This window comes from Gorilla gorilla, chromosome 6, assembly GCF_029281585.2.
Source record: "Gorilla gorilla gorilla isolate KB3781 chromosome 6, NHGRI_mGorGor1-v2.1_pri, whole genome shotgun sequence".
NCBI classification, from domain to species: Eukaryota; Metazoa; Chordata; class Mammalia; order Primates; family Hominidae; genus Gorilla; species Gorilla gorilla.
Genome location: NC_073230.2, coordinates 147939320 through 148227677, shown reverse-complemented (window position 1 = coordinate 148227677; position 288358 = coordinate 147939320). Strand labels below are relative to the sequence as shown.

General features: G+C 44.1%; 3 protein-coding genes, 1 long non-coding RNA gene and 1 other non-coding gene across 10 annotated transcripts; 4 read left to right on the top strand and 1 right to left on the bottom strand.

Moving 5' to 3' along the window:
• The first annotated feature begins 7350 nt into the window (after positions 1–7350).
• Positions 7351–74958, top strand: ZC3HAV1 (zinc finger CCCH-type containing, antiviral 1). 2 transcript variants are annotated; one of them, XM_019030282.3, is made up of 13 exons: positions 7351–9276; positions 29106–29241; positions 34787–35039; positions 38570–39709; positions 40160–40261; positions 42413–42536; positions 44787–44961; positions 53801–53921; positions 57681–57783; positions 63210–63300; positions 64405–64535; positions 64919–65049; positions 70632–74958. In XM_019030282.3, the coding sequence occupies exons 1-13, from the start codon at positions 8969–8971 to the stop codon at positions 70889–70891; spliced, it is 3075 nt and encodes a 1024-aa protein (XP_018885827.3). In that variant the 5' UTR covers positions 7351–8968; the 3' UTR covers positions 70892–74958.
• A 6597-nt stretch (positions 74959–81555) lies between these two features.
• LOC129534782 (uncharacterized) lies at positions 81556–83489 on the bottom strand. The gene is made up of 2 exons (XR_008681483.2): positions 83170–83489; positions 81556–81853 (listed from the first exon to the last, which is right to left on the bottom strand). It is a non-coding gene; the product is annotated as an uncharacterized lncRNA (long non-coding RNA).
• On the top strand, positions 82265–97031 carry ZC3HAV1L (ZC3HAV1 like). The gene is made up of 4 exons (XM_055393206.2): positions 82265–82853; positions 83828–83963; positions 89574–89832; positions 91702–97031. Exons 1-4 carry the CDS (start codon positions 82489–82491, stop codon positions 91836–91838), a joined length of 897 nt encoding a protein of 298 aa, XP_055249181.1. The 5' UTR covers positions 82265–82488; the 3' UTR covers positions 91839–97031.
• Positions 97032–136849: 39818 nt separating this feature from the next.
• KIAA1549 (KIAA1549 ortholog) lies at positions 136850–287268 on the top strand. Of its 5 annotated transcripts, none has more exons than XM_004046297.5 (20): positions 136856–137316; positions 199300–201990; positions 206224–206312; positions 207388–207565; positions 209586–209716; positions 211605–211788; positions 213622–213681; positions 214940–215088; positions 219629–219806; positions 224276–224460; positions 237162–237358; positions 239093–239208; positions 247306–247511; positions 248908–249131; positions 250545–250698; positions 257210–257527; positions 266432–266478; positions 274211–274368; positions 278389–278534; positions 280546–287268. In XM_004046297.5, the coding sequence occupies exons 1-20, from the start codon at positions 137130–137132 to the stop codon at positions 280750–280752; spliced, it is 5805 nt and encodes a 1934-aa protein (XP_004046345.4). In that variant the 5' UTR covers positions 136856–137129; the 3' UTR covers positions 280753–287268. The 5 variants fall into 5 exon arrangements, with proteins under 5 accessions (XP_063564865.1, XP_055249179.1, XP_055249178.1 ...); XM_004046296.5 differs by having other exon boundaries at positions 280498–287268; XM_055393204.2 differs by lacking the exon at positions 274211–274368 and having other exon boundaries at positions 136854–137316.
• LOC115935422 (U6 spliceosomal RNA) lies at positions 242192–242298 on the top strand. The gene has a single exon (XR_004071057.2). It is a non-coding gene; the product is annotated as a U6 spliceosomal RNA (small nuclear RNA).
• Positions 287269–288358: the final 1090 nt, after the last annotated feature.

Here is a 288358-nt window from a genome sequence, read left to right as displayed (position 1 = left end):
ATAGCTGACTCATTGCAGCCTGTGTGTTTTCTGCTTCCCTCTCTGATCGGTGGTTCAACAGGTTCATATGGCTCAATGTCACCCTAACATGCCCTAGCAACTTCAGCTTTGCACTCTCCTCAGATCTATTTCATTGAAACTTTCACAAATACCCAGATCTTCTAGTAAAATAACAACAAACAATAATAATAATAAACAAAAACAAAAAAATAAAAAGGGCAAGTATCAATTGAACAAAAAAAATTCTCCCTCTCATTACCTGAACAATCTTTTGCCTCTCTTCTCCTCCCTTCCCATTCCCTTCCCTTCCCTGTCAATCCTCTAAAATGAATGTTCTATACTCAATTGTTTTATTTCTTTACTTCATACACTTTGATTTCCAACTTCAGCATTCTGAGAGAACTGCTCTGTCAAGTGAGCTGGAATAATATGAGATTGTATACAGGAGAATTTATTGACATAAGGGCACATCTCAGGATACGAGGTTGAGCATCCTGGTAAGAACCAGGGGATGGTACAAAATTGCTGCTAGGTTGGCTCCCTGAATCCTGGAAAAGTGCTGGTTCATGAAGAGTGAGTCTGAAGTGCCTAAATTGCTACGTCAGGCAGTAGAGGAAAGGATTAAAAGACTCAGAAAAGGGGACATGCTGAAACAGATGTAAGGTTAGGCCAGAACACCCACCAGGGGATTATGTCCCATAGGATCGCTCAAGGAGCCATATTCATCAAGGCCATAGGCAACGCATTGGTGAGAGGGACAGCAACATCGCTAAGAAGTTCAGTGGTGCTTTCCCCAGTAGAACACAGTTGATGGAAGGAGGGGCTGTCCTGGAACTTGGCTCACTGATAGTAATGAAGATGATGGGATCCTGATGCACTAGACACCAGAATGATGGCACTTAAGGGCGGAACGACAAAATCAGAGTGGCAGCTAACAGGACCTGACTTTTAGGGAGTTGTAGGGATTGTAAATAGCACACAATTTCTCTAGGAAGAACATAGACGCGTGGGTAGTCAAAAAGTCCAAATGGCCCTCAACATATGATTTTTCTGCCTCACCATGGTGTGCATTCAGTAGAAACTGCACTTTGAATTTTGAACTTTGATTTCTTCCCAGGCTAGGGATATGCCATATGATACCCTCTTGTGATGCTGGGCAGTGGCAGCAAGCCACAGCTCCCAGTCAGCCACGTGATGACAAGAGTAAACAACTGATACTGTACAGTGCAGTGAATTCAAAAATTACATGATGAGATATTTAGCACTTTATTATACACTAGGCTTTGTGTTTGATGATTTTGCTCAATTGTAGGCTAATGTAAGTGTTCTGAGCACATTTAATGTAGCTTAGGCTAAGCTATGATATTTGGTAGGTTAGGTGTATTAAATACATTTTTTGTTTTTTTGGGGTTTTTTTTTGAGACAGAGTCTTGCTCCCAGGCTGGAGGGCAGTGGGGTGATGTAGGCTCACTGCAACCTCTGCCTCCTGGGTTCAAGCAATTCTCCTGCCTCAGCCTCCCAAATACCTGGGATTACAGGTGTGAGCCACCATGCCTGGCTAATTTTTGTATTTTTTTTTAGTAGAGGTGGGGTTTCATCATGTTGGCTAGGCTGGTCTTAAATTCCTTACCTCAAGTGATCTGCCTGCCTCAGCCTCCCAAAGTGCTGGGATTACAGGCATGAGCCACCGTGCCTGGCCTAAATACATTGTTTACTTACAGTATATTCAATGTATGATGGATTTTTTGGGACATAACCCCATTGGAAGTCAAGGAGCATCTGTCGTGCTTCACATGTATAATCTAAAATAAAAAAATTAATAAGCAGGACAATGAGGAAAACATTTCCTTGCCTGGTTTCCATTCCTGAACCAATGTTCAGACTCAGAACCCACTGAGTGAAGTGGTGGCCAAGTGACCAAGATGAAGGACCTGTAACACTATGGCAAGAAAGTATTGTCACAGTTCCTCTGATTCTTCCCCTAAAGAGATCTACAATATTTATTCCAGTGATGGAACACGGGATGGGGGAATATGCAGACATTTTGGTGACTGTTGGGTACAAGGTCAGAGGTCAACTGATGCCCAGAGAACTGAAGCATTCTCATCGCTTCCATGTTAGAGTGGGAGCAAATGGAGTCCTGACTGAGGTCCAGCTTACAGTGGGTTCTCTGGGTCCATGAACCCACCAATCGTCCTTCTCCTAATCCCCAAATATGTGGTTAGGAATGCCACACTTGGGAATTGGGCTAACTTTCACATTCATCCTGGTTTTGTAGAGTGGGAGCTATCACAGTAGGGAAGGCTAAGTGGAAGTATCTGAAACTGTCCCCCACCCCAGCCAATGTGGTAACTACAAAATAGCATTGCAGTCTAGGGTGAGGAGGATGGCAGATATTAGTGCCACTCTTAAATATCTAAAGGATGCAGAAGCATGGTCCCTGTCATGTTTCTGTTTAATTTGCCAGTGTGGACCCTGCAGTAATGGGATGGTTCCTAGAGAATGACTTCAGACCACTGCAAGGAAGTAGTAGCTCTGTACTGGATATAGCATCTTTGCCAGAGCAGATTTATGCAGTTTGAAGTGGTTTGAGGCCATTGATCTGGTGAATGCATTCTTTTCTATTGCAATCAAGAAAGAGGATCAGAAAGAGTTCATATTCGTACAGAATGCATAGCAACAAGCCTTTACAGTTTTGCCACAGGGCTATGTTCCTTTTCAGTCCTCTGCCGTAATCTAGTCCAAAGAGAACTGGAGCATTTGGACATCTCATGTAACATCACATCGATCCATCACATGGAGGATGTCATGCTGCTCAGGCAGGATGAGAAAGAGGTGAAGAGCATGGTAGAGGCCTTGGTATGACACATGTGCTCCTGAGAGTGGGAAATAAATCCTACAAAGATACACGGTGACCTGCCACTTCACTAACAATTTGAAAGGTCCAATGGTCACCAGTGTGCTGGGACATTCCTTCCAAGGCAAAAGAAAAATTGTTGCATCATTTATATTTATTGGAAAGAAGGAAGCACAGAGTCTGTTAGGAATCTTTGGGTTCTTGACAAAACACATTTCACACCTAAGAATACTGCTGCTGCGCATATACTGGGTTACACAGAGATTGCCAGCTTTGAGTGGGGCTCAGAACAGGAAAGAGCTCTCCAGGCTATGACACAAGCAGCCCTTTTGCTTGGACTGTAAAATCTGGCACAGCTTCTCATGTTGGAGATGTCAGTGATGGAAAAAGATGTAGTATGGCATTTATGGTGAGTCCCAATAGAGGAATCACAATGCAGACTCCTTGGATAGTATAACAAGGTCATGCCAACTGCAGTGAAGGATTACACTCCTTTCAGAAAACAGCTCCTACTTTCTACTGGGCCCTGGTGGAGACACCAAGTGATCATGGATTCAAAACTGGCTGCCATCAGCTACGTCCTGTTAGACACACCAAGTGATAAGGTCAGGGAGGGTCAGTATCAAAGCCATCATAGGATAAAACTGGTACATCTGGGACTGAACACAAGTGGGACCAGAGGGCACACACACACGCAAGCTGCATGAGCAATTAGCCCAGATTTCCATGTCACTCACTACAGTTGCACAGCACCCCTCCCCCAGCCTCACCTGTGGTCATGTGAGGGGGTCCCATATAACCAGCTAAAGGAGGAGGGAAAAAGACCAAGTTTGCGTTAAGGATGGGCTAGCTTAATATGTGGGTACAAGTTGAAAATGCATGGCAGCTATATTACAGTCTCACTCAGGGAAGTCCCTGAAAAACAGTGGTAAGGGAAAATCTCCCCAGCGGGAGGAGCTTTGAGAGTGTACCTAGTCATCACTTCGTATGGAAGGAGTATGGCCTAGGGTTAGAACATACATGGTCTCATGGGCAGTGATGGTGGCCTGGCTGGGAGTTTGGGAGCCTAAAAGTAAAAGGAAGCATATGAATAGATGTATGGAAGTGGGCAGTTCATATCACATTAAGACCCACAAAAGATGTGCCAACTACACAAAATAACTTGGCCAGTTAATGTTGGCCAGGCTTAGTGACAGGCCTCCTCCCCCACTGCTGCGCAAAGAGGCCATGGTGGCCAGGAGATGGAAGCGATGCAAGAACCTAACAGCATAGATTATCGTTTGCCAAAATAAACACAGCTACTGCCACCTCTGAGTGTCTGATCTGCCAGCCATAAAGACCAATGCTAAGCTCTATTCCTTAAGGAGACCAATAGACTACTTGGGGACCGGTAGACTGCATCGGGCCCCTTTTGTCCTGGCAGAACCATCGGTGGTTCTCACAAGAAGAGGCAGTTATTCTGGATTTGGGGTTGCCCTTCCTCCCTGCAGAGCCTCAGTAGTAGCACTCTTTTTTTTTTTTTTTTTTTTAGATGGAGTTTCACTCTTGTTGCCCAGGCTGGAGTGCAATAGTGCGATCTCAGCTCACTGCAACCTCTGCCTTCTGGGTTCAAGCGATTATCCTGCCTCAGCCTCCCAAATAGCTGGGATTACAGGCGTGTGCTACCACACCCGGCTAATTTTGTATTTTTAGTAGACACAGGGTTTCACCACGATGGTCAGGCTGGTCTGGAACTCCTGACCTCAAGTGATCCCCCTGCCTCAGCCTCCCAAAGTGATGAGATTACAGGCTTGAACCACCGTGCCCGGCCAGTAGCACCACTTTCTGGAGACTTAAAGATTGCCCGATCCACAGACATGGAATCACACTTAACATAGCATCTTATCAGGTGAATCTTTTCATGGCACAGAAAGTGGAGGGAATGAACCCATGAACATGGTACTATCCATGGTCCTATCATACACTTCACCACCCAGTAGCTATAGGATGAAGTATTGGAATGGCTAGTTAAAGACGGAGTCAAGCACCAGCATGGAGGTGATACCCTACAATGATGACACAGACTCCAGAACATCGTGGTATATGCCTTGAATCGGTCAAGTTAGTATGGTACTGTGTCCATACATGAGTCTGGAAAGAATGGGTAAGCCTGAGTGGCCCTACTTAGTATAATTCCAATGACCCCCTGCAATTTCCTCTCCCAGCAATGCTGGGCTCTGCAGAGTTATAGGTCCTGGTTCCCCAAAGGGGCACACTCTTGTCTGGAGATACTGCAGAGATCCCACTGGACTACTGTGATGGCTGTCACCAGGTACTTTGGCCTCCTAATGGTCAGAGACTAGCAAGTAAGAAAGGGAATGGCCATTTTATCCGAGGTAACTGTTGCTGGTCAGCAGGAGGTGTGGCTGTTGTTACACAATGTGGGCAGGTGGAATATGTATGGAATTCTGCTGACCTATTTTGGTGTCTCTTGGTAATCCTTTGCCCAGCTGGGACTCAGATGTGCTCAGACCACTTACAAATAGGGCACCCGACCAGATTAAGCTACTGAGAGCAGCTGAGGTGGTGGCCAAGGGTGAGAGGGATTGGAATGGATAGTGGTGGAGGGATATGATGAGGACCAGACCACCAGCTGTGGCCTTGAGACCAACTGCAGTGACAAGGACTATAGTTCATTCCACTAATTTCTCTCTGGTAAGCTTCCTTGTAGGAAGAGTGACCCTGAAAAGCCTGTTCCCTAAATACAAATGGATAAAGAAAGCCATGTAGTACAAAGGGTGGACTACAGCTGACACAGGGTGGCACTCAGGTCAAGCTTGCAGCCCAGCTTTCAGGAGCATGTTTAGCCAATATCCTCCAGCTTTAGCTCTTTCAAGATCTGCCCCAGCATTCGAGCTGAAGTCATCCACTTCTCTGGTGGCCCCCACCGGTGACTGAGCAAGGCAGTACAAGGGCCTAGCCTTTTCTGTCCAAAGCTGGACTCCTACTCCAGAGCTCCTCATTGGGCTGGCAGAGACTTTGTTAGGTCTGCGCAAAAGTCTGATAGGCCCCATGGATCAATCATGCTTTTTCCTTTGACTTTTTCTGGCATTATGCCCCAGAAAAAATGCAGAGAAAGTTCTGCACTCTTAACTCCATGTCAGGATCTCCTTCCTGGAGAACCCAATCTCTGATGGCACATATTTCAAAATTTTTCAAAATGTCTCCTTTTCCCTTCCCAGAACTCCTTAAATCACCTTTCTCTTTCACTTTCCCTTTCTTTTTTCCTTTCACTTTCCCTTCGTTTTTCCCCTTTTCCTTTCCCTTCCTTTTTTTCCTTTTCCTTCCTTTTCCCCTTTCCTTTCCCTTCTTTCCTTTCCCTTCCTTCCTTTCCTTTCTCTTCCTTTCCTTTCCCTTCCTTTCTTTCCTTTCCCTCCCTTTCCCTTTCCATTTCCCTTTCTCTTTCACTTTCACTTTCCCTTTCTCTGTCACTTTCTGTTTCCGTTTCCCTTTCCCTTTCCCTTCTCTTCCCTTTCCAAAAGGATCTTCCTCTGTTGCCTTTGCTGGAGTGCAGTGGCACAATTGTAGCTCACTGCAACCTTGAACTCCCAGGCTCAAGAAATCCTCCCGCCGCAGCCTCCCAAGTAGTTGGGACTACAGGCACATACCACTATGTCTGGCCAATTTTTATTTTTAGTGGAGATGAGGTCTCGCTATGTTGCCCAGGTGGATCTCACAGTATGTTGCCCAGGATGGTCATGATCCTCCCGCCTTGGCCTCCCAAAGTGTTGGGATTACAGGCACAAGCCACTGCACCTGGCCCTTAAATCATTTTTCATGGCTTCAAATTGGAGGAGATTCTATGTCTGTACTCCCAACCACTGTAGCCAAACTAGACTCTTCAGTCTCTCATCTTCTATATTCCCATTGTGGCATTTACCCATGAATTTGCTTATATTTCCATGCATTTTTTCACGTCTTCGCATACATGCTCCTTGAGTGCAGGGACTGTTTTTTAAACTTCTGCATGTTCTTACATTACTAACTAATGTAAATACCACATAGAAGATAGTCAGTAAACATCTAGAACTTAGTTGATTTGATAATAAAAGGTCCCTGGGAACCTGTCAGACCACAAATAAGGCCAAGTGGATTAAAAGACAACTATAGAAGCAGCAACTAGAGGGAACAAGATGTCCCTCTTAGACATCCTAAGATGATCCTATGTGGCCCCCATGTTTGGCTGGTTTTCATAACAAAGGACTCTATTCCTGAAAGAGGGTTAATATACCATGAATGACAAAACTGAGGAGAATTCTCATTAATCATTTTGAAGAATTTCTAAGTTAGCAACCAGATTCTATTATTTTTTAAAAAGATGTATTTCTTATCTGATCAATGACCCATCTATTTTATTTGAAGATGTTGGAAAAAAAAACCTTTTTCCTCTTCAACTTGTGTCCTGTCTTTGGGGGCCTAAAAATTAACTGGCACTAGACAGATAAATAGGAGAAAAGACAAAGTTTATTTACACATGCATGCAGGAGCTTCCAGTAACAGAAAACTCAAAAGTAAAGGTTTATATACCTCAACTTAACAAAAAGGAAAGTTTTAGGGCTTCAGTACGAGAGTTTGGAAGTTTTGATTGGGTTGTTTTGTGTTTTTGAGACAAAGTCTCAGCGCTATCGCCCAGACTGGAGTGCAGTGGCACACTCCCGGCTCGTTGCAGCCTCCTCCCATGCTCAAGCAATCCTCCCACCTCAGGCTCCCGAGTAGCTGGGACTGCGGGTGCACACCACCATGCCCGGGTTGTTATTATTATTATTATTATTATTATTATTATTGAAGAGAGCTCACTATGTTGCCCAGGCTAGTCTTGAACTCCTGGGTTCAAGCAATCCTCCCACTGCCTCGGCTTCCTAAAGCGCTGGGATTACAGGCTGAGCCACAGCACCCAGCCCATTGGGTGTTTTGGTGCTAATGGTAATGGGACAGTCTGTCTTCCTGGCAGCTGAATACTCCGAGAGGCTTTTAATGGCACCATGTTTTCGGGAGGTTCTGCTTTAGTCAGATAAGGGAAGTTTCATTAAGATTTCTTTCTACATCTTCTGTAGCTCAATGTTTTCACTTAAAAACAATCTTTACGTCAACTCTGGGGGTCAAAGTACGTCCCCACGGTGGAAAAGTTCTTGTCCCAATCTCTACGGGGAGAAACCGATCTGAAATCTTGGGATATGTTTTAGCATGTCCATCGTGATTGAGGTACAAGCAGTGGTTCAGGGCACCGAGTTAGCGATTCTAGGTAAGCAAGACCACGTCAAGAAGTGGTTCGTCCAAAAGTTCGTGAGAAGGCAGAAACGAGGGAGAGTGGCAATCGTTGTTCTTTAAGAGGGCACGGTGGTGGAGGAGAAACTTGCACATCGGGGCCTGGGGTACCACGATCTGGGGCCTGGGGACGAGATTTGGGGAAACTCGGTGGCATCTGGGCTCCGCTTGACGCCAGTGCGTGTTCGTGCAAGTTACTTCCTCAAGTTCAGGGTGAGGATAATAATATCTACCGTGTGGAGTTGCTGGGAAGATTCACTACCAACGGAGGCAGAGCGCACGGCTCGCAGGAAGCGCTCGCTAGGGTCTGCTCTTTCCGGGAATGGGTGGGGTGCGCACTCCTCAACAGGGCTCTCAGGACTTGCGTCACACGCCTCAGTCGGCTGGCTTATAAAACACCGGCCAGAGCCCCAAGATCGCTTTTAGTTTCTCTTCTTTCTAAAGAAGGCTCGCGGAGCCCGGCTGGGGAACCTCACCCTCGCCGAGCCTAGAACCGAGAGGGGGCCACCCCAGGCGGTCACCAGCAGATTTGCCCGCGCGTTCTCTTTCTTTCCACCCAGTTGCCCTTGCGGCCGGCTGTAAACCTGCCACTAGGACCCGGTCGGTGAGATCTAGCCTCTTGACCTGAGAGCCGAGAGTGGATCGCTGGGCTGGGCTAACGGCGACGGAGAGCGCGCCCTCGCTGACTCCAGGCGCGCCCAGCAGTAGCACCGCCCGCGCCCGCCCCTGGACACTTGTAAGTTTCGATTTCCGATTTCCGCGGAACCGAGTCCCGCGCCGCGGCAGAGCCAGCACAGCCAGCGCGCCATGGCGGACCCGGAGGTGTGCTGCTTCATCACCAAAATCCTGTGCGCCCACGGGGGCCGCATGGCCCTGGACGCGCTGCTCCAGGAGATCGCGCTGTCTGAGCCGCAGCTCTGTGAGGTGCTGCAGGTGGCCGGGCCCGACCGCTTTGTGGTGTTGGAGACCGGCGGCGAGGCCGGGATCACCCGATCGGTGGTGGCCACCACTCGAGCCCGGGTCTGCCGTCGCAAGTACTGCCAGAGACCCTGCGATAACCTGCATCTCTGCAAACTCAACTTGCTGGGCCGGTGCAACTATTCGCAGTCCGAGCGGTGAGTGCACCCGGAGGGAGGGGCGCTGTCCGCAGCCGTGGTCGGGGTGGACTGTCCAGGCGGGCAATGTTCTGGGAGGGGCGCTGTCCGCAGCCGTGGTCGGGGTGGACTGTCCAGGCGGGCAATGTTCTGGGAGGGGCACGGCCTCGCCGGGACCCCGCACCTGACAGCCTCCGCCTCCAGCCACTCCCTTCTCTGCTCCCCTCTGGGAGCCTCTGCAGGGCCCGCGCTTCTACCTTTGCCGTTCCCTTCCTTCCGGCACCTCCAGACCTTTTCTCGAGAATGGCTAAAATGCTAGTGCCTGGCGGAGACCGGGCTCAACCTCCACCCCTTTCCCCGCCCGCCCGCACGAATCAGAAGAATAAAGTGCTCTGGAGCCAGCCAGGGCCTAGAGAAGCGGGAGGCAGGTTTGGGAAGGAAGGAAAGAACCTCCAGTCTTTGGTATCTTGAGTCTTTCCCTCCCTACTACCTCCTTCCCTAGACGTGGCGGAGCCAGTAACCCAGCCGCCCTGGGCCCCCGGTCCGTCTCCGCCGGAGCGAGCCGCAGGTCTCTCTGCTTGTCCCTCCCTTCCCGGTCACCCCCATGCCCCTCATCACCGCTTTTCTGATGCCTGGCGCGTAGCAGGGGTGGCCCTTTTCCAGGTTCCTGAAGTTGTAGCAGCCGCGGGCCTTCCCTCCGGGTGGTCTCTCCACGGTGGCGCGCGCAGTTGACCGCCTGCCTTGGGACAACTCTCTTAAATCCCTTTGAAGCAGTGTGGCTCACGTCTCGGGCCACTGCTTCTGTTGTTTCCGTTTGCCTTTTTTTTTTTTTTCGTCTAAATGCAGATGCGCTGCAAGGTTTGGGTTAAGCCTCTTGAGTGATTTTCTTCCCAGTTTCTCCCTAGAGAGCTTGCTCCCTCGAGGACAGCTGCACATCTAAAAAGATGGCTTCCAGGTCCACATTCGCTGCCCAGGCCTTTCCCTTGATCCCAAGCCCTTCCTCTCCCGCGTGTGTTCTGTCCACAGAGTCAAACTCATCTTTTCCCCCAGGCGGGGTTTTAATCCTCCTCACAATCTGTCATCACCAAGTCCTTTTTGTGAAGTCTCTTTCCCTTCTTGGCGGGTTCCGCCTTCCCATCTAATTTCTGAATGAACTGAATGAACGCCTTGTTGAATTAATGAATGGTTCTCTCTGGCCAGTCTTTCCTCCCACCCTTTCTGTCACTATGTGCTTCTGCTCAATTACTTTTCTCGATACAGTACTTTTTACACTTGGCCCATTCTTAAACACTTTGACTTGTGTCCCAGGGTTTAAAATGGTGGTCAGCAAACTTTTTAGGCTGGAGTGCAGTGGCTCCACCTCGGTTCACTGCAACCTCCACCTCCCAGGTTCAAGCGATTCTCCTGCCTCAGCCTCCCGAGTAGCTGGGATTACAGGCATGCACCATCGCACCCGGCTAATTTTTGTATTTTTAGTAGAGACAGGGTTTCACCATGTTGGCCAGGCTGGTCTCGAACTCCTGACCTCAGGTGATCCACTTGTCTCAGCCTCCCAAAGTGCTGGGATTACAGGCATAAGCCACCAAGTCCGACCAGTCGGCAAACTTTTGATCACGCACCTAACAAAAACTCCAGTCACTCACCCCCAATATACGTGTAATAAAACACACAAAGGTAAGTGTTTTACATGGATGAGGTAGAGGACGCAATATATTTTTTAAAAAATTTCTTTGTAGCAAAAACCCTTTCAGCCCACTCTAACGTTTTTAAAAAGTGCTTGAATGTGTTCCTTTATTTAAAAATTTCTTTAATATGTTGTGGGGCAACAATTTGAAGGTTGTTTCTGAGTTGCTGGGAGTTATGGGTATCGAGGAAATCATCTAAGTCATTGCTGGTCACTGAAGAAATCTCTGAGAAGGAGAAGAGAGCAGAGGGTGGAGGATAGAAAAGGAAGGAACATTCTAGCATGTTCTAGCACTACACCAAATAACATGGTTGGAAGGCTTTGTTATGTTTTTTCTGTTCTTATCTTTTCTATTATGACAAATTCTTCACCAACTAGTGTTGACTTTTAGTATGAAATACATATGCTTTTTATTTTTTTATTTCTTACTATGGATATTTTCAACATACTCAAAAGTAGAGAGAAAAAAGTGATGAAGCCCCTTGTACCCATCATTTCATTTCAACAGTTTTCAAAATATGGCCAGTTTTGTTTCATTTATTCTCCCTATTCCCCATGTGTCCCCAACTCCAATGTCTTATTTTAAAGCAAATCTCAGCAACCATTTGATTACTAAGTACTTTAGTATCTCTAAAACATAAGAACTATGTTTTATTAACATAATACAGTACAATGATCACATTTTTGTAAAAAAAAATTACAATTTTAATATCATCTATTGTCCACTTGGTATTCAAATTTCCCTGATTGTCTTATAAATCCAACTTTTATTTTCAGGAAAAAGGCTACATAGACATAATCCTTTTAAAAAAAGATTTTTAAAAAATTTTTTGAGATAGGGTCACCCAAGGCTGGAGTGCAGTGACCCGATCTCAGCTCACTGCAAACTCTGCCTCCCAGGTTCAAGCAATTCTGCTGCCTCAGACTCCCAAGTAGCTGGGATTATAGGTGTGTGCCACCATGCTTGGCTAATTTTTTGTATTTTTAGTAGAGATGGGGTTTCGCGATGTTGGCCAGGCCGGTCTCGAACTCCTGAGCTCAAGCGATCTGCCGGCCTAGGCCTCCCAAAGTGCTGGGATTACAGGCCTGAGCCACTGCCTCACCTGGCCTATAATTGTTTTCATATGTTACATATCTAACATTTAAATACTTTGTTTCAATTTGTTGTAGGCAATATGCTTAGAAATTTTAGTTTTATGAAGTTTATTATGGTATATTTTTCCCTGGTTTGAAACAGCAAAACTGTTTTAAATTCGTTAATTGGGTTGTTAACCTCCACTTTTATAAGAATATATATAATATAGGAATTATTTGGTCTATCTAAATTTGGATGGACCCTCCAGAGAAGTCAATAAAGTTTATTTTTTTTAGTAGAGTGATAAAATCTTATTTCCTAACATTTATTGGCGGAGCCATACTTTTAATTTCGTTTTACATCACTTTTGAATTTGGGAATTACAAACTTTTAATCTATTAATGTATAAAGTGTTCTAATAAGGACCTCTGGGAGAATTTTTTTTTGTCCTCGGGTCCTAGAAAACATGTTTTTTTCATCCCTCCTTATGTTTTAAAAATATTCTCCTCTTAGCGAGTAATAAAACCTTGTCTTCCAAAACTTGCCACTTGTGAGTTTAAGAACTTTCTTTGTAGATTATCAGCTAATGGGGTCTGTTAACTAATTGATACCCATCTTGACATTACTATTCAGTTCAGTAAACTGGTCTCTGTTTACAGGGGGACGATTTGCATTGTGCTGGGTGTATAAAATTTTGTCTGTGGTACTATTATTTATAGATAGGATTTTTCCTGTCTATTCTGTAGTTCCTGTCTTTTCTTTTGTAATGTTTTTAGTGATACATTTTAGTTGACAACAGGGCTTGCTTCAATGTTGGATAATTGTTTTGGTGAATCGGTTTGGATATTTCTATTTGCTTTGCTGAAATATATACCCACACATGGAGTTCTAATCCCAGTTCTGATGCAAAAATAATCACTATTTATCGAACAAATAACTATATGCCAACCACTATGATAAGCACTTTGGAGATGATATCCAGGTTAGTCTTTAGGATAGCTCCTAAGGTAGTATTTTAAGTCCCATCCTTATTATAGGAAACTCGGGCATGGAGTCTTTCAGAAATCTACTGAAAGTAACATAACTAGAAGCTGGCAGGATTGGTATTTGAACCGAGATCTGCATGACTTCCTTTTTTTTTTCTTTAGAAATGAGATCTTGCTTTGTCACCCAGACTGAAGTGCAGTGGCACTGTCATAGCTCACTGCCACTTCGAATTCCTGGGCTCAGATGATCCTCCTCCCTCAGCCTCCTGAGTAGCTGGGACTACAGGTGGGCGCCACCATGTCCGGCTAACTTTTCTTTTCTTTTCTTTTTTTTTTTTTTTTTTGAGACAGAGTCTCACTCTGTCACCCAGGCTGGAGTGCAGTGGCGTGATCTCAGCTCGCTGCAACCTCCGCCTCCCCGGTTCAAGCGATTCTCCTGCCTCAGCCTCCCGAGTAGCTGGGATTACAAGCATGTGCCACCACACCTAGCTAATTTTTGTATTTTTTAGTAGAGATGGGATTTTGCCATTTTGCCTGGGCTGCTCTCAAACTCCTAGGCTTAAGCAATCTTCCCAGCCTCCCAAAGTGCAGGATTACAGGCATGAGCCACCGCTCCCGGCCTTGTTTGACTTTTTTTTTTTTTTTTTTTTTTTTTGTGACAGAGTCTCGCTCTGTTGCCAGGCTGGAGTGCAGTGGCGCGATCTCGGCTCACTGCAATTTCCGCCTTCTGGGTTCAAGCGATTCTCCTGCCTCAGCCTCCCGCGTAGCTGGGACTTCAGGCGCCTGCCACCACGCCTGGCTAATTTTTTTTCTTTTTTGTATTTTAGTAGAAACGGGATTTCACTATATTGCCCAGTCTGGTCTCGAACTCGTGAGCTCAGGCAATCCGCCCACCTCAGCCTCCCAAAGTGCTGGGATTACAGGCGTGAGCCACCGCGCCCGGCCTTGACTTCTTAACTAGCTACTTACATTGTCCAGTAACTATATGAAGTTATTAATTCAAAAATTTATTTTGCCTGCATGATTTCTGTTTAACTGTTTCAAGCAGGCTGCCTAAGCGTCTTTACCTTGCTTTGCGGTTTTTGCCGATGTGGGTGTTTCCTCTGGGTTCTTTCCTGTTTGTATGTCTTTCCTTTTCGGTTAATTCACATTTTGGGTGGGGGTGGGTAGATGGGACGAGGACTAGTTGACTGTTTCGCAAGTTGAATAGAATACTGAAAAACTCAAAGAACAATATAACAAGCATCAGAGAATATTTATTCTGAACCCATAAAAGTTATAACTCACCTCCTAGGATAAATAAGTGTTCACATTTTTCAGTTTTGCTCCTCTTTTAAAATATAGTAAACAATCATAACAGACCTAAGGTTATTTTTTTCTCATCCCCAGTCTCATTTCCCTTTCCTAAGAAGCAGCTTCAATCATGATTTTGGTGTGTATCTTGCCCTTCCATGATTTTATAATTTCCTCTTGTATATATTTGTATCCATATACAAAATGTAGTATTTTATGTGTTTTAGAATTTTTATTCAATGCTGTGTTTTGGAGATCTATTCATATTGCTACACAAGGACCTAGTTTATTCATTTTAACAGTTGAAAAGTATTTCATCGTAGGATTTATACCACAGTTCAGTTACCTATTCCCCCCAGTAATGGATATATAGTATATTTCCAGGATTTTGTTACACCAAATCGTGCTGCCAAGAATTTACGTGCAAGTGTTTCCTGGTGCTCATGGTTAGAGCTTTTCCAGGGTAGATCATTAGGAAGTGGAATTGTTGGTTTGAATTGTTACATAGCTTCAACTTTTCCAGATTCTGACAAATTAGTATAAAGGTGGCTGTGCCAATTTATACTTATATGTCTGAGTGTCCCAGTTTCCTCATTTTCTGGCCAATTAATGCTTGGTGTTATCAGACTTTTTTGGCTTATGCCGATCGGAAGGCTTTGAAATAGTCATTATTTGAATTCAAAAAAAAATTTTTTTCCTGGGCTGGGTGCAGTGGCTCATGGGTGTACTCCCAGTGCTTTGGGAGGCCAAGATGAGAGGATTGAGGGCAGGAGTTCAAGACTAGCCTGGACAACATAGTGAGACCCCATCAAAAAATAAAAAAACAAGTAAAATAAATAAAAATTAAAAATAATTATATAAAAAATATTAGCTGGGCGTGGTGGTGCATGCCCATAGTCCTAGCAGTGCTGGAGGCTGAGGCAGAAGGATTGCTTGATCCCAGGAATTTTGAGGTTACAGTGAGCTATGTTCATGCCAGTGCACACCAGCCTGGGCAACAGAGTGTGGCTCTGTCTCCAAAAAAATTTTTTTACAACAAATTTTAAAGTTTTTGTATTAAAGTTTTTATTTTATATATATCATATATATACACACACACACATATACATATACATATATATATACTTTTTTTTTTTTGAGACAGGATCTTGTTCTGTCACCACTCTGGAGTGTGGTGGTGCAAATATGGCTCACTGCAGCCTCCACCTCCTGGATTCAAACGATCCTCCCATGTCAGCCTCCCAGTAGCTGGGACCAGGCTAGTGCCACCATACCTGGGTAATTTGTGTGTGTGTGTGTGTGTGTGTGTGTGTGTGTGTGTGTGTGTGTAGAGACGGTGTCTCACTATGTTGCCCAGGCTGGTCTCGAGTGCCTGGGCTCAAGCATTCCTCTTGCCTCAGCCTCCCAAACTGCTGGGATTACAGGCATGAGCCACTAAGCCCAGCTCAGCATGATTTATTACTGTTAAATATTTAGACATTTGTATCCAAGCCTCCATTTATAACCTTGCTCTGGGCCCCACCAATTTTAGAGAAGGTCTACTCTGATTCCCTGAAATGTCTTCATTGCTTTCTTTTGCATGAATGTACACAATTTATATATTGATTTTCTCATTATTAAAATTGAGACTGGGCTCAGTAGCTAATATCTGTAATCCCAGTACTTCGAGAGGCCGAGGTGGGAGAATCTCTTGAAGTCAGGGGTTCGAGACCAGCCCGGGCAACATAGCTCCTAGAAAAACATTAAAAAATAAAATTAGTTGGACACAGTGGCACACACCTGTGGTCCCAGTTACTCAGGAGGCTGAGGCGGGAGGATCACTTGAGCCTGGGAGGACGAGGCTGCGGTCAGGTGCAGTTGCGCCACTGCCCTCCAGCCTGGGCAACAGAATGAGACCCTGCCTCTGAAAAAACAAAGTAAAATTGATATTGTTTTAAGTATTTGCTATTAAACCATTATGCTTTGAACATTTTGGTATATGCTTCTTTGTGTACATGTACATGAGTTTCCCTAGAGATCTAGTAGTGGAATTTTGATTCTTTTTTTTTTTTTTTTTTTTTTTTGATCATTCTTGGGTGTTTCTCGCAGAGGGGGATTTGGCAGGGTCATAGGACAATAGTGGAGGGAAGGTCAGCAGATAAACAAGTGAACAAAGGTCTCTGGTTTTCCTAGGCAGAGGACCCTGCGGCCTTCCGCAGTGTTTGTGTCCCTGGGTACTTGAGATTAGGGAGTGGTGATGACCCTTAACGAGCATGCTGCCTTCAAGCATCTGTTTAACAAAGCACATCTTGCACCGCCCTTAATCCATTTAACCCTGAGTGGACACAGCACATGTTTCAGAGAGCACAGGGTTGGGGGTAAGGTCATAGATCAACAGCATCCCAAGGTAGAAGAATTTTTCTTAGTACAGAACAAAATGAAATCTCCCATGTCTACTTCTTTCTACACACACACACAGCAACAATCAGATTTCTCAATCTTTTCCCCACCTTTCCCCTTTTTCTATTCCACAAAACCGCCATCGTCATCATGGCCCGTTCTCAATGAGCTGTTGGGTACACCTCCCAGACGGGGTGGTGGCCGGGCAGAGGGGCTCCTCACTTCCCAGAAGGGGTGGCCGGGCAGAGGCGCCCCCCCACCTCCCGGACAGGGCGGTGGCCGGGCGGAGGCGGGCCCCCACCTCCCTCCCGGACGGGACGGCTGGCCGGGCGGGGGCTGACCCCCCACATCCCTCCCGGAGGGAGTGGCTGCCGGGCGGAGACGCTCCTTACTTCCCAGAGGGGGCGGCTGCCGGGCGGAGGGGCTCCTCACTTCTCAGACAGGGCGGCTGCCGGGCGGAGGGGCTTCTCATTTCTCAGACGGGGCGGCTGCCAGGCGGAGGGGCTCCTCACTTCTCAGATGGTGCGGCTGCCGGGCGGAGGGGCTCCTCACTTCTCAGACCGGGCTGCCGGGCAGAGACGCTCCTCACCTCCCAGACGGGGTCGCGGCCGGGCAGAGGCGCTCCTCACATCCCAGACGGGGCGGCAGGGCAGAGGCGCTCCCCACATCTCAGACGATGGGCGGCCGGGCAGAGACGCTCCTCACTTCCTAGATGGGATGGCGGCCGGGAAGAGGCGCTCGTCACTTCCCAGACTGGGCAGCCGAGCAGAGGGGCTCCTCACATCCCAGCCGATGGGCGGCCAGGCAGAGATGCTCCTCACTTCCCAGTCGGGGTGGCAGCCGGGCAGAGGCTGCAATCTCCGCACTTTGGGGGGCCAAGGCAGGCGGCTGGGAGGTGGAGGTTGTAGCTAGCCGAGATCACGCCACTGCACTCCAGCCTGGGCAACACTGAGCACTGAGTGAACGAGACTCCGTCTGCAATCCTGGCACCTCGGGAGGCTGAGGCTGGCGGATCACTCGCGGTTAGGAGCTGGAGACCAGCCCGGCCAACACAGCGAAACCCCGTCTCCACCAAAAAAATACGAAAAGCAGTCAGGCGTGGCGGCGCGCGCCTGCAATCCCAGGCACTCGGCAGGCTGAGGCAGGAGAATCAGGCAGGGAGGTTGCAGTGGGCCGAGATGGCAGCAGTACAGTCCAGCTTTGGCTCGGCATCAGAGGGAGACCGTGGAAAGAGAGGGAGAGGGAGACCGTGGGGAGAGGGAGAGGGAGACCGTAGGGAGAGGGAGAGTGGAATTTTGATTCTTAAAGTTTTATGTGATAATGCCAAATTGTTTTCTGAAGTGTGTTTGCCAAGTTATACTCCCACCAGAAGAATAAGAGCCTTCCCTTGCCTCACATAGTGGTCAAGTGGTATTGTCAGCTTTTAAAAATTTGTGCCAATACAAGGAATGTGAAATTGTATTTCACTGTGGTTTTTTTGTTTGCTTTTGTTTTTGTTTTGAGACAGAGCCTTGGTCTGTCGCCCAGGCTGGAGTGCAGTGGTGCAATCTCGGTTCAATGCAGTCTCCGCCTCCCGGGTTCACGCCATTCTGCCTCAGCCTCCTGAGTAGCTGGGACTACAGGCGCTTGCCACCACGCCTGGCTAATTTTTTTTTTTTTTTGTATTTTTAGTAGAGACAGGGTTTCACCATGTTCGGTAGGGTGGTCTCGATCTTCTGACCTCGTGATCTGCCCACCTTGGCCTCCCAAAGTGCTGGGATTACAGGCGTGAGCCACCGCGCCCAGCCCTCATTGTGGTTTTAATTCTTTATATATTCTGGATCTCTAGCCCTTTTAAGTCTTATTACTCGTTTTTTTAAGTTTGTCTTACTTGGCATCTTAGTAGTTGCTTCTTATTCGCATTTTACTTTTTTGGTCATCATAGCACTCTATTTTTGTTTGTAACAGTTTTTGTTTGTTTATTTGTTTTTTACCATTTTAAAAATGGCTAAAACTATTTTTATTTTTTTTGAGATAAATTATTTATTTTTTGTTTTTTACCATTTTAAAAATGGCTAAAACTATTTATTTTATTTATTTACTTTTTTGAGGTTTATTTATTTATTTATTTATTTTTTGTTCTGTCACCCAGGCTAGAGTGCAGTGGTGTGATCTCAGCTCACTGCAACCTCCGCCTCCTGGGTTCAAGCGATTCTCTTGCCTCAGCCTCCCAAGTAGCTGGGATTACAGGCACCCGCCACCATGCCTGGCTAATTTTTGTATTTTTAGTAGAGACAGGGTTTTGCCACATTGGCCAGGCTGCTCTTGAACTCCTGACCTCAGGTGATCTGCCCTCCTGGGCCTCCCGAAGTAAAACTATTTTAAAGTGTACAGTTCAGTGGCAATAAGTATATTCATGATGTTGTGCAACTGTTACCACTATTGGAATTCCAGAACATTTTCATCACCCCAGAGAGAAACCCCACAACCATCAGGAACCAGTCCTCATTCTCCCCTTTCCTCAGCCTCTGGCGATCTCTTAACCTACTTTTTGTTTGTTTTCCAATTCTGGACATTTCCTGTAAATGGAATCTAATAATATGTGGCCTTTTGTGTCTGCTTCTTTCACTAAGGAAAAATGATTTGCATTTTACTCTTGCATGTTCTGTGTTGTTTGTGTGGGCGTATTCATCTAGGAGAAGTCTTCCTGAAGTTCCTTCTGTAACTAATTCTGCACTGTCCGTGGAGTCATGTTGTTGTCAGACTGGTGGCCTTAGAGACATGCTGTTTTCTGCAACGTCGTGACACGAAAGGGTGCACCCTGTAAGAATCATTTGGGAATTTTTGTTCTCTTTTCACAAACACTACATCTCAAATTTTTAATTTGATCAAATTTGACTCTCGGTGTCTGCAATTTTCTTTAGAAATTAAGCTAACAAACATTATGACATTGTAATATTGTGAACCATGATAAAATCTTAAATAGTGACAAATGAAGCATGTGATAACACAATATTTTCTACTTTTTACGTAATGCAGAGATGGCAAAATTACACATTTAAAATAAGTAGATATATTTTTCCATCCATTAAATGGTTCTAATTTGCTTACTGCTTCTGCCTGTATTTACTTCCAAACCAGGTATCTGCGAGCTTTACCTACGGCTACTTTGGAACAGAAGAAGCCATAATAACATAGAGGTGAAAAAGGGGTAAAAGGTTTCAGGAGCACCTAGGATTTCAGGCCCAGTGAGAAATCACTTTAACCAAATTGCAGCAGGGGAGCTGGTCTCAGGTTGGGAGGAGAGAGGGGAGACTTATTTCATGATCTTTTCCCTATTTCCCATACAGGGAAGAGATAGTATTTTATTATTTTTTATGTATTATTTTGTATTTACTTATTTATTTATTAAAATAGAGACCGGGGTCTCAATATTTTTTTTAGGCTGATCTAAAACTCCCGAGCTCAAGCCACCCTCCTGCCCCAGCCTCCTGAATAGGTGGGATTACAGATGTGTACCACCACTCCTGGCACTGGGAAGATATTTTAATATGTTTTAGACCAATTTAGAACATCAAGCTAAAAGAGGTCATCCAAGGGAAATCGTTTCCTAACATTTTGATCCCGCATGCCTATCAGCAGAGAATGTTTTGAGCATGTACTCCTAATGTGTGTACATTTATTTAAACATTCTATGATGGAAAATTCTTAATTTGTATACTATTTACTGTTCTACTTTTAAAAACTTTTTAAAATCAATTTTATTGAGGTATGATTTACATACAATAAAATGTACCCATTTAAAGTGTATGGAGGCCGGGCGCCATGGCTCATCCTGTAATCCCAGCACTTTGGGAGGCCAAGGCAGGCAGCTCACTTGAGGTCAGGAATTTCACCAGAGATGGTGAAACCCCATCTCTACTAAAAAAACAAAAAAAATTTAGCTGGGCATGGTGGCGTGCACTTGTAATCCCAGCTACTCAGGAGGCTGAGGCAGGAGAATCTCTTGAACCCAGGATGTGGAGGTTGCAGTAAGTCGAGATTGCACCATTGCCCTCCAACCTGGGCGACAGCGTGAGACTCCATCTTAAAAATAAAGGTAAATAATGTGTATGGTTTAAAGAGTTTTGATAAATGGATGCCCCTGTGTAACCATCAGAACACTCTAGATACAGAACATTTTCATCAGCCCTAAAGGTTCTCTTGTGCCCCTTCTCAGTTAACCAGGGAGTCCCCCCACTCCTCCAGCCCTTTCAGCCCAGGCAATACTTTTCTGGGCTGAAAAGATTTTTTTACATTAAAAAATATAAGGAGTTCCGGCCGGGCTTGGTGGCTTATGCCTGTAATCCCAGCACTTTAGGAGGCCGAGGCAAGCGGATCACGAGGTCAGGAGATCCAGACCATCCTGGCTAACACGGTGAAACCCCGTCTCTACTAAAAATACAAAAAACTAGCCGGGCGTGGTGGCGGGCACCTGTAATCCCAGCTACTCGGGAGGCTGAGGCAGGAGAATGACGTGAACCCAGGAGATGGAGCTTGCAATGAGCCGAGATCGCGCCACTGCACTCCAGCCTGGGCGACAGAGTGAGACTCCCTCTCAAAAAGAAAAAAAAAATATATATATATATATATATGTATGTATATATATACATGTATGTATATATATATGTATGTATATATATATACATGTATATATATATACACATACATATATATGTATGTGTATATATATGTATATATACATGTATATATATATGTATATATACATGTATATATATATATGGAGTTCCAATATTTGTTTCCATCCATGATGGATTGTTTTGAGTAGCTTCTGGGATGCAGTTACCTAGCTTTGGAGCAGTGCTTCTCAAACTTGGACATGCATTTTCATCACATGGGAGAGTCTACTAAAATGCAGGTTCCCAAGTCACCTATTGGAAATTCTGTTCTGAAGAGGAGGGTTGGGGCCTGAGAATCTGCGTTTTTATTCATTTATTTTTAAAATTTTCTTTTTCTTTTTTTCTTTTTTTTTTTTTTTTTTAGACAGAGCCTCCCTCTCTCACCCAGGCCGGAGTGCAGTGGCACGATCTCTGCTCACTGCAACCTCTGCCTCCTGGGTTCAAGCAATCCTCCCACCAAGCAATCCTCCCACCTCAGCTCTGAAGTAGCTGGGATTGCAGGCCTCTGCCACCATGCCCGGCTAACTTCTTGTATTTTCAATAGAGACAAGTTTTTGTCATGTTGCCCAGGCTGGTCATGAATTCCTGAGCTCAAGCTATCCACCCTCTTCAGCCTCCCAAGCTGCTGGGATTACAGATGTAAGCCACTGCGCTCCAGGATCTGCATTTTAAATACCACCCTAAAGAATCCATTTGCAGGGGTCAAACCACACTTTCAGAAACATATAATTCCTTGGGGGTACACTTCCTGGAAGACTGCAAATGCAGAGTTTTATGTGGCTTTCAAGTTTGAGGGAGTGAGTAAAAGAAATGAATTTTTTAGTTCTGAATGAATGAAAGATTTTTCTTTAAGTGATCTTTCTCAGAGATTAGGGGTTCTATGACTTTTATGTGACAGACCAAAAGACATAGGAAACTTTTGGCATCCTAGGTACCAGGTCAATAAATATTTATTGAGCACAAACTTTATGTCACAAATGATAGACAATTCTAGAGGCTTCTACCCCGTCCTTTGTCACTCACAGGATCCTGAAATACTGTCAACCAGTTAATTAATCTCTCTCTGGTTAATATTCGTTAACTTTCAGAGGGACTTATGCTGGGAAGTATTGTGGCGGGTGGTGGGGAGAAGCCAGCCTGTGAGAGGAGAGGGGGCTTGTGTGAAGTACTTTCTCTGATCATCAAGATTTTGGTGGCCGGGTACGGTGGCTCACGCCTGTAATCCCAGCTCTTTGGGAGGCCGAGACGGGTGGATCACCTGAGGTCAGCAGTTCAAGACCAGCCTGATCAACATGGAGAAACCCCGTCTCTACTAAAAATATAAAATTAGCCGGGAGTGGTGGTGCATGCCTATAATCCCAGCTACTCGGGAGGCTGAGGCAGGAGAATCACTTGAACCCGGGAGGCGGAGGTTGCGGTGAGCTGAGATCGCGCCGAGCTGAGATTGCGCCATTGCACTCCAGCTTGAGCAACAAGACTGGAACTCCGTCTCAAAAAACAAACAAACAAAAAAAAATTGTAGCAGTAACGCCACCACCTGCGGCCATCTACTCTCCTTTTTCTCAGTCCTGATGTGGACCTAGGGCAATGCTTCTCAAACTTTGCTGCATGTTGGGATCACTTAGGAAATCTTTAAAAAATACTGATGCCCGACTCCTACATTCTGATTTAATTAGGGTTTGAATTGGACATTGGGATTTTGTTTTTTTAAGTCCCTAGATGGTTTTTAATGGGCAACAAAGCTTGTGAACCATGAACTTAGGGGACTAGAGAAGTCAAGACTGGAGAGACTGTCCATAATAACAGAAAGATGATATTTTGGTGGCACTGGTGCTGTTTGTCCCACTCTTGGTACAACTGTAGGGTATGTGCGGATTCTTGGCCTCTGGCCTCCCCTATCCTCAGCAGGCCCAGCCTCTTCTGCTCTCCAGTCTTGCAAGGCCCTCGGTGCTTTCCTCTTCCTCGGTGCAGGCTGTGGCTTGCCGTGGCTGCAGCCTTAGGGTCACCATTTTCTGCAGTGAGCTGGGGCTCTCTTTGTGCCTGGTGTGTTCTGGGTAATACAGTTGTGGTTAAAGCAAGCTCATTTTTTTCGGCTCCACCCTCTGTCTCTCCCCACATCCTTTGTTACCCTGCTCATGTGATCTCGTCTGGTCTATTCTGTTTCTCCTCCATCTCGCTAGGGGCTCTAGAGGCAGTGAACCATCCCTACCCTCTAATAACATGGCAAGTTAATCTTGAATATCAGAAGTACAAATATGGGGAATAGGAGCCTCGTGGCTTTAAAATAATATCGCGTTAGGGTTGGTTTTGACTGGTGACATTTTATTCTTTAGCTCAATGTTCTCTAGATTTTATCTTACACACATCCTGGTTCCTTTTTTACCTGGCTTATATCGTGGTGAGTGATTTCCTGTTTTCTATACAAATCAACGATCTTTTTGTTTTTGCCAACCCTATTAGGTGTTAGGGAGCAGAGGGGATGAAGGAGAGAAGGGAAGGAGTACTTCGATATAATTACTGTCCAAAAAAAAAAAAAAGACTCGGGTTACTGTCTCTTTTTGGTCTGACTGTTGAGTTCTGAGCTAGTCCTGTGTTTACCGATTTGTGAAGTGCAAGAGCTCAGAGGTGAACATCCAGTTCAGGAATCTAACCCAGAATCGAATCTGACAAGCGCATCCAGTGATTCTCAGCTCAGACTGCACGTGGGAATCACCCGGGCTCCCACCGCAGTCAGATGAAGCCAGTGTCCAGGGTGTGGCCCAGGGTTAGGTTATTTTCAACGCTGCCCAGTTGATCATTATGTATAGCCAGGAATGAGAATCACTGTGCAGGCTAGTTGTTTAGACTGCACCCGTGGTGAGAGAGAGCGCTTATTGCCTGGGCTAAAATAACATTTTGTTCTGTGGCTGGAAGAGAAAAGTGAAAAGGTCATTTGTTTTTAGGCTTTTGGCCTGAGTTCCTTAAAGAGAGACAATTCTGCTCCTTTCAAGGATGTCTTTGCTGTTTGTTTGTTTTTTGTTTTTTTTTTTAAGTTATCACTTCCTACCGCAACTCGCCCTCTTTGTTTGAGGTTTATCTGCTCCAAGTGTGGGTAGCATTCTGCAAACTCTTGTTTAGTCCTGGGAAATTCATAATAATTAGTAGGAGATCTCTTTTTGTACTGGCGAGAGGGGAGTTCCCACAGCTTCTAACCAACCTTCTGTAGGACCTGTTGTCCTTTTTGGGGAGGTGGCCCTGAGCTGCCTATACTCCAAGTATGTTCATAAAACCAGATTGTTAGACATGCAAATTCTTGGCCTCCAACCCTAGATTTACTGATTCAGACACTCCAGGGTGGAGGCCCAGGAATCTAACAGACCGCCTGTCTAGGTGATGCTGATGCATCCTAAAAGATTGAGAATCACCCTGGGATGTCTGGGATGGGGCCTGAGAATTTGCATTTCTGACAACCTCCCAAGTGATGCTGATGATGTTGGCCTAGGGACCAAATTTTCAGCATCGCTAGCTTAGCAAACCCCAAGAGGCCACGGGAGACTTTCATACTATTTCCTGGCTGAAGCCCACTAGCCAATATTAGGCACCTGGAGCTGGGACAGAGTGATCAGAAGAAAGTCGGAAGGAAGGTTCTGCCACCTGAAACCTACACATGACCCCCTTCAAGCTCTGATCGTGGCCCATGCTGCTGAGCTTGTCAGTACAATACTAATTTTCACTCGCGTCCGTGTGAAGAGACCACCAAACAGGCTTTGTGTGAGCAACAAGGGTGTTTATTTCACCTGGATGCAGGCGGGCTGAGTCCGGAAAGAGAGTCAGCGAAGGGAGATAGGGGTGGGGCCGTTTTATAGGATTTGGGTAGGTAGTGGAAAATTATAGTCAAAGGGGGTTGTTCTCTGGCGGGCAGGGGCGGGGGACACAAGGTGCTCAGTGGGGGAGCTTTTGAGCCAGGATGAGCCAGGAGAAGGAATTTCACAAGGTAATGTCATCAGTTAAGGCAGAAACAGGCCATTTTCACTTCTTTTGTGATTCTTCAGTTACTTCAGGCCATCTGGATGTATACGTGCAGGTCACAGGGGATATGATGGCTTAGCTTGGGCTCAGAGGCCTGACACTAATCACAACAAATAATGCCTATCACATAATGTGTTCCTACCACACCCTTTATGTGATTTATGTCCACAATCTCTGCTTGCACCCTGCTTAAATAGTTGCGGGAACAGTGGCTTAAATAATTCAGTATGCCGATTTAAATTTTTTTGGTTTGAAAAAGTTTCAGATCTGTTTTTGTTCATTTTTCCGGCTGGGGTTTTTGCTTGTGTTTTGGGATGCGTGTTCATTACTGGATCTTCCTCTTATCTGTCACCTTTGATTTCTCATTTTATCAGGCATCAGTTTCCCAAAGTAGGATTATCGTGACTACTAAATTAAATAACATAGGTAAAGTTCCTGTCACCTAGTAAATGCATAATAAATGTTACTTTCTGTAATTAACCCAAGTAGAAGGTAAGTGTAAACTGCCCCACCTTCGTGGCTGATCAATATCCTGAAATTAGGGCAAAGATAAAGCCCCTAAGAAGCCGCTGGGGAGAAGTCTAGGGAATGTGGGAAAACGAAGCAGAATTTGCCAGGGAAGGGGCTGCAGGTCAGACCAAGATGAGACAGAGATGTTGCAGGTTGAGACTGGGTTCAGGGTGAGAATCACAGAATCTAGAGAAATAAGAAGTTTGCCTGAGGATGGAGATGAAAAATGAGAAGGAAAACCAGGCCCCCAGGTGGGCAGCACCACGGACCCCAGCCAGTGCAGCATGGGCTAGATTTGACTTTTCTTTCAGACGTGAGCACCTTTGGAAAAGCCTGGACACCTGAGGTTCCAGGCAGAGGGCTCCCCATTAGGCTATCTGGCTTCCTTTAGTTATTTAGAGGAAGTGCTGACTTCAGGGACCTTGGAAGTGCCACACTCCTCAGCTAGGACAGGACAGGAACAATTCTGCATCTCTCCGTGACCTGCAGAGGTGCCGTAGGCTTGGCTCTAAGTTCAGGACGTCTGGGCTGGAGCTAAAGTGGAAGCAAAGATTCTTAATTCCTTCTGACTAACAAGTTGCTATGTAATGCCCAACCTTAATTTTACTAACCCTGTTTTTAGACTCTCCCTTTCCTTTAATCACCTAGCCTTGTTTCCACCTGAATTGGCTCTCCCTTAGCTAAGAGAGCCAGACAGACTTCATCTTGGCTCTTTCACTGGCAGCCCCTTCTACAAGGACTTAACTTGTGCAAGCTGACTCCCAGCACATCCAAGAATGCAATTAACTGATAAGATATGGTGGCGAGCTATATCTGCAGTTCCCAGGAATTCATCCAATTGATAACGCCCAAAGTCCCGCATCTATCACCTTGTAATAGTCCTAAAGCCCCTGCACCTGGAACTGTTTACTTTCTTGTAACCATTTATCCTTTTAACTTTTTTGCCTACTTTCCTTCAGTAAAATTGTTTTAACTAGACCCCCCCCCTCCCTTTTCTAAACCAAAGTATAAAAGAAAATCTAGCCCCTTCTTCGGGGGCGGGGAGAACTTTGAGCATTAGCCGTCTCTTGGCCGCCGGCTAAATAAACGGACTCTTAATTCTTCTCGAAGTGTGGCGTTTTCTCTAACTCGCTCAAGTACAACAGCTAAATATATCAGAGCCAGAGGGCAGAACCTGTCTTGTGGTGGGAAGTTTCAGTGAGGTCATTTTCAGCTCAATATCAAGAAGAATATTAGGGTGGCACGGTGTCTCACGTCTGTATCCCAGCACCTAGGCCTAGGTGGGAGGATCGCTTGAGCCCAGGAGTTCGAGGCTGTAGTGAGCCGTGATTGTGCCACTGCACTCCAGCCTGGACAACACAGTGAGACCCTGTCTCAAAAAGAAAAGAAAACATTAATGGTAATGGCTAATGGCCATCAGAACAATGAGGTAAGAAGATCCTTGTGAGATAAAGAGGCTCACAGTCATCTCGTCAATCCACCATAGAGAGGATTTCTGCTTTGAGGTGGAGGCTGGAGGGCATTACCTTTCTTTTCTTATTTTTTTGAGACAGAGTCTTGCTCTGTCGCCCAGGCTGGATGGAGTGCAGTGGCGCGATCTCGGCTCACTGCAAGCTCCGCCTTCCGGGTTCACGCCATTCTCCTGCCTCAGCCTCCCGAGTAACTGGGACTACAGCTATATTTAGTAGACATGGGGTTTCACCGTGTTAGCCAGGACGTCTCGATCTCCTGACCTCGTGATCCGCCCGCCTCGGCCTCCCAAAGTGCTGGGATTACAGGCATGAGCCACCGCGCCTGGCCTGCTGGAGGGGATTACTTTTCAAAGGCCCTTCTTGCTGTAGGAGTCCTTCCTCCGGGATTGATAAAGTGGAGTCTTAGCCCAGCTGCTGAGGGTTCTGGGTGGGGGCTGGCGGGGACTGGTTATCTGAAACCACAGTGCAGGACCAAAAAGCTGAGGTCGACCTTATCAGGGAGTGCCAGGAAGCCGGGGTCACAGGGTGGAGAAAGCAAGGAAAGGGCCCGCCTGGGAGAATGGCTAGGATAGAGGCTGTCGCTAGAGCCTGAGTGACTGGCCTTGACTTCTCCAGGAGGCAAGGTACACGGAGGGCTGGCCGGGTTTCAAGGTCTCGGCTCCTGGTTGACAGAGTCCTTGGTTCTCTATTTTTTCATATGAGGTTACACTGTAAGATCTGAAGGCAATCTAGAGAGTTGCAGACATGATTTACACACAAATAATAGCATTGAATAAGTGACTTTTAAAAATTAATTCTTAGAGAATAACTTTTACCTAGATGTTTACATTTTCAAAAATTCATCAATTTCAATAAGATCATTTTGCATTTCTATTTACCAGTGACAAAAAATAATAGTGCAACCGATAATATTCAATATTTTGGAAATGAAGGAGAACTATTAAAAGAAAAATTTAAATTCACAATAGGAAAAAACAGAATAAATGGAGAGATATTTTCTGTTCCAGAATCAGAAGATTTAATGAAATTAACATGATATACTTAATATCCAGTCTAATTTATGGAGTTAATAGAAATTAAATTCCTAATATACTGTTTTATGGAAATTGACATATTTTATTCCCTAATAAAATGTTTATAATGAAAATAATAGGCTGGGTGTGGTGGTTCACATCTGTAATCCCAGTGCTTTGGGAGTCCAAGGAGGGAGGATCAAAGAAAAGAATAGTTAAGCACACTAAAGAGTTTTTTGAAAAGGTGTAAGCCAATGATATGAAAAATTACTGTTAATATTTAAAGTGTATTTAAAATGTTAACAAAGGGCCAGGTGTGGTAGCTCATACCTGTAATCCCAGCACTTTAGGAGGCGGAGGTGGATGGATCACCTGAGGTCAGGAGTTCAAGGCCAGCCTGGCTAACATGGTGAAACCCCGTCTCTACTAAAAATACAAAAAATTAGCCGGGTGTGGTGGTGCGTGCCTGTGTTTCCAGCTACTCGGGAGGCTGAGGCAGGAGAATTGCTCGAACCCAGGAGGTGGAGGTTGCAGTGAGCCGAGGTTGCACCACTGCACTCCAGCCTGGGTGACAAGAGCAAAACTCTGCCTCAAAAAAAAAAAAAGTAAAAAAAAATAAATAAATATAGTGTATTCTTTAAGCAGAACCAACCTGTGTCTGTTGTCAAAGAATATGGGCATGGGTCTTTGCAGACTGAAAGTTTTATGGCTGATTTCTGTTTCTTTGCATCTGTGTAGTAGAAATACTGACCATTGTCGTGTTTTCTTCCAGGAATTTATGCAAATATTCTCATGAGGTTCTCTCAGAAGAGAACTTCAGAGTCCTGAAAAATCACGAACTCTCTGGACTGAACAAAGAGGAATTAGCAGTGCTCCTCCTCCAAAGTGATCCTTTTTTTATGCCCGAGGTAAGTTGTGATTCCTCAGTTTAAGGAGGGAGAATATTACTGGCAGTATTGTGTCACAGATATTTTGGAGTAGGAGCAGAGAAAATTCAAAATTAATGCCAGGGTTCTGCAGGTGGCAGTCGAGGCTGTTATTGAGTGAACTAAGAGATCCCAGAAATTTCTCTCCTATTTGAGGTTTTATAAGAATTTGAGTCTGGAATACCTCTCCCACTGGGCTGCAAGGGAACCCTGTGTGAATAAGTATGAGCTGAAGATCTGATAGTAGTCAGACTACTTGATGCTTTAAATCAAGGTGGCTTCTTGGAGGAGATGGACTTTGGAATGAGGTTGGGAAGTTGGCGGGGAAGATGAAGGTATGGGCTAAGCTGTTGTAACAGAGACCCCCTCAAAATACAGTGATTCAAATAAAATGTAATTTCGTTTCTCTATCTCTTGATAATCTAGGTCAGGGGTCAGCAATCTATAACCCAGAGGCCAAATCTGGCCTGCCACCTTTTTTTTTTTTTTTTTTTTTTTTTTGAGATGGAGTCTCGCTGTGTTGCTCAGGCTGGAGTGCAGTGGCACGATCTTAGCTCACTGCAACCTCTGCCTCCCAGGTTTAAGCAATTCTCCTGCCTCAGCCTCCCAAGTAGCAGGGATTACAGGTGCCTGCCACCATGCCCGGCTAATTTTTATATTTAGTAGAGACGAGGTTTCACCATGTTGGCCAGCCTGGCCTCGAACTCCCGACCTCAAGTGATCTGCCTACCTTGGCCTCCCAAAGTTCTGGGATTACAGGTGTGAGCCACCATACCCGGCCTGTTTTTATAAACAAAGTTTTATTGGAACACAACCACACCTATTCGTTTATGGCTGCTTTCACCCTGCAAGGGTGAGTTGAGTAGTTGCAGCAGAAACAGAATGGCCTACAAAGCCTAAAATATTTACTATCTGATCCTTTATGGAAAAGGTTTGCCAACTCTTGGTCTTCCCTGCATATGGACAGGGGGGTAGCCTGAGTTGTTGGGCAGCTAGACTCAATGATGTCATCAAGGGGCTCAGGTCAGTAGGTCAGCTCTGTTATCTTCAAAATGTGGCTTCCGTTTCTGTGTACAATGAGTCTGTACTCACTGTCACCATTTTCTAGCCAGTGGAAATGTAGAGAGGAAGTAAATGGAAGGCAAGCAGTTTCCTTTTTTAAAAGAGGTGACATGGACATTGAATATGGCACATCTGCTCAATCACATTGGCCAGAGATTATTACATGTCACACTTAGCTGAAAGGGAGTCTGGGAAATGTAGTTTCTGTCTGGGTAACCACGTGTCTACCTAAAACTTGGGAGCTTCTATTACTAGAAGAAAGACGGGGTCAATGGTGGATAATTAACAGTTTCATCCACTCAGGAATATAGACTTAAGGATCAGAGAATGCTGTTTAAGCCTGGTATCTGGCCCGATAAAATCCATGAATAGAGAAGTTAGCCTCACAGTTAAAGAGAGGCATAGAAACATAATGGGTGAGTGGAAGGGATGGAGAAAATGTAAGTAAAGTTGAAATTCAGTTGCACTTTTTTTTTTCTTTTTTCTTTTTCTTTTTTTTTTTTTTTTGAGACAGGATCTTGCTCTGTCACCTGGGCTGTAGTGCAATGACATGATCAGGGCTCACTGCAGCCTTGACCTCCTGGGCTGAAGTTATCCTCCTGCCTAAGCCCCCCAAGTATCTGGGGCTACAGGCATGCACCACCATAGCTGGCTAACTTTTTTTTAAATTTTAGTAGGAACAGGGTCTCACTATGTTGCCCAGGCTGGTCTTGAACTCCTGAGCTCAAGTGATCCTCCTGCCTCAGCTTCTCAAAGTACTGGGATTACAGGTGCGAGCCACTGCACCCAGCTCAGATGCACTTTTATATACAATGAGATAGCTGTTGGGGACTTCTGGAGGCTTAAGTACTTTTTGACTCTGAACTCAGTGTGTTTCCCTAAGAACTTAAAAATCTTATAACATGAGAAATGATTTTGAGTTGGCCACTGAGCTCAGGAGAGATATGAATGCAAGACACTTTATAAAGACTTGCTGGGGGTTGGGGGAGGAAAATATGTCCCATTTGCTCTCCAGCCCCATGCATTCTTCTATCTAGATACTTGGGTTTGTTTCTCTCTCTCTTTCTGTCTCCCTCTCTCTCTCTCTCTCTGCCTCTGTCTCTCTGTCTCTCTCTCTCTCTCCCTCTTTCTCTGTCTCTCTCTGTCTCATTTCCAGGAGTCCAAGGTTTAAAGGTCTTGTCTTGGGATATCTATCTCCCTTGGCCTAGGTACTAACCCAGTCCTCCATGACTACCAGCACGGGAAAAATGCCTTACACATCAACCCCGTTAAAGCTCCTGCTGACGATCAGAGACATATCATCCTTTTTCTTTCATTGAGGGAATGACAAGATGCAGTCTTGCCATGACACTTGAGAGAAGGTGTTTTGTGGTCTATCCTTAGTCTAGTGTTAACCCGGAGGCTTAGAAAGGCCATTCATCACGTCTGATCGCTGCTTCAGTTCTTCAAAAGTAACAGGTACTTTTAACATTGGGCCAAACATCTATGTTGAGTTCCTGGAGAATAAGGACCGTCTTCCTGTATTAGTCCATTTTCATGCTGTATGAAGACATACCTGAGACTGGGTAATTTATAAAGAAAAGAGGTTTAATTGGCTCACAGTTCTGCATGGTTGGGAGGCCTCAGGAAACTTACAATCATGGTGGATGGCAAAACAGGAACATCTTACATGGTGGCAAGCAAGAGAAGTGAGTGCTAAGCAAAGAGGGAAGCCCTTTATAAAACCATCACATCTTGTGAGAACTCACTATCATGAGAACAGTAGAATGGGAGTAACTGCCCCCATGATTCAATTGCCTCCTACCAGGTCCCTCCCATGACACGTGGGGATTATGGGAACTACAATTCAAGATGAGATTTGGGTGGGGACACAGCCAAACCATATCACTTCCCTTCTCTAGGGAGGAGGTCGGCAGATATGAACCTAAGACAAGGCGCTCTTGTGTAAGGGATCCCAGAAGAGCCCGTTGACTACAGTGCTGTGAGGGTCCCTATAGGAAAATGCTGTCATCATGCTTTTATCAAACAGTGCAAAGAAGAGGTCAGCATCACCCAAGGCTCCCTTTCCATTGTTAGAATTCAGTACCCACAATTAGAGGGTGGGGTGGGGTGGTGAGGTTCTTGCCTGAAGCTTATTTTTAGCTAATAATTTAATTGCTGTTTTCCACTCCTCAGAGTTAAGATCCCAGAATGGGGGACTGCATTATTTCCTGAAGTAGAGGTCTGAGGAGCTGGTTTCTGGAGTTAGCATGAGTTAGTACTGTTGGTATAAGTTTTTGTTCAAGAATGCTGGGCAAGAGAAGGCTCTAAAGGAGTGTTTTAACTTAGGGGAGTAGGATGGAATTTTTTCATAGGGCTTTGGCAGGAGGAGTCAGCCAGAGTTCAGCTAATTTCAAGAAGAGTTGGTCCAGGATGGCTCTCTAAAGATGGAGGAATTATCCCTGCAGATTTGCAGCTGTTGTTTGGGCAATTTGGATTTCTTTTTCTTTTTCTTTTTTGAGATGGAGTCTCACTCTGTCTCCCAGGCTGGAGTGCAGTGGTGCAATTTCAGGTCCTGCAACCTCCGTCTTGGGTTCAAGCGATTCTCCTGCCTCAGTTTCCCATGTAGCTGGGATTACAGCCATACACCACCACACGCAGATACTTTTTTGTATTTTTTGTAGAGATGGGGTTTCACCATGTTGGCCAGCCTGGTCTCAAACTCCTGACCTCAGGTGATCCTCCCACCTCAGCCTCCCAAAGTGCTGGGATTACACGTGTGAGCCACCATGCCACTATGCCTGGCTGATTTGGATTTTATCGGAAGGAAAGAGGAGGAAGAGAGGGGCGAAGTTAAGTGTAAGAGGCAGTGCAGAGAAACAGCTTTGTGGTTTAGGGGGTGTGAGATGGGGACCACAGTGAAATGTTTCCAGTCACTTCATTGATTGTTTTGCATTCATTCAATGAACATTTAAGAGCACCTGCAAGTGTTAGTCACAATGTTAAAATACTGGAGGTAACCAGTGGGAAGCCACACACTCAGCCCTAAAAAACTACGTATTCACACTTTTTCATTTTGCTTTGACTTGTGAGAACATAAAAAGATCAGGCAAACCTGACTGCCTGGTATATAAACTTGTACAATTGAAATGTGCTTCTTAAAGGAAGAAATGCTTTCATTTGTTCTGGTCTAATGAAGGCAGGAGCATTCTTGCTTAATATCAACGTGGGAATAGGAATGTTACCAAAACATCATTTGTGAAGTTGCTAATGGTGCTTTTTTGCTACAGCTCAAACTTTAGCGGACATCAGAATCACCCGGAAGGTTTGTTAAAACACAGACTGTTGGGCCCCACCTCTGATGGTTCAGACTCTATAGATATGGGCAAGTGCCTGAAGATTTGCATTTCTAAAAAATTTACAGGTAGTGCTGATGGTGCTGGTCCGGGGACCACACTTTGAGAATTGCTGGTCTAGAGTCTAGAATCTGGATCATAGACTTGATAGCAGTTACATATATCTATTTGAATCAGGTTTTAGCGATTATCCATGTGGCAAAATCATTGCTAGTGGGGTTTGAATCATGGCTTGCCATCTAGACGGATCACAGTGAACCATACTGATCTGGTTTGCTCAGAGTCTATCGAAGTGACTCATTACAATGTCTGAAATTCAGGTTTCTTACTAATTATATTGGTTTCCTCATTTCATGGTTCAAACACGTGCATCACACTTTATATTTTGCATAACACATTTACAAATTTTGCTATTTAGTCTGCTTAACAACTTGGTTTTTGTAGACAGAACAAATCTTTTCCTCCTGTTACAGCAAAGGAAACGGAGGCTAAGAGTAGGTAAGGGATCCCTTGAGGTCACACAGCTGCTTCCAGGGCCTCAGATTTTAAAACCAGCATCCTCCAGTTCTGTATCATATGGCGTGGCCTCAGCTGCAGTATATTCTCTGCCCTCTTTCCAGTAGGGACTACATCTCTTCAGAGCTAGTCACGTACCTGTATCTATTTAGATGGAAATACAAAACTTATCTTCTTTAGGCAATCTTTTGAGAAATGTCATTCTGCCTAGCAGAGTCTAAATTTTGGATTTCCAAACAGTTGCAGGTAAGACCCACGTGTTCTTTTCATTGCAAAGTGAGTTGATAACCAAAGATGAGCCTTCCTGTGCTGGGTTCCTTCATGATATAGGGCTCACTTTGGGTCCTGTTTGTAGCTAACCAGCTTACATTGATTCTTCCAAGGGTTATCAAATTGATCAGTATCTTTTAGTTAGTCTGTGGACCTCTTCTGCCCCAAGTAAATCACCAATTGAATGTGACTCATCAAAGACTGCAGAATATGCATGTATTTTTCCCCCTTTGGTATATCTCTGCTTGCTTCAGAGATTTTTGCACACGTGAGCTTGCCTTAATCAATGTTTGGCAAATACAAGAAGGTGTTTTGACTCTGGCTATTGTTTCTCCCTTCTGTAGATATGCAAAAGTTATAAGGGAGAGGGTCGGCAGCAGATTTGTAACCAGCAGCCACCGTGTTCAAGACTCCACATCTGTGACCACTTCACCCGAGGGAACTGTCGTTTTCCCAACTGCCTCCGGTCCCATAACCTGATGGACAGAAAGGTGCTGGCCATCATGAGGGAGCACGGGCTGAACCCTGACGTGGTCCAGAACATCCAGGACATCTGCAACAGCAAGCACATGCAGAAGAATCCCCTGGGGCCCAGAGGTAAAGGCCTTTTCTTTTTCAATTGTGTGAACTCTTTTTTTTTTTTTTTTTTTGAGACAGAGTCCCTCTCTGTCACCCAAGCTGGAGTACAGTGGCATGATCTCAGCTCACTGCAACGTCTGCCTCCCAGGTTCAAGTGATTCTCCTGCCTCAGCCTCCTGAGTAGCTGGGATTACAGGTGTGCACCACCACACCCAGCTAATTTTTGTATAAATTAGAGATGGGGTTTCGCCATGTTGGCCAGGCTGGCCTTGAACTCCTTACCTAAGGTAATCTCCCTGCCTCAGCCTTTCAAAGTGCTGGGATTACAGGCATGAGCCACTGCACCCAGCCAATTGTGTGAACTTTCAAATCAGCAGAAATCACAAGGAAAGAAAAACTGCCATAATCACTCTACCTTGCCATGTAAAACTCTTCATTTTCCCTTCCAAACTTCATGCATATGTATACACCATTTTTACATAATTATAATGGTAGTATACATGCAGTGTTTGCAATTCAATTTTTATGCTTAGCACTATTGCCCCCCCCAGGTTTAAAAAAGTGTATATCATTTTTCTAAAAACTAATTAATAAAGCTTTTTTTAAGGAAAAGAAACAAACATAAAATTGTTTAGATTTATCAGCTGTTAACATTTTGTCCCAATTGCTTTAGCACTTTCTTTCTCTCTATGTATACATGCAGCTACTCACACACACGTAGAACATTTGGTGTTTAAAGCATTTGATATATGTAAATATCACGACATTTCACACCTGAATATATCAGCATGTATCTCCTCAGAACAAGGCCATTCTCTTACATAATCACAAGACAATTAATACAGAAAATTTATTATTGATGCAAAACTATGTACAATTTAATTTATGGTCCTCAGTGCCATTTCTTTAAAAAAAAACAATATTTTAAAATTTCTAAAAAAAACACAATAACTCCCATTCCCTTCTTTCCCCAGCCCCTGGCAACTAACATTCTGCTTTCTGTTTGTATGAATTTGACAACCCTAGGTACTTCATATAAGTGGAATCGTACAATATTTATCCTTTTCTGACTGGCTTATTTCACTTAGCATGATGTCCTCAGGGTTCATCCATGTTATAGCATATGTCAGAATGAATATTTCATTGTATGTATATAATTATAAATTTTTTATCCATTCATCTGTCGATGGATATTTGGGCCATTTCCAGTTTGGCTATTGTGAATAATGCTGCTGTAAACATGGTGTACAGATACCACTTTGAGACCCTGTTTTCAGTTCTTTGGGGGTATATAATCAGAAGTAGAATTGCTGGATCATATGGTAATTCTATGTTTAATTTTTGGAGGAACAATCATACCATTTTTTGTAGCAGCTGTGCCATTTTTCATTTCTGCCAGCAGTGCACATGGGTTCAAATTTCTCACATCCTCTATCATTTTGTGTTTTCTGATTTTTTTTTTTTAGTAATAGCCATCCTAAGGAGTATGAAGTGCTATTACTTTTTTTTTTCTTTCTTGTTTTGAGACAGAGTCTCACTCTGTCACCCAGGCTGGAGTTCAGTGGTGCGACCTCGGCTCACTGCAATGGCCGGCCGTCTCCTGGGTTCAAGTGATTCTTCTGCTTCAGTCTCCCAAGTAGCTGGGATTACAGGTGCCTGCCACCACTCCCAGCTAATTTTTGTATTTTTAGTAGAGACGGGGTTTCATCATGTTGGCCAGGCTGGTCTTGAACTCCTGACCTCAAGTGATCCACCCACCTTAGCCTCCCAAAGTGTTGGGATTACAGGCGTAAGCCACCATGCCCAGCCAAGTGCTGCTATTTCTGAAGCATTTTCATATTATATAATGGCATTCATTTTTAATGTCTTTATGAAGTGGATGTAGGAAAGATGAATTTTATGAAGCAGATAGAATACATGATTCTAAGATTCTGTGCAAAGCAACGAACAATTAAACCTCCTTATATTTGGGAAATGGTTTATCATTTACAAGGGACTTTCATCCCAAATAAATATTTCATCATTGTTCCTCACAGTGAAACCACAAAGAAAGGTAGATATGTCATTTTTTAGCCTTACTTAAGAGGATAAAGAAACTGAGGCTCAGAAACAGTAAGCAATGTTTATTGCAAGCAGCCTCAGCTCATTTTTAGAAGAATGAAGGATAATGTAATGAAGAAATAAAAGGTAACATTTTCAAGGCCTCACATCACAGAAAGTAGCAGAGTGCATGTTCTGATCCCATATCTAATGCTTCTTCTCTTTCACTACAGTTTCCTCTGAACAGAGGAATGTCTGGAGGGATGGGTTTTGGTGGTAGCTTCTCAATGTAAACTTATTGTGAATGAGAAAGATCGGTATATATTTTCACTTCTAGTTAATCTCCTGAGTTAAGCCTTTTCTTGACAGGAGGAGGGTGTTTGCTTTTACTACATTACTACTGCCCCCTGGGTTTGGAAGAGAAAAAAAATGTCTCTTCTACCCCTTCCCCACACAAAAAAGCACAATTCACACACACACACGAGCACACATGCACACCTCACATTCACACACCACACGTGCACATGTGCCTCAAACACAGACATGCACATCTTCCACATGTACCCCCGGCACACAAACACACCCCACATAAACATCACATGCATGCACGCCACACACACTCCACACGCGCTCACAAACACACCCTAACTCCTTCCTTCCTCCCTGCTTCCAGAAGGGTGTGACCTATCAAGTTTCTAGAGGAAGGCCAATTCCCTGCAGGCCACACTGCTTTGTCAATGTTGACTTCTGATATACTTTGGCCTTATGGAGTGGGATGAAGAAAACTGGAAAAATTTCCAGCTTAAACAAAGTCAGGCCTTTAGACTGTGGTTTTATTTTCTGTTGGTTTGTTTGAAGCATTGTGAATCTGTCAATAGCCAGGTACACCCGTATCACAATATGGGCAAAATCGAATGCTTTCTGGAAAATCTTCTCTGATTTGCCCTGATCTATCTCTCCATTGACCCCAGTGATGAACGTTGACTCAGGACCAGGAGATAGTGGACAGCCCCACCTAAAAGTTTTGGGGTTTGGGGGCTACTTTGAGACCCCGAAGAGAGCCAGGGACTCTCATCCTAGAGATGATCCTCACTGTCATCCTAGGCCATGGAATGACGTGCTCTGCCGTGCAGGCAGAATGTCAAGATTCTTTCATCAGCTGACACAGTTGGTGAGCACCTGTAGTCTCAGCTACTCAGGAGGCTCAGGTGGGAGGATCGCTGGAGCCCAGGAGTTCGAGCTTGCAGTGAGCTGTGGTCGGGCCACTGCATTCCAGCCTGGGCAACAGAGCAACACTCCATCTCTTAAAAACAAAAACAAAAACAAAAAAACCCATCATTGTCAAACCACCCATCTTCAAGATTTTTACACATCAGATTACGCCAAGTAATTTGATAGCACTTGGATAGCAAAGCTACAAAAGTGAAGAGGAGGAAGGGTGGTAGGAACTCAGTCACATTAACTCCGATGTTCATTATTTTGTTTCATTTTGGCTTTTTTTCCCTTAGCTCCTTCTTCACATCGTAGAAACATGGCATATAGGGCTAGAAGCAAGAGTAGAGATCGGTTCTTTCAGGGCAGCCAAGAATTTCTTGCGTCTGCTTCAGCGTCTGCTGAGAGGTCCTGCACACCTAGTCCAGATCAGATCGGCCACAGGGCTTCCCTGGAGGACGCGCCTGTGGACGATCTCACCCGCAAGTTCACGTATCTGGGGAGTCAGGATCACGCTCGGCCTCCCTCAGGCTCGTCCAAGGCTACCGATCTTGGAGGAACAAGTCAGGCCGGGGCAAGCCAGAGGTTTTTAGAGAACGGCAGTCAAGAGGACCTCTTGCATGGAAATCCAGGCAGCACTTACCTTGCTTCCAATTCAACACCAGCCCCCAACTGGAAGAGCCTCACATCCTGGACGAATGACCAAGGCGCCAGGAGAAAGACTGTGTTTTCTCCCACGCTACCTGCCGCCCGCTCTTCTCTTGGCTCTCTGCAAACACCTGAAGCTGTGACCACCAGAAAGGGCACAGGCTTGCTTTCCTCAGACTACAGGATCATCAATGGCAAAAGTGGAACTCAGGACATCCAGCCTGGCCCTCTTTTTAATAATAATGCTGATGGAGTGGCCACAGATATAATTTCTACCAGATCCTTAAATTACAAAAGCACTAGCAGCGGTCAGAGAGAAATATCATCACCTAGGATTCAGGATGCTGGACCTGCTTCCCGAGATGTCCAGGCCACTGGCAGAATCGCAGATGATGCTGACCCGAGAGTAGCACTTGTTAATGGTAAATACAAAGGGAAGACACTTTGGGCTAGTACATTTGTTCATGATATACCAAATGGCTCTAGTCAAGTGGTGGATAAAACTACTGATGTAGAAAAAACTGGTGCCACTGGTTTTGGCTTAACAATGGCAGTCAAGGCAGAAAAAGATATGTTACGTACTGGAAGTCAGAGTCTGAGGAACCTGGTCCCCACCACACCTGGGGAATCCACTGCCCCTGCACAAGTCAGCACTCTGCCTCAGTCACCTGCTGCCCTTTCCTCAAGCAACAGAGCTGCAGTCTGGGGGGCCCAAGGGCAGAACTGCACCCAGGTTCCTGTTTCCTCTGCCAGCGAGCTCACAAGGAAGACAACAGGCTCTGCTCAGTGTAAGTCACTGAAGGACAAAGGGGCCTCTGTGTCTTGAGTCTGCAGCAGAGTGGCTATGGCTGGTGGTTTTTCCCTGGATGTTCCCCAGTTCTTAAAGGGTAGAGAGTTAGAGGGTTTCGGTTATGGGGTGGTCTGGTGAGGAGGTTGACTAGTGAAGACAGGGAAGGGCCAACCAGTAGAACCACAGGGAATAAGCTGCCACATTTATTGACAATAGGAATATTTCAACTATGATTTAAGAAATAAACATAGCTTTCACAGGACTCTGAGGTCCACATTTTTGTTTTACGGAGGGGCTGTCTAGACGCTCATGGGCAAAACATAAATCATAGGAATTTTCTTGAACACGGCCCCCATTTCAGATATTCTTTCCCATTGTGAGACCAAGTGCTTTGATTTTTGGTGTACATATTAAGATCAGCATACATGCATCCTTTTTTGTTTCATAGATTCTTTATCTGATGTCACCAGTACCACACCTTCTAGGGTGGATGATCATGACTCAAAGGAAATTTGTCTTGACCATCTGTGTAAGGGTTGTCCGCTTAATGGTGAGTAACCTAAGGACTTTTCTGTAAGCTTCTACCTTTTGGCCATTGTAAATAACACTGCTATGAACATGGGTGTGCAAATGCCTTCTGAAAACCCTGCTTTCAATTCTTTTGGATATATACCCAGAAGTGGAGTTGGGGGATCATATAGTACTTCTATGTTTAATTTTTTTTTGGAGGAACTATTATTCATAGTGGCTATACCATTTTTCTTTCCCACCAGCAATGCACAAGGGTTCAAATTTCTGCACATCCTCACCAACACTTGTTCTTTTTGTGTGTGTTTGTTTGCCTTTTTTGTTCGTTTGTTTTGAGACGGAGTCTCACTCTGTCACCCAGGATGGAGTGCAGTGGTGTAATCTCAGCTCACTGCAACCTCTGCCCCCTGGGTTCAAGTGATTCTCCTGCCTCAGCCTCCCAAGTAGCTGGGGTTACAGGCGTGTGCCACCACGTCCGGCTAATTTTTGTATTTTTAGTAGAGACGAGGTTTTTGCATGTTGGCCAGGCTGGTCTTGAACTCCTGACCTCAAGTGATCCACCCGCCTCGGCCTTCCAAAGTGCTGGGATTACAGGCATGAGCCACTGTGCCCAGCCACTGTTTGTCTTTGATAGCAGCCATTCTAACAAGTGTGAGGTGTGGACTATAATGAGTGGTTGTGTACTTCTCAGTCAGCCAAGTCTCAAGTAGGGCCACTCTATGGGTGTCCCTGCAGTGTCTAAACCTGTCTTTTTTGTTTGTTTGTTTTGAAGTTGTCACACATCTTCATTTTGAATATTTCAAAACAATTTAAACATAACATAAGGCAAATTTTGAAAAACAGAACTATCTTCTGTCTTCCTGTACTGTAGCTTATAACATCAATTCATTCTTCAGCCGGCATTCCTGCAATGGCTGTCTTTTGTATGCCTAGCCCTGTGCCAAATATGTAAGGGGGATGTAAGCTAAACCATAGTGCAGCCTTCTCTTTAGTAAGTTTATAATTAAGGTAGGGCATGAAAACATCCACAAAATGCCAGGCATAGTGGCTTACGCCTGTAATCCCAGAACTTTGGGAGGCTGAGGCAGGTGGATCACTTGAGGCCAGGAGTTCAAGACCAGTCTGGCCATCATGGTGACAACCCATCTCTACTAAAAATACAAAAATTAGCTGGGCGTGGTGGCACATGCCTGTAATCCCAGCTACTCGGGAGACTGAGGCAGGAGAATTTCTTGAACCCGGGAGGTGAAGGTTGCAGTGAGCCAAGACTGCGCCATTGCACTCCAGCCTGGGCAACAGAGTGAGTGAGATTCTGCCTCAAAACAAAAACAAAAACAAAAACAAACAAAAAATTTGCAAATGGGAAAACTGCGTGAAGTAAGTAAAAACATAAAAAATTAACCCCCAACTGACTACTGGGTACTGGCTAAAGGAATGCAAAAAATACAAGTCAGATGGGGATGGAGTGAGATTCGTTAAGAGAATCTTTCTGGAAGAGATGAACTGTAGGCCAGGGCTTCAAGGAAATAAAGGCTGTTGCCTCTGCTGGAGAGCATTTTGGCTTGACACACTTGGGGGGGTGCAGAAAGGGTAACTAAATTTCTGATTACCTCAAATTTCTATCTGGGTGGAGTGACTTTGGGGGCAGTGGGGAATTTTTGTTTCCTTTTCTTTTTCTTTTTTTTTTTTGAGACAGAATTTCACTCTGTCACCCAGGCTGGAGTGCAGTGGGGGTGATCTCGGCTCACCGCAACCTCCACCTCCCAGATTTCAAGTGATTCTCCTGCCTCAGTCTCCCGAGAAGCTGGGATTACAGGCACCCACTACCATGCCTGGCTAATTTTTGTATTTTTAGTAGAGACAGGATTTCACCATGTTGGCTAGGCTGGTTGTGAACTCCTGGCCTCAAATGATCCGCCTGTTTCGGCCTCCCAAAGTGGTGGGATTACAGATGTGAGCCACCACACTCTGCCTGAATTTTTGTTTTCTGATGAGTCTCCAAGGTAATGAAGGAACCTGGATAATGGACACACAGCAGTGTCAGCTGGTATAGATGGGACCTGTCTGGCAGGGGGCAGGGCAGGCATGGATGGGGAAAGCTGGCGGTGAACTTGACTGAATTGGTTAGAATCCCCGCTCAACAGTCCCTCAGACCCCTTCTTTGTCTTTGTAGGTAGCTGCAGCAAAGTCCACTTCCATCTGCCTTACCGGTGGCAGATGCTTATTGGTAAAACCTGGACGGACTTTGAGCACATGGAGACGATCGAGGAAGGCTACTGTAACCCCGGAATCCACCTGTAAGTTGGTGGCTGTACTCTGGTTTTCAAGAGTCCAACATTATCAAAGGGAAGCATTAGTGCTAGGCTCAGGGGAAAAAGAAAAAAACACTTTTCCATCGGAATCCCATTTGAGTGTGAAATACCTCTTGAGATAAAAAATGGCAAATGCCTGCCGAGTTAATGAAGGAAAACCACAGCTGGGTGGGTTTGAGGTCACACTGAGCCTGGCTAATACCAGAGATCCTGGGAATGTTTGCTAACTCAAATGAAACAAACAGTGACATGATTATTTGTTTAGTTGACAGTTGTCTGTGTCCTGCAGAAAAACACAATGCAGTGTCCGGCTCGTATCCTGATCAATTCATCACAGAACTATTAAAAGTACTAAATGATTTAGGACAAAAGAGCCTTTGGCTTAACTTCATAATTTAAAAACACGGTTTGAATAATTTCATATAGTTTTAGTGTAGAATTTTGTTGTATACTTTAGCATTTAATACCTCCCTTATGTTTGCTATTTTCTCTAGCAAGGCGTCTAAGAGGGTACCTTACATTTCTGCTTCTGGCCGAGCGTGGTTGCTCATGCTTGTAATCCTAGCACTTTGGGAGGCTGAGGCAGGAGGATCACTTGAGCTCAGGAGTTCGAGATCAGCCTGGGCAACATGATGAAACCCTGTCTCTACCAACAATACAAAAACTAGCCAGGCATGGTAGCACGCACCTGTGGTCCCAGCTACTCGCTACTTGGGAGGCTGATGTGAGAGGATCACTGGAGCCCAAGAAGTTGAGGCTGCAATGAGCCGTGATTGTGCTACCACACTCCAGCCTGGGTGACAGAGTGAGACCCTGTCTCAAAAATAAATAAGTAAAAACATTTCTCTGGAAGAGCTGAAATGGGTGATACCCATATGACCGTATTTATCGATGGTCTGCAGGGATATAAGAAACGTCCCGGTTTTACAAGGAAGTTCTTAAGGGGGAAAAGTACATTACTTTTCATCATATGAGAATTTAGTGATTTGAGGGTGGAGATTCTGTGTTGCTGGATTTTTACCACTAGAGGGCGACATCAGCTACTTTCTTGTTGATAGGTCTATATTTCCGCTCCCAGGCAAGTGGAGAGCCGGGTTTCTCAACCTCAGCACTACTGACGTTTTGGGCCAGATTCTGTTTAGCACTATTCCTAGCCTCAATCCACGGATGACAGGAAGCACCACCCCCCCACCAGCCCCACTGGTTGTCCTAACCCAAAATGTCTTCAGATGTTGTAAAATACCCACTGAGGTCAAAATCGTTCCTGATTGAGAACCACTGATCTAAGAGGTCTTTCTTAGAGCAGCAATTCTCAAACTTTTTGGTCAGAGAACTCCTCAACCCTTAAAATGTATTCAGGATCCCAGAGAATTTCTGTTTGTGCGGAATATAGCTATCAATATTTACCATATTAAAAATTAAAACTGAGAACAATTATATATTTGATTCACTTAAAAATAAGAATAAGCTTGCTATATGTTAACATAATGAACATGTTTCATGTAACTATATTTAATACTATATACATATTCATGTATATCCATTTAATATACATACCCAGGTATATAACTGTGTGTATTTATTTATATATTTATATATAATATTTGTATGGATAATTATAAAATAACTGTTTTCCAAAACAAAAAATTTATTGAGAGGAGTTTTATATTTTTGCAAATTAATGTCTGGCATAATAGAAGATAACTAGATTCTCATATCTGCTTCTTTATTCAATCTGCTGTAAAATCATATAATGTGTAGCCTCTGGAAAATTTCATCGTGTATTCCTGAGAGAATGAAAGTGAAAAAAGCAAATAATGTTTAATGTTATTATGAAAATAACTTTAACCTTGCCAATTTTCTGCAAGGGTCTCCACATTTTGATAACGATTTAAATAATAATAAATAATTTTTAAAATGGACCAAATGCGAATTTCTAACTTACTTTATAACATTGAGCCAATCAGGAGTTTTGTGGGTACAGTTTTATTTTGGGATATTTTCTGAGGGAAGAATACACTATGTAACACCATTAATTATGTGGTGCAGGCAAGTCACTTCCCTCTCTGCGTTTCCGTTTTTCTTTTATGTGTAGGACCTGGAGCCATGGAAAGAAAACTTGAAGATCTATTTTAGCCCTGAAAGTTTAATTCTGTGCTCTCATTAGGGAAGACGAGATTGTAGAAAACAGGAGTCAATGAAGCATTATGTTAACTTAATACTTTTCTCTCTCAGCTGTTCTGTAGGAAGTTATACAATCAATTTTCGGGTAATGAGTTGTGATTCCTTTCCCATCCGACGCCTCTCCACTCCTTCTTCTGTCACCAAGCCAGCCAATTCTGTCTTCACCACCAAATGGATTTGGTATTGGAAGAATGAATCTGGCACATGGATTCAGTATGGAGAAGAGGTGAGCACTGTTCCTCCTTGTAGGGGGCTCTTATTTAAACTTGTCAACTTAAAAAGAACACTGTTGGCTGGGCACGGTGGCTCATGCCTGTAAGCCCAGCACTTTGGGAGGCTGAGGTAGGTGGATCACCTGAGATCAGGAGTTCGAGACCAGCCTGGCCAACATGGTGAAACCCCATTTCTATTAAAAATACAAAAATTAGCCAGGTGTGGTGGCAGGCGCCTATAATCCCTGCTACTCTGGAGGCTGAGGCAGGAGAATCTCTTGAACTGGGGAGGTGGAGGTTGTAGTGAGCTGAGATTTCACCACTGCATTCCAGCCTGGGGGATGGATTGAGACTCTGTCTCCAAAATAAATAAATAAATAAAATAAAAAGAACACTATTAATAAAATGTTTGAAGCCTACGTGGTTACCCGTGGAGTGTGGTAGAGGAAGTGGTATTTTTTTACTTTGTACACAGCTATATTCAATTTTTTTTCAGCAAGCATGCACTCCAATTGCAGTCATACATTAAAGTATATATTAATTTTTATTTTTATTTATTTATTTATTTTTGAGACGGAGTTTCACTCTTATCACCCATGCTGGAGTGCAATGGCGTTATCTTGGCTCCCTGCAACCTCCATCTCCTGGGTTCAAGCGATCTTCCTGCCTCAGCCTCCCGAGTAGCTGGGATTACAGGCATGCACCACCACCACACCCAGCTAATTTTTGTATTTTTAGTAGACATGGGGTTTCAACATGTTGGACAGGCTAGTCGTGAACTCCTGACCTCAGGTTATCCGCCCACCTCGGCCTCCCAAAGTGTTGGGATTACAGACGTGAGCCACCGCGCCCGGCCATATATTAATTATTTTTAAGGAACCGCTTGAGACATGTCAGCTGCACTTCCCTCTTTCCTCACCATCAGAGGGGAGGGTGGAACCTTGAGATAGCTTTCTATGTATAAACACATAAAATGTACAGAGACTACTGCTTTGAGCTGGAAAAGAGGGCGAGAGTGAGAACTTAAAGGACTGTATGGATGATGGCATGGTTAATTAGACCAGGGAATGTGTTAATTCACTCAAGCAGTGAAACCACATCTGGTACAGATAGTCACTACTATTCATTCAGAGTCTGGATTTAGATGGACTTAAAGGACTGGAACTAGAAGATCCTAGGCTGACCCATAGTGGGGGCATAGTAATAGGGATGGAAGTTTAGATAAGCAGAGCCTCTGTCCTTCTGTCTCAGTGTCCCTTCCTCCCTTTAACTCATAGGATTAAAGAGAGAGAGAAAACAGACCTTAAGCAGGTAATGAAATCAGGGTGATGAGAAACAGAAAATGAAAGCAAGAGATTAAAATGAAACCAAAAATAATGCATGGGCTGGGTGCGGTGGCTCACTCCTGTAATCCCAGCACTTTGGGGGGCCGAGGGGGGTGGATCACCTGAAGTCAGGAGTTCGAGACCAGCCCGGCCAACATGGTGAAACCCTGTCTCTACTAAAAATACAAAAAATTAGCTGAGTGTGGTGGCGCGTGCTTGTAATCCCAGCTACTCAGGAGTCTGAGGCAGGAGAATCGCTTGAACCTGGAGGCAGAGGTTGCAGTGAGCCGAGATTGCACCACTGCACTCCAGCCTGGGTGACAAAAGTGAGACTCCAAGAAAAAAAGATAATGCAGGGACAGAGGAATGGCAGCGTAAGGTTCTACATATTTAGGTTGGTGTAAAATTACTTTTGGGTTGGTGGTAATTACTTTTAATGGCAAAAACTGATTACTTTTGCACCGAACTAATAATTACGAATCAGTGGGCTATACATTTCGCTCTGAGCTGCCTAACTGCCAAAGCAAACAAAATACTTGGGAGAGGCACTGCTCTGTTATGTTAGTGAGGCCTGAGAAAAACACCTCCTATAGTGGGCCACATGGCGGGAACCCTGTGTGCTGTGGTGAGGTCCTCAACCACAAACAGCCCTACCATGAATTCAGCAGCATATTGGTTTCCAAACTGTCTTAGCAGCAGATACATTTTATCAAATCATCTTTCAAAGACTCTAAACGAGCCAACTAGAGTAGAGCAGGGCTGCCCTGGTGGAGTAGGATATGGGCTCAGAGCTGTCTCCTGGAACCCTCCTTGTTGCTCTTCTCTCTTCTGTGGTGGCCCATGTAGCATCTCTGTGGAACAGAGTTCTGCTGAAACTCCCGTGTGTGTGAAAACACCTATGATATTAAACTTTGCACAGATTCTTTGTATGCTCAAGCCAAGGATGATGTCAAATAAGCGATTCTGTCAGGCGCCTGTGGAAATAAAATTATAAACCCAAATTAATTAGCCTTGGTTAAAATAAAAATAAGCTATAGGTCTTGATGGTTTTTATGTCAAATAATTGGAATTTTTAGTAAGATATAAAGGGGAAGGGTTGGCAAACAAACATTTGCATTCTAGTTACATCAAGGTTCCAGGAGGCCGGGCGTGGTGGCTCATGTCAGTAATCCCAGCAGTTTGGGAGGCCAAGGCGAGTGGATCACCTGAGGTCAGGAGTTCAAAATCAGCCTGGCCAACATGGTGAAACTGTGTCTCTATTAAAAATACACACAGAAAATTAGCTGGGCTTGGTGGCGTGCACCTGTAATTCCAGCCACTTGGGAGGCTGAGGCAGGAAAATTGCTCGAACCCAGGAGGTAGGGGTTGCAGTGACCCGAGACTGTGCCACTACACTCCAGCCCGGGTGACAGAGTAAGACTCCAAAAAAAAAAAAAAAAAAAGGTTTCAGAAACCAAAAGAAACTATTCGGGGGAAAGAGATTGTATTTAAATTTAAATTTACACAAGTTCAATCATGTTCCCTTATAAAACATCAAGAAACTTCCTGAGCTTTTTTTTTTTTTGAGACAGAGTTTTGCTCTTGTTACCCAGGCTAGAGTGCAATGTTGTGATCTCGGCTTACTGCAGCCTCTGCCTCCCAGGTTCAAGCAATTCTCCTGCCTCAGCTTCCCCAGTAGCTGGGATTACAGGCATCCACCACCATGCCTGGCTAATTTTTTGCATTTTTAGTTGAGACGAGGTTTCACCATGTTGGCCAGGCTGGTCTTGAACTCCTGACCTCAGGTGATCTGCCTGCCTCTGCCTCCCAAAGTGCTGGGATTACAGGTGTAAGCCACCGCGCCCAGCCCTTCCTGAGGTTTTTTTTTTTTTTTTTTTTTTGAGACGGAGTCTCACTCTGTCGCCCAGGCTGGAGTGCAGTGGCGCGATCTCGGCTTACTGCAAGCTCCGCCTCCCAGGTTCACGCCGTTCTCCTGCCTCAGCCTCCCGAGTAGCTGGGACTACAGGTGCCCGCCACTGCGCCCAGCTAATTTTTTGTATTTTTAGTAGAGACGGGGTTTCACCATGTTAGCCAGGATGGTCTCGATCTCCTGACCTCGTGATCCGCCTGCCTCAGCCTCCCAAAGTGCTGGGATTACAGATGTGAGCCACTGCGCCTGGCCTCCTGAGGTTTTTAATACAAAGTTCTCACTGGGACATTTAGTCTGTGTTAGCTTTAGAGTTTTTATTTTATTTATTTTTATTTTTATATTCTGGATTCCCATGAAAACTTTAGAGTTTTTAGAATGTAACATTCAATCTGCAAACACATGAATGTTGTATTCATTAAATGTGACACAGGTTTGTTGGATGTTCACTGAAGATGTGAATGAACTCTTACTGTCTCATACTAATAAGACCCATCATTATATAAATTGAATTGGCTCTAATTATTTAAAAAAAAGAATAAGGAAAAATCAGGCCCTGGGTTTAATGTTTTCCTTGCTGGGAGTCCAAGTAAAATTAAAATAATGTTTCCAGGAGATTTGAACCCCACATATCAAGAACAGACTGGTTTCTTTCATGGGTCAATGCATTGTGGTCCAAGTTTGCAGCTCTTTGGTGACCTGCCTTGAGCCAGCGTACGGGCTAGAATGTTTAGAGAAAAGAGTGGACTGTGAAGCCTTCTGCCAGTGCCCCACAGCTTTGATTTCTTGTAACTGAATTTTGAATAAGTCAGGCAACTAAGAGTTGTGGGTTGGAACCTCCCTAAGAGGAACGTGAGGAGTAGAAACTTCTGCCAACAGAGTAGGCACATATGCTTTGATTATGAGCTCTCTGGGAGGTAAAATAGATATCCTTTTATGGAAATTGATGTACTTAACCAGGACTCATACCTACATAGATGGTGGGCAGGGAGAGGGTGTGGTATTAGGAGAAGTGATGATTGAATCGATGGGCAGTTGGGCAGCAATGGTGTAGGGTAGAGTGATAGCAGGGCTGACAGGAGGGTAGAGCCTGGGAGTCGTTGAATGTGCACCAGTTAGGGAGTGCAGATTCAGGTCCTCGAAGATGTTTACCAGCAAAGTAGCTAAGCTTAGCAGCTGTGGAAGCTGGTGTTGAGAAACAGCAGAAGGCTATGGCCTGAGCGACCCTCTCAGAACAAGGACAAGCCACAGCTCTAGAAAGCCAAGGTTGAGGCAATCATTGACACACGGGATAAAAGCTAAGACCTGTTCACTGCAACTGAAACATAAATTCAAGTCTTGTGGGGAACAAATAGTTGACGGCTGTGTGATTCATTCATTTACTCAGACCTGGAGTAACAGTACTGTTCTCTAGGACACATTATGGCTATTAAACTAATGGTAGCTAAAAGGTCTAATGAGACATCTTGCAAGGCTGTCACTACCTGTCACTTAAGAGTATGGACAACTGTAGCTTAGGATTGCCAAAGAACTGGGGCCAGCTCAGCACAGATATGACTGACTTTCAGATACCACAAAAAGGACTTATCCTTACAAGAATAGCTTAGGATACCTTTACAATAGAAACACCTGGTAATTGACCCAGACAACATACAGGAACAAGAGAGGGACTTTGAGAGTTGCTTCTGGACCATCAGTCAGTTGTGTGACCTCTTGACCATAACATACTCATGACATGGGCATGCTCCCGCTGTCCTGTTAGTCTTACAATAGCGAGGGTTGAATGAACCAGCCTGTACATCAAGCAGTGCCTGAGACTCATCTCTGATGTGGACTAAACCAAGGGGAAATGTTACCTTTGAGGACTTCACCACCTACCAGGGTTCATGAACATGACAAGTGCAGTGTGAGGGCAAGGCTAGAGAAGGTCGGTGTGGAGCCATGCTAGGCTGTGCAGATGCTCAGACACTGAGTTAGTGGCTCTGCGCTGTCCAGTATGACAACCACTAGCCACATGCGGCAGTTTCATTTTAAACTTTAATTAAACACATAAAAAATTAAGAAATCAGTTCCATGGTCACTGTAGTCACATTTTCAGTGCTGTATAGCCACACATAGCTTGGCTACTGAAGGAGTTAAAAATATGCCACTCTGGCATATTGACTATTTTGAGTTAAAAGCACTTGAAAAACAGCAGGTGCAAGATGATCACTCTGACCTTTTGTTACTTGAAAGCAGGAGATGAAATTCCCATATGGACATTGTTCTTCCTAGGCCGGGCACGGTGGCTCATGCCTGTAATCCCAGCACTTTGGGAGGCTGAGGCGGGCAGATCACTTGAGGTCAGAAATTGGAGACCAGCCTGGACAACATGGTGAAACCCCATCTCTACTAAAAATACAAGAATCAGCTGGGTGTGGTGGCTCATGCCTGTAATCCCAGCTATTTGGGAGGCTGAGGCAGGAGAATCGCTTGAACCCAGGAGGTGGAGGTTGCAGTGAGCTGATATCATACCACTGCACTCCAGCCTGGGTGACAGAGACAGACTCACTGAGTCTCAAAATAATAATAATAATAATAATAATAATAATAATAATAATAATAATGAAAGAAAGAGGTCCTCCCTGTACCAGAATGAAAGTAGCATTCTTATCAAAGCCAGGACACCTGTGCAAACAAACCCTATTAGACAAATCTTCATCCTTCTGGACACTTCTCCACCCAGTTAACTTCCCTAGCTGAAGCCCCTTTGCCTCATCCCATTTTCATAATTTATGACTTGTTGTCTAATTCAATACAAGTGTTTATCTCTAACCGCAGCTTTAGGTCTTCACTTTCTTGTGAAGGCTCCTGTGCCACATAAAACTTGTATTAAATGAACATGTATGCTTTTCTCCTGTTGGTCTTTTTGTATATAAATTTATAGAGTACAAATGTAATTTTGTTACATTTGTTACATGCATAGATTACCTAGTAATAAAGTCAGGGTTTTTAGGGTGTCCGTCACCTGAATAATGTACATTGTACCCATTAAGTAATTTTTCATCATCTACTCCCCTCCCAACCTGCCCTATCCTTCTGAGTCTCCATTGTCTGTCATCCCTATTGTGGTCTTATGTCAATTTAATGCTCAGGTCCAGCCAAGATACTGTAAAAGGGTAGAGGTGAAATTTTGCTTCCCTGGCCAGGTGCAGTAGCTCATGCCTGCAATCCCAGCACTTTGGGAGGCCGAGGCAGGCGGATCACCTGAGGTCAGGAGTTCGAAACCAGCCTGATCAATACAGTGAAACCCCGTCTCTACTAAAAATACAAAAATTAGCTGGGGTGTGGTGACATGCACCTGTAATCCCAGCTACTCAGGAGGCTGAGGCGGGAGAATCCCTTGAACCCAGGAGGCGGAGGTTGCAGTGAGCCGAGATTGTGCCACTGCATTCCAGCCTGGGCAACAGAGGGAAAGGGACACCCTGAAAAAAAAATAAAGAAAGAAAGAAATTTTGCCTCCCCTACATATCATATAGGACAGTGCAGAGAACATTTTCATCACCACAGAATGTTTTAGTGAACAGCACTGGTCTAGACCCTAGAGGCTTGCTAGTCAAAGTGAGGTCCACAGACCAGCAGCATCAGCCTCAGCATCACCCGGGAGCTGGCTGAAGTATGGAATCTAAATCATCCCCAACTTTCCCAGAATCATATCTGCACTTTAATATGATCTCTGGGGCACTCACATGTATGTCAATGTTTGAAAGTCTCTGGCCTTTTAAGCCAGGAACAGAGCGGGTTTTACAGAGCTGAGCAGGCAGTGGATGCATACAGGACTTCAACTGTAAGGATGGGAAATTGGGAAGCGATTCAGCTAGTGGTCAAACCAGGGGATACCAAGGTGCTAGAGCTGTTCTACCTGCCCCACATCATGCCAGAGGTGTTTTGCCCACTTTGGCCCGAGGAAGGCATAGGGTTTACCAGGCACCATCGAATCACGGTAGCAAGCTCTTTTACAATCACTCTGATAGATACTATCCACAAAGCTGTGGCAACAAGCATCTTCATGATATGACTTAATTGTTGGCTGCTGTAAGTTAGAACGTTCTGCTAAAGTCGGCGTCCTTGTCCCTTCCACCCTTTGTACTGGTCCTACCTCCTGAAACACATTCAAGTTTATTCCCACTTTGCCCTGGGTACAAATATTTGAACACTGCTTTCTGCTCCCACCATGCTGCACTCCAGGATAAAGAGACCCAGCTCAGGCCTTTCTCTGTCCAGGACATTTTCCTTGGACACGTACATTCTGTTGACCTCTGCTTACAACCAGCAGGCATTTCCATTAGGGAAGAGGAAGGGGCGTGGGTCCAGCTGAAAGTCTGGAATGTCATTAACAAAAGAAACAGTAAGCCCCTCCCCACCACGACTGCTTGGAAAAATTTGTTGTCATTAACTCCTTTGTTCTAGATCACACGAAACAAGTGTCTCCTCACCATTAAATACTGGGAACCCCTGCTGCTAGGGGCATACTTCTAGTGTGCCCTGATCGCCCACCCTGGCCACGGAATGAGGAATGAGGGCAGTGGATTGGTAGCCTAGCCTGCCCCTTGCTAAAATCAACTCATTTCCCTTTTACCTACACATTCTGATGTTTGCATGCTTTCTATATGCTTTGAGACTAGAGATTATAGCTTTACATTTGGGGGTTATGCCTTATCCCTTCTTTCCTTTTCTTTCTTTTTTTGACAGTCTTGCTCTGTTGCCAGGCTCTGCAGTGGCACGATCTTGGCTCACTGCAACCTCCGCCTCCCACGTTTAAGCGATTCTCCTGTCGCAGCCTCCCGAGTAGCTGGGACTACAGGTGCATGCCACCACGTCCAGCTAATTTTTGAATTTTTAGTAGAGACAGGGTTTCACCATGTTGGCCAGGATGGTCTCGATCTCTTGACCTCGTGATCCACCTGCCTCAGCCTCCCAAAGTGCTAGGATTACAGGTGTGAGCCACTGCACCCGGCCACCTCATCCCTTTCATTATAGCTCCAGTTAGTGGCAAATCCAAGTGCATTTTCAGTTAGTTGGCTAGCAGGAGGCTCGGCCAATTTTGTTTACTTACTCTGGTTCAGGGCAGAGGAGAGGGTTAGGTTATTTATATTTGAACACTGCAACTATTGGAGTTTGGACGAGGACCAGATGGTCTTTCTTTACTTCCCTTCACGACTACTGTAAACCGTGCGTGGCTAGAATAGCCCACGATGTTCTATTTCATGTAAGAGTCAGTGTCAGATTCTGTTAGATGACAGATGCCGGCGCGGCATCAGAAAAGAGGGGATGCAAGTTGCTCTGTATATTTGGCTCGTATTTTATGGAAGGCTGTAAAAGAGTATTGCAAACAGCTGCATTTCTCAGGCCTCCCCCAAGTGTGTAGTGAGTTTCTGCAGGATAGACTTCTCTCTCTTAGGTACCATGATAGAGAAGACCACAGAAGTCTGTGACATAGCCCTGAGCTGGAAGCTTTTACAATCTGGTTTGGGAAGCAAAATGCACTCCTGTTCACATCTCATTGCTAAAACGAAATCATATAACAGCAGAGATTTCCTAAAAGCCTACCCTGACTTTACCTTTTATTTTTTTTCCAATTAGAAAGACAAACGGAAAAATTCAAACATCGACTCTTCATACCTGGAGTCTCTCTATCAATCCTGTCCGAGGGGAGTTGTGCCATTTCAGGCGGGCTCACGGAACTATGAGCTGAGTTTCCAAGGTGAGTTTCTGTGTTTGGCAGTGTTGTGTGTCATTGAAATCCGCCTGCAGTGTACACGTGGGAGTGGGAGCAGAGTGGGTATGCATTGCTATGGCCAGGGTCAAGGTCAAGATTTAGCAAGGCAGTGGAGTGCAAGCTAGTGGCCATCAGAAGACCTGTGTTCTAGAGCTCTGGCTGTGACGAACACTTGCTCTGCCACCCTAGGAGGGGCACCTGGCCTATCTAGGCCCACTTCTCTCAACTGCAAAATCAGGGGCTCAAACTAAGTAGTCTTGGGGGTACTTCCAGCTCTGCCATGCTGTTTCTGATTCTGGGTGGGCAGCTGCCCAGGGAGAGGCAATATTTCAGGTGCTGGTGACTACGGTAGAGGCCTTGGGCTTTTGGGCACCTTCAGAGTTTTAGAAACTTGCTGTTTCTTTTAGGGTTTATCATCTAGGTCAGTAGTTCCATCATCACATTGATTAAAGTACTTTGCCTTCCACCATGTTTATTGGAGCTACTATAGAAAGGTCTTCTGGTGAGCTGCCGCCAATCTACCTGCTGTGTTTAGTTAGATATCAGGGCAGGAACTGCCCTCCTTCTGAAGGTACCATCCCATTGGGCACCCCCTGCACATGATCAAATGCTTGCCCTTTCAGGACTTGCAGGTGCTTTGGAAGAGGTAAAGGAGGCTTTCTTAGGTCCCTGAATTCGCAGATGGTACCTGCAGTTGGATCCTGTACCGCTTAGTGGGCATTAGATGACGTAGCTTTTACAAGGACCATTATACCAAGTATTTGGAAAAACAGTCTGGCAGTACATGTCAAGTAACATTAAAATTTGCTAATATGTTTGTCTTTTCATTCCCTTAGGAACCTTTCTTAGGAAATAATTCACTAGAAGAAGTGGGGAGAAAAGCTATAGGCATAAAGTAAGGTGCTCGTTAAGCAGCATGGTGTGACCGAAGAATACTAGACCAAAACCAGTACCTATAGTACTAAAAGTGGACCAGTCTGTACCAGTACAGTGGTGACTAAATAAATTAGGGTATTAAATTTCAGTGGTGTATTTGGCACTTGTTAAAGATTTTGATTATGAAAACTAGATAGGAAGAGAGAATTTGGTGTTGTTAAATGAAAAAGGCAGAACACTTTTTTTTTTTTTTTTTTTGAGACAGGGTCCCACTCCATCACTCAGGCTAGAGTGCGGTGACGCCATCACGGCTCACTGCAGCCTCAACCTCCCCGGCTCAAGCGATCCTGTCACCTCAGCCTCCCAACTAACTGGGAGTATAGGTTCATGCCACCATGCCCAGCTAATTTTAAATTTTTTTTGTACAGATGGGGATCTCACTTTGTTGCCCAGGCTGATTTTAACTCCTGAGCTCAAGCGATCCTCCCACCTCAACCTCCCAAAATGCTTCGATTACAGGCATGAGCCATAGTGCTCAGCCAGAACCCCAAATTTATGTTTCTGAAATTTTGTTTATATTTAAAATAGGAAAGTTAAAAAAAACACAAAAATCAATGTGCATGATAATTGCAGCAATGCATGCATGTGGGCCAAGACTGGAAGATAATAAAAATTAAAATCTCTTCTATCGGGTGGTAGAATTAAAAATGACTTAAATTAAAAAAAAATTCTTAGGTGGTATTGTGTTGTTTTTATGGTTTAAAAGGGTGGTGGAGAGATGAGAGCCAGTAGACTTTGTTCCTGAATCTAGAGCAATTTGTCCAGCTACTTCTGTTTGTTTGGTTCATGGAAACCAGTTCAGAGCAGTTTATAGTGTTCCTAGTGTTCCAGATGGCTTTTTCTTTTCTCTTTCTTTCTTTCTTTCTTTTTTTTTTTTTTTTTTTTGAGACAGAGTCTCGCTTTGTCACCAGGCTGGAGTGCAAAGGCGCAATCTCGGCTCACTGCAACCTCTGCCTCCCAGGTTCAAGCTATTATCTTGCCTCAGCCTCCCAAGTAGCTGGGACTACAGGTGTGTGCCACCACACCTGGTTCATTTTTTGTATTTTTAGTAGAGATGGGGTTTCACTGTGTTAGCCAGGATGGTCTCAAACTCCTGACCTCGTGATCCACCTGCCTCAGCCTCCCAAAGTGTTGGGATTACAGGCGTGAGCCACTGCACCCGTCCGCCTTTTTCTATTTCTTAACTAGACTGCAAGTGTATTCTGTCATGCATTAAGCTAGTATCTGAGTGCCAGCTGTGTACTGGCTCCTGCTGTGGGTGCTGGGATACAGTGATGAAGTTGCTCTTCGAGCCTATATTCAAAAGGGTGGTGAGAGACAATGGTCAAGTAAACAAGTCAGGCCATTTCAGAAGGTGGTAACAGTTACTGAGAAAATGAAACAGTGGAGAAAATGAAACAGTGCAAGGAAGCAGCCAGAAAATGGAGGAGTCAGTGGGACAGCACTTACTTTTATAGAGCAGCCTCTGCCTGTGGGAAGGAGGGCACTCCAGGAGGAGGAAGAACTAAGGCTAAGGCTGGAAGGTACAGACCAGCTTGAAGTTTCACAGAACAGGTAGATGGTCTGTAAGAGATGAGAGCAGTGATAGAAACTTGGATATTTTATTAGGCGGAGGCCCCGGGAAGATTTTGAGCAGTGTTGTGGCATGATCTGATTTGCTTTGTGTGTGTGTGTGTGTGTGTGTGTGTGTGTGTGTGTGTGTGTGTGTGTGTGTGTGGTTTATGTTTGTTTCATATTTTAAGAGTGCAGTTGGATGAGTATTGACAAATGCATGTAACCACCATCCTAAGCAGGTTATAGAACATTTCCATCAATCCCAAAAGTTTCCTTATGTCTCTTTGCAATCTTGCGTTTCCCCAGCAACACCACGTACACCTCACTTTATCCCCATCACAGGCTATTGCTGATCTGCTTTCTGTCCCTGTTTTACCTGTTCTAGAACTTGATATTAATAAACGCTTGCAGTAGGTACGTTGCATGTGGCTGACTTCTTTCACTCTGAATAATGTTTTTTAGACTCATCCGCGTTGTTGCATGTATAGTAGTTGTTCCTCTTTTATCACTGAGGAATAAGTAATAAGTTATTGTGAGGCTATTCCATAGTTTATTCATTTACCAGCTGATGGACATTTAGGTTATTTCTCCTTTTTGGTTATCATAATAACACTGCTGTGAGCATTCATGTGCACATCTTTGTGTGGATACAGGTTTTCATTTCTCTTTGGTAAATACCCAGAAATGGGATTGCTAAATCACACAGGAGTGCATATTTAACTGTATAAGAAACCACCAAACTGTTTTCCAACGTGGTGGTTTCATTTTACACTCTCACTAGCAATGTATTATGACTTACTTTCTGAAGGGTTCACTCTGGTTGCAGTTTGGACTGAGGTTTACGGCATGAATTGAAAATGATATTTCACACTTGATGTAGAAAAGAACCCTTCAAGACAGCTACCAGATTCCAACCGGTAATCACTGATGTCTGGTGTAGGGAAGCTTGAAAGGATGGTGTCTTGTTATTTGACTGCCCCAGCTCTCCTCTTTTACCATCCAACTTGGATTTAAAGATTAGATTAATTCCTGAATATTCATTCACTCCTTTGCTTTGAGCCTTCTACTAATGGCAGTGAAGGATACAAGTCTTTTACTGTGAGCAATTCTCATCCCAAAGGATTTTCTCTATTCGTATACGTACAGGTCAGTCTTGAATATTTGCTGTGTAAATAGCCTCTGCAAAATAACAAGAAGTCATTTTCTAGGACTAATCTTGATTCTCACTGCTTTTATATTTTTTTCTGTCCAAAGGGATGATTCAGACAAACATAGCTTCCAAAACTCAAAAGGATGTCATCAGAAGACCAACATTTGTGCCTCAGTGGTATGTGCAGCAGATGAAGAGAGGGCCAGAGTAAGTGTTCTGAAGCAGCTGTTTGCTGACAGATGCTTGAGATGTTCATGCCCTGGGCTCATCAAGTCACTCGTGAATCTGGAGCCTGTTTTCCTGAAAAGTTCCTGTTTGCATTACTCTGCAGTTTCCATTTGCATTATCGATGAGTAAGATGCTTGTTAAGCAGCATGGTGTGACTGAAAGGATACTAGATCGGAAAATGAATTTTCTTTCTGAAAGGGAAGTCTGAGCAAATCTCCTAAATACTCTGGGCTTTAGCTTCTCCAGCTGTGAAGAGCTGGATTGATGCAGTACGCCTAAGGAATAATCATATATACTGGGTTTTTGTTTTGCTGTGGATTCTTTTTTTTTTTTTTTAGAAATGGGGTCTCACTTTGTTGCCCGGGCTGGTCTTGAACTCCTGAGCTCAAGTGATCCTCCTACCTCAGTCTCCCAAAGTGCTGGGATTACAGGCGTGAGCCGCCGTGCCTGGCTTTGCTGTGGATTCTTTTGGGTGTCTTTTGTTTTCCTACACAATTTATAGAGGATGAGGGGCGGAGAAAGAGATAGAAAAAAGGGATGAGCTAGCTGTTAGAGCAAGGGTTTTGGTGAGAGATAATATTGATTGAAAGGATTTTAAAGGAAACGTTGCTGTGGGGGATTCATTGTAACTCTCCTTGTGAACTGCTCAGTAAACTCTACATTGTTCATGAACGTTTTTGGAGTTGGATATTTTTTTTCTGGGTGATGTGTGATTACATAAAACAGGCTTCAAGAGAAGTATAAAATCAAGGTGTTCTAACTAGGTTCTTTTGGTTGTAAGAATTCAAGCTATTTGATGAAAAAGGAAGTTACTAAAAAGATAAATAACTATGAGGTCATATGGAAAACAACTCGCAAGAATCTAAGAATGGAAACTGAGCTATATCAGGGCCTCAGGAAGGGGAGTTGCTTCCAATTCTGCTTTAGAACTGCAGGAGCCTAGAGTCAAAGATTCTTTCTTGGGACCAGGTTAACAGCCTGGATGCTGGATCTAGCTCACCTAGGTTCAAATTCCACCTTGCCACCCATTAGCTGTGTGGATTTGGACAAATGAATCACTCTGTATATCCTCATCTGTAAAATGGGCTTAATAATACCTTCCTCACGGTTGCTTGGGTAGCACATTCCAAACACTCATCAGGTGTTCAGAAAATGTTACCTGCTCTGGTTATTATTATTTTTATTCCCCTGCTATTAATAGACTTAGTAACTATATATATAATTAAGTTGACTTAATTCTAATTCATAATTCCAACCTGCATATCTCTTCAGCCTTATCTTCTGCCACTAACTGACTAATTTTCTCTGAATTTCTCAAGTTGATTTCCCAAGAATTAGAATCTGATTGGTGTAGCTATCTAAAGTCCCTTTCAGTAATTTTTTTTTTTTTTTTTGACAGAGTCTTACTCTGTCACCCAGGTTGGAGTGTAGTGGCACAATTTCGGCTCACTGCAACCTCTGCCTCCCTGGTTGAAGTGATTCTCCTGCCTCAGCCTTCTGAGTAGCTGGGACTACAGGCACATGGCACTATGCCCAGCTAATTTTTTGTATTTTTAATAGAGACAGGGTTTCACCATGAGGGCCAGGCTGGTCTCGAACTCTTGACCTCAGGTGATCCCCCTGCCTCGGCCTCCCAAAGTGCTGGGATGACAGGCGTGAGCCACTGCACTTGGCCCCTTCCTGTAGTTTAAATATTCAAATTAATAAAGTAAAAAGAATATTTCAGGGTTTAGGGAAGAGAGGAGTAAATCTCATGCCCTCACGGGAGCTTACATTCTGGTGGATGAGGCAATAACTATTTCAGTTCCTGACAAATGTTAGGTGGGGGAGAAAGGCAGAGTAGGAGGATGGGGAGGGGCTGTTCACATTCAGACAATGAATGAGATCATCAGAGCTGCTTGCCATTGTTACAATCGTTACAATCGTTCTGGCAGGATGTCTTCACAAAAGTGTGTTGAAACTGTCTTTCCTTAAAGCAACAAAACTGCATTTTTTTTTTTAAAGTTCCAGTAATTTTGATTTTTTTAACAATTCAGATACTCCCAGTTAGTCTCAACTAGTGAGACCATGCTTTATGGCCCTTCCAGACAGCAGGAACTGTGGAAAGTATAGTAAACCTTGACGCCAAGCTGGATGGTTCTTTCTGTGCACATGTATTTCTAGGGGAAAAAATTGCTTTGTGGCATTTCCAGATAGCTCCTGTAGTCAGCCATTGTCAATCTCAAGAACTTCCATATGTCAGAGTTGCTTCATGCTTTTCCATTTGCTCTTCCCCTCTCCAGGAATACTCTTTCCCGTCACTCACATGAATACAGCACCCCTCATGATTTAGCTGGAATGCCACTTTCCCATACTATAACATTCCTTGTGATTCTCCTCCAATTCTCCTGTGCCCTCCAGGAACACTCGAGATTCCCTTATAGTACTTACCCACTTCTACCTTGTAATACAGTTACTTATGTAAATATCTCTAGCACAACCTTCCCTCCTCCTCCCTTCCCCCTCCCTCCCCACCAACCTCAATTATCAGCTCCTCAGAGCTCTTGAAATATTTTGGTGTTTTTTTTGGTGGGGGGGTTGGGGGTTAGGTTGCTGGGGTGCAGTGGTGCAATAACAGCTCACTGCAGCCTCAACCTCTCGGACTCAGGTGATCCTCCCACTGCAGTCACCCAAGTAACTAGGACTATGGGTGCACACCACTACACCTGACTAATTTTTGTATTTTTTAATAGAGACACGGTTTCTCCAGGTTGCCCAGGCTGTCTTGGAATATTTTGTATAATGCATGGCAGTTAGTGATAATAAATAGCCACATGAATAAAAAAAATAAATTAGAAAAACATGTTAGTGGGGGAGGGTCGGGGGTGGGTCATGCAGAGAACAAAATTTAATCCTGTTCTCACTAGCCCAAGGAGACACACTTGCTGTAGGATAGAATAAGGGCTGGGGTACTATCCTGAACTACAGTGGGACATAGAAGTGAACTATAGCACACGTCACTGTTCATGGGCATCTTACAATATATTCATTCAATCAATCCCACATTATACAAATCCAGAATGGAAACCTGACCTTAAAATAGAGATAAACTGGGGCCAATCTTTCTCATTCTAATGAGTCACCTTCTTCTTTAAAGAGTTTTTTCCTTCAAGCATTTATTTTTTAAAATGTAATTGTTTTGATCATGGAAAATTTCAAACATAAAGTACAAAGAATTGATAATAAACCCCTGAGTACCTATCATCCAGCTTAAACACTGTCAATATTTTACTATCTTTGTAACATATTTGTAGTAGTGGTAACAATATTGTTACTACCATCACCTCTAAACTTTTTTTTTTCTTTGAGAAAGAGTCTCACTCTGCATGCAGGTTAGAGTGCAGTGGTGTGATCATGGCTCACTGCAGCCTCAAACACCTGGATTCATGTGATTCTCCTGCCTTAGCCTTCTGAGTAGCTGCGACTACAGCCATGCACCACCACACCTGGATAATTAAAAAAAAATGTTTCTAGGGATGGGGAGGGGGATCCCACTGTGTTGCTCAGGCTGGTCTTAAACTCCAGAGCTCAAGCAATCCTCCTGCTTCGGCCTCCCAAAGTGCTGGGATTATAGGCATGAGCCACCACACCTGGCCTAACTTTTTTTCTTTTGCTGGAATATTTTAATGTAAATCCAATACATGTTATCATTTCCCTGTATATATATTAGGTGTGTTCCTAACAGGTAAGAGGTTTTAAAAAACATTATACAATATCATTAACCTATGTAACAAAGTTAATGATAATTCCTTAATATCCTCTAATACCCAGTTCACATTTTATGTTTTCCCATTGTCTTAAACAATGACTATTTACAGTTGATGTATTGCAAATCAGTATCTAAGCAGGGTCTGTACGTTGTGTTTGGTTGATTTGTGTCATAAATATCTTTTAGTCTACTACAGTTTCCCCTCCTCTACTTTTTTCATGCAATTTCATTTTTTAAGAAACTAGATAGGCCAGGTGTGGTGGCTCATGCCTGTAATCCTAGCACATTGGGAGGCTGAGGCAGAAGGATTGCTTGAGCCCAGGAGTTCAAGACCAGCCTGGGCAACATGGTGAATTGAGACCCCATCTCTACAAAAACTTTTTAAAAAGTTAGACAGGTGTGGTGGTACACACTTGTGGTCCCAGCTACTCAAGAGGTTGAGGTGGGAGGATCACTTGAGCCCAGGAGGTTGAGCTGTGTTTGCACCATTGTACTCCAGCCTGGGCAATGGAGTGAGACTCTGTCTCAAAAAAAAAAAAACAAAAAAAAAAAAAAAAGAAAAGAAAAAAAAAACAATAAAAACAACGACTAGGTGATTTGACCTATAGAATTTTCCAAATTCAAAATGTAGAAAATTAACCTGGCATGCTGGCTCACGCTTATAATCCTAGCACTTTGGGAGGTTGAGGTGGGAGGATCACTTGGGCTCAGGAGGTTGAGGATATAGTGAGCCATGATCACACCACCGTACTTCAGCCTGGGTGACAGAGTAAAACTCTGTCTCAAAACAGATTAGCAAATTGTTTCCTCATGGGGTCATTTGATGTGTAATTTCTGTAAATTGATCATTAGATTTAGGGAACTGATTAGATTTAGTTTCAGTTTTGAGTCAAGTATGCTATACAATTGATGGCTTCGTACCAGTGATTCTGTCCCATCTTATGAAGAGATATACAGTGTCTGATTGTCCTATTTTTAGTGATGGAGATCACAGAGTAGGTTCAGGTCATTCCAGTCTGATCATTCCACTATACTATTCATCTGATCTTTCACTTCATGGTTTTAGTAGCTAATGATAATGACTGTTTAGAACCATGATGTCATTAAGTATTGCCAAATGGTGGTTTTCTAATTCTATCAACTCTTTTGCAACTATTAGTGTGATTCATCTATGAAGAAGAATTTTTCTGGTAGCTTTAGCTCTATGGAATAGAAAAAAAAAATTACTTCTCAGGTGTGGTTACCTTGAAATACAGTTCCTACTGGAAAGGCAGAATTCTTTCCTCTAAATTCCTAATATATTTAATCATTTATCCTTTGACCAAGAAGCTGTAAGACACATTTGCTTAATGCTAACACATTAGGACCTTTGAAAGTTGAGCAGAAATATAAAAAAGAGTCAATACTTTTACATTTTAAGTCAATAGGAAAATGGCATTTAATTGACTGATTATGAATAGTTGCAGCATTTTTAAGAGACATGATTACTGGTACATCTATACCAGGAATATGCGAGGATGTAGTCCAGAGAAAAATACAGAAATAAATATTGTGTATTTCTCTAGGCATCCTTGGCCTAGTGGCTGGAAGTTCAGAGAAAACATCACTTGGGCCTGTGGAGCAGAGAGTTAAGTGAATTCTTTCTCTTTATTTGTAGCCATCAGCCAGCAAAGACCTCGTCAGTGTCTTTAACTGCGACCTTTCGTCCTCAGGAGGACTTTTGCTGCCTATCCTCAAAGAAATATAAGGTACTTGGTTTTACATGTTTGGTGAATGAGTCTGTTAAAAGTTAGGAAAAGTACTTTGCTACAAGTGTATGTGTTTGTCTGGATGAATGAATTGCTCCCGCAAAACTCTTAGATCAGCTGGGTGCAGTGGCTCACCCCTGTAATCCTAGCATTTTGGGAGGCCGAGGCGAGTGGATTGCCTCAGGAGTTCGAAACCAGCCTGGACAACACGGTGAAACCCTGTCTCTACCGAAAATACAAAAGAATTAGCCGGGCATGGCGGCATGAGCCTGTAGTCCCAGCTACTTGGGATGCTGAGACAGGAGAATTGCCTGTACCCGGGAGGTGGAGGTTGCAGCGAGCCGAGATCGTGCCACTGCACTCCTGCCCACTGCACTGCAGCCTGGGCGACAGAGTGAGACTCTGTCTCCAAAAAACAAACAACAACAACAGACACTCTTAGATCAAGGTAGAAAGGCAGTCATCTAATGGTTCTCTCTCCCAGAGATCACCTGACTGCTACAGGGCACCTCATTGTTTCCAGAGTTCAGCCACACACAGTCTCATTTGGGCAGATCCTCGCAACAGCCATGTGAAATGGATATTAACTTCTCTATTTTATGGACAAGAAAACTAGAACTCACAGAGTAAAAGTGACTTGTCCGTTAGTTACAATTAACAAGTTTCTATGGGAGTCAAACAGACTGTGCCTCACTGTGTCACTTAACCTAGTTGGATCACAACTATTCCTAGATGGCTTAGCCTCCCCATGCTGGCTTCAGCTTTTGTGCAGGCTGGTCTGCTTGGACTGCATGGCACCTCAATTCCTCTTCCCTTGCATTGGGAAGAGGTTACTGGACTAACTCAGACTGCAGGGGACTTCCCTTTTCCCTTAGGCACAGTGCTTTGCTAGCTTTCAGTTGGCCTGGACAGACAGGCCCGTTGCCTCTCTGGTTAATTATGGGAATGAGTTGGCAGATGTGGGAACCCTAAGCCAGCTCATCCTATCTGCTGTTAGAAAGAACCCTGGTAACAATACTTCATGGCATAAGGGGGCACATATGTGGATGTATCATGCTTTAAATGTTTCCTATTTCACATTTATCTATTTTTAAACTTTATTAGTTGTCAGAGATCCATCACCTACATCCAGAATATGTCAGAGTAAGTGAGCATTTTAAAGCTTCCATGAAAAATTTCAAGATTGAAAAGATAAAGAAGATCGAGAACTCAGAGCTCCTGGATAAATTTACATGGTTGGTGGCCACGTTATCGTGTTTCTTTACATAAAACTGGAAAGGATTAGTTAATATCTGTCCTTTGAGATTTATATTCACTGATTTATTTTAGTAGTTAACAGTTCCTTTAGGCGCTAGTCTTTTTTTTTTTTTTTCATTCTAGCAACTCCGGCTTCTCTCTCTCAGCCTTACTGCTTTACAATTCAATGATTTCATGTGTCTATCTTTTAAAAGTTTTCATAAATTTATTATTGTACAGCTGCTGCCTTAAAGTTAGTAGCTCCGTTGTGAAAGCTGATGGAATGAAATTTTTAGGTGATTAGACTTTAGCTGGGATTAATGTTATCAACTGGAGTGGGAAGGGGATGTCTCCGTGTTAAGTCTCACATTTCTTATATTAGGAAGAAATCGCAGATGAAGGGAGAAGGAAAACTCCTATTTTATGCGACAAGCCGTGCCTATGTGGAATCTATCTGTGCGAATAATTTTGACTGTTTCCTACATGAAACTCATGAAAACAAATATGGAAAAGGTTAGTGCCGGGATAGAGAAGCGTAACTAGTAGAGTCATAACTCGGGCTTTATACGTGCTTCTATTAGGAGGTATTAACCAGAGTGTCCAGGCTCTAGTGGTCCTGGAGAGACAGTAAGCTCACGGTAATATCAAATGCCCAAATGAGAGTGAATCAGCTGACTTGGAGCTTGATTGCTGGCCCTTAGTCCCTGTCTTCTGTTTTCTTTCTGGGAGTGACCAAAGTCTTCATACGTGCTTGTGAACTACTCCATCTGTGGGTCTTGTTGTCTACCATTACTACTCACTTCTGGCTTGGCTCTTCCTGAACCCGTGTCCATGCCTGTGAAGCTATTTGAAGCTTCAGTTGTCACAGATTGGTTTTAATTAAAGAGCAGGAGAAGAGGCTTCTCCCCATCTCAGGCCACACTGGGTCACCTCGGTCTGAAGTGTCACAGGTCTGCCCACACACAAAATCTTTATAGCTCTTTCTTTTTGCTCCTAAACTCTTGCATCCAGTTTTTTTTTTTTTTGAGACAGGGTCTCACTTTGTCACCCAGTCTGGGTGACAATCTCGGCTCACTGCAGCCTCAACCTCCTGGGCTCAAGTGATCCTACAACCTCAGCCCCTCAAGTAACTGGGACAACAGGTGTGTGCCACCGCATCCAGCTAATTTTTTGTTGTTGTTGTATTTTTTGTAGAGACAGGGTTTCGCCATGTTGCCAAGGCTGGTCTCAACTCCTGAGCTCAAATAATCCGCCTACCTTGGCCTGCCAAAGTGCTGGGATTTCAGGCGTGAGCCACTGCTCCTGGATGCATGCAACTCTTTTTTTTTTTTTTTTTGGAGACAGAGTTTCGCTCTTGTTGCCCAGGCTGGAGTGCAGTGGCTCGATCTCGGTTCACTGCAACCTTCACCTCCTTGGTTCAAGCGATTCTCCTGCCTCAGCCTCTCAAGTAGCTGGGATTACAGGCATGTGCCACCACACCCAGCTAATTTTGTATTTTCAATAGAGACGGGGTTTCTCCGTGTTGGTCAGGCTGGTCTAGAACTCCTGACCTCAGGGGATCTGCCTGCCTTGGCCTCCCAAAGTGCTGGGATTACAGGTGTGAGCCACTGCGCCTGGCCTGCATGCAACTCTTAAAAACAAACAAACCGGGGGTGGGGGGGAGGGATAGCATTAGGAGATATACCTAATGCTACGTGACGAGTTAATGGGTACAGCACACCAACATGGCACATGTATACATATGTAACAAACCTGCACGTTGTGCACATGTACCCTAGAACTTAAAGTAAAATAACAATAAAATGAAAAAAAAAGAAAAAAAAGAAATCTTTATGAATGTAAATGTTTATTGTCCATTTTTAACTAATAAGCAAGCTTACTAAAAACTGCACTTCACACTTAGCTTAATGTTTGAGGGAATTAACTTCATAAATAAATAAAAACTAGAAAATTAAAAAAAAAACTAAGAATCACTCATCTTTAGGAAATAAGTAATAGTTTATCACAGATTCAAAGTGAGTTCAACTCATACAACTAGGATTAAATTCAATTCTTGCCCCAAAAGGCAAGAAGTCAATCAGCCAGTCAGCAAATATTTTTGAGTGTCTTCTGTACACTAGATGGTGGGTACACAGTGGTGAACAAGTTAGACATGGCCCCAAACAAATTTTGCATAATTATCTTACATAATTAATTAAATGACTGTGGCCAGGCATGGTAGCTTAGACCTGTAATTCCTGTACTTTGGGAGGCTGAGGTAGGAGGATCACTTGAGCCCAGGAGTTGGAGACCAGCTTGGGCAACATGGCGAGACCTTGTCTAATTTTTTGTTTTAATTACAAACAAATTTTTTTAATTACCTGGGCATGGTGGCACATGCCTGTAGTCCCATCTACTCAGGAGGCTGAGGTGGGAGAATTGCTTGAGCCCAGAAGTTTGAGGCTGCAGTGAGCTGTGATTGTGCCACTGTACTCTAGCCTGGGCGACAGAGCAACATTTTGTCTCAAAAAAAAAAAAAAAAAAATTAAATGATTGCAAATGTTGGGCTGCTATAGAGAAAAATAACAGGTCCAGGTCAGGCGCGGCAGCTCACGCCTGTAATCCCAGCACTTTGGGAGACCGAGGCAGGCAGATCACTTGAGGTCAGGAGTTCAAGACCAGCCTGATCAACATGGTGAAACCCCGTCTCTACTAAAAATACAAAAATTAGCTGGGTGCAGTGGCATGTGCCTGTAATCCCACCTACTTGGGAGGCTGAGGCAGGATAATCGCTTGAACCCGGGAGGCGGAGGTTGCGGTGAGCTGAGATCATGCCATTGCACACCAGCTGAGACTCCGTCTCAAAAAAAAAAAAGAGAAAAAAGAAAAAAAGGAACAGGTCCTGTGGCCAACTAACCCAGCTAGAGAGGTGTTCCCAAGGATAGAGATAGAGTAGGATTCCCCTGCTTTGTAGAGTCACCACATAGCGGAGAAGGGAGAAATGGAACAAGGTATGACCATAAAGAGCTAAACTTGACTGTAAGCGCATGGGAAACTAATGAAAGGTTTTAAGCTGGGGAATGAATTTATCGATGAGATTTCATAAGTTTATTAAGTTTAAATGTATCAGTGAAACTTACCTAGAAGTGTTTGGAGAAAATGGGAAATGTGGTAACCATCTTAAGTGACATATGATAGGTGAAATTAAAACCCATCAGTTTCCTACAGGTCTATCCTATGTTAGAATTCAAACAAATATTTATCCTAAAAAATGAAATGTTAGGCTAGGCACTGTGGCTCATTCCTGTAATCCCAGCACTTTGGGAGGCCGAGGTGCATGAATCATCTGAGGTCAGGAGTTCGAGACCAGCCTGACCAACATGGTGAAACCCCCATCTCTAATAAAAATACAAAGTTAGCTGAGCGTAGTGGCACATGCCTGTAGTCCTAGCTACTCAGGAGGCTGAGGCACGAGAGTTGATTGATCACAAGAAGGGGAGGCTGCATTGAGCTGAGATCCTGCCACTGCACTCCAGCCTCAGTGACAGAGGAAAACTCTGTCTCAAAAAAGAAAAAAATAAAGCACTCAGAAATGTAGGAATAGAAATGAGCTTTCTTAACACAATAAAGAGAATTTAAAAAAAAGAAAATATATAGATTCCAGATTATATAAGTGTGATATATAAAAAAACTGATGCAACGAAAACAAAAATGGACAAATGAGATAGCAGCAAACTAAAAAGCTTCTCCACAGCAAAGGAAACAATTAACAAAGTGAACAGACAAACCCACAGAGTGGGAGAAAATATTTGCAAGCCATACATACATCTGATATGGGATTAATATCCAAAATATATAAGGAACTCAAACAATTCAACAGCAAGAGAACAAATAACTCAATTTTAAAATGTGCAAGCTGTTCCCATAAGTGGCCTGCGGTGATCTGTGAAAATGGTTCACTATTCACTTGACCCAGAAAACTCCATGAAATCATGCAAATAAAGAGGTTCAAATCTTCATGTTCACTTTAAGGACACCCATGAAACTGCCCAGGCCATCAAGAGTATGCCTATACGAAAAGCCAGCAAATGTCTGAAAGATGTCACTGTATAGAAACAATGTGTACCATTCCAACGTTACGAGGGTGGAGTTGGTGGGAGTGCCCAGACCAAACAGTGGGGCTGGGCACGCAGTTGGTGACCCCAAAAGAATTGAATTTTTGCTGTACACACTTAAAAATGCAGAGATAATGCTGAACGTAAGGGTTGAGCTGTAGATTCTCTGGTCGTCGAGGATATTCAGGTGCACAAAGCACCCAAGATGTGCCACCAGACTTCCAGAGCTCATGGTTGGATTAACTCATGCCTAAGCTCCCCCTGCCACATAGAGACAATCTTCCTGAAGAAGCACACCGTGTTCCTAAACCAGAAGAGGAGGTGCACAGAAGAAAAAGCTATCCTAGAAGATACTGAAGAAGCAAAAACTTACAGCACAGGAATAAATTCAGCGTAAAATACATGCAAATAAAAGTTTCAAAAATGGGCAAAAGACTTGAATAGACATTTCTCAAAAGAAGAAATACAAATGGCCAATGAGTTCATCAAAAAACGTTCAACATCACTAATCATCAGGCAAATGCAAATTAAAACCACAATGAGCTGTTGCCTCGCACTGATTAGAATGGGAGGCTGATGTGGGAAGATTGCTTGAGCCCAGGATATCAAGGCTGCAGTGAGCCAACATTGCACCACTGCACCCCAGCCTGGGTGACAGAGACCCTGTCTCAAAACCAGCAGCAACAACAACAACAAAAAAAAAAAAAAAAGAAAAAAAGGAGAGAGAGAGAGTTGGATGTACTGACATAGCGAGATTTCTAGGACCAAAGTGGAAAAAAAAGTTGTAGAACAGTTCATATATTATGATCCTATTTATGAACAAGTAAACCACCATAAAACTATATTAGAGTATATGCACATATATGTATGTGAATGCATAGAAACAGGTGTGAAAGAATTCCCGCCAGCCATAAACTGGTTTTGGGAAGGGGAGTGGGATTGGACGTGGTAGGTCAGTATAGGTAGACTTCCATATTTTACTTTAAATATAGTAGAACATCATTTGCACAGAATATCTAGTATCTGACCTATTCAGGATAAGCAATGTTTCTGGAATTCAAACATCTAACTATAAAATGATAAAAAGAACAAAAACAAAGTAGATGGGAAGTATATTAAACATTTGTTACCACAAGTAAAACAAATTCATTTTACTTATTGATTCTTGCATGGAAATAGGAGTTTGCAATATCTACTCATGGTCTTTAAAACGACAGAGTAGCTTTCTTAGAAAATATTATTAGTATTTTTTGATACAGAGTCTCACTCTGTTGCCCAGGCTGGAGTGCAGTGGTATGATCCTAGCTTACTGCAGCCTCAACTTCCTGGGCTCAATCAATCCTGCCTCAGCTTCCTGAGTAGCTGAGATTACAAGTGCACGCCACCATGCCCGGCTAATTTTTAAATTTTTTGTAGAGATGGAGTCTCCCCACGTTGCCCAGGCTGGTCTCAAATTCCTGGGCTCATGTGATCCACCCGCCTCAACCTCCCATAATGCTGGGATTACAGACATGAGCCACTGCACCTGCCCAGAGTAGCACTTGACAATGATAAAAATAAAAATTTTAACCTGGCAGGAAATTGTTGGTCTGCTGTGTGTGGAAGCAGCAATCATTATCTGAGGTTGTTTTAGAGTTGAGGATGAAGCATCAACTGACTCATCAGTTCCAAGTTGGCTCATTCAGCTCACACTGGGTGAATTGCATGAATTGGGCCACTGTGACATTGTCATTTGGTCATTGCACCCAATGGCTCACACTGTCAGCATGAGCTCTGCACTGTAGCAAATATTCCTCAGTCATTTCTATAGGGTTATATACTGTATATAAGTTCGCCTGCATCATTAACATGTTTTTAAGTGCAAAGGAAAGTTTATAAATATCAGTAAGGTATTATTGACATATGCTTAGTCCACACCCATCTGACTGTATATAACAAATCTTATAAACTGTATACCTTCTTTTATAATATTTCTTAACTTTTCTTTCGGATTCTTTCTAGGAATTTACTTTGCAAAAGATGCCATCTATTCCCACAAAAATTGCCCGTATGATGCCAAAAACGTCGTTATGTTTGTAGCCCAAGTTCTGGTTGGAAAGTTTATTGAAGGAAATATAACGTACACGAGCCCTCCTCCACAGTTCGACAGCTGTGTGGATACCAGATTGAATCCCTCCGTTTTTGTCATCTTTCAGAAAGATCAGGTTTACCCACAATATGTGATTGAATATACTGAAGACAAAGCCTGCGTGATTAGTTAGAACCGATGAATACAGCGTCAGAAGGATGCCATAACCATTCTGTTCCCTTACAGAACTAAATTGCCCCAGACAGGAGTTAAAGTTTTATATTTTCCTGCTCAGTTATCTAATGTCTTAGATCAGTGGTCCCCAAACTTTGCTACATATTAGAATCATCTGGGAGGTTTTAAACAAATTCTGATGCCCAGGTTGCACCCCATGCCAATGAAATCATTTCTGGGCGTCAGCGCCAGGCAGTTGTATTTTTTTTTTTTTTTTTTTTTGAGACCGAATCTCACTCCATCGCCCAGGCTGGAGTGCAGTGGCGCGATCTCGGCTCACTGCAACCTCTGCTTCCCGGGTTCAAGCAATTCTCCTGCCTCAGCCTCCCGAGTAGCTGGAACTACAGGCACACACTGCCGTGCCCAGCTGATTTTTTGTATTTTTTAGTAGAGACAGGATTTCACTGTGTTGCCCAGGCTGGTCTCAAACTCCTGAGCTCAGGCAATCTGCCCACCTTGGCCTCCCAAAGTGCTAGGATTACAGGTGTGAGCCACCATGCCCGGCTGGCAGTTGTATTTTTTAAAGCCCTTCTGATGATTCCAATGTGTTGGAAAGTTTACCTTGTCTCAGATGTAACTGGTAAAGGCTGATTTCTAAATTTTCTGTAATTGCAGCAACCTTTCTCTCCTGTCCACCCTTTTAGTTTATTGTATGCCATGGTTTTGTTTTGGTTACATTGAAAGAAAGTTAATTTGGAAAATTTGGGAGAAATCTAATCATGCCTATTAAGGATGTAAGACATTACAGCCTTAGAAGAAAGATGGTGAAAAGCTGGGGAGAAAATGCTTAAGGACATGCTAGGGGAAAAAAAAGTAAAATTGAAGTGCTATTGCAGACATAGCTGCAGTACTGTACCTTATCATTCTGATGAAACTGACTTGGAGCACCCTTTTCTTTATCGCTACATTTATTTAGGGGACAAACTCCATCCAGGTTGACTCTCTCTGGAATGCGGTAATAAGAGCTGGCAAGTAAGGCTCAGAGAGAAGCAACCAACTGGAGTTAATTGCCCATTTGGGCTCTTTGTATAATTATGGCAAAGTAGACATTTATGTTCTAATTAATATGATTACAGAGAAGGCTTTTTCTCAGGTCAGGCTTTTCATGAAAGTATTTTGAGAACAATGAATTGCAATAACCAGCTTCACACAAGCATAACTGATAAACGCGAGTGCTATTGTAGTCTTGGCAAGTGAGCCAAGAACCTAGGAGCAGGGCCATTCCTACTGAAGGACGGGCCCCCTACGGAGATGAAATTTGTTTTCCGGTGAGCACAGAATCAGAACAAAGAACAATATCCCAAAGAGGCCCTGTGTCTACCAGGAGCTTCTTTTTCCAAATGTAATGGATTATGTGGAATTGTAGTGCCATCGGTTTTTACTTAGAGCCCTTGACGTGCTTGGACCAATATTTCCTTCCTTCTTATGAACGAGGTTTTTCCTTCTGATTTTCCCTTTTCAACATTCCTTACCAGTCCCCAAAGTTTCCTGTTATAATTTCTTCTAGCAGACATGTTATAAGTCAGATTTAATTAGCATCAGAGTTGATTTTATATTAGTCAGATTTTGGATCATCACAGAGATCTCCACAACTCCTTGGCTTAAACAGCTCCACCAGTAAAAAAAAAAAAAAAAAAAAAATAGAGAGCTTTTTTAGAGTAGAGTTATTTTCTGGGAGGGTTACTACAAATGCTCATTCTCATTGACTTATTTCTTTCATGGTAACTTTCGTTTTGGAGTGTTCATTTTCTGAACTTGACCCTCACATTGTAGGGGTGCAGTTTGTCCAACTCTTTCCAACAGCCCATTAGACACCACTAGCTGGATATTTCACAGGCATCTTTGATTCAATATGTCCAAAGTGGAGCTCTCCATCTACCTTCCTCACATGAACCTGTTCCTCTCTCAGGATCTGTATGTAAGTGAAAAGCATCACCACCTACCCATTGGCTCAAGCAGAAATCTGGAAGTCATCTTTGACTCCTTCCTCTCCCTGCTGATAAACATCTAAGCAGTTTCCAAGTCTAGTTTTACCTCTTAAATATCTCTGTTCCCTTCTAAGTTGTTTGCTGTGTTTTCTTCAGAGCAAGAAGGTTATATTTTTAAAAATTTACTTAGTAATGCACATTCAAAACACACATCAAGTCTTCAGGATAAAGTTCAAAACCGCCGTCATGGCCCCATGTGATCTCTCCTTCCCCTACCCCTCTATCATTTAGTTTCTTCTGCGCAAGCCACTCTGGCTTCCTTTCAGTTTTGTGGTTCCCATTTTTAGCTAGTTCAGTGGTTTTCAATGGGCATTTCTGCCTTTTTTTCTCTAAACGACAAATAGAAATACATCTTCTTTATTATCCTCCAAATCCAATTCAGAGGTAATATGCTCCACCTACACACAATTTTAGAAATAAATTAAAAATTAAATAAAACTAATATGAACATAAAGAGGAAATAAAAGGTACCTAACTTGGGCACAACTGTAATTGAAGACCTAATGAAGTAGTCAGATGCTTACAACTATTTATAATGCATCAATTTGAACTTAGAAGGTAGGAGATCAGATCATATGTGGGAAAATGTAAAAGCAGGGATATGAGTGGGCATTAGAATAAAAACTAGGGATACAATAACTTCTTTGCATATGACAATACTTATTTGTATATAAGAGAAAGAACGAAATAACCTTTATTGAAATAAAGATACTATGCAAGAAAATGTACATGTGTCGAAGTGGAGAAAATTAGGATATATTCTTGCAGACGAGCTATAGGTCATACATGAATGTCTAGTGAGACATTCAAAATTCGTATAGGGTGCAGAATAATTTCTTATTGTGAGGAACTGTCCAATGTATTGCAAGATGTTCTGCATACTTGGCTCTCACATACTAAATGCTAGTAGCGCCCCTACCCCCACGCCCAGTCATGGTGACAACCACAAACCCTATCAGATCTATTCACCCTTTTCAGAGCAGATATTTTGTAACATTCTCTTTGCTGTCCTGAAATGACTCATAGATAATACAATCTACTTACACACATGAATTTCTTAAAAAATCAATTTAATGCCCTAACTCTCTTATTAAAGAGAAATAGAAAAGAAGAAATTTATAATGAAAAGAAGATGAATTTCATTATGTAAACGCTCAGGCATGACTACGCTGTTTGAAACAGACAGATGTTTACTCTTCCTTGTAATGAGTAGGTTTGGATTTAAGAGCCGATTAGAGGCTACTTCCTGTAAACAAGTACAGGAAAATGAAACTAGACGGGTGGGGGACACTAGAATGAAAACCAGTGTTAGGGTAAAGACAAAACAGACTATATACATAATCTGTATATGGGAAAAGAAAGAGCGAAATTACCTTACTTAAGGATAATAGGACAAGACAAATTACAGATTGTCTCAGAGAAAACAAATGAGTTACTCTCTCGGACAAGCTGTAGGTCCTACCTAAATGTCCAGCAGGACATTAGACAGTCGTACAGGGTACAGAATAATTCTTCGTTGTGTGGCACTAACCCACACACTGCAGGACATCGTTCTCCCTGGCTGCATCCACTCAGTGCTGGGAGTAGTCCCCAGTTATTATGAAACCACCAATAACCCACTGACCACAGTGAGAACCACTGATTTTTTCCACTGACCTACTGATTATCTAGCATCCTTAGATCGGCTCAACTGTTACTTTCCTAAGGAGTCCTTCTACAGAATAGGTCAGATCTTGGCCTCCCAAACCCCTTATTTTTAAAATACTTTGCGCCTTGCTTTGATAATTTGTATTATGTATCCAAACTGAAATTATCTGCTTTCTGCATTAGAATGTAAGCCCCCTGAGGGTTGAGTCAGTCTGTCTTGTTTGCTGTGCCACGCCTGATGCCCAGCCCAGCAGCATGCTTTGTACACTGATATATTGGGTAAATTTTGTTGAATAAATTAAGCTCAACTATTTATATTTCAATAGTTGAGTTGTATTGCTTCCTGTTCTTCAAGCTTAATTTGAACTGTCTAATAAAAAGAAGTAATTAATTTGGTTCTACTGCCTTTATTTGATCTATTTCTAGGTATCTCCCAAAACATCATCAACTGCAGACACCAGTTATTCAATGGGAGAGAGATGATGTGTTTTGCCCCTTCCAGCTTTATCATTCCAGGGTTCGATGACCAAGTCACCTGGGCAAGGCACAGTAGTGGTGATGGCCCCCACATCTTTTGTCTGGGGACTTGGAAGGGCTGAAAGCTGCTAACACACCTTTCTTCCTTTAGTCTCGGGGGTGTGAACAGGGCCAGGCTGAGACACAAAAGTTAAAAATATAAATGGTGATAAGCAGAATTACCCTATCAGCCATTCCTTCTCCAAAAGCCCTTCTCTACTCATTATTTTCTTCTCTTTTTTTTTTTTTTTTTTTTTTTTTGAGATGGAGTCTCACTCTGTCACCCAGGCTGGAGTGCAGTGGCGCAATCTCAGCTCGATGCAACCTCTGCCTCCTGAGTTCAAGCAATTCTCCTGCCTCAGCCTCCTGAGTAGCTGGGATTATAGGCGCCCGCCACCATACCCGGCTAGTTTTTGTATTTTTAGTATAGGTGGGGTTTCACCATGTTAGCCAGGCTGGTCTTGAATTCCTGACCTAAGGTGATACACCTGCCTTGGCCTCCCAAAGTGCTGAGATTACAGGTGTGAGCATCTCACCCGGCCTCATTATCTTTTTTAATCACAAAGCTTTCAGTGGAGAGGGAGCAGGGAGAGAGTGAGGGAAATGGAGAGGGAGAGCAAGTTCTATGGCAGCAGAGATTTGATAAAGTGAAGGTAAAACTACCATTTGACTTGGACCTCAATATAAATAAAGCAAGGTGTAGCAAAGTCATTGCTGTCAAAGCACCTGGATTGAAACACACAAAAATGCTATCAAACCAAGCATGAGCAGATCCTGGAGTTTTTTTATTTTTTTTTATGAGTTTTTTTACGTTGTCATAGTGCGCTAGTTTCCGGTGGACTCCTCAGTCCAGCGTTTGGTAGAAATGAAGCTATGGCCGGGTGCAGTGGCTCACGCCTGTAATCCCAGCACTTTGGGAGGCTGAGGCGGGTGGAACACGAGGTCAAGAGATCGAGACCATCCTGGCCAACATGGTGAAACCCCGTCTCTACTAAAAAGACAAAAATTAGCTGGGCGTGGTGGTACACACCTGTAGTCCCAGGTACTTGGGAGGCCGAGGCAGGAGAATTGCTTGAACCGGGTAGGTGGAGGCTGCAGTGAGTCAAGACCGCGCCACTGCACTCCAGCCTGGGTGACAGAGCAAGACTCTGTCTCAAAAAGAAAAAAAAAAAGAAAAAAGAAATGAAGCTAAATAACAACCACTTTCCACTCATACCCTCATACCTTAGCTACTGTAAAGAGAACTGCCATGAAACGCAATACTTAGTTGAGTGCTAAGCATGTGTGTCTGGGGCCATGGGGCCATGTTCTGAGACATGTCTTGGAAAGAGTTCAGGCGATAACAGGCAGGTTTCATTTAGAAGGTTAAGACCAGAGCGGATGAATTTATAACAGTGATATCAGTGCATGTCCCCAGAGTGACTTGCTCCAAAGCTCTTGCTACAGATGTGTGCCTGAGTGACCATAAGCTTGAGAATGAGCTTCAGAATCAGAGTGGCAGGAGACATCAGAACGTTCCAGGAAGTGCTTAAGTCTTAAAAGCTCCAATCCTGAAATACCACCCCCAACCTCAACCTCCTGTTTTCTCTTTTTCATTCCCTTGTGAACCTGCCCGGCATCTAATGTCACCCTCTTCTTCCTGAAAAATCCACATGCTTCAATAAACAGTCTGCTCTGGGATCTTTCCTTTTTACCCTTCTATGCACTTCCCCATGAACGGTCTTATTCATTCCCAGATCCAAGTGTCACACACTCTGACTCCAGGATCTATACCTCTGCTGAGGAGTCAGATAACCTGTGCAGTGTCACGGCTACTGAGTAACAGAACCAAGATTCTAAACCCGGAAGTTCAGCTGCAGAGTCTGCAGGTTAAGTGTGTATCTGTAGGAACAGTCTCTACCTCTTCCCTCTCACCTCCCCACCCTTCCCCCATTAACTCCTGCATTTACTCTTGGAGTCTTCTCCACACTCTGCCTCATAGTCTTCCTCTCCACTCAAAATCCTCCCTTTTCCTTCAGTGTTCACTGTGGTCAACCCATGCAACACCCCTAGCCTTAGACGTCATTAACACCTGTCTTCACTGTCCTCACTATTCGGGGTACCAATATCCATCACCCCACTGTCATCAGTCAGAATTACTCTAGAACTGCTTTTTTTTTTTTTTTTTTGAGATGGAGTCTCGCTCTGCCGCCCAGGCTGGAGAGCAATGGCGTGATCTCAGCTCACTGCAACCTCTGCCTCCAGGGTTCGAGGGATTCTCCTGCCTCAGCCACCCAAGTAGCTGAGATTACAGGCACCTGCCACCATGCTCGGCTAATTTTTAGTAGAGATTGGGTTTCGACATGTTGGCCAGGCTGGTCTTGAATTCCTGACCTCAACTGATCCTCCTGCCTCAGCCTCCCAAAGTGCTGGGATTACAGGCACGAACCACTGCAAATGGCCTAGAACTGCTGTTTCTGAAATCCCAAACCTCTATATTCTACCTCTGACCCCAGCCTGCTTTTTAGCTCTCCGGCCCTCCTACATTTCGTACGTCGTCTTTCTCTGCTCACATATAGCCCCTTGCTGTCTTCACTCCTCCCTTACCTAGTCTCCAGCCCATTGTTCAGCCCCTGACCACTCTTTCTTTTCTTCTTTTTTTTTTTTTTGAAACGGCGCCTCACTCTGTCTCCTAGGCTGGAGTGCAGTGGTGTGATCTCAGCTCACTGCAGCCTCCGCTTCCCAGGTTCAAGTGATTCTCCCACCTGAGCCTCCTGAGTAGCTGAGATTACAGGTACCCACTGCCATCCTGGCTAATTTTTAGTAGAGATGGGGTTTCAATATGTTGGCCAGGCTGGTCTCGAACTCCTGACCTCAGGTGATCCTCCTGCCTCGGCCTTCCAAAGTGCTAGGATTACAAGCGTGTGCCACCACACCTGGCTAATTTTTGTAATTTTGGGTAGAGACAGGGTTTCACCACTTTGCTAAGGCTGGTTTTGAATCCCCAACCTCAGGTGATCCACCTGCCTCAGCCTCCCAAAGTGGTGGGATTACAGGCATGAGCCACTGCACCCAGCCCCCTGATCACTCTTTCAATTCATACCTTCAATCATCTAGAACCTTTGACCTTAAGTCTCATCCACTGGCAAAACCTAAAAGTGAATCAATCAAATTCTGTTCTTACACCTTGAGAGCTTTTAGGAGAATTGCAGCACTGTTTGGATCAATGCCACTGTGAATTTGTGGCCTTGGTAAGGCCCTGCCCATGCCCACTGCTCCTACCTGTCAGCCTTCTCCCCTCTCCACAAGTCAGCTTTGTCAAGCCTTTATGGTCTCCTGAAGTGACTCTCCACCACCCATTCTTGGTTTTGCCTTAAACTTAAAAAAACAAAACAAAACAAAGCCTACAAACTTGTCTTTAGATGCTCTAATCCTTGTCTCCTTTCCTGTTGTGTGAATGGAAGAAGCATCTCCCCTCCTGTTGGAGGTTAGTTCCTCTGACGTCTCCCATTCTCTCTCACTGCCTATGGACATCCCCTGCTGATTACAATTCCCCTTTCCTTTATATTCTTTCTTTTTTTCTTCTCTCTCTCCTTCCTTTTCTTTCCTTTCCCTTCCTTCCTACCTTTTTCTGTCGCCCAGGCTGGAGTGCAGTAGCACGATCTTGGCTCACTGTAGCCTCTGACCTCTTAGACTCAAGCAATCCTCCCACCTCAGCCTCCAGAGTAGCTGAGACTACAGGCACATGCCACCATGCCTAGCTAATTTTTGCATTTTTAGTAGAGACAGGGTTCTACCGTGTTGCCCAGGCTGATCTCAAACTCCTGGACTCAAGTGATTCTCCTGCCTCAGCCTCCCAAAATGCTGGGACTGCATGCATGAGTCACCGCACCTGGCCTCCTTTATTTTCAACTTTCCATTCTTACTAGCTCTTTCTTTTCTCTTTGTTTTGTTTTTGAGACGGAGTTTCGCTCTGTTCTCCAGGCTGGAGTACAGTGGCACGATCTCGGCTCACTGCAAGCTCCGCCTCCTGGGTTCACTCCATTCTCCTGCCTCAGCCTCCCGAGTAGCTGGGACTACAGGCGCCCGCCACCACGCCTGGCTAATTTTTTGTACTTTTAGTAGAGATGGGGTTTCACCATGTTAGCCAGGATGGTCTCAAACTCCTGACCTCGTGATCTGCCCGCCTCGGCCTCCCAAAGTGCTGGGAAAGTGCTGGGATTACAGGCGTGAGCCACCGCGCCCGGTCTTACTGGCTCTTTCTACTCAGCATGTAACTATGCTTGTCTCTCCTATAATAAAATACCTTTCTCAGTCTTGTGTCTTCCTCTTATTATCATTACCTTACTTACTTTTAGAAGTAAAGTCCTGGGTTTTTCCATTCTTCTTTTTTTAACCTACAGAAATCTACCTTTTCTCATTATTCCTCTGAAATACACCTGCCTAGGTTATCACTGTCTACAAGCTTTCCCTTGTAGGAAAGCTCCTCCCTGTAGTATCTCACCATGCTGATCACTTTCTCCTTGAAACTCTCTCCTCTGCGTGTCCATGAATGACTCTCATTTTTCTCTAACCTCTCCTTATCAGTTTATATGTTAGGCTATGTTCTCTCAGGAGCAATCCGACAAGGATTGAATGCACACAGTTTACTTGGGAGGTGATCCTAAGAAACACTGGCAGGGGAATGGGGAGGTAGGGCAAGGAAAGGAAGGAAGACTGTACGGGGAGTGCTAATGAGCAGGTGTGGCTGTGGGCAACTGGGGTTCAGTTCCATTGAGGAAACATTGGGAGACCATGGAATGTACACCTCCAAGTGGTTCCACACGAGGAATGAGTTGGGCTGTTTGATCCATTGTTGGGGAGGAAAAACTTTTCCTGCACTCTCTTATGTTCAGTTCTGAGGGGCTGCAAATTTAACTGACAAGAGAAAAAACATATATGCATATGGCACTGCACAAAAGAAGTGATGATGATTTATTTACCTAACTTAATAGGGGAGAGAGGGGGGCAAAAAGGCTCCTATGGGAAGAACAAAGGGTTTTTTTCTAGGGAACAAACAGGAGATAAGGAAGTTTGTGTTCATAGGGAAGTTGTTTATGCAGGTGCATGTGGTTTTCTATTTCATGTCCATAAACCCCTGGAGAGGGGATGAATGGCAACCTCACTCCCAGAAGATTCTGCTTTTACTGAAATAAAGGAAGCTTCAAGAAGGCTTCTTTTTGCCTCTATTGAATCTGACATGTCTTTAGTTTAAAATAATCCTCATGCCAATTTTAGGGTTGAGAGTGCATCCTCAAACCACCAATTCCCCAACATCCCTGGATGAAGGCTCTTCCTGGAGGTGTTGGCTCCTTGGTAATTCCAGCCTGCCTTTCCTGCTGGCTGCTTCCTCCTTCTGTTGGAAAAAGCTTAGGCAGAGAGTTCAGGAACAAATGCTGAGTGCCAAGGGGACGTAGGCTACTGCCTATTTTTCTCTTCTCCCACTTGCTTATTTAATGTGGGTATTCGCCAAGCTTCTTTCCCCCCGCCCCCAGCTTTTTCACACTCTTCATTTTTGCCAGGTGATCTTATCAACTCTCAACTCTCAGTTACCTAATGCTCTGATGTCACGCAAATCTACATCCCTTCCCTTCTCATGTCCCTCAAGGTCTAGACCTGTACACAGAATACACCTGCCTGTTGAGCGTCTTACCTTGGGTTGTCCACTGCAAACTCTCAACATAAATAACATTGGGGTTATAGTCCCTCAAATCCTGTTTATTTTCTGTTATTCCCCACCTCGTCTTGCTTTTCTAGAAATCCATTCTTCTCATTGCTGCCAGGGGTCTTTCTAAAACACCTATCCTACAATATGGCCAGGTACTATTTTAGGTGGTAGGGATACAGCAATGAACAAAACAAGGTTCCTGCTTTCATGAGCCTGAATTCTATAGCTAAATATATAAATACACAATAAAGAAGAAAAATATCAGTGGTAAGTTCCATGCAGACTGGGGAGCTACTTTAGATTTGAGAGGTCAGGAAAGGTTTTGCTGAAGAGAAGACATTAAAGCTCAGAGCTGAATGACACACCTTGAGTGGCACTCAGGAGACATCCACACTTCCCAGATGAAAATCCTTTAGTGACTTCCCAAAGTTCTCGGGATATAAGTCCAAATTTCACAGCATGGCAGAGAAGGTCTTCTGGCATCTGGCCAGTTGTCTTCCTCTCTAGCTTCTTTACATTACATGACATTAATGCATTTAATCCTCACGAGCACCTTGTAAAATAGCAGCTAGGCTGGCTGAGTTCTCTGATGGTCTGATTCATCTTTGTACTGTCACTGCGTTAGTAGTTGGCTCAACAAACGTTCATTAAACAAGCAAGGTGTTGGACAAAAAGCATGGATGCTTAAGGCAGGTCTAGACTGGCGCTGCTCAACAAAAATAAGGTAATCCACATTTGCAATGTAAAATTTCCTCATAGCTACATTAGGAAAGTAGAAGCAACACATGAAGTTGTCATAACATTTTATTTATCCAAATATATCCAAAATATTATGTTTAACATGTGATTCATATAAAGTTAATGAGATATTTTACATTCTTTTTCTCATTCTCAGTCCTCAAAATCTAGTGTGTGTATTTCACACTTATATCACATCTCAATTCGGACTAGCCACTTTCCAATAAAGCTCAGCAGGCCCCGCGGGGTGGCTCACGCCTGTAATTCCAGTGCTCTGGGAGGCTGAGGCAGGTGGATCGCTTGAGGAGTTCGAGACCAGCCTGGGCAACATGAGGAGACCCCGTTTCTACAAAGCAAAACAAAAACCAAAAAAATTAGTGATGCGAACCTTCGGTCTCAGCTACTCAGGAGGCTGAGGTGGGAGGATCGCTTGAGCCCAGGAGTTCCAGGCTGCAGCGAACTACGACAGCGCCACTGCACTCCAGCCTGGGCGATAAAGTGAGGCCTTGTCTCCAAAAATAAAAATACAACAACAACAAAAAATCCCAGAAGTGCTCAGCAGCCACATGTGGCTAGTGGCCACCTCCCCCGAAGCAGCCCGGCCACTCACCTCCTACCACCTTTTACCTATTTCGCCTTCTCCGCAGGCCTCCCTAGCACTACCAGTTGTCTTGTTGGCGAGTCCTTTGTGACTCCCACTATACAAGCCCCTCAAGGCCAGGCCTCGCCCTGAACGGTGCCTGGGCGGAGCAGACGCCCCATCAACGCTGTCCCCGCCTGAGTCCGCGTCCAGGGGATCCGCAGGCGCCGTACCCTGGTTCCACGCGCCGGGGCCGCCCCTCGCCCGGCCTCCCGCAGGCCCACCCCTCGCCAGGCCCAGGCCCATCCCCGGGATGTTCGCTGGAAATCGTGGACGTGACTGGGAGGAGCCTGCCCGCCCCGGCTCGCTGCGCCGCGCGCACAGGGCCCGCGCCAGCGACCATGGCGGAGCCCACAGTGTGCTCCTTCCTCACCAAGGTGCTGTGCGCCCACGGCGGCCGCATGTTCCTGAAGGACCTGCGCGGCCACGTGGAGCTGTCGGAGGCCAGGCTCCGGGACGTGCTGCAGCGCGCCGGGCCCGAGCGTTTCCTGCTGCAGGAGGTGGAGACGCAGGAGGGCCTCGGGGACGCGGAGGCCGAGGCGGCGGCCGGCGCGGTGGGCGGTGGCGGCACCTCCGCCTGGAGGGTGGTGGCCGTGTCCTCTGTGCGCCTCTGCGCCCGCTACCAGCGCGGCGAGTGCCAGGCCTGCGACCAGCTGCACTTCTGCCGCCGGCACATGCTGGGCAAGTGCCCCAACCGGGACTGCTGGTGAGAAGGCGGCGGCGGGCGGGGACTGTGGGCGCTGGCCGCGGGCCTGGCCGTCCTGCTGGAAGCGGGAGCGACGGGAAGGGGGGCTTCGTCCTGCCCCGGGCCGGGGACGCGGGGCTGGACGATCCCCTCCCGCAGGCCTTTCCTGGGCGTCCTCCCCCGCGCTTCCAGCAGCTGGGCGGAAAGGCGCGAAGGTCCTCTCCATGGAGACGTCTCAACCGCCCACGCCAGAAAAGTTGCTGCCCCCGCCCGTCCCCCCGGATCCTGCGCGACGCAGCCGGGTTAAATCCGGACTGGGACTTCGGAGTTCACTTACTCTGGTGATATTTGGCGGGAGGTGGGGGGCGAGGGGCGTCTGAGGATCCCATGAGATCCCCGGACCCTTTAGCCGGAAATCGCTGCTCCCCCATATCCACACACTTGTGCAGAAGCGGGTCTGCGCCCTCTAGGTTTAACAGCGCTGAGCCAGTCTCACCCCAGGAAACAGGGCTGGATGGCTTGGGTGAGGCCCTGTGGTTCCTGACTGCCAGAGCTGGGGTTCGGGGCTGTCTCCTGACCCCAGGCTGTGCTTCACAGCCGCGACTTTTCCTTGGTTGTCTCTAGCCACACACCCCGCCAAAGCGGTGCTGGGGATAGGGGCGCTTTCTTTTTAACGTTGGTGGACTGTGGCAGCTGTTGCCGGGGAGAAGGCCAGGTGCAGTCGCCTACGGAACAGATGTGCATCCTCAGGCGAGGTGGGCGACCCTTGGCTTCAAAGCATCCCTACTGAAAATTCAAATGACCCTGGGAGAGGAGTTCCTTCAACCCAATTTTCTTATTTTCCATCAGTGCTTATTAGGCCATACTATCCCCGGTTTCATGAAAATTACTCAACTTTACATGTATTAAATACATTGAAAGCTGCTCAAGGCAAGGAATTGGACAGACTGGTCCTTCTTCACCTGGGCATCTGACCGAGGGCTTTGTTCTTTTAGGTCTACCTGCACCCTTTCCCATGATATCCACACACCTGTCAACATGCAGGTCCTGAAAAGCCATGGACTTTTTGGTCTCAATGAAAACCAGCTTCGGATCCTGCTTTTGCAGAATGACCCCTGTCTTTTACCAGAGGTGAGTCACCAAGGAGTCACCCTCATGTCACATTTGCTACAAGTACTTTCCCCATTTATTTTTCTTTTGGCTTTACATATTAATTTTAATTGCTTTGAAGCAATATGATTCAGTTTCAAATGCTTTAAAGGTACCCTTTATAATTGCTATCATGGCGAAATAGTACGTTTGTTTCAGTTTAGCCATACACAAAGAAGTTTTAAAAACAAAATAGTACAAATCCCAAGAGAAAATTGGAACATCAATTAAGACCACCAATTAAAAGCAAGATTTTCTGATCTAGCACAGTGATGCTATCATAGACACCTCCACTTGGCCAGAAGAGGGATGGGAAGAAGGGGAGATGTTGAGAAAACAGAGGATAGTTCATAATTGTGGCCTGATTTTAACTCTAATGCATTTCAGCGTCTAGAAGGGAAGATAGCCACAAGACTAGAGGTAGGAGCTGGAGCCTTTGGTGCAGGTGGCAGAGGCTGCTCTCAAGGCAGCAGAATCTGTACCCAGAAGGCAGTCCTGGAGTTGATCTCAGGAACAAGTAGGTTTCTTCCTGACATGCATAACCTGTTTTCATTTCTTCGAGCACTGAAGCCAAGTCTGGTATGTCACGGTTGTGAGCCAGATGCATTCCAGCCAACCATGTTGCCCAAAGTAGATGCAAGCAGTAGCTGAAGCAGGTTATTGGCAGGAAGGGAGAGGAGGGTGGCTGCACCTATGAGCCTGGGTCCAGTCCTTCCTCTCTCAGAGAGAAGGCGTGGTGCCGCTGCTATTTGCCTTTTAATTTTATAGTACTTTTTGATTTATAGAAGCTTAGTATTTTTATTTTGTCAAATCTATCGAATGTTTTTTTGGTATGCCCTTTTTTAGGGTGTATCTTGGGCCCAGCCTCACCTTGTCATATTAGACTACTTCAGTGTTTTGTGAGCAGCTGATGGGTTGGCTGCACTTACAACAGGAGCCTCTCCTGTGCCTCCACTTGTCCCCATCACCTGGGACTGGAAGTAGGTGACATGTGGCACAAAACGTGATCATGTGGGCAGCAGGGACTGTGGAAAAACACAGTGCATGAGGCAAGAATGGTGCCTCACATCTCTTGTATGAAATGCCTGATGATTGCTTTTACCACTCTATTAATAAAAAAGACAATAGACAGGTAAAGTTTCATGCTGGTGCATTAATGGACAAATTTCTAGAAAAATACGGCTTGTCAAAATGGATTCAAGAAGAAACGGAAAGCCAAAATAGTGTCATAAAAATTTTTTAAATAAAAGCATTAAACAAACCTCAAAGCATTAGTTAGAAGGCTTGCACAAGAAAACATCAGACTTATATAGTTTTTTTTGTTTTTTTTTTTTGAGACAGGGTCTTACTCTCTCACACAGGCTGGAAGTACCTCGGCTCACTGTAGCCTCTGCCTCCTGAGTTCAGGTGATTCTCCCACCTCAGCCACCTGAATAGTTGGGACTACAGGCACGTGCCACCATGCCCAGCTAATTTTTGTACTTTTTGGTAGAGATAGCGTTTCGCCATGTTGGCCAGGCTGGTCTTATGTGCCTGACCTCAAGTGATCCCTCTGCCTCAGCCTTCTAAAGTGCTGGGATCACAGGCGTGAGCCACTGCACCTGGCCAGGCTTATATAGTTTCATAGTTGAATTCTATCAAATTTTTGTCTTTATTGAAGTGTAGTTGACAAATAAAAATTTTATATTTACGTGTACAATGCGGTGTTTTAATATATTTACATTGTGAATTGATTGCAACGATTAAGCTAATCAGCATACCATTACTTTACATGGCTATTATTTTTTGGATGTGGTAAGGACAGCAATTTTCAGGTATACAGTATGTTATTTTTTTAAATTTTATTTTATTTTTTATTTATTTTATTTTATTTTTATTTTTATTTTATTTTATTTATTTCTTTTTTTTTTGAGATGGAGTCTCACTCTATCACCCAGGCTGGAGTGCAGTGGTGCGGTCTCGGCTCACTGCAAGCTCCGCCTCCCGGGTTCATGCCATTCTTCTGCCTCAGCCTCCCGAGTAGCTGGGACTACAGGCGCCCACCATGATGCCCAGCTAATTTTTTGTATTTTGTTTAGTAGAGATGGGGTTTCACCTTGTTAGCCAGGATGGTCTCGATCTCCTGACCTCGTGATCTGCCCGCCTCAGCCTCCCAGAGTGCTGGGATTATAGGTGTGAGCCACTGTGCCTGGCCATTATGTTATTATTAACTACAGTCACCTTGCCGTACAGTGGATTTCCAGAAATTCATCCTGTTTAATTGAAACTTTGTTCCCTTCGACCTACATATCCCTGTTCTCCTTAATTTTAACAAATCTATAAGGAACAGGCTGTTCTAATATTTGGAGTAGGTGTAGGATCTATTTTCCATGATCTCCAATTCTTGAACCACTATTATGCTAATTAAAGTAGTTTATCTTTCATTTTTAAAGTTTATTTACTCTTTTAGAGACATGGTCTCACTGTGTCACCCAGGCTGGAGTGCAGAGACAGGGTTTTGCCATGTTGCCCAGGCTGGTCATAGCTCACTGCAACCTCGATCTCCTGGGCTCAAGCAATCCTCACACTTCAGCCTCTCGAGTAGCTGGGACTGCAGGTGTACACCACCACACCCAGCTACTTTTTTTTTGTTTTGTTTTTTTGAGATGGAATCTTGCTCTGTAGTCCAGGCTGGAGTGCAGTGGCGTGATCTCAGCTCACTGCAATCTCCACCTCCCTGGTTCAAGCGATTCTCCTGCCTCAGCCTCCCAAGTAGCTGGGATTGCAGGCGCTTGCCACCATACCCAGCTAGTTTTTTGTATTTTGAGTAGAGATGGGGTTTGTCATTTTGACCAGGCTGGCCTTGAACTCCTGACCTCAAGTGATCCGCCCACCTTGGCCTCCCAAAGTGCTGGGATAACCGGCGTGAGCCATAGCGCCTGGCCCCCAGATACTTTTTTTTGTTTTTGTTTGTTTGTTTTGTAGACAGAGTCTCGCTCTGTCGCCCAGACTGGAGTGCGGTGGTGTCATCTTAGCTCATTGCAACCTCTGCCTCCCAGGTTCAAGCAATTCTCGTGCCTCAGCCTCCCTAGTAGCTGGGACTGCAAGCAAGTGCCACCATGCCTAGCTAATTCGTTGTGTTTTTAGTAGAGACAGGGTTTCACCATGTTGCCCAGGCTGATCTCAAACTCCTGAGCTCAGGCAGTCCGCCTGCCTTGGCCTCCCACAGTGTTAGGATTACAGGCATGAGCCACTGTGCCCAGTCCACTTTTTAAATTTTTTTGTAGAGACAGAGTCTTGCTGTGTTGCCTAGGCTGGTCTTGAACTCCTTGGCTCAAGCAATTTGCCATCCTTGGTCTCCCAAAGTGCTAGGAGTACAGCCATGAGCCACTGTGCCTGCCTAATTTTGTTTGTTTGTTTAATCAGTTCATGTCTCCTTTTCCAGATAAGCTTTAGAATCACTTAAATTCCTAAAACTATTTTAAAGGAATTCTTTGAGAAGGGTAGAAATTGCATTAAAGTTACGAATTTATTTTAGAAAATTGGCATCACGATTATAAATAGGATGCTATTTCATTTTAAACCAGGTCATCTGTGTCTTCTAGGATTTCCCATATTTTAGATTTGACTGATTACATTCCTGTAGTACTATTGAACATGTTCCTGTATCCCTCAAATTTTGATCAGATTTAGGATTTATTTCACTTTATTTAATTTATTATTTATTTATTTATTTATTATTATTATTTTTTGAGATGGAGACTCACTCTGTCGTCCAGCCTGGAGTGCAGTGGCACGATCTCAGCTCACTGCAACCTCTGCCACCCGGGTTAAGCAATTCTGCCTCAGCTTCCCAAGCAGCTGGGATTACAGGTGCCACCATGACTGGCTAATTTTTGTATTTTTGGTAGAGATGGGGTTTCACCATATTGGCCAGGCTGGTCTTGAACTCCTGACCTTTTGATCCACCCGCCTTGGCCTCCCAAAGTGCTAGGATTACAGGTGTGAGCCACCACACCCGGCCTTATTTATTTTTGAAATGGAGTCTCGCTCTGTCGCCCAGGCTGGAGTGCAGTGGCGCAATCTCAGCTCACTGCAACCTCCGCCACTATTTTATTTTATTTTTAAGACGGAGTCTCGCTGTGTTGCCCAGGCTGGAGTGCAGTGGCACAATCTTGGCTCACTGCAACCTCCACCTCCCCGGTTCATGTAATTCTTCTGCCTCAGCCTCCCCAGTAGCTGGAATTACAGGCGTGTGCCATCATGCCTGGCTAACTTTTGTATTTTTAATAGAGTCAGGGTTTCACCGTGTTGGCCAGGCTGTTATGAACTCCTAACCTCAGGTGATCCTTCTGCCTTGGCCTCCCAAAGTGCTGGGATTACAGGTGTGAGCCACCGCGCCCAGCCAGGATTTATTTTATAGCAAGAATTTTTTTACATGTGCAGCATTGTTAGGGTGACTCACCATCCCATTTGCCTGGGACTGAGGGGTTGCCGGGGATGTCAGACTTTCATAGTAAAACCTGGACAGTTCTATTTCTGTTGCATCACATCAGGAGGCATATAATGTCATCTTTGTGTGAGCGGCCAAGACTGATGCGTGGTTTCAGGGTCAACAGCCTGATCCCATCATTATAAAGTTCCCTATCAATGTGGTCTTGGTGTGTCTGGGATAGACCCAGTTTATATTAGTTGTCCCAGTGTGATTATTAATAGTGCTCCCTTGCAGCCTAAAAATGCCCTCGTCTGGATCATAAATTAGATCTTTGTGCCACCCGTTGAAACTGGTTTCCCTGGAAGCAGAGCCTGAGATAGAGACCCAGGTACGTGTGATTTTTTTGAGGGCGGGCTTTTCAGGAAAACCCAGTGTGGGAGAGAGGGAAGCAGGGTCTAAGGAGGGAAAAGCTGCAAGCACATAAGGTCTGGCCTTGACTTGATTCATGGGGAGCTGTGGAACAAAGATCACACTGAGTCTAGCTTTGAGGCACTCTAGCATTTTTTTAGCTTTATCTAAGTCGTTCATTGGCTACAGGCTTTGGGGACAGAGGGCGGTTCAGCTGAGAGTGTAAAGTAAGAGGGGGCAGCTGTGAGTCACAAGCAGCCAGTGCCCACAGCAGCTGGAGTATGGTTAGCACCACTACACTATCATCAGGCTTTCACCCAAAGATTTTAACAGTCTCTGGTGATCAGAAGATGTCATTTAGTCTTCAGTTTAGCTAGAGAAGCTATAGTCTTTTGGCTTAAAAGATAGAGTGAAAACTAATATTGGCCGGATGTGGTGGCTCACACCTGTAATCCCAGCACTTTTGAGAGGCTGAGGTGGGCAGATCAGCTGAGGTGAGGAGTTGGAGACCAGCCTGGCCAACATGGTGAAACCCCGTCCCTTCTAAAAATACAAAAATTAGCTGGCTGTGGTGGTGAACGCCTGTATTCTCAGCTACTCGGGAGGCTGAGGCAGGAGAATTGCTTGAACCCGGGAGATGGAGGTTGCAGTGAGCCAAGATGGTGCCACTGTACTCCAGCCTGGGTGACAGAGCGAGACTCCATCTCCCCGCTGCCAAAAAAAAAGAAAAGAAAACTAATATTTCAGGTGTTGCCTCATTTCTGTACCAGGTCTGTTTGCTCTACAACAAAGGGGAAGCCCTCTATGGCTACTGCAACCTCAAGGATAAATGTAACAAGTTTCATGTGTGCAAATCCTTTGTGAAAGGAGAATGCAAACTTCAGGCCTGCAAACGGTCCCATCAGCTTATCCATGCTGCATCTTTGAAGCTGCTACAGGACCAAGGACTGAATATTCCAAGTGTTGTTAATTTTCAGATAATCTCCACCTACAAGCATATGAAGCTGCACAAGATGCTTGAAAATACAGGTAGGAATATCCAAGAAGGACAGAGAAGTATCAGCGATACGGTTTTGGGATGCTTCACTGTAAAGAAGTAAGAACAGTGACATGAAAGTGAGTCTGGGGGCAAAGCAGTTCCTATGTTAATTTCATCTTTGTTCTTGGGAAAGTTTAGAACAGGCGACATTTTATTGTATAGAACGGTGATCCTAACCAAAGGAGAGAAGGGATGGAGTTTATCGTTAGCACTGTCACTGCCAGCTACTAGAATCTACCCAAGTAATTGAACAGTAGCTTGTTGGTAAATTGGATGTCAGGAAGTAGGTAGAACAGGTTTTGTTTTTTTTTTTTTTTTGAGACAGAGTCTCGGTCTGTCGCCCAGGCTGGAGTGCAGTGGCGCGATCGGGGCTCACTGCATCCTCTGCCTCCTGGGTTCAAGCGATTCTCCTGCCTCAGCCTCCTGAGTAGCTGAGACTACAGGCATGTGCCACCATGCCCAGCTAATTTTTGTATTCTTAGTTGAGGCGGGGTTTCACCATGTTGGCCAGGACGGTCTCAATCTCTTGACCTCATGATCTGCCTGCCTTGGCCTCCCAAAGTGCTGGGATTACAGGCATGAGCCACACGCCCGGCCCAGTAGAACAGTTTTAATGGCATAGTTAGGAAAAAGAGGAAGGAGATAGGCCAGTGAGTGGAAAAGTAAGATTAATGTAGGGATGGCTTTCTTGTCATAAATATAATTTTTGGCTTTGTTCATTTTTAAGTAATTTTAACGACATTACAGAACAATTTGGAAAATAGCAACTGGAAATGAAAATTGTATATGATTTTGCTCACTCTAATCTACTATACTTGTTACAATTTTATTATAAGCCCTTCAGTTGTGTTATATACAAACACGAATCCAGTTGTGCTCAAAGTATATGTTAATTTAATATCTTAAATTTCTACTTTATACAACATCATATTTTCCCATATTGCTAGGAATATTGCATATTCCCATTATAAATATATTCCCATAGTCTTTCAGTAATTTTTATTGTTGTTTTTGAAGACAGGATCTTGCTCTGTTGCCTAGGCTGGAGTACAATGGCACAGTCATGACTCACTGCAGCCTCGAACTCCTGGGCTCAAGTGATCTTTCTGCTCAGCCTCCCTGGTAGCTGGGACTACAGGCACATGCCACCATGTCCAGCTATTTTTTAAGATTTTTCTTTTGTAGGGACAAGGTTTTGCTATGTTGACCAGGCTGGTTTTGAACTCCTGGGCTCAAGCAGTCCTCCAGGCCTGGCCCCCCAAAGTGTTGGGATGACAGGCGTGAGCCATTGCACCTGGCCTTTAGTAGTTTTTTAGTCTACAAAGTGTGGTTTGGTGTTCTTTTAATTCTAATGCATTCAGTTACTTATTCTGTTACATTTGCTGGTACCTAGAAATCAGTGGGTGGTAGGCTTAGGAGAATTGCTGTTGGGAAAGGTAAATCACCAAAGGCGGAGTTGCTAAGCTTTCACCATCGAGTTTTCATGTGTTGGGATGTTAGTGTCAGACGTAGTGAGTGCAGACAGGGAGGGCTCTGCATATACCAGTGTCAGGGGCTGTTTAGGGAACTGTGAATGGTGGCAGGTACCTTCTACCCTATGCTGTGTCTAGGGCCTGTCATTGTCTTCATCTGGTTTTGTTTGGTGAGTCTCTCCTGTGACATAGTGACTTTCTGCTTGCTCTCTCTCTCTCTATTTTTTATACACACACACATACAATTTTTTAAAATCCAGAAGACATGAACTCTCCAAATCCATGTGTTGGGAGTCTTGTCTGATGTCTGGTTAGCTAGGCTGTTGCTCCCAACGTAAAATGAAACTTGGCATATCGTAGGAAAACTTATCCCTTTCCTCTTTGTAGACAATTCATCACCTTCGACTGAGCATTCACAAGGCCTTGAGAAGCAAGGAGTGCACGCAGCTGGAGCTGCAGAAGCTGGTCCTCTGGCTTCTGTCCCTGCTCAGTCGGCCAAGAAGCCCTGCCCAGGTAAACCTTAAAGGGGGTCAGTGAACTAAGAAGCAGCTTGTCCAGCTTGGAAGATCTGAAAACAAGCCTTCTGTTTAGCTTTAATTTGTAACCATTCATTCATTTAATGATAGATTTGTAATGGTCATAATAATATCTACCTCACAGTGTGTTGTGAGAAGTAAAGAAGATGGAAAAGGAGAAAATGTCCTTTTGGAAGAATACATTTGGGCATGGGTGGTTGGGGATGGGGTGGGACATTGAACAGGCAAAGAGAGGCTAAAACTGAGTGCAGATGGGGCTAGTCCAGGGCAAGTGCTGAAGATGGCAGCTGCTATCTGCAGCTCCTAGGTGCTTTCCTCAGGCTGGGTAGATGGAGCTCTGCTGACTTCTGTGGTCCACCATTGTTTTTCTATCAATTTATATTGTGGCAATCCTAGAGTACTTTGCACTCATTTTTTTTTTCACCTAACATTGTCTCATAAGCATCTTTCCATATTTGTTCACATGGTACATAATCATGTTTTTGCACAGATACATTAATATATCATAGTTTGTTTAACTACTTGCCTTTTTCTAACAATTTTTTTTTTTTGAGATGGTCTTGCTCTGTTGCCCAGGCTGGAGTGCAGTGACGTGATCTCAGCTCACTGCAGCCTTGACTTCCTGGGCTCAAGTGATCATCCCACCTCAGCCTCCTGAGTAGCTGGGACTACAGGTATGCACCACGACCAGCTAATTTTTTGTATTTTTTTTTTATAGAGAGGGTATTTTGCCATGTTGCCCAGGCTAGTCTTGAACTCCTGGGCTCAAGCGATCTGCCTGCTTCAGCCTCCCAGAGTGCTAGGATTACAGGCATGAGCCACTGCACCCAGCCTCTAACAAATTTTGAATATAACTCCTGTCTTAAAATCTGCAGAATATTGAATTTTTCCAGCTATTTTTTACTTTTGCTTAGCTTATAGATGCTAAAGGATACTGTCATTTGCATTTTTTAAAATATATGTATGAGTGAATAGTTTTCTGGTGTCTGCTTTCTGATTGTTCTTATTTTTTCATTTTATATTTGGCCTTTTATTAATGGGGCCCTCATCTGTGCTGATGTAGGACAACCTTTAACGAGGCCTCACAATTTTCATGAAAGGACCTCAGCAATACTGTGCTTGGATGATATTCAATTTTTGTAGGTCCATCCTCAGCCAATAGTACAGAGTATATAAACTTTGGGTTCTCTCCAGAGACTTCTACCTCACTCTGTCTACTCTTTTTTTTTTTTTTTGGAGACGGAGTTTCACTCTCGTTGCCCAGGCCGGAGTGCAATGGCGCGATCTCATCTCACCATAACCTCTGCCTCCTGGGTTCAAGTGATTCTCCTGCCTCAGCCTCCCAAGTAGCTGAGATTACAGGCATGAGCCACCACGCCCAGTTAATTATGTATTTTTAGTAGAGACGGGGTTTCACCATGTTGGCCAGGCTGGTCTCGAACTCCTGACCTCACGTGATCTGCCTGCCTCGGCCTCCCAAACTGCTGGGATTACAGGTGTGAGACTCTGTCTACTCTTCATCTCTTGCTGAACTTTCACCAAAGCCCAGTCACAATAGTTTGAAGGATGAGCATTATATCCACTCCTTTAAATTGTATCCATTCTTCCTGTGGCTCAGGATGGACCATCAGAAGTCTGTATACCTCACCCACTTCATGTTCCCTTTCCCCTTTCTCCCTTCTCCCTTCCTCCCTGCTCTCCACCTACCCAGCTGTGTTCTTTGAGTTACATTTCAATATTTTGTGGTTTATTTTCATCAAGGGGTACCACAAGAAGCAGCTTTATGCAATTAATTTTTCTGTTCTGTTTATTGTAGTCATCCTCAAATGTCACTGTGTAAAGTGTTGTTGTTTTTTTTAAATTCAACTGTCCTGCAGTAACATAACATTTGAGAAACAGAGACAATGTAATAAGTTTTCATAAAGCTAAATTAATGTAGAGAAATTTTTATCATGAAATGCTATCTTTTCAATTGAAGGAAAAAGCAAAAATGTCCTTTTTAAAGTGAGAAATGGCTGTGTTTTCTCCTAATGGATAATAAGAGTCATGCCACTTGTGTTGAGCTTTTTACTTTCATTGTTAACGATATTTCTGAAAGCCCTTATGCTCTGCATATTTTTCTTTTTTTCTAGTCCAGATTTCTCCTGGTGATAATTAAAAAAAAATTTTACATTTAATTATTACTATTATTTACACTTACCATTTTACTATGTATATTTTTGTAGTAAGCTATCTTAAATCTTTAATGGAAACAGTGTAGGGTATAAATGCATTTCCTTTACATTGAGAGACTTGCTGGACCTTTACTTGTTTATGTTCTGTTTTTATATCTTATCATTATGCCTTTATACGTGATGTTATTGGTCCTCTGTCATCTTTGTTGCAGTATTTTATTCAATTCTATAATAGTCTACTTTAATCTTAGTTTTGTTGGTATTCATTCTGTGAAATATTTTATATAACCATGCCTTTCTCTGATTTTCACTCATGATTAAGCTGTTAGAAAGTTATCGCATTATAGTTGGAAAAGAGTTTTCTTTGGTAATTTATCGGGGTTTTTGATGTCAAGTCGCATGTCTATAGACTCTACAAATTCAGCGTATTCTAAATTGAATTATGAATTTTCCTTTAGTCTTGTTCCTGCTTTTATTTCCTTATTTTTGAATGTCACCACTATCTACCTAATGACCTAGACAAAAAGCTGTAAATTGTCCTATACTTTTTTTTCTCCTTGTTCCTTTTGTTAAATTGGTTACCCAGTGTTGGAGAGTTTCTTCCCCTCAAAAACCTTTCAAATATTTATCCTTCTCTGCCCCTTTCTTTCCACCTTGTACATACTGCCTTGTTTCAAACCCTCATCACCTTCCTGCATATATCCTACAGATGCATAAACTCCGTGGTTTTCAAGTCATCTGTTATGGGAGTTTTTGGTAAAAGGTGCCCTGTTCCCACTGCAGTGATGGTAGCCCTGTTTTAATCTTTAATAGAATAAGCTTTTGTGGATTTCACTGGTCTCCTTACCACTCTTCACTTCTCCTGCCTTCCATCTGGCTGCCTGACGTTTTCAAAGCAAACCTAATCATACGGCTTTTTTCCTGCTGAAACCTTCCTTGGTCCTCATCATGTAGGGTGGCATTTGTAAACTCAGACGCCTGCAGGGACTAGAAAGGTGAGTTAAATGGATGAAGTGAACTGGATGCAAGAGAAATGGGAGAAGGGAGAAGTGCTGTGGCAAACTGTCCCATCTAAAAGGGACGCCTGCCTCTTGTATCCACGTGGGAATGTGGGCCCACTTTGTCATATTGCCCAGGTTTTTAAAAAGAAGCCAGAAATTCAGATTGTTATGAGAAATGTTCTGATTGAATATTTACTTTAGTTGAGTTTTTAAAATGCAGACCAACATTGTATGTACTTGACCTACTTGGAATTTCTGGAATGTGCTATTTTGTCTTGTGATTCTCTGTAAATGATATTTCCTGGTTTTTTTTTTTTTTCTTTTTTCTTTTTTCCTTTGAGATGGAGTCTCTGTCGCCCAGGCTGGAGTGCAGTGGCATGATCTCAGCTCACTGCAACCTCCGTCTCCCAGGTTCAAGTGATTCTCCTGCCTCAGCCTCCCGAGTAGCTGGGATTATAGGCATGCACCACCATGCCTGGCTAATTTTTGTATTTTTAGTAGAGATGGGGTTTCACCATGTTGGCCAGGCTGGTCTTGAACTCCTCACCTCGAGTGATCCACCCACCTCGCCCTCCCAAAGTGCTTGTATTATAGGCGTGAGCCACTGCACTCAGCCTGATGTTCCCTCTTTTATAAGTGCCATTCCTTCTTCCTTCTTCCTACCTCACAACCTAGCAAAATTGGATTCTTCAAAATGCCAGGTTGGCCTTTCTTGACTCCAAAAGAGATGACTCTTGTAGCATTCTTACAGGCCTAACATAGCACTTACTTTATGTTGCAATGCTGTGTGTTTTTACTCGCTAGCTCTGAGCAAAACATTATTTATTGTTGGTAATTGTAACACTTGGTAGTGAAGACATATTTTTTGCCATATAATGGATTATACTTTGTATTTGAATCCATGTGAATCAGTAGCATATTGGTCTTCATTGTTTTTTCTCCTTCTCTGACGTTTTTTTGAGACAGGGTCTCACTCTGTTGCCCAGGCTGGAGTGCAGGGCACAATTACAGCTCCCTGCAGCCTTGATTTCTCAGGCTCAAGCCATCCTCTTGCCTCAGCTTCCCTAGTAGCTGGGAGTATAGGTGCATGCCACCATACTCAGCTAATTTTTTTAGGTTTTTAGTAGAGACAAGGTCTCACTATGTTGCCCAGGCTGGTCTTGAACTCCTAAGCTCAGGCAGTCCTCCCGCCTTGGCCTCTGAATGTGCTGGGATTACAGGCATGAGCCGCTATGCCTAACCATATTTTTTCCAATATTAAAAAATCTTTTTTCCCCCTAAGGATTGTGTTATATAAGGTCAACATGTTTTTAGTGCTTCAATTTGACTTGTCTACATCTAAAGTTAACTCTTTAAGGCTTACATTGATGATAATAATTCTTTCCATCGAGGGATTTAGTCTCCATTATTGTCATGTTTCTTGATTTTTTTCATTATACTTGGTTCTTCTTTTTGTCTAGGTTTTATATATACCTCAATTAATTCTTTCTTGGCTGTTTTATATCTATGTTGCTGTCAGCATGGGAATCTCTTATTATTAGAAAGCTATTAACTTTTAAAATATGTATCTTTTGGTGATTTTCTTTGTTCTAACAGTTTTAGATGGCCTGTTTGCTTTTTCTAAATATAAAATCATAGGTATTTCTATTTTGTTTTTGTGTTTCATAAAATTGTAATAAGTTTTTTTGATATTTTTTCATTACATATGAAGTTAATTGTTGGTTTTAAACAAATGTTCTTTGTTAGGATAACAGAAATAACATCTTCTATTCTTGTTTGTTGGAAGCTAAAAGCTTGATAAAAGGAATTGGTATCTTTTGATACAATCAAATTTTTATCACTTAAATTGCCTAATATGATTACAATAAGGGTTTTTGTAATATTAAAACATCCTTAAATTCCTGAGATAAAACTCTACCTGGTTATAGTATATGTTCTTTTAATGTATTATCTTTCCTATTTGCTGTACATCTATACATTCATAAATAAAATTCATTTATATTTTATGTGTGTATGTAGTAATTTCCTTTTTATTTTTACTGGCATATGGTCAAACTATAAATCTTTTTCTAAATACTGTCTGGAGCTTTTGTAAATTGGTTTGTAATGCCATTTTTATTTAAAAAATAATGTATTATTGTATTTTTTGATTACCCTGTTATTATTTAGGAATATTTTCCCAAAATTATTTTTTGAAAATATAATATATCATTGTGGAAATTTTGGAGAGTACAGGAATGTATGAAGGAGGTCATATTAATCATAATACCACTGTATAATCGCTCTTAATACTGTATTTTTTTCTTTCTTTCTGTCTTTTTTTCTTGAGACAGGGTTTCTCTGTGTCACCCAGGCTGGAGTGCAGTGGTGCAATCACAGCTCACTGCAGCCTCTGCCTCCTGGGCTCAAGTGATCATCTCACTTCAGCCTCCTGAGTAGCTGGGACTGCATGCATGGGCCATTGCGTCCAGCTAATTTTTTTTTTTTTTTTTTTTGTGGAGACAGGGTTTTGTCATGTTGCCCAGGCTGGTCTTAAATTCCTGGACTCAAGCAATCCACCTGCCTCCGAGGTGGAGTCCTGGCTTCCCAAAGTGCTGGGGCTGCAGGTGTGAGCCACCAGGCCCAGGCTTTTTTCAGTCTTTTTTATGCATATTTCTTTAAATATCGAAGGTATGCTATACAGACAATTTTATGCCATTTGGGATTGATATTATTGTGTAAGCATTTCCCTATGTAATTGAAAGCATTTACAATTACACATGATGGTTTCATTATATTTTTAAAGTATTATTTAATAATAGTTCTATTGTTGGATATTTATTGTTTGTAACATTAATGGTACAAAAATCTTTGTCTGAATTTCTGATTTTTTTTTTGAGTTGGAGTTTTGCTCTTGTCGCCGAGGCTGGAGTGTAATGCTGCAATCTTGGCTCACTGCAACCTCCACCTCCCGGGTTTAAGCGATTCTCCTGCCTCAGCCTCCCGAGTAGCTGGGATTACGGCATGCACCACTACACCCAGCTAATTTTTTGTATTTAGTAGAGACAGTTTCACCATGTTAGTCAGGATGGTCTCAAACTCCTGACCGCAGGTGGTCTGCCTGCCTTAGCCTCCCAAAGTGCTGGGATTACAGGTGTGCACCACCGCGCCCAGCCAATTTCTGATTATTTTTTAGAACAATTTTTTAGATGCGATTATACTGTGCCAGAAGATATGAATAGGATAAAGACTCAAAAAGAATTTCAAAACTCTCTTCCAGAATAGCTGCACCATATTACACTCATCGTCAGCATAGGAATTGCCTATCTCAGTACACTCAATAGCCTGTGTTAGAAAGCACATTCCCAGGAAAGGCACAGAATATATTTTGTTTCCTAAGGGGTTCTTCTGGACAGATATTTAGAAAAATACATTTGTATTGATTTTGACTTACCCAACCACAGCTATAGTTTAATGTTTATTATACAATAACATGATTGAATTATGTACATTTTCTGATGTTTTGTCTTTACTGATATTTCCTTTTGGATTTATGTTTGCATTGTCACTTTTTTTTGGTGAACTGATCACACATTAGCCTTCTAAAAGTAATATTTTATTCTCATGGTGCCTCATAGGTGCTCACTCCAGATATTTATCTCCTAGATACATTTTCAGTTTACTCAGAAGAGATGCTGCCTCGTCTGGCATATATAGCAAGCTCTCAGTTTAATGAAGGAATGTCTGCTAACTTGAGTTGACTCTACCTACTTTGAAGATAAACTTGGGGACTGGGTGCGGTGGCTCACGCCTGTAATCCCAGCACTTTGGGAGGCCGAGGCGGGCGGATCATGAGGTCAGGAGATCGAGACCATCCTGGCGAACACGGTGAAACCCCGTCTCTACTAAAAATAACAACAACAAAAAAATTAGCCGGGCGTGGTGGCGGGAGCCTGTAGTCCCAGCTACTCGGGAGGCTGAGGCAGGAGAATGGCGTGAACCGGCGGGGTGGAGCTTTCAGTGAGCCGAGATCGCACCACTACACTCCAGCCTGGGAGACAGCGAGACTCCGTCTCAAAAAAAAAAAAAAGATAAACTTGGGAAAGCCTCAGATAAAACCTTCCTTTGCCTCAAACTTTTCTACAGGTTCATAAAAACAAACCAGAAAACATGAGTGCATTGTTCTGTTACTTGTTTGGGTAATGGAGACTAGAGGAGAGTCCCCATCACAGCTCCTCTGACAGTATAGCCTGCCATTCTCTCTGTCTTCTCCACTTAAGACTCAGAAGAGAGTCCCCTGATTGTCCACGCCTTTCTAAGTCAAAGATACAGGGACAATAAGGGCTCACACAGAGTGTAAAGGTCAAGATAGGTTCGGTTATTTGCAGCAATGAGCAACCCCCAAGTCTCGTGGCTTACAACAACAAAGATTTATTTCTTACTTGTGTTCATTATAGTCAATTTCAGCTTTGTTCCATGTCATTTTCACTTAAGACGCAGGTTGAGCATCCCCCACCGGGACCAGTGCTGGTGTCCTGGCAGGGGAAGACTACAGCTGGCTCTTCAACTTCTATTCTCACTGCATTGGCCAAAGAAAGTTGTATGGCTACCCTGTGTTCGACAGGGTGGGGATGTGTAATCTTACATGGAGGGGCACTGCAGGTTACATGACCAAGTTTAATGTCAATTGACAAGGACAATAATACCTCCTCAGGAAGGGGCAGTGAATATTTTCAACATAATGCAGTCACCAAGGAGGAAGCTCAGGCAGGTGGCCTTTCTTGTGCTGCCTTGGGGAGGCAGAGTTCCCTTTAAGGATGCTGTAGAATTTCTGATGGTAAACTTTTATTGTTTCAACCAAAAAGCGGCAAACATTGCCAATGTGTTGACAACAGAAGTCAACCAAGACAGCACAGAGTTCTGGTTTCTGGCCAGAGGGACCCAGACCAGCACTAAGCTCCTAATTGAAGAACAGCATGGGTGAGGGGCAGAGCGGACAATCCTTCAGACTGGGGTATGGCTTAGGCCAGGGTGACCAACTATCCCCGTATGCCCAGGATGGAGGGGGGTTCCTGGGACAGTATGGGGCACAGCTGAGGCATTCTTTGTGCTGTCTCATTTCTGCAGTAATGCAGACTTCCTTTGAAGCAGAGTTGAAGAGGTGAGCTGATGCACTGTGGCAAACATTTATAATCCCTGACTGAATTAGCAAAGCCTGGGAAGTGGGGTGTGTGTGTGTGTGTGTGTGTGTGTGTGTGGTGTGTTGGAAAAGGAAAAGCTCTTTTTTTTTTTGAGATTGAGTCTCACTCTGTCACCCAGGCTGGAGTGCAGTGGCACGATCTTGGCTCACTGCAACCTCTGCCTCCCTGGGGAGAAACTCATTTTTCATTTTCATTTTTTCATTGTATTTAGGGAAGAATTTTTATTTTATTTGATGTTTAATTTTAATTTTTATTTTTTTCGAGACAGTCTCGTTCTGTTACCCAGGCTGGAGTGCAATGGTGCGATCTTGGCTCACTGCAACCTCCACCTCCCGGGTTCAAGAGATTCTTGTGCCTTGGTTTCCCTGGTAGCTGGGATTACAGGCATGTGCCACCACACTCAGCTAATTTTTGTATTTTTAGTAGAGATGGGGTTTTTCCATGTTGGCCAGGCTGGCCTTGAACTCCTGACCTCAAGTGATCCGTCTGCCTCAGCCTCCCAAAGTGCTGGGATTACAGGCGTGAGCTACCATGCCCAGCCAGAGAAGAATTTTTTAAATGTTCATTTAGCTCTGATAACTAGGAATAATATGTGTTTCAGAATATACTTGATGACCTTAAGGACAATTAAAAACAGGGTGCCACTGCCTAAATGATTATAGAAAACCAAATACAATTTGCCTAATAAATCACAAAAAGAATAAGCAAGCAAACAACAACAACAACAACAAAATGGAGCATCCAAAACAAAGTAACAGAAATAGGGCTAAACGTGCCAATCATATACTTTCTCAGTCAATAGTTGTAGTTGCAGGCTGTAGAAAGCAATTCTGGTTTAAGCAAGTGAAGGAATTTGTTAAAAGAATATTGGGTGGCTCATAGACTCTGAAGAGCCATAGAGGAAAGCTCGGAGGCCGTGCTGCTGGAACCAAGTTGTGCTTAAGAACCGGTCCATTAAGACACCCAACGGGATGCTGCAGGCAGCATTGCCAGCAACAGGGATGTTACATCCTGAAAGCTGAACTGCTGCCACCCAGTGTCCAAATGATTCTGTACAGTCTTTGTTTCTCTGGATTATCAGCTTCTGATTTCAAAGTGAGGCTGTTTGGGATACAGCATTGTGGCGTACAGCATTGAGGGGTAGAATCTATATCATGTCACTCTGCCCCAGCTGCGAGGAAAGATGAGAAAGTCTCTGGAATTTCCAGCTTCTGTAGTGGGAGATGGGCTCCACTTCAGAGGAGGTGAACTTACTCAACACATGAGGGTTTACAATGACAAATGCCTATGCCGTTTCATTGCTTTGGCATGCCAACATCATCATACACACTTTTCCCATTCTTACTTTAAAAAAGAAGTAGGGGTTTTCTAAACACTCTTAGATTTTCTTTTTTTGTTTTTGGCCAGGCGTGATGGCTCACGCCTGTAATCCCAGCACTTTGGGAGGCTGAGGTGGGCAGATCCAAGGTCAAGAGATTGAGACCAATCTCCTGGCCAACATGGTGAAATCTCGTCTCTACTAAAACACAAAAAAATTAGCCGAGCGTGGTGGTGTGCACCTGTAGTCCCAGCTACTCGGGAGGCTGAGGCAGGGGAATTGCTTGAACCCGGGAGTTGGATGTTGCGGTGAGCCGAGATGGCGCCGCTGCACTCCAGCCTAGCAATAGAGTGAGACTCCGTCTCAAAAAAAAAAAAAAAAAAAAAGAATGCTTTTTTGTTTTTGAGATGGAGTTTCGCTCTTGTTATCCAGGCTAGAGTGCAATGGTGTGATCTCAGCTCACCACAACCTCCACCTCTCAGGTTCAAGCGATTCTCCCGCCTCAGCCTCCCGAGTAGCTGGGACAACAAGCACGCACCACCAGGCCTGGCTAATTTTTGTATTTTTAGTAGAGACAGGGTTTCACCATGTTGACCAGGCTGGTCTTGAACTCCTGACCTCAGGTGATCCACCCGCCTCAGCCTCCCAAAGTGCTGGGATTACAGGCATGAGCCACTGCGCCCAGCCTCTTAGGATATTTTTAAATGGGGCAAAGAAAACCAAAATAAATCGTATCTTCAATATGACTTCAAATAATAATTGAATAGGAAAAATATTAACAGTGTTTATTTCTGGATGGGGTGTTTCTTCACACCCTTCTGAACCTTCTAGATTTTCTGCAATGAGCATGTGTTATTTTTAGCAGGAAAAACATTCAAAAGAGAAGATGCTCAAAACATAAACAGAAATCATCTCCTTTTCCTGGTATGCGTCAATCCAACTTGGCCTTACCTTGTTGAAATCAATGCCTCCAATGCCCTGCTGGGGATGATCCCATCCTAAGAGTCCATTGCATGGCTGATCTATTTTCTAGTGCCCACTTCTCAGGAAATATCCCATCCACCTCCTGTGGGAATGGATATTACTTATTCATGTGATGAGGATAATGAGATAATGAAGAAATAGATGCTTTTTTTTTTTTTTTTTTGAGATAGAGTCTTACTCTGTCGCCTAGGTTGGAATGCAGTGGCGGGTTGAAACCTCCCAGGTTCAAGCAATTCTCCTGCCTCAGCCTCCCGAGTAGCTGGGATTACAGGCGCACGCCACCACACCCGGCTAATTTTTTGTGTTTTTAGTAGAGACGAGGTTTCACCGTGTTAGCCAGGATGGTCTTGATCTCCTGACCTCATGATCTGCCCGTCTCGGCCTCCCAAAGTGCTGGGATTACAGGCAGGAGCCACCTTTAAATCACTACAGGATGTCCTATAAAGAACAGAGTCCTATAAGGAACCATAATATGAGGGACGGTCAATGCCACCCACATGGAAGAGGTGGCATTGATCCCATATTATGGCTCACTATAGGGCTTATGTTTCCATTTCTGAGTAAGAAAGTAGGGCAGGGACGCTGGCAGATGGCGGGTCAAGATCCAGAGCTTCTTGAGACACCGTCTTCTTCATCACTGCTGAATGCCAATGGTTCAACATCAAAAAGACTTCATCATGGACCTGTGCAGCGGCCCCTCCCCAGCCCCTGCTCTGTCACCAGCTTTGTGATAAGCATTCTCTTCCGTCTTGTCCTGAACCTCCATGTGTGCCAGCCACTGCCGTCTACTTTTTTGAGAAGGTTTGCACTTCCAAGGACTTCCTAGCCACCGCGTCACTGACTATGGTGCTGGTCCACCTGGCCCTGCCCACTGTTCTATGGCAAGAAGGAAAATATTAGCTGAATTTTAGAGGTGAACTGCTGCTGCTACATGATCTCCACATAAGAGAGTTGCTTTGTCCATCTCCCACTGCTCCACATTGGAGTTTGTAAATAGCAAAATCTGGCACTTCTTCCATTGAGAACATGTTTGCTGCTGCCTCTCCTATCAACTTGGATGAAGACAGTTGTTCCAGCCCCATGAGTTACACCAAGCAAGGTCAGCCTCCCTGAGGGGTGGATTCCAACCATGGTGGCTGATACACCAGGGGCATCCCATATGTATGGCTGGGAGGGGTTGGAGCTAAATCATCAATTTACCTGTAGGCACTGTTCCCTTTTTTTTTGTCTTTGGAAAGAGGCAGAAGTTTATGTTTGCCCTAAGAAATCTGTACATTTGACAGATGAAAGGCTTATGTTTACTACCAAAACTTCTACTACAAGTGAGGAAAAAAACAAAACAGAGAGATTATATATCTTATAAACATCTGAGTATTTTACCCATGTAGCAATCAGAGATTGTTCAGAACCTCCTCTCTGCACCTTCCTCATGATAACTCTACATTACAAAATAACTGTATACACTTTGTATATGCTGGGTGTTAAGACAATCAAACTCCATTTTCCCCTATTCGGAAATGTTCTATTTTTATTTTTATCTGATCTTTGGGATTAGTGTGTGTTGAACATATTCGTTTTAATTTTCTGTGTCCCATGGCCTCCCTGTCAAGCAGCTAGTGATGGATAAATACATAAGAGCCTTGAAGGTTCTCATCACTGGTGGAACCGTGTTATGAATTTTTCTGTAATGGGAGCAGTCATAACCTGAATTACCTATTTTGGGAGTTGGAACTATAGATGCACATATATGCTGCTCATCTTCCTCCCTGTCTCCCCTCTGGATTATCTTGATTCCACTAATGTGCTAAAAATATCTGCCCCCAGTTTTGCTTACCTGTGAACTCCCTCCTTATATTTTTTGCTTCAGTCCATGTTGGCCATTCTGCTCTAATTCTGACAGCTTTGGCATCACAGTACAAGTTGCTGATAGCCATACCCAATTTTAAGCCTCAAGGGAGAAGGAAGCAACTCACAAGAATAAGTTAAATTACTCTACAGCGAAATCCATGTCACTGCCCCCTGATGCTGTACAGTACTCTGCTTCTCCAGCCTAAGCTTCATTCCTGACTTTTGGCTTTGGATGACTTTTATTCAAACTAGTGACTACTGGTTTAATCCTGTCCGTGGTTCCTTGTGTCAGTCTTGAGTCTGCCGGCGGATCAAACTTGACCCTGTTTGCCTTCTGTGCTCAGCCCTTATTCTATCAGAAGTGACCGTCTCTTTCTGTTATCCACAACTGAAGTCTACTCATTGGCCTGCCCACCTGAAGACCTAACCAGCCCTATAACTCTTCCTGCGTACAAGGCAAGCAGTATTTGTTTTAACATGTAGATGTAGGTTTTGTTTTTATTCAGAGTTGGTGAGGCCAAAAGATTAGGAGATGATTGCCACGGAAAAGATAGTTTATTACAGCTCCCAAGAGGAGGGGAGCATGTCATGCTGTGCAAGGTCACACAAGGGAACACTAAGGTCACAGGCATGAGAGAGACAGAGAGAGAGAGAAGAAATGGGTGAGTCAGGGTGAGCAGGCTAGGCAAGTTTAGGATTGGCTAGTTTTAGCGAAAAGAGTCAAACTCTTTAAAATATTCAAAGAGATTTATTCTGAGCCAAGTATGAATGACCATGGCCAGTGACACAGCCCTCGGGAGATCCTGAGAACATGTGCCCAAGGTGGATGGGGCACAGTATAGGGAGGCACAAGACCTCCATCAAATACATTTAAGGAATACATTGGTGGCCGGGCGTGGTGGCTCCTGCCTGTAATCCCAGCACTTTGGGAGGCCGAGGCAGGCGCATCATGAGGTCAGGAGATCAAGACCATCCTGGCTAACACAGTGAAACCCCATCTCTACTAAAAATACAAAAAATTAGCCGGGCATGGTGGCCTGCGCCTGTAGTCCCAGCTACTGGGGAGGCTGAGGTGGGAGAATGGCATGAACCCGGGAGGCAGAGCTTGCGGTGAGCTGAGATTGCGCCACTGCACTCCAGCCTGGGCAACAGCGAGACTCCGTCTCAAAAAAAAAAAAATGCATTGGTTTGGTCCAGAAAGGAGGGATAATTCAAAGAGCGGGGGCAGGCAGTGGGCTTCCAGCTTCCAGGCTATAAGTAAATTTTAACATTTTCTGGTTGACAATTGGTTGAGTTTGTCTAAAGACGTGGGATTGATAGAAAGGAAATGTTCAGGTCAAGATAAAAGACTGTGGAGACCAAAGTTCCTTTGAAGTTGTTGTTTTGAGACAGAGTTTTGCTCTTGTCACCCAGGCTGGGGTGCAATGGCATGATCTTGGGTCACCGCAACCTCTACCTCCCAGGTTCAAGTGATTCTCCTGCCTCACTCAGGCTCCGGAGTAGTTGGGATTACAGGCGCCTGCCACCTCGCCTGGCTAATTTTTGTATTTTTTTTAGTAGAGATGGGGTTTTGCTATGTTGGCCAGGCTGGTCTATGAACTCCTGACCTCAGGTGATCTGCCTGCCTTGGCCTTCCAAAGTGCTGGGATTACAAGTATGAGCTACCGAGCCTGGTCCCTTTGAAGTCTTATAGTGGCTGCCCTTAGAGACAATAGATGACAAGTGTTTCCTATTCAGATCTTTTTCTTCCAGGGCCTCCCAATTCTAAAGAGATTAACTAAAGTCTAGCACCTTTCTAGACTTTAGTTAATCTCTTTAGAATTGGGAGGCCCTGGAAGAAAAAGATCTAGCTATGTTAATAGAGATTCTTTACAGATGCAGATTTTCCCCCACAAAGGACAGCTTTGCAGGGCCATTTCAAGATATGGCAGAGAAACATGTTTTGGGGTAAAATATTTTGATTTTCTTCCTTGTCTTGTAATGTTATGCCAGAGTCAGACTGGAAAGTAAGTCACGATATATAGGGTTAAATAAAACCCATCTGATATGGTTTGGCTGTGTCCCCATCCAAATCTCAATTTGAATTGTATCTCCCAGAATTCCCACATGTTGTGGGAGGGACCCAAGGGGGAGGTAATTGGATTATGCGGGTGGTATTTCCCGTGCTATTCTCATGATAGTGTATAAGTCTCACGAGATCTGATGTGTTTATCAGGAGTTTCTGCTTTTGCTTCCTCCTCATTTTTCTCTTGCCACCACCATGTAAGAAATGCCTTTCACTTCCTGCCATGATTCTGAGGCCTCCCCAGACATGTGGAACTGTAAGTCCAATTAAACCTCTTTTTCTTCCCAGTCTCAGGTATGTCTTTATCAGCTGTGTGAAAACAGACTAATACAGGTTAAATAAAACCCATCTGATGAGAACTTACGGTCTGTAGAGCATGACTCCCCAGACCCCTTATATAGGAATTTGGACTAGATAAAACAACCAAAGCTTAGTCCTCACTAGTTTGAATAACAACTGTGGGCTCTGTGGTATAGCATCTGCCTCAAGCTGTCTGTTGCTTTCTTTGGGGTGATTAGGGCAGGGGAATAGTGCCCTGCAGTATAAGAGCCCAATAATGCGACTGGAAGGAGCTGGGGGCTGGAAAGATTGGTTAGTCTGATGAAAGGTGCTTTTGAAGGAGTCATTTTCTATCACTAGGACTCCAATAACCCTGAGAGGGGCCGTCCTTTTCTAGTCAACACGGCCTCAATGATAAAACTTTAGGTACAGAAACTTTTTTTTTTTTTTTTGAGATGGAGTTTCGCTCTTGTTGCCCAGGCTGGAGTGCAATTGTATGATCTTGGCTCACTGCAACCTCCACTTCTCAGGTTCAAGCGATTCTTGTGCCCTAGCCTCCTGAGTAGCTGGGATTATAGGTGCCCACCACCACGCCCAACTAATTTTTGTGTTTTTTTGTTTTTTTTTTTTTTGAGACGGAGTCTCACTCTGTCGCCGAGGCTGGAGTGCAGTGGCGCAATCTCTGCTCACTGCAAGCTCCACCTCTCGGGTTCACGCCATTCTCCTGCCTCAACCTCCCAAGTAGCTGGGACTACAGGCGCCCGCCACCATGCCCGGCTAATTTTTTGTATTTTAAGTAGAGATGGGGTTTCACCGTGTTAGCCAGGATGGTCTTGATCTCCTGATCTCGTGATCCGCCCACCTTGGCCTCCCAAAGTGTTGGGATTACAGGCGTGAGCCACCGCACCTGGCCAATTTTTGTGTTTTTAGTAGAGACGGGGTTTCACCATGTGGGCCAGGCTGGTCTTGAACTCCTGACCTCAGGTATCCGCCTGCCTTGGCCTCTCAAAGTGTTGGGATTACAGGTGTGAGCCACCGTGCCTGGCCACAGAAACCAATAAGACACTTAGTTAATACAATGTTTTAAATACCTCAGTCCTTCCTGGGCAGGGCTTAGCATTAGCTATCTGCTCAAATCCAGTACCAGGTGATATGCTGGTGGTCACTTGGCTGTGGATTTGCTGCCTGGCCATCCTTTTGTATGAGACACCTGTAATAATAGCAGATTGGTTGCAAAAATGGCTCAATACCTCTCCCCATATCCACATCCTTTGCAATGTGACTTTGCAGCTCCTCCCATCAAAAGACAGAGTCTCTCTCCTCACTCGTTGAATCTGGGCTGGCCACGTGACTTCTTTTGACAAATTAAATGCAGGGGAAGTGAAGGTATACCAGTTCTCAGCCCCTCTGAAAATCTTTGCACACTTCCAGTCATTCTCTTGAATCCCATATGAAGAAACCCAGACTAGCCTGTTGTGGGATATGAGATCCTGTCAGAAGCATTTGAGCCAGAACAACTCCATCTTGAATAGGGGCTGGGTAAAATGAGGCTGAGAACTATGGGGCTGCATTCCTAGACAGTTAAGGCATTCTAAGTCTCAGTATGAGATAGGAGGTCGGCACAAGATACAGGTCATAAAGACCTTGCTGATAAAACAGCTTGCAGTAAAGAAGCCGGCCAAAACCCACCCACCAAAACCAAGATGGCGACCAGAGTGACTTCTGGTTGTCCTCACTGCTACACTCCCACCAGCATCATGACAGTTCACAAATGCCACGGCAACTTCAGGAAGTTACCCTATATGGTCTAAAAAGGGGAGGCCAAAAAATGGGCAACCAGCAGCCCTCGGGGCCGCTCTGTCTATGGAGTAGCCATTCTTTTATTCCTCTACTTTCTCGATAAACTTGCTTTCACTTTACAGACTTGCTTTGAATTCTTTCTTGCACAAGATCCAAGAACCCTCTCTTGGGTTCTGGATTGGGACCCTGCTCTGGTAACAATCCCATGGAGGAGAGTCCAGTTGTCCCAGGGGAGGCCATCCTATACCAGCCTCTTGCCTGTTGTCCCCCTAACATGAGAGAGAGCAGCCAAAATTACCAGAGTTGCCTACTCAGCCTGCAATTGACCATTTTGTGCATGAACAAGCCCATCCAAGAGCAAAAGAACTGCCCGGTTGACCTGTAGCTTTGTGAGCAATGATAAATATTAATTGATTTAAGCCACTGAGTTTTGGGTGGTTTGTTACACAGCAAAAGCTAACTGATACTATATATATATCTCATTTAAACATGAGAACCCACCTGGTATAATAGGTACTATTAGCATTATCCCCATTTTACAAATAAGAACACTGAGGCACAGGGTACTGTTGACAAAAAGTCAAACTCTGTAAAATACTTGAAGAGATTTATTCTGAGCTAAATGTGACGATCATGACTCATGACACAGCTTTAGGAGGTCTTGGGAACATGTGCCCAAGGTGGTTGTGTTTCAGCTTAATTTTATACATTTTAGGAGGACAGAAGTTACAGACAGACATCAACTAATACACTTAAGGTGTACATTGGTTTGTTCTGGAAAGGTGGGACAACTCAAAGGGTTGGGAGGGGCTTCTGGGTCATAGGTGGCTCTAAAGATTTTCAGATTGGCAATGTTTTTTCGCGGGGGGATAGGTCTCGCTATGGTGACTAGGGTGGAGTGTAGTGGTGCAATCATAGCTCACTGCAGCCTCTGACTCCTGGGCTCAAGTGATCCTCCCACCTCCTCCACTGGAGTAGCTGGGACTACAGGTGTGTGCCACTATGCCTGGCTGGTTTTTCTTTTTTCTTTTCCTTTTTCTTTTTTAAGTAGAGATGAGATCTTGTTATGTTGCCCGGGATTGTCTCAAACTCCTGGGCTCAAGTGATCCTCCTGCCATGGCCTCCCAAAGTGCTGAGATTACAGATGTGAGCCACCATATCTGGCCCTGATTGGCAATTGGTTGATAGAGTTATTATTTAAAATATTGGAGTCAGTAGAAAGGAATGTCTAGGTTAAGATAAGGGGCTGTGGCGACCAAGGTCTTATTATGTAGATAAAGTCTCATAGGTGGTCACCCTTAAGGGCAATGAATAGATGGCAAATGTTTCCTATTCAGATCTTTAAAAAGTGCTAGACTCTCAGCTTATCTCTTCAATGTCAGAAAAGACCTGGAGAGGGAAGGGGATTCTCTACAGAATGTACATTTCCTCTGGAAGAGACAGCTTTGCAAAGCCATTTCAAAATAATCAAAGAAATATATTTTGGAGGCTGGGCACAGTGGCTCACACCTGTAATCCCAGCACCTTGGGAAGCTGAGGTGGGCAGATCACTTGAGGTCAGGAGTTCAAGACCAGCTGGCCAACATGGTGAAGCCCCACTCTACTAAAAATACAAAAATTAGCCGGGTGTGGTGGCGCACACCTGTAATTCTAGCTACTGGGGAGGCTGCACAAGAATTGCCTGAACCCGGGAGTTGGAGGTTGCAGTGAGCTGAGATCATGGCACCACACTCCACACTGAGCAACAGAGCGAGACTCCATCTCAAAAAACAATATATATATATATAAAGTTTTGAGGTAAAAAAATTCTTTTCAGGGCCTGCTGTCTGTCTGTCATATGATTATAGTAGAGTCAAGTTGGAATTTGGTATCTTATTGCTACAAAGAGTCTGTTTTGTCAGTCTTAAAATCTCTGTTTTCAAGTTAATGCTGGTCAGTTGTGCCTGAGTTCCAAAGGGAGGAGGGTACACTGAGGCATGTCTGATCCCCCACTCACCTTACTTACCATCATGGCATGAACTGATTTTTCAGGTTTACTTTGGAATCCCCTTGGCTGATAGAAGGGGTTCATTCAGTCGGTTGTGGAGGGGGGTGCTTAAAACTTTTTTTTTATGTTTATAGTACATACAAGGCCACATACCTCATGTGTGATAGAGATGGGCTTTGAACACAGAAATCTAACTTCAGTGCCTGCTTTCTTCACTACTGTCTTTTTCTGCCATTCCCCTATTGCCAGTGAGGCCTAAGTCACTCTCAACAGGCTCTAATCCTATTTCTTTGCCTGTCTACCCTATGCCAAGTACCTAGTCCCAAGATAAGATTCTGTTAGTATCATTACCCATCTGACCCAGTCCATAGCACCTTCTAGAGATTTCCATATTCCTTTTTCAGAGAATCAGATAGTTCAAGTATACATTAAAAAGTCTCTTCTGGTGCAATACTTTAAGTTTTAAAGTAAGACATTATAAAAATTCTGTTACTCTTCAAACTGTCACCCATTAGTTTCAGCATCTATTGATGATTCCTGCCAGAATCAGTTATTATGATGATGGCTACCAAGTGGTAATTTTCCAATTCCATACTTTATTCTACTTTTATTGGTTGGCTTTCTACTATAAGAGAATAATTTTCCCTTTTTATTTATTAAATATCAGTGTGGACTCATGGATTCCTTATTCAATGGTTATAGTCGTTTGCTATTGTACAGGAAAGGGGTCCTGATCCAGACCCCTAGAGAGGGTTCTTGGATCTCATGCAAGAAAGAATTCAGGATGAGTCCATAGAGTAAAGTGAAAGCAAGTTTATTAAGAAAGTAAAGGGGCCGGGCGCGGTGGCTCACGCCTGTAATCCCAGCACTTTGGGAGGCCGAGACGGGTGGATCACGAGGTCAGGAGATCGAGACCATCCTGGCTAACACGGTGAAACCCCGTCTCTACTAAAAATACAAAAAATTAGCCGGGCATGGTGGCGCGTGCCTGTAGTCCCAGCTACGCGGGAGGCTGAGGCAGGAGAATGGCGTGAACCCGGGAGGCAGAGCTTGCAGTGAGTCGAGATCGCACCACTGCACTCCAGCCTGGGCGACAGAGCGAAACTCCGTCTCAAAAAAAAAAAAAAAAAAAAAAGAAAGTAAAGGAACAAAAGAATGGCTACTCCATAGACAGAGCAGCCCCGAGGGCTGCTGGTTGCCCATTTTTATGGTTATTTCTTGATTACATGCTAAACAAGGGGTGGATTATTCATGCCTCCCCTTTTTAGACCATATATAGGGTAACTTCCTGACATTGCCATGCCATTTGTACACTGTCATGGCCCTGGTGGGAGTGTAGCAGTGAGGACGACCAGAGGTCACTTTTGTTGCCATCTTGGTTTTGGTGGGTTTTGGCCAGCTTCTTTACTACCACCTGCTTTATCAGTAAGGTCTTTATGACCTGTATTTTGTGCTGACCTCCTTTCTCATCCTGTGACTTAGAATGCCTTGACGGTCTGGGAATGCAGCCCAGTAGGTCTCACCCTCATCTTACCCAGCTCCTACTCAAGATGGAGTTGCTCTGGTTCACACATCTCTGACATTTCTCCCCTCCCTTTTATAAGAGAACCCTTAATCCTAAGGGTTGCAGAGGGATGAAGATCCACTGGGTCCCAATCCAGATCCCAAGAGAGGATTCTTGGATCTCACGCAAGAAAGAAATCAGGGTGAGTTCATAGAGTAAGGTGAAGGCAAGTTTATTACGAAAGTAGAGGAATAAAAGAATGGCTACTCCACAGACAGAGCAGCCCCCAGAGGGCTGCTGGTTTCCCATTTTAAAGATTATTTTTTAATTATATGGTAAACAAGGGGTGGATTATTCATGCCTCCCCCTTTTTAGACCATATAGGGTAACTTTCTGATGTTGTCATGTCATTCGTAAACTGTCATGGCACTGATGGGAGTGTGGCAGTGAGGACGACCAGAGGTCACTTTTGTCATCATCTTGGTTTTGGTGGGTTTTTGCTGACTTCTTTACTGCAGCCTGTTTTATCAGCGACGTCTTTATGACCTGTACCTTGTGCTGACCTCCTATCTCATCCTATTTCTTAGAATGCCTTAACCATTTGGGAATGTGGTCCAGTAGGTCTCAGCCCCATTTTACCCAGCTTCTATTCAAGATGGAACTGCTCTGATTCACACACCTCTTGACATTTCTCCCCTCCATTTTATAAGAGAACCCTTAATCCTAAGGGTTGCAGAGAGACGGAGATCCATCTTCTGTAAATTCTTCAGGCTGAATAGGGGTGATGACACTCCTCCCTAACTATTATGGTCTCTTGTATTCAGGGTAGACAGGAGCTCATTCAGAAAGCATCAGTATGGTGAGGGGCATTCATAACTCTTGAGTTCTGACAAGGGTTGATATCTGGAAGATTAATAAGTGTTCAGTTTAAGAAAACATTCAGTAAGCTTGTCCTGCATTCCTACACAAAGAGTACAACAGCAATGTATTCCACAAAAGTTAAGTAAAATAATCCCAAGTAAATTAAATTAGAAGGCTTTCCATGAACTGGGCAACTATTGGAACCAAGCTGATACGGGGTTGCTAGCTAATTCCAATATGGGCCCAGAATTAAAATATTGATTCAGATTTTTACATTACGCATCCCTCTTGTTTCTTATGAGCAGCAGCCAGAGATCACTAGTTGGTTCACAGGAATAAGCAAGGTTAGCCTAAATTGCAGAAACAAACTTAAAAACAACTGATGAGACTAGAATTTAATAACAAGTATACCATAGTTTTTGAAACACAACTTTTCTCTCTCCAGTTTCCCATTTTTACTAAAGACAAATTATGGCAAGACTGATTTGTTTTATTATCTTGGCCTGATTATGTGTATAAAGTACACCAAGAGTATTTTTCACATAATCTCTTTTTAAATTGGCTTTGATGGAACTCTGTTACATAGAAGGAGTCTCAGATAAGACTTTTTTAAAGCCAAGCTCAGCCATGGGTGTGTACTCTCAAATACCTATGAGTTGAGTAAATGTCTCTCCTTTTGAGGTCCCAAGATAACCTGGGGCTTCTGGACCTGTGAGAAAGTGACATTCTTTACTTACCACAGGTCAGAGACCCTGTACAGGGACTGTGTAGGCAAGGTCAAGGCCAGTTTCCCAAGGGGCTTTTATGGGCTCTATAAGTCAAGTTTAATTCCTTAAATGAAAGCACACCATTCCAGTCAAAGCCTTGGTAAAATAACCAATTTTTCCAATTGTGTCCTGTTACAAAAGAAAACAGATTCTTACTGCACTTATGCAAATAACTATCACCATAAATTAAGAATACTCACAAATAGTTTCTCAATTCTGGAGAAATTAGGGAGAGAGAAACAAATATGCTCCAAATTTTGTTCATAGCAGTATGCTTTACTCAATTGCTAAAAGCTGTAAGTAGCTCAAAAGAAAAGTTTCCTTGACTCTGAAAAAACAAAGCAAAGATCAGCAATGTTTTAAGCAAAGTTAAAAAGATTACTTAGGTTTTTTTTATTGGTTCAGTAAATTTAGTTAACTCCTGTCTTGCTTGATATTCATGAACATTTTAACTCTCTATAAGAGTTCTGAAAGTTGTTTCCTCTATTCTAATGTCACAATTTCCAAAGTTATTAGAAATCTGCATTCAAGAACACCTGTTAGAGTCCAATAGCCAATTATAAACCACCTTCTAAAGAGGATTAAAACAAGACAACAATTGTTCATGGATGACAAAATGTTTTAGGAAGCCATAGTCAAAAACATGATTGACAAACAAATTTTGTTACCTCTGTAGCATACAATGATTTTACATAACAATTATAATTATTAGTAACATACACTAAGTCATATCAGAATTAGGAGTTTCCCATAATTTGGGAACATATGCTAATAACACATTTATACAAATATAGCCCAAAGAAAGCCAAACACCATTTCATATTTGATAATGCTCCCTGTATAATTTTTATGCCAAATAAGCCAAATGTCACTGTTGCATTAGTGCACTGTTGATGTCAAACTCCATTCTTAATGAAAACTTATAGACAAATGTATTCAATCTTAATCAGTTTGATGATAAAGTAAGATTTTCATAAATCTTTTATAACCCTTTACAAGTTTTTGTTAAAGAGCAGATCATAAGCAGGTTTTTGCACTAAGAAAAAACCTGTTGTGCTTTTATTCCAATGTTCAATTTATGAAAAACTGAATAATACCCCTTTAACTTTAGCCAACATGTTCACACACAGAATTTCTTTCACAAGATTAATTTTTCAGAAACCTTTCACAACTGGCCTAAACCTTTAGATTTTTTCTGTCTAACTTAAAACAATCCTATAACCCTTTTAATCTAGGCAAGAAAAAAAAATCCACATTCCTGTGGCTTTTTATAATCTTTTACCAAAAACACATTTCACTTTCTTTACACACCTTGCATGTGAAACTGTTTCTTCACTAGTTCAATTATGTGTTATAATATTAACTCTTAGTGACTTTTTACTGTTGGTAACAAATGTTGGTAAGTAGCAATTTTAATTTTGTACTAGGTGTGGAGCCTAACCTAGGACACACCAGGCAGAAGTGCAGATAAGGGCTGAGTCCAGCATAGGTAGGGGTAGTGGCTAACTCCACATGTCCTAGGCCTTATATCTAGAATCTAATGCTCAAAAGTTAAAGAAGCAGTTTATGACCTTAAAGCATTTAGCAAACTTAATATCGGACCTGCATAATTTAGACCAAATGTTTACATTTTGAAGATATTTTAATTTTACCAATAATCTTTAAAATTATCTTTATTTCCCAAAGATTACTTAAGTCACATGAACTAAAAGGCATTACACTTTTTACTTTTCTGACAAAATATTTGATTTAAGCTCTTATTATTATGAAACCAATTAATTAAAGCTCTTTTATATTATACACACAACACATACAAATACACAGACAGACAGAAGGCAAAGGATCATTCCCTAAGCTGGGAACTGAACCCCAAACCCAGGCCACCATTGTGAAAAGAGAAAGTATGGCCACATGGTTACAAGGTCAAGTTCCCAAGGACATACAAGACAAGAAGGAAACCTCATCTAGTTTTTTTCAGGGACCTGCAGCAAAGTTTGTAACTGACCAGTTTGCTGGGCTGTTTTGCAAAGTGGGCTTACAGGTGTCCCAAGCCAGTGTTCTGTCCTAAGTTACCCCTCTTTAAGACAGAACAATACAGAAAAGACACACAACAGATTTGCTACGGCTTAAGACTAACCTCATAAATCCTTTTTTTTTCATTAATCAAAACTTTACAGCAGAGGAGATAAACAGTGATTTTTTTAACTGTTTATTCAACCAGTGTGCACAGAGAGAGAGAGAGAGAGAGAGAGAGAGAGAGGAAAGCATTGCCTGAGGCAAGGTGGGAAAGGCAGACGCTCAAAGAAGCCAGAGAAAGACCCACCCATCGCAGTGACAGTGAAAAGTTCAGGCGGCTGCTTGTCGGCAGTGAAGGGATCTTTTCCAGCAGTCCCACCAGCTCTCAAGTTTCCCCTTTTAGGGAGGAAAAAGCTCCCCATGTCCCACGATCCTGTACATGCCTAATCCTGTCACCCACAGCCATTTGCAAATAGTACAAGGCAGATTAATCCAAGGAGAAGAGCAGTTAACATCCCATAGTGCCAAACCTGTTCTTAGCCAAAAGGGACTTTACCTACTGAGAGGGACTTTACTGAGAGGGGCCTCTAACCCCCTAAATCTTAGAAGGGGCTCTAACCCTCCTAAGTCGGACCTCTAATAACCTAAGGTCAGTCAAGCATCCTTGCCTTTTATTGAGAGGAGCATTTAACCCTCTCTGTCTTAGGAGACACTCTAACTCCCCTAAGTTGGGCTTCTAACCCAATCCTATCCTTTATCCGGGTACCCCACCACTCACCCAAAGTCGTCCAGTCAGTGCTGCAGTCTATTTCCTTTGAGTCGGGGGGTTCTCCTCAGTATCATCTCTTCAGGGTTCACCAGAAAGGTGTCACCAGACCCCACCACTTACCCAAAGTTAGCCATTGGGTTGGGGCTTTCTGTACTGTAGTTGCTTCTGTGGTCACCAGAAAGATGTTACAGGACACCAACACTTACCCAAATTTAGCCTTTGGATCAGGGGTTTCTGTACTATAGTCCCTTCGTAGTTGCCAGAAAGATGTTACATGAAAGAGGTCCTGATCCAGACCCCTAGAGAGGGTTCTTGGATCTCACGCAAGAAAGAATTCAGGATGAGTCCTTAAAGTGAAAACAAGTTTATTAAGGAAGTAAAGGAACAGAAGAATGGCTACTCCATAGACAGAGCAGCCCCAAGGGCTGCTGGTTGCCCATTTTTATGGTTATTTCTTGATTACATGCTAAACAAGGGGTGGATTATTCATGCCTCCCCTTTTTAGACCATATATAGGGTAACTTCCTGACGCATGGCATTTGTAAACTGTCATGGTGCTGGTGGGAGTGTAGCAGTGAGGACGACCAGAGGTCACTCTTGTGGCCATCTTGGTTTTGGTGGATTTTGGCTGGCTTCTTTACTACAATCTGTTTTATCGGTAAGGTCTTTATGACCTGTATTTTGTGCCAACCTCCTATGTCATCCTGTGACTTAGAATGCCTTAATGGTCTGGAAATGCAGTCCAGTAGGTCTCACCCTCATTTTACCCAGCTCCTATTCAAGATGGAGTTAGTTGCTCTGGTTCACACACCTCTGACACTATCATTATTTTTTTGATGCATAGATTATCTTATATTTGTCCAGTGCAGTCTCTCCAAGCTAGCTCCTGTGTCCTTTTGACAGGTCCCCATCATTCTTTGAGCATGTCTTTACTTTTTTTTTTTTTTTTCCGAGACGGAGTCTGGCTCTGTCGCCCAGGCTGGAGTGCAGTGGCGCAATCTCAGCTCACTGCAAGCTCCGCCTCCCAGGTTCACGCCATTCTCCTGCCTCAGCCTCCCGAGCAGCTGGGACTACAGGCGCCTGCCACTATGCCCGGCTATTTTTTTTTTGTATTTTTAGTAGAGACGGGGTTTCACCACGTTAGCCAGGATGGTCTCGATCTCCTGACCTCGTGATCCGCCCGCCTCGACCTCCCAAAGTGCTGGGATTACAGGCGTGAGCCACCGCGCCCAGCCATGTCTTTACTTTTTGACATGAGATGTTTCAGGCTCATTTATGCTTTCCCTGTACCAGCCCTGGAATGAATTTTTTCTTAAAAACAACAAAACACTACTGTCCCCTAACTCACCCCTAAACCACCTTGTTTTCTTTTTGTAGAGAATGGTAATTTTTTTTTTCTGTCACCCAGGCTGGAGTACAGTGGTGCAATTATGGCTCACTGCAGCCTTGACCTCCTGGGGTCAAGTGATCCTCCCATCTCAGCCTCCCAAGTAGCTGGGACCACAGGTGCATGCCACCACGCCTGGCTAATTTTTGTATTTTTCATAGAGATGGAGTTTCGTCATGTTGCTCAGGCTGGTCTTGAACTCCTGGACTCAAGCAATCTGCCTGCCTTGGCCACCCAAAGTGCTGGGATTTACTTCTTTCCTTTTTTTTTTCTTTTTCCTTTTCATTTGGTTTTATTTTTCAAAATAGAGATGGGGTTTCACCATGGTGCCCAAGCGGGTCTCAAACTCCTGGGCTCAAGTGATCCTCCTGCCTTGACCTCCCAAAGCATTGAGATTATGTAAAGGTGTGGGCCAGCATGTCTGGCCATACTTTTTTCACTTAACAATTTATCCTGAAAATCATTCCACATGAGTTCGTAAAGTAACTAGAACAAAGAATAAATATTAGAGCCAGATGTCGTGTTTCATGTCTGTAATCTCAGCTACTTGGGAGGCTGTTGTGGGTGCATTGCTTGAGGCCAGAAGTTTAAGACCAGCTTGGGCAACATGATGAGACCCCCATCTAAAAAATATATATATTTTTTAATTAGCTGGGCGTGGTGGCAAGCACCTGTAGTCCCAGCTACTTAGGAGGCCAAGGTGGGAGGACCAACTGGACACAGGAGTTCAAGGCTGCAGTGAACTGTGATTGTGCCTGTGAGCAGCCACTGCACTTCAGCCTGGGTGACAGAGCAAGACCCCATCTCTAAAGGATAATAATAGTAATAATTCTCAGTAGGTGAAAACTTAGGGAAATGACTACTTTTGTGCAGTGTTTGTAGAAGTAAATTACCAAATTCTTCCTTTTCACATAGATGTGGGTTGAAGATCTTTAGAATTCAAGGAATCAACCGTGAGAGTCTTTTGAAAAGCCTCGCTGTGGTTTGTGTGTATTTTCCCTCTCCCTCTGGTTAGGACAAACTTAGTAAAGACTAAAGAAAGCTAACTTCTCTGGCACAGCGCAAGTTTGATACTTTCACCTACCAAGAAATCTAGGGGGTAGAAGGCAGTATAGTTTTATATAATGACCACTGGACTGGAAATCTGAGTTTAGGTTCTGGTTCTGCCTTCAATTTATTCTGTAACTTTTGATGGATCAAGAAATCAGCTGGGCGTGATGGCTCACGCCTGTAATCCCAGCACTTTTGGAGGCCAAGGTAGGCAGATCACCTGAGTTCTGGAGTTCGAATTCAGCCTGGCCAACACGGTGAAACCCTGTCTCTACTAAAAATTAAAAATTAGCCAGGCAAGCTGGCGCACCCCTTTCGTTCCAGCTACTCGGGAGGCTGAGGCAGGAGAATCGCTTGAACCCAGGAGGTGGAGGTTGCAGTGAGCCGAGATAGCACCACTGCACTCCAACCTGGGCGACAGAGCGAGACTGTCTTAAAAAAAAAAAATTCTCTGTGAGGCATTTTGTCATCCATAAAACTGGATAAATGCCACCTGTTCTCAGAAGACTAAACTATTTTAATATTGCATAGGAAATAAGTGGTCCAAGACAAAGTAGAGATGTCATGGGTTATAGTTTATATAAAAGAAGATAAGTTTTTGCCCAAGAATATCAAGTGAGGTAGAGAGACAATGCAGTATCGACTATCTGAATAAACAAAAAGATTTTAGAGCTAGCAAGAGGGTTGTGGGGAGGAGGCTCTGGGCTAGAAGTATTAACGAAATATTAGAGTCGGGGTATTGGCAAGATAAACTCATTATGTAAAAGAGGAGGGAGAAACAGATTAAAGGAAAACCATAAGTTTGAGCATACCCTAATAATAATAAATTGATGGTGTACAGTTATAAAAATGTGTTTACATGGTTAGGAAATCTTTAAACATGTAAAATCACATAGAATAGAAATTATTTAGAAAACCCATGCAAAACCAAATGAAAGAGTAACAGGGATGGAGGTTGCCCAAATAACTTTGGACCGACAATGCTAATAGTTGATATTAGAATACAGAAATGGGTCACAGCGCAATCAGAAAAGCTGTGACCAGAATGTTTCCGCAACGTAGCTGATGAAAATAAATGGCAGTGCTAAAGCCTGCTCCTCACTGTCCTGACAATATCAACGGCCTTAAGCAAGAAACAATTAAAGAGGCGGGGCGTGGTGGCTCATGCCTGTAATCCCAACACTTTGGGAGGCTAAGGCCTGTGGATCACTTGAGGTCAGTAGTTCGAGACCGGCCTGGCCAACGGGGTGAAAACCTGTCTCAACTAAAAATACAAAAATTAGTTGGGTGTGGTGGTACGCATGTGTAATCCCAGCTACTTGGGAGGTTGAAGCATGAGAATAGCCTGAACCTGGGAGGCGGAGGTTGCAGTGAGCCGAGATCATGCCACTGCACTCCAGCCTGGGCGATAGAGCCCGTCTCGGGGAAACAAACAAAGAAAACATTAAAAAAAGGAAACTGAATACATATTTTTAATTTTTGAACTTTGACAATAATAAAGAATACTTTATACAACTAAGAAGGGGCTGGTAACATTTAAAGAAATACCAAATAGAATTATTTTGGACCTTGGAATCCAAATAAAAGCCAGAGGGACTGAAATCAGTATCTTCAAGATACTTCAAGCTAATAGTCATCAATGATAAGAAATAATGACATGTATAATAGCTTTCCCCTATTGTAGCTTTACTGGGAGACAAGTACTGTGTGACGTTTTAGATATACTACTTCATTTAATTATCAGAACAGAGATGAGTTAGATCAATACTGCCCTTAGACCTGGGCAAGAGGGGCCCCTGACCTGTGTCCCTGCTTTAGAGGGCCTTCGCTGTCAGGATTTATACCATTCAAGCCTCAGGGAAATGCTTCTCCACTCTGCTTATCCTGCGTCCTCAAAACCAAACATGACTGCTTCTGAACACTCTGTAGCTCCGTGGGCTATACCACTGCCAGCAGTGGAAACAGACATGGTTTCAGTGGTGGAAACATGTAGGTTGGCAAAGGCAAATTAACTCGTCAAGTCATGCCTTTCAGATAGCACAGATGCAATAGATTCTTGCCGAATGAAGTATCTTTCTCCAGTAGTTTCCAGAGTCCATTTTCCTTTCTTCTTTCTGTGTTTGAATTGGTAGTTCCAGAGGTAATCGCAAATTGAACAGTATTCACTGCAAGTGCACACGGTGTCTGGGAAACATTTTTCACTAACAAACAATTCATATGACTCTTCAATATTTATGTAAGTAGTTTTCCACATAACATGTGAGAGGCAAGATATTAATTTCTTCCATTAGCAATTACATGCATACTGAATGTAGAATCAAATATAGTTCTGTGTTTTATTTTTATTAAAATGTTCACATTTAATTGCATGTTCAAAAAATTAAATGGGAAGTTTTACTTCAGCTCCGAATGTAGGAAGTCACAAGAAAAAGCCAGATAACCTACAAAATCATAGCTTTCCTTGCATCCATCAATGAGCTGTGGTTACAAGGCAACCAACTTCGCTGAAATCCAAAGAGTGACAAAGCCTTGCAAGGAGAGATGTGACACATAAACGGCTTCACCTTTGGCAAAGGGAGGGGAAGAAGAAGGCCCAAGTACAAATAGGTAAGATAAAATCAGCTAACATTTTAATGAATTATTATTCCTATTTTTGAGACAGGGTATCACTCTGCCACCCAGGCTGGAGTGCAGTGGCGTGATCATGGCTCACTGCAGCCTCTATTTCCTGGGCTCAAGCGATCTCCCTGCCTTAGCCTCTGGAGTAGCTGGTACTACATGTATGCACCAATATACCCAGCTAATCTTTTTTTTATTTTTTATTTTTATTTTTTGAGATGGAGTTTCACTCTTGTTGCCCAGGCTGGAGTGCAATGGTGCGATCTTGGCTCACTGCAACCTCTGCCTCCTGGGTTCAAGTGATTCTCCTGCCTCAGCCTCCCAAGTAGCTGGGATTACAGGCATGTGCCACCATGCCGGCTAATTTTTTGTGTTTTTAGTAGAGACGGTGTTTCACCATGTTGGTCAGGCTGGTCTCGAACTCCTGACCTCAGGTAATCTGCCCGCCTTCGACTCCCAAAGTGCTGGGATAACAGGCGTGAGCCACCGTGCCCAGCCCCAGCTAATCTTTTTATGATTCTTAGTAGAGACGAGGTCTTGCTACGTTGCTCATGTTGGCCTCAAACTCTTGAGATCAAGTCATCCTCCCACCTCAGCTTCCCAAAGTACTGAGATTACAGGCAAGAGCCACCATGCCTGGCCAATTTTATTGAATTCTTAGGGGCCAAGTATGGGCTAGCATGTCAATTTGTAATAGCTCATAGCAGAGGAAAATATTGAGAAATTTATGCAAGAAACACCAAAAAAAAAAATAGACTGTGATAATTAATAGGTAATTTTCCCTCCTACACACACTTTCAGAGATGAGATGAACCCTGTATTATAGAAATGTTTATGAACACAGAAAAAGATGAAAATAAAATTTTTAATACCTAGTTTGGACACAGGGCCTGACGGCTGGTGCTGTCATACACTGTTGGAGGAAGGTATACTGGAAAACAAGTTGGCTATATTAGAAAAGGTTTTAAAAATACACATGCTGTGTGATCAAATAATTCCAGTTGCAGAAATGTATTATATGCTAATAGCAGAAGAAAGGTAGAGAAATTTACTTACAAAGTTGTTTATATTTTCCAGCAAGAAACAGATGGCACACTTAAACTAGAAAATGAAGTGAATTTAATGAAGGACTATTTATAAAGGTGTGGGCAGGATTAAGGGAAATCAACAAAGGATGGTGGAGTACTCTGGGGCTAGGAACAGGAGGGACACCTTACCACCCTAAGCATGAAGGTGCAGGGTAGGGAGCTGTTACAGGAACCCAGGGAGGGTAACAGTAGGAGAGAACCTCCTACCGGGTGCGGTAGCATCTAGTTCAAGGACACAGCCAATCAGTAGCCCTTTGGGGAGCAAGCTTGGGGCAGAAATATCCTGATCTCCCTTTTTTCCTATTCTCAGATTTCTTGCTGGTGCCTCCCATTGGCCAAACCTACTGGAAGCCAGAGGGCAAGGAAGCCCAGTGATGTAAAGATCAGCCTCCCCAACCAAACAACATGGTGGAGAAGGGGAGAGGATGGACCAAAATCTATTCGAAAGATCCAGCACAATGTTTGCCATGGCACTGCTTATAATGGTGAAATATTGGAAACCACCTCAATGTCTAACACTTGGGAATTTGCAAAACAACTTACATTGGGTTCATATCTTGGAATACATGCCACCATTAAAATTTAAGTTTTGGAAGTATTATTTATTAAAATGAAAAGATGTTCATAATATATTGTTGAATGAAACAAAATTTTATGTACAGTCTGATCACAGTTTTCTGTCAGCATTTTGTGTGTGTCTGTGTGTGTGTGTGTGTATGTGAATTTATACATTAAAATGTCTGGGCAAATCTAATGTTAACAATGCTTCTTTGGAGGTGGTGGGATTACAGATTATTTTAATATTCAAAATTTTGCTTCTCTGTATATTCTGCTTTTTCTACAATGTGTAATAAAAAATTAAAGTTCCTTTTTAGAAAAACGGGAGAGATGGCATGATCCCAAATTAATTCTGTGAGTTAAATAGGTGCTATTATTAACACTGATAAGGAAGACTCCTTAAAACTTCTATTAGAAGCCAATTTCATTTACACACACAGTTGAAAAATTCTTAAATAAAATTTCAGCAAAGATTTGAGCAATAATAACCATCATTGTATATGTAACTAGATGCCAATTACTGTATTGGGAAACTTAACTGATCATCTAACTTATTTTCATACAACACTATGAAGAAGGTATTAACATTTCCATTTTAAGGTGAGGAAATCAAAGCTTAGAAAAAAAACTATGCCTAAAGATACACAGTTAATAAATAGTAAAACTATATTCAAAGTCAGGTCTGTCTTCATCTAAATCCAATGTTTTCAACCCCTACACTGCATACCATACCATGACTCGGTGGAACTTATCTCCACATACAGGACTGGGAGATCAAAAAGAAAACTTCGGATGTATTACATCATGTCAACAGAGCGAATAGTGAACATCAGAAGAATACTTTATAGATACTGCTAAGGCACGCTGCACGGTATGCCTTTTTTTTTTTTTTTTTTTTTTTTTTTTTTTTTTTTTGAGACAGGGTCTCACTCTGTTACCCAGGCCGGAGTGCTGTAGCGTGATCTTGGCTCACTGCAATCTCTGCTTCTTGGGGTCAAAAAAATTAAATGCTAGTAAGCTCTAAGAAAGAAGAGACCAACAAAAATTACTTATTTGGATGGAGCGGGACAGACAGGGCAGGCTGGGGTGAGGACGAGCACATCAGGTGTAGGGTAGGTGAAGGGAGGACGCGGGGCCTCCAGGGTGGGTGAAGGGGGAGGGACACGGGGACACCCAGGGCAGTGCCTGGAAGGACAGTCCCACCAGCTGGCCTTCCCTGCAGGAGTCTGAGAACCTTTGCCTGGCACGCTCAGCAATGCATTTTATCTGATGGGTGAGTGGGGAGCTTTGGAAATTTGCTTTTATATTGATGAAGTGTTCGTTTTCACTGCGGCTGTTTTATCTGCTGATGTCTTTTATTTTGTGGACTTTCTCAGACATCTGCTGTGGCCACACATGATGGTGGCTGAGTTCGATTTTGGCCCACATGTCAGCAGAGACTGCCCAGCAAACCCAAACTGAATTTCAAGTTGATTCTCAGAAGGCTACAAGGACACAGTACTGGTTAAGCTGAGGTGGGTATGAGGTAGTTACTATTATTTGTATTATTCTCATTTCACAGGTCCAGTCTAGAGAGTTGTTTTTGCCATAGATATCAGTGCCTATCATGAAACAAGTCCAGCAATTGTGATCGGATCTGAATCATGTGTCATATGTTGGCAGTTTCTGTATTTCGTTTTCCACACGGCAGCCATCATCATACTTTTTTCATGGTCTAGAGTTACACTGTCCAATATGGTAGCCACTACCCACATGTGGATATTTAAATTAAAATTAATTGAAATTAAATGACATTAAAAATTCAGTTCCTCAGTTGCACCAGCCATACTGCAAGTGCTCAATAGCCATTTGTGGCCAGCGGTTACTTCATTGGAGAGCACAAGGTTATAGAGCAATTTCACCATCTTAGAAAGTTCTGGGCAGTGCCAGTCTAGAAGTTTCTTAATTTTCTCTTTAAAATGGTGGATGACTTCCATACAGAGTTGTTTGTGGGCAGATAATTTTATCATTCAGCTTCTCACAATTTTTATCCAAGAGCCTATAAAATTCAATTTTGGTAAACACACTTTATTGTTTGGAGATTGTCATTTCCTAAAGGGCAGAGATGTTCTTCCTCTATTTTTGTGAAGAGCCTTAGTTCACCAAATTTAATAAGTGTTTGCTGGTGCCAATTACCGTAGCATACTGAACTCTGCACAAGGCCAAGCAAATGTCATGTCTGAGGCAGCCTTAATATTTCTCAAGCAATCTCTGGTTGGTTTCATAGCATGTAGCAGAGGAATCCAGCATTTCTTGGCATTCCTTGAAGTTCGAGACGTTATACTGTGTCCGTGCCAGGATGGATACGCAGATGCCACAGTACTTCCCTCCTGGCCTTGGTAGCAAAGAACTATGGGCAAGCTCAGGCCCCCCCCCTTAAGTTAGTTCAGCACCTTAGCGGGCAGGGATTGGTAGGATGAGGGGTAAGAGACCAGCTTGGAGCTTAGTTCTTATACGTACTTCCATTTATTCATTCGACAAGTATTAATGGAACCCTATGACCGCGAAGCATTGCAGTAGGCACTGGGGAATGAAGAGATGAAAATGACAAGGTCCCTGCCCTTGAAGAACTTATAATCTAGTGGGGAGCAGACAATGAAGATTTAATTCCACGTGGCCAATTTTAACTCCATGCGGTAAATGCAGTGACAGGTGTCACAGGCAATATGAGATCAGGGATGGCCTCCTGCAGAAGTGATGCCCACAACTATAGGAGGCCCGAGAGCAGACATCTCCATACTAGGAAGACTCTGTCTCTGGGGATTTGGGTGAGAAAGGGGTGTTCTAGAGAAGCAGAGAAGTTGCGACAGATGTATAGTTCATGTGGGTTTGGCTTTGTTCATGTAATTGATGGAAACTCATGACAAGATGGAAGAGCAAGAAGACCTAGATTGTTATCATTCTTCTCATTCTGAGTTTGAGCCAGAGTCGATGAGTTTTAGAACACAGTCATATGTGAGTTGGAGTAAGTATAATGCCAGAGAATGAGGGTGACTCTAAAAATAGCCTTCACCAACTGTTGCCGTGATTCTAATGTGGATTTTTGGCATGCCTCGGGAGAGCTGCCCGTGGGTTTGGGGCTATAGCAGGAAATGACCATAGAGAATGTGGGCAGAGGATTGAGCCAGTTGATCTGCGGCAGCTTGTGTCTTAGGGGGCGGAGGCTTAGAGACAAAGGAGGTGAGAAAAACTGCAGTAGACAGGGAGGCAAGGCGTGGGATCTGCCTCAAGAACACTCTTATTTGCCATTATTGCTACCAAATTGTGCAGGAGGAGTAGACGTCTCCAGCCCAATTCATCCAACCAAGGATCCTGGTTTAAATGTTTTACCCATGGTCATGGGCACTCAGGATGTGTCTCTCTCCACGGGCTTCCCTTCCGATAGGCAGAAAGTCTTCCCTAGTGATTTAGGTAGACTGAGGTAGTTATTTAGTTTAGATCATGGCAGTCTTTGGCATGGTCTAACTCATGGCAGGTCTAAATCTGACCTTATCCTATTTATTTGCTCTTTTGTCTTCAAATTCCTCCAAATAGCTTTTCCTCTAGTTAAGTGGCCTTGTCTGAGGTCACATTCTGTCCATTTCTGTCTTCTTGCCTTTGCTTTCCTCTACAATACCCCCTCCTCTCCCTTTTCTTTTTCCTTCCTTTAACAAATGCTACCCATTTTTCTCATTGTTCAAGACCCAGGTTAAGCCCCACGTACTCTGTGAAACCTTCCATACCTACTCTAGCTCATGCTATCTTTTCCTCTTTAGGATTTTTGTGTTTTAGTCCAAATACTGCCATCTGACATTGAGACATTGATGTTGAAAAGGAAGAAATCACTTTATTTTATTTTTTATTTTTTTTAGATGGAGTTTCACTCTTGTTGCCCAGGCTGGAGTGCAATGGTGTAATCTCAGCTCATTGCAACCTCCGTCTCCCAGGTTCAAGCAATTCTCCCGGCCTCAGCCTCCTGAGTAGCTGGGATTACAGGCATGCACCACCACCCCTGGCTAATGTTGTATTTTTAGTAGAGACGGGGTTTCTTCATGTTGGTCAGGCTGGTCTTGAACTCCTGACCTCAGATGATCCACCTGCCTCGGCCTCCCAAAGTGCTGGGATTACAGGCGTGAGCCACCAAGCCCGGCCGGTGAAGAAATCACTTTAGAGACTACTTAAGGCCTTTACCTTGATTAATCTGTCCTTTCTCTCTTCTTTTGGAAGAAGATTGTTCGTTCTTGTAAACATTTTCTATTGAAAAGACAAATACAACATCATCATCAAAGGAGAGAATGAATGCCCATAATCCCATTACCTCAATATAACAATTTTAAGTATGTGCAGTTCTTTCTCAGTCATACACATTGTTTTATATCAGCTCATAAACCATTTTATATATATTTTTTCCTCCACTTAACATTATAACCCAAACACTTCCTATGTTTTTTCACAGAAGTATAACATTTCCATGTGTTACTGTACGGTGATTTTATCAAGCCATTAAGCCACTCTCCTGACACTGGACATTGGGCTGCTGAAGCTGCCATATCTTTTTTTTTTTAAGATGGAGTCTCGCTCTGTCATCAGGCTGGAGTGCAGTGGTGCAGTTTCAGCTCACTGCAACCTCCTCCTTCCGGGTTCAAGCAATTCTCCTGCCTCAGCCTACCAAGTATAGCTGGGACTCCAGGCTTGTGCCACCACACCAGGCTAATTTTTGTATTTTCAGTAGAGATGGGGTTTCACCATGTTGGCCAGGATGGTCTCGATCTCCTGACCTCATGATCCGCCCGCCTCGGCCTCCCAAAGTGCTGGGATTTCAGGTGTGAGCCACAGCGCCTGGCTGAAGCTGCCATTTCAAAAGAATGACCTGTTGCTGTTGATTCCATCTGCTCTTAGCTCTGAGAATTTGCTCTATCGATGATCCCTCTCTTGGATCTTATTCTCTCGTTGTCTTTGGACACCTCTTAAATCTACAAGGATGTTCAGTCTTACCTATCCTAAAAAATATCTCAACCCTGTTACCCGCCATCTTCTGTGGCCTCCACTACTTCCTAACCCACTCATTCTTTTACCCCTTTTTGTTTGCCTCTCCTCCCCTGCCACCCCCTCACTTCAACACAGTATGAAGGGTCCTCGAAAAATTCAAAGTAAAACTATCCTATGGTCCAGCAATCCCACTATTGGGTATACATTCAGAGGAAATGAAATCAGTTGAAGAGGTATCTGCACCCCCATGTTCACTGCAGCTTATTCACAAAAGCCAAGATATGGAATCAACTTATATGTCCATTGTGGGATGAATGGATAAAGAGAATGTGGTGTATACAGACACAATGGAATACTATTCAGCCTTAAAAAAGAAGGAAATCTTGTTATTTGAGACTGCATGGATGAACCTGGAGGACAAAATGAGCCAGGCACAGAAGGAAAGTCTCTTTTTAACAACTGCATCTGCAAGTCCGAAGAGGTCTTCTCAGTCCTGTTGTCTTTGACATTGACTGTCCTCTCTATTTTAAAACTTGTTTCCCAGGCTGTTGGTGACACCACATTTCCATTGTGCTTCTCCGCTTTCTTTCTAGATCTTTCTCTGCCTTTTTCACGGACTCCTCTTCAGCCTTTCCAAAACGAAGGTCTTTCTCCAGGGCTCTCCTTGGCCCTCTTTTCTTGCCTTCTCCCCTCTTTTTCTAGGCAGTCATTTACTCTCTCATCTTTAGCTAATGACGCCGTACGAATGATTCCATATCTGGAGTCACATCTCCCAAGCCCTCAGCTCACCTTCGCCATCGCTGGCGTCAGCACAGCTCCCTGGTATGGGTCCAGCACCTCACAGCCAACACACTCAGAACCCAACCCTCCATCTTTGCTTCTCACCCAGGCTTTCCAGCTGAATTCCTTTTTTTCCTATCCTTCCACAGATGGTCCAAAATCTCTGAATCATCTTTCATTCTTTCCTCTTCTCATATCTCACCGACTCATTTAGCATCCAGAATGTGTCTCATCCATTTTCTAATTTCCATTCAAACCCACAAAGTTTTTATTTAGAAAAATTTTGAAATACAAAAGCAGTATATGCTGGTGTCAAAAATTCAAATGCTATCTAATCTGTCACAGGAGTGGAGTTAAATAAATGAAAAATAAAGAAAACAGTTCAGATGATATGACGTGTATTAATCACAGGTAAGATTATTGTAATCAGGTGTATGATTATATGGAGCAAAAAGTGAATTTTCCCCTTCATACATTCACTTCCCAACTCCTCTCTAAACTTGATTTCCTTTCCCAGTAGTAACGACTGTTTACACTCATACTTTTTTAAAAAGTGGGTTTACAATCACAATCACACTTTTTTTTTCATTAGTGGGATTATACTATACAGTATCTTACTCCCCCATGCCCATGTAATATGTGAGTCTTCCATGGAAGAGAATACAAAGTCTAGAAATAAATCCACACATACATAGTCAATTAATTTTGAGAAAGTATAAAGTCAGTTAAATGGCAAAAGGATAGTCTGCAACAAATGGTGCTATAACAACTAGACATCACACCCACAAAATTAACTTCAACCCTTTAATCTCACAAAATATATAAAAGTTGACTCAAATGGATCATAGACTGAAACATAAGAGCTAAAACATTAAGTTTCTGGATAGAAACATGAGAGAAAATATTTGTGACCTCGAGCTAGGCAAATATTTTTTAGGACACAAAAAACATGAAACAAAAAAGAAAAAAATAATAAAAAAGTGTATTTCACCAAAGTTAAAAACCTCTTCTCTTTGAATATCTTAAGAGAATGAAAAGACAAGTTATGGACTAGGAGAAAACATTTGCAAAACACACATCGGATAAAAGATTTGTATTCAGAATACAGAAATATACAATTTGGTAACATGAAGACAAACCAGTTGTAAAAAGAATAAAAGATTTGAACAGACATGCCACCAAAGAAGACATATTGATTGCAAATAAACACATGGAGAGTGTTCAATATCATTAGTCATGAGGACAAGGCAGATTAAGTGCACAATGAGATATCATTAGACACTTGCTAGAATGGTTCAAATTAAAAAGGCTAACAAAACCAAGTGCTAACAAGGGTATGGAACAACTAGATCTTTCATACATTGCTGGCGGGGATCTAAAATATATCCCACCTTGGAAGACAGTTGGGCAGTTTAAATTTACATTTATCACGCCACCCAGTTAAATTTACATTTATCACATGACTTAGCAGATCTACTCCTAGGTATTTACCCAAGAGAAATGAAAACATATGTTCACACAAAATACCTGAAAACAAATGTTTTTAGCAGCATTATTAATAATGACCAAAAACCTGGAAACAATCCAAATGTTCATCAGTTGGTGACTGGACAAATTGTGGTATATCCATTCAATGGAATACTACTAAGCAATAGAAAGGAACAAGTTACTGATGCATGCAACAACTTGGATGAATCTCAGACATTATGCTAAGTAAAAGAAACCAGACACAAAATGCTACATACTATATAATTCCATTTATGTCAAATGCTGGAAAAGGCAAAGCTGTAGAAACAGAAATCAGATCAGTGGCTGTCAGAGGGAGGGTATGGGATAGACTGCACGCTGGCACAAGGGAACTTTAAGGGCAACGTAAATGTTCTTTACCTTGAATGTGGTGGTGGTTATAGGATTTCATAGAATTGTTGAAACTCACTGAACATTTTTAAAAGGTGAATTTTCATCAAACTGCTTATGATTGTGGATAGCTTTGTTCTTTGCTTCTTGTGTTTTTCAGTTTCCTGAATTGTACATATTAACTTTTGAAAAATAAAGGTTATTTTAAAAACCTGAAAAAAAAAAGGCGAACTTTTATTTATTTATTTATTTATTTTTTGAGACAGAGTCTCCCTCTGTCACCAGGCTGGAGTGCAATGATGTGATCTCTGCTCACTGCAACCTTCGCCTTCCGGGTTCAAGCTATTTTCCTGCCTCAGCCTCCCGACTAGTTGGGATTACAGGCACGCACCACCACACCTGGCTAATTTTTGTATTTTTAGTAGAGACGGGGTTTTGCCAGGTTGGTCAGGCTGGTCTCAAACTCCTGACCTCGTGATCCACCCATCCTGGCCTCCCAAAGTGCTAGGATTACAGGCATGAGCCACCATGCCTGGCCAAAAAAGGTGAATTTTATCTGATTAAATTACCTGACTAAATTTGCCAGCTGAATTAAACTTGACTTGAAAAAAAAAAAGGAAAAGGAAGTGAGCTGATTTTATATTTTGATAGATAAGGTCAAATTATCCTCCAAAATGGCTACACCAGTAGAATTCGAGAGTGCCTATTTTGCTATACACTTGAATATACAAATGAATATAATCAAAATTTTAAAAGTTTTGTCTGTTTGATGGTGAAAAATGTTTTGATCCTTGATATTCATGCAGCAGCATTAAGATCTTGTTCTGGCCAGGTGCGGTGGCTCACGCCTGTAATCCCAGCACTTTAGGAGGCCGAGGCAGGCGGATCACGAGGTCAAGAGATCGAGGCCAGCCTGGCCAACATGGTGAAAACCCGCCTCTACTAAAAATACAAAAAAATTAGCTGGGCGTGGTGATGTGCGCCTGCCGTCCCAGCTACTCGGGAGGCTGAGGCAGGAGAATCGCTTGAACCGGGGAGGTAGAGGTTGCAGTGAGCATAGATTGCGTCACTGCATTCCAGCCTGGTGACAGAGCTAGACTCCATCTCAAAAAAAAAAAAAAAAAAATCTTGTTTTAATTGGTCTCCTCTTTAGTCTTTTCTCTTTCCAAATCATCTTATATAATGTTAATAGAGTAATCCTTCTTGTGCTTAGTTCTAATAATATCTGAACAAATCTTTAATGATCCACCATCACCTATAAAATTAAGTCCAAACCCTTCAGCCAGATCTTTAAGCTCTCCTTGTTCTATATCAGCTTCCCTTTTCTCTCTTCTCTGCTGCGCCTCTCTAGGTCTGGTATGTCTTACCACTTTCAGTAAGTGATTATAAAGTCTGACTCTAAGACATCTAGCTCAATGGTTCTTACACATTGGAATCCTGGGAAGCTTTTAATAGACGGGGTTGTCCAAGCCTGGTCTGCAGAGATTTGGATTTTATTGGTCCGAAGTGTGGCCTGGGGGTGTTCTGTTTTGTTTTGTTTGTGGTGTCCAGGTGATTTTAATTTGCAGTCAGCATTGTGAACCACTGCTCTAGCTGATCTGGCCATCAGCTAGATAAATTTCATGCATTCCTGCCTTTATATTTTTGTACTGTTTGTTCCCTCCGCCTGGAACACCTGTCCTGTTCTCTTTAGCTGTCCAAGTCCTCTTCATTTTTTAGGCGCCCCCTAACACCCAGCTTCCATGCAACACTACACTGAAGCTTTGCTTGATCTCTTGTGCCAAATATGATTTCTCCTTCTTTGAACTTTTTTTTATAACTTCCTTCGGACATTTGTCATGTTCTACTTTGCAATATGTAGGTTTTTAAAATTTGTTTTTTTTTTTCCCGTAAGACTGTAAGCTCCTTGAAAAAACTGTAGACAATTAATTTTTTTTTTGAGGCAGGGTCTAGCTCTGTTGCGCAGGCTGAAGTGCACTGGCATGATCACGGCTCACTGCAACCTTGACCTCCTCAGGCTCAGGTGATCCTCCCACCTCAGCCTCTCGAGTGGCTGGGACTACAGGTGCACGCCACCATGCCTAGCTAATGTTTTGGATTTCTTCATAGAGATGGGAGTCTCACCATGTCGCCCAGGCTGGTCTCAAACTCCTGGGCTCAAGCAATCCACCTGCCTCAGCCTCCCAAAGTGCTAGAATTACAGACGTGAGCCACTGTGCCCGGCCTAATTAATCTTACTGATCATTTAGCACATGACTCTACGGGGCGCTTACTTAGTAGGGACTCAGTAAATATTTTTTGAATGTTTATTCTGGCTACTTCTCCACTTTGCACAGTTGTTCCCTCTGCCTGACACCCTCTTCCCCAGCTATCCCCATGGCCCAATGTCACTTTAGTAGGGTGATCATCCCTGACTATTCTATTTAACACAGTAACACTGACCCTTCCCTCACTCCTTTTCCCTCTTCGTTATTCTGTAAATTGCTGTCATCAGCCGAAGGCTCACTTACTGATTGCCTGTCTCCTCTCACTAGAACATAAGTTCCACGAAGAAGGGCCTTTGTTTTGTTCACCATTATACCTCCAGTGCCCACTGCACTGCCTGGCATATGGTACATGCTCAAAAAATATTCATTGAATTTAATGAATGACCTTTGTGAACATTCATCTTATTTTGTATAATTCTCTTAAGAACCCACAACTAAGCAAGGTAGGCATGTGAAGCCCATCATCAGATAAGAACATTTGAGGTTTGAGAGTAGGGTGAAGCATTTTGTTCAAGTTCATAAACTTTTCTGTGACAGAGCAGAACGCAGAACTCAGCTGTCCTGATTCCTATTCCAGGACTCTCACACTACCCTCTACTGACTTCCAGCCATCCTCTAACTTCAGTCCCTCTGTCCCATCCTTATCCAGACCCTAAGAATTGAGGGGCCCAGGTCAAGAGTGCAAATAGGGGCTCACGCAGCCCATTTCACATTTGGCCATTTTGGCCATTTCACATCGAAGACCAGATTTTCATCAGCAAGTTACATGCCAAGCAAGCAAACTATTAAATATGTCTGTTCTACCTTAACAAATGTATGTCTTCAGAATGGTTAGGCTGGTTCACAGGCAGGATTCACAGACTTCCTGCAGTTGTGAGCAGAACATCGCAGCCAGGTTGCCATGTGAATATGGGCCATGCCCGATCTTCTCTTCCCACCCCTGGTCCTCTGCTTCATTCCTATAGGCTTCATGTGCGCATCTTTAGAGAAGCCTCCTGCGTAAGTTTTGCCACTCCCCAGCAAACAACTACCCCTTGGGACCAGACACACCCTTGGTGCAGCCTTGGGAGAATGGACTTGAGGAAGAGGCCACATAGGCCTGAAGATGAGCCTGGGGTGAAATGGGCAGGATTCTGGGGTCCTGGGCACCTGAGCATGGGAAGATGGGCTGCTGGTGAGGGTGCTTCCTGGGCTTCACAGACTCTGTCCTGAGGAGAGAGGTGCAGTTTGAGAAGGCCAGAGTGGGGCCCGCTTCGTCTAGGTCTAAGGATAGTACTGAGCCTACCTCTCCCTGTCCCCAAACCAGACTGTAAGCCTATTGAGGACCCAGGTTAATTTTCCCCCTCCCCTGGAGGGTGTGTGGTTTAACTGGAGACGACAATTCCAGCTGGAGTTGAGCCTTATGGAAATAAACTAACCTCTCTGGCTTGTTTCTTTATCTATGAGAATTGGATGAGATAATCTCTAAAATCGACTTTAAAATCTTACACACACACACACATTTGCACACACTCCCCTACCTCCAAGGACCACTCATCCCCTCTGAGTCTGCAGCGTGACACCACCTACCAGCTGGACTGTCAGAGCCTGGTAGACATTTTCCCAGACATGGAGGCAGAATGCCTTAAATCCTAACAGAGGTAAGATTTTGTTTTATGCCTTCAGAGCTGGGAGACTAAGGGACCCTAGGGACCTCACTTTCCACGGACACTTTGGTGTCCATGAGTCATTTCTATTATCTCAAAGTTCCAATTTTTATTTTTACTTCCAACTGATCAATCTCTTAATGGCAGTGCAAACACTTTATTGTCTTTGAGTTTGCAGAGAATGGAGAAGGAGACTCCTTTCTTTCTTTTTTCTTTTCCTTTTTTTTTTTTGAGATGGAGTCTTGCTCTGGCACCCAGGCTGGAGTGCAGTGGCGTGATCTCGGTTTACTGTAACCTCCGCCTCCTGGGTTCAAGTGATCCTCCTGCCTCAGCCTCCTGAGTAGCTGGGATTACAAGCACGTGCCACCATGCCTGGGTAAATTTTTCTGTGTTTTTATTAGAGACGGGGTTTGCCATGTTGGCCAGGCTGGTCTTGAACTCCTGACCTCAGGTGATCTGCCTGCCTTGGCCTCCCAAAGTGCTGGGATTACAGGCGTGAGCCACCACGCATGGCCGAGGGAGGCTTTTTTCTCTGACACCAACGGGTCTAGTGTAGATGGCAGCTTGCAGGAGGCTGAGGCCAAATCTGAAGATGGAACCTCTTCACTGGGGGAATGCATGCTCTGGCTCAAACCAACAATTGTCTACTGAGGGCTTACTGGGGCTATGAGAAATTCTAAGCAGGATAGCACCATATTCGAATTTCATATTAATTTATTGGAGGTGGGGTGGGGGCTGTGTGTGCAAAGCATAAATTCATAAAAGATAAAACAACACAACAGGACAAGACCATTCAAGAGTTGCACGAAGGCAGTGGTTTGTGGTCAAATGTGCTGTTATACAGAGTTCAGAGAATAAAGATAAGTGTGTGAATAAGAGGTCCCAGATCTATGGCCATGGTGTCCTGGGACCAGACGTATCTGGGCAGTTTCTCTTAGGTACTTACCTGGGTGTGCACGCAGAACCCTCTTTGGGAGACAGGAGCAGTTACTGTAATAAACATAGGGGCTGTATGATGGGGGGTTACGATAACGTGTAAAAATACCAGGAACATCAACAAAAGCTTTTTTTAACCTTTATTCTCATTTTCCTTGAAACTACCAGGTTTCAAGTACCCACCTGTAAGGACCAGGTGTGTACCTACAGAAGAGTGCCCCGTCCTATTCTTAGGAAGAACTATTCGCCAAGGGCAAGGAGCCCAGAAGAGTTGGAGCTGCAAGGCTGGGCAGCCCCTTCAAGGGCTGGGCCTGGCAGGGGAACCCGACTGAATAGCCACGAGGATCCCTCTGCCAGTGTAATGATTCACCTTTTCCGCTGTCTGCCATAGTTTTTTTGCAGAATGAGATAGTGTCCCCCACACACACCGTTAATATCTGCTTGATGCAACAATGCCAGTGGGATGCAACGATTCAAAACTTCCAATTCCTCCTCCCTAGACCCTGAAGCCACGGGGCGTCTTCAGAGTGACGTGCCTGGCACACAGTAGGTACTTGACAGATGTCAACTCCCTTCTTCCCGTTCCTCATTCCCCCCCCGCGGACTCCAACCCTCAAACGCTCTCTGGGCATTCTCTCCACCTCTCAGGAGCGCCACTTTCCCTAAAACGGCCTGGCCATGCGGGTCTCCCCAGCTCCACGCCCATTCGCTTCAGCAGCCGCCTGCTCAAGGCCTGCTAAGTGCAGGGTCCCGCGGGCCTCCCAGGCCCTGAGCGCAGGGTCGCTTCCCGAAGACCCGCAGAGGTGGCCGCACCTTCTTAAGGCAGGAAGGCGGGGGAGAGCTGCGTGCGCTCTGCTCGCCCCTGCCTTGCACGCTGAGCTCTAGCGCAGGAGCCCGACTTTGTCTGGCTTTGTCCCCTCCGCGGCCCCGAGGCTGTCCTGAGAGCGCGGCGCCCCTCACACCTGCTGCCCGCAAGGAGTCGGCGGGAGAGGAGGAGCGAGGGAGGCGAGAGGCCCCCTCCCCCGGCTTGCCGGCCTACCCTGATTCGGGCGCCCGGGGGAACGCGCGGCGGGACCCGGGGTTGGGTGCCGGTCGGGGCGGCACCGCCCGGCCCAGGCCCCCCGAGCCCCTCGCGCTCCCTCCGGGAGGCGGGTCCTGGGGGAGGGCTGGGCCGCGCCGCCTCGCCGCCCTCGCCGCCTCTGCCGCGCCGAGCCCCGCGCACGCTGCCCCGGCCGCCCCGCAGGCAGGCAGGCAGGCAGGCGCCCGGCCGGCCGGGAGGGGGTGCTCGCCGCCCCGCGCCCGGGCCCGCGCGTTGCCGGGCAGCGGCTCCGAGGCTCCGAAGGGGGCGGAGCGGCAAGGCGGGCGTGCGGCTGGCGCCCCTGTCCGCGGTTCCGGCCCGGCCCGCCCCCGCCTCTCCGGCCTCCCTCCGCGCCGGTGCGCGGCGCCCCGTCCCAGCCGCAGCCGCAGCGGCCGCCCCTCCCGGACCCGAGAGCCGCTGAGCCGCGAGGCCGGGCCGGGGCGCCGGCCGGGAATGCCGGGGGCGCGGCGCCGACGCCGAGGCGCGGCCATGGAGGGGAAGCCCCGCGCCGGGGTCGCGCTGGCCCCGGGGCCGAGCGGCCGACGGCCTTCCGCCCGCTGCGCCCGCCGCCGCCGCCCGGGGCTGCTGCTTCCCGGCCTCTGGCTGCTGCTGCTGGCCCGGCCGGCCTCGTGCGCCCCAGGTAAGCTCCGCCGAGACCCTCGGGACGCGGCCGCGACCCCGCCTGCCTTTATCGCTGCTGTTTTCAAAACCCCGGCTTTCCCCGCCCATCCTCTTTTATTCTCCAGCTCCCTCGCCGTCCTTTCTGGAAGATGCTTTGCCATTCTTCTGGGGCTCAACAAATAAAGGCACGGGGGAAATGAATAATTAAAACGAACAAGCGAGCGGCTTCTGGCCGGTCTTGCTAAGGGGTCTGCAAAGCTGTTCTGTTGTCCGTGGAACCCGAAGCGGGTCTGGTGGCTTCATCTCAGAATGTGCCTGGTTTTTCCTGCAGAATGCAGGCACCAGAGTGCTTTTTTGTCAAGGCTGTATGATGTGGCATATCGAATGTTTTGAGATACTTTATTGTCGGGGCGAAGGGGTGCATTCGGGGTGTGCTTTAAAAGAGTATTGCATTACCGGGACAAGCCCAGCGTCCCCCAGATGCGGGCAGGCCGGCCGTGTCCCCCCGTGCAGCAGGACACAAAGAACATTGAAAGAAAACCTCTTGGAAAGCGCCCTGGCCACGGATCTTTCCAGGGAAATAGCTATTGGTATTACTTCTGCAAGGCATTATTAGTACAATGGAGTGTGAAAATATTTTGATTCTTAAGTGTCTGGGCATGAAAGGAGTAAGGGCTGTTTTTATAACAGATGCAATTTAGTGACTGTTCATCAGTATGGAATGAAGAGGCATGATTTATGAAGAAGCATGAGGGTTTTGTTGTGGAAGAAATGATTTAATTCCTATTGCTTCTCCAAAATGTTTATTTGTCCACCCTGAGCCTGTACACAGGATGGTCTGGAAACCGTCTCTGAGCTGACACTGCAGGCCAGCGATTGCCCCTGCACAGGCACTTGACCACTTTGAGGCGGAAAAGGAAAGGTGGAAGGAGCAGCTCGGGGTGGAGAGCTGCTGCACACAGAACAAAAACCAGAAAGCCGTGAACGCTGCTCCGAATCCTCCCTTCTCGTGGGAGCAGGGCCAAAGGGCTACTCATTGGCTGGGAGGAATTGGAACACATTTGAAGCTGTCCCTTGGACCTGTGAGAATTATAACCAGTGCCCTAGAGGGGATGGTAAAATAGAAGCACAGGGAGGACTTCAGGGATCATGGAACAGGTCCACTCTGCTTACCAAAGAGGAAACTAAGGCAGAGAAGTGCCTTGCTCAAGGTCACAGTCATCACTTTCCCTGCCTCCCACCCCTGCTCTTGGCCCATAGACATATCCACACCTGAAGCCTCTGCAGAGATTTCCCATAGCTGGGTGGAAACAGGGTTGGGGTGACACAATGAGTCTCTTTTAGGCAGTATACAGCTAGTGCAAACACCTTACTCTAACCTAGGACCTCCCGTCTCAGTCCTGCTCCTGCGAGTTCCAGCCCTGTGTGTCCAGAGGAGAAGAGATCATTGTCAAGGGTCTCTTGGCTTTAGTCAACAAAGAGAGCCCATCTGATACTCGTGGATTCATCTGTCATAAGACACAGCAGATAAATGGTTTCCATCTCCTGAGTGCTTTTTGTGTGCCAGGTGTTGAATTTTATATACACGATCCAATCACGTTGTGAGTTAGGCATAGTTATCCCCATTTTACAGATGAGGAAACTAAGGCTTTGAGTTTAGGTTGGTTTGGCTTCAGACTCTATGACATGCTTCCTTTCTGTGCCTGATGGCTTCCCCATATGAATGTGGCCATCTGGGTGTACTGCAGAGGTTGTGGAGAATATAAGTGCTTCTGGTAACTTTAAAATAAATAGTGAAGCTGTTTGCACTGCCCATCCCTAACCTTCTCTTCTTTGGAAGTCCTTTCCTGCTTCCCCTCTACCCCCAATACAAATATTCAACCTGGAGACATGAAATTAATAATATTTCCATTCTAGACCTGACATCATGGAAAGAGACTTCATCCTTTCACTGGTTTGTATATTGGCTTCAGCCGCTGCCAGGCTCATAGACTAGGAACTAAGAAGTGGAGGGCACAGCCCCTGTGCTCCAGGATCCAGCTGGAAACACAGAACAGTGAAGGAAGTACAAACCCTTGCACAGACCATTCCCGGACAGGAAAGGCAGGATTCCTTATGGATGACCTGCTGGAGGTGACCCCATCTACTTGAAGACTGTGAGGAACGATCTTGGTGGAGGGTGGCTTCCTGATGTAGCTAGGGTGTGTGTAGGGTGCCTGGGCGGTGCTGTTGATCCTGGGAAGAGGGTGCGTTGCGGTTGCTTGGGCTGCCCTCTCAGTCCTGAGTATGGTATTTTCACCAGGAGATTTGGAATGTAGGAGAGCTTTGCTGAACACTGCCATGGTGGTTGGTTCTCTTTCTAAGGAGTAAGCAGTGGTAGTCAGAAAATGGCATGGCTTAGACCTGTTTTGGACTTCCTATGTGAGGCAGCATTCCCTTCCGTGGCTGTCTGAAAGCTATCTCCTCCTTCAGCTGGCTTCTCTTGTTAACTTTTGTTCAATAGAGTCCACCTTCCAGGTGGTCCCCTTATTACAGTCTTTGGTTAAATCTCTATGTTAAATCGATTTCTTGTCTATTTGTATTTCATTCAGCATTTTGAATGTGTTTTTTAAAAAAAAAATTTACAAGTTTGGTCTTAACCGTTGACTGTTGTGGAAACAACTTGTAATGCTTTGGACTTACTTTTGAATGCATTGCTCTTAAGTGATTAGCCATCCACAGTATAAAAACAAAGAATCATGCCCCGTTTCTTCACCTTATTCAGAGATAAGTTTTTAAAAAGTAATAGTTATTATGAAATAGATTGCTTTGTAGGGAATTTGGAAATTACTGAAAGGTACAGAAACCAGTCACCCATAATCTCACAGCCTGTAGGTAACACTAAGTAATTTTGTCGTTTTTTTGTTGTTAACATTAAAAAAAGAATTATATGCACAATTGTATTTACTACCGTTTCCACTCTACATTTAACTTAAGCATTTTTCCATTCATTAAGTCTTATTTGGAAACAATTTTCTATCCTAATGATTTAGTATTTTATTTCCATTTTTTGGGTTGCTGTAAGTAATGCTGATGAATAGCTACATAGAAAAGGCTCTGCTGGCCAGGCGCACTGGCTCATGCCTGTAATCCCAGCACTTTGGGAAGCCGAGGTGGGCGGATCACCTGAGGTCAGGAGTTTGAGACCATCCTGGCCAACATGGTGAAACCCCGTCTCTACTAAAAATACAGAAATTAGCCGGGTGTGGTGGCATGTGCCTGTAATCCCAGCTACTTGGGAGGCTGAGGCAGGAGAATTGCTTGAACCAGGGAGGCAGAGGTTGCAGTGAGCCGAGATGGCGCCATTGTACTCCAGCCTGGACGACAGAGCAAGACTCCGTCTCAAAAAAAAAAAAAAGGCTTTGTGCATGTTTCTTTCCGTGTGTGTGTGTGTGTGTGTGTGTGTGTGTGTGTGTGTGTGTTTTCTTGAGTATACATTTGTGGAAGGGGTATTAGAGTGTGATTAAAATGTAAGGCCCACCAGGCTGGATTTCTGCATCTTTTGTTCAAAATGCTGGGCCCCTAGTAGGTACTCAGTATGTGATTTTTGAATGAAGCAATTTTTGAAAGTTATAATGCTGACATAAGCCCTTGAAGCTTACCAGGGGCCTTCCATTATCACTTGCATTGAGTATTCACTTCATCACTGGCATTGAATGTTACTTTAAAAGCGCTTGTTAAATAAATTTGTAATACATTGTTTTAACCTGCACGGTTTTATTGCTTTAGAATTGAATATTTTTTATTTTGTATTTGTATTCTGTGAATTTTCTTTGTATTTTTATTTATTTACCTGTTGTGGCATAGATATGTATTTAAATCTTTATGTATTAGAAGGATAGCAACCATTTTTCCTTCTATATGTTGCGTTTTCCCCTTCCAAAGGAATTTCTTTTAAATTTTACATAATTTTGAAATGTAGAAGTTTTTGGTTATTTTGATTAGCAAGATCTGCCATTTGTTCTTTTAATAATTTTTTTATTGCATTTATGCTCATGGTGTGTTAAATTTTTTTCTTAATGTGCTGTTTTATTATTGGCCATTTCTAGGTGAATATTTATGCTTTGTGAGTCGTTTAGTATATTATAAACAAATAGTTAAATGTTTCAAAAGTGTGGCCCCTAGGCCTCCTGCATCAACATCATTTGGGGATGTGGGGGTGCTTGTTAAGAATTTAGATGTCTACTACTCACCCTTAGCCTCTAAATTAGACTCTTTGGTGGCAGTGCCTGGGAATCTTCGTTTTAACAAGTTCACAGCTCCGTTTTAGCCACTGAGCATTGGAACCACTGATCCAGAGATGGTAAACCCAGTAACTGAAAATTAACAGTATTTTGAAGATATAGTAGTCCTTCCTTATCTGCAAGGGATGTGGTCCAAGACCCCCAGTGGCTGCCTGAAACTTTGGGTAGTACTGAACTCTGTATATACCATGGTTTTTTCCTATATGTACATACCTGCAATAAAGTTTAATTAAAAAATGAGGCACAGTAAGAGATTAACAATAATAACAGAACAGTTCTAACAGTCTACTGTAATAAAACGTGAATATGCAGTATCTCAAAATACCTCAGAATATCTCAAAATATCTTCAAACTGCAGTTGTCCTCCGGTATCCGAAACCTTGGAGGAGGGGGACTACTGTATACCATTTAGTATCTTGCAGTTGTCTTTTCACTGTTAGAACAGCAATTTAAAATCGTTACGTTGAGAGGCCGGGCGCGGTGGCTCACGCCTGTAATCCCAACTTTTTGGGATCACCTGAGGTCAGGAGTTGGAGACCATCCTGGCCAACATGGTGAAACCCCGTCTCTACTAAAAATACAGAAATTAGCCGGGTGTGGTGGCAGGTGCCTGTAATCCCAGCTACTTGGGAGGGTGAGGCAGGAGAATTGCTTGAACCCGGGAGGCAGAGATTGCAATGAGCTGAGATCGCGCCACTGCACTCCAGCCTGGATGACAGAGCAAGACTCCATCTCAAAATAAAATAAGATAAGATAAGGTAAAATAAAATAAGCATTTTTTGTTACATGTTTTTGCTTGGTTTTGTTTGGGTTGGGAGTGAAAGGGTGCAGAGGACTGCATTTTCAATGCTCACTCCTGCCCGTTTGGGAACAGCTGCTGCAGTGCTTGTCAGGAAGTGCCTCACTTAATTCTGAAAACAGAACCCAGCCAGGGAGTTGTTACAAGTCACTAGGGACGTGGGAGCCACAGGTTTTCTATCAGTGCCCTGAATGATAGAGGCAGCTAATTACCGTCATTATAATTACACTAGGTTGATTTTCCCAGATAGGAAGACACTGTTCTAACTGATCTAATTTGTTTTCAAGTTGTGACCACCCACCTTTCATCTGGAGCTCACAATGATGTGATTTCTTTTTCTTGTTGTTAGGCAGCAGGATTTGTTAAAAGGTGAGTTAAAAAACCTGGGTGTGTGCAAATGCAAATCTGCCTGTAACTTTGTGACTATGGACAAGTTACCTTGTCCTGGGTTTCCTCCTCGGTGTAAGAAAGGGTTAATGAGATTACAGCTAATCTCATTAACCCTCTAGCTCCTTGTAGCTCATTTCTCCCTGTAGCTCCTACATATCAAGTCAACATCTTGGATGTCTTGGAATGCACTTATAAGCAGCATCTGTCCTTTTTCTGTTAGGTTGTTTTGTCATTTCTCCTTGCCTGGTAGATGTTCTAGGCCCATGACCTGCTGAAGGCAGCTCACTCTCACCATTGCAGATGGCTCTTCTTTTTAAAAACTCCCTTTATTCTTCCCTCTTGCATCCACACACTCAAGACCCATACTTTGCTTTCTCTTATTCTTTTTCTTTGTCTCTTTCTTTTTTCCATCTCCTTTGTTAGCTTCAGGCAATTACTTCTCATTAGTGAAATTCTAATCTTGTGGTCCCCACACTCTGAGCATCATCACTGCCTCTTAGCTCACATCATCACTGCCTCGTAGCTTGTTAGAAAATGCAGAATCTCAGGGCCCACCCCCGACCTTCTGAATCAGAATCTGCATTTAACAAGATCCCCCTGGTGATTTTGCATGCACAATTGAGGTTTGGGAAGCACTGGGCTAAGAGGTAAAGTGCCTCCTGTTCTAGCCTTCTGGGAATAGGTATTGTTGGAACATTGAAGGCTAAGTCAGCCTGGACTAACTCTGGAGCTATCTAAATCTCCAGAGACCTTGAGAGACACCTGCTTTTGGGACTGAGTCTGTGTAAATAGTGTGCAAGAACCATATTTTATTTGACCAGACAACTAGATTAGAATTGTCCCCTAGACCTGCTGTTTTCATTCATTGCAAGCATTTGACTGGTTGTAAAAACACTGAGATATAGTCTGGATGTGGTGGCTCACGCTTATAATCCCAGCACTTTGGGAGGCTGAGGCAGGTGGGTCACTTGAGGCCAGGAGTTCGAGACCAGCCTGGCCAACATAGTGAAACCTTGTCTCTACTAAAAACACAAAAAAATAGCCGGGCATGGTAGTGGGTACCTGTAATCCCAGCTACTCAGGAGGCTGAGGCTTGAACCCGGGAGGCGAAGGTTGCAGTGAGCTGAGATCGCGCCACTGCACTGCAGTCTGGGCAACAAAATGAGACTCTGTCTCAAAAAACAAAACAAAACCACTGAGATACTACCATAGCAGTTGGTAAATAGCTGCTGTACTGAATATTCCTTGCTCCCCGCCCCCAAGTACCCTGAGCCTCCCTGCCCTCTTTCAGGACTCTTCTCCCAAGGGCCACTGCCACCCTCCACCTCACCGAGATCCAGTGACTGAAGGGTTAATGCTCAGCACAGCAGGCGCCTCAAGGACTCTGCTTTAGTTTTTTGGCTGAAGACCATTCTGGCAGGTTTGAGGTGCTATCTCATTGTGGTTTTAATTTGCATTTCCCTAATGATTAGGGATGCTGAGCAATTTTTCTTTACCTGTTGACCATTTGTGTGTCTCTTTTGAGAAATGTCTGTTCAGATCCTTTACCTGTAAAATTAGAATAGCTCCCTTTCCGACTGTCAGTGCTCGTGCTCCACTGCTGTTAACTGTGTTGACTATCACCTGTACATTCATTCATTTATTTTTAATCTATCCCAGATCCAGTACTTAGAAAAAAAGTTAGGCTGGGTGCGGTGGCTCACGCCTGTATTCCTAGCACTTTGGAAGCCCAAGGCGGGAGGATTGCTTGAGCTCAGGAGTTTAAGACCAGCCTGGGTAACATAGTGAGACCTTGTTTCTACAAAAGTACAAAAATTAGTTGGGCATGGTGGCACGCACCTGTAGTCTCAGCTACTCGGGAGGCTGAGGCAGGAGGATTGCTTGAGCCCAGCAGGTTGAGGCTGCAGTGAGCTGGGATTGTGCCACTGCACTCCAGCCTGGGCGATAGAGCAAGAACTTAAAACAAAAAAAAAAGCTTGTTAAATGTTGTACTTGATGGTAGTTGAAGTCATAGATATGGAAGACACTAGTGATCGGGGAGCATGGAGAGTTAGTAGACAAGGCAGCTGAGGACAGAAACTTTGAAACTAGCATGAAGGAGAGGGGAGGACAAAGAGGAGCATACAAAGGAACTGACCATCATGACAAAATAGTGGTGTGAGAGCCAGGAGAGGAGGAGAGAGTTTTCCTCTAGGTAAGTGATCCATCATGTCAAATGCTACTGTGCCAAACTGTTTCTTGAAGGATGGGATGAGGGCCAACTGATCAGAATCACCTGTTAAAAACCCAACTCATGGTCAAGCCAGCTCTACTGAAACAGGTGATGCCTGAGGATTTGTATTTTTGAAACGTTCCACAAGCTCTTTATGTTATTCTTAGGCCTGGTGAGGTTTGAGTTACTCCCTATAACTTAATGGTGGCAGGAGGGTTGGTGGAAGTTTTAAAAACATGTTTTAGACTTGATTGTGTTTGTAGGCTTCAAGAGTCAGTAAAAATACAGACTGGGCCGGGCGCGGTGGCTCATGCCTGTAATCCCAGCACTTTGGGAGGCCCAGGCAGGCAGCTCACTTGAGGTTAGGAGTTTGAGACCAGCCTGGCCAACATGGTGAAACCCCGCCATTACTAAAAATACAAAAATTAGCCAGGTATGGTGGCGGGTGCCTGCAATCCCAGCTATTCAGGGGGCTGAGGCAGGAGAATCACTTGAATCTGGGAGGCGGATGTTACAGTGAGCTGAGATTGTGCCATTTTACTCCAGTCTGGGTGACAGAGCGACACTCTATCTCAAAAACAAAACAAAACAAAAATAGTGGTTGACAATTTAAGGAAGTAGAAGGAAGGACCTGATGGCTAATTTACCAAAAGTGAGGAAGTTCACCTGGGCAGGCAGGACCACCCTAAGAAGAGTTAGGAAGAAGTAATGTTGGGAGAAGGAATCGGAGGGACTGGTGGAAGGTTGGGAGTGAAGTCCAAGGTAATGGGGGTATCTGTGGTGATGTTAGGGAACCCGCCGCGTGATTTTTGTCCTCTAGCATTTGATGTTCCAGTGTGTCTGGGAAAGGTGAGCCATTGGCCCGAGTCAGGGATGGGGAATCACAGGGCAGGTGTGAAGAGCCAAAGGGGATTGAAGGAGCTGGCAAGAGGTGGTCTGGATGAGGTAGGAGGTGAACCGTGGATGGAGCAGTGGGAAAGGGACTGGGAGGAGGGGGTGCAGCTGAGATCCCAGGGCAGGTGTTGAGAGAGAGGTGGGGGAGGGCGGGAGGGATTGGGGTGTCATTGTGCCGAGTTTCAGAAGTGGGTCATCTCTAGTTTTGGTCTTGGATAATGAACAGGGTAGGGTGTAGTGGTGGGAATGAGTTGTTGAAGTGGAATATGGAGGAAGGCTTTGGGGTGAATAACTTCTGTGGATGTTGAACTTGCCTGGAGAGAGGAAGAAAGGACTGTGAGCCAGGCACCAGCCCCTCAGTGAGTGAAAGAAAGTTCCCAGAGGACTGTGGATGGGAGGGGAGGAAGTCCCTCTTGAATGTTTCTGCTGTACCGTCGCTGCCACCATTGCCCTCATTCAAGCTCCGATCCTCTTTTCTCCAGGTGACTGTCACGACCTCCACTTCTACTCTCACTTCCTCCAGTTCATCCTCCACCTTCAGCGGAAAGGGCCTGCTAGGAACAGGTCATGTCCCTTCCTCCTTGTTTGACTGTCTGCAGTGGCCCCCATGGTTTTCATTACGCTCCACGTCTGAGTCAAAGCCTGTGTGCTCAGATAGCAGGTGTACAGGGCAGGAGTTGGGTGTCTAGGATGTGGGAAAATGGGCACGGAAGGTGCAGAATATTCCACATGTTGGTACTGAAAGGGACCAAGAAGATCTTTCCAGCAAGAGAAGGGAAGTAATGTGATTTGGAGGCTGAGTTTTGCTCTCTCGAGGTTGAGGTCCAGCTGTAAGACGGTTTCTCAACCCTAGGGGATGGGTTTTGTTGTGACAGATAGCCGCTGACTGGGTAGGACCCAGCCCCTCAGAGGGCCAGCTTCTGCGGCATGAAGGGTGCTGTGTGTGCACAAGGAGTGAAATAACGTAGGAAGAGGGAGTGGTAAGGTGGAGGCCATCTGTGCAGGTGAGGGCTAGGAAGAAGCCAGTCTGGGGTGGGGTTGGAAAGGGAGGCAGAGAGGGCAAGAGTGAAGGCTCCTGGGGGCTTGGAAGGGATGGGATCTAGGGCAAGAGTGGAGGGGTTCATTTGAGAGAGGAGGAAAACAGAAGGAGAAACAGGTGGCTTGTCTGGGGACAGAGATGTATGGGGGAGTATGGGTCTATTCGTGGAGGGTGGGAGGCGAGCAGATCTGGAGAGAGGACAGCAGCGTGGGGGGATCAGGAGCTTGAGCAAACACAACTGGCTTCCAGAGGAGAGTGAGAAGGGATGAGTGAAAGAATTGCCAGCAGTGGCAAGGGCCCAGTTGAAGTTGGAAGGCCAGTCTTGGTCGCAGTCCAGGCAGACACTCTGCTTGTCCCTCCAGCAGCCTGGGTGGCCCAGAGCCTTGGTGGAAGATAGGCCACAGCGGTCCTGGGGTGTTGTGTCGAGGGCAGGGCAGCTGGGAGGGCTCCTCACTCCTAGTGGTTTCCTGGTGGTTCCCAGTCCTTTGGAGTCTCTTGGAAACTCTCCTTGTCACTTCTTTCTTCTTTGTTCTCTTGTTTGGGCCTGAGGAAGGAACCCTTCATCACTTACTGTTTTGGGTGCTAGGATTAATTGTGGAGCCGGACAGTCTGAAGAGCTGCTTTGAAACACTGGGTAAATACTGTTGGGGAGCTTTCAAAGGGGGAAGCCTCAAACATACAAAACAGATGATCTTATGGAGCCAGCTTCCAGGGGAACTTGGGCAAAGCCCAGGAGACAGGTCTGAGCAGGTAGGAGGTTGCCAGGTCCTTGCTGCTCCAAGTGTGGTCCCCAGATCAGCAGCATCAGCATCGCCTGGGAGCTTGTCAGCAATGCAGAATGTCGGACCCCACCCCGGACCTACTGCATCGACTTTTTGAAAGCACCTCCAGGTGACTTGTTTGCACACCAAAGCTTGAGAGGCTCAGAACTGTGCAGTTTCTCATTGAAGTTGGGTGTACTTCAAAGATTGTTGGTTATCTAATTAGTGGAGAGTCCATAGCGCATAAAAATGCAGCCCAGATCTCAAGCCATCGGGCAAAACTGAGGATAGGAGCAGTAGCGGGTTCGGAGCTGAGCTGGTGCCTGGCTGGCTGTGCTGCTCAGAGAACTGCCCCTGCCCTGAGCATGGTCACAAGCCTTTAGTCCAGTCCTGAGTTCCCTGAGCTGGTGTCAGCAGGTGTTAGGGTGGTTGACTACCAGGAATTACAAAAGCACTTGGAGATAGTTGAAGCAAAAGGGTGTCGAAGCTGAGACGGAGGCAGAAGCAACCCACATGTCTGTGGACAGATGAATGAATAAACAAACTGTGGTCTGGGAGGAAGTGGGGATGGCTAATAGGTACAAAAAAATAGAATGAATAAGTTGCTTTTATATAGGAAAGGAAAATTTTTAAAAAAGGAAAAGAGTTAAGAATGAACATGACCTAGTATTTGCTAGCACAACAGGGTGACTATAGTCAAAAATAATTTAGTTGCACATTTAAAAACAGGTAGTATAATTGGATTGTTTGTAACACAAAGGATAAATGCTTGAGGGGATGGACACACCATTTACCTTGATGTGATTATTATGCATTACATACCTGTATCAAAGCATCTCATGGGCTGGGCACAGTGGCCAGCCCTTTGGGAGGCTGAGATGGTCAGATCACCAGAGGTCAGGAGTTCGAGACAAGCCTGGCCAACACAGTGAAACCCCGTCTCTATTAAAAATACAAAAATTAGTCAGGCATGGTGGTGCAGGCCTGTAATCCCAGCTACTTGGGAGGCTGAGGCAGGAGAATTGCTTGATCCTGGGAAGCAGAGGTTGCAGTAAGCTGAGATCGCATCACTGCACTCCAGACTGGGAGACAGAGCAAGACTCCATCTCAAAAACAAACAAACAAACAAACAAAAAAACAAAACTCATATAACCCATAAATATACGTACCAACTATGTACGCACAAAATTGAAACTAAACAAATTTTTACAAATGTGGTCTAGCCATTCAGTTTAATATTATTCAGCCTTAAAAAGGAAGGCAATTCTGACACATGCTACAACATGGATGAACCTCAAAGACTTTATGCCAAGTGAGATGAGCCAGTCATGAAAAGACAAATACTGTAGGATTCCACTTACATGAGGTCCCTAGAGTAGTCAAAGCCATGGAGACAGGAAGTAGAAGGATGGCAAGGGCCTGGGAGGAGGGGGGAATGGAAAGTTTTTGTTTAATGGGGTCAGAGTTTCAGCTTTGCAAGATGAAGGAGTTCAGACTATCAGTTGCACGACAATGTGAATATACTCAACACTGTGGAACTGTACACTTAGAAATGGTTGAGATGGTCAATTTGGGGGAGCTAAATCGTAACTTATGGACACAGAAAGAGTCAACAGACGCTGGAGCCTCCTTGAGTTGGATGGTGGGAGGAAGGAGAGGAGCAGAAAAGATAACTATTGGGTACTGGGCTTAATACCTGGGTGATGAAATAATATGTACAACAGACTCCTGTGACACCTGTTTACCTGTGTAACAAACCTGCACTTACACCCCAAACCTAAAATAAAGTTTAAAAAAGGATGCTAAAGAAAATAAGAAGAAGAAAATATTATTGGAGCACAAGGTTTTTTTTTTTTTTTTTTTTTTTTTTGAGACGGAGTCTGGCTCTGTCGCCCAAGCTGGAGTGCAGTGGCGCGATCTCGGCTCACTGCAAGCTCTGCCTCCCGGGTTCACGCCATTCTCCTGCCTCAGCCTCCCCAGTAGCTGGGACTACAGGCGCCCGCCACCATGCCTGGCTAATTATTATTATAATTTTTTTGTATTTTTAGTAGAGACGGGGTTTCACCGCGTTAGCCAGGATGGTCTCGATCTCTTGACCTCATGATCTGTCCGCCTCGGCCTCCCAAAGTGCTGGGATTACAGGCGTGAGCCACCACGCCCGGCCTTGGAGCACAAGGTTTTTAGCTTTTTATACTTTGGCTGTACTAGATGGATTGAAAAATAAAGCTCTGTTGACTATCTGACCTCTAGTTTGTCTCCTTTTAAAAATATATATCGCTGCTGCAATGAATTGCCTTTAAATAAAAATTTCTGTTTAACATTAATACAAGATGGTAAATTTTATGTTATGTTTTTAACCACAGTTATTTTTTTAATTTTTATTTTTAGTTCTGGAATACATGTGCAGGACGTGGAGGTTTGTTACATAGGTAGGTGTGTGCCATGGTGGTTTGCTACACCTGTCAACCCATCATCTGGGTATTAAGCCCCGCATACATTGGCTCTTTTTCCTAATAATCTCCCTCCTCCCACCCCACCTACCGAGAGGGCCTGGTGTGTGTTGTTCCCTTCCCTGTGTCCATGTGATCTCATTGTTTAGCTCCCACTTATAAGTGAGAACATGCGGTGTTTGGTTTTCTGTTCTTGGATTAGTTTGCTGAGGATAATGGCTTCCAGCTTCATCCATGCCCAGTGGAGTGGGAACTAGCTGGTAGGGAAGCAGGAGTGGACATTGCTCAGAGCTGGGAGCCTCAGTGGTCTTGGTGCAGAGCAGGAGCACGTGACAGGTGCTCGCTTTGGGAACTGGCGGTGGAGGCAGATGACAGGCTGGGATGGAGGGGCATCTGTGCAGGCCAGCACAGGCCAGATCTGGATGGGGACTGGGGGACAAGTCAGCCACTGGTGGCTAGGATAGTGGTCAGGATTGTTGCCCTTGGCTTTGTAGCACCAGCAAAGATCTTGGGGCCTCTCCACCTTGGGGCTGCTTCACCTTACCTCACCTCAGCATCCTTGCACTATTGAGTGTTTTTTTTTCTCCTGGACAGCTGTTTAATGGAGGATGGGCTGGGAGACTGGGCTGGGGAAGGCGGCTCCAGGAATGGGTTGGAGTTTTCAGCCTGGGCCTGAAGAGAGTCTTAGGAATTTGAAAAATTAGATGGTTTTCCTAGCCCCTAGAATTGGGCTTTTAAATATCTTAATGCCTTTTGAGAGTACAATATCTTTATTGGCTTTTTCCTGATTATAAAAACGATATGCATTCATTGCAATCATTTGTACTTGCTGTTCCCTCTGCCTAGAACTTTCTCATCTCAGATATGATCAACACAGTTGACTCCCCTTCCTTTAGGTCTCTGCTTAAATCTCCTGTTATCAGGGAGGCCTTCCCTAACCCCGATGTGAAAAATTAGCTACCGCCTCCGTAATTCCTCTGCTCCTGCTTGCTTTTTTTCTCCGTGACACTTATCATTGTCTTCTACATATTTGTCTGTGCATTCTGCCTTCCTCCACTGGACTGTAGTCCCCACCAGGGCTGACTTTGTGTAGTTCAGTGTCGTTTGTCCGTGTATTCCGCAAATCTTTGAGTGCCTGCTCTGTGCAGGCACTGTGCTGGGCCCTTGGGATACATCAGTGGACAAAGTTAATGATATCATGTGTTACTCCGCTGTAGGTGTCATGTGTAAATGCAGCAGATAAACAGCTTGGACTGATGAGTTGCAGTTTTGTTCTGGGTGTTTAGGGAGCCTCGTTGAAAATGGGGCTGGATTCATTTGCTCAGGCTGCCATAATAACGTACCACACACTGAGTGGCTTACACAACAGAAGGTTATTGTCTCATAGTTCTGGAGTCCAAGATCAAGGTGTCAGCAGCACTGTGCTTCCTCCAAAGGTGCTAGAGAAGGATCTATTCCAGGCCTGTCTCCCAGCTTCTGGTGGTGCAAGGTTAATATTGAGTGTCAACTCGATTGGATTGAAGGATGCAAAGTATTGATCCTGGGTGTGCCTGTAAGGGTGTTGCCAAAGGTGATTAACATTTGAGTCAGTGGGCTGGGAAAAGCAGACCCACCCTTAATCTGGGTGAGCACAATCTAATCAGCTGCCAGCATGGCTAGGATAAAAGCAAGCTGAAGAACATGAAAATACTAGACTGGCTTAGCCTCCCAGCCTACCTGTTTCTCCCATGCTGGATGCTTCCTGCCCTTGAACATCAAACTTCAGGTTCTTCAGATTTGGGACTCGGACTGGCTTCCTTACTCCTCAGCTTGTAGTTGGCTTGTTGTGGAACCTTGGGATCGTGTGAGTTTAATACTCCTTAATAAACTCCTCTGTATATATATATATAGCTATCCTATTAGTTCTGTCCCTCTAGAGAACCCTCACTAATATGGGTGGTTCCTGGCTCATGGCAGTGTGACTCCAGTCTTTACATGGCGTTCCCTCTGTGTGTGTGTGTGCGTGCAAATTTCCTCTTTTCATAAGGACCGTGGTATTGGATAGGGGTCCACCCTACTTCGGTATGACCTTATTTTAACTACATCTTTGATGACCCTGTTTCCACGTAAGGTCACATCCTGAGGTTCTAGGGTTAGGACTTCAACATGTGAATTTTGGGGGCACACAGTTCAACCCGTAACAGTGATAAACTAACATTTGAAAGAGGCAAGGGGGCAAGACAAGCAGGTATTGGGGGGAACAGTGTTCCCAGCAAATGATGTGGCCAGTGCAGAGGCCTTGAGGCAGGAGTGTGCCTGGTGTTGGGGGAGGCACAGGAGGCCTGTGCGCCTAAAGCAGAGGGTGGAGGCCGGAGGCAGCAGGCACTCAGGTGTGAAGGGAAGTGGGTGCTAGGGGTGGAGGATCATAGAGGGTTTTGATCAGAGGATGATGTAAAATTTCTTGCACATTGAATAAAGTCAGGTGGTACAAAGAAGGTGTAAATTAGAAAGCAAAAATCACCCCAAATCCTACCTGTCAGACAACTGCTATGACATTTTAGTATCTCTCCTTTCAGACTGTTTTCACATGTACAGGCGCATACACAGAAAGCAGTGGTATCATATTCTACATGTTGTTTGGCAGCTTGCTTTTTTTCGCTTCACACTTTATCACGGAATCTTTAGTTGTCAGGAAATACAGATCCACACCATGATTTTATTCGACGCTGTGGATGTTCCACACTTCATTTATCTGGTTCTCTGTTGATGGGTAATTGTATTGTGTTCAGCTTTCAATGTTATAAGAAAACGTTGCTGGGCTTGGTGGCTCACGCGTGTAATCTCAGCGCTGTGGGAGGCTGAGGTGGGCGGATTGCTTGAGCCCAGGAGTTCAAGACCAGCCTGGGCAACATGGCAAAACCCCATCTCTACAAAAAATACAAAAATTAGTCAGGCATGGTGGCACGCACTGGTAGTTTGAGAGTACAGTATCTTTATTGGCTTTTTCCTGATTATAAAAATGATATACATTCATTGCAATCATTTGTACTTGCTGTTCCCTCTGCCTAGAACTTTCTCATCTCAGATATGATCGACACAGTTGACTCCCCTTCCTTCAGGTCTCTGCTCAAATCTCCTGTTACCAGGGAGGCCTTCCCTAACCCCGATGTAAAAAATTAGCAACCGCCTCCATAATTCCTCTGCTCCTGCCTGCTGAAGGAGGCTGAAGAGGGAGGATCGCTTGAGCAGGGGAGGTTAAGGCTGCAGTGAGCCGAGATTGCACCACTGCACTTCAGCCTGGGCAACAGAGCAAGACCCTGTCTCAAAAAAAAAAAGAAAAAAAAACAAAAAAAACACTGGTATGAGCATCGTTGTGTATACATCTTTACACACTTTTCCAATTACTTTCTTAAGATAAATTCTCAGAAATAGACTTGCTGGACTAGGCAGTATGCACATATTAAATTTTGATGCATATTGCCAGATCGCTGTCTAGAAAGGCTGAAGCAATCCACATTCTCTCTAGCAATGCACCAGAGTGCCAGCTTGCTTCTCTCCTCCATAATACAGGCTGTTACCAGTCTTTATTGTCTTTGCCCAACTCATAGGTAAAAAATATCTCCATTAAAGGTGCATTTCTCTGATTGTTCATTGGCATTTGGGCCTTTGAATAAGGTTCTCTTTGCACTTCTTTCTCTGGTCCTCTCCTGCAGCAGTCTCAGGGGCTGAGCTGGGAATAATAATAATACCCAACAATTATAGAGTGCGTGCTGTGTGCCAAATATTGTGTGAGGAGACGACACAGTGTCTCTTGTTTAATCCATGCAACAATTGCATGAGGTAGGTACTGTAAGGATCCCCATTTTACAGATGAGGAAAATAAAGCTTAGAGAAGTTCATTGACTTGCTCAAGGTCACACAGCTAGCAAGAGTTTTTCCCACCCTGGGGGTGGGCATGTGCACCCCCAGCCACGGTCTCCTCTGTTCTGGGTCTGGGTTAGAGAATGACTCTGTGGTCTCTCCCACTGAAGGGCCCACTCACAGGCTTTGCTTGCAGGGCAGAGTGAGCTCTGTGGACAGAGTCCCAGTCAGAGCCACCTGTGGCCCCTGGCCAGCTCCCTGTCCCTGTTAGAAGCCCTGACTGTGAAGTCACACCCTGGCCTAGCCCATAGAAGATGCTCACCAAACGTAGGTTAAGAGAAATGAATGAAGCAGGCTTTCAAAACCTACAGTGTTGTGTGGTGGTGCATTTTACTTTATTTCGGCAAATTAAACATTTTAACAATAAAAAAACTCAAAAAGTTAAAATTCCATGATGAGCCATATTCCATTTTCTCCACCAGTGAGGATAATATTTTTCTTAATACTGAGTGACATTTTCTTGCCGCATTTCCTCTTTTATCACGTCCTGGATCATTTCCTTGTGGTTTTGATACCATTTTTGCTTTGTGTTGACTACGCTGTTTTTCTGTTGTTTGTTTCTGACAGCCAAGTGTATGGTTGTCATACATCTTCTCCGTTAATTAAGTTAGTGTATACCACTGGTTTAAAATCAATTTCTTATTTACTTTGGAATTTTGATGGGAGGAAGTTGATGCCTTAAAATAAGTACTTTGTTCAAAAACTAACCGGTACAGCCGGCTGTCCTACTTCGTTTGTTTTATATGCCCCTTGAGCCTTTTTGGTTCTTCATAAAACACAGGGTATTAACGCCTTGAGTTCTTGCCTAGATCTGGTATAAAGTTTAACCTTCTAAATACTTCCCAGAAATCCTGAACCTGCAACTGTTCTATTTTGTTCGTTGTAGTTTATATTGACTTTACTCATTGACAGCCTTCAGGTTCCTCTACTCCCTCTTCCAATTGTGTTCAGTTCCCCTGAGAGGAAAACAAGATATACCTGTAGAATGTGTACCCTATCAGGCTGGGTAAACCAGCAGTGCTGTGGAAAGTTTCCAAATCTCAATGGCTTTCTGCATGTGACTTCTGACTCCCACCAGCAGATCTTGCCCTTCGTCTCTCTCCTGCACCTTTTGCATCTTGTCTGGTTCTGGGAAGTGTGCTTGCCTGGGTCCTGTTTTTCATTCTTCCATCTTTGTTTTGGGTTTGCCAGTGCCAGAAGGCATGCCTGCAGGCAGGCCAGTTGTGTGGTAGTTCCATGCCCACATGTCTGCATGACTCAGCCAACATTGATGGAGTACTCACTGCCATGTGCTGAGCACTGTGCTGGATGTTGGGATACTAAGAGAAATACGGCAGTCAGTCACAGCCCTCTAGCAACTCCGTCTACAAGGGGAAGTTGTTCTGTACGTAAGTGACTATCCAGTGGCATGTGAAGTGCTATTGTAGAGGACTGCGGTGGTGATACAAAGAGGGCAGTAACTGTTGGTGGATGTAGGACCGCAGAACTGTGGGGGATGTTTGAAGATGGATATGAGATGGAACATTCTTTTAAAGCTAAAGGGGAGCCTCATTTTGGTTATCTATTGCTGCATAACAAATCACCCTGAAACAGAATGGTTGAAAACAGTAATGGTTTATTATTTCTCATGATTCTGCGGGTCAGGAATTCGGACAGGTCTCGGATGGATAATTCTGCTCCATGAAACTCAGCTGGGGTCACTCACTTGGCTGTGTTCGGTTGGCTCCAGGGCTGGGCTGGAAGGCTGAGGCTGTTTCACCCCCTCCTACCTTCGTGTTCCACCACATGCCCTCCCTCTCTCTTCCCAGGTGACCAGCTTGGACTTCCTTATAGTAGGACTTCATATGGGGCCTCTGGCTTCTAAGGGGAATGAAGCAGGAGCTAGCAGCCCTCTTAAAATCCGGCGCTCAAAAGTTGTCTCTGATGCATTCTGCTGGTCAGAGAAAATCACAAGACTAGTCCACAAGGGGCAGGAGGAAATAGGGCTACCCACTGATGGGTGGTGAAATAGCCTAGACATTGACATTGATGGTGGTCGTCTTTGGAGATTAGCAGCTACCATAAGCACAAAATGGTTGAAGGTAATGGAGAGAAAAGATACAATTACTTGAGAAAGCTCTCAGAGAAGACTAGGATAAATGATGATGATAATAGACATAATAATAGGTAACTAAAATCGAATGTGCACTTATGTCAGGCATTCTTCTAGGAAGTTGATATGTATTAATTGTATTAAGCCATGTAATCCTGATAACCCTATCCAGTACAATTATAAGGAGATGAAGTAACTCACCTCAGGTCACATAACTGATAACTGAGAGAGGAGAGATTCACACTCCAGTGCATCCTTGCACAGGGAGAATGGTGCCTCTTCCACTGAGACAGGTGGGAAGGGGGAGTGATGGCTACAGGTTTAGGTGCATGCAGGTAAAGGGGCGGGAGATGATGCGATTGAGGAAGTTGATGTCTGATAGCTTTTTTCTTTCTTTATTTCTTCCTTTCTTTTCTTTTTCCTTTTCTTTCTTTTTTTTTTTTTTCTTAAGAGACGGAGCCTCTATCTGTCACCTAGGCTGGAGTGCAATGGCATGATCATCTCTCACAGCAGCCTTGAACCCCTAAGATCAAGCAGTTCTCCTGCCTCAGCCTCCCAAAGTGCTGGGACTACAGGCATGAGCCACTGTGCCTGGCCACATTTTTCTTTTTGATAGTGGCATCATCATCACTTAAGTGAGATGGGGCAGGAGCAGGTCAGGTTCCATGAAAAAAGTAGTTTATAATTATAGTATCTGTGGATCACAGAAGAAGGAATAGAGCAGGAGGCTGTGAAAGGATTGTTGAGTGGGCCAGGCCTGGGGGAGGTGAGGACCTTTTGTGTACAGCAGCAGCCTCCCGTGGTCCCTGTGGGGGGTGATAGCCTCGTGGCAGGGTAGGGAAAGCGCATCATGGGGCCGATCCCAAAGCAGCTCTCTCAGCCCACGGTAGGAGCCTAATAGATCTATTTTCTGCCCAGCTGCTGTGTTTGCCTCAGTCTCACAACGCTTCCCCCAGTAGCTTTCAAAATGCAGCATTTCCGTCATAGACTTCAAAAGAAGAACGCCAAGATCTCCTGGCATGGAGCCCTCCTATGTACTTTGACTTTTAATTGGGTGCCTTCCAAGTGCCAAACTTCAAGTCTTGAGACTGCTCCGAGGACAACAGGAGCAACTTAGAATGGAGTTTTAACCTCCCAGTGTGTGCCTAGAGGAGACCCCACTCTTTGGTGGGCAAGAGGATGTGGGCATTGACCGTCACCCAGATCCAAGTGCAGGACAGATGGCTCCTGCTCCTTGGCCGTGCTGTCCGATGGCCTGCAAGGGGCCCTTCTGTCAGAACTGCACAGGGAGAGGTTATGAGGGCGTGGGGGAAAGACACATTTAGTGTCCCATTCATCTCTTTTCATGTCCCTTATTGTGTGGAGTTTGCAGTGCTTTTAGAATTTCCCAGCATTCTTATCATTTATGTTCCTGGAGACTTTGCTTCATAATAGTTTGATCTCTTTGGAAAATCCAGAAGGCACCACCGCTTGTGTTTCTAGTCCTACAGGGCCTTAGAAAGCGTTTCTTGAGAAAAGCACGTGCAATATGGAGAGAGCAGTTTTACTCCCAGTGGCTGCAGATACACTTCTGTGAGGTGCCTGCCGTGGCAGCCTGGGCTCCAGCCTGGGGTGTCTGGGAGGTTCAGCCCTTTGCTGGTGTTGGAAACACTTTAGCATGTATTTAAAATTTTTTTATTTTTGTGGCTGGGCGCAGTGGCTCATGCCTGTAATCCCAGCACTTTTGGAGGCCGAGGCAGGTGGATCACCTGAGGTTAGGAGTTCGAGACCAGCCTGGCCAACATGGTGAAACCCTGTCTCTACTAAAAGTACAAAAAATTAGCCAGGCATAGTGGCGGGTGCCTGTAATCCCAGCTACTTGGGAGGCTGAGGCGGGAGAATCGCTTGAACCAGGGAGGCAGAGGTTGCAGTGAGCCGAGATAGTGCCACTGCACTCCAGCCAGGATGATAGAGTGAGACACCATCTCAAAATAAATAAATAAATAAATAAATAAATAAATAAATAAATAAAATAAAATTTATTTTTGTAGAGATGAGGTCTCACTATGTTGCCCAGGCTGGTCTTGAACTCCTGGCCTCAAGTGATCCTCCTGCCTCAGCCTCCCAAAGTGCTGGGATGACAGGTGTAAGCCGCCATGCCCAGCCTCGTGTATATTTTTTGACACAGTATTTACACTATCTCCTCTGCCACAGAGCTCCAGGGCACAAATTCTATTTCTCCTGGACCTCAGTGGCCCGGTCAGCCTTTGACCAGTTGGAATTGGGCTGTCACTCTAATTCCTGTTTGATTCGCCCTATCTTGGAGTAATTTTTTGACACATTTCAGAGCTTGTTTGTGTTAAGGGACCAGTAGTCTTTCTTTTGCTCTCCAGTCCTGGGAACTGACCTGATCCCACGTGGGTGTGACATTTGGAATTGAAAATTGTTAGTCCTTGAGAGCACTGTTTAAAGAGGGGTCGGGTCTGATTAAGAGGCACAGTTGCTCTCTGATCCTCACAAATGAAGTTAGGTTTACACCTTTTGGCCCAGTAGTTCAGCTCTTAGGAATGTATCGAGTTATACCTCTTTGACAGTTAAATCTACATAAATTTATAAAGGGATTTGTGAATGATCTTCTAATCCAGAAAAAGTAATGCTTCTAACTTAATGTAAATTTAAATAAATTTTAATTATGACCAAACTTTGCTGACATACTTCATGCTGAAATAATTGATAACCAACAGTCAGGGTTAAAAATGATCATAACAAAGATGACATTTTCCTCCATTTGTAAAATGTGCTTTAGGTTAATTGCAGGCTTTTTATGGGAAATAAACATAAAGACCCTTTGTCCTATGCAGGTTGGGGCTCTCTGCCATAAACCCCCACTCCCTTTTCCTAATGGTGGGAGCCCCGTTAGCGTCATCTTTTTATTTCACAATGTCCAGCACAATGTACTGCGTGAGAGATGGATGCATGAATATGTAGATAAATGGGACTTTCCCTAGTTGTGTATGGTCGTGATTTGTGGTGCTATTTAAGTCTTGATGTTTAGTTGATTGCCAAGAGGGAATGAATTAATGTATAGCAGATTTTTAGAATTATATTAAGGTCATTTGTTTAAAAAAGGATGTATGAGAACTTTTGTCTCAGCACTTTGGGAGGCCGAGGCAGGTGGATTACTTGAAGTCAGGAGTTGGAGACCAGCTTGGCCAACATGGTGAAACCCCGTCTCTATTAAAAATATAAAAATCAACCAGGTGTGGTGGTGGGCGCCTGCAATCCCAGCTACTCGGGGGGCTGAGGCAGGAGAATCACTTGAATCTGGGAGGCGGATGTTGCAGTGAGCCGAGATTGTGCCACTGCACTCCAGCCTGGGTGACAGAGCAACACTCTATCTCAAAAACGAAACAAACAAAACAAAAAAAAAAACTTTTGGCTATAGTGCAAAAACAAATCTGTATATCTCAAATTGTGTAACTGGTACGTACCTGGACAGGAACAACTTCTGAATCATACTGGTTTGTTTGGATCATCTTGGATTGTTGCTGAGTGACCCTGAGGAAGTATTGCCGTCTACTGTTCAGGGTTGCTAGGAAGAAACCAGTCCTCTCTATACCAGGGAAGAAGAATAGCTGATGTGAGACAGTGGGATAGTAATAAGCTAAACTAGGGGGAGAGAAAGAGATTTAAATGACAGTCCCAGGCAAGGCCGTCATCATGGGACGTAAGTGAGACTGTTAAGCTCCTGAGTCATAGAACTTTACAGCTGGGAAGTTATATAAATATTCATATATTCTGTGGCCCTGACAAGATGCCTCAGGGCCTGCAGCTTGGGGATCCAGGCTGTAGGAGTTGAAGACTGTTCCTTTAGGGCATAGCCAACAGGATGAATTTCAGCCTTTTAATCATTCTGTTTGAGATTAAGATTTTGGGGAGAGAGCCTGGGGCTTGGGATAGTTGCCCGTCCCTTGGTCAGGAGAGAATGAGCATCCTGGGTGATGGTGGCACCTAGATCCGGTGCCATGGTGGAAGGAGTGTTCCCCAAGGCAAGACTGGGGTGGGCGCGGGCGCCAGGCAGGCTGAACCCGCAGATGTCCCCTCTTGTGGCCTGCGCATGTGAGTCACATGCCCACTTACGCTCAGCATACACACACAGACACACGCATAATCATTAACGTGCATGTATCCAGAGGATAACAGTCATGCAAAGACGAGGAAAGACAAATATGTATTCACAGACATTGTCAAAGGAAAATTCAAAACATAGATTCATGAGTACAAGCATACAGATTAATAGCAATATATGCAGAGATGCACATACAAGGAAATGCATGCATGAATACAGACACACTGACTCATGAGTATGCACCCATAGCGAAATGCACGGTTGCTTGGAGAGGAAGGAAGGCTGAGTAGAAGAAGTGGACAAAGAGAGAATAAGGGACAGTAGAGATGAGGTGGCAGCAAGTGAACCTGGGATACCAGTTGGGTCCATAGGTACATGTTTTTAGGAAAGTTGACTGGGTGCAGTGGCTCATGTCTGTAATCTCAGCACTTTGGGAGGCTGAGGTGGGCGGATCACCTGCGGTCAGGAGTTTGAGACAAGCCTTGCTAACATGGTGAAACCCTGTCTCTACTAAAAATACAAGAATTAGCTGGGTGTCATGATGCGAACCTGTAGTCCCATCTACTCGGGAGGCTGAGGCAAGAGAATTGCTTGAACCTGGGAGGCAGAGGTTGCAGTGAGCTGAGACCATGCTGCTGTGCTCCAGCCTGGGCCAAACAGCGAGACTTCATCTTAAAAAGAAGAAGAGGAATAAGAAGAAGAAGAAGAAGGAGAAGGAGGGGGAGGGGGAGGGGGAGAAGAATAAGAAGATAGTAGGCCAAGATTTAGGATTTGACTTTGGGTTTCTGTTTGTTCCCTTATTGCTGGGCCCTCGGCTCAGTTCCTTGCCAGTGTGTTCACTACGTTCACTTGATTAGGACCATGTGGTGCCTCACATGGCAGTGTCTCTGGTTTGTTCAATCCTTGTTTTTCTTGATTTGCAACAGCCTCCTCCTCTCCCCTCTCCTACCTCATTGCCTGCCTCTCCTGTTAACCATATTGCTCTGGCAGTATGGTCATTCCCCGTATGGGGAACCGCGTTGAACTGTTTTATGCCCCTGTGCCTTTGCACATGCTGTTCTTTCTGCATGGAGTGCACTTCTCTTCCTCATTTGCTTGATTCTGTACTTCCCTCAGGAAGACTTCCAGAAATCCCAGAATGATTTGGATGCTCATTGTCCCTGTGCGTCCCTATTATAACTCTGACCACTGTGTTATGATTGTTCCTAACTAGTTTTTTGAGGACAGAGATTGTGCCTTAGTCACTCTTAAAGCCCCTCCACCTGGCACTGGGCCTGGCAGAGAGTAGGCCTTCAATAAATATTTGTTAAATCACTAAGTGGGTGGTTGTGTAGGAAGGAATGTTTCTATGAGTTAACAATTAAATAGGTAAATGATCATATGAATGATTGAATAGATCAGAATTAATAGCAACTTGGTGTATTAGTCCGTTTTCACAGTGCTGATAAAGACATACCTGAGATTGGGTAATTTATAAAGAAATTATAAATTTAATGGTTTAATGGACTCACAGTTCCATGTGGCTGAGGAGGCATCACAATCATGGCAGAAGGTGAGAGGCACGTCTTACATGGTGGCAGACGAGAGAATGAGAGCCAAGCGAAAGGGGTTTCCCCTTATAAAACCATCAGATCTCGTGAGACTTATTCACTACCACCAGAATAGTATGGAGGAAACCACCCCCACGATTCAATTATCTCCCGCCAGATCCCTCCCACAACACACGGGAATTATGGGAGCTACAATTAAAGATGAGATTTGGGTGGGACACAGCCGAACCATATCACTTGGTGAATTCAGTACCGTGGCTTCTCCCTGGATTTGTAAGCTGCTTCATAAAGCTGGGCTTCTTTTTATCTTTCTCTTCCCCTTAGCTGCTTTCTCCTCCTGAATCCTAACTCAGAATGCCTTTTCACACCTTCTCTCCTTTCTTGAAGATCACCTGGAACTACATCTTCATCCCAGACCTGTTCCATGAACTAAATCCCTGTGGGTGATTAGCTGTCATTTTAAACCCAGTGCTGACTTTGGGAGGCTGAGGTGGGCGTGTCGCTTGAGGTCGGGAGTTCAAGACCAGCCTGGCCAACATAGTGAAAACCCGTCTCTACTAAAAATACAAAAATTAGCTCAGCTTGGTGGTGCACACCTGTAGTCCCACCTACTTGGGAAGCTGAGGCAGGAGAGTTGCCTCAACTCAGGAGGTGGAGGTTGCAGTGAGCCAAGATCGCACCACTGCACTCCAGCCTGGGTGACAGAAGCAAGACTCCGTCTCAAAACCCCACCCCCCAAAAAACAACCGTCAGTGCCTCAGTTCCCTGCATGTTGATTCCCTCTCTGTTGGGATAAAAAAAGTTTGTCTCTGATTATAAATGGTCCTCATTTGTAGGTACTTTGGAAAGTACAGAAGTATATTTAGTAGAAAATAATCATCTTTATTTCTGCCACCTAACAATAACTATTATATAAACAGTTTGATATGCCTCTTCCTAGTGTTTCAAAATATGTATATGAGACTTTACTTTTTTCATAAAATGGGATCACGCTATGTATACAATTTGCATCTTGCAGTTTTCATTATATTGTAAACATTTTCATGCCATGATATACTTTCACCCTGCTGTGCCATCATCACCACCATCCATCTCCACGACACTTTTCATCCTGCAAAATAGAACCTCTGTACCCATCAAGCAACTCCTCATTTCCCCTCTCCCCTATCCCCTGGCAGCCACCCTTCTACTTTCTGTCTCTATGAATTTGACTCCTCTATGTACCTCCTGTAAATGGAATCATCTAGTATTTATTTCTGTGCCTTTGCATAATGACCTCAAGCTTCACCTGTGTTGTAGCGTATGTCAGAATTTCCTTCCTTTTTGAGGCTGAGTGATATTCCATTGTGTGTATGTGCCACCGTTTGTTTATTCATTCATCAGCCAGTGGACAGTTGGTGAGTTGCTTCTGCCTTTTGGCTATTGTGAATTACAGTGATTTATTTTTCACTTCTGTTTTTAATACCAGACTGTGGACAGTGGGGGTCAGGGACAGTGTTTGACTCACCTCAGTTTCCTCGAAATGTAGTGGTGTCTCTGGCACATAGTAGGACACCGATCGGTGTTTGAATGAAGACATGGCAGAGCCAGTAGAGGGTGCTTCAGAGGAGGGCTGTGTGTGTGGGGACTTAATCCGAGGCCTGCTGCTGTCTATGGTGCCAGCAGCCTCTTGGGCGGTGTGGCTTGCTTGCCCCAGGATGTTCCTGTCTCCCTGTCCCCCTTATCCTCAGCCCCTGGGTCCCCCTTCCAGATGCCCCTCTCATCTGCTGCTTTTCTTTCCCTGCCTTCTCTTTGGTCCTCCCCACCTGATCTGAGATCATTCAATTTCTTCTGCAGGACGGGAATCTTCCTGCAGTTCCTGCACAAGCACCCTTCTCTGGAAGCTTCAGTCGCTCTGCATGGGCCAGGTACCTCTCCAGGAGCGGCAGAGGCTTCCGTGAGCCTGGAGGGTGGTCTGAGACAACATCCAGAGGGGTGATCCAAGTGGAAAACTGCCTATGGCATTGTTGTGGGGGGAGGGGGGTGCCATGGAGGCAGAGGAATTACCTGACAGACAAGGAGGAGGAACCAGACCATTTTTGGCCAGAGAACAGGAGCCTGAGGAGTTCTCCCAGGCTATCGTAGAGAGCCTGCGCTTTGGCAGGGGGTGGCTGTTAAGGATGCCAGCTTGTTAGATAAAATCCACACTGCTTAGTTTGGCAGTTCAGGTCTTCTGTAGTCTAACCCCAGTACCCACCCAATCTCCATCGTGTCCCTGCAGGAATGGCCCACAGTACGATTTAGCCATGCCCCGTGAGGCCTTCTGTTCTTTCTTTAATATCTTACTCATGCTCTTTTCCCCAAAGGGAGTGCCTGCCCAGGTTCCCCAATTTTCTAAATTCTGGCCATGTTCAGAGCAAAGTTTAACTCTTATTTTTACCAATAGAATTAAATTGCACGAATGCACTCTGCTTCATATTCTTTTAGCAATTTCTGTCTACCATCGTATATTTATTTGCTGTTGTTAGAAGCGAATTTTTATTATTAATCTAACTTTTTGTGCATATATCCTGTCTCCTTAAATAGCTTACTAGTGCCTTGCTAGCATTTTGCACATAGAAATATGACTGTTGATTACTAAACATAATATTTCATTGAAACTAAGATGCCATCAACAGTGTGATGCACCATTTATTTTCTGTACCTCTGAGAAAGATCATGAAGAAAAAATACTGCCATTTAAACCGTACGCACCAATAACTAGATTCACCCCGATTTCAGATATCTTAAAATGTGAAAGAACAGGTCTTAGAATGGATGAATCATAGTAGATATGAAATAAGTGCTTGTTTAGTTTATTTTATTGTGTATATATTTGTATTGTATGGAAGATAGATGAGAAAATTTATAAACATGGCAAGAAAAGGCCTTAACATTTTATTACTTAAACATTTCCAATTAAATTCTTGTCGAGTCTCTGCTTGGGAATATGGATCACATAGCTTTCCCTTTTGAATTCAGCACATTTACTTGTAGTATGTATTCTTTCTTTAGGAAGCTTCCCTCGTTTTATTTCACCTGTTTTCTTTCATATTTTGTTTTTTCACTGTAGATTTAAGCTTTTTTGTGTACTTTTTTTCTGGCAGTGTTTTATATAGGAGGGATGACCCTTCTTAAAAATATATCTTTTTATAATTGCTTATTTTTATCATTGCTTTTTCCTATTATTATTGTGCTTGAAAAGTAGAGATGAAGCTGCACTTATTTATTATTTATTTTTTTTGTTTTTGTTTTTGAGACAGAATCTTGCTGTATTGTCTAGGCCGAAATGCAGTGGCCTGATTTCAGTTCACTGCAGCCTCCACCTCCCGGGTTTAAGTGATTCTTGTGCCTCAGCCTCCTGAGTAGCTTGGACTACGGGTGTGCACCATCACGCCTGGCTAATTTTTGTATTTTTAGTAGAGATGTGGTTTTACCATGTTGGCCAGGCTGGTCTCGAACTTCTGGCCTCAGGTGATCCACCTGCCTCGGCCTCCGAAAGTGCTGGGATTACAGGCATGAGCCACCGTGCCCAGCTACAGCTGCTTTTAAAACGAGTGATTCAGAACAGGCTTTTGAAGCAACAAAATTTGATCACTTCTCATCTTAAAAGAGAGCTGACTTATTTGTCCTTACGGGTAAATCCATCACTTGGTGATAGGAGAATGGCGATAGGAGAATATTCTGAATATTCAGTCTAGACTCACTTGTTCCTTATTTGCCTCCAGGCCTCTCCTTGCCAGGCTTTCTCCTTACTGGATGTTATTTACCAAGGGTTTCCACTCATTAGGGGTGGTGATGCTTGTTTTAAAGGTCTTCTAGAACCTTCTAGATGGAACACCTCCTCAGGATCTGAAAATCTCAAGATATCACAAAGTAACAAGTAATCAGAGCCAGAGCTAGTGTCTCCAATGCCAAGTTGCATGAAAAATACATTTTTAGACTTGAGTATGCAACTTTTGTTAAAGATTCCTCATTAGGCGGTTATTGTATTAGCAGCTGGTTAGAACTTCATGCCCTGGGAATTCACGTCAGCCCTTCACAGCTCCTACTGTGTAGAGATGAGGAGCCTTCACAGCTCCTACTGTGTAGAGATGAGTGACCTTTATGAACACCATTTGATATGCAGAGTCCTCACTTTATTGCTGGGAACTACATTTTTCCTGATGTTTACTGGCTGAGAAGAACAGGAACAAGAAAACATGTTTGTTTGTCTGTGCTCTCAAACTCATTTCCCGTTAGGGTTCCTGATTATTAGAATACTGCTCTCTTGCCTTAGCCTGATTTCTTTGATGTGCCTCATCTTGTTTAGATCCAGAATCCCGGATTCTTATTTTTCTAGGCCATGTTATTAATAATTACACGAACAACTGGCATTCTTTTTGAAAGCTTTGCCACATGTCAGCCCAGTGGCTCTTGACCTTGTGCAGATTATAATCACCTGGGAAGTTTTGAAATCCCAGACCATCCTCAGCCACATTGAGTCAGGACCTCTGTGGGTGGATCCAGGCACGGGTAAAGTGCCGGGGGCTCTGACCTGCGGCTAGAGTTAGTGCCTTCCGTGCGTTCACCCGTGCAGTCCACGTAACCACCCTGTGTGTTCTTTTCCTCATTTTATAGACGGAATCACTGAGGGCAGGATTGGTTAACCCAGCATTCATGGAGATTGCAGTCCAGATTGTTCGATTCCAGAGGCGATTCTTTTAGTATTTCTTTAGTTAACGCACTGGAGCCGGACTATTTGTTAAAACCAAGCAGTTGCATTCCGTAGTATTTATAAAGGTAACTGTTTAATGGTCATTTATGAAGTGCTTTTAAATTCCTGGATGTTGCTTAGACATATGTATTTTGTTCTTTTCTTGTATGGTTTTCTCATCATGATGTATAGAATTTCTGTTGGTTCAAGAGTATTTGCCCCATTAGCATTTTATGAACTCAGATTGTCCCTGAGTGATCTTAGAGGAGTGACTGGTTAAGTTTTGGGTACTTTATAAAAATCTGTGCTCATTTTAAATCACTAGTTTTGTGGGGAAAGCAGGTGTCATCATCTGACAAGTGGGTTTATAGCTTAAGCCAGCACGATTGGGGAGCAGCTCACTGAACTGCAGAGACAGACATAGGCAGTGCCAGGGCCAGCCTGTGTAAGCAGACCGTTCAGAGAGAACGTGCGGGGAGAGGATGGCAGCTGTGCACTCAAGGAAACACCCAGGGAAGGGAAGGGAAGGGAAAAGAAATAGTGGCAGGGTGGCAGCAGGGTCAAGGAGAAACTGTGCTAGGGAGAGAGGACCACTGATGTTTGAAGGTGAGAGAGAAGATCTAAAGAAGTGGGAGAGGCGAAGACACGGGTGGAGGGAAGTGTCCGTGAACCCTGAATCCTGTGATGCCCTGTCCGGGATTCAGGTTCCTCCAGAGGGAGGGTGCGGCTGGGCATGGTGGCTCATGCCTGTAATCCCAGCACTTCGGGAGGCTGAGGCAGGAGAATCGCTTGACCCCGAGAGGCGGAGGTTGCAGTGAGCCGAAATTGCACCACTGCATTCCAGCCTGGGCGAGGGAGTAAGACTCTTATCTCAAAACAAAACAAAACAAAACAAAACAGAAGAGAGGGTGCAAAGGATGGGGAGGGTTAGGGCAGGCCTGACCTTGGGGATGAAGGAGTAGGTAGGGAGGTAACTGGTGACAGCTGGGCCGAGGTGAGGGCGAGGTGGTTGGGGACCTCATGTGACATGATGCTGATAGCAGGGTAGAGAGAGCGTCTGATGAAAGTGTGGCGAGGTGGTCGGGGACCTCGTGACATGATGCTGATAACCTCAGCAGGGTAGAGAGAGCATCTGATGAAAGGTTTCAGCCCCCGGGGAGATCCAGAGTCCTGGAGCCACAATGAGGTGGGAACCCCCATACCAAGACATACATGCAGGATTGGGCCAGAGCTGGCGGGCCTCGGCCACCTTTGCTGTCAGTGGTGCCTGGAAACAGTGCCTGGAAGCAGCATGGAAGATGCGTCCCTTTTGCAGCAAACCGAACTTATGTGAGGGTTGCCCTGAGCATGGAAGATAAATCTGAAGTGATTATTCTTGTACCAAATAGTCTTTAAATGACAAGAGTCCCCTAAGCCACCTTAATAGAATGAATTTGTATTCCAGAGGTGGGTTACCACACAGCTCTTCAGGAATTCATCTCCCTGCACGCTTAAGTGAAGGCTCGCAACTCCTTCTCCTTTCTTGAAAGACAAGGAAGGCTGGAAGGGAAATTAGAGGCAGGCTTTCCTTTTCTGACCAGCTTAGTTGAGTGGCTTTCAAACTTTGTTAGGGCGATCTGTTAGATGTGTGTTTGCAAGTTTGATAGATATTTAGTTTTTGAAATTTTATATATATTCTGAATTTTTTTAAAATTATAGTAAAAGATCTAATGTATTAATATATGAGTACTCGTAAGTATACAATGAATTTTCACAAACTGAATGGCTGTATAACAACACCAATATCAAGAAACAGAACATGACCTGCCCCTCAGAAACTCTCATGTCCCCTTCCAGTTACTACCATCCCCAGCTGAAATATTAAGTCAGCACATGGCAGTCCTGCCATACACACATTTTAACACAATGGAGACCACGAAGTATTAGCTCATGGTGCTGGGATAACTTGTTCCTGTGCAGATCTGAAATAAGGTGGCCTCAGCCATCTTCTTGAAAATTTGGCACCGACTAGGAAGATTGTGGGGCTTGGCGCCGACTTGAAGTCAGGTGTACTCGCTGCTCTCATGATATTGCGTGAATTGCCCCGGCCCCTGCTGGGGTTGGCTCAGATGTATTAGAGTGTGTGACCCACCTGTGGGTTTCTGAGAGTCTGGCGTGTCATAGCCAGTCCTGGGTTCTGTCGTAGGTCCTCAGCGCTCCTGGGGTCTGCAGTCATGTGAAGCCACACTACTGTTTGGTGACTTTAGGAATTTTTTAACCTTGAGGCAAACATTTCCTGGTACTCTCCTGTTAAGCTTGAGCCAGATTGGACCTTTGTTCACTCAGGTGGTTGGCTCTTGAATACTGGTTTAGGTGTTTGTGGAGTCCTACAGGCTGGCATTGGAACCCCGTCTCTTCATTAGCTGTATGCCGAAGACAGCAGAATAGGCTTTCGGTCTCCACAGTTGGGCATGGGAAGAAAACATCAGAACTTCCATTTACTTTAAAAAAATACTGATTTTTTATTTAAAAATAAAAATTAAATTTTACTAATACCTAATATGCGGGTCTATCCTGACATTATCACTTCATCTATATGACAGAACATTTTGTGTCACATTTGAAGAGTAAAGTGTCCTGAGGACAGACAAATCCCATGACATGGAGGGGTTGATGGTGAGTTTGTCACTTTTTTATCTTTCAGTGACTTGGGGTAGATGAGGGTAATGACTGCTTTGTTAAGTGAATTTTCAAATTATAGAAATAATTCCAGGTTTTATATAAACAAATTTTCCCTTAGTAGACAAATGGCTCAAAACGATTTTTTCGAGAGGGTGGAGACTTGTAGATTAGAGATAGTTTTAACAGTGCAAACACAAGCAGGTAAGAAATGACAGAGCTGTTACTCCTAGTATGAGCTCTTTGTCAACCTCATGACCCCGTAAAAACAGTATAAACCCTGGCCGGGCACGGTGGCTCACGCCTGTAATCCCAGCACTTTGGGAGGCCGAGGTGGGTGGATCACCTGAGGTCGGGAGTTTGAGATCAGCCCTGACCAACGTGGAGAAACTCCGTCTCTACTAAAAATACAAAAAATTAGCCAGGCATGGTGGCACATGCCTGTAATCCCAGCTACTCGGGAGGCTGAGGTGGGAGAATCACTTGAACCCAGGAGGCAGAGATTGCAGTGAGCCGAGATCACGCCGTTGCACTCCAGCCTGGGCAATGAGAGCGAAACTCCATCTCGAAAAAAAAAAAAAAAAGCCACAAAACAAAAAAACAGTATAAACCCCATAAACCACTGCACTGTCATGGAACAATGACTCTTTTGCTTGGCTGTAGGGAGAGGTCAACCTCATTACCCCATAAAAACAGTGACAGTATCTATTGGTTTGCAAGGGCCACGTAACAGGATACCACAGACTGGGTGGCTTAAATGACGGAAGTTTACTCTCATGGTTTTGGAGCCCAGAAGTCCAAAATCAAGGTGTTGGCGGGGCCATGCTCCCTCTGATGGTTCCAGGAAGGATTCTTTCCTGCCTGTTCTGTTTGTCTGGCTGGCCTGGGCATTTGCTGGCAGGCCTGGGCACTCCTTGGCCCATAGCCGCTTCACCCCAGCCACATGGCTGTCTTCGTCCTGTGTGTTCACACCATCTTCCCTCCATGTGTGTCTGTCTCTGTGTCCAAATTCCCCCATTTTCGTGAGGACACTGGCCATGTTGGATTATGGCCCACCACAGTGACCTCACTTTACCTTGATTGCCCCTAGTAAGGCCCTATTTCCAAGTAAGGTCACATTCTGAGATAGTGGGGGTTAGGACTTCAAAATATCTTTTTTGGGGTACACAGTTCCTCCCATGAGATTAATCAGATGTGATAAGAAGCAGGTCCCTGAGGCCAGGTGCAGTGGCTCACACCTGTAATCCCAGTACTTTGGGAGGCCGAGGCAGGTGGATTGCTTGAGTCCAGGAGTTTGAGACCAGCCTGGGCAACGTGGCGAAACCCTGTCTCTACAAAAAATACAAAAATTAGCTTGGCTTCGTGGTGCATGCCTATAGTCCCAGCTACTTGGGAGGCTGAGGTGGGAGGATTGCTTGAGCCCAGGAGGCAGAGTTTGCAGTGAGCCGAGATGGTGCCACTATACTGCAGCCTGGGCAACAGAGTGAGACCCTGTCTTAAAAAAAAAAAAAAAAAAAAGACCCCTGAATATTGAGATTCAATTGCATCAAAATGACTGAAAGTGTAGTTTACATCTGCAGTTATTATCTCAGAAAAGTTAAATCTCAGAAAAGTTTGGTTTTGCCTTCAGATGTTAGCAAGTATAATTATGAGGTTAGTTATTGCACGTTTTCTTCATTCTTTTAAAACTTGGTATTGTATATGTTTTGTAAGATTCTTCATATGAAAACAGGAGTCTGTGTGTATAATTTCAAAACAAAGTATATATGTGGAGGTGTGCTTGGGAATTTTTTTATTAATGGAGTGTGGACCCAGGCAGTGTGAGACTACCCCCTGGGCTGGCTGCTTGGTGGGGTCAGGTGCATACAAACCCCAGCTCCACATGTTACTAACATTCAGCCTTTTCGGGGTTTTCAACCTCTGTAGCTTCAGTTTCCTCATTTGTAAAGTGGGTGGTTGGGGAAATTAAGTGATGTACTGACGGAAGGTGCTTCTCCCAGAATTTGGCATATAGTAGGCATTCAGTACGTAGAAGCCATCATGGATGCTAGTAAGTTAACTTGTTTTCCATCATATTTTATTTTATTAACGTTTCATCTTGGGTCAGCTGGTCGACATGGGGCTGCAGATTACCCAAGAAACTTAGCTGCTCAACTGGATGAACACTGGTTCTATACTAATGGACTTAAAATGGAAGGGAGCTAGAGTTTACTTATTATCCTGCTTGGTGAGAACGTGGAAGTAGATAAAATCCCGGTGAATGCTCTGCTGTGGTTTTTCTGCACCCGTTGGCAGTGGGGGCTGCTGGGAGACCAGGGGTTGTTTACCTGCTCCCATCAGCCTCTCTCCCCAGGCCATGCAGTAAAGCTGCAGTGAGTCTCAGAGGGTTCTCAGTTGGGCAGTCTCACCTGCAGAGGCGCTGGGCAATGCCTGCGAGCATTTGTTGTTGTCATCATAATTTGGGGAAAGGCATTACAGACAGGGGGTGGGGTCAGGTATTCCAAAGAACTGGGGGTCTCTAGATGCCTCCATCGCTCAGGCTGGAGTCCAGTGGCGTGATCTCGGCTCACTGCAACTTCTGCCTCCAGAGTTCAAGTGATCCTCCCACCTCAGCCTCCTAAGTAGCTGAGACTACAGGCGTACACCACCTCACCAGGCTAATTTTTGTATTTTTGGTAGAGACGGGGTTCTTCATGTTGCTCAGGCTGGTCTTGAACTCCTGGGCTCAAGTGATCTGCCCGCCTCGGCCTCCCAAAGTGCTGAGATTACAGGCGTGAGCCACCGTGCCCGGCCAGGCCTTTTAAAAAAAAATTCTGTTTTAGAATGTCTTTAGTTTGTGAGACTTTTCCTCCTCTCCCCATAGCCAAGCGAAAGAAAGAGTAATTGTACCACGACAGTAGAGTGGTTTAAATTTTCACTGAAGATGCCCTGTGTTTCTTATCTAAATAGGGTCAGTAATCAAGAGTCTTTTTCTCTTAAAGGCCACTGGTTCCTCTGCAGAAATCAACTAAGGCTTACATACAAGCAGAAAACAATGTTTTAAAGAGAAAACTATAACCAGTGTTTAAAAGCAGAGAATAACAAGCCTCACTCAGTAAATGTAACAACGAACATAATATATTATGTGACTTCATATTATTATGATATGTTAAACCAGTTAAGGAGAAAAGGGAGCAGATGAGAGGCAGTAAGAACATGGGACTGGGGAGAGGCAGGCAAAGGGTGGAGAGAGCTTAGAGGTGGGGAAAGAGGGAGGGGAGGAGAGAAGGGAAGGGGAACTTGTAAGCTTAGTTGAGAGAATCCTCTTGAACATACTGCTTTTCAAGCTTCCTGTTGGCCTCAGTTGTGGACATTCTGTTTTTTTGATAGGGGTTCTCATCCTGTTACTCAGGCTGGAGTGCAGTGGCACAATCATGGCACATTGCAGCCTTGAACTCCTGGGCTCAAGCCATCCTCCTGCCTCAGCCTCCAAACCACTAGGATTACAGGCGTGAGCCACTATGCCCAGCCATGAAAAAAAACCAATCTTTTATAATCTACTTTTAAAGTGGTCTGTGTTTAAGGATGATTTTAATATGCCTATAAAAAAATGTGTTAGCATTCTGGTTTTAAAGTACAGGTGGTCAGAAGTCACAGTCTTGGGCAGGATGGCACAAGTAACTTCATGCTTTAAATACATAAAATTGATAGATGAAATATGAGTACAGAGAGCCAAAAAGTCTCAACTCAAAAGCAAATAATCACCTGTGTGGACCAGAAGTGGTATAGAGCTGCAAAGTACTTAGTGGGGTCAAGGTCACCTTCTGCCAGGTGAGGGGCTTGGTTTGCAAAATGCAGCTGAGAGCTGAACACAGCAGATGCTAACAACCCAGAGGTAGTACTTAGACAACAGCTGTCAGCATGCCTGGATTGGAGCGTCAATAAGGAGGTGATTAACACCCTCCTTTCAAGAAGCTCTGAGAACTGCCTGGAAGGACGGGATGAGATGTCTTAGACAGTGGCTGGTGCTAAGGCACCTGGGGTGAGTGTTAAAATATGCGTTCCTGGGCCCCACCCCCTCAGAGAGTCTAGGGAAAGGCCTGGAGATCCATTTTTTAAAAAGATCCCTGGGTGATTCTGAGAGCAGGACTCCTCTGTGAGAGACACTATACTGGTAGAAAATAAGTGAACTTTAGAAAAATAACAGCTTCCCAAGTTAAACTGGGATAAGGGTATTTAACTGGACCTAGGAGGTTTTTGTATTTGACCCCTTAAATTATTTTTTGGTAAAACGTGCATAACATAAAATTTACAGTTTTAGGCCTTTCAAAGTGTTCAATTCAGTGACAGTAAGTACATCCACAGTAGTGTGCAGCCACAGGACTGGCTGGACAGAGGGCAATGGACAGGGGTCCATTGCACCCTCCTCGCCCCTGGCAGCCACTAACTGCTTTCTGCCTCTGTGGGTTTGCCTTTTCTGGATATTTCATGTAAATGGAATCATACAGTATGTGTTTGTGTGTCTGGCTGCTTTCAGTTAGCATAATGTTTTCAAGGTTCATCTGTGTTGAACTATGCAGTGGTCTTCCATTCCTTTCTGTGGTTGAATAGTATTGCATTTTATGGATATATCACCTTTTTTTCTTCCATTCATTAGTTGGTGGACATTTGGGTTGATATCATCTGTTGGCTTTTGTGAATAATGCTGCGTTCAAGCAGAAGTTGTGGTTTGAACGCCTGCTTCCAGTGTTTTTTTGGGGATATAGCTAGGAGTGGAATTAGTGGGTTGTGTGATAATTCTATGTTTAACTTGTTGAGAGACCAGATCCCCGCCAAACTCTTTTCCACAGTGGAAGTACCAGCTGTGTATAAGGGTTCCAATTTCTCTATATTTTCACCGACACTAATTTTTCACTTTAAAAAATATAGCCATCCTATGGGTATGAATTGGTATTTTATTGTGCTTTTGATTTGCATTTCCTTGATGACAAATGATATTAAGCATCCTTCGATGTACTTCTTGGCAATTATATGGCTTTTGAGTGAAAAGTTATTCAGATGCTGGGGTAGTGTGGGGGCTGGGGTGGCTGGAGAGATGTTGGTCAAAGGATATAAAATTTCACTTAGGAGCAGTAAGTTCAAGAGATCTATTGTACAATGTAGTGATGATAGTTACCAGTTAATAACAGTATATGGTAATCTTAAAAAATGGGGCCATAGACAAAAAAAAAAAAAAAAAAAAAATGCTAAGAGAGGCCCGCTCAGTGTAATCCCAGTTTGTAATCCCAGCACTTTGGGAGGGCGAGGTGGGAGGATCGCTTGAGCCCAGGAGTTCAAGGCCACCCTGGGCAACATAATGAGACCCTGTCTCTATTAAAAAAAAAATGCCAAGAGAGTAGATTTAAGTGTGCTTACCACAAAAGCTAAGCTATGTGAGGTAATGCATTTTTTTTTTGTTTTTTTGTTTTGTTTTTTTCTGAGATGGAGTCTCACTCTGTTGCCCAGGCTGGAGTGCAGTGGTGCGATCTCAGCTCACTGCAAGCTCTGCCTTCCGGGTTCACGCCATTCGCCTGCCTCAGCCTCCCGAGTAGCTGGGACTACAGGTGCCCGCCACTACACCCGGCTAAATTTTTGTATTTTTAGTAGAGACGGGGTTTCACCATGTTAGCCAGGATGGTCTCGATCTCCTGACCTTGTGATCCACCCGCCTTGGCCTCCCAAAGTTCTGGGATTATAGGCGTGAGCCACTGCGCCTGGCGAGGTAATGCATTTGTTAATTAGCTTGATTTAGCCATGCCACAATGTATATATATTTCAAAACATTATGTTGTACACAGTAAACATATACAGCTTATTTTGTCAATTATAAAAAGAATAAGGGAAATAAATAATTTGTGAAAAGTTATTCATTTGGGTGGTGTTTTCTTCCACAGGCATGAGTTTCGTGTGCTGTGACTGAGACTGCAGGCGCTGGGGGCAGACAGCCCAGGGCTCTAGTCCAGATTCTCTGGCAGGGATTTGGGCAAACCAGACCTCTCTGTGCTGCCTGCCCTGCTGTAAAATGGAGATGAGAACAGCGCCTTCACCATCGGCCTTTGCGGGACTCGAGGGGGACTCGTGACGCATCTGGGCACAAAGCAAACACTCTGGAGTCATTGTTGCCACTGTTGTCACAAACAAGGAGATCTGTGATTATTTCCCTCCTTCTCTCATGTGGGTCTAGCAGGCTGCCTTAGCTTCCTCGCAGTGGAGGGCAGACTGTCTGCAGGGGCACACGTTGGTTGCTCATCGGTTGTTTGAGGCCCAGGCAGCCCTTAGTAGGTTGCTGGGGACAGCAGAGAGGTCTTTGGTCCTTTGTGTTTGTTGCTTGAATTTTCTTGCTTCTGGTCCAACCTCCAGCTTACTTTTTTTTTTTTTTTTTTGAGACGGAGTCTTGCTCTGTCGCCAGGCTGGAGTGCAGTGGCACGATCTCGGCTCACTGCAACCTCCACCTCCTGGGTTCAAGCGATTCTCCTGCCTCAGCCTCCTGAGTAGCTGGGACTGCAGGTGCCCGCCACCATGCCCGGCTAATTTTTTATATTTTCAGTAGAGATGGGGTTTCACCGTGTTAGCCAGGATGGTCTCGATCTCCTGACCTTGTGATCCGCCTGCCTCGGCCTCCCAAAGTGCTGGGATTACAGGCGTGAGTCACCGCGCCCAGCCTCCAACTTACTTTTGCAGGTAAGGGAGCGCATGTATCACCAGTGCAGTGCTTGAGAAGGCTGGTGCCTAGGACAGTTCCCAACTTCTTTTTTTTTTTTTTTTTTTTTTTATTATACTTTAAGTTTTAGGGTACATGTGCACATTGTGCAGGTTAGTTACATATGTATACTTACCTCTCCTCTTTGGGTCTCCCTGTGGGCCTCAGCCACTGGATCCAGGTCTTTCTGTGGCAGCATCCCCATGCGGGCATGGTGCAGAGCTGATTGCAGGAGCTAGCCTCATGCCTCTCTGGCTTCAGCATCCGAGATATTATTTTCACCATATTGCTCTTTTACGTGTTGTTTAAACCTCCTGAAGTTGATAGGCCTGTGTTGAAATGCAGTGAGCAGAGTTTTCAAATTGGGAAGTGGTTTTTAATACTTAGAATTCTCGTTTGCCTTCAATTATGAAAATTTTTGTACAGAGCTGCTCAAGAATGATAATCTGGAAATTTCTTTCAGAGAGACAGTGTGGTGCTGTGCCCAGAGCAAGGGGTTTTGGCAGCGGATAGATCCAGTTTCAAATACTGGGTCCACCACCTGCTAGTTGTGGGACTTGAACAAGTTACTTAATCTTTTGGAGCCTCGGGTTTTTCACCAATGACGTGAGAAGGATAATGGATCATAGCACCTGGGAGAGGGTGGCTATTGGCCACATGAGCTTATAAAAATTGAGCATTGTGACTTGTAATGTGGTAAAATATACATAACATAAAATTTAACATTTGAGTCACTTTTAAGCATACAATTCAGTGGCATTCATTGCAACGTTTTTTAACATTTCCTTATTTCCTCTTTGGAAGAGTTTAGTCTCCCTCATCTTACTGGTCCCTGAAGGTTATCCCTGATGTCTCCTGCTTCCCTTCCTTACCTTCTTGCAGCAGGCTGGGCAGTTCAGTTCAGCAGAGCGCTAATTGCTCTCCTGAGTGGAAGTGTTCTAACCCAGGGGGAAGTGTAGGTACCTGTGAGGCTTGGCTATTAATAGAGGGTTTCTCAGGGTCAGTAAGTGATTATGCGGAAGGCATTAACTAGCCTCTGTTTTTGAAGGGAGGAGGATTCTTCTGTTCGCACAGGTATTTTACTGTTTATTAACACTTCTCTGAGTAAGGGATAGGGAGAAAAGGATTCAGATTATTTTTTGCTGTTTTGTAGAAACTCTAGTACAGGAAGAAGAGGAATTTGAAACTGTTTAACTATCGTGTCTTAAGGTTATTTTAGTACTTCTTAATCTGTTCTTTGGAAAGGTGCTGTAATAAATGCACTGCTTTGAGATATTCTGATGTTTCTATTTCCTCCTTCCCTCCTTCTTAAGTGTCATAATTTCCAAGATCTGCCTTATTCTTTACTATCTTTATGGAATGGTGAACTTTGGCAGGGGAGGGGGACTTTAATACATTCACAGGGTCAATGATTTGTGTGTAATCTTTTTAAAGAACAGTACAGAAATCAGCATCTTTGTATTGAACTCCTAATCAGGTGACTTATTAAATGTTCTTACAAAACACAAATAACATTATTGTTCCAGACCCCAAATTATTATTATTTCTATAATTTGAGTGTTGGAACATCTTTTTAAATTATTATTTTTTAATTTTTTTAAATAAATTTTTTTAAAAGCAATGGCAACAAAAGCCAAAATTGACAAATGGGATCTAATTAAACTAAAGAGCTTCTGCACAGCAAAAGAAACTACCGTCAGAGTGAACAGGCAACCTACAGAATGGGAGAAAATTTTTGCAATCTGCTCGTCTGACAAAGGGCTAATATCCAGAATCTACAAAGAACTCAAACAAATTTACAAGAAAAAAACAAACAACCCCATCAACAAGCGGGTGAAAGATATGAACAGACACTTTTCAAAAGAAGACATTTATGCAGCCAAAAGACACATGAAAAAATGCTCATCATCACTGGCCATCAGAGAAATGCAAATCGAAACCACAATGAGATACCATCTCACACCAGTTAGAATGGCCATCATTAAAATGTCAGGAACAACAGGTGCTGGAGAGGATGTGGAGAAATAGGAACACTTTTACACTGTTGGTGGGACTGTAAACTAGTTTAACCATTGTGGAAGTCAGTGTGGCGATTCCTCAGGGATCTAGAACTAGAAATACCATTTGACCCAGCAATCCCATTACTGGGTATACACCCAAAGGATTATAAATCATGCTACTATAAAGACACATGCACGCTTATGTTTATTATGGCACTATTCACGATAGCACAGACTTGGAACCAACCCAAATGTCCAACAATGATAGACTGGATTAAGAAAATGTGGCACATATACACCATGGAATACTATGCAGCCATAAAAAAGGATGAGTTCATGTCCTTTGTAGGGACATGGATGAAGCTGGAAACCATCATTCTCAGCAAACTACTGCAAGGACAAAAAACCGAACACCACATGTTCTCACTCATAGGTGGGAATTGAACAATGAGAACACATGGACACAGGAAGGGGAACATCACACACCGGGGCCTGTTGTGGGGTGGGGGGAGCGGGGAGGGATAGCATTGGGAGATATACCTAATGTAAATGATGAGTTAATGGGTGCAGCACATGAACCTGGCACATGTATACATATGTAACAAACCTGCACGTTGTGCACATGTACCCTAAAACTTAACGTATAGTAAAAAAATTATTTTTAAATTAAAATTAAAAAAATTTTTTTTGTAGAAATGGGGTCTTGCTATGTTGCCCAGGCTGGTCTCAAACCACAGGCTTCAAGCAGTCCTCCTGCTTGGGCCTGCCAGAGTGATGAGATTATAGGCGTGAGCCACCATGCCCGGCTGGAATATCTTTAATTAATGCAGGCTTAAAAAACCCAACCTCCTTAGTGAAATAATGGATGGAGGCAGTGATCATCAGTGACTGCCTGGTCATTATGTGAAGAGTTGATGAGGAGCCTTGTAATGGATGAAAAGGGCTGTCACCTCTTAAGCCCTTGATAAATTTTAGTATCACTCAGAATAGAACAGCCAGAAACCAGGTGCTTCCTGCCGTGATACAGTGGAAATACAGAGGACCACCTAGGGAGTATTCTTGCCAAAAACATTGCTTCTGAATCTAATGAAGCCTCTTGATCTAACTACCAGTTTATAAGAAATTTGGGGGAAGAACACGTTAAATGACACCGTGAGAATATAGTCAGCCAAATATAGAATGTGGACTGTCTACAGGGACAAATGACCTTTCTTTAACAAGTAAATAGGGAGAGATTTAAAAAGGGGGAAAAAAAGAGGAGAAAACTGTTATAAAGTAAAAGAGACCTAAGAGACACATGAACCAAAAGCATTGTATGTACCTTGTTTGGATCCTGGTGTGAAAAAAGCAACTGTACTGTTATACAAAAATATTTTGAGGCCACCAAGGAAAACCAAGTTTGAAATGCATAATTAGATGATATTAGGAATTATTTTTAATTTTGTTGGGTGTGATAATTATATTGTGGTTATAATTTTTTAAAGTCCTTATCAGAGATGCTGAAGTATTTACAGAAATTAATGACGTCTGGGATTTGCTCTATTTGTGTTTTAAAAAAAAAGTTTATGGGATTGAAGCTGAGTAATGGGTTCCAGTCTTTCAACTTTTGTGTATGTCTGAAAATTTTATAATAAAAAGTTTAATTAATTAATTTTTTTTTGAGACAGAGTCTCACTCAGCTCACTGCAACCTCTGCCTCCCAGGTTTAAGCTATTCTCCTGCCTCAGCCTCCCAAGTAGCTGGGATTACAGGCATGTGCCACCACGCCTGGCTAATTTTTGTGTTTTTAGTAGACACAGGGTTTCGCTGTATTGGCTAGACTGGTCTTGTACTCTTGTCCTCAGGTGATGCACCCGCCTCAGCCTCCCAAAGTGCTGGGATTATAGGCGTGAGCCACTGTGCCTGGCCTATAATAAAAAGTTTAAAATGCCAAAATTGGGTTGTTTGGCAGCATTTAAACAATTTATTGTAATAGCAAAAACAGGCATAGAACTCTACATGGAAGGGACTGCAGTTTTAGAAAATTGCTTTCTGGGTTATCTATAGATTTGATCTGGTTAGTTTCTTGTCAAATTAGTATTTACATTAACTTCATGTCATTCCCTATCATGGAGTCCCACAGAACCCTCAAATAAACCGAGATAAGTTATAATTATAGACACTTAGAGAGTTAATGCTATGGATAATTGCTAATCAGTAGGCTCTTCATACCAATAAGCAGGCAGAACGGGGGGTTTGGGAAAGATTACCAGTGAATGGAAATAAATTAAGTAAGGATGAGAATGAATAATATGTGTGCTTGACTGAATTGGATTCCAGAAGTATATGTAACCAGAACTCAATTTGATGTGTGTCTTAGTCCGTTTGGGCTGCTATAACAAAATACCTTGGACTGGTCACTTATAGACAATAGAAAATTATCACTCACAGTTCTGGAGTGAGAAGTCCAAGATGGAGATCATAGCAGGCTCGGTTTCTGGTGAGGGCTTGTTCCTCATAGACAGCGTCTTCTGTGTGTCCTCATATAGGAGCTCTCTCTGGCCTTTTTTAGAGGGACACTAATCCTGTTCATGAGGGTGGGGCCCTCATGACCTAGTCACCTTCCAAAGGCCCTACCTCTTAATACCATCATCTTCGGGTTAGGTTTCAACATATGAATTTTAGGGGGACACAAATATTCAGACTATAGCAGTATGATTCCTAAAGGTGGCCCCTCCTGACTGCGGCAGAGCACCCGTAAGTGAACATATCCCTGGAGGGCTTGGAAGTCAAACTCCCCCCACCTTCCTTGATGGTGTCATTTGACCCCAATGATCATCTTTCTGCAGATTATCACCAATCTCTGTCGTTGGCCCAGATTTCTCTCTCAAACCCTAGAGTCACATTTCCATCCACCCCGAGTTGGCTCCTCACCTTCCATGCGAGTCTCAAACGACAGGCTCCTCTTGGTGACCCTGCACCATTCGTACGAGCCATTTCCACATCTGTGAATCTCCTTCCTGCTTCAGGCCACTGTGCTCGCCACCCCCTCTGCCTGGAGCAGCCTTCCTGTCTCTCTCTCTCAGCTCCTCATCCTTTCCTGAGCTTCCTTGCTGTCCATCACAGCATCTTGCTTATTTCCTTACCAGTCTTCTCTGTTCATCATTATTGTCTGTCTCCTCTTCTCAGCCATAAAGTTGTGAGCAGGGGACCTTTCTATCTTGGCTAACACTTCACACCCTGCACTTAGCTCACATGACCGGTAGGTGTTTGTTGGGCTCATGAATGAATGAATGGACATGTTAGTCTTTGGGCTGGACATGGGAGGCACACTGATAAGACACAGCCTCTTCCTTCAAGTAGCTCACAGTCTGGGGTAGGGTGGTGGGGGCAAGTGAGTAATGAGTAAATCAAGAATGCAACCTAAGTGTCAAGAGAGAAGCACATGCAGGGTTCTGGGGAAGATGGAAAAGGGGGTTCTGGGGTGTGATAGGAGTTACGGGAAGGAGGAGGGGCCAATACCAGTAAAGGGAACAGTCTTTGCAAAAGCATGGTGGTCAGAGAGCACGTCGAATAGCTGGGGCATGGGCTGGTTGTAGGGGAGGGTAATACTAATGGCACAGGCGGGAACGGGGAGCTGAAGGCTCTTGTATCTCAGCTGAGGGCTTTGGCTTTCTGAAGGCTTTTAAGAGCCACTGGAGGATTTTGAGAATGGGGTGACATAGTTTGATTGTTTCTTTCCTTTTAGATGAACTTCATATATACAGAATTGATTGATCAGCTCTGCGTGTTAGAAAACTCCAGATGGATTGGAGGGGATAGAGGAGGCTGCAGAGCTTAGGGTGGGTTATGGCTCGAAGAGAGAGAGACCACAGCCCTGACTGATTACCATGGCTAGGAACACACACCTCTGATCAGGGCCGGGGCAGTCACAGGGTTTCTCAGCACACCTTCCCTTGGCCCACAGTACCAGCGTTTGGGGGGTGTGTTTGTGTGGGGGTGGGGGGGTCACACATCTCTAGTTCTCTAGTGACACTGTTTGGACAAGGTGGGAACTTGTCATGCTGGAAGTGCTGCCACCCTTTGCATATGGGGCTTAAGACACCACCCAGGAAACACTTTAGAAGTCATTTGAAAGGATGTTTGTGGATGCTGTGGCCTTTCCTGGTTCCCAAACCAAACCCAGAGTGAGCAAAGAAGCAGGCAATGTCCATGGACTCAGAACATCTCTGCTTCCTGCACTTCAGTGTCCTGGAAAGCCTGTCTCTCACAGAAGTTGTGCGAGGCAGGGCTCTGAGCGGGTCATTGTAAGGCCTAAATTAATTGGTGGCGGTGGGGAGGAAGATGTGTGAGGGTCCACAGCGCTGGCAGGACCTGGCTTACAGGCACGAGCTATTAAGTGGCGTATGGGGGAGGGTCAGGGTTTTTTTAGGGGCCTGTTGGATACTCAAGTGGAATTGCCTAGTGGACAGTTGTAACTGTGACTTAGAATCACCTTTGACTTTTTGTTCTGTCTTCCCCATCCATTCCACTGGCTGCTGAATTCGATCATCTTTTTTACCTTAGTGCAGTCTCTCTGACTTGGAACTTCTTTTCTGTTCCCTTCACCGTCCTGATCACACTCCTTGCCCTATCAACCATGCATATCTGTGTGTATGGTGGAGCACTATTTTATGCTTCTTTCTGCTCTGCCAGATTGATTTTTCTGCAGGATAACTTTGGTCAAAAAGCTGCTCTGCTCAAAATATCCTATTCCTTCCTATTGTCTGCCAACATTCTCACACTCTTGGGCCAACTTTTCTAGTATTATTCTCTCCAACCACTGCAGACACATCCCACTTTGTCCAGACATAGTGCCTTTGTCCTTGCTGCTGCTTCCAGCCGGCGTGACCCCTCTCTCTCTTAAGCCTCCTGATCCCTTGATATAAAATAAAAGCTTAATTTAGAGCCGAATTAAGGCATTGAGCCTGCCACATAAGCTGTTTACTGTTTGTTGGAATTAATACCCCCCAGGGAGGCAGTGGTGTCTCCTGGCAGCTTGGACGTCGGTGTGGATGTTCATTGCTGCTGGCTTCTGCTGTTGGGAGGGAAGGTGCCTGCTCATGCTTAGTCATGGGATGTCGTGTGCCTCTCCTGCTCTGAGTGTAATAGGAGACAGAAGATTATCTGGAAGCTGATGGTGTTCTTTTCCCTGTTGTTACAGGACTGTGTTTTAAATTAAATTATTTTAGAAACAGATGGCTGACAGAGAAATTTTTTTGCCTTTGTTGTTAGTGAATTGAGTAGTTTAGTTTGTTTTGGTTACTCAAAGTGCTGACAGTCTTGCTTTCTAGGTTGGTGAAAGAGGATTGCATTTTATTTAGGAAAGAATAAAGCAAAACAAAGCAAAACAGAATATCTTTTATACTCTGGACCTTGCCTTCAATTAAACCAACATTTTAATATCCTTAGCTCCTCAAATGAGAAAGTCATGCACAGAAATAGAGTCCCCAAACCCCACCATGAAGCCTAAACTGATGTTTTAGCTAGAATAGTTGAATTGTTTAAAAGCCTTGCAGTATTAGTATTTCAGTATTGTTTGGTTGCAGTCATTGTTTTCTGAAGTTCCACATGAGTTCCCTTTATGTTTGGGTGAGGTCACTAATTGTTATCTGTGTTCCATCTTTAGAGGAGGAAATGGAAGGGGTGACTAATTACGAGGGATTTCTCCGGGGGGAACTGAGCAAGTTGGAGATAGAACAGCGCCCAGTTCTGTTTTCTGTGGAATGTTCTGGAGACTTTGGCCCCATTATCCCTCTCTGGATGGGATTGTATTTTGCCAGTGCTGAAGAGCTGTGCTTTTTATGAGCTGGTGTTTTTCCAGCTAAACCTGAAGCTGCCCACTGCCGGTATCATGGCCATTCATCATTTGGGGGCTCCCCTTTCTCTTTCTGGGGAACCCCTTATGGTTTGAGGGTTAGAGAAAACCTCATAGCATATACATAGGGTCCTATTTTCCTTCCACTTGGGAAGTCAGATCTCAACACCCATTTTTCAGGTAGTAATTTTCAGGGACCACGTATCTTGTTAGAGGATGAAGGACCTGAGACCCAGGAATGTGAAATGGCTCCTCCAGGTGGGCGGGGATGCGGCCCGAGGCCTGCAAGCTCTCATCTCCGGCACTCTCTATTATTACACTATGGTGTCTCTTATTTGAGTCAGGAATCAAAGATGTGACATATGGCAATTCAGACATCACGAATTCTCCGCTCTCTTGGTGTACTCCGCCCCATCCCTCAACCACTCCCTATTTTCAGTGGATGTTCTGGACTTGTTTTTTTTTTTTTTTAGCAGGAAATTCTGTATTCAGAGAAGCCCTCTAACCAGAATTCCCACCAATTCTCACAAGTAAATCTGTAAAGTTTCGTGGTCTCTGGACTCTCTCTCAGTCTGTCCTCCATGGTAGTAATTTTCAGGTACCCTGTGTCTTGTGGAGGATCAAAGCCCACTTTCTCTCCAGGTTCCGTTCCTTCCTTCCTTCTCAACCCCATGGGCTCCTCGCTGGTCCTTTCGTCTTTGGTGTTGTCATTTCTTTTGCATTACTCCATCAGCAGCGCTCTCGCCCTTTTGATGTCATTTGAGTCACCCTTTGGTTCCAATTATAGGTTCCAAAACAACAGTAAGAACGACAACAACAACAAAAAACCCATACACTACTTCCTGATGAGAACCTGAGTTATTTTTGTTTTTATTTTGCAAGAGTTGTATTTTATTTATTTTACTATTATTATTTTTGAGACAGAATCTTACTCTGTCACCCAGGCTAGAGTACAGTGGCACAATCTCAGCTCACTGCAACCTCCCCTTCCTGGGTTCAAGTGATTCTCCTGCCTCAGCCTCCCGAGTAGCTGGGATTACAGGCACGTGCCGCCATGCCTGGCTAATTTTTGTATTTTCATTGAAGATGGTTTTTTGCCGTGTTGGCCAGGTTGGTCTTGAACTCCTGACCTCAGGTGATCCGCCTGCCCCGGCCTCTGTGAGTGCTGGGATTACAGGCATGAGCCACCGCACCTGGTCTATTTTGCAAGAATTTTAGACATAAAGTTGGCAAATTAATGCACAGAGTTCCCATATACCCTTCATTCAGCTTCCCCTAATAATAACATCTTACATGATCATAGTGGAGTTACCACAGTTATGAAGTTTGCATTTGTTCAATGCCGTGAATGAAACTACAGACTTTACAGGGTTTCACCAATTCTTCCACTTCTGTTCTGGAGTCCAGTCCAGACTTGCACATCACATTTAGTTGTCACAGCTCCTCAGTCTGCTCAGTTCCTCAGTCTTTTCTTGCCTTTTATGACCTTGGCATTTTTGAAAGTCGGGTCTTTTATAGAATATCCCTGGTACTGGGTTTATCTGATGCTTCCTCATGATTAGAGGAAACATTTTGCATTAGCTGCTTTGCCTTTTTAGAGACTTGCGTCTTTAACCAGCTCCTCGGTGATTCTTCTCTCTCATCTCAGAACCAAGTGACTTCCCCAGACCCTCCAGGTACCATCTCCCTTCCCTGCCTCATGCAGTGAAACTGCTCATGAAGTTGACTGCGTGGAGCTCCTGTTTCCTCATCTGCCCTTCACTAGTCAGCCTGGCTTCTGCCACCACGAGAAACGTGCATGCCAGCAGTGCCTCTCCAGCCTGCATGTGCCTGGTCTCTCAGAGTCATTCAGCACAGCGACCCTTCCCCAGTACCGACCGATTTCTGTTTTCTTGTCACCTCCCGTTCCTGGTTTTCCCATGTCTCCCTGGCTTCTCCTCTTCATGTTTGCAGGTTTATCTCAGGCTCGGATATCCATTTGCATACTTGATATCACCGTGTGAATTTCCCTAAAGTAAATCCCAGGCTAGTGCTTCTCAAACTTGAATGAGTGCATGAATTACCTGGGGGTCATGGTAATAGCAGTTTCTGACTCCGTAGGGTCTTGAGTGGGCCTGAGATGCTGCATTTCCAAAACACTCCCGGGTGATGCTAAAGGTCCGCTGACTACACTCTTGAGGAGCAAAGTGCTAAATACACCACTCTAAGCCGCTGTCATCTCAAGTTCAACTCTAGTGACCTCATAACTGATTTCTCTACATCTCCTCTTGCCCCCATTAGCCTGTTCTGCACACAGCAGCAAGAGGTATTTTTGAAAACCATTTTTCAGATCCTGTCATTCCCGTGCTTTTAAATAGCTTCTTCAGTGGCTTCTCACTGCATTTGCTCAGTGTCCTCAGCATTGTGGCTTCTAAGCCTTGCATGGTCTGGTCTCCTACATTTCTCTGACTCTACCTTAGAGTTTAAAAATATATTTTTTTTCTGTTCCTTTCCAGACATGCTGGCCTTCTTTGTGTTCTCCAGTGGGCTGCATTCCTAGTACTGCCCCTCTGCCTCCAACCCCGAAACCATGTGCAGATCCCACATCCTTTGCCCACATAGTGCCACAGAATGTGCCACTCTGCAAACTCTTGTTTTCCAGTTAAGACAAAATAAAGAACTTACACGAGCATGTGAATTGACTGTTCATAGAGCATGCTGTCTAGTTTTTATAATTTTAATTTTTAATTTTAGCATGGCCTATTCTCTGAAAAGGGAGTATGTTGATTTCCATACTGGTTCAAGAACCTTGTCTCGTTGCAGACCCATAACAAAAAGCTTGTGGACCACACTGTGAGTAACAGTGGGTTAGGACACTCTTGTCTGCCTTCATGTCTCCTGCACACACACACACCCCATGCCTCCCCACCACACACCTCCAGGAACACATGGTCTTAAATGTGAAAAACAAAACCTTAAAACTATTAGAAGACAACATGGAAGAGTAACATAATGCCTTTTAGTGACGGGAACAATTTCTTAAACCTTCCATCTTAAAATATATACACGTGATCTCAAACAATGACAAAAGACTGATAAATTTGACCATATTAAAATTGAGACCTTCTTTTTTTTTTTTTTTTTTCTTTGAGACGGGACTTTTGCTCTGTCACCCGGGCTGGAGTGCAGTGGTACAATCTTGGCTTACTGCAACCTCTGCCCCCTGGGTTCAAGAGAGTCTCCTGCCTCAGCCTCCCGAGTAGATGGGATTACAGGCACCTGCCACCACTCCTGGCTAGTTTTTGTATTTTTAATAGAGATGGGTTTTCACCATGTTGGCCTGGCTGGTCTCGAAGTCCTGACCTTAGGTGATCCACCCACCTCGGCCTCCCAAAGTGCTGGGATTACAGGCGTGAGCCACCACACCTGGCCAAAATTGAGACCTTCTGTTCATCAAAGATGCCATTAAAAATATCAAACAACAGGTCATGAACTGGAGAAGTTATAACTGACATAAGATATGAGGATCCAAAACACAGGTGTACGCCTGCCCCATTTTATTGCACTTTGCAGATACTGCGCTTTTTACAGATGGAAGGCTCATGGCAGCCCTCCTTAGGTAAGTCTGTCAACACTTTGTGTCCCTGTCACAATTTGGTAATTCTCACATTTCTGATGTTTTCATTATTATTATATCTGTTATGGTGATCTGTGATCAGTCATCTTTGATGTCACTATTGTAATTTGTCCTGGAGTGCCGCAAACTCTGCCCATATACAAAGGCAAACTTAATAAATGTGTGTGTCCTAACTGCTCCACTCACCAGTTGTTCTCCTGTCTCTCTCCCTCTCCTGAGGGCTCCCCATCTGCTGAGACACAAGAATTTTGAAATTAGTCCAGTTTATAACCCTGCAGTGGCCTCTAGGTGCTCAAGTGAGAGGAAGAGTTGCATGTCTCTCACTTGCAGTCAAAAGCTAGAAATGATTACGTGAGGAAGACACGTCAAAAGCCAAGGGAGCCTGAAAGCTGACCTCTTGCAACAAATAGATCGCCAAGTTGTGAATGCAAAGGAAAAGTTCTTGAAGGAAATTAAAAGTAGTACCACAACAAACACATGAATAATAAGAAAGCAAAACAGCCTTGTTGCTGATACGGAGAAAGCTTGAATGGTCTGGATAGATTAAATCAGCTGCAACATTCCTGTAAGCCAAAGCCTAATCCAGAGCAAGGCTCTAACTCTGTTTGATCCTCTAAAGGCTGAAAAAGGTAAGGAAGCTGCAGAAGAAAAGTTTGAAGCTAACAGAGGTTGGTTCTTGAGATTTAAGGAAGGAAGCTTCTCCGTACATAGAAGTACAAGGTGTAACAGCAAATTATCCGGAGGATTTAGGTAAGATCATTGGTGAAGGCAGTTAGACTAAACAACAGATTTTCAGTGTAGATGAAACAGCCTTCTAGGAGAAGATGTCATCTAGGACTTTCACAGCTAGAGAAGTCAATGCTTGGCTTCAGAGCTTCAAAGGATGGCTGACTCTCTTGTTAGGGGCCAATGAAGCTAGTGACTTGAAGTTGAAGCCAGTGCTCATGGACCATTCTGAAAAGTCTGGGGCCCTTAAGAATTATGCTAAGTCGGCTCTGCTTACACTCTGTAAGTGAAACAACACAGCCTGGATGACAGCACATCTGTGTAAAGCATGATTTACTGACTAACTTAAGGCCACTCTTGAGACCTACCGCTCAGAACAAAAGATTCCTTTCAAACTATTACTGCTCATTGACAATGGACCTAGTCACCCAAGAACTCTTATCGAGATGGGTAAGGAGATTAAAGTTGCTTTCATGCCTGTTAACACACATCCATTCTGCAACCCATGGATCAAGAGTAATTTTGACTTTCAAGTCTTACTATATAAGAAATACATTTCATGGCTGGGTGCGGTGACTCACTTTGGGAGGCCAAGGCAGGAGGATTGCTTGAGGCCAGGAGTTTGAGACTAACCTGGGCAACATAGTGAGACCTTATCTCTACAAAAGAAAGATAAAATAAATAGCTGGGCATAGTGGCACATGCCTATGGTCCCAGCTGTTTGGGAGGTTGAGCTGTGGGGGATTCCTTGAGCCCAGGAGTTCAAGGGTGCTGTGAGCTATAATTGTACCACTGTACTCCAGCTTGGGAAACAGAGCAGGACACTGTCTTAAACAACAAAACAAAACAATAGTTCATAAGGCTATATAGCTGCCATAGGTAGCGATTTCTTTCATGGGTCTGAGAAGAGTACGTCAAGAACATTCTGGAAAGGGTTCACCATTCTAGATGCCATAAAGAATATTCGTGATTTATGAGAGACAGCCAAAATATCAACATTAACAGAAGTTTGGAAGAAGTTGATGCGAAACCTCATGAATGACTTTGAGGCATTCGAGACTTCAGTGGAGGAAGTCGCTGCAGATGGAGTGAAGAACCTGAATTAGAAGCAGAGCCAGAAGACATGACGAATTGCAGCACTCTCATGGTCAAACTTAAACAGACGAGGAGTCACTTCTTATGGATGAGCAAAGAAGGTGGTTTCTTGAGATGGAACCTAGTGCTGGTGAAGATGCTGTGAATATTGTTGAAATGACAACAAAGGATGTAGAATATTCCATAAGCCTAGTCGATAAAACAGTTGGCAGAGTTTGAGAGGATTCACTCCAATTTTGAAGGAAGTTCTACTGTGGGCCAAATGCTATCAAACAGCATCACAGGCTACAGAGAAGTCTTTCATGAAATGAAGCATCAATTGATGAGGCAAACTTCATTGTCTAAGATACAGCCACCCTAACCTTCATCAGCCACCCACCCTCATCAGCCAGCAGCCGTCAACACTGAGCTAAAACACCACCAACAAAAAGATTGCAACTCGCTGAAGGCTTAGATAATTGTTAGCATTTTTAACAATGAAGTATTTTTAGTTAAGGTGTGTACATTGTTTTTTTTTTAATATATTTTTTATTATACTTTTAAGTTCTAGGGTACATGTGCACAACATGCAGGTTTGTTGCATATGTATATATGTGCCATGTTGGTGTTCTGCGCCCATTAACTTGTCATTTACATTAGAGGGATAGCATTAGGAGATGTACATTGTTTTTTTAAGACATAATGCTATTGTGTACTTAATAGACTACAGTGTGGTATAAACATAACTTTTATATGCACTGGGAAACCAAAAAATTTGTGTGACTTGCTTTATTGTGATATTCGCTTTATTAAGTTTGTCCAGGACCAAACCTGCAACAAAGGTGTATTTATACATCAAGAATGCCTTTAGGCTGGGCATGGTGGCTCATGCCTACAATCCCAGCACTATGGGAGGCTGAGGCGGGTGGATCACCTGAGGTCAGGAGTTTGAGACCAGCCTGGCCAACATGGTGAAACACTGTCTCTATTAAAAATACAAAAATTAGCTGGGCGTGGTGGCACGTGCCTATAGTCTCAGCTACTCGGGAGGCTGAGGCAGGAGAATTGCTTGAACCTGGGAGGCAGAGGTTGCAGTGAGCTGAGATTGTGCCACTGCACTCCAGCCTGGGCAACAGAGTGAGACTCCATCTGAAAAAAAGAATGCCTTTAAATCAGAAAGAAAAAGACAGACAACCCAAAAGAAAAATGGGCAGTAGGATTGAAAAGACAATAGTAGGCCGGGTGTGGTGGCTCACGCCTGTAATGCCAGCACTTTGGGAGGCCGAGGCGGGCGGATCACGAGGTCAGGAGATTGAGACCATCCTGGCTTACACTGTGAAAGCCCGTCTCCACTAAAAATACAAAAAAATTAGCCAGGCGTGGTGGTGGGCACCTGTAGTCCCAGCTACTTGGGAGGCTGAGGCAGGAGAATGGCGTGAACCCAGGAGGCAGAGCTTGCAGTGAGCCAAGATCGCACCACTGCACTCCAGCCTGGGCGACAGAGCAAGACTCTGTCTCAAGAAAAAAAAAAAAAGACAAGACAATAGCAGAGGCAACATGAGTGGCCCGCAGGTATTGAAAAGGTGATCCATCTATTTTAATCAGGGAAATGCAAATTAAAACCACAAGGTTTCACACCAGCCAGATTGGTAAACATGTGGACATCTAGGGCTATCAAGTCATAGTGAGGATTTGCAGCCATCAGGCTCTCATATATTGCTCATGGAAACACAGACTGGTTCAACGACTTTGAGAAATTTAATGAAGTTACAGGTGAACATATCCTCTGATCTGCAATTGCATTCTTTTTTTTTTTTTTTTTTTTTTTTTAAGACGAAGTCTTGCTGTATTGCCAGGCTGGAGTGCAGTGGCACAGTCTTGGCTCACTGCAACTTCTGCCTCCCAGGTTCAAGTAATTCTCCTGCCTCAGCCTCCAGAGTAGCTGGAACTACTGGCATGCGCCACCACACGCAGCTAATTTTTGTATTTTTAGTAGAGACAGGGTTTCACTATGTTGGCCAGGATGGTCTCGATCTCTTGACCTTGTGATCTGCCCACCTGGCCTCCCAAAGTGCTGGGATTATAGGCGTGAGCCACTGCGCCCAGCCAGTTGCATTCTTATGCATACACATATATACATATCTACACATGTACATAAGACACACTTTAAATATGTGCACCAGAAAACAGGTAGGAAAGTTCATATCAGAAATGTTTGTAATAACAAACATTGGCAGTAGTCCAAACCTCCATCCACTGTAGATGGATAAATTTTGGTCTATTCATATGGTGGAATTCATGTTGAAGTGAAAATGAAAAAATTAGGTACAAAAAAGGACATAGATTAGAAAACCAATATGGAGAGAAATAAGTTGCAGTAGATTATGTACAATGTGATTCCATTTTGATAAAGTTTAAGAACATACAAAGCTGAAGAATATATTCTTTAGGGCTACATACATGTAGTCAGACTATAAAGAATAGCATGGATTTGAGAAATGCCTAATTTAAAATAGTGGCTACCTCAGTGGGAAGGAAGGGAGTTGGGAAGGGTTACACTGGGAGCATCACTGGTAAGGGTAGTACTTTTCTTAAACTGGGTGATCGGTACTCAAGTGTTCCTTGTATTATTTTCATAACATATATATATATTTATAAATAGTATTATCTACTTAATATTTGATAATAAAACCAGTACCGGTTGGAGAGGTAACTTGGTAGAAGATATTGGTGTACATTTTGCATTGGAGAAACAAGGGGAAGACACTTTTTTCTAAACCAGGAAGATAAATGGAACATGGAGAAGGGGAAAGGATGGTTTTTGTAACGGCACTAAAAATCTGCCTAGAACAACCTGAGAACTAGAAGAAGAATAAAAAGTTGGCCAGGTGCAGTGGCTCATGCCTGTAATCCCAGCACTTTGGGAGACCGAGACAGACGGATCACTTGAGGTCGGGAGTTTGAGGCCAGTCTGGCCAACATGGTGAAACCCCGTGTCTACTAAAAATACAAAAAGTGGTTGGGTGTAGTGGTGGGTGCCTGGAATCCCAGCTGCTCTGGAGGCTGAGGCACAAATCGCGTGAACCTAAGAGGCAGAGATTTCAGTGAGCCGAGATTGCACCTCTACACTCCAGCCTGGGTGACACAACAAAACCTGTCTCAAAAAAAAAAGAAAAAGAAAAAGAAAAACGAAAAAGTTGCTGGAGATTTGCGAAGTTGGGGAGTGGTTTAATGATCAACTGCTTTTGTCTGTAAACTCTTAGAAATCCTGGGGGCCAGGAGCCCTTGTTTTGTAGTAGATTTCATAGCCACAGAGACTTGAGATGACTCATCATGTTTTAGAAACTCCACAATTTAGCAAAGAAGCAAAAGTAATGTTTCTGTCTGGATGAAAGCTCTTTAGAGACACTTGATACTGCTGTCCCTTGGGCCTCCCAGGCCAGCTCTCAGAGGAGGAGGTGTTTTCCCAGCGTCTGTGCCTGCAGTTGTGAGCTGTCCCCAGGTGGACTGCGGGGTTTCAGAGTCCAAAACGTGTGCCTGCCCATAAGTTTTAGTAATAGAATTTACCAAGTGCTTTCAACTCGATTGTACTCTAACATAGTTTAGTATTTTTTTTTTTTTTTTGAGACAGGGTCTGGCTCTGTTGCCCAGGCTGGAGTACAGTGGCACAGTCTTAGCTCACTACAACCGCCATCTCCTGGGCTCAAGCGATCCTCCCACCTCAGCCTCTCAAGTAGCTGGGACTACAGGTGGTCGCCACCATGCTCACTTAATTTTTGATATTTTGTAGAGACGGGGTTTCGCCACGTTGCCCAGACTGGTGAACTCCAGGGCTCAAGCCATTTGCTTGCCTCCCACCTCCTGCCTCGGCCTACCAGAGTGCTTGGATTATAGGGGTGAGCCACTAGCACCTGGCCATTTAGCATGTTTTTTAACTAAATTTCCTTGCCAACAACTTTAATTTGGTGGCTTGATTTGACAAAACACGCTGTGGTATGAAGAGCCTTCAGCCCCTGGGAAGGCAGGAACCTGTTTCTTTCTGTGTTGGCCCTGTGGGGTACTATTTTGAGCTTTATTTGCACCATGAGGGATTGGCCTAGGTCTTAAAGGATCTATTAAGCTTGAAAAGTACATGATTCCATGATTGACTACTATGGTTCAGGAAGATTTCCAGATAGAAAAACATGACTTAAAAAAAAAAATGTAAGGGTACCACTTCGTCTTGTTTGTGAGAGTCTGAGACAGACAAGTGTTGGAGACAGCTGGGCATCTTCCTCACTACTGTATCATCATGGAATTGGTGTGGCCTGGTGGTGAGAGCGCAGGGCAGTTTCCCGCTGTGACGTCCAGCATGGCCAGAACTTGGCCAGGGCGAGGTGCAGGTGCCTGGTAGGCTCCCAGTGAACAAGGGTTTGCTGCCTAAATGGAGAAAAGGCCTCAGCGCTGGCTACTTGGAGTGGGTGGCAGGCCCGGGTCAGCTGGGAGCGGTGCAGGAGTCCAGGATCCAGCGTCATTCAGGCGGGTGTCACAGTCTGAGAAGCACCCGTCTCACCCCAACCCCTTTCCCTTCTCTGTCATCCAAGAGAGAACCTTTCTCTCTTTTGTGAACCTATGCTTTAGAGCTTGAAAATTGATCTCCAGGGCTTGAAATTAGAGTCCCTGACGCCTTTTATGCTGTGAGAGAGACTCGCCTGGGTTTTCTGGTCTCCTCCTGAGTTAACTGCAGAAGTGATTCCCTTTGGCATTGCAGCTGCTTTGTCCCTCCTGGGGCTTGGCAGAGAGAAAGAAAGAAAAAAAAGCATCCCAGCTTGGCTTGCCTTCCATTTATTAATACGAAGTTTTTGTTCCCGTCATTTTCTAGTCAGGAGAATTTTTTTGTCCCTTAGGCCACTTTGCCCTCCCCGTTCCCTGTCCTTAGAAGGCTTAGTTGATTTAATTCTAGCTTGCATCAGATACCCAGGTTCATAAATTAGCCACTAAACGTTGCTCTTCTTGGTTATTTTATCTCTTGCAGTCTTCCGGTTCACTTCCAAATACATTTGTGATTTTTTTTAAAAGGGAATTTGCTCCTTGTTCAGATCTAATATTTCAAAACAAATTATATCATAGCAGTTTTAAAACAGACACATAAAATGATTTATCCTTAGGAAAACATTCAGATTTATATGATACACAATTTGACGGAACCGTGATTTTATTACTTACATTTATAACTTGTAAGCCTTCATTGTAGAAAAGAACATCCAAAAAAAAAAAAAAGAAAAAAAAAAGAAAAGAAAAGAACAGCTGCTATTTTACTGTGGTCATAATAAGTATCGTGTTGTCTTTTACCTGTGCTTGGGATATGACAGGTAAGTAACACAAGCACTTAGGCAAGGAATCCTACAGCCAGGTTGTATGGAAGACAACAAATGCTGTATAATATTGCTATGAAACAACTTAAAATATCGATTAAAAAATCTTTGTATTATTTATTCATTTTAAAAATTCATATGATAGAGAAAGGAATATAACCCTTTAAGCATTTTATATGTGGTTTAAGTTGGTGACTTTCAGATGCTAGGAGAACCAGCTAGAAATATTTTATCTATGGCACTAAATATTATTTACAAATTTTGGTATGTAGAGACAAAAATCTATTCACAGAATTTTGTCTTAACTCTTGATCTCCATCTCTGCTAGTGAGTCAACAATACCTCTGGCTGTCCCTCTTATAGCTTCTATGCATAACTTTTAATTCCATATAATATGTCTTTGTAAACTCACCAATTACATAGGAGTATTACTGTTCATTTATACCATCAGTATTTGTTTAGATTTAACCATATATTTATCTTTTTTTTTTCTTTTTGAGATGGAGTCTCGCTCTGTTGCCCAGGCTGGAGTGCAATGGCACGATCTCAGCTCACTGCATTCTCCACCTCCCGGGTTCATGTGATTCTCCTGCCTCAGCCTCTGGAGTGGCTGGAACTACAGGTGCATGCCACCACACCCAGCAAATTTTTTATTTTTAGTAGAGACAGGGTTTCACCGTGTTGGCCATGCTGGTCTCGAACTCCTGACCTCAGGTGATCCACCTGCCTTGGCCTCCCAAAGTGCTGGGATTACAGGCGTGAGCCACCACGTCTGGCCTTATGTTTATCATTTATTCTCTATTCTCAGATCTTCCTGCTGAGGCAATAACCCTTCTTTTTGAAGGTTATCCTTATTTAGAAGCCCATTTACTGTGGGTCTTCTTTTGGTATAACCACTGTTAAGCTGAAAATGTCTTGATAGAGATTTTTCCTGGTTATTCACCTCTGAGATGTCAGAGAGTTTCTCTCAGCACTTGAGGATTTTGTTTCATTGTCACCTGGCTTCTAATTCTGTCAGGCAGTTATTTTTGCTTAAGTTTAGTTGCTGTTTCCTTTTTCTCTGACTGCTTTTACAATTTCTCTTTGTCTTTGGTCTATGGTATCATCAAGTGTATAGGTTTGGGTTTTTTTTTTTTTAAATTCACCCTCCTTGGGATTTTTTGGTCTTTCTGAATTGCATGGTTCATTTCTCTTATTAATTTTGGGAAATTCTTAGCACTATGTCTTTGAATATTGTATCTACTCTATTCCATTTCATTTTTTTCCTAAAACTTTGATCAAATGTATGTTGGACTGTCTTATTCTGTCTTCTATGTCTCTTAACTTCTTTTTTTAATATTTCACATTTATTTGTTTCCCTGTTCCCTTTTCTGAGTAATTTCTTCAGACCTATCCCCCAGTTCACTAAATCTTGTTTCAGCTCTGTCTAAATTGCTGTTTTACATGTATATTGAGTTTAAAATTTATTAATTATAAAATTTTTATTTCTAAATGTTTTAAAAATATTTCTGGGCAACTTTTATAGTCTCTTGCTCATTACTCATGTTTTCAGTCTTTATTATTTTAAATGAATTAAATATAACCTTAAAAATGGGTCTCATAATTCCAATATCTAAAGTTTTTATAGATCTGATTCAATTTAGTTGGCCTTTTTAAAAAATACTTTCTTCATGGGATTTCTGTTGACTTTTGTTCATGGTACTTTGCTTTCCTGTGTATTTTATAATTTTTACTTCTGTGCTCTGCAACTCTAGCTGCAGGAATGCTTTGAAACCAGACTGTGAATGTGTTCTTCTGGGTGTGATTTATGTCAGTTTCTGACAGGCACTGGAGACCCGGTCCACTTTAAATTATGACTCTAAGCGTACAGTGGTTAGGACTATACAAGTAGTGTAGGTTCCACACTCGGGATGACGTTTCGTACAATAGCTATACAAAGTCAGAGCTGAGACATATACTTTTCCCTTGTTTGCCTTAAACAGCAGAAATTGATTGTCTCACCGTTCTGGAGGCTAGAAGTCCAAGTTCAAGGGTGGCTTCCTTCTGAAGCCTGTGAGGGAGAATCTGCTTCAGGGCTGTCCCCTAGCTGCCGGTGATTTGCCGTCAGTCTTTGTTGTTCCTTGACTTGTAGATGCATCATCATGATCTCTGCCTTCGTCTTCACATGGTGTTCTCCTTCTGTGTATGTCTGTGTCCAAATTTCTGCCTTTTTTTGTTTTTATTTTTTTTGAGACGGAGTCTCACTTTGTCTCCCAGGCTGGAGTGCAGTGGTGCGATCACGGCTCACTGAACCCTCCGCCTCCTGGGTTCAAGCGATTCTCCTGCCTCAGCCTCCTGAGTAGCTGGGATGACAGGTGTGTGCCACCACACCCGGCTAATTTTTGTATTTTTAGTGGAGATGGGGTTTTGCCACATTGGCCAGGCTGGACTCGAACTCCTGACCTCATGATCCGCCCTCCTCGGCCTCCCAAAGTGCTGGGATTACAGGCCTGAGCCACCGCGCCTGGCCCAAATTTCCACCTTTTATACGGTCACCAGTATATTAGATGAGGGACCCACCCTACTTCAGTATGACCGCATCTCAGCCAATTACATCTACACTGACCCTGTTTCCGAACATGGTCATATTGTGAGGTCCTGGGATTTCAACATAGGAATATTGGGAGCACATAATACATAAGCCATAGCAGTGTCTTAACCTGGGTTTTCCGCCAGAAAGCAAAGTCTGAGACATGGGTTTATGTGCATATTTTATTCTAGGACATGATCCTGAGGAACAGAAGTGAGAGACTGAGGAGAGTTCAACAGGGAAAAGGGAAAGTCATTCCAAGGTGTTCTCAAGTCAGACACTATTAGAAACCGATACCTGTTTTTGCTGTCTTCTGAAAAGTGGATATTTTTCTTCCTGACTCACTCTTTCCCTGAGATTATGACACTTCCTGGGCCTCCACTTTTGGAAAATGGTCTTCAGTTGGGTTCTTTCCTTATCTAGGCTAACACTTGTCCCTCATCTCCGTTGTGGCCTAAACAGCAGGCCAGCTGGTCCAGTACCTGCCTTGGGTCCCCAGTCACTGCCCTTGAGCAGCTCCTATTTTATTCCTGAATTCAGCACGTTCCCCTTACTGTCTTGCAGGCCATCCAGTCACTTAGAAGATGGTTTTTAAACATTTATTAAGCAATCTTAAATGTTCTGAAGTAGACAGTTTCAAGATCTCTAGTCTGCCTTGTTGCTAGAAACAGAATAGAAATGACTTACTTAAAAAAATAGAGTAAATTCACGACCATCCTTATACCATTTCACACAGGTATGTTCTGATAGACTGTTGGGATTAGAGAAACGAGGTGTTGTTATGCATTTTGATAGTTGCTCAGTTCTCAGCCTGGGCTGCAGAGGACAGTCCCTGAGCCCTGGGCTTTCATCAGTGGCTGGGCCATCACTTGTCCTTTTTCTCTAGGCTATGTCATACCTGAATTATGGGTGGAGAGGCCTCAACTTACTAAATGATAATGACAGCAGTCACAAGTTAAGGAATACAAAAGTTTGAATGGATGATGGGATAATGTTGGCTCTTGTTGTCAGAACTTGGTATCCTTGGATTCCATTCATTCATTCATTCATTCATTCATGCATTCATTCATTCATTCATCAATCCAAGTGATGTCAATTGAGCTCCTAGCACTTATTGTGCTAGGCACTGGGGAGACAGGTAAACAATGCCTGTCCTTAGGAAGCCCAGAATCTAGTGATCAGATAGTTCATTTCAGTGGGCATGATAAGGACAGGGAGAAGCCTAGGGAGAGGCATGAATCCAACTTCAGAGCATCGAGGATGAAGCTCATATCTGTGCTGCATCTGAAGGGCCAGAAGGAGCCATCCATATAGAGAGCCGGGGAAGGGCATTCCAGGCGGGGGTGAGAGGATCCATCCATGTAGAGAGCTGGGAAGGGCATTCCAGGCGGGGGTGAGAGGATCCATCCATATAGAGAGCTGGGGAAGGTCATTCCAGGCGGGGGTGAGAGGATCCATCCATATAGAGAGCTGGGGAAGGGCATTCCAGGCGAGGGTGAGAGGATCCATCCATATAGAGAGCTGGGGAAGGGCATTCCAGGCGGGGGTGAGAATGTGCACAGCCATGGAGGCCAGAGAGTGTTTGGGTTTGGGGCACTGCAGGTGCCAGAGCATAGCTGGGAAGGCCTAGAGTGGGGCAGGAAATGGTGAAAGCTGAGGCTGCAGGAAGCCTGGGGCCTTCATGTGGAAGCCTCAGCAACTGTGTTGGGGAGCAGAGCTGAGGAACTGGGGAACTCTCTTACTTGGGTAGTGAGAGATGCAATGAGTTGTCATGTTCATTTCTCGTAGCAGCCAGCTCCTATCACTGAAGAGAAAACACACAGGCTTTGGAGTCAAGGAAGCCTTCTATTCAGATTCCAGTTCCACTCTGTCTGGGTGGTCTTATAATTGATTTATTTACCTTCTGGAAACCTTTCTTTACTCATGTCATAAATGAGAGAAAATGGACTGAACAGCCTCCTCTGTTTCCAGTATCCTACGGTTCTGTGGGAAAAACTGTAAATATGCCCTCCCCACCCCCACACATACACAGCTTAGGTAAAAACAGTGCCCAAGTTTAGGAATATTTGCGGATATTGTCCTGATGGTAATTCTGTCAATTTCTGGTTTCCAGCTAGCTGTTTAACTTCTGACGGTGATTCATGGATATTTATGGTGAATGGATGTTTGTTAAATGAGTAAATTCTCATGCCTGAAACAAAACGTTAGCTGTGTGACTTCCGATGCATTGCACTAACCCAGCTCTGATTTTCTTGATAGATGAGCTCTCTCCGGAACGGCACAACCTTTCTTTATACTCCATGGAGCTCGTGCTGAAGAAAAGCACTGGGCACAGCGCTGCACAAGTGGCCTTAACAGAAACTGCTCCCAGCTCCCAGCACAGCAGTCCTCTCCATGTCACAGCCCCGCCATCTGCCACTACTTTTGATACAGCCTTTTTTAACCAAGGAAAACAGACCAGAAGTACAGCAGATCACAGCATCTTTGTGGCAACTTACGTGTCAGTGACGAGTAATGAGGTGGCCGTCGATGACGACGAGATGGATAACTTTCTGCCAGATGCTCACTGGACCACTCCACGGATGGTTTCTCCAATACAGTATATCACAGTCAGCCCACCAGGGCTGCCCGGGGAAGCGTTAGAACCTGTGCTCACTCCATCGTTACCCATGGTTTCTTTACCAGATGAAGAAGTGACATCGGGCTGGCAGAACACAACGCGACAACCAGTGGCATATGCTGAGTCCGCCAGTCATTTCCACACCTTTCGGTCAGCTTTTCGCACCTCTGAGGGCATCGTTCCAACTCCTGGCAGGAATTTGGTGCTTTATCCTACTGATGCTTACAGTCATTTATCAAGCAGGACTCTGCCAGAGATTGTGGCTTCCCTAACAGAGGGTGTGGAAACCACCCTTTTTTTAAGCTCCTGGTCTTTAATGCCACAGCCGTTAGGCGATGGCATTACTATACCGTTGCCCTCCTTGGGGGAGGTCTCACAGCCTCCAGAGGAGGTTTGGGCCACAAGTGCAGACAGATACACTGATGTGACCACCGTGTTGAGTCAAAGCCTAGAAGAAACCATCTCTCCAAGAACATACCCTACTGTGACTGCATCGCACGCAGCCCTTGCGTTCAGCAGGACACATTCTCCATTGCTTTCAACTCCTCTTGCATTTGCATCCTCTGCTTCACCAAGTGATGTTTCATCTAACCCCTTTCTCCCTAGCGACTCCAGCAAAACATCCAAATTGCATAGCAATTCAGCCCTCCCCGGTCCTGTGGACAACACTCATATCCTGAGCCCGGTGTCCTCATTCAGACCATACACTTGGTGTGCGGCCTGCACTGTGCCTTCACCTCAGCAAGTTCTGGCCACGAGCCTCATGGAGAAAGACGTGGGATCAGGGGATGGTGCCGAGACTCTGTCCATGACCGTGCTGGAAGAAAGCAGCATCTCTCTAATGAGTAGCGTCGTAGCAGACTTCTCTGAATTTGAGGAAGATCCTCAAGTATTTAATACGCTTTTCCCCTCCAGACCTATCGTCCCACTTTCTTCTAGATCCATGGAAATCTCAGAGACGAGTGTTGGCATTTCTGCCGAGGTGGATATGAGTAGTGTTAAAACCACACAGGTTCCCCCTGCCCACGGCCGCCTCTCTGTGCCGGCGTCACTTGATCCTACTGCTGGCTCCTTGTCTGTTGCTGAAACCCAAGTGACGCCATCCAGCGTGACCACTGCATTTTTCTCGGTCATCACCAGCATTCTCCTTGACTCATCTTCCTCTGTCATAGCAAACAAAAACACACCGTCGCTTGCCGTCAGAGACCCGACTGTTTTTACGCCTTATAGTCTGGTTCCTTCAGTGGGGTCTTCACTTTTCTCTGACCAAGAACGTTCCAGTTTTTCTGAGCATAAACCCGGAGGTGCTTTGGATTTTGCATCCAGCTTTTTCTCAACACCCCCGCTGGAACTCAGCGGCTCCATCTCTTCGCCTTCGGAAGCGCCTGCGTCTCTGTCTCTGATGCCGAGTGACTTGTCCCCCTTCACATCTCAGTCTTTTTCTACCTTGGTTGAGACATTTACATTGTTTGACTCTAGTGATCTGCAGTCATCTCAGCTGTCTCTTCCCAGTTCCACAAATCTTGAGTTTTCGCAGCTCCAGCCAAGTTCCGAGCTGCCTTTAAACACCATCACGTTGCTACCTAGCCGTTCTGAGGTGTCACCATGGTCAAGCTTCCCTTCTGATTCTCTCGAGTTTGTTGAAGCGTCTACGGTTTCACTGACGGATTCAGAAGCTCATTTTACCTCAGCTTTCATTGAAACTACCTCCTATCTTGAGTCTTCACTCATTTCCCATGAATCCGCAGTCACCGCACTGGTGCCCCCCAGCTCTGAGTCTTTTGACATTTTGACTGCCGGGATTCAAGCAACATCACCATTGACCACTGTCCACACAACGCCCATTTTAACTGAGTCTTCTTTGTTCTCAACTCTGACACCTCCTGACGACCAAATCAGTGCTCTAGACGGTCACGTGTCTGTCCTGGCCTCTTTCTCCAAAGCCATTCCCACTGGTACGGTGTTGATCACTGACGCGTACCTGCCATCAGGATCCTCGTTTGTTTCTGAAGCAACCCCCTTCCCTCTGCCCACAGAGCTGACCGTCGTGGGCCCATCACTCACACCCACAGAGGTGCCACTGAACACCTCCACGGAAGTGAGCACAACCAGCACCGGTGCTGCCACTGGTGGTCCCCTCGACTCCACCCTGATGGGTGACGCCGCAAGTCAGAGCCCCCCAGAGAGCAGTGCTGCTCCTCCCCTGCCGTCCCTGCGTCCCGTGACTGCCTTCACTCTCGAAGCAACAGTCGACACACCAACACTGGCTACTACCAAGCCGCCATATGTTTGTGATATCACAGTCCCCGATGCCTATCTGATCACAACTGGTAAGGCCCAGCTTCCTGCCGCCTCTCTGGGGTGGGCGGTCTTTCTAAGGAGCTTGTGTGCAGTGCCTGTGAGGCTTGGAGCTTCATGGTTAAGAGCAGAGGCGCTGGGCTCAGTTAACTCCCAGGTAGCACTCCTATGCTTACCTCCTGCGAGTTCTCAGAACAGTTATTTATCCTCTCTAATCGTCTGCTGCCTCACGCATTAAACAAGGAGCTTAGTTAAACCTGCTTCATTGGGCTGTTGTTCAGATGTAAATGCGTTAGTCCCTGCAGAACACTCAGCCCTTGCCTAGTACATCAGAGGCATGCACGGGATGGTGCATATTCGTCAGCAGTCACAAGGAGAATAAATATTAGAACAAATACAAGAACTAAACAAGCCTTGGAAGTTCTTGGTAGGATCTTTGTCCTCCCATAACCCAGTAGGTGCATGGATGACACAGTTTAAACAAAATACTTTTTTGTTTAATTCAAGCAACGAGTTGGGCAACTATGTAAGGGCAACCCTTGCAATTTCTTACTCATTTACTCTTCTTACTTTTCCTTGAAAGGAGCCTGCACTTTGCTCTCATAGGTCCCTGTAAATGTTCCTTGGGTCCCGAGGAAAGAAAAGTAAAGTGACTCTTTGCTCTTATAGGTCCCTGTAAATGCTACTTGGGTCCCGAGGAAAGAAAAGTAGTGACTAGATATCCTCTGAATCCAGTCTCAGCCTTTGGTCTCCTCCCCACCGCAGCCTGCGTTGCTAGCAGACCGGCCAGCAGCTTCCCTTGCAGTTGCATGGCTGCTGTGGCTGCGTGAAGCTGGTGCCCACCTGAGGGCATGCCTGAGAGGTAGACTGATTTCAAGGGTCATGTCCCGCGATGGTGGCCCGCTTGGTCAGGGTCTCTGCATTTTTCCTCATGAGACATGACAGGTGTGTGTGGTCTCGAGGGTCATGACTGTGTGCTGAACCACAGCCTGGTGGTGACGAGCAGCCTGTCCTCTGTTTTGATTTTGGTAGGAGTGGAGGACAGAAATGAAAAAGGGGACGAAAACGGCAGAAGAGGTAGGGAGGAGTGGGGTGGAGTGGACCGGGAAGGAGAGGAGCAGAGAATGTGGAAGGGGGAGAAGGAGGAGAACACGCTGGGTCTTTTCCTCTCTGTGGTCGGGGTTGCTGGGAGCCTCTGCTTACTGTGACAGTGCCACATCCCTCTGAGCAGGTGGGAGCGAGGATCCTGATGGCAGGTACACGTCAGTGATCAACACCCTACCTGTGGGAATGGCTTTGGAGAATGAGGCCAGGACAGCCTTTGCTCCCCACACGCCAAAGGGAAACATTCGTTATTCCACATGACAAGTAATGATTGGGCACCTAGTATGTGTGAGGTGCTTCTGGAAGCTTCTAGGGATATACAGATGGGTAAGACACGGCCCTCCTGTGAGCAGCTCAGGGCCTAGAGGGTGGTACTGAGCCACAGAGTAATAGCGGTTACTGTGGAATTCTCCAAGAGTGGCTATTTGGGATAATCAGAGACGGGTTTGGAAGAATGTGAAATTGGAGATTCCCACAAAAGGAAAAGTAGAATGTTGTCATCTGGGGATGAAGAGAAAGTGTCTTCTGGGGGAGGAGACTGTCATCATGGCTGGAGATTAGGCATTGTGATGGGAGGAGCAGGTAATTATGCTTGGAAATGTGGTTGGAGCAACATCATGAACTTGAATCTCAAGATTAGAGCAGTCCAGGGAAGAGGGAAAAGAGTTTCTCATGCTCATGATACTTTTCTTCCTTCTTACAAAATTATTACAAAGTAGGTACAAAATTGTTACAAAGTGGTCAGTTGTAAGCAGCTTATTTAAAGAGTCACTGAAAGCTTCTTTAGGAGTCCTCATAGCTGGATTTAACTTGTACACTTAATGACATTTGGTGCCTGTATTAGGTATCCATGTATTTTTAACAGCTCTTTGGAGTAAAATTCAGCCATTGTTAAGTACACTTGAACAGTTTTTGTAAATGTCCAGAGTTGTGTGTAAGTGTCCATGCTGTTAAATTGTGTCTTTTAGCGGAGATAAGTGCCATTTTTGTTCCCAGTGATACTTTTGACCCAGAGGAAGTATCAGCTCATTTCTCACCTTCGCTGAGGTTGGACCTTGCTGTCCTTCTCATGGTTATCCGTTAGTGAGAGAGTGTGGCGAAGGGGTTGAGGTGACTCCGCGTACCCCTGAAAGGATTCTTCCTGTGTGCTCTGTGATGATGAAGCGGAGCCACTCTGGGTGCTGGGGGTCTGCGATGGCGGAGGAAGCACTTGCCTGCACGCGCCCTGGGAGGCATGAGCCGCGCTTCCACCCAGGGCCTTTCTGACCCTGTGCTGCCTCTGGAAGTCTCTGTCACCTCTCTTCTCTTAGCTCTGGGAAACATTCATTTAGGAAAAGATCTGTAAGATATTTGTTTGCTGATGATCCCTTTTCCCAAAGACTGGTGTCCTCATATCCTAATGTTGCAGTTTTATAGCTTTCTCAGATTCCCTGGAGAAAGTGGAGGTCATGGTGGTGGCTGTGGGGACTTTGCAGAGTGGCATTTAGACCGATGATGTCTTTAGCTGTGTGGGGCTGCTTACAATGTGTTCTTCCTGCTTTCCTATTTAGGGATTTTCTGTTTCTGACTTCCCATTCTGCCTCTGTTTCCCCCGAGTTTAGCTCTTGCCTCCCTCCCTCCCCTCCCTTCCTTCCTTCTTTCCTTCTCCCTCCTCTCCCTCCCTCCTCCTTTTCTGTCCCCTCCTCCTTCCTGTCTCCCTCCTCCCTCATTTCTCCCTCCCTCTTCATTTCCTTCGTTAAATAAGGCATCTTTGCTTCTTTCCACTCTTCCCCCTTTCCTTCCTACTCATTTTATCTTTCCCTTTCAGATCTATAGCATAGTCCAACCCACTTGGAGCCTATGTGGGCCATGCGGAGTTGGCTGCTGGTGTGACTCAGCAAGGTGGTTGGGGGCTGTGGATTTGTTCCAGTGGTCTCATAAACTAATAAAGGAGCCTCCACCCACCTTTAAAAAAAATTCAGATCACTGATTCCTAGAAAAAAACAATCAAATATAACTTAAACATTTGTGTTTTAAAGAATGAAGAATACAGAGTGATTCTGTCTCCACTTTAAAAAATTAAAATCAGGAAATGGAAAACAATGATAATATCAAGTGTATTCTAATTCTGCATTATGGGAAGTTGATGGAAGAGGAGAGAAAAAATAGGAAAAAGAGGAACACGCTTACTAAATACTGAGAGACAGGCTTACTTATTAGTATAGATTTTTAAATGGAACTTTTAAAATATGAAAACAGTCAAACAGAACTAGGCTTTGGTTATGAGAAATATTTTATTTCCTACATAAAATTTTAATATGTGGGAATTGTGGAATTTGTTTTTCCCCATGATTAGTGGTAAAAACTCTTCACCTTTGCCTTGAAACATTGGGGTAGGAGACCTCATTTTACAGAGGAAGATGTCATCTGGTTTTGTTGAGTAACATCTTAAGGCCTTTAAAAATGTTACTTCTGGCTGGGTGCGGTGGCTCACGTCTGTAATCCCAGCACTTTGGGAGGCCGAGGCGGGTGGATCACAAGGTCAGGAGATCAAGACCATCCTGGCTAACATGGTGAAACCCCATCTCTACTAAAAGTACAAAAAATTAGCCGGGCGCGGTGGCAGGCACCTGTAGTCCCAGCTACTCAGGAGGCTGAGGCAGGAGAATGGTGTGAACCCGGGAGGCGGAGCTTACAGTGAGCCGAGATTGCGCCACTGCACTCCAGCCTGGGCGACAGAGCGGGTCTCAAAAAGAAAAGAAAAATGTTCCTTCTGAGAGCTTTTAAAGCCTCATGTTTTGTTGTCAGGGACATAGCCAAGAGACAGCCTGGAATTTGTCCAGGTGAAAATGAGAACTGGAAGCTCCTTGTCCCCTGGCTGGGTCATCACTGCTGATTCCTGATCTAACCTATCTGGGGCAAAGAGGGTTTTCTTAGTGTGTTGAGCTGATGCTATGCAGAGTTGACCTGGTGTCTTCAAGGTCCCCACTGCTGTTCTTCTCCAGGTAGTTAGCAGCAACTAGATCCTTAACCCCTGTTCTGTCTTGGTCTGGCCTTTATTTTACAAAAAGACTTTTGGAACTGCTAACACATTTTGGCACAGTGCTGGGGTCCAGAAGTCTGGTGTGTTTGTTATTCATAATGACATGAAAATTCATTTGGTGGTTTGCTTTCATTTGCAGTGCTGGCCAGAAGAGCCGTGCAGGAGTACATCATTACAGCAATCAAAGAAGTACTGAGGATTCACTTCAACCGTGCAGTGGAACTGAAGGTGAGTCCTGGCGGCTCAGGAGTGTGATGTCTGGTGAGACTGGGGCTGATGTGAGAGCCCCAGGTTAGAGGCAGGTGATTTCGGCCATGGAATCATTCTATTTCGTCTCTTCCCTCCTGTCTATTCCTGGTTAACTCCTGCTCATCCTCTGGATCTCCATTCCACCATCGCTGCATTGAGGAGGTCTTTCCTGATCCCACATGAGGTCAGGGTTAGTCCTTTAGGGGATGTGTTGGCAGAGTTGGAACAAAGGGCTCTCAGACCAGAGGCAGCAGTCTGGGGTGACAGCCTTCATGATTTTACTTCCCTTGATTCACATGAAAGGACTTGGATTCGTGTTTAAATTAGACGTTAGACTGAGTACAGGTGCATCTTTCTGGACATTTGGTAGGCTAGAGATGGAGATCCAAATCTTTTAGACTGGATCCCATGCCGGTGCCACTTCTCCTCAATGATCCCAGAAAGCCACAGTCCATCTAGAGCAGAGCCATCCGGAACCAGAACCGCGCCCCACGTGTGGCGATACAGCAGTGAAATGGGGCTTGTCCAAACGGAGATGGGCTGTGGGTGGAAAATACATACCAGACTTGAAAAATGCAGTGAAAAAAGGAGGGTAGAATATCTCATTAATAGTGTTTTGTATTGACTTCATGTTGAAATGATATTTTAGATATATTAAGTAAAATGTATTTAAAATTAATTTCACCTGTTCTTATGTTTTTTAATGTGGCCACTAGAAATTTTTAAATTGCTTATTTATTTTGGACAGTGCTGCTCAATAGGATAAGTACTCTTGTCTATGTGTTTTAAATACAACAAACAGCTTGAATGCCCTATAACTCATTATTCAGTTCGTATTCCTGACTGTTCTTTCTTGCTGCTCTTATAATTTTGTGTTGTTTTTGCAAAGGTTGGCAGAGAGTAAAAGCGGTAACTAAAATAAAATTTTGATTATCCGTGATGCACTACCCCTTCATTCAAAACTACCAGTTTTTTTAGTTTATAATTTTTTATTTTTGTATCTAACACAACTTCCTTTAAGTTTGAATTGTCTTTGTATTTCTTATTTCCCTAGGTTTATGAACTATTTACTGACTTCACTTTTCTGGTAACATCCGGTCCTTTCGTTTACACGGCAATATCCGTCATAAATGTGCTTATAAACAGTAAGCTTGTCCGTGACCAGACTCCTTTAATCCTGTCTGTGAAACCTTCTTTCCTTGTGCCAGAGTCCAGGTTCCAAGTTCAAACAGGTGAGACAGCTCAGCATAGTTGTTTTTATTTGTAAAAAGAATTTCATTTTATTTTTTTATCTTTCTAAAATATTGGAAATCATTTTTAGAATTTATTATTATGATGATGACTTTTAGAGACAGGATCTCAGTCTGTTGCCCAGGCTGGAATGCAGTGGTGTAATTATAGCTCACTGTAGCCTCAAACCCCTGAGCTCGAACAATCCTCCTGCCTCAGCCTCCTGAGTAGTTAGGACTAAAAGTGTATACCGCCATGCGTGGCTAATTTTTTTTTAAATTATTTTTTTAGGCCAGGTATGGTGGCTCACACCTGTAGTCCCACCAGGTGGGAGCTGAGGCAGAGGAGGTTGGGAGGCTGAGGCAGATGGATCACTTGAGTTCATGAGTTTGAGACAAGCCAGGGCAGCATGATGAAACCCTGTCTCTACAAAAAATAAAAAAAATTAGACCAGGTGTGATGGCTCATGCCTGTAATCTCAGCACTTTGAGAGGCTGAGGCGAGCAGATCACTTGAGCTCTGGAGTTTGAGATGAGCCTGGGCAACATGGCAAAACCTCATCTCTACTAAAAATACAAAAATTAGCCAGATATGGTGGCATACGCCTGTAATCCCAGTGACTTGGGTGGCTGGGGCAGGAGAATCACTTGAACCCAGGAGGTGGAGACTGCAGTGAGACGAGATCGTGCCATTGCACTCCAGCTTGGACAACAGAGTGAGACCCTATCTCAAAAAAAAAAAAAAAAGAATTTAAGAAACATTATGTTTTGTAGAGATGGGGTCTTCCTAAGTTGCCCAGACTGGTCTTGAACTCCTGGGCTCAAGCGATCCTCCTGTCTTGGCCTCCCAAAGTGCTGGGATTACGGGTGTGAGCTACCACACCCGACCTTATTATTTAACTTTTAAAAGTGTTTATAATTATGGGAAATTTCAAGCATATACAAGAGTACATGGAATAGTTTAACAGACCACCGTGTACTCATATGTCTTCAGCCATTTTTCCGTTCCTAGCCAGTCTTGTTATAGCCACACCCCCATCTACCATCTACTTCCCCTCCTCTTGTACTATTTTAAAGTAAATCTCGGGCATCGTATCATCTCGCCCACACATATTTCAGCCTATATAGCCTCTAAAAGATAAAGACTTTAAACATGTATAGGAAGTTAACAGTGATTTCTTTTCTTTTCTTTTTTTTGGAGCTGGAGTCTTGCTCTGTTGCTCAGGCTACAGTGCAATGGCGCGATCTCTGCTCACTGCAACCTTTGCCTCCCGGGCTCAAGCAATTCTCTTGCCTGAGCCTCCTGAGTGGCTGGGATTACAAGCACCCACCACCATGCCCGGCTAATTTTTGTATTTTTAGTAGAGATGGGGTTTCACCATGTTGGCCAGGCTGGTTTCGAACTCCTGATCTCAAATGATCTGCCCGCCTCAGCCTCCCAAAGTGCTGGGATTACAGGCGTGAGCCGCTGCACCTGGCTGTTAACAGTAATTTCTAAATATCATATTTAACTTTTCATTGTGGACATGTTCAAACATTTACAAAAGTAGAGAGAGTACTAAGTCTATATATACCCATGGTTAAGCTTAAAAAAAATTTATCAACATCACCAATTTTGTTTCATCTATCCCCCATGAACGTTTTTGTGGACACTAGAGTGTTTTCAAGCAATGCCAGATATCATGTCATTTCACCCATAAATATTCAAGAATTCATCTACAATGAATTTATATATGTTTGAAATGTTTCCATCCATTGTGTCTTTTGATACTCAAATTCTTATCTTAGATATTTTTCATTTTAAAATGATACCAGTCACCGTCACATTGCATGTCTTCATTTACTGCAAAGTTACTTTTTACATTTCCATGAGAAAATACGTAGAAATGGTACATCACAGTACTTAATCCCATACTATGGATGAGTTAGTTGATTTAGATACGATGTTTCTCTCTCTTGATTCCTTAATACTTCAGAAGCACAAACACCTCATTTATGGGACTTTGATGGCTTTTCTTTTCAGTACTTCAGTTTGTGCCTCCGAGTGTGGATACTGGCTTCTGCAACTTCACCCAGCGCATCGAGAAAGGCCTAATGACAGCTCTCTTTGAAGTGAGAAAACACCACCAGGGAACGTATAACCTCACGGTGCAGGTGAGAATATCACTGAATGCAGAGCAGAAGGCTTTAGCCCTTGAAGGGGAAATTGTTCCACATTGTTTAAGATGTGCTTAACTCTTATTCCCTCCAGTGGCGGAAACCCAGTTTACGTGAGTCGGGATTGATCTGTTCCTGTGGCGTAAGGTCGGCATAGCGTGCACGGGCTGAGCATCTTTGAGGGTTGCAGAGTAGCTGATACCCAGGGAGCTCAGATATGGTGAGCTGAAGAAACATGACCGTATTCAGGAAATTCAAGAATTACCTAGAAAGGAATGGTGTCAACCTAAATATCCAGTGGGGGAATGCCTACCCATACTGTTGTTTCCATATAGCTACTAAGAACGGGAGTTGTACGTATCATATGGAAACTGCTGATGTTTTTATGTTTTTTTGGTTTTTTTCCCCCTGCATTCTTTCCTCTCTCTTTCCAAAATGGATGTTAAAATAGATTTTGGTGCTCCTGGATCCACTTTCCATGTTTCTTATTTTTTCCTCATATTTTCCATCTCTTTATTCTCTGTTTTTACAGATTTACTAAATGTTGTCCTCCAAGTCATGAATTTAGTCCTTAGCTGTGTCCATTATGTTATGCAATCCCTCTACTGAATTTTTAAGCTTTTTGTTCATTGTTCTTTGCTCCATTTTCATCGTAGGCTTTCCTGCGATGATGCAGTGTCACCTTAAAAGTCTCTGAGGACGTTAATTAGAATTGTTAAAATGGGTCTTCTGTTTCCTAAGTCATTCCTGTTTTCTCTGCAGTCCTTGCTCTGCGTGTTGATCTCGGTGCTTTGCTTTCGTGCTGTTAGTTTCTGTAAATCTGGAGACTGTTGGTTTGTTGTTAGGAATGAAGAACCAAGTTGTTCGTTTTAGTAGCTGGCACAGCTTTCCCCTTGAGCTGTGGGGATCTCTTTCTACGTCAGCTCCATCTCCTGGTGGGAAAATTCATCGGAGCGCTGGGTCCGGGGCAGAATATGTCAGCGTGGGCTTCTCTCTGGGTGCAGTGTGTGGTCAGAGACAAGCAGACAGGGAACACCCTCCTTCCAGCATCTAGATAAAGAGGTTCTTCCTAGGGGACGGGGCACTTTAGTGTGTGTCTCAGGGCAGAGCTAGCTGCGTTTTCATTCATTTTCTTTCCTTCTTCGGTGTGCACAGGAGTTATCTTAGCCTCTGCCCACCTTCTTGGTTAGGGCCCAGACCCACCATAGTCCTCTTAGGCAGGAGTTTGTTTTCCTCAGGAGGCAGTCTTGTTCTGGGTGAGGGCCTGGCTGCTGCTAGCACCTCTGTCGGCCTGGGTGTGGCAGTTAGGAAGGACGGAGGAGGAAGGCAATACACTCAGCTCTTTGGCACAGCCTTGTAATTAATTATACTGATTACCACTGTGTAGCCTGCTCTTGGTCTCATTCCTGCTGATCTCTGCCACAGACCCCCTCCTGGTCGTCTTGGAGAGCGTGGCCCTTGGCTCTGCTGCAGCCCATGCTTGTGTATGTTTTGGATTCTGGCTTTCTCTGTTCTGGTTTATATCAATCCAATCCCATCCTTTCTTCATCCCCCAGAGGTTTGACGGAATCTCTAGTTTTCTTCCATTCTCAGTGCTGTTGTGGATTTATTCGCCTTTGTTCAGCTTATTGTTATTTCAGTGGCATTTGGGGTGGGAGGAGCTGTACATGTGCTCAGTTCATCACTTAATGTAAGAAACATTTTCCATAAACTGAGCAGTTAAACTCTTACAAAAGGGAACCAGGTTAGAAAGCCAGTTACGTTTCCTTTAAAAACTTTACCTCCTTTAAAAAAATCGGTGAGAGGACCTGTGAGAGAGAAATCATGGTTAAGCTTTCAGCAGAATGTTTTATTATAGAAGCTTATTCTGACTTTATTCTTTCAGATCTTGAATATCACCATCAGTTCCTCAAGGGTGACTCCTCGGCGGGGCCCGGTGAATATCATCTTTGCGGTTAAAAGCACACAGGGATTTTTGAATGGGTCGGAAGTGAGCGAGCTGCTCAGAAACTTGAGTGTGGTGGAGTTCAGTTTCTATCTGGGATACCCAGTGCTGCAGATCGCAGAGCGTGAGTACGGCCCTCTTGGACATGCTGGGGAGGTGATGGCGGGCATTTTTGGTGGAAGACCTCTTCTTAAAATTTTTTTAGTTTTTTAAAAGACTTGATTTTTTAAAAATTATTTTTCCATAAGGCATTGGGGTACAGGTGGTATTTGGTTGCACGAGTAAGTTATTTAGTGGTGACTTTTGAGATCCTGGTGCACCCATCACCCAAGCAGTATACACTGCTCCACATTTGTAGTCTTTTATCCCTCCCCCCGCCACTCTTCCCCCCAAGTCTCCAAAGTCCATTGTATCATTCTTATGCCTTTGTGTCCTCATGGCTTAGCTCCCACATATCAGTGAGAACATACGATGTTTGGTTTTCCATTCCTGAATTATTTCACTTAGAATAATAGTAAAAGACTTGATTTTTTTTAGTGAAGTTTTTGGATTCACAGCAGATATGATCGGAGAGTTCACAGATTTCCCATATACCTCCTGCTTCCGCACGTTCATAACCTCCATTATCAGCATCCCCCAGCACAGTGGCCCATTTGTTACAGTGATCAACCTGCATTGGTTGATCCTGCATCATTGGTTGAACCTGCATCATCATCCATAGCCCATAGTTTACATTAAGGTTCACCCTGGGTGTCGTGCATTCTGTGGGTTTGAACAAATGTGTAATGACATGCAAATGGCATGGATTCTCCATTTTAGTATCATACAGAGTATTTTCACCTGGACCACTTTTTTTCAAATGAAATATCTGATTTGAGTGCCAGAATATAAATCTGATAAAACTGGATTCAGGCCAGATGGGTCTGCAGAGTCCTGCTCACCCACCGTGCCTGACTTTATTATTTGGAGAGTAAAAGGGTGCTATGAAAAAGTACACGAATTCTGGAAAAGGCATAATTTAGGGAGCACGAATCTATGGTTGTCAGAGCTTAAGGGCCGCAGGAAAGTTTGACTACAAAAGGGTAGCAGAGGGCAGTGTTTTGGGGGTTGTGAAACTGTTCTATATCTTCATTGTGGTGATGATTATGTGAATATATACACGTTTATCAAAACCCATAAAACTGTATACTGAAAAGAGTGACATTTACTGTGTAAATTTTAAAATAAAAACAATAAGTGAAAACACGAAACCTTTCTTCCTGACTGAAGCAACTAGCTTCACAATGCAAATGGAGGCAGGAAAGGGGAGACGTTTATTTAAAAAAAAAAATAGTAGATTCCAGAGTTGAAATCAGGCCAAAAAATTCCAATTCTTTTTCAGAATGAAACAACCAAATGGCCTAATGATTCGTAGTGTATTTTAGTGTATTGTTAATTAAACTAAAAAGAATAACTTTACACAAGTTATTCTATATGAAAGTAGACAGAGATAAAGCTGTTATTTACAAAGAGCCGCTTTCAGTTGTGCTCAGTGTGTGTATGGCTAAAATGAGGATGCTGGACGGCGGGGCACACTGGCTCGTCCTGGGCAGGTCAACGCGTGTGGTCACTTTACCCTGAGACCTTGCTGGGAAAGCCAGGGCTCTGAGGGGCACGGTGTGAACATGCATTGCTGTGGAACAGTGACATTCAAAGGAGAACTTGCCGGTGACCTCTCTGTGAAGCAGTGTCCTGTGACATAGCTGGAGCTGGCCCTTCTTTTCTTTTTATCTCTCTCTTTTTCCTTGAGACTAATGTGTTCAGAAATTGCTACTGTCCACGTCCTCACGCTAATCTGACATTTTGTTCTTTCACATTTAGAGCTAAATAATAAAGACGATGTGTTGGGACTTTGTTGTAAACATGGCTTTGTTTTTACAGATATTTTTCTCCTTCCCTAATTCTTTCCCTTTTGTAGCCTTCCAGTATCCACAGCTCAACTTATCTCAGTTGCTGAAGTCCTCTTGGGTCAGAACAGGTATGTTTAACTTATGTAATATTTTGGGAACTGTAAGGAGAAGAAGTCTATGCAGGCGTATTGAGAATGATGCTGCCTTTCTTGTTTCCTAAATTTAGGGCAAAATGTACCTTACATTCTTGGCAAAGAATGAATGAGAAAGGGATTCAAATTTGGCTGTGGGAATGTATCCCACTGAGTTATAGAGCAAAAAGGACTGACTTTCTTTAAAATTCATACATCAAGTTCAGGGCAGAGTCTAACGGGAACTGACAATCTTCTGACCCAGAATAGGGTGAGGTTTAGAAGCAAGGATCTCTCTCTTGTTTTATTTTTTTTTTCTAAAAGTGTTATTTGTTTAGTTTAATAGGGACAAGCAGGGTGGCTTGGCACCTGGGAAGCTTTTTTTTTTTTTTTTTTTTTTGTCTTAGGGGAGTGGGTCAGATATTTAGAGGTATGGCATTGCAGTTGAAGGCCTTTCTAACCTAGTGCACAAAAGTCTGAACAGTAGTTACATACTCACCAGCTGTCCAGTGTGCATGCAGCACAGGAACTAGCTGGGCACGAGAGAGCATGTGGGGTAGTGATAGTTGCCATTCACGGGGTTCCTGCACCTTGCAAGTTCTCCTTGCCGAACACACAGCATCCCACATCAAGGCCCTATCGCTTTGCATGGTGCCATCCGTGGTCTTTTCCAGATAATTTCTATAGCAATCAAGTAACTTGCCCATGGTTGTATCTCAAAGAAAACTTAAACCAGTTCTGGTTGAAAAGCACATGCTCCTTCCTCCCAGACCACACTGGCAAGTGATTGTCTGTTGAGATCATCTTGTCTGAAGTAGATAACTAAAGATGGGCAGGCTTCCTTTTTTCAAGTTAGTTTGTGAGTCCAAGTCTCAAGGCAAGATAATGAACTCACACCAATTCCAGAAGTGTTGAGATAAGTGCAGACAAAATGTTTGATCTTGTGTAGGCGCCCTTCGCGCCAAAGCTCCTGCAGTGCTGAGTTCCTGGGACCTCTGGCCGCCAGTCTGGGTAACACTGAGAGCTTGGAGCTCTTGTGGGCTGTATTTCCTGGACTCTCCCCATTCATGATCACTTTTTCTCCTTTTGATGTTTCCTGTCTAGGAATTGGCATTTTATGGCAATCTTGCATTAATTTCAAATACATATGCGCGCGCGCACACACACACACACGCACACACACACACACACACACTCACTGTTTTTTTACTGCTGACTTGTTTTGGGTGCCACGTATGTTTTCATTTAAATGTAGTTCTCCTGGGCGTCGTGGAGAAGCAACTCCAGAATGAAGTGTTTCAAGCCGAGATGGAACGCAAGCTGGCCCAGCTGCTCAGCGAGGTTTCCACCAGAAGGCGGATGTGGAGAAGGGCCACTGTAGCTGCAGGGAACAGTGTGGTGCAGGTACTCCACATCAAAGGAGGAGGGGAAGGAGAGAGAGGGAGAGAGACAGCGCTTGCGTGTGAGTGCACACTCCATCTAAAACCCTGTATTTTTATGCAAATGAGAAGTGCCATGAGAAATTTCTGATTTCCACTGATTGCTATATTGGGTAGCCGCTGAATCTGGCAGCATTTCAGTTCAACTGGAGTCTAGACAAATATTTACCAAGCCCATAGTAAGTAGTAGTATAACAATAGACCTTGTGGAGCGGAGCAGAGCAGAATTGTCTTACTGGGTTGCCATATCATCACAGGACCTCATTTATCAAATAGTAGTTTTTAATTAACAAAAATGTAGCCTGTTTGATAGAATGGTCAGTGTTATTGATAGCATCATAGCGATAAATCATTCAACTGGAAGAGACCATAGGAGAGCAGATAGAGGGAGACGTGCTGCCCTCTGCTTGAGCATTTCATCTTCTCGGCTTCCATGGTATTATGGAGTCATCACTTTGGTTAACATTTTCAATTTCATTTTAAAATTTATTTTCTGAGCAAAATCACCTCTCTCTAGAAATTACATAGCCAATTAGAGAAATTTTGAAAAACACATGTTAAAAAATGTGTTAAGAATAAAGTGAAAATCACCTAAAATTCAACCAACCAAAGAAGATCACTGTAAACATTTCAGCATATTTCATTCCATTCTTTTTTCCCCATGGATTCTCTATTAACCTTTGGATGACACTGCATACATCCTTTTGTAGCCTCTCTTCACTTGAGCTTTTTTCTTTCTTTCTTTTTTCTTGAGACAGAGTCTCGCTCTGTCGCCCAGGCTGGAGTGCAGTGGCATGATCTCAGCTCACTACAACATCTGCCTCCCGGGTTCCAGCGACTCTTTTGCCTCAGCCTCCTGAGTAGCTGGTACTACAGGTACCCGCCACCGGAGACACCTGGTTGTCTCATATTACCCTAAATCTTCTTTACTTGGTAAACTGGCAGACAGGTTACAAAAGACAGATTTGTTTGAATTGAAATGTGACCCATTTAAAAATGCCCATACTCACAGAAAGTTGGAGGTTGGGGCTGTCATTAATTTCCATCTCCATATGAATTATGTGGATTTTTTTCTTTACCAACTGCTGACTTGTTGAACTACGAAAATGGGATATTTAGAGCTATGACATTTCAGAAACAGGAAACCAGGGTAGAACTCTGAAGCAGGGGGTGTGGGCTGGCAGGCAGTGGGTTAGAGGCATTAGAGAAAAAGACGCAAATGACATTGGCTGTGGGTTGGGGGGGGCGGGCAGGAGCTGGGAAGTGTTGCCTAGAACTGCATCATCGTCCTCTAGCCCTTTTACCAGTGTGTCCCTCACATCATTACTCTTTGTCCCCCTCCCAGAAATGTAGTCCTTAGGTTTCTAAAATAGTTCCTTTGCCAGATGCAGTAAGTTACAGAGAAATTTAAAAACTAATCACAATTGAGAGTAATCATTAAACGAATAAGTATCAACAAAGAATAAAAATTAGAATGAATTATAAAAGCTTTGCCTTATTCAACAATCCCTGGCTTCATAGAGCCCAAGGTCTAGGTGTGAGTTAACTTCTGCACATGAAATAGTTATAGGACACCGTGAAAGTGTATAATACAGTGCTAAATTTGACATGCAAGCTCCCTTAGTAGGCATGCAGGTTTGTAAAAGTGGCACATCCAGGCTAATGTGCCATCTGATAGATTGCTTATAAGCCATGCTCTGCTTCTCCTCCCCTTAGAGTGACCAAACATGAAGATGTAGACAAGGATTTGTGTACAGTGTTACGTGGCTGTTCATCAAAACTTAATTTGTAAAAGTGAAAATGTTGAAACAACTAGATGTCCAGCAATTGGGGAATGGGTAAATAAAATTATAGTAAATCTTTATGTGTTGGAATTTTATGCAGTCATTTAAAAAAAAAATTAGTGAGTGGTATAGAAAAATGCTCAAGTGGGCTGGGTGCAGTGGCTCACACCTCTAATCCCAGCACTTTGGGAGGCCGAGCAGGTGGATCACTTGAGGCCAGGAGTTCAAGACCAGCCTGGCCAACATGGTGAAACCTCATCTCTACTAAAAACACAAAAATTATCTGGGCATGGTGGTGTGTGCCTGTAATCCCACCTCTTCAGGAGGCTGAGGCATGAGAATCACTTGAACCTGGGAGGTGGAGGTTTCAGTGAGCTAAGATCACACCAATGCACTCCAGCCTCGGGGACAGAGTGAGACTCTGTCTCAAAAAAAAAAAAAAAAAAAAAAAAAACACTCAAGAGAGGCTACAAAAGTATGTATGCCGTGTAATCCAAATGTTAATACAGAATTCATGGAGAAAGAATAGAAGGAAAATGCTAAAATGTTTACAGTGATTTTCTTTGGTTGGTTGAATTTTAGGTGATTTTCATTTTATTCTTTATATATATTTTTTGCATGTGTTTTTCAACTTTAATTGGCTGTGTAATTTCTAGAGAGATGTGATTTTGCTCTGAAAATAAATTTTGAAATTGAAAATGTTAACCAAAGTGATGATGACTCCCATGGTTATAAGGGTTCCAGATAGGAATCTCATAGACGGTAGTCTAGAAAGGATACTGGGATTAGATTTTCTTGGCTTACTTTCTGCCTGGACATCTTAGTCCATTGATGTTGCCATAAAGGAATACCTGAGGCTGGGTTTGTAAAGAAAAGAGGTTTATTTGGCTCATGGTTCTTCAGGCTGTACAAAAAGCATGGTGCTGGTGTCATGGCGAGGGCCTCAGGCTGCTTCACCTCTTGCTGGAAGGCGAAGGGAAGCCAGTGTAGAAATCACATGGCGAGAGAGGAAGCGAGAGAGAGGGAAGGGAGGTGCCAGGCCCTTTCTAACACCAGCTCTCTCAGGAACTAGTAGAGCAAGAACTCATTACCTTGAGGACAGCACCAAGCCATTCATGAGGGATCTGCTCCATGACTCAGATACCTCCCATTAGGCCCCCCCACCACCATCGGGGATCACATTTCAACCGGAGAGTTGGAGGGGGTCCAACATCCAAACTGTAGCACTAGACAGACTTGTAGAATCTTTAATCAAGGTGGGTATCACTGGATTTTGGGGACTGTGATTTCTAGAAGAAGAAACTATACTTTTTAAATTTATTCGAACTTTAAAAATGGAATAAGTAGGTACATGGGTAGAGAGACAGATGGATATAATCTACTTCCTTTTCAGTAGCCCTTGGATAGCATTCCATTCTAAAAGCTAATAAAAAATTAATCACCACTGTACCGTTGTCAGGGAGGGAGTAGGTGGTTGGGGAACAGAAGTGGTCAGGAGACTGGCTTTGAAATGGCAACCAGAGGGCAGGACAATGAGTCCTTCTCAGGACGAAGCATAAAGAACAGATTGTTGAGGGAAGAGGGTTTGGACGCGTGTTGTTAAGGATCTTTAGACACGATCTGGAAGAAGGAGTTCACAGTGAAATCATGAAATTGCTGATCTGCCAGAAGTTTCCCGTGGTGAAGGAGGGGTCCAGCAGCTGTGTCCAGAGCACAGGGCGGTGTTACAAACCCATACATGTGGACAGAGAAGTAGCAGCTGCACGTTGCCAATGGCAAATGTAGAGACCAGCAATTTAAATGGCACATGTAAAATAAGGAGCTCGGAGCCCTCACTGATCCTTTTCTCAGGACAGAAGTTCAGGGTTTTGCTGGCGTCTAAAGGGGTAATAACATTGTTGCATATTGTTAGAGAAATAGAGTGAAATGAAAAGGTACGATATGTCAAGTGTGCTAGATTTTGAAATAAGGGCATAAAAAACTGCCTTTTAACACCAGAGAGAGAGAAGTTTTGGGATGAATCAAAGTATTATTTGACCCACAAGATTATGAATTTATGAGGTTTATTGTCCATAGACCTGTGGTGGGTGGGGGTGATTTTGTCCTCCAGGGTAGATCTGGCAGTGTCTGGGGATGTTTTTGGTTGTAACTTGGGTGGTGCAGGGTGGGGGTACCTGGTGGGTAGAGGGCAGGGATACTACTAACCATCTACAGTGCACCCCATGTCAAGGGATTGTCAGTAGAGCAGAGGTTGAGAAGCCCCACCCTAGAAGAATGAGGAGGAAATACCAATAGGCTGAAGAAAGGATTGGGTAGGACCATTAATAGTTTCAGAGAACCAGGGATGTACCTAATCCTACAGTTAATGTTGAGAGGATGATGCTCTCTTATGACGTGGTCAGCACATCAGAGATTGTGGGGATGATTTTAGACCACCTGGACTCGCCAGCCCTAGTTCTGTGCAGCCTCCCTGCCCCTTTGCCCCAGAAAAGATGTAGAGCGAGATGAAGCAACCTGTTACTCCACACAAAGGAACTCCCCACTGTCCCTCTTCCCATCAACAGAGAGCACCATGGTGATTCTGGGCCCCTGAATGGCTTACGGAGCTTATTATGAGGATTGGAATAAATCCTGAGTGACACAGTCAGGATTCAGCAACCTGAGAGAGGGCATCTAGAAACATGAGCTTCTGCAATGTGAATGGTTTCTGCTGTCTTTCAGGTGGTAAATGTGTCGAGGCTGGAGGGAGATGACAATCCTGTACAGCTCATCTACTTTGTGGAGGATCAAGATGGAGAAAGACTCAGTGCAGTCAAGTCTTCAGACCTGATTAACAAGATGGACCTCCAGAGAGCAGCCATCATCTTGGGTTACCGAATTCAAGGTGTCATTGCCCAGCGTAAGTGCCTGAGGTGTTGTCGTCTGTGCTGTGCTGTGCTGTGCTGTGCTGTGCTGTGCTGGGCTCCAAAGCCAGGCTCGTTCTGACAGTGAGCTCTGAATGTAAAGCATTCCGATGTGTGTATAACCCTGATGGTGAAGTGCCAGTTGTTAAAATTCATTCACCAAGACCTTCTTTATTTGGATTTCAATTGCTTGTAGGTTTAGCCTCCACTGCTGTTTTTTCTACCTAGCGTTTTGTAGGTGGGGTGTTATAATGATTTATAGTACATCAACTTTAATATCTGTCCCTCATTCCTGTACTACTTCTTATTTTATAAATTTTGTCTGAGGCAAAATAATGTGTTTGCTCTGTATTTATTCCAAAATCTTCTGTGTCATATTTTGAACATTGGCGGGGACAGTGAGTCATGCAGGAAGCTGGGAGGTGCACCCTGAATTTATTGGCTTCCTTCAGGGTCTTTTAACACAAAGAAGTCCTTGATCCTTCCCCTTTTCAGTCCTGTTTCTCTCCCACCTATCCTCACGTCACTCCACAGTGTAGACAGAGGTATTTTGAAGTTTCTTTATTATTGTTGGAAGGTTTCACTCCTGCCTGCCTGGCCCTGGCTGCTGTCAGTAGTTTCCTTTCCACCTCACAGATTTGTTTGCTTTTTTTTTTTTTTTTTTTTTTTGAGATGGAGTCTCACTCTGTCACCAGGCTGGAGTGCAGTGGCGTGATCTCAGCTCACTGCAACCTCTGCCTCCCGGGTTCAAGTGATTCTCCTGCCTCAGCCTCCCAAGTAGCTGGGACTACAGGAGTGCACCACCATGCCCAGCTAATTTTTGTATTATTAGTGGAGACGGGGTTTCACTATGTTGGCCCAGATGGTCTCGATCTCTTGACCTTGTGATCTGCCCGCCTTGGCCTCCCAAAGTGCTGGGATTACTGCAGGTGTGAGCCACTGCGCCCGGCCCCACCTCACAGATTTTGAGTATTTAAAATTGAAGAAAAAGGAGGAACATGGAAGAGTGTATTTTTCTAAATAGTCCTTTACAGTGTGAATCAGATTCCTCTTTTTTTTTTTTTTTTTTTTTTTTGAGAAAGGGTCTTGCTCTGTCACCCAGGCTGGAGTGCAGTGGCTTGATCATAGCTCACTGCAGCCTCAAACTCCTGGGCTCAGGTGATCCTCCTGCCTCAGCCTCCTGAGTAGCTAGGACCACAGTCACCACCACTACACCCAGCGATTTTTTTCTTATTATCTGTAGAGACAGGGTCTTGCCGTGTTGCCTAGGCTGGTCTTGAACCCCTGGCTCAAGCGATCTTCCCTCCTTGACCTCCCAAGGTGTTGGAATCCCAACCATGAGCCACCACACCTCTTTTAATGTCAGTGTTTTTCCTTTATGATCCTGCAAGCAGTCTTGGTAAGAGAATGGTGAAACTTGCTCCCAGCAATAAAAGGAGAGGTAAATGTTTAGAGGGAATTCAGCATCAGAGAATACAGAAAAATCTTTATGGAGAACATGTAGGAGATAAAGACAATTTTTAAAAAATGATAGCTTTTAAATTATCCTTGATAGTAGAAGGTTTTTATGAAATCTGTACTTGTCCCTGGAGACCAACCAAGATGAGAGCTGATGGGCATAATTTCTCTATTTTATGGAAGACGATGGGAGAGTTTAAGCAAATAATAATTGGCAGTTTGTGTTTGTGTATGTGAGATATGATCACATATTGATGTGTTCTCCTCCAAAGCAGTGAGCAAAAAATAACAAAAGCACTTCGTTACAGTTCTTCATATATGCGATTCCTGATTGTAGGAGACGTGCCCTACTCCAGCCAAGCACTTGACATTTTAAACAGCTAATTGCAATAGAATATGGGCACCTTTCAGATCTGATCTTGTACCTCTTTTCCTCAGTTTTGTACTGAAAACCACGTGGGTAAAGATCCTGGGATCTCAGGGCTGGCGACTGAAGGAAGCCTCAGCCAACACCAGGGATAGCCCAAAGGCAGCCCCAGGACACTGGTGTCAGGGCCCAGTTTGATCAACCTGTGCCTCATCAGGGTTTTCCTAGGTTAGAGTAAGAAGAGGGTAGGTGTGGTGGCTCACACCTGTAATCTCAGCACTTTGGGAGACAGAGGCAGGAGGATCATTTGAGCCCAGGAGTTCAAGACCAGCCTGGGAAACATAGCAAGACCCCATCTCTACAAATAATAATAATAATAATAATAATAATAATAATAATAATAATAAGCTAGCTGGGCATGGTGGGGCATGCCTGTGGTCCCAGTTACTTGGGGGGTCTGAGGCAGGAGGATCACCTGAGCCCAGGAGGTCACGGCTGCAAGTGAGCTTGATTGTGCCACCACATTCTAGCCTGAGTGATAGAGTGAGACCCTATCTCAAAAAGAAAAAAAAAAACAACCACACCCACAAAAGAACTAAGAAGAGTGTCCAGTTGGCTCAGCTTCTCAGTTTGATTCTGTCCCTACTTCTATATTGTCTGTTGCTTTTATGCAAAATGAGCTACATATATTAACTATATTCAGCCCAAATTAAAAAACACAAGTTTTTCACACTTTGTTGCTTTTTACCACATCCCATGCAGCCTGTGCTCTAATCTGTGCTTTTTTCCCTGGTACATTTGATTTAGAATGCTTGCTCCCTCCCTTGCCACTCCCTTAGGTGTCTAAACCCAAAGTTAAACCAGCACCAAAAACCCTTTTTGTTATTACGTCTTTGAGCAGATACCTTTTGATCCCATAGCAGGTGTTAACCATCATAGGGTATGAAAGGAGCATAAGACTTAGTCCCTGCCCATGGCAACTAAGATGTTTTTGAAAAGACAAGATTTGGCGTCAAGACCGGATGAATGAGTGCAGAAGCGTAGCACTTCATTATCCATTTGTATAACAGGAAGCATTTTAAATGAGCAGTAAGGCACCATGTGCAAAACAAAGAGCTAGTGAAGGACATTAAGTGGCCGAGGAGTTGAAGTGCAACTGTCCTATGCCGTGAAAGAGGAGTGGGGGCCGGGTGGGGTGGGTGTGGCAGCAGGGTGGGGAGTGGCGGATCCAAAATGAGTAAGATTTGCTTCGTGTAAAAGTGGACAACTGGTAGCTTAAATAATGCCGTTTCGATGAGTCAGTTTCAAAGGTTTAGGGAGAGACACAGGTGGGGCAATGAAGGCAGTGCCTATGGGATGCTTATTAGGACTTCAGTTTCCAAATTAACACAGTGAAGCTTCACTTTGGAAAACATAAGGATCATCTTCCTTCTTTTTTTATTGCAGTAAAATATACATCAAGAAATGTACCAATTTAACACTTTTAAATGTATACTTCAGTGGTATTCAGTACATTCACAAGGCTGTGTAACCATCACCACTATCCATTTCCAGAATTTCATCATCATTCCAAGCAGAAGCTTTCTATGAGTTTTTTTCTAGATACCTCATATAGGTAGAATCATACATTTTGTCCTTTTGTGACTGGCTTGTTCCATTATCATGATGTTTTCAAGGTTCATCTGTGCAGCAGCATGTATAGAATTTCCTTCCCTTTTAAAGCTGAACGATATTCCATTGTATGGCTATACTACATTTTGTTCATTCATTCATCTGTGGATGGGCATTTGAGTTCTTTTCGTCTTTTAGGCTGTCGTGAATAGCGCTGCTACGAACATCAGCATCTCTTTGTCATTTTTCACTGCTGAAGGGGAAACGACCAGTTGCACTGGTGCGCATGTCGTATCTCCTTACTCTGTTTTGCTTTGTGTTTGGCACTAGTGCAATATGAAATTATTCGGTGATTCATTTACTTGATCATTTCTCCTTTCCCCCACTAGGACTTAAGCACCTCAAGGCATTTCGCTTGTTCATGGTTGAGTCCCAACTTACAAACTGTGTCCAGCACACTTAATAAACATTTGTGAACATGAGAAACTTGGAGTAGTGAGGGAAGGGAGAAAGAGATGAAGGGTTTTCTTCCATAAACTCCTAGTTGAGATGCATGTGCTTTATGTGATCTAGGAGGGTGTGAGTCCTGCGGTACTTGATGCAGCGGGCAGGACTGTGTTCTGGAGACACAGCTGTTTTTCTCTCCACTTTTGAAGAGAACTGCCTTTGTACAAAGTTGTGCAGAACCAGTTTTGGTGTGGAAATATCCTGCAGTGATAAGTTACGGGTGAGCTAGTAGAATAAACTGGAAATCAGGAGACCTGGAATTAACTGAGCTTTGCCATTAATTCAGCCATGTACCTTTGGATATATCCGTATGTCGTTGTGATCCCTGATGTATTCTAGATGTAACATTGTATGTTGTGTTTCTCTGCTGGTCACATTTCCTGTCATCAGGAGATTAGAACCTGGAACCAGCTATCTTGAGCTGGAATGTCAGGGACTTCTGAGTTTCTCGTAGAAGACATGTGCAATCTAGTGCATGAGTGAAGAAGGAATTATTGAAAGACCTTTCTTCCTTGTCTGTAGCTGTCGACAGGGTGAAGAGGCCATCTCCGGAATCCCAGAGCAACAACTTGTGGGTCATTGTTGGCGTGGTCATCCCAGTGCTGGTGGTGATGGTGATTGTTGTCATCCTCTACTGGAAACTATGCCGCACGGACAAGCTAGACTTTCAGCCTGACACTGTGGCCAACATTCAGCAGCGTCAGAAGGTAAGGGGCAGCCTCTTCCCCCAGTGTTCCTATAAGCAGTTTTGTGGGGCAGGGATAGGATGAGTTTGGGCTCTTGATACTGAAAGATGAGGAAGAGGGAGGGCTATTATGGAAATCTTCTGGCTTTAATAGTGGCATCGCTTTGCCTTTGTTTCTGCTTCCTGAAACCCTCCTTCTGTGGTAGTAGATACAGTCCAAGAATGTGAAACTGTATAAAAGCCTAGCCATGACATGCGCTCCAGGTTCTACTATGATTTTATTTTGTATTTTTTGAGACAGAGTCTGGCTCTGTCACCCAGGCTGGAGTGCAGTGGCGCGAGCTCGGCTCACGGCAGCCTCCACCTCCTGGGTTCAAGCGATTCTCCTGCCTCAGTCTCCGAATAGCTGAGATTACAGGCGTGTGCCACCACACCTGGCTAATGTTTGTATTTTTAGTAGAGACAGGGTTTTGCCATGTTGGCGAGGCTGGTCTCGAACTCCTGGCCTCAAAAGATCTGCCTGCCTTGGCCTCCCAAAGTGCTGGGATTACAGGCATGAGCCACCGCACCAGGCTGAATTCTGATTTATTTTACCCCTGGATATTTTCAGAGGATAGGAGCCAAGGCAGACTTTCTCAGATCTGTTTATCTATTTTGTGTACAACTCCATTGGTCAGCTGCTTTATTTTCTGTTCACCCTATTTGGAAGCCCACTTACCCACCTTGATCATTAAAAATGAACAATACATACCTTGAACATTTTAACTTAAAATATATGAATGGACATTTATTTGCCAATCCTTCAACATATCCCAAGTCTTGTTTTGTTTTGAGTGTTGGTCTACTGAGAGGAATCGTGTTTGGTCTTTCTTAAAATAAACAACACCCTTGATGTGTCAGTTTCAGGTTCCAGTTTGGGTTTCTTTAGAGAAGAGCAAAGCTACCTGAATGCAAAGTTCTTTTGATTTTTTTAATACCTCCCCCCACTCCCTATCCCCTACTTTTGCAGACTTTTGAGTTAATTCACTCACACCTAATTTGACAGCAGATTTTTTAAGTAACCCATCTTTCCTATGTCTTTCCAAAGCATTCAACTTAAGTGTTTATAGAAATAGCAATTTTCTTTTCCCACATATGTTTCAACAGTTTCCGTAGTATTCGAGGGTCACATCAGGTTTCAGAGCAAAGACATTGACTTTTGGTCAACATTGAGCTCACCTGGTGTGAGCAAAAACATGCCAGGCCTAGAGGAGCACTCACTAGTACAGCATAAGTATCGGTCAGCGTGTTTACCAAGGGAGGGGAACGTGGTAGTCAGTCCACTGTTATTAACAGTCTGCTGGGTTAACATGCACTCTCCGTGGGTCTCCCAGATTTGGAGGACTCATCCTGCTTTAAAAGCTTGATAAAAACAAGCAAAAGGCAAAAAACAAAGAATAAAAGATTGCCCTATTTATTTTTAAACTTTATTTTGGTTGTCTTGGGTATGAAAAATTCTGCATATTACAAACCTAGACCTGTCGAATGGAAAAAAAATATGCATTACTTTAAAATTTATTTTACTTTTGTAAAAGCAAAGAAAGAGTATTTGTCTTTTCATATGAATTAACAAAAAATGCAAAATATTTATTAAATTGCGAGCTTATGGCTATCAAGTACATGAAAAGCATTTTATACATTAATGTTATGTTTGTTGCCTATCTTTGTTTATTATTTACACAGTCTGCTAAGGTTCTTTTGTTGTTCTTGTTATACTGGTGAATGGCATGGGGAAACATGGAAAAAAAGTGCTGGGTATACTAAATGATTCATAGTGTGAATTTCACTGTAATAAGATCAACAATAGGTTTGGAAATGTTTTTGTTCTGTTGAAGAGTGTTGTTACAGAGGGAGTTAACCAGTGTAGACGGTTATGTATTTAGGTCTTTTATGGGCCACATTTCCTAATGTATACACTGCCATGGAAGTCCATCTATTATCTGTAACTTCAGTAAACTGTCAGAGGACAGCATCTCTTGGGGTCAAAATGGAATATTCCCCAAGCTTTCTCCTTCTCTCACTTTTACTTCCTAAACATTTTCAAGTCCCAGATGTGGCTGTAAATCAAATGGACAGAGTTTCAGATGGAACTTCCAGCCCTTAGAGCTGCTCTTTTTCCTCCAGGGCTGCAAAGACCTGCCCATACATCCTGACAACAGGTTTACAGAAAAGGTCCTGCAGGGAGGATTCCCCGAAAGAATAACTGTCTTCTGACACTGTTAGGAGGGCAAAGCCTTGCCAGTGTTGCAGAAGCTCAGTCGTGTTTTGCTGGCACAGGAACCCGCCCTATAGATTTTGTCATGTGTTTAAAATGGGAAAATGGTCTCTTCATTTAGTTTAAAAACAAATGTCTTTAGTTCATACGTGTTTCTTTTAAGGTCATGTGGCCATAGCAAAGGGCCTCTAGCCTCGTCCTCAGGGTAATGTGCAGAGATGTCACCCTCCCCTATGACTTCAAGAGCTCTGTCTCCTGCTCATGTGGCTGTTGTCTCTCTCTCCGTTCTGCTCTCACCACCTCCTGATGTGCCTCACCATACTCTCGGAAATCCTTCAGCAAATCCCAGAGCTGCAAACATCTGGAAACAATAAATCTGCTGACCTAAAATCCGCACCCCCCTTCCCCTCGTAACGAGAAGGAAACCTCTTCAGATTGTCTGGGAGTAGATTAATTTTGAAATATGATAGGAGGGAGAGGCCATTCTGTCTTGTTTTGAGGCACAGCCTTTGCTTATTTTCAGTAATAAAGAAGAAAACCCCATGCTTGCTTTTATCTGTATTCTCTATCTGTAGACTCAAGTCATCATTTGTTACTGTTGCCTAAAAAACTCCAGCCTGGATCCTCTTCATCATGAATGGCATTGGCTGGATGCCACTGGCCTCATGGAAACTTATTCCTTCTGATGGGGGATAGTCCACACCTCGTTACTGGTGTCAGACCAGAGCTCCTGACTGCCCTTGGTTGCTTCTAAAGGGCAGCACTTTGGGCAACTGGCTGGAGCTGCCTCAGGCACTGGGTGTCACTCACCAAACATTGAGCATTTGCTGTGAGCCACGCCAGATCCGGCTCAGTTACCAACACAAATAGCACACAATCTCTGCATTCCAGGGCTTTAGCAAGGGAGAAGGACGAGCCATCCGAAAGCAGACATCCAGGAGTATAAGGATGTCTGGAGAACACAGAGGAGGGGGGCAGCCCATTTGCAGTGGTGGGGTACTTCTACCTTCTTCAAGGAGGTGACACCAGGGCTGAAGCTTCACGGTGGAGATGAAGGCGGGTCCAGTGGGGGAGCGGAGGGCAGCTCAGGAAGCTAGAGCAAAGGTCATAAAAAAGGGCACAGCTGAAACCCAGGTGGCAGAGAGCCAGGCCCTGGGGGGTTTTCAGGACAAAGAAGGGATTGCAAATTATGCTGTAAGCAGTGGGCAAGCATTGAAAGGTTTTCAGCAGGGAGAGCAGCTTGAACACATTTGCTTTTGGAACGATCCCTTTGGGAGGCAGTATGGACAGTGAATTGAAAAGAGGCTCTGTGAGCATTTCGTTCCATCTCAGCCAAGGTCAGCTCATTCCCTATGGTTGCTGTTTGATTCTCTGCAAAGGTCGCCTGTCACACCTAACGTGTAGGTGGTCTCAGTTCACCCACAGCTGGCCGACCGTGCCGGGTGTCGCCTGTGGGTGAGAGAATCTGGGAGCCCTGCTCTCCCAAACTCCGGGACCACAGGGTTACGGGAGTGCCCGTGTGGGGCTGCACTGAAGACAAACAGATGGCAATAACTTTGCCTTGTCTTCACCTCCTAAATGGAAACAGCATGATGGTTGTGGTGACTTTTCACAAATGACATCAATCAGGTAATAAATGCTTACAATGGCACTCGCTACATGATGGCAAATTTTTGTTCAGACACTTTTGGGATTTGCTCTGTGTTTCTGTTGTCATCTCAACTCCTTCCCAGGGGCTCAGGCTAACCCGAATACTGTGGGCTTCACTGCGTTTTGTGCCACCTGGGCTTTATTGTATTTATGGCCCACGTGTTCACATTCATCAGGCGTCTCTCTCATTACTTGGCTGACCTGCCCACCAGTCAGTCTCCTTGGCTTGTTGGTGACGTATTCCGGTGGGGCACAGACACTGTGGCCTGTTCCCTCTGTGATATATTAAAGAGAGAAAGAACAAAAGAGCCATCCTTCTTCAGAAATAACTCGGTCCTAATATGAATATTGAACACTCTCATTAATCTTGATTCTTCTTTTATAAAATACTGATTAAACCTATGCTGCATGTGGGAGGGAGCTGGAGACATTGTATACCAGCCAGACTGAACTCTAGATTCGATTTTAAAAGAAGTGGAGAAACTAGAAAAAGTGATCTGGCAAGTAGAGATGAGACAAAAGAAGGTAATTATCTAAGGGAGGAGGGGCAGTGTTCCCTCTAGGTTTTCCTTCTGTGTGTAGATGGCTTTTGTTTTGTGCATAATACGCACAGACTGGTTGCCAAATTTCTATTGGTATAGAAGGTGATGACTCACTCAGTTTGTGAGAAGTGCAAGGATCTAATGGATGTATTTAAAGACGTTGGTCAGAATCAACAGTAAGCCAAGAGGACTTGTATATTTCATTTATGACACGTGCCGTTTTCTTGGTTACCCAGAAAAAAACCAGTCAGTTTGGTACTTCAGTTGAGCGTTTTGAAATTCATTTGGTCATCAGCTATTTCTTGAGGGACCCTGTGTCGCATCTTGTTGTTGACTTAACAAAATATTGTATCTGAATTCTTATTTATAACTCTGATGCCTTAGAATTCTTAGCTGTATATTAACTGCTCGATGTTTCATCAATCAATAGTAATAATAATGCTGTCAGCATCATTTGTAGGGTACTTTGGCATTTATGAAGCATTTTCATGAATACTGTCATGTTTCTTTCCTACATGGGCCCTGAGCATACGTGAGGGAAGACATTTAGGTGCCTAGGCTTGGGCTACGTAGACCGCCCTATAGAGGCAATACTGTTTGTATTTTTACGTTGTTCACTTTGGAGACCTCCACTTAGGGGAGGCCATCTGTAGGTCCTTTTCCAGTTTTGGTAAAGCAAACCACCTAATTTGTTAAAAACAAAACAAAACAGTTGCCCAGTCATTAGAGGCATTCACTTTCTTACTGGGAAGTATACCAAAAAGGATTTCAGCAAGGTTTATTAAATGATGGAGGTGATGATTAAATGACTGTTTAGTATATCTGTTTTCTTTCGCTTAGAGGCACCTTGTATGTAGTTAAATGAGGTGCTGCTGGGGTAAAAGCAACCCCATAAAATTGGAAATCGCTCCTGTTAGGATTTTTATCATCAGCTGTGAATAAGTGGCATCCAATATCAATTTTCTCAGGCATCTGAAAAAGGCTTGACGGATGGACATTTGAGAATTATATAGATGGATTAGTATTTCATTTCAAGATGAAAATAATATTTATAATTATATATTTCATAAATTAGGACCGCATGTCAAAGTCTGAGAAAAGAATCATCTTAATCACACAGAATGGATTTTTTAATTTGCAGGAGGGTTACCTCTTAGCCTGCCTAATTTTTCATCTACCCATACATACATCAATGAATTGCTTTCAAGAGAGCAGTTGAATCTTTGTGGAAATTTACAACAAAAGGAAAAAATATTCGACTAGTAAGTGTGGGGTTTAGAAAAGACACATAGATGATTGCTGTTAAGTACATTATGGTAGAATCCAAACGTGTTGCTGTGTAGTTGATCTAAATCCAGTAAGTACACAGGGACAACAAATAAACCAGCAGAGAAAGGGGTCATGGACCAGTGAACAAGTGACTTGCATTCAAGCAACCTGGACACAGATGTGCAGTATCCAGTAATCAATCATTTGAAAGAAGTGAACGAAAGTATCCTGCAAGTCTGAGTAATTGTGCGGGAAAGTATACAGTATTAACTCAGCTCTCTCTTATTTGTTCTTTTGAAGTTGTAATTTTGATCTTTCGGAAGTAAACATGGACCTTTTCACCCCTTTTTCCTTTTAATACAAAATATGTTGTTAAGACCCCAACTGAGTCCCCGTGGACAAGGGTGCCTGCCAGGCTTTCATTCCTGAGGATGGTGAGCTCACGGAAAGCGTATGCATTGTGGCACCTTGGGTTTCCCACACGCTGCTGAACAGATCTTGACGATTACAGTTGTCACATAGACAGATAAAGCACAGAGCCCTGCCATGAGTTTGTCCCCTGGATGAAATGAGACAATGCCCTTGGCATTTCTCACTGCCATCCTCTTCCCTGTTCTCCTTGGATTCTTCTGCGGGAGGGAACTGTCCTTCAATGGCTGGGAGATGGTCGAGGGGAAGCTATGAAATAAAAACCTCACTGCTGCTGCTGCTGCTGCTGCCACCTCCTCTACAGAATATCTAAGTTCACAGTTTCCCAACGTGGAACGAATTGTCCTATTTCATGGCTGTATTTCTCTCTCAGTTCTTTCAGAGAGAAAGCAAACCATACCACAAATTTATTGTGCCTTGATTGACCAAGACCAGCATTTTGAATTGTGATTTTATTTGATGTTCCCGAGGTTTCTACATCTCTGGGCAGAGCACCGCAGGAAGCTGCTGCATGGATGACAGGCGGGCCTCTCTTCTGTAAAGTGGGAGGACTTGGGAAAGGGAAGGTGGGAGGGGGAGCCAGCATGCTGCCCGGACCACAGGCACATGCTGGACAGCTCTCAGGAAAATCGCTAGTGTAGGAGGACTTGTACAGAGGTGTGCATCTGGAATGATCCCTGTAAAAGGGCTGCCTGCTCCTAGAAAACTGTGTGTCTGCTCCCTGGGGTTTGGGTAGACCAGTTGAAACTCAGGGTGCTAGTCCATGGGTCACAGATGAGAAAATAAACATATTTTATTTAAATAAGTTTTAAATACATGTGTTTAAAGAAACATCTAATGATGAATTTATTTTACGCAAATAAATATTTAATAATTAATTTAAATAATTTATGCAAGTGCCTAATAAATTTACTTTAAATAAATATTTAATAATAAATAGGCCAGGCGTGGTGGCTCATGCCTGTAATGCCAGCACTTTGGGAGGCTGAAGCAGGCGGATCACCTAAGGTCAGGAGTTTGAGACCAGCCTGGCCAACATGGTGAAACCCCATCTGTAATAAAAAAATATGTACCTAAAAGTTAGCCAGACGTGGTGGTGCACGCCTGTAGTCCCAGCTAGTTGGGAGGCTGAGGCAGGAGAATTGCTTGAACCCAGGAGGTGGAGGTTGCAGTAAGCCGACATTGTACCATTGTATTCCAGCCTGGGCAACAGAGTGAGACTCCATCTCAAAAAAAAATCATAATAAATACATTTACTTAAATAAATCATAATAAATACATTTATTTAAATAAATAATAATGGGCATGCAGTGGAACAACAGGTTTGGGTTTGTCATTTGCAAAAGGCTGAGGGGCTGTTATGCTCATGAACTGCTGAAGTGGTGGAGTGGCGTACTCCTGTAACAGGAGCTCTTTAATCAGAAAACAGAGGAAGTCAGCTTTTGCCTTTTGTTTCATTTTTGTAAACTGTGTTTACTGTAAGTTTTGTCCCCCTCTGCTGGCATAAATCATTATTGCAGATGACATTCCTTCTACCCATTGATCTGAGAATTTCAGCTTATAAAAGATGTTAAGGCCGGTCTCAGTGGCTCACGTCTATAGTCCCAGCGCTTTGGGAGGCTGAGGCAGGAGGATTGCTTGAGCCCTGGAGTTCAAGATCAGCTGGGCAATGTAGCAAGATCCTGTCTCTACAAAAAAATTTTAAAATATTAGCCAGGCGTGATGGCACATGTCTGTGGTCCCAGCTCCTTGGGAGGCTCAGGTGGGAGGATTGCTTGGTCTTGAGAGATTGAGGCTGCAGTGAGCTGAGATTGTGCTACTGCACTCCAGCCTGGGTGACAGAGCGAGACCACATCGAATGAAAAAAAAAAAGACCTTAGGTCACAGACCTAAGCCACTGATGTTGTCACTCATTTGTGCATAAAGTTAGCACAAATAAGACAAAGCCTTTTGTGTCTGTGTGTAATATATTGTCTGAAATCACTCCTTAGATCTGTTTGGCCTTTGTCTTTTGACTGACAGGACTCTGTAGGGGTGTGTGTGTGAGTGGAAAAACTCGAACCATGTTTCTCCTCTGCTCTCACACCACACAACAGTCAACACAGGAGACTTCTGTGACCGAATTTGGGGGGGCTTTCCTCACACACCAAGCAGCAGTTATCAGCTGGGTGTCCTTGAATTCAGTTCCGACACTGTCCACTGGGAGGTAGCCTCAGATCCTACAGGTGGAGGGCTCAGTCCCCAAGACTGTCCTCCTCCACCGCACCCATCACAAGTGTAGGTCTCCAGAACTTCTGACCGACTGGCTTCAAGTTGAGGTTCCCACCATCGCTTTTTGGGTTTGATTAATTTGCTAGAGCAGTTCACAGGACTTGGGGAAACACTTACTTTTGTTTACCAGTTTATCACAAAGGATATGTTAACAGAAAAACCAGACTCTGTAAAATATCTTAAAGAGGTTCATTCCAAGCCAGTATGAGTGACCATGGCCCTGAGAAAGCATGAGCCCAAGAAGCTGTGAGTAAATGGCCCAAGGCGGTCAGATTACAATTTGGGTTGATACGGTTGCCGTTGCGTCTGGCTGGGGCCATCGTTGTGGGTGGTAAAGGCCAAGACAGCTGCAGGTAAAGAAAGGCAGATTTATTAGAGAATGTATGAAGATAATGTTGCAAGGGTGCAGTGGCCAGCACAGCAGAGAAGGGGCTGTCGGGCAAGAGACAGGGGCAGGAGGGAAGTTTTATGGGCCATGCTGCTGGGGCTATGAGCAGAATGAGGTGTTTGGAAACAGGATGTCATGCCAGCAGGTTGTCTGTGATGAGCCATTTCTCAGAACAATTGTTCTGCCCTACGTGGGACCCCTTCCGCATTGTTACTTATCAGGACTCCACATATACATTTTTATTATTATTATTTTTTGAGACAGAGTTTTGTTCTTGTCCCCCTGGAGTACAATGGTGGATTACAATCCACCTGGAGTACAAGGCTGGAGTACAACGGTTCGATCTCAGCTCACCGCAACCTCCGCCTCCCTGGTTCAAGCCTTATTCTCCTGCCTCAGCCTCCCGAGTAGCTGGGATTACAGGCACGTGCCACCACGCCCGTCTAATTTTGTATTTTTAGTAGAGACGGGGTTTCTCCATGTTGGTCAGGCTGGTCTCAAACTTCCGACCTTAGATGATCCACCCGGCTCAGCCTCCCAAAGTGCTGGGATTACAGGCGTGAGCCACTGTGCCCGGCCCTCCACATAAACATTTTAAGGAGACAGGAGTTACAGGAGAAGAAATAACCCAATACATAGAAGCTCGGCCTGAAAGGGCAGGATATCTTGAAGTGAGGGGCTTACAAGTCATAGGTGTGTTTCAGGATTCTTTAGTTGGCAATTGGTTGAGAGAGTTAAGTTTTGTCTAAAGACCGAAAGTCACTTCAAAGGAATGCTTAAGTTAAGATAAGGGGTCTGCTGTCTGCCATGTGATGCTATACCAGAGTCAGGTTAGAAAGTAAGCCACATTATACCGGGTTAATTAAACAAAAACAAAAACAAAAACAATTTAACCAGATTTTATTGTTCGTAGGGTGTGACTTAACACTCCTTTGCATGGGTTTAGGTCTTGTTTATAATTTGGTATCTTATTACCACAAAGAATCTGTTCTATCTGTCTTATAATCTCGGTTTTAATATTAATGCTGGTCAGTTTTGCCTAAACTCTACAAGGGAAGGGCTGTAATGATGCACGTCCCACCTCCCTTCCTGCTACAGCCAAGAACTCGGTTTTTCAGGTTTCTCTGAAGTCCCTTTGGCCAAGAGGGGGCCTGTTCAGTAGGTTGGGGGCTTAGGATTTTGTTCTTAGTTTACAGATATTACAAAGCGCAAGCGCACAAATGAAGAGATGCATAGGGTGAGGTATGGGGGGAATCGGGGGTACAGAGCTTCTGTGCCCTCCGTGGGGGTGCTACCTTCCAGGAACCTCCACAGTGTTCAGCCTTCCAGAAGCTCCCTGGACCCTGCCCTTCTGCGTTTTTCAGGAGGCTGCTTTACATAGGCCTGTTTGGCTATGGTGATCAACTTAACCATTGGCTATTGGTGATCAACTTAACCTTCAGCCCCTCTCCCCTCCCTGAAGGTTGGGGGGTGGGGCTGAATGCCCTGACCCTTGTATCATGCCTGGGGCTCTGTGGTGAGCAGCCCCCCTCCTGCAGCTACCTTGGGGCTGCTGGCCATCAGTCAACTCATTAGCCTGTAAAAAGACATCCTCAGGAGACTCCACGTATTTTAGGCGGTGTACACCAGGAAACGGGGATGAAGACCAGAGAAGTGTTTCAGAGTGTCACTGTGTGGATGTGGAATATGCCTGGGCAGGAGGGAAGGCTTCGGTTTGCTTTTGGCATTCCATGGAGGAGACCCCTTGGGACGACCATTGCTGTGCAGTTTATTTCCCTGTGCTTTGCAAGCTTGAATTAAGGAAACTGTTAATACCTTGGCACTTTTCATGTCATCAGAAACACTGTTATTGTCCACATTTCTGCATACATTGGAGGGTCTTTCCAAGGGCACAGTGGCTCACACCTGTAATCCTAGCACTTTGGGCGGCCAAGGTGGGTGGATCACTGGAGAGCAGGACTTTGAGACCAGCCTGGGCAACATAGTGAGACCCCATCTCTACTAAAAATACCAAAAAATTACCCCCAGCATGGTGGCGTGCACCCTTAATCTCAGCTACTTGGGAGGCTGAGGCAGGAGAATCACTGGAACCCGGGAGGCAGAGGTTGTGGTGAGCCGAGATTGTGCCACTGCACTTCAGCCTGGGTGATGGAGCCAGACTGTCTTAAGAAAAAAAAAAAAAAAAAAGAAATGTGAACAATAACAAATGGCCTTTTTTTTTTTTGAGATGGAGTCTTACTCTTTCACCCAGGCTGGAGTGCTGTGGCGCGATCGCAGCTTACTGAAATCTCCAACTCCCAGGTTGAAGTGATTCTCCTGCCTCACCCTCCCGAGTAGCTGGGATTACAGGTGTGCACCACCATACCATGTCTGGCTAATTTTTTTTTTTTTTTTTTTTTTTTTAGTGGAGATGGGGTTTCACCATGTTGGCCAGGCTGGTCTCGAACTCCTGACCTCAGGTGATCTGCCCGATTCAGCCTCCCGAAATGCTGGGATTACAGATGTGAGCCACCGTGCCTGGCCAACAAATAGCATGTTTGATGACATAATATCTTACCACAGCTCTAGAAGCTGAGGCCTGGCATCCCTAGTTGCAGGCTCAGGAGTCTGTCATGGGTTTGGTGTGGGGTGATGCTTGTATCCCTGGAGAGGAATCCTGCATCCACTGGTTTGAGTGGGGCACGTTTTTGAAGAGCCCTTTCTCCTTCGGTTTTGTGCCCCATTACTTCTTTTGACTACTTCTTTCTAGAAATTCTTTGTTCCCTTTGCTTCTACTACATGGAACTTTCCAAATTCTTCTGTTTCTTTGAAATCACATTCTATTTTCTTCCTTGCTTCCTTTTTCTCTTCTTAGCCCCGAACTATTAGATGTTCTCCAACACTTTATCCACAGAATCTGTATTTATGTTGAAAAACTCAGCTCCCCTACCTGTCTCCTTTATGTGGGTGGTTCTTGAAGTCACATCTGAGCCTGCAAGTTCCCCCAGGCTATGGTTCCCCACCTCCAGCTACACCAAGCTGACATCCTTTGGGGCCTCAAATTAAGCGTGTTTGAAATGAAACCTGTCATTTTGTCTCGAGCCATCATTCCTATATGACTCGCCTCTTTCCCTTAACGTCACTTTCATGCTTCACGATGCCCCTGCCCAAAAATTCACGTCCTCATTGGCTTCTTTCTCTTCCTTTGCCTCTCTTGTCTATTTGGCTTCTAGGTCTTTCTGCCTGATCCCTAGAGCTGTTCATTCCTTCCCATGTTCACTGCTAAGATTTGGGGCTCATGTCTTTGTGGTTTTATGCGCATGGCCAGGCTCTCTTCCTGCTTCCTTGGTGTCCTGTGTGCTTGTATTTTAGAAATCTGCCTGTTTAGAAATGTTTAGTGGTTTTCTGATTTCCCAGAGGGCCAGCTCCAGAAGCTGGTGTTTTTGGAGTCATCCATATACAGACTGGACTTTTCTCTCGTGCTCCTATGCTCTGACCCATCTAGCATAGCCAATGTGATTTCTTCCCAGTCCTCAGTGTTCTCTGCTTCCTGATATGATCTAGAACATTCTCTTTGTAGCCTCCTCTTTCTGTTTCCAAGTCCTGTCTGTTCTCAAGGCCTGGCTTTGGTCCCCATTACCCTATAAAGAATATCTTGCTCCTGCCACATGGCACATGGTATGCTGCTGTGATAGCAGGTCAGGTGTTGTCCTAGGGTCTAGCTATTTAATCCTTGTACTCTTGTTTAATCTTTCACAAGTGCCTGTCTTCTCCTGGAACTCTGGGTATAAACAGAACCTGGCATGCAGTCCATGTTCTAGCGATGCTTGTTGGATTGGAGTTGTGGAATTGCCAGCACAGTCTTGGGTCAGAAGTTGTGCCCCTCTCATCAGCCTTGGATTCCGGGTTAACAATCTTGTTTGTGTGTGTGTATGTTTCAGCTGCAGATCCCTAGTGTGAAGGGCTTCGATTTTGCTAAGCAGCATCTGGGTCAGCACAATAAAGACGACATATTGATTATTCATGAGCCAGCGCCACTGCCAGGACCTCTGAAGGACCACACCACGCCCTCGGAAAATGGAGACGTGCCAAGCCCCAAGTCAAAGATCCCTTCCAAGAATGTTCGTCACAGAGGAAGGTTATTATTGGGCTTTCTGTATTATTCTTTGTTGCAGAGCATGCTTCTGTTATCAGGCTGTGAGTTTCTGATGTCACAGGGGCTGATGGTGAGTGCAGCCCTGCATGTGCAGCCCAGGAGACTGATGACTTGCCCAAAGTCACACACGAGCCCAAGAGTGTTTCTGAGCCACTCTCACGGGCTGCCAAAGAAGGCTGTGTGATTTCTTTCCCCACACGGTTGAAGATCATGAATCACTATCTGTGATGGTTTAGGGGTCCCCATCAGACTTGATTAGAGATTGACCAGCTCATGTGTATATATCCTGAGGGGAGCATGCTAGGCCTCATGGAGATAATATCAGAAATAACATAGAAGGAGTGCACAGCACATGGTACACGCTCAGCCTGTGTGGACCGCTGTGTCCATGCCTGGGATGCCAGCAGCTGCTGTGACTTCATTGCTTTGCCTGCAGGTGACCTTCATCACATGCTCCTGCGTTTGCTTTGTTTTTCTCTGGCTGCTTATGTATGTCACCTTTGTCAGGATATCACACAAGACTCTTCACCGCCTCCTCCCTGCCTCGCTCCCCATTCCCCCTCTCAAAGTATAGCACATGGAGAATTGCCTATTAGTTTTCCAGGCTACCTGGAAGCCCCTCCTCACCCTCTGATCCTGTGAGAAGGGCTGTAGCTCTGTGAAAGAAGACAGAGTTCAGAATCGGGTTTGTTAAGTTGACTTTCCATCATAGCACCGTCAGGCTTTGGCTACTGAAGCCTCCTGTTGTCAGCCTTTCTTTGAGCTTTGGAACGCCAAATCCTGATTTCCTGCTAAGAGCAAAAAAAAGTGTGTGATGATATCAACATTTGAAACGATGTCATGATTTCTGTCTTATCAGGAAACCTACCCCAGGGGTTCTGGCCTAGTTATAAGAGTGTAATAGATGTCAGAACATGATCTTTACAAAAGAAAATGAGTTATGTAGAGAGATGCTATTTGATTAATTATTTTGCAGGCTAAGAATAAATGGAATCATTGAAGATTATTTAATATGCAAGTAAAATTTTGCAAAGTATTTTTTTTTTCTTGCCTGGTAGCCTTGTCATTGACATTTAGTCATGATAGCTCAATGGTCTGCATGGTTAATACAATGTTTTAGCATCTTTCTGGGCACCAGAATGTCTTGGCATTCCACATTGTCATTGAAGCCAGGGAGCCAACTGATGAAGGAATTTTCCCTGGTGCAAGCTGGGTGCCACAATACTCTTGCTTTTTATATAAAGAATCAGATCTCAGTGTAAGCACCTTCCAAAGATCTGGAGTTATTTGGGGTGACTGCATAGCTACTCTAGCATCCTGAGGATTCTGCAGACCTAGTTAATCGTGAACCCCAGGTCCTGTTTGATCCAACTCATGCTAAACCCAGACTGCTGGTCCAGAAAAGACTGGGGGCCAGGGGCTGGGCCTTGAGCCCTGGTAACTGTGGGACCTTCCTCCTATCTGGCACTTAATTGTCTAGCATTTGTTGAAATGCAGCCTGCTGAGCCATTTAGTAAGCCGTGTTAATCTGTCTTCAGGAGGTGACTGTGGTGTTAATGTGATCCTTGAAGACGCTGTGCTATGGAATAATTTTTTGGACCGTTTCATTTCTGCTGGTTTTGCCTGGAAGCCTGACTTCCACACACAAATTAATGGGACTTTTTCCTTTTCATTCTTTCTTGTTTCTAATGTTTGCAATTCATTTTGTGTCTGCAGAGTTTCTCCCTCAGATGCTGACTCTACGGTCAGTGAAGAGTCCAGCGAGAGGGACGCAGGAGATAAGACGCCGGGAGCCGTCAACGATGGCAGGTCCCACAGAGCCCCGCAGAGCGGTCTGTGACTCTTCTGGCTCTTCCCATTAAAAGTAGTCCCTATGAGAGTCCGAAGGCTAGGGCCTTACACTACTTCAAATGCTAAACCCTTAAAAAAATCTGGGAAATGGAAAATTCATCATTCCTATGGTTTCTTAGCACCAGTTGTAACCATGTAACGTGGTATTGGTGTCTGCTTTGGGGCCAGGGATTCACTGGGGTACGTCTTAAGGTTAATAGCCTCGCTTCACTCTAGTTAAGAGTCCTCACGATTTGCCTGCCCAGAGGTCAAGGAGGAAGCACACTGAAACCAGAGTCTCAAAAACTGCCCCCAGGATTCAATAGCTTTCTTAGGAACCAATTCAAGGATTCACAACTGTCAGTCAGAAAGTTGTTTGTTTATCATAGGCCCAAGTGCATTATGTTAAGTTCTGTTCCTAGATCTTTCTTCCAGCAGGTGGTTTAGTGTGATCAGATGGTTTAGCATGTTTGCTTTGGGAGTCACAGACAGCTTCATAGGCCAGGTATAAAATGAACTTCACTCCTGTTCTAAAGGGTATGACTGTTAAGGCTGATGCACTGTAATAAAGTGAAGGCCACAAGTCTTTAGACTTGGGAGCATTTTTTTGGAGCGATAGCAAGGTAGCTTGTTTTTAGTGTAATAGGTTGTATTAAATAGATGTGCTACTGCAGCTGTTGTATTTGCTGGAGGTTTATTTAAGGATTGAATTTCAGTAGTGCAAAGATCATTGGGAGGCCTCAGAATATTATTATTACTATTTTTTTTTTGAGACAGGGTCTTGCTCTATCACTGAGGCTGGAGTGCAGTGGCACAGTCCCGGCTCACTGCAGCCTCGACCTCCCAGGCTCAGGCGATCCTCCCACCTCAGTCTCCTTAGTAGCTGGGATTACAGGCCTCTGCCATCACACCTGGCTAATTTTTGTATATTCTTGTAGAGACAAGGTTTCACCGTGTTGCTCAGGCTGGTCTTGAACTCCTTGACTCAAGCGATCCATCTGCCTCGCCTTCCCAAAGTGCTGGGATTATAGGCATGAGCCACCACGCCCGGCCAGGATATTATTTTTAATAGGAATTTTTATACTTACAGTTTTTAATCATAAATTTCTCTGTATGGAAATGCAGTGCAGAGTGAACTGTATTCTAGAAATGAACAGACTGGACAGAAGCCCAGGGGCCTCTCCTCTCACTGACACGCTTGTGGCCTTGCTGGTTGCTCAGCCTTCGAGGCTCCTGTGGGGCTGCACTAGCTGGTCCTTGAAGTTCCTTCCAGCTCCTTCCACTTGGTTCTTTTGTAATGTTAAGGACATCCCCTTAGAAAAAGGGAAGAGTTTTTTCTTTGGATGTGGTTTTTCCAAATCTTAAAAATTATTTAGCACCATGGTAACCGATACTGTTTCAGATAGACAGGATTAGAATCTCGTTTTGATCCTTGGAAAGAAATATTTGGGGGGGCGTGGAAAGAGCTCTGGATTTTTCCAAGTTCTGTTCATTGCTTATCTGAGAAAACCTTACTTTCAGTGCCTGCATTTAATGCCTTCTGATGGTATTACAGCCAGTATATTCTATAAGAATAACAAAAATCAAACACCACTCTCAACATAGGCTCAGAATCCAGGTAGTAAGCATCACAGCTCTGGGACCGAGAGTTTGAATGTGAAGGAAAGAAGCGAATTAGATGATTTTGTGAATATTAGAAGCTCAGATGCTGCTGTTATAATTTGAAGAGATAGCAGAATCTGTACATTATTTTCATGTTGTAGAAAGATAGTTTTCTCACTATAAATATCAATTTACTTTTAGAACTTTACTTCTTGAAAGGTGCCATTAGATAGCTTTAATGCTGCTGTGTAGGTATTTTATTGCTTGCATAGAAAATTAAATATCCTATTTTAAAATATTCTGAGTTTTTCTCCTAGCTTTCAGTTATTTTATTTTTTAAAATTTTTTGCTTTTTGAGACAGAGTCTCTTTCTGTTGCCTAGGCTGTAGGGCAGTGGTGCTATCTTGGCTCACTGCAACCTCTGCCTCCCAGGCTCAGACGATTCTCATGACTCAGCCTCCCGAGTAGCTGGGATTACAGACGTATACCACCACACCTGGCCAATTTTTGTATTTTTAGTAGAGATGGGGTTTTGCCATGTTGGCCAGGCTGGTCTTGAACTCCTGGCCTCATGTGATCTGCCCGCCTCGGCCTCCCAAAGTGCTGGGATTACAGGCGTGAGCCACCGTGTTCGGCCTGTTTTATAATTCACATAAAAATATTTCTTTTGTTGAAAGTCATAATGAAGTAAAAATTAATGGAGGTGGGGAGCGGGGAGGGAGGCTGCTTGAGATCCATTATGGAGCCCTCTTCCATGTTGCCATGGGACCAGCGTTCCCTCTCACTCCTGCGAGTGGTACAGCTACTGGCTCTCTTTAGGCTTCTTGGCAAGGCTGTTGACGACTGTCCCAGGTCATGTGGCATATTAAGGACCCACCTTGCAATGGAAGCTGAGAGAACACTGTTGTTTCAGTTTTGGTAAATTGGAGGTTGTGCTTTATTCCTTTTCCAGCTGACTGTTTTTGGAAGGTGACTAGGCCCTGACACATACCCTCATGGCCATCCATGAACCCTTAAGAGATTATTTACTCAGATGTCACTGTGTTCCCAGCTATTCTAGCTTTAAAATAACTCAAATCATAACCACTGGATCCCCTTAGTGAAGATGTGAAGGGAGAGATGAGGTAGGAGATGGGCTGCCATTGCTGCGTCTGTGCATAATTGTAGTTTTTCTCTCTCTCCCCTTTATCATCAGGAATATACCAAGTAGGTAAGGATTGCAAAATACTCAGCATTCTTTTATGCTCTCCTTAGATTGCACGTGTGCAAGTGTGTGATTTTTAAGTAGTTAAAACTTCATTTGAATTCCACAAATTCCAAATTCTAGAATTTCACGTGCAAACCAAGCTGACACTGACTTTTGCATGTGCTAAGGAGCTTGCAGTGCTCGCTTCAGCAGCATATAGACTAAAATTGAAACGCAACAAAGAAGATGAGCGTGGCCCCTGTGCAAGGATGACATGCATATTGGGGAAGCATTCCATATTTTAAAAAAATTAAAAGAGTTTGCAAAATAGTTTAAATGAGATTGAGTACATATAACAATGAAGTTTTTCAAGTAATTTTGGAGTACTGTACCATTTATAAAATGATTGAGATCATAAAGTAGAATTCTTATCTTTTCATGAAGGCAGATTCCCAGAGACCTTTTCAAGGTAAAATTTTATAAACATAGTGGAGATGACTGTAGTCATTGAGTCATCCGTTTAGCAAATGCTTGCTAAGTGCCTGTGGTCAGGTGCTGGTGATATACAGTGAAGATGAGATAAATGTGATTGCTGTCTCACAGGATGTTAACGTGGGTTGCGCACATTAGTAAAGATGTGGTTTTCCAGCCTGGGCTACGTAGCGAGACTCTGACTCTACAAAAAAAAAACCAGAAAAAATTAGCCAGGCCTGGTGGTGTGTGCCTGTGGTCCCAGCTACTGAAGAGGCTGAGGTGGGAGGAGCGCTTGAGCCTGGGAGGTCGAGGCTGCAGTGATCTGTGATTGCATCACCGCACTCCAGTCTGGGTGACAGAGCGAGACCCTGTCTCGGGGGACAAAAAAAGTGGTTTGACTATATTTGCTTGTAGATAATGAGATAATATTTCTTTAAAAATGCTCTCTTGCTTTGTCATTTTAGTAATTCAGACTGAACTTTTCTCTTTCATTCTGCTTTGTTGACATTATCCTGTTCTATACAATCCCATATGCTGTAATTTTTTATTTTTATTTTTTATTTTTTTGCTTACCCAGTCTCGAGTGCAGTGGCACAATCACAGCTCACTGCAGCCTTGACCTCTTGGGCTCAAGCAGTCCTCTCACCTCAGCCTCCTGAGTAGCTGGGACTACAGGAGCATACCACACCCAGCTAACTTTTTATTTACTTTTTGTAGAGATGAGGTCTTGCCATTGTTGCCCAGGCTGGTTTTGAACTCCTGGGCTCAACTGATCCTCCTGCCTTAGCCTTCCAAAGTGCTGGGATTATAGGCATGAGCCACTATGCCCAACGTTTTTCTTTCTTTTTAAGATTTTTATTTGTATTTTAACTGATGGTAAGAAAACATATAAATTTATGGTGTACAACATGATGTGTTTTTTGCTTTTATTATTTTTAGTTGACACATAATACTTGCAAATATTTATGGGGGACATTGTGATATTTCCATGTATGAATATACTGTGTGATGATCAAATCAGGGTAATTAGCATATCTGTCACCACAGACAAAGTTATCATTACTTTTTCTTGGGAACATTCAAAATCTGCTCTTCAAGCTAATTGAAAGTATGCAATAAATTATTAGAGTTACCTTACAGTGCCTACAGGTGCTCAACCCATTCCTCCTCTCTAGCTGTGCACTTTTATTTTTATTTTTTTGAGACACGGTCTCACTCTGTTGCCCAGGCTGGGGTGCAGTGGTGCAGTCATGGCTCACTGCAGCCTTGACCTCCCAGGCTCAGGTGATCATCCCTTCTCAGCCTCCTGAGTAGCTGGGCCTGCAGGTGTACACCACCACGCCGGGTTATTTTTTGTAGAGATGGGGTTTCGCCATGTTGCCCAGGCTGGTCTAGAACTCCTGGGCTCAAGTTACCCTCCTGCCTCAGCCTATCAAAGTGCTGGGATTACAGGCGAGAGCCACCATGCCCAGCCTCTAGTTGTGCTTTTGTATCTGTTAACCAACTTTTGTCTATGTCCCTTCTCTTCCCTTCCCAGCCTCCAGTAACCTCTAGTCTACTCTCCAGTTCTAGATCAACTTTCCAGCTTCCACATATGAGCGAGAACAGTGCAGTGTTTATCCTTCTGTGCCTGGCCTATTTTACTTAATGTCATCCAAGCTCAGCCATATTGCTGCAAATGGCAGGATTTCCTTCTTTCTTGTGACTAAATGATGATGTTTTGATATGTGTATGCATTGTGAAATGGCTAAATCAAGCTATTTAACATATACATTACCTCACATACTTATTTTTTGTGATAACACTTAAAATCTACTCTCTTACCTGTTTTCAAGTATACAGTATATTGTTGTTATTGATTATAGTTACCATGAGGTACAATAGGTATCTTGACTATATAGTAAAATTTATATCATTACTTTTAAAAAATAGGTGAAGAGAAAGGGGTTTTAGTCCCAAGTTCCTACTTGCCTTAAGGCAGGATTCACACAGCATTAATCTCTGTGTGTCCATTGTACTTTGTACTAATCATTATTACCCAGGGAGCTTTTTTAGAAAAATTGTTCAATGCATAGCAAACAATAATATATATTATATAATTATATATATTAATATATGATATAGAAGTATGTAATATGTAATATATAATTGCTAATAGTAATATACTACTAATTACTAATTATATATTACCTATACTATACAGTTCTATAAACAAAAATATATACTAATATATAATATGTGTGATATAATTATATAATATATATGTGTGATATATATTATATGTATATGTAAAAAAATTTAAAGCCCCTCTTTTCAGCCATGTTGAAGGACTGGGTTCTGGGCAGTATGGAAGCTGGAAGATTTTCTGCACCTCTTATTTCCTCTCCTCCGCTTGGTCCCTCAGCTCTGTAGAGTGGCCCAGGGTTTGTGCATCCCCTCCTCTGGTTGCAGTCTGTGAACAGTTCAGCGAGGATGAAGCAAGGGCCGTGACTACAGTGGGAGGGGGTGAGCTGGGCTCTGGACAGGAGCCCAGTCTTAGGCTGCTGCTCCAGTGGTACCCAGGCAGGGCTGACAGCCCAGTAGGGAGGGGCCTTTTTTTTTTTTTTTTTAATGCCTGTCACCTTTGTCTCCCAGCAACCCAGAGGTCTCTGCCACCCTGGAGGAAAGTGATCCCGCTTCTAGGTATCAGTAGCTTAATGGGCTACCCTCTGTGACATTTGTTGTTAACTCTATAAGTCTGGATTAGCAGGGCTAGCCTGTCTGGAGAAGCTCATGATCTCCTTTTAGGCATTATGCCTGCAACTTGAGTAGCTGCCACCGATGAATGGTGGTGCCTGGCTGTGCTTCCATTGCACAAATGCACAAATAGTCAGGTTCCTTCTAGGTGTGGGGCCAAGAAAGAAAGCTTGAGCATAGCTGGAGTCCAGACAATGGTGCCCCCTGGCTCAGACAGACATCATTCGTTCAGAATCAGCCAAATGACTTCTGATTGCTTGGGATAATGAATGTAATTCAAATTGAGAGAAAATACAGATTTACATAGCAATGCTGTGCTTTCCTTATATGAAACATCAACTACTGCTTCTTACTGCTTTGCTCATCTATGTTTTTTACACTGAGGAGAGACCTTTGTGTTTTTCACTTATGCTTTGAAGTTTCAAATGTTAGGCTTTTGTTTAGAAGCAGTTTCTGCATGTGCATATTCCCTCTGTCAGCCTGCTGGCCATTTATTTGAAAGCAACATCCAGAAGTGACTGGCTGATTAGAAGAAGGGTATCAGTTGATCTTTTTTTTGGCGGGGGCGGGGGGACAAGGTCTCACTCTGTCACCCAGGCTGGAATGCAGAGACATGATCTCGGCTCACTGCAACCTCTACCTCCTGGGCTTAAGGGATCCTCCCACCTCAGCCTTCTGAGTGACTAGGACTACAGGCATGTGCCACCACGCCCAACTAATTAAAAAAAAATTGTAGAGACAAGGTCTTAACCATGTTGCCCAGGCTGGTCTCAAACTCCTGGGCTCAAGCAATCCTCTTGCCTCAGCCTCTCAAAGTGCTGGGATTACAGGCATAAGCCATTGTGCCTGGCCAGTTGATCTTCTTAAGTGTGAGTAACTAGCTCTTTCTACTCAGCCCGTCTTCATTTTTCTCTTTCTCTTTTTTCAAAATTAAAGTGTATTGGGATTATCTCTACTATAAAAATAATACTTATTACAGAAAATCCTCATTATCAAAAATAAAAGACATTGGGAAAAATCACCCATCATGTGAAGATTCAGTCTCTGTTGATATTTTTTAAGTGTTTCTTTTCTGTCTTTTTTTGTGCATTTGAATTTCTTTTTTTTTTCACACTTCTGACTAGTTTTTAAGAAAATTATTGTGGTTAGATATACATGGCCTAAAATTTGCCATGTAACCATTTATACATGTACTCTTCAACTGTTTTTAAAGTAGGAACTAGCGCCGGGCCCGGTGGCTCCTGCCTGTAATCCCAGCACTTTGGGAGGCCGAGGCAGGTGGATCACTTGAGGTCAGGAGTTCAAGACCAACTTGGACAATATCGTGAAACCTTGTCTCTACTAAAAGTATTAATACAAAAGTTAGCTAGGCGTGGTGGCATGCACCTGTAATTCCAGCTACTCAGGAGGCTGAGGCAGGAGAATCACTATCCAGCCTAGGCGACAGAGTGAGACTCCGTCTCAAAAAAATAAAAAATAAATTAAAAAAATAAAGTAGGAACTAATTCCCTGCAAGCAACAGGTTTTTTCTTCTCATGTGTCTTCAACTTCGTTTTCTTTCCACATCAGAACTGAAAAGCCAGAAGTGTGGTCACTGTTAACTGGTACCTGCCTGCATGTACTGGTCTTCTGTTTTCTCTGTAGTATGACATTGCCTTGGCAGCTGAATTTGTATCACTCCAGCAAGCTCCCTGCCAGATGGTAGCAATAGTTCAGAGCCGCTATAAATGTGTTTTCTGAAAGTTCTGTGAATGGCTTATTGACTACTGAGCAACTTCAGGCTCCTTCTGTCCTATATTCTTTCTGAATGAAGATTTTGAACCACAGACAAAACAGTGCAGTTTTTGACAGTATCATAATGATTTCCTCACGTCTCTTCTTAGGGTACTTGTAATTTTTAATGAAGTTAGAGGATACAGTATATAGCCCAGACTATTTAAGCTCAGAGAGTGAAATTGTAAACACTCTGCTACTGCAGTGGGGATGTATTTTTGGTCAGAGGCCCATCCAAAGATTCTTTAAAGAATAATTCACAATTTTGATTAGTTGCTGTTTCTTTAGATGACTTCGTGTATGTGTTTTGCTTTTCCTTCTGTTCCAGGGCCACCACTGCCCAGTTCAGGAAATGAGCAGCACTCATCAGCCTCCATCTTCGAGCACGTGGACAGGATCTCCCGCCCCCCGGAGGCTAGCCGGCGGGTCCCCAGTAAGATCCAGCTTATCGCCATGCAGCCGATCCCAGCACCTCCCGTCCAGCGACCCTCCCCAGCCGACCGAGTGGCGGAAACCAATAAAATCAACAAAGAGGTATTTGCTTTTATTTAAAAGTCTGTTGATTAAAAAACTCGGCTAAGCCCGGTGGCTTATACCTGTAATCCCAGCACTTGGGGAGGCCAAGGCAGGCAGATCACCTGAGGTCGGGAGTTTGAGACCAGCCTGGCCAACATGGTGAAACACCATCTCTACTAAAAATACAAAATTAGCTGGGCGTGGTGGCGGGTTCCTGTAATCCCAGCTGCTCAGGAGGCTGAGGCAGGAGAATCATTTGAACCCGGAAGGGGGAGTTTGCACTGAGCCGGGATCTCGCCACTGCACTCCAGCCTGGTTGACAGAGTGAGACTCCATCTCAAAACAAAAACAAAAACAAAAAAAACTCACACACTTATTGGGTCAGTGTTTGAAATGAGTGCAAGGTACAGTGTCAACTGGTTACTAAAGGCATAAGCTGCTGACAAGGATTCTTAATGTAAAACATCACGCTTGGTGGAGATCAGATACCGTGCATGGACGCTCTGGGGCGCATTGGCAGACATGCAGAAAAGTGTTAGTGTGGCTGACCAGGGGCTGCCCTCCTCAGAAAGAGCCACTTCAGCTTCTGATCTTCCTCATGCTACGACCCAGTTCAGGTCTCCGTCTTTGGGGATACCACTCTGGGGGCAGGGGGTCTCATGTCAGGGAACTTGTTTTGGTGACACTAGGTAATTATCTTCTTTATATCTGTCAGTCCTATTTATTAAAGATCTCTAAAGGAGAAAAATATTCTTTTCAGATGTCTCTTTAAAGTTGTCATTGGTTTTCCAAGGTTCGATTTCCAAGGTTCGAGTAACTTTTTTTCCCTGCTTTGGGGGATGGTGACGAGACTCCAGTGTACCACGCAGTGCTTGAGGGTAAAGCTCGTGGGATGGCAGGGTCTCTGCTCCTCCCTAATCTGTGCCTGTCGCTCTCTCGGTGACTCCGTGGAGCTTACAGACAGCAAGTTAAGTGTGGGCCAGAGGAGAGGAGCATAGCAGGAAGGCGCTCCTAGAAGGCTTTGCTGGCTGGGCATGGTGGCTCACACCTGTAATCCCAGCACTTTGGGAGCTTGATGTGGGCGTATCATTTCAGGTCAGGAGTTCGAGACCAGCCTGGCCAACATAGAGAAACCCCATCTCTACTAAAAGTACAAAAATGAACTGGGCATGATGGTGCGTGCCTGTAATCCCAGCTACTCGGCAGGCTGAGACAGGAGAATCACTTGAACCTGGGAAGTGGAGGTTGCAGCGAGCTGAGATCATGCCATTGCACTCCAGCCTGGGCAACAGAGTGAGACTCTGTCTCAAATAAATAAATAAACATAAAAATAAATAAAGACTTTGCGAAGTGTGTGTCCCAGAGGCTTCCCGGGACCTCTATGGCTGTCTTTCTCTCCCTCACCCTTCCTCAGATTCAGACCGCGCTGCGGCACAAGTCTGAGATCGAGCACCATCGCAACAAGATCCGCCTGCGCGCCAAGCGCCGCGGGCACTACGAGTTCCCGGTGGTGGACGACCTGTCCTCGGGCGACACTAAGGAGCGACACCGGGTGTACCGCAGGGCACAGATGCAGATCGACAAGATCCTGGACCCCACGGCCAGCGTGCCCTCCGTGTTCATAGAGCCCAGGAAGAGGTGGGCTGGGGTCCTTCGCTAGGCGGCGGGGCGGGCGTGCAGAGGTGCTGCGGGAAGCACAGGAGCAGGACAGGAGCCCCTCTGCTACTGCAGGGCCTGTGACAGAAGGACCCCATCCGTGTTCACGTGGAGGTCTCTGAAGACAGTTGAAGGGGCTCATGCACAGAAGGATGTGGAGGCCACTCGGAAGGCTTACCCTGGCTGAGGGTCACCTTAGTGTGGGAGACGTTGGCTTTGTTCTCAACTCTGCCCCTCTGCCTGCCTCGGGGCATTTCCTGGGGCTTAATCTGTCTCTTCCAATTCAGCCTGTCTAAAGCTGCACTCACCCTTTCCTTCCCACACTGGCTCCTTCTGTGGTGTCCTTGGCTCTTCCTCACCTCCCACTCTGTCACCTCCAATATTTTCATCTCCCGGAGCCACCCAGGCTGGCGCCCAGCATTCTTAGTTGGTTTTCTTACAGCTGCCTGCAGGGTCTGGGGTCTTTCTTACCTTCCCCTGGTCTCCCAGACTCCCGTCCCCGACATAGATGTGTTTTCCTTAAACACGGCTCTCATGTATGTCTTTCTCTGCTCAAAACCTGAGGTGGCTCTTGTTGCCTGCCAGGTGGGTCCCGTGCTCCCGTCGCAGGCCGGCCCTGTGCCTCCACTCCAGCTCTTTTTCATGGGTCAGCCGCACGGACAGAACTGACACCCAGGAGATGGCCTGGTAGCCCCTGAACATTCACCTGCCTGCTGTTTCTGCCCCTGGCACCTGCTTCCCACATCCTCCCTGGCTTCAGGTCCCATTCACTCTTCAAGACCTAGTTCTGGGCTGGGCGTGGTGGCTCACGCCTATAATTCCAGCACTTTGGGAGGCCAAGGCAGGCGGATCACGAGGTCAGGAGTTAGAAGTTCAACACCAGCCTGGCCAATATGGTGAAACCCCGTCTCTACTAAAGATAGAAAAATTAATTGGGCGTGGTGGCAGGCGCCTGTAATCCCAGCTACTCAGGAGGCTGAGGCAGGAGAATTGTTTCAACCTGGGAAGTGGAGGTTGCAGTGAGCCGAGATCATGCCATTGCACTCCAGCCTGTGCGACAGTATGAGACTACATCTCAAAAAAAGAATAATAAAATAAAAAAGACCTAGTTCTAGCCCCATGGGACTAATAGCTGCCACTGACTTCTTTTCTGAATGTCATGATTACAAATGGCTTTATATCATTCTGTGTTGCTTCACGTGGGTTAATAGGTCTGTTTAGATATGCTCTGAGCTTCCTTAGAGCAGAGACTGTCTTGTACATGGCGTTTATATCCTATGGGGTGTTTCCAGGGGCTAGCACATCCTAGGTACTCAGGGTACTTAGTGTTTAGTTGGTAAGTCAGTGGCAAAAAGGGTGATGTCCTACGAAGATAATTTCTCTTTTTCCTGGCAGCTCACGGATAAAACGTTCTCCCAAGCCTCGCCGGAAACACCAGGTCAACGGCTGTCCTGCCGACGCTGAGAAGGACCGGCTCATCACCACGGACAGCGATGGCACCTACAGGAGGCCCCCCGGCGTCCACAACTCGGCCTACATCGGATGCCCAGTGCGTGCCACCGACTCCAGTTTCTGGAATTCGGGTGGGGCGGCTCCTAGAAAGATGCGCTGAAAGGGGAGGAGAAGCAGCAGCACTGGCTGCCGCCCTGTGTGGTGTCGGTGCCTGATGCCTGATGGCTGATGCACCAGGGCCCTCTAGGTCATGAAGTGGGTGGGGTGGGGTGCCACCCCTTCTGAGGGGAGATTTGAGTCCTGTCAACCAGTGTGCTGCCGAGTGCCACCTCTGGAAACACACTCCGTGTTTTTCCTCTATACGTAAGCCCATTCTCTCAGACTTCACAGTGGGACTTTTTTCGAGGTTAACTGGAAAACAGAGAGAGAAATATCCTCAAGGTTTTTTTCCTTCTCCCTAGTCAGAGGGTTATTTGGTTTTGTTGTTTATTTTTATTTTTATTTTTTCTGGGACAGGGTCTTACTCTGTTGCACAGGCTGGAGTGCAGTGGTGTGATCCAGGCTCACTGCAGCCTCAACCTCCTGGGCTCAAGTAATTTTCCCACCTCAGTCTGCTGAGTAGCTAGGACCATAGGCATATGCCACCATGCCCAGCTAATTTTAAAAATTTTTGTAGAGATGGGGTCTCAGCATGTTGCCCAGGCTGGTCTCAAACTCCTGACCTCAAGTGATCCTCCCGCCTTGGCCTCCCACAGTGCTAGGATTACAGGTATGAGGGCATGACCCTGTGATCAAGAGTCTCATACTCTACTGACTGAGCTAGCCCGGCTGGGTTTCCTAATGAGAGGAGGGATATTTAGGGTTTTATTTCCCTGTACTGTCCTTGGAGTGCTAAAAAGATAGCGTATTTGCTTATATATATTTTGCTTTTATGGGAGAAAGAGGTTAATGGAAATTAAGAAATAATGAGAGGTGGCTCAGACCTGTAATGCCAGCACTTTGGGAGGCTGAGGTGGATGGAGCGCTTGAGCCCAGGCGTTGGAGACCAGCCTGGGCAATATAGTGAAACCCCGTCTCTCCAAAAAATACAGAAATTAGCCAGGCGTGGTGGTGCATGCCTGTAATCCCAGCTACTTGGGAGGCTGAGGTGGGAGAATCGCTTCAGCCCAGGAGGTCGAGGCTACAGTGAGCTTTGATTGCACCACTGCACTCCAGCCTGGGTGACAGAGCAAAACCCTGTCTCTAAATAAATAAATAAGGGATTATTTTTTTCCAAAGTAAAAGAGGTCCGGACAGATTTGCTTGAAGTGTTAAAGGCAGATATTGATAGCATAAGATGCATACACACAGACTGCATTGAGTAGGAGAGAGAGAACCAGCCTCACTAACAACCCATGAGAAATACAGACATAAGGATACCCCAAGACAGAGAGGGCGAGCCAGGTGCTGCTAACTCCGGTAGCACTGGGAAACACAGGGCGTCCTAAACTCCATACCAGGAGAGCCCTGCATTGCTGCAGCAGGCCCCTTTCACCTGCTGGAGCCACTCGCAGAGCCAGCCTGGTTTAGAGACACGTTAGCAAAAAGCACAGCCTTTGAGAAGGGATTTGTGATGGATGTGATCGCTTTAGATAGACCTTATGCAACCAGCCATTTCTTAGTTGAGGTTTGTATTTTTTTCCTAAATTATATAAAAAGCACTTAAATACGCTAAATATAATTCACAAATGTGCAAACATTATACTGGGATGGGGCCTAAATACAACTGAATTATGATCATCTGAAAGAACGAGACTTTTCCTTAGGAACTTATGGTATTTCTAGGGTCTTAAAGACCAACCTTCTTGATCTACTCATGGGGATCGGTGCGATTTCAGAGTTAGGCTGTCTGTAAATGAAACTACTGTCTTCCTCAGTACAAGGAATTGAATAGTTCCTGTTACTTTCTAAATGTGGTACATGGCTGCTCTTACAGTAGATGGTGCTCTTGTGCTGTGTTGGGTTCTGGGGGTATTTGGGCATCTGTGGGGTTTGGCTTGATCTGGGGAGGGCTCCCCAGGTTGTCACCCGGAGCTTTTGTAAACTGTGCCAAGTGGAGACTTGCTGTGGTGTGCAACAGATAGAAGGGGCAGCATCCCTTCTTGCCCCTTCACTTCTCCAGCCAACCTGGGCTCCTCTCTCAAAGGAATTTGTGGGGAACCCTCTCAGTCCCCCTCCCTTTGATTTTTTTAAACGATTGAGTTTTGTATAGGGAGGAACCTGTCTTCTCCTGGCTGTCTTCATTTGCCTGCTTCAGTGACTCTAGATCAGCCTTCTTTTGCGGTAGCTTTGCAGCATCGTTTTCTTCCTTTTTTCCTTAGCAGAGAGTGCAGGGGATTCCTCCTCCTGTGGGTGCAGAGCAGCCTCTGCCTGGAAGACACCACCCCAGAGGCTGCTTGCCTTCAGTGGCTCCTTTTTTAAAAGACTGCCCCAAAATAAAAATCTTCCTCAGATTTTGAATTCTGAAACACTTTAAAAGATAATGCCTGTCTCAGAACTCATCTTTTCTTAGGTAGTTTATCTTTTTTTCCTCAACTTGTATTTTAGAATCAGTGGTACATGTACAGGGTTTTATTTTTTTTTTCATCTTCAAGCCTATACTAGGGAAGTACTATGTGTTTTTGAATTACCTTGAATTTTCCATTTTCCCCTCAAAAATATCTTCTCTTTGAGCGGTGTGTTCTCCTAAGGCCAAGAGAAATATTCCTTGGTTCCTTGTAATAAGGGTGACCATTATAATTCAGGCCTTGGTAGAAATCCAGCCAGCTGCTTGTTCTTGTAAGTAATTTTTTTTTTTGAGACACTCCAGCTCTGTTGCCCAGGCTGGAGTGCAGTGGTGCAATCACGGCTCACTGCAGCCTCAACCTCCCCAAGCTCAGGTGATCCTCCCACCTAAGCCTTCCAAGTAGCTGGGATTACAGGTGCATGCCACCTTGCCTGGCTAATTTTTGTATTTTTAGTAGAGATGGGGTTTCACCTTATTGCCTAGGCTGGTCTCAAACTCCTGGGCTCAGCGATCCTCCTACCTTGGCCTCCCAAATTTCTGGGATTATAGACATGAGCCAGCAAATCTGGCCTAAGTAGAGTTTTATTGCAACACAACCGCACCCATTTGTTGGCTTGATATCAATGACTGTTTTTGCTGCCAGGCAGAGTTGAGTGGTTGTGACAGACTATATGACTCATCAAACCTAAAGAATTTACTGTCTGGCCCTTTACAGAAAAAGTTTGATGTAATTTGTCATCCAATCCAGACACTTTTGAAAGTGTAAGGGGGTGTTCTATTAATCATTACCGTGGGACAACAGGCATAAACTGAGGTCGTCCTGGACAACCAGGCTGTCTGGTCACCCTCTTGCAACACCCACAAAGGACTGCTAAATAGGCATCAAAATCCGTAAACAGTAAAAAGATGTACATTTATTTCTGAAGACTGATAGATAAACTGTATCTGAACACATCTATATGTGAAACGTCTATAGTCTAAATATAGATGGTAGAATATAGGAAATTGAGTAAATCCTCTTCTTGGCCTGCAAGTTCTGATAGTCTCGCCTGCAAAATGAGGAGAAAACAAGAAGGTGAAGGACAGGAAGAGGAAGTGTCCTGGCCCAGGAGCTCCTGGCCTTCTGGCAGGATTCACGGGGGCCATTGGGAATGCAAGGGGACTGTCCTTCCCATCTGCAGATCATCTCTCTTGGTATAGAAGTTTAGCCTTCTCTGAAATTCTGGTCACTGAGAATGAGATTGGCAGTGGTTATAGCTGCTGGGGACTCTGCTCAAATGTCTGAGATCGTTTCCCACAGTGGAATCTCAGTTTGTGCCTGCGGTTTTTTGTGTCACCACACTACTTGCTTCCTTGCAGTAGAGTCACATACGCAGCCACCAGAATCACCGCCAGGAACATCGCTTCTGTTTCTGGAGAAACCCTTTCACCAGTGGGCTGTTCTTCCAGACACACCCTCCCTTCTTTCCACCCGTGAGCTGTAGGTTGGTGGTACACTGCCGACCAGGCTTCCTCATCTGCTCCTCAAGAAAATCAAGAATTGGAGAAGGGCATGACTGTGGACCTTTATCCACCTCACAAGGAAAGGAGCACAGGTTCCTTCCAAGGTGACATCATCAACTAGAGGCCACCTTGGGGCCCCAGATTCTCACTTAGAATTCCTCAGTGATAAATCTCATTTAGTAGAACCTCCACTGGGATGTTGCAGTTGGGAGAAATGGACTCATAAGCCCAAGAGTGTCATGTGCAAGAGAGGGAGGTCGCCAGTGGGGACTGCCGTGGAGAGAAGAGCACCTACCCCATCCAACGAGGGCAGTCGCTGCTTCACGGCAGTCGGTTTCTGTGTTGCGTGAGGGCCTGGTCATGCCAGAGCTTCAGACTCTGCCAAGAGAACCCAGAAATCTGAGTGTTACTATGAAATTTTCAGATGTTTAAAATAATGGCTATCAATTAAAAGAGTGTGTAGGCCAAGCAAAACCTGTCCGTGGGTTGACTGTGGGGTTACTAGTTTTGTATGGTCCTCTCTCAGTTTGGAGTTAAGAACCTACTGCCCTTCACGCTGGCAGGAATAATAACTGATCACCCGTTAGAAGCATTTTTCAGATAGGGGGCTAAGGTTAAGGATATGTCTGTAGAGTAGTTTGTCTTTGTAATAGACTCACTGATCCAGATGGGTAACGGAATGTCTTCGTTGGCCCCTTTAAGTATGGTGATCCAACTAGCTGGGCTAAACTAACTGCAGGCACGTGGCAAGTGAAGCATTCTAGATAGAAGCCGCCCACCCTTCCTCACAGAGGGTATGGGGTCCCCAGCCCCTCGGGCAGAACCTTTTCTCTCTTCACTGTGTCTGCTGCAGTCACCATGCTGTTTGGGCTCATGGAGCCTGTAAGACCAGAAAGGATGACTCTTCTTCGTTGGTTCCTGGCTTTGTCTCTTAACAGTTTACCTGGTGTATATTATGACCGTGTTTTGCTCATAACAGTATTGGGAAATGAGATTTAAAAAATCTTTATTGTTACTTATATTTCTACCTCTTAAACAGTAGGTATAGAACAAAATTTGAACCTTTGTTTTTTTTTTCTTTTCTTTTCTTTTTTTTTTTTTTTGAGACAGAGTTTCACTCTTGTCACCCAGGCTGGAGTGCAAGAGTGCAATCTCAGTTCACTGCAACCTCCACCTCCTGGGTTCAAGCGATTCTCCTGCTTCAGCCTCCTGAGTGGCTGAGATTACAGGCGTGCACACTACGCCCAGCTAATTTTTATATTTTTAGTAGAGATAAGGTTTCACCATGTTGGCCAGGCTGGTCTCGAACTCCTGACCTCAGGTGATCCACCCATCTCGGCCTCCCAAAGTGCTGGGATTACAGGCGTGAGCCACTGTGTCTGGCCAATTTAAACCTTTCTTAATGACTCTTGTGATCCAGAGATACCTTCATTTTAAAGACAAATGGTTCTGAATAGTTTTCATAAAATAGATATTGTAATTGCTTGCACACATACGTAGGCTTTTTTTTTTTTTTAAGAGTCTAGGTCTCTCTGTTACCCAGGCTAGGGTGCAGTGGGGCAATCATAGCTCACTGCAACCTCGACCTCCTGGGATTAGGAGATTCTCCTGACTCAGCCTTGTGAGTAGCTGGGACTGCAGGTGCTCACCACCACCCTCAGCTAACTTTTAAGCAATTTTTTTGTAAAGATGGGGGTCTTGCTATGTTGCCTAGGTTAGTCTCAAATTCCTGGCCTCTCTGGAAATGATCTTCCTGCCTTAGTCTCCCAAGTTGCTGGGATTACAGGTGTGAGCCACTGCACCCAGCCCACATGCATAGTTTTAATATGTATAGTTTTAAAAGTTTTGATCTTTTAAGGGTATGTAAGACTATTTTCTAATAGTCAATAGACTACTTTACTTATTGACTTCTATCTAGGGAAAATTTACTAGTTTTTTTCAATACATAAACTTTGAAATATGTTTTTTGGCTGTTTAGGGGCTTTCAGTAGAAATGTTCACTTCCAGGTACTGAAATGCCTTGTAAATAGTTGAGTGTTGCTGAAAAAATGATTGTTGAATTTTGGCAGTTTTTTTCTGGTTCAAGCCTCCCCTCTCCTTCGCATGAAATGTAATGCACATTCCTCAGCTGTCATTTTTTTATTTTTTTGAGACAAGGTCTCACTCTGTCATCCAGGCTGGAGTACAATGATGCGATTATAGCTTACTGAAAGCTCAAATTCTTGGGCTCAAGCTATCCTTCCCCCTCAGCCTCCCAAGTAACTGGGACTACAGGTACACACCACCACACCTGGCTAATTTTTTTTTTTATTTATTTTTTATTTTTTTTAGAGATGGGGGTCTCACTTTGTTACCCAGGCTGGTCTCGAACTCCTGGCCTCAAGTGCTTCTCCACCTCAGCCTCCCAAAATCCTGGAATTAAAGGTGTGAGCCACTGTGCACAGCCTCAACTGTCATTTTTTAATTCTTATGATAGAACTTTTCCTCAATGTCGGGAAAACTGTTTAGGGTTGCCACAAAAACTCATGTGTGATTCTTCCTTTGCCATTTCTCACTGTAGTCGGATCCTGACCTCCCAGCCGATGTGCAGACACCATCCTCGGTGGAACTGGGGAGGTATCCAGCCCTTCCCTTCCCGGCCTCCCAGTACATCCCACCCCAGCCGTCCATCGAGGAGGCACGCCAGACCATGCACTCCCTCCTGGACGACGCCTTTGCCCTCGTGGCCCCCAGCAGCCAGCCTGCCAGCGCCGCAGGTGTAGGCCCCGGAGTCCCACCCGGCCTGCCCGCAAACAGCACCCCTTCCCGGGAAGAGAGGCGAGCCACCCAGTGGGGGTCCTTCTACAGCCCAGCCCAGACAGCCAACAATCCCTCCAGTGTAAGTACTGGCCTTCTAGAATTCTCTGGTGGGCAAGATGTTGAAGCTTTGTTGCCTGACTGCCTGACTTTCAGGCTCCGCACAAAACCGTGGTTGCATTTGATAAGAATTAAAACTCGGGTGATGGGTCTTAGTTTTTATCTTCTACTAAATTAATTCTTAATGTTGGAGGTATCTGTTTATGTGGGTTTACAGGCTCATGCCTGTAATCCCCGCAATTTAGGAGGCCAAGGCAGGAGGACTTTTGCTTTGTGGAGGAATGGAGGGGGATTTTATGGAAGCATCTTCCTGGGTTCAGAACAGTGTCACGGAATGGAGGTGGGGTAACCGTCAAATGTATTCTTGTTGATGTCTCCAGAAAAGTTTCAGTTTAGAATGTATCCAAGTTGTTGAGTTTCTTGTATGGCCACCTGGTACTGGAGAGACCCCTGAGGTTCTGAGGTTGTAGGCAGCCAGTCCCCACGTGGACAGTGACAACCACTTTCAAATGTCAGCTTTCCATCTTGGAGGTTGACATTTCAGCATTTCATCTGCCTTTGTTATCATTTATGTTTTTCTTAGTCCTTTCAAATTTACCTTCCTGAGAGATGGAGAAGAAGTAAAACTCAAGGAAGTAAAGCTACCATTATTTTCTGCTAATTTCATATGAAATGATTGGACTAAGGTTTGACTCTGGAGAGAAACTAATAGGTCACAATATGAATTTATTAGGGAGTGTTTATACTGGGTCCACCTTGTTACATGAAATTGGGTGGCAGTAGACATATGATAAAATACTTTTTTATCTCTGAAATGGGTTTGAATTTTCAAAGTAAGAGCCTTCAGCAAGAGATTGTCTCCTTCAGGGCATGGGAGGCCAAGAGCCTCCAGTATGGGGAACTGCTATTATGTGGGGTGGGGTGGGAGTACCATTCAATCTAATCACTACTGTTTTTAATTTTAAAATATAGCTTGTTCCAACAACTGTCTTCAAAATTACAACTGGTGGTTTATAATATTTCAGGAAATGCATGGTACAGAACAAACCTCGGTGGTAAAATAAATGTGGAAACAGCTGCCATCGGGTCACTTTAAAGTTTTCTCATTTGCTTATTCATTCACATATATTTACAAAGCACCTGCTGTGTCGCAGGCACTCTGCTTAGGTGCTGGAGACAGAGTAGTGCACAGTACAGGATGGATTTTTCTGGACAAAATAGCATCTCTGTGGAAGTCTAAAGGATAATTAGTGGTTGTCAGTTGAAGAAGGATGTTCCTGGTTGTGGGAAGTACAGCAGAGGCACAGAAATTAAAGTGTATGGGACAGGCTTCAGATGGAGGAACAGAGGCTGGGTTTACCTTCCTTCCTCAAACAACTGAAAACACTGGAAGGAGTATCTGGGTGACTTGATGTTAGACTTTAGGTAAGAAAGGACAGGGGTCAATGAGAAGTGAACTGAGTCCTCCAGTTGCCCCAGGTTGCATCTGGAGTTTCTAGTCATGGCGCAGCAGATGGGACCCCAGGCAGAGCTCTGTGGTCTCTCTGAGTTGAAGAAATGGAGTTTGGAAGTCTGGGGAGGAAAAGGCAGCTGGAGTTCATGAGGGAGTGTGCAGGAGAGCAGAGAGATACCCTGAGCAGGATGCTAGGCATCTGCAGAGAATCTTTGTTTGAGTACTGATCAGTTTATGGGTACACAGAAACTACCCAAAAGAGCCCCTCAAAAAGATTAGCAGGGACAACCCTCAAAATTCACACAGGCCTGAGAATAAGCTCTTGCTATGGATTGAACTGTGTCCTCCCCAAAATCACATGTTGAAGCTGTAACCCCCCAACATGACTGTGTTGGAGATAAGGGCCTTTAGGGAGGTAATTAAGAGTAAATGAGGCTGGAAGGGTAGAGTCCCGATTCAATAGAACTGCTGCCTCTAGAAAATGAGGAAGAGACTCCAGAGATCTCTCTCTGGCCAGGTTAAGACACAGAGAGCAGGCAACTGTCTGCAAGCCAGGGAGAAAGCCCCACCTGAAACTGAACACTGCCAGATGTTGATGTAAGACTTTCCAGCCTCCATAACTATAAGAAAATTATGAGAAAATCAGTTTCTGTTCTTGTGTGTGTGTGTGTGTGGTTTTTTTTTTTGAGATGGAGTCTCGCTCTGTCACCCAGGCTGGAGTGCAGTGGCACAATGTCGGCTCACTGCAAGCTCCACCTCCCGGGTTCATGCCATTCTCCTGCCTCAGCCTCCCGAGTAGCTGGGATTATAGGCACCTGCCACCTTGCCTGGCTAATTTTTTGTATTTTTAGTAGAGATGGGGTTTCACCATGTAGCTAGGATGGTCTCGATCTCCTGACCTCGTGATCTGCCTGCCTCGGCCTCCCGAAGTGCTGGAGTTTCTGTTGTTTTAGGCCACCATTTCTAAGGTATTTTGTTATGGCAGCCTGAGCAGAGGAATATGGTTCCTTTTCCAACAGTTGGTGGAAACTGCATAATTCATGCAACATCAGTTAGAGTATTTGGAAGAGTTTTGCCTCAGTAATGGGGCAAAATTAGCCCCAACTTAAAGCTGCTCTGGTTCTACCTAACAAACCACAAAACCATAACATCTAAACCCAAGCAAAGCTCAAGAATATAGAAACACAAAAATATGCAGCATTCAATAAGGTAAAATTAATAATGTCTGCATCAAATCAAACTAAACAGACAAGCAAAGAAGGAAGAAAATGATACAGATGATAGAATTAGTAGACAAGCTGTATGCGGTGGCTCACACCTGTAATCCCAGCACCTTGGGAGGCTGAGGCAGGAGGATTGATTGAGCCTAGGAGTTTGAGACCAACCTGGGCAACACAGTGAGACTCTGTCTCTACAAAAAATATAAAAATTAGCTGGGCATTACTTAGGAGGCTAAGGTGGGAGGATCACTTGACCCTGGGAGGCTGAGGCTACAGTGAGCCATGATTGCACCACTGCACTCCAGCCTGGGCGAAAGAGTGGAAAGAGTGAGACTCTGTCTGTCTCAAAAAAAAAAAAAAAAAAAGGCAGATAAGGAAGTGAAAAGCAATAAAGCACAGATGGGGAAAATTAAAAACAGTTACCAAGAAGCACAGATGGGGAAAATTGAAAACAGATACCAAGATGGTTGACTTAAATCCAGCCTTATCAATAATCACATTAAATGTGAATGGTCTAAACACCCCTATTAAAGGGCAGAGCTTGTCAGTTTGGATAAAAAGCAAGATCCAAGTATATGCTGCCTACAAGAACCCTTCATTAAATACAAAGATACAAGTAGGTGAAAAGGAAAAGTATGGAGAAAAGTTTGGAGGAAGATATGCCATACTAACACTAATCATAGAAAGCTGGAATGGCTATGTTAGTATTAGCCAAAATAGATCTCATAGTAAAGAGTATTATTAAAGATTAAGAGGATCATTTCATAATAAAGCATTCAGTTTATCTGGAAGACATAAAGTCTTACGTGTTTATGTGCATAGTATTAGAGCTTCAAAATACATTAAGCAAAAACTGATAAAACTGCATGTGGAAATAAATCTACAATTATGTTGATGAGAATGTAAACAACTGGAAGTCTCATGAGCTGCTGGTGGGAATGTAAAATAGCACAACCACTTTGAAAAACAGTTTGGCAGTCTCTTTAAAAGGTTGAACATATATCCTACCATATGAACCAGGATTCTATTGCTAAGTATTTATCCAGGAGAAACAAAGCATATTTTCATACAAAGACTTGTACATCATGGCAGATTTATTTATAATAGACCCAAAGAAAACAGCAGCACATAATAGTACTCCATTTACGAATATACCACATTTGTTTATCCATTCATGTGTAGGGTCTATTATTTAAAATAATCAGGGTTCTCCAGAGAAGCAGAACTAGTAGTGTGTGTGTATGTGGGTGGGTGGATGTGTCTGTATGCATATGTGTTTGTATGGAGAGAGTGAGGGGGAGAGAAATTTACTTATTATGAGGAGTTGGCTCATGTAATTATGGAGGCTGAGAATCCCGTGATCTGCTTTCTGCAAACTGGAAACCCACAGAAGCCAGTGGTGTAGTTTGAAGGCCTGAGAGATGGTTTCCAGTCTGAATCTGGAAGCTTGAAAACCAGGTGCTTCAAGGATGGGAGAAGATTCATGTCCCAGCTCATGCAGTCAGTCAGAGGAAGCCCAAATCCAACCTTCCTCTGTCTTTTTCTTCTGTTCAGGCTTTCGACAGATTGGAAGATGCCTGCCCATATTGGGGAGGGCTGCCTTACTGTCCACCAATTCAAATGCTACTCTCTTCTGGAAACACCCTCACAGACACACCCAGAAATAATGTTTAACCAGACATCGGGGTGTCCTGTGGCACAGTCAGGTTGATACATAAAATTAACTATTACAGTATGTTCTAAGCAGTGAAGTGAGTTCTGGCTGAGTAGTAACAGAGCGGCACTAAAAGTGGTGAGACATGAGGCAGGAGAGGAAAAGCAAGAAGCTGATGGTTATGGAGCCTACATGTCATCCTGAGGGTGATGGCCACACATGGAAGGGTTTTGAGCAGATGGAGACATAATTAGTTAAGCCTTTTGAAAGATTAGTCCCATTTTAGAGTGAAGAATGGTTGTCAGAAACAGAGAGACTAATAGAAAGCTGTTGTAGTATTCTTGGTGAGAGAGTTGGTGACTCCAGCTAGTGCAATGCAGTGGATAAATCCAAGAGGAAGAATCAGCGAGCCTTCAACGTGTTTAATGGCTGATGGTGCTGAGCCAGTGCGGAAGAAGAGTCTGATGATTCACAAAAGGGGATGAGATGAATCTGGAGTACCAGTGGAGGAGCTCTCTTTAGAAATGAGGGGATATGTGGGAGGCCGATGCGGGTGGATCACGAGGTCAGGAGATCGAGACCATCCTGGCTAACATGGTGAAACCCCGTCTCTACTAAAAATACAAAAAAAAAAATTAGCTGGGTGTGGTGGCAGGCACCTGTAGTCCCAGCTACTCGGGAGGCTGAGACAGGAGAATGGCGTGAACCTGGGAGGCAGAGCTTGCAGTGAGCTGAGATAGCGCCACTGCAGTCCGGCCTGGGCGGAAGAGTGAGACTTTGTCTCAAATAAATAAATAAATGAATAAAAATAAAAAAATAATAAAAAAAAAATGAGGGGATATGCTTCTTCTAATTTAATGGGAAGGAGGAGGGAAAGATTGGGCACAGATAAAATCAGGTTGTAGTTGGCTGGTAGAAGGTTGAGGAACCAGTCATCTCATGGCTTTTATCCTCAGAGCAGAGAAGGCAGAGTCATCATCCATTGAGAATAACAGAAGAAATGTGGCAGGGCAGGAGGTGTGAGGGAGAGGAGAGATTTGAAAGACGTATTATGGAGAATGAGACAACACAGATTAGGGACACAGGAATTATTTCTTAGCCTTGAGGGTGGTTGAGATTGACTATCATGAAATTGAAGTGGCTCTAATTAATGTTCTCGAGTTTCATTGATGAACATTCAGTACCCAAGTATATGCATTGGGATTGATGAAGACTAGGGCTTTGTCAGGCACCTGCGATGTGCAGGTGAGAGGGAGCAGTTGAAATGATAGACCAGGTGCTGCAAAGGAAAGGTATGGAAATCTGGGGTCATTTAAACATGTCAGAACTTTGTTGATTCTTCCTCTTAAATCCATCCACACCATGACATCAGTTGGAGCCACTGTCATCTCTCACCAACAGCTTCTTAATTGTCTCCCTGCCTCTGGTCTTGAATGTACGATGTTAGGGTGGAGCAGTTCTGATGCTGAACACAGCATGGCAGCTGATAGGTAAAATGTGGTTCACTGGTGTTGAGTAAACCAAGTTGCTGAAGGTCCAACACCTTGGATGCATCTCAGGGTGATAGGAGGACTGAAAAAGAGGAGGAAGACCTACCACGAGCCGCTTAGCTTAGCTTGTCCTGCGTTTTCCAAAGGGAAAGGCTCATCTGATGAGCTGACCTGAACTTGTTCACTGCTGGTCTCTGATTGTTACTTCTCTCTGCTTCCAGGCTTTTCCTGATTCCCCGTCCCTCCCCTTCGCCCTGACTGCCAGTGCACCCCTCAGTGTACTCTCTCTAAGTGGCAATGTAATGCTGAGCATTCTGGGGATGGGCTTAGGAGCCACATCCTGCTGCCAGAATCTTTGTTTTGTTTGTTTGTTTCCCCCTTGACCACTGCTTTTCTCAGTGTGTAGCGTGATTCTGCTCTTTTCCTTGTTTGGTTTCTGCTGATGAATTTTTAGCAGTAATTTTTGGCAGGTTTGTGTTGTTATTTCTCTTATTTGTTCATTGTTCATAGGTGTTGCAGATCCAAGATTCCCTGATAGTGCCTTATAAATTCAAGCCCATAGTAAGATTTTTTTAAATAAACACCGTTATTCAGTGGTTTTCTCATTGTGGACTTTTGATGTTACCCTGATGTAGTTGGATGAGAATGGTAGCAGCTTAATCTAGTGGAAAACCAGAATCATTGGCTTTATCTGTGCATATCTAATATAATTTCAACATGTTTGTAAATGGATTGTAGAGTTAATGTTGCCAAGGGGAGCCTGATCACTCTCTTATTTGCTGCTATTTGCTTTTTTTTGGTTAAAAAAAAAGAAAAACCACAGGAATGTGGATTTCACGGTGCCTTCAGTTACCGCATGAGCCTTTATTTGCCACCTGATGACATTGTTACTCCTTTTTTGCAAGGGTAGGAGTGTTATGTATCAGTGAGTCAGGCCACATGATAGTTGGTATTGCTGCTTCCTTGAGAAGGTAAGCTCTCTATGGACTAGTCCTTTGAGTAGCAAGTACAAATCCCTGGGCTGAGACACTTCACAAGCAGACCTCACTGTCTGGTTGCTTTACCTCAGGCCTATCCCAAACTCTACCAACCATCTAACTTGCCTTCCTCACTCTGTCGGCCTGTGTTTTATACTGAATAGAAAAAAGGGATGCATTAAAGTGGGATTTATATATACCTAGCTGATTGAAACCTTCAAATGCAGTTTTGTTTCCCAAACTTTTATATAGGTGTGATCCATCCTGCAACAGAATCAGAGAAATTCTGTCTGTCATTTTTTTTTTTAAACCTTTTCATCAGGGCATGTAGTCCCTAGAAATATGACATTCTTTTTCTGATGAGAATAGAGTTGAAATCCTCACACTACAAAGATACAACAGATAATAAGCGGACAGCTATTTTTCATTGTTTTTCTCTTAATATGCCACTAAGAACTCCTGAGACTTTGGTAGGTAAACTGGTAAGCATTGACTTTTTTTTAGATTTTGCATATGAATATGCTTTAAAAACCCACACTGTGCCGAAAGCACCAGCACTGTGAATAATCTCTATGCAGTCTCAGATTTCCCTTTAATTATTTGGAAAAGGAATGGAAGCTTCTTTTCCTTCTCTTTCTCCCTTCGTCCATAACCCTCTTTCCCTTGTTTTGCCTCAGTTGGGGAACTCCACAAGGTTCCACATGACAGCCAAGGGGATGGAAGCAGAGAGAGTCAGAAGGTGAAGTAATCTGACCACGGTTTCATATTTAATAATCCTCTTAGAACTCTGTGAATGTGGAGATCGTTATATTCTCTTGGCATAAAGGAATAGGCCCAGGGATGTTAAGCCAGTCTGTATGACTCCAAAGCCTCTACTTTTTCCCCTCACAAAATAGATATTTGTTCACAGGAGAGTGTCTTGTTTTGGAAGCCATGGGCAGTGCTGGGGGATTGGTGAGAAGCATGGTCTTTGGAGTCCAAAAGACATGAGGAGGAAATCACCTAATTTCTTTGTGAGTTGGTTTCATTTATAAAACAGAGGCAGTGAGTACTTTTTAGTGATGTTGTGGGGCTAGGTTAGTGCTCATACAATGCTTAACTCAAAATACTAATTCAGTAAATGACAGCTTGTAAAAAGAAAGATGTCATATTAGAGCAACTTTAGAAGCAAGGCTGACTTAGACCTAACTTAGACAAACCATTGGTTCCAACTGACTGCCGCTGGAGAGACTCTGCCCATAGTTACTGTTCTTCTGAAATACCTAATTCCAAAAGGAACAATTCACAGTTATTGAAAAGAAATGTTGAAATAAGAGTCCCATGTATATTAGGGTTAGGATATATTGATTTCACCAGGAATACAACAGATCTCTTAGATGTATGTTTCTTTAAATCATGTGGCATATTGTTTTAGTCAAAGAACATTTGGCTAGTTCAGGTTAGCTCAAGTAAAAAGAGTTGATTGAAGGATACGGGGGCACCTTATGGAACTTAAGGGCAGAAAATATAGCTGGGTCTCCTGGGGACCAGTAAACGGTCAGAAACAGAACGTGCTGCCTTCGTCTTGTAGGGTCTCTCTAGTTTCTGGTTTTCTTTTTTTGCAGCATTCTGCAACATGAGACAGCATTTGATACTTGAGTTGCTTGAGGTATTTCAATACGTACTGGGCACCCACTGGGTCTTGCTGACCTTTGTGGCTCATGTGGTTGGAGTCACTTGTGCTAATTGTGGGCATTCAGGCCTGCCTTTTAGCAAAAGATATGAGGCCTTTTAGCAAAAGATATGAGGCCTTTTAGCGGAAGATACAGGTTTGCAGCAGAAGATACAGATGGATCTGTAGGGAAGAGCAGGCACAGCAAGCCTGTCAGCTATTCATATTTATAGTTGTAATATACAAAAGAAGGAAAGATCTAAAAATGAGTTGTGTGTTTTCTAAAGTCTGGTAGTGCAGGTCCTCGAACCGAAACTTGTAGCATCACTTGGTGGCAGAGTGCCCGGTAACATGCTAAGTTTTAATGAGAAAATAATTCTCTTGAAAGTTGATCCTGTAAAGCTGAATTTATAAGTTTGCTGTTGTCACTTTATAATAAGTATTGAATATTAATCTTCATGTTCTTTTGTATGTCTTCCAGAGATACGAAGACTATGGAATGACTCCCCCGACGGGTCCATTGCCAAGGTAAGGTTTTCAAAACAAAATGGATTATCACTTTCTCACGTAGGCTGTTTTTAAAAACTTTATAAACTCACTAATTTTAGCTAATATGAGCGGATGTAAAACTCTGCATTGTACATTCTCTTGATCTAACCAGAAGAGGAGGGAAAAAAAGTTGGAATTTAAGTTCTGTTCCAGTAATGACAGGCTAGGTAATTTGGACCAACTCTCCTGCTGAGGACAACTGGAAAAGCTGAACAAGATATTAACATTAAAAACCCCAGAGAGTTAACAGGGCAGTGAAGCGGTATGAGACCAAGATCCAGGAAATCCAGAGGCATGAGCCCTGCTTCTTGGGCCACTTTTTCCCCAGGGACACCTGCGGATTCCAGAAGAAGCACCTAGGAAGCCAGGCAAAGCCTTTGACAGACTCATGGGGCTGGGAGCACGGGGGGAAACCCTGGTAAACATCCAAAGGTTTTGAGTTTGGACCCTTAACGGGTTATGCTCTAGGAGTAAGGGTGAATCATAAGTAGATCAGTCCCTGCAGGAAGTAAAGCTCAGCTTTGAAAGTTGATTAGGGTTGCTCCCTGGCAGAAACAAATGAACATCCCTTTTAGAAGAAGATTACATCACTCTTGGCCTTATATTATTGCTACAGTAGCCCCCCTTCCACACATACCCCCACACCCACCCCCAGGCATATGAGAAGAAAAGAAAATAGTTTTTTTTTAATTAGAAAGAAATAGACAATAGAAGCAGAACTACAGGGGATCCACATATTGGAGTTAATCAGACACAGATTCTAAAATAATTATGCTTAATATGGAGGTAAGGTCCATTGTCCAGGAAGATGTAAAAGTGCTACTTTATGTTAGACTGTTATAAGTGAAGGATTCCAGTGTAGTTCTAGGCTCACTAAAGAATGCTTAAATATAAAATAATAAGGAAGAGCAAAATAACTTAAAGATAATCCAAAAGAAGGTAGGAAATAGGAGAAAAAAGAACTTAGAATTTACAGGACATGCAGAAAGAAAACTTAAGATGGTAGATATCTAAATTCAGGTCTATAATGAATTACATTAAATGTTAATAACTAGATATTTCAATTAAAAGACAAAGATTATTAGATTTGATTTTTAAAAAATGTATTTGGCTTATGAGCAACACATCAAAAAATGTAAAGATACAGAAAGGATATAGAAGATTGGAACAACATGATTAATCAATTAGACCTAATTGACATATATAGAACCCTGGACTCAACTGTAAAATACAGCTTCCTTTAAAATACGTTTTAAAAATTTACCATATGCTGGACCATAACAAATCTTAAAAAATTTCAAGAAGTGAAATCACTCAGAGTATATTTGCTAATCCTAGTAGAATTAAGTTAGAAACCAGAAATAAAAGATAAAACCCAAAACTGTAAAAACCTTGGAAGACATCCTAGGCAATAGCATTCTGGACATAGGAGTGAGCAAAGATTTCATGATGAAGATGCCAAAAGCAATCACAACAAAAGCAAAAATTGACATATGGGATCTAATTAAACTTCAGAGCTTCTGCACAGCAAAAACTCTAGTTTGCAAATATTTTCTCCTATTCTGTAGGCTGTCTGTCCTATAGAATGGGAGAAAATATTTGCAAATTATGCATCTGACCGAGGTTTAATATGCAGCATCTATAAGGAACTTAACAAGAAAAAGAACAAACAACCCCATTAAAAAGTGGGCAAAGGACACAGACAGTTTTCAAAAGGAGACATACATGCAGCCAATGAGCATATGAAAAAAGCTCAATATCACTGATTATTAGAGAAATGCAAATCAAAACTACAATGAGATACCATCTCATACCAGTCAGAATGGCTATTATTAAAAGGTCGAAAATAACAGATGCTGGTGAGGTTGTGGAGCAAAGGGAATGCTTGTTGGTGAGAGTGTAAATTAGTTCAACCGTTGTGGAAGGCAGTGTGGCGATTCCTCAAAGACATAAAAACAGAACTACCAACTGGTGTCAGAAAACAGCAGCACAGAGTGGATCCAGCACAGACCAGACTGTCACAGAAAAGATGCTTCATGAAATGTGTTTTGATTAGTATATTTAAATAAATATAATTTAATTGATGTTAAAAAAACAAAACTACTGTTTGACTCAGCAATTCCATTAATGGGTATATACACAAAGGAATATAAATTGTTCGGCTGTGAAGAAACATGCATGCAAATGTTCACTGAAGCACTGGTCACCAAAGCAGAGACATGGAATCAACCTAAATGCCCATCAGTGACAAATCGGATAAAAAAAAGTGGTATGCATACACAATGGAATACTATGCAGCCATAAAAAAGAGCGAAATCATGTCTTTTGCAGGAACATGGATGGAGCCAGAGGCCGTTATCCTTAGCAAACTAATGCAGGAACAGAAAACCAAATACTACATGTTCTCACTTATAAGTGGGGGCTAAATGATGAGAACTCATGGACACAGAGAGGAACAACAGACATTGGGGCCCACTTGAGGGTAGAGGGTGGGAAGAGGGAGAGGATCAGAAAAAATAACTATTGGGTACTAGGCTTAGTACCTAGGAGATGACGAAATAATCTGTACCACAAACCCCTGTGACTCGAGTTTACCTATATAACAAAGCTGCACATGTACCCCTGAACCTAAAATAAAAGTTAAAAAAAAAAAGAAAATTTCTATGTGTTTGCAAATTAATTAGTACTCTTGTAAGTAACCTGCAGTACCCTGAAGAAATCAAAATGGAAACCAAAACATCCTAAAATGAATAATAATGAAAATATAACATGTCAAATGTCGTGAGGTGCAGCTATAGCAGTGTTTAGGGGGGAAGTGTTGCATTAAATGCATATATTGGAAAGAAAAGTGGCTGAAAAATCAGTGATCTAAGCATTGACCTAAAGATGTAAAAAAAGATGATCCAATTAAACGTAAAGGAAGTAGATGGAAGGAAATATTAAAAATAATAATATAAATTAATGAAATAGAAAATAAATACCACATTAAGAGAGGATCAATGAAACCAAAAATTAGTTCTTTGAAAACTAATAAAATTGATAGACTCGCACAAGCTTGATCAAATAATCTGTGCAACAAATTATCAATAAGAAGAATGAAAAGGACCCATTAATCCAGATCTTACAGACATTAAAAAGGAGATTTTATGAACCCATTTTTGTTAATAAATTTGGGGCTGGATGCAGTGGTGCATGGTTGTAATCCCAGCTACTCTGGAGGCTGAGATGGGAGGATTGCTTAAGCTCAGGTATTTGAAACTACCCCAGGCAACATAGTGAGACCCTGTCTCAAAAAATTTTTTTTCTGTAATGGAAAAATTCCTAGAAAGAGAAAACTTGAATAGTCATGTAACTATGTTTAAAGTGGAAATCATAATTACAGTTCTTCCCACAAACAAAACTCCAGGCCCAGGGGGCTTCAGCAGTGAATTCTGCCAAACACTGAAGGAGGGAAAGGTACCAGTATTATACAAACTCTTCTAAAAAAATAGAAAAAGAACACTTCTCAGTTCATTTTATGAAGCCAACATCACCTTGATACGAGGGACAAGGGCAAGAAGGACAAGGACATTGCAGGAAAAGAAATTGAGGGCCAGTTTCTCATGAACATAGATATAAAAAAATTGAAACTAAATATCAGTGAGCATAACCAGCAGTAGACACAAAAGGATCTCATATTACAACCACACTGGATTTCTTTCCAGCAGTGTAAGGATGATTTAGCATTTAAAATCATCCTTAATGGATGGAATAAAGGAGGAAAATCTTGTCATTTCAATAGATACAGCAGGTGGTAAAATTCAACATCCCATCATGGTAAAAATCTTAGCAAACAAAGCATAGAAGTGAACTTTTCAATTCTGATAAAAGGTATCTTGGCAAATATTACTCAATGGTGAAATGTTAAAAAGCCTTCCCTCTGAGAGCTGGAACAAGACAGAAATGCCTGCTCACATGACTTCTATTCAAAATTGCTCTGTAACAAGGCAAGAAAAACACAAAAAGAGTAAAGAATTCAAAGAAAGGAGTAATACTGTTATTATTCACAGATGATGTAATTCTGTAGTAGCAAATCCTAAAATGTCAACACACAAATTGTTAGAATTTAGGGAATTTAGCAAAATTGCTAAATAGCAAGCCAACTAAATTTCAAAATAACGATGTAAAATCAGTATACAAAAATCTGTTTTATTTCTGCATATAAGCAACAAACAGAAAAGAAAAAAATTTCAAAGATGTCATTTAAAATAACACTTAGAAATATAAAACACCTCAGAATAAATCTAACCAAAGACTTTTAAGCCCTCTAAAGAAAGATGTTCACAGATTGGACAACTCAGTGTTTTAAAAATGTCATTTCTCCCCATGTGATTTGTAGATTCAATGCAATCCCATTCAAAATCCCAGTAATTCCTTTTTAATATGTGGAAACTGACAGATGGATTCTAAAATTTATCTGGAAATGCAAAGGGCCAAGAATAGCCCAGACACTTTGAGAAAGAAGAAGGAGGTGTTAGGACCATTCTAAATATTGTGCATTACTGTCAAGTGATTAAGATGGTGCAGCATTGCTGTGAAGCTAGAGAAATAGACCAGTGGACAAGCTATGTGTGGACACTGGTTTATTACAAAGCTGGCATTGCAGTAAAACAGAGTGAATCTCAGAAACCAAACCCAGCCATCCCTTCAGTGACCAGAAGTCACACCCAAGTAGGACTGTTATCTGCTTCCTACTTACTTTTTCTATTTTTTAAACCATCATCATTTTCAGAGGGGTTTGCTTTGCTTTTCTCCACCCTTCCTCCCCTACCACACAGCTTTGTGATCCAAAAGCAGCAAAGGTAAAACTGGTGAGGTGAGCTTAGGTGATACAGGGCAGAAGTTAGAGATGGGGGACCATGACTGGTCCAGTTACCCAAGTTAGTCCCATTATTAATAGCTTTTATCCTCAAAAGTGTTGTGGTGTGGATGATAAATTGTATAATCACCCACTTTAAAGGATTTTAGAGTGTTGGATTGCAAAACATGTTAAGAATAGAGGGATGGAAATGTTGGCAAAAGGTGGGGGAAAGTAGGGAGAATTAAGTGAATGGCAAGAGCTAGTTTGTGGGTGGATGGTCCAGAGATTGTGGTTAGGTGAGGTGTGGGCTCCGATTTACAGTTCTTGAAGGAGGAGCATGCCTCATGGAAAGCTCTTAGATCTATAAAGTCAGGGATGTCACACATCCCTCTCTGAGGCCAATCTAAAACAACAGCAGTTATTTAAAGAGAGTTACATAGGTAGCCTGGGTTTCAGTTTATGAGATATACTCTAGAAATAACACTGGAGAATAAGTGCAAGTCAGCCTACATTCTCACCAGACTGGTTACATCTGTGAATTAGTGGTTCAGTGTCATTTGCAAAGAACTGTAGCAGACTATTATCTTTTTTTTCTTGAATTTCTTCAGAAGAGTGGTTCTCGAGGTGAAGTTCTCAGACTCCTGGAGGGTGCTTGAGACCCTTTTGGGGGAGGGCATGTCTGTGAGATCAAAACAACTTTCATAATATTACTAAGATATTATTTCCCTTTTTTCCATTGTATTGACATTTGTACAGAAGTGCAAAAGCAATGGTGGGTGAAACTGCTAGTCTTCTTCTTTTTTTTTTTTTTTTTTTTGAGATGGAGTCTTGCTCCGTCACCCAGGCTGGAGTGCAGTGGCATGATCTCTGCTCACCGCAACCTCCACCTCCCAGGTTCAAGCGATTCTCATGCCTCAGCCTCCCGAGTATCTGGATTACTTGTGCGCGCCACCACGCCTGGCTAATTTTCATATTTTTGGTAGAGATGGCGTTTCACCATGTTGGCCAGGCTGGTCTTGAACTCCTGACCTCAGGTGATCTGCCCGCCTTGGCCTCCCAAAGTGCTGGGATTACAGGCATGAGCCACCACACCCGGCCAAAACTGCTAGTCTTTAGCATGCATCCAGGCAGTGCCACCAAATTGTATGAGTAGTCATCATATTCTTCACTGCCCTGTAATCACAGTTTTAAAAATGTGGTTTATTAATTAAAAATTTATGTTAGCATGTCCTTGGTGAGGGAGTCAAAATCATAAATCTTATTAAACCTGGACCCTTAAGTCTTTAGTAGTCTGTGTGACAAAAGAGGAAATACATAGAAAGCATTTCTGTGGAATATGGAATTTTGAAGAAAAGCCCTTGCTCCCATTGTTTGAGTGGAGACTGAACTGAACCAACTGCTTTTGTGCTTTTTACTTGAACAAACAGCTGGCAAAAGTGGTTATTCAGACTCGGGTGTTTGGCAGACACTGTCTTGAAAATGAATGAAGTGAGCCTGTCACTTCAAGAAAAACAACTGCCAGGATTTGTTGCTAATGATAAAATGAGCTTTCAAGTGAAAATTTGAATTTTGGGAACTTGTCTGCCTGCCACTGTGAACTTGACAACTTCCTAGCACCGAGAGACTTTTCTGGATGAGTTTGATGATGAGATTAATGAATGGGATTTTTCGATACTGCAAAATGAGAGGTAACAATATCGAGAAGGTTTGCATAACTCAGTGAACTATGTTCCAAATGACAGATGTCATAAAATCAGGCATGAGTTAGAGATCCCTTCAAAGTGCAAGATGGAGCTATGGGTTTTAGCGTAACAGAGTACGAAAAGTTCACCAGTATCATTTCAGATTCCATATTGCAACTGACCCCTGAGGAACTACCACTTGTGGAATTTTTGTGTGGTAGCAAGAAGAATGCCTGCAGTATTTTTTAAAGATGATCTGAAAAGGCTATTAAAATACTCCTTCCTTTTCCAACTATGTATTCTCTGAAGCCAGATTTTCTTCCTAACATCCAGCAACTGACAGGATGCAAACTCTATGAGAATCCTTCTGTTAAGGACATTTGAACAATATAGCACTACTCTTCTCACTACTTTTTTTTGAGGGAGGATTGATGAATAGTTAATTTCATGAAAAGTATTATGTTAATATATGTTTAATTGTCATTTGTAAATAAATTTTTAAAATAAATACATTTTTTTCCATTTTAATTTCTAATCTGGTAAATAGCGATACAATCCACAGAAACAAAAGCTCTTGGGAGTCCTCAATAATTTTTATGAGTCAAAAGAGGTCTGGAGATAAAAAAAAGTTTGTGATCCGCTGCTTTAGAACACTGGTTTTCAGCCTTGATGGACAGCAGGATCGTCTGAAATTTTTAAAGTTACCACTGTGGGGCTTGCAGTGAGCTGAGATTGCGCCACTGCACTCCAGCCTGGGGCACAGAGTGAGACTCCGTCTCAAAAAAAAAATTACGGCTGTGTTGGTCTCACCCCTAGTGTTTCTGTTTGAATTCGTCTGGGGTGCAGTGTGAGCGTCGTGATTTTTTCAGGCCCGCCAGGTGATGCGGACGTGTAGCCAGGGGTAGGAAGCACAGGACGAGGCAGATGCTGAAGATGAGCAGGCCCTGGCTTTGTCAGCGTCAACTGTATTGCAGGCGCTGTTCTTAGTGCTGGAGGTAGGGCAGTGAACAAATAGAAAAGTCCCTTCCCTCAGGGAGCAGGAGAAACATCTCTTCCCCTTCCAGGAGAGGAGATGGCTAAGCAGGTAGACAAATAAGTGTTACCTTCTGTAAGGTTGGGGGTGGACCTCCTGGAATACCAAGGCCAGGGTGCAGTGGAGCCCTGATGTGCTGGTTTGCTTTGCCTTCAGACCAGGTTTTGGCCCCGGTTTGCTGCAGTCTTCAGAGCTGGTGCCCCCTGACCCTCAGCAGCCACAGGCCTCCGCCGAAGCCCCATTTGCTGCCAGAGGGATCTACTCGGAGGAGATGCCGTCGGTGGCCCGGCCTCGGCCTGTCGGGGGTACCACAGGTATATGTGGCTGTTTAGCTTCCATTTCTGAGTTACGGGACATTTACTTGAAAGAAACTTTATTTTAGGTGTCTCAGAGTGTCAGTGCGCAGTGGCCTCTGCCGCTGCTGTTTCAGGGCTGTTTCCCCTCATATCCTGACCGAGATGGAGGCAGAGAGAGAGGCGGAGCTCCCAAAGCTGCTGTCTGCTGATTGGCTCTGGAACCAGGCCCTTCATGTGAAATTCACGCTACGCTTCCTCCAGGAAAAACGTTTCCAAATCCTTACTGTAAATGGAAAGATCTAGGTCTGAGCACTTTGGATGGCATGAAAACAAGAGTTAGTTTTCAAGAAGGTGCTTTTTTCAGCTTGTAATGAACGACTCTCAAAGTCTGGATGACAGAGCAAAACTCTTATCTCAAAACAAAACAAAAGCAAGTAGTTTAAGCCAATTCCAAATTTGCAATAATTGGTGGATATTTTTTCATTATGGTTTTTCTAGGAAATTCTTTTATTTTGCATTGTCTGTTACTCAGCAAAACAAATAGTGTATCCTGGAATCCTGTAGGTTTTCCTGAACTTTACAGGTGCTTTGCTTTGCAGTGAATCTTGATTCCCCTGCTAATTTTAGGTATTTGAACCTCCCTACATGGCATGCATACTAAGCAAAATTCAGATGTATTAATTTTTAGTTTAAAATCTGAACGAATGTAGAAATTATACATGTTTGATAACATTCAAAAGGAAATTATTTTTAAATTTCTATTAGATGAAATTATGTAAAAATGTATAATGGAAAATGTTAAGATCTATTAGAAGGATTACCTTTTTAACTATAGAAAATTATGAAACATGTATTTGTCTGAAAATTGCCAGTTATTTTCAAAAAAAGAAAATAGTGCCTAGGAGAAATTTACAGCACCTCACGATCAAGAAGTATTTTTATTGTAGAAGATACCTCATATAAATTAAGTGGGCCAACCTGAAAAGATCAGTGGGAGGAGGAAAAAGGTCCAGTTTTTAAATTATTTTAAAATTGCAAATTAACACCATAATGCACCATTTCAATCATGAAATTATTTTTATAATAATGTGGCATGGTAAAGTTAGCATCCAGTTTCTTCATCTGTATGTACTGGGAATATTCGTACTTACCTCCTTGGTTGTTTAGCTGATAAAAGAAGATGACAGAAGTGCTCAAAATAGTGCCTAGCATAGCATAAACTTTCAATAAATATTAGCTGCCATGACCATTGTCACTATTATTTTCAGTGGTGGCATAAATTATTAAATTTTTGGAAGGCAGTTTGGTGGTAGGACTTACAGAGCCTTTGATTTGGTAATTCCAGTTCTGGAAATCCAGGCTCACTCTCCTAAAATCCAAAATATTGGGGGAAAATGACGTGCCAAGATATTTATCACAGCATTATTTGCATGATAGCAAGGAATTGTTAGTTTCCCCAGATACTCAGTAGTAAGGGCATCCTTGAGTAAATCCTGCAGCTACTTAAGATGAAGAGGTCATAAAAAGCCAGAAAAGGGGGATTTGAGATTTACCAGTTGCCTCCTGTGTGTTTGATGCTTGATCTGTTTTATGTCTTTTAATCCTTGAAATAACCCTCTGAGGTAGATTTTTTTTTTTTTTTTTTGAGACAGAGTTTTTGTTCTGTCGCCCAGGCTGGAGTGCAGTGGCACAGTCTCGGCGCACTGCAACCTCCGCCTCCTGTGTTCAAGCGATTCTCCTGCCTCAACCTCCCAAGTAGCTGGGATTAGGATTACAGGTGCCCGCCACTGCGTCCGGCTAATTTTTGTATTTTTGGAAGAGATGGGGTTTCACCATGTTGGCTAGGCTGGTCGTGAACTCCTGACCTCAGGTGATCCGCCCGCCTCAGCCTCCCAAAGTGCTGGGATTACAGGCATGAGCCGCTGCACCCAGCTGAGGTAGATTTTTTATTCCTGCTGGAGAAGTGAGGAATCAAGGCTCAGCAGTAGCCATAGCCCGTTGCTCAGGGTCACATGGCTTGTCGATGGCTGAGCTGGAATGCAAACCCCGGCTTGCTGGGCTCAGTGCTGACTCATGGGGGAAGCCTGTGCTGTATAGTTAAGTGAACAACACAGGATACAAAATCCTACCGAATGATGATTTCAGCTACTGGAGTGGCTTCACACAGAAGGTGTGCTTTTCTCCCTGTGCAGTTGGTTGAGCCTTTGGAAATAGGGAACACTGCGCTGCTCTTGTAGCATTTTGCAAGATTTGCTCAAACAACGTCTGTTGGGCAAGGAGGGCTGGTAGTCCTGATCATTTTAATACTGTTAGGATTTTTCAGTAATTGACCCGGTGCTCCAGTAGAGTGCATTGCTCTGCCCAGAGCCAGGACAGCTTTTCCTGACTTTTAGTTATCATTAAATACCCAAATAAAACCATTGGGGAGTTCTTTTTTTTTTTTAATGTGGTTGATTAATTGAGGTTGTTGGTCAGGTACAGTAGCTCACAGCTATAATCCCATCATGTTGGGAGGCCAAAGTGGGAGGATCACTTGAGGCTAGGAAGAGTTCAAGACCAGCCTGGCCAACATAGTGAGACCCCATCTCTTAAAATAAAGAATTGAGAGAATTGAGGTTGTTAATTAGACAACTAGAGTAGGAATAGACTTAAAGACGGAGGAGGTGCTTCCTTTAGATGTGGACGCTTGGAGCCTTTGTGGTTCCAGTCTGAGCATCACTGGTGAATTTGATGAAATTTCCAAATTTAGAAATAAGTATTCTATTTCACAGTGCTTAAGGATCACTTTGTTCACCCTTAATTTGCAGTATAGGTGTATTTCCATACAGCAGAAGTTGGTGAGGGAGAAAAACATTGTGTATTACCTGGCTTCCATGGCCACAGGAGGCTGCAGATGTCTGGATATAGGGGGGTAATTAGCTCTAGAGAGTCCTCTGGCTCTGCCATCAGCTCACCGCACCAGTGAGGCTGGGGGAGTGGTTTTAACTGTCTTGTGGCTACATTACAGACACAATATGGGTTATAATGAAAATATACTTCAATATGCTGAATTTAAATAGATACGTATTCTGCCTTTTAAGGGGAAAAAAATAAGCATATTGTATATCCAGCTCCTTGTGAATCTCGAAGCCACAAGCAAGAAAGAGCCAGGCTTCAGCTTCATGGTGACTCCCAAACCTGTCACCCCTTTCTTAATAAATGAGCTGCTCCTTGTTGGTAACTGCCACAGAGATAAATGGAAGTACCTTCTGTGGTACCGTTTATCCCCAGTCCTAATGTCTAGCCATGAAAATAAGGGCATCACTGTCAGCCTCTGAATTAAAAGAAAATCAGAGTCCAGGAACCAAGAAGCTTATGGTCTGTTGCTCTTAGGAAATGCCATTTCTGGAGATAGAACTGGTACCAAGTCATGATCCCTTGTCCTTAAGGAGTGCAGTGATCAGAGCTGACAGTGTCTTCTGACAGGGTGTTTCCGAAACAGTTGCATCAGGGGTGGGATTGTGGTTCCACTGGGTCTGTTGCGGTGCTCACAGGGAGGAGGGGTCACCCTCACACAGTGCTTCAGGAGAGGAGCCCGCGGGCTTTCTGATGGGCTGGTAGGAAGTGCGCAGGAAAGCGGAGTGGGGCATAGGATGTAGGTTTTTAGATCTGCGCAAGTAGGGCTGCACAGCCCTGGGTGGAAATGGGGGACAGACTTAGGCTTAGGGATGAATGTCACGGGGTCAAGAATTCTGTTTCAGACTTTTTTTGCAATGGGATTTTCTTCTTTTGTTTATTTTTATTGCTTGGTCCACGGTGCTTCGTGGTACATTTTCCTACCGCTTCGTGGTGCATTTCCCTACCTATGGACCCTCAGGAAATGCTGACAGTATGGCAGTTGAGGTGAGATTTCTGAAGATAGAACTGGTACCAAGTCCTGATCCCTTGTCGTTAAGGAGTGTAGTGGTCAGAGTTGACAGTGTCTTCCTCGGCAGCCATCCTCGGCAGCCATACTCTCCTATAAATATTGACCAGGCCACTCCACCGTGTTCCTTCCAGGCTCCCAGATCCAGCACCTGACACAGGTGGGGATTGCCAGCAGAATTGGAGCTCAGCCAGTGGAAATCCCGCCAAGCAGAGGCAGCCAGTATGGGGGGCCAGGCTGGCCTTCGTACGGGGAGGACGAAGCGGGGCGAAGAGAGGCTGTGAGTATCTCCTGTTTGGGTCATCATTTAAAATTTAGACATAGGCCAGGTGTGGTGGCTCACACCTGTAATCCCAGCACTTTGGGAGGCTGAGGCGGGCGGATCACGAAGTCAGGAGTTTGAGACCAGCCTGGCCAATATAGTGAAACCCCGTCTCTACTAAAAATACAAAAAAAAATTAGCCAGGCGTGGTGGTGGGCGCTGGTAGTCCCAGCTACTTGGGAGGCTGAGGCAAGAGAATCGCTTGAACCCGGGAGGTGGAGGTTGCCCTGAGCCAAGATCGTGCCACTGCACTCCAGCCTGGGTGACAGAATGAGACAGTCTCAAAAAAAAAAAAAAAAAAAAAATAGACATAATCCCTCAATTTAGCAGCTTCTGCTTTGGGGGGTCCCTTTTTAAAACCTACATTTAAAAAAGTTTTAATCTCTCTCACATTTTCCCGCCTCCTGGTGTTTTGGCTTACAGTTTTTAGCATCTAGCTTTTAGGAAGTATATAATTTTTCTTGAGGCAGAGTTCAAGCTTTCAGTAGTAAATTTGAATCTATAGGTGACAACTCTGGAGTTCATGTTTGGCGGGATTGCTGTATAAATATTCATGCTCTTCCACAGCATTTGTGTTTCACTGTGGGTTTGTTAATGTCATTTGTATTATGACCATGTGTAGGTAATTTTGTAATAAGCACACAGTTGGGGACATTTTAAGGCACAGGTTTTCTTTTTGAGACTTCTGTTCACTCACTCAATATGAGCATCGGTAATTCCTACAAGTGCTTTCATTTCCTTTTCTCAAGAACTGTGTATCCTGGGGGGATAAATTCATGAAGTTTGAAAATAACCACCCAGAATATTACTTTTTGTTTTCTCCTTATCGTTATGCTACAGCGTCTGTTGCATTTCTGTGCCTTCCCAACAGACACACTCAATTCCTTTCATGGCTGGATGCTCTTACCTAGTAAAAAGACATTAACTTTAGAATAAGGTGCTTCCCTGAAAGAGACATTGTTATACTTAGAGTCTCAGGTATCTGCTTTAAGTTTGCTGCCATTTCTCTTTTTTTGCCTTCATTTTGACCAGCTTAGCTTCATGAGGTGTTTGGGGTTGGTTTTGGTGTTTTGTTTTTTTGAAAAAATGGAGGCAAGGTCTCACTATGTTGGCCAGGCTGGTCTTGAACTCCTGGCCTCAAGCAATCCTCTCTCCTTGGCCTCCCAAAGGATTGGGGTTACAAGTATGAGCCACCGTGCCTGGCATGGTGTGTTAAGGTTTTCCTGTCACATCCACTTTGGAGCACTGCTCGGTCACTATTTGGAGAAGTGAAACGTAAAAAGAACCTAGAGCTGGAATGCCATGTTTGGCTCACAAATAACTTGGCCCTAGCATGGTTTTTAGTACACAGATTTAAGTACTCTTACATATAAATGCAAAGAGACATTTATTGCCACTGGGGGAAAAATAAACATGAAAAAAAAATCTGAAAAGTGTAATAATTCTTGTGAAACTCCTGCCAAATTAATCTCTATGCTGCAAATATCAGCAAAACTATTTTATGCTTTAGTGCAGATAAGTTTTTAAAGACAAGGCTCTACAGAGCCCTCAGTAGACACACACACACACAGAGACAGGAGACAGACAGCAGCTAGATAAAGCAGAAGATGGTTGTGTAGGCTCCAGTCCAGGGCACCTGTTCCCCTTGTCAGCCTGGCATGGATCCGCTTAACCTCCTTCAGCTCTCAGATATCACCCGACCTTTCACATCATGGGGCACTCCAGCCTCCCTCCCTTCTGTTCTCCCCAGCCCCTTGGTGTCTTCACCCCTCACCTGCGGCATAGGCAGCAGGGCCCTGTTGGAGGGCTGAGATGGTGGACGGACGTGGGCAGTCCTGGGAACCTTCCTAAAGCCAGTTTGCATTTGATGTTTCGGCTTATTCTTCGTAGGAAGTACAGTGACGTTTGCCGTGTTTTTCAGACACACATGCTCGGACATCAAGAGTATTCTTCTTCACCGCTATTTCAGGTGCCAAGGACTTCAGGCAGGGAGCCCTCAGCTCCTTCCGGGAACCTCCCCCACCGTGGACTGCAGGGCCCTGGGCTGGGTTACCCCACCAGCTCCACGGAAGACCTCCAGCCCGGCCACTCCTCAGCCTCTCTCATCAAAGCAATCCGCGAGGAGCTCCTCCGGCTCTCCCAGAAACAGAGCACCGTGCAGAACTTCCACAGCTGATCGGCCTCGCCTCGCAGATTTGCCAAGTATCCGCTTCCTGTGGAAGCAAGACCAAAAGGAAATCAACTGAGTGGGTGTTTGGAAGAGGAAGGAGCAACTCTTGGGCAGCCTGCCCAAGGGAGGGAGCAAGTTGCAATTTAGAAGATGCCATACGTCGTGTGACAGCTCATGAGCCTTTCACTGGGCTGGCAATTGTCTGACCGCTTGGGTTCAGTTGAAATATATGTATTTTGGCCAAAAGCCAGCAGCACTTCACAAAAACAAAACACAAACCTAAGCTAACAAAATGACTGCATTTGTCTCTTTTTTAAAGGCAGAGATTAAACTGTAGAGACAACATAGGGATGAAAGGAACCAGGCGTTTCTGTGGGATTGAGACTGGTACGTGTACGATGAACCTGCTGCTTTGTTTTCTGAGAAGAGGTTTGAAGACATTTTATTAACAGCTTAATTTTTCTCTTTTACTCCATAGGAACTTATTTTAATAGTAACATTAACAACAAGAATACTAAGACTGTTTGGGAATTTTAAAAAGCTACTAGTGAGAAACCAAATGATAGGTTGTAGAGCCTGATGACTCCAAACGAAGCCATCACCCGCATTCTTCCTCCTTCTGGTGCTACAGCTCCAAGGGCCCTTCACCTTCATGTCTGAAACGCAACTTTGGCTTTTTCAGCGGAAGAATATGTTGAAGGTTTCATTTTGTTCTAGAAAAAAAAAAAAAATCCCTCCCAAAGTGGGGCAAAAAGCTTTATATTTATTTGATTATCCAAAATACAGATCAAAGTTTAGATCTACATTCTTCATTGTGTTTGCTGTTTCTTAATTGGGCACACACAACTCCTGGTCATGTCCCAGTTCAGCACCGATCGCTAAGGCCGATCCTGTAGAATGAGGCTTTCAAGAGGTCCTAACTGATCGTTTCTTCCACTTTGCTGTTGATTTGTTCACAAATTATGTCTGAATGAGAAATCTTCTGTAAGCAAAAGTTATTTAATAATTCCCAGCACCACGAAATTGTTATACATACATCCCTACCAGTCACATTCCCTGTGTTCAGAGCCTGGAAATGAAATTGAGTTCAGTTCAGCCTCTCTGTAATGAATCAAGAAATGTAAAAGAGCTTTGAGACCCCAAGGGAAAGGAGAGAGTTGCTTCTTATTTCTGATTTTATTGTGCTATTACTCTGTCGAGTGGCTATTAAAATTGTCTTATGCTCTTTGGGCTAAGAGGGGATCATCTCGCTTAAGATTTACTCCTGATGTAAACATTTCCCCCACTTTCCAAATAATGGTAAAGAAAACAGTGGCAAGGGCTGTTCTGTTTTCTGGTACCTGAGTGAAACTCAGAAGAAAAGCAGGCTTAGCTAAGAGATTTTCACTATTAACCTGTTTTTATTAGATCAGCAAAGACAGTCATGCATCGCTTAATGATGGGGATGCATTCTGAGAAATGTGTCATTAGGCTGTTTTGTTGCTGTGCCAACATCCTAGATTGTACTTACACAACCTACATGGTATAGCCTACTACACACCTGGGCTGTGTGGCATGGCCTATTCCTCTTAGGCTACAAACCTGTACAGCATGTTACTGTACTGAACACAATGGTAAGTATTTGTGTATCTAAACATAGCTAAACATAGAAAAGGTATGGCAAAAATACAATTTTATAATCTTATGGGACTACCATCAATATGTAGACCGTCATTGACCAAAATATCCTGATGTGTGCATGACTGTACTTTTCATTAAATAACAGATAAGGGGCTATAGAATTTGGGGCTCTGACTGATCAAAACCTGTGTATCTGTGTCAAGTTTTAAGACCCCTGAAACAGCTAAAACAGGTTTCCAAAGTGTGATCACTGGATTTCAAAACCATGTTTTAGCTCTTCATCAGTGAAGCCTGTTGTACAGATTTAGAGTCTTACAATACGAGGAAAGTTGGTTCTGGGAAGGTAAGATGTAGCCAATTTTCATCTGGGCACCTCTGAAAGAGAAGGAGTGCCGGAGAGTAAGTCTCTCAAGGACGTTAAACAAAGGACCAGCAGCATCTTATCAGGCGATCCTCAGAGGCTCCAAGGAGCATCGGAGAGAATGCCCCTTTCTGGGCTTGATGTCTTGGTTTTGGTTTAATACCAAATTTCTCTTGGTCTTGGTTTAATACCCGACTCTCCCCAAACTGAACGATTATCTTTGTATGTCACTCAAAAATACCAGGTTTCCTGAATATGTTATTAAGAATTTCAGATATCCAAGCAGAATTTTATTATGGACACCTTGTAATGAATTCAAATCGCGTGACAGCAAACGGGATAAATGGCCCCTTCTCACCCAGTTCCGCTCGGGGCCATACAGGCTTGCACATAGAGTGTGCTAAAAATGGTAACCTCCTTTGAGCATTGCAGAAAGAGGGTTCTGTTTCAAATTGGGCTGACCGTAAAAGCAATTTTGATGTCTTTCAAACTGCCATAAAGGGATTTTAACTGTATTTTTATTCTTAGAAACGATACACCTTTAAACAGATGTCAAGACCAAAGATGATGTATAATAAACAGCCGGTGGTTATGGTGTGGTGTGAGCAGGCCCCCGGATCACCAGCCCTCTGCTGGTGGTCATAAAGCACACAGTTTGTACTTGCTTCCTCTTGACGCCTGCCACAACAGTTTTGCCAGTCACCAAACTCAGAACAAACTAGCTGTGTGAGCAGCACCGTACCCTAGCGGTCATCAGACATTAAGTTCACGTCATCCACCGAAAGGAAGGGTCCTTGCGTTGACAGCGTGTGGCTTTGGAGTCCGTTTATGGAAGCACTCTACAATGAACAGTTGAATTTTATGTCTATTCTTTTTTCCTATTTTAAAAGTTCTAGTGGTAACACAAACTGTAAATTTGAGTCAGAATGTTTGGAGAAATGATTTTTTTTTTTTCAGAGTCTACTTTGTCACTCACTGACCATGTCTGGTTCCTTCTCTGAACTTCATTCTCCCCATAAGCCAAACAAGAACTGACCTCCCCCGCCACCTCCCAGGCGCCGTAGTTGTGAGAATCAGATGTGATCACGTGTGCAGATGTCCTGTGAGGAGGGAGCATAAAGCACTGTGAAAATGTAGCATGCTGTCTATGTGGACGCCCTAGGATGAGCGATGTGAAACGCTGCACTCCTGCCGTGAATGGGTTCACACATGGGTAATGAGCAAAACCGAAAGCTCGGTGTGACTCAGTTTCCTCACTCCCATTTTGCTTTAAATTCACTTCCTTCACCAATTTTCCGATTGCATTTATTAAGCATCTTTCTGCTCCCGACTTTCTGGTGTCTCAGGCACCAAATAAGCCAGCAGACATGAGCCTTGCCTTCTGAGATTTTAGAATCTAAGATAGCACGAGTGGGTATAGAAGATGGAAGATACCGATAAATAACATGGTTTAAGCGTCAGTAAAATTCATTCGAAGAGATCAGGCGCGGTGGCTCATGCCTGTAATCCCAGCATTTTGGGAGGCTGAGGCAGGTGGATCACTTGAGATCAAGAGTTTAAAACCAGCCCAGGCAACATGGCAAAACCCCGTCTCTACAAAAAAATACAAAAACTAGCTGGGTGTGGTGGTGCATGCCTGTAGTCCCAGCTGAGGCACGATAATTGCTTGAACCCGGGTGGCGGAGGTTGCAGTGAGCTGAGATTGCACCACTGTACTCCAACCTGGGTGACAGAGCAAGACTGTGTCTCAAAAAGGAAAAAATTCGTTCAAAAGACATAAATGCATTAGGCACCCAGAAGAAGTTGCAGAAGTTGCCTGTTTGGAAATGCAATATCTTGGGGAGACGTCAACTTCTGAAGTGACTTTGAAGGCAGGGCAGCTACCCAGGCAAATGGCGTGGAAGGAAGAGCTGAGAGTGGGCCTGGGAAAGGCTGTAGGGAAGGAGTGAAGCTGTCACTGAAAATGAACTTGATCTTGATCTGCTTTGATATGGGGACAGAATCCCCGACTGCGCTATTGAGGGAGTTTCAGAAGAGAAGGAAGAGGTGCTGGAAGGATGCTTTTGCAGTCATGCAGCAAGGAAACGACCAGGGCTGTGAAGACCTACAGAGGAAGTGCTCCAGTGTGGGGGAGGCAAGGGACGAGGACGAAAATGATGAGAATCACACTGAGGTCATTGTTTAGAGCAGATCTCAAGCAGCCGTTTGGCCACGCCAAATCCTTTGTGGAGCATAGTGGGTTATCTATCTGTCTGTCTGTCTGTCTATCTATATATATATTCAGCTTCTTTACTGCTACCTACACATTTTTCTCCAAATTTTATTAATTTCATAGTGTTTTGATTTGGGTGGCAGATGACTTTTAAGCAGTGGGTGTTTGCCGGCCAGATCTTTCCTGGCATGCGGACTGTGAGGCAAAGCACGGGTGAAGGTAGGCGCTAAAGGCTTTGGGCTAAAACCAGCACGCGGTTCTGTGCTATAGGAGTCTCCCGTTTCCCGTGGACAGGTTCAGCGTTCCTCCTTTTGCACAACTTTTTTCTAAGTGTTCCAGTGACCAAGCCAGTCATTCGGACACTGATTTGCAGTGCATTGGCAGTAATTCACAAATTAGTTATTATATAAGTCTCTCTCATCCCTTTCACACTAGATTCTCAGACATGAATGAATTTGTCGTTTGGAAGGAAAGCTGGGTAAGGTTTTGGGCACAGGGGAAGGAGGACTCCAGTCTTAACTCCCACGCTAACTTTAGCTCAAGTGGAGTTTTCACCGTGGTCATTTCTACCTCCGGAGCAAGGTTCCAGCGCCAGTACTAGAGCCTGCTTATCCACATTTGCCCTGGACAGGAGCAGGAGGAAGTCCACTTCTGTACCAGCAGACAGAGCATGTGAACACAAAACACATTTCTATGGCATAGTCAACTGAACTTCATTTTTACATTTAACATGTTAACACGTTCTAACAGGGTTTCTATGAGCAGCTGCTGTAACATACTCATAAACTATGATAGACTTAACACTTGTTACCTAATGAACAAGGAGGGTGTGCATTTCAGGTTTCTTTTGATATTCTTGGAGGTGATTGTCAGTGTTTAAATAGGACTACTTTCTCCACTATGAAGATGACTTGGAAATTGCAACATCATGGTACATTGCTAAGTCCATGCTTGTGTGTGTGACAGTAGGCTTGATAATTTATCTTAAAACACAGCAGCATTGAAATTTAGGAAAAGAATATTAAATGCCTTTGGAAACATGAAACAAAGTTAGGAGCCAGTAAGAAAGTGACAGAAGCAATGAATGTCCTAATGCAGTATAGTTAAAATGGCTTCCCACAGGGTAGATAATTATCCAGGATCCTTCCTTTTCCTTCTTCCTCCAGGTTTTTCAGGGGTCACTTCACATTTCTAAAGAAAGAGTGAATAGGCTGGGCATGGTGGCTCAAGCCTCTAATCTCAACGCTTTGGGAGGCTGAGGCAGGAGGATCGCTTGAGGCCAGGAGTTTGAGACCACCTTGGGCAACATAATGAGACCCCGTCTCTACAAAAAAAATTTAAAAATTAGCTGAGCATGGTGGCATGTGCCAGTAGTCCCAGCTACTCGAAAGGCTAAGACTGGAGGATGGCTTGAGCCAATGAGTTGGAGGCTGCAGTGAGCTATGATCACGCCACTGTGCTCCAGCCTGGGCTGCAGGGTGAGGTCCTGTCTCTGGAAAAAAAAAAAAAAAAAAAGGAATAGGTAAAAGGGACAGAGGTGAAATTTTGAGTGACTTTAGTCTCTTGCAGTCCCTGATTACACAGAACCTTTCTGAGCTACTTGGAGCATCACGAATAGTCTTTCCTGTACTTACCAGATTTCAAGTATTCATAACTTGACTCCCTAAGTGTACAAGTTGGGAATAGTACAGGGCCAAGTTCAAGTCGCATATGCTGTACTGTTCCTCTTGCAAATGTGGGGAAAGAAGAGGGAGATACTAGAGGAACTGAGGCTCCACCCATTCATTCAGTTGCTCTAAGCACCAGAGGACTTGTTTCAGAAAAGGGGAGTGGGAACGCCCTCGACTTTGCCCTCCTCCGGAGCATCTCTGGGACGCAGGGAGTCTGGCTAGCGTTAATAGGAAAGGTTGCTCAGCAGAGCTGCCCTGGAGTACTGACTTGTCTCTCCCTCCTTTGTCAAGGTCCATGTTTTTCTGGCTCTTCCTGCACACTCATCCCTAGATTATGAGCGTTAATGTATGAAATGTGCAGAGCAAATTGAGGCCACCTGTGGCATCAATACTGCAACTTAAACTTGACAATCATGGTTTGCTGGTCTCAGACAGGCACTGAAATCTCAGTATGGGTATACGATTTAATAATCGGCCCCTCCCTTCTATTTGTCAGTTTTATGTTTCTATCCTTCAATAGCTGCACTGTTTTCTAATGTGCTGTAGAGTTTTTGAAATAATTTATGCAAGTATTTGGTTTCCATGTTTACAATTTATACAGCTTTCCTAGCATTTTAAATGGAAATGTCAATAAATGCTATGAATTGGTGTCAAAGTGATATTTTCTGTTGATTTCCTTTGCAACATGATAGTTTTCTCGTTTGTAAAACATGAAACATTGGATGAGATGATCTTTCTGTTCTCTAATTTTGTGTCTCTGGTGAGGACACCCAGTACTTTTGTTACTGGTGGAGGGTGTCCAGGTTCTTGGCGTCTTGAACAAAGAGTTGGACAAAACACACAAAGCAAGGAAAGAATGAAGGAATTTATTGAAAATGAAAATACACTCCACAGTGTGGGAGCGGGCCTGAGCATAGGGGCTCAAGGGCCCGGTTACAGAATTTGTGGGGATTTAAATACCCTCTAGGGGTTTCCATTGGTTACTTGGTGTACGCCCTATGTAAATGAAGAGGTTTAAGTAAAGTCACACAGTCATTTACTCGACGTACACCCTATGGAGAGGATGTTTCCTGTCATAGCTGAACTGTGGCTCGGCCTTATGTCCCCTACTCCAGACCCCATTTTCCTGCCTCACTTTCATTGTCCAAGAAATTAGGTTGAAGGTATTCTATTCAGTGTGTGGAATTTGCAGACTTGTTTTCACTCGTTTTTGCCTGTGCCAATCCTTTCTACTCAGTGTAGTTTGACTGCTACCCACTTAGCAAATGGATGAATCCACTAAGAGCAAATTCAGCTTGGAATTAAAAGATTAGTGCCTCACAATTTAGAAAGATGAGAAGACCAAAGTCCACACAGTCTTGAAAGGTAATAGGATAACCCTGGAGTTGTTTACACAACCCAAGAAAACAAGAACCCCTTGAAACTTAGAAAAGGGGATGGGCGCTGTGGCTCACGCCTTAATTCCAGCACTTTGGGAGGCCGAGGCAGGTGGATCACTTGAGGCCAGGAGTTCAAGACCAGCCTGGCCAACATGGCAAAACCCCATCTCTAATAAAAATACAAAAAAAGTCAGCCAGGCATGGTGGCGGGTGCCTGTAATCCCAGCTACTCGGGAGGCTGAGGCAGGAGAATTGCTTGAACCCAGGAGGCAGAAGTAGTGAGCCGAGATCGCGCCACTGCACTCCAGCCTGGGCGACAAAGTGCAACTCTGTCTCAAAAAAACAAAAACAAAACTTGGAAAAGGAACTC

Excerpts from the sequence above, each read along its gene's own strand:
- ZC3HAV1 (XM_019030282.3), top strand. The coding sequence starts at position 8,969 with ATGGCGGACCCGGAGGTGTGCTGCTTCATCACCAAAATCCTGTGCGCC. Across the intron at positions 9,277-29,105 it reads AACTATTCGCAGTCCGAGCG|GAATTTATGCAAATATTCTC; the intron begins GTGAGTGCACCC and ends GTTTTCTTCCAG. Across the intron at positions 57,784-63,209 it reads CAGATGAAGAGAGGGCCAGA|CCATCAGCCAGCAAAGACCT; the intron begins GTAAGTGTTCTG and ends CTTTATTTGTAG.
- ZC3HAV1L (XM_055393206.2), top strand. The coding sequence starts at position 82,489 with ATGGCGGAGCCCACAGTGTGCTCCTTCCTCACCAAGGTGCTGTGCGCC. Across the intron at positions 82,854-83,827 it reads TGCCCCAACCGGGACTGCTG|GTCTACCTGCACCCTTTCCC; the intron begins GTGAGAAGGCGG and ends TTGTTCTTTTAG. Across the intron at positions 89,833-91,701 it reads CAAGATGCTTGAAAATACAG|ACAATTCATCACCTTCGACT; the intron begins GTAGGAATATCC and ends TCCTCTTTGTAG.
- KIAA1549 (XM_055393203.2), top strand. The coding sequence starts at position 137,130 with ATGCCGGGGGCGCGGCGCCGACGCCGAGGCGCGGCCATGGAGGGGAAG. Across the intron at positions 137,317-199,299 it reads GCCGGCCTCGTGCGCCCCAG|ATGAGCTCTCTCCGGAACGG; the intron begins GTAAGCTCCGCC and ends TTTTCTTGATAG. Across the intron at positions 215,089-219,628 it reads CAGGGAACAGTGTGGTGCAG|GTGGTAAATGTGTCGAGGCT; the intron begins GTACTCCACATC and ends GCTGTCTTTCAG.